Source organism: Aptenodytes patagonicus, chromosome 1 (assembly GCF_965638725.1).
Source record: "Aptenodytes patagonicus chromosome 1, bAptPat1.pri.cur, whole genome shotgun sequence".
In the NCBI taxonomy this organism is placed as follows: domain Eukaryota; kingdom Metazoa; phylum Chordata; class Aves; order Sphenisciformes; family Spheniscidae; genus Aptenodytes; species Aptenodytes patagonicus.
In genome coordinates, this window is record NC_134949.1 from 16059792 (window position 1) to 16335105 (window position 275314).

At 40.8% G+C, this 275314-nt stretch overlaps 2 protein-coding genes across 2 annotated transcripts; one reads left to right on the forward strand and one right to left on the reverse strand.

Moving 5' to 3' along the window:
- The first annotated feature begins 66847 nt into the window (after positions 1–66847).
- On the forward strand, positions 66848–238619 carry SLC2A13 (solute carrier family 2 member 13). The gene is made up of 10 exons (XM_076328876.1): positions 66848–67479; positions 97556–97715; positions 106177–106385; positions 144605–144713; positions 187869–188032; positions 193567–193687; positions 206859–206984; positions 230610–230731; positions 230865–231017; positions 232187–238619. Exons 1-10 carry the CDS (start codon positions 66930–66932, stop codon positions 232411–232413), a joined length of 1941 nt encoding a protein of 646 aa, XP_076184991.1. The 5' UTR covers positions 66848–66929; the 3' UTR covers positions 232414–238619.
- Positions 238620–248928: 10309 nt separating this feature from the next.
- REDIC1 (regulator of DNA class I crossover intermediates 1) lies at positions 248929–263153 on the reverse strand. Its single transcript, XM_076328625.1, has 11 exons — positions 263051–263153; positions 262160–262292; positions 261586–261652; positions 259571–259771; positions 256386–256492; positions 253227–253759; positions 252916–252988; positions 252170–252230; positions 251546–251612; positions 250143–250225; positions 248929–249552 (listed from the first exon to the last, which is right to left on the reverse strand). Exons 1-11 carry the CDS (start codon positions 263151–263153, stop codon positions 248929–248931), a joined length of 2052 nt encoding a protein of 683 aa, XP_076184740.1.
- Between the last annotated feature and the right edge of the window lie 12161 nt (positions 263154–275314).

Here is a 275314-nt window from a genome sequence, read left to right on the forward strand (position 1 = left end):
GCAATAAATTAAGTTAATTTCCCCAAGTTAAGTCTGTTTTGCCTGTGACAGTAATTGGTGAGTGATCTCCCTGCCCTTACCTCAAACCATGAGCCTTTCATTTTATTTCCTCTCCCCTGTCTGGCTGAGGAGGGGAGTGATAGAGCGGCTTTGGTGGGCACCTGGTGTCTAGCCAGGGTCAACCCACCACATTCCTTTTTGGCACCCACTGCGTTAGTCTTGCCTGAAACCACAAATGTCTGAAGTCTTCAGTGTGTATCTTCTACCCACCTTCATAGTAAATGTTGGGTAGTTGCAGTTTCCCTGCCTGTTCCATCCTGTCCTGTACAGCTGGCACTCTGTCCCGAATCATTTGTAGCTCCTTGAGTAAATAACTTGTAGCAACTGTAGATTCCTGAGCTAGACAGCTTGGGGCCTGGGTTAATGTTTCCTCCTCCTTCCACTTGTGTTGGTAAAGAACAGAAAACTATGCTAGTGTTTCTGAGGCAGCTGAATAAATAAAGAAACCAGCTTCTCGAGATCCCAGGCATCTCAAAACTTGCAACATGGCTCCCAAGCTTCATTCCTTTGCAGGTGATAGTTCCCTGGAGGAGTGGTTGGAGGGGATGCCAGCTTCTGCTAAGTCGCCATGAGTCTGGGAGAGTTTGCCAAAAGTCTTCTGCAGTGTGTTAATTAGTCAGGCCAGGGCAGAATGGAAAGAACAAGATGGTCCCGGTAAACATCTACATTGTACAGTTTTCCTAGATATTTCCTGGGAAAGTCCGGTGAAGATATCAGTAATATCTGTAGAAGTGATTAGGGGTTGTAGACTGAGCAGTCTTGTCTTGATGACTGGCAGAGAGGTTGAGCTCTGATAGTGCAGTGTAGTTGTCTGGATGGCTTTCTTATCAGAGCATGGGAAAAGTGGCAAAGGACTTTACCTCTGGAGCACTTATTTAATATTTTTCTGTTCTGGAGGTTTCTTATATTTCTGCAGTCTTTCTAATGCCGCATCAGTGAGCGCGGATGGCTTGTCCTGCCTAACCATGAAGACCACAACAAAGGGCCACCTCATCTTTAACTGGTTTAAACAATTTGTTCTCTTTCTCTGTGCTGGGGCTCAGTGTGTTTCTTTCACTTCTTCTGCCCTTTATCAGCTATAGCTTGTTGTGTTGTTTTATGCACATGGTTTGAAAAGAGTGTGTCCCCACAACACATGCTCTCTTGGCTGGGTGGTGTCTGCAGTTCTTAGTGTTGTATCTTCCTCTCCCTGGAAATCCTCTGACTGAGTAACCATTTGCCCTAAGCTGAATAGCTGTTAACAGGCATCTCTGACGGACATTGATGGTTCTTTAGCCAGTTGTTAGCGGTAGGGTCTTCTCAAAGTGCTTTACTCCACAGCCCTAGCTTTCAAACTGGTCCATCTCTTAAACTCTTCCTTCTTGAAATTTGGAAATATAATGTGGCTGGAGGTCTTCTGTTACATTGTTCACTTGATCCCATTAGTGTCTATGGTAGCTAGCACTTCTAGGGTTGTTGTTTTGGTAATGCTTGTCTCTTCAGTAACTCCAATGACTATGCGTAATCTGTCAGTCTGTTTCTCTGCATCCCTCCACAGCTATTTCTCAGGACAGTGGTATCCTGTGTGTATGAAATTCTGTGTAATCTGTGTACTGGTAGATTTACAGTGAGCTTATGAGCTGGCTAACTCCTAAGTTGTAGCCCTTTGTGCTGCTGTAAAGTAAGCTGTTTTCTGTATAGAATGGGAAGTATAACCATCCTTTAACGGTGCTTTTGATGTTAACATTCAGACTTTGAAGGTATGGACCTTCCATCTGCTAGCTATACAAGCCTTCGGATTGTGAAGATGTATAAAATTGTGAGCTTTTGGAGAGTGTTTAACAGAGCTTTTCTGATATTAGAAGGCCGAGATTCCAGTTTTGTCAGTTGTTCTGGTTTAGCAGTTGCTAGTCAGATCAATTTTTAGTTAGACATATTTTTAAAGTTGCCTGGATGCTCATACTGAAGATGTTGGACACCATCCAAGGACTGCAGTTATTGACTGTGTAGGCATTATGGCTGGGTTTGATGGAAGACTTCATGACAGTTCTCCCTCTGGGTTTGTGAACCAGTGTTTTCACAGGAGACTTCTGTGAGAGAGGTGTTCCTCATACCTGTTCCCATGAGTCACTTCTCGGGACTAGACTGCCAGCAGAGGCTAGGGTGGTGGATCTGTTTTGTCCATGGTGGAATCCACTGCTGATGGCCTCTAACTGGCAGAATGAGTCTGTGGTGATGTTGGATCTTCTTTATTTAAACTCCAGTCTTAATAGTAATTGACTCAATGAGTTCTTTCAATTCTAGGTGAGGAGTAATAGTTTTGTCGGCATGCAGGATTAGTTCAATTATGTTGGCAGCCAGCCTCTTTTCTAAGAACCCAGAGGATATGAAACAGAATTGATGGCTTCACCAAACTGATGAACACTACCCCCAGGGGGTTGTGCTGCTTTTTGGCATGTTGGATTATGAACGGATGTGCTTTTCAATTTTTTGAGTGGTCAGCTGCAGTTATGTAGCCTCTTTGACTTTTAATAGTGTTCTTACCCAAAGTAGTAACTAGTCAGGTACAATCTACATTCAGTTGAGCTTTATTGATCAGTTGAGCTGATTGATGTAGAAGGGAAAAAGATACAGCATTCAGGGGAAAGACAGTCAGGTATGCATGTACACATGTGATCCCTCTTATACCAGCCTGAGGAGCTTGGCTGGCTGGGCTAAAGGATCCTTGGTGAGTTGGGGCTTCCTGAAGCTGGTAGGTGTCCTGCAGTTTTGACTTAATGTGCAGCAAGACAAATTCTGCTGGCCTCTGCCCTTTCATAGCTTCTGGGGTTGCCAGGCTAAGTCCCTCCTGGAAGCTGACACGGTTGTCAGGCCACGTTCTCAGGGACAGCCATGCTCATACCACAGCCATGTTCAGTAAATCTGTCTCGGGCTGTGGGACTGCATTTCCCAACTGGTGTGTTTGAGTTCCACTCTTTTTACACTCACTCACCCCAGCTTTTGTTGTAGCTGGTGACATCCTCTACCTTTTTGGACTGATTGCATCTGGCTTTAGGGATGGGGGTAATCACATTGGTAGTGCATCTGGTGAGAGCTTGTTCACATGGAATCCAGGCATTTGTCAGGCAGATTCCCCTCTTCTTGGCAATGCATGGATGCAGCTGAAAGGCTAATGCAGAATTTGAAGTGGGGCCATGTAACAGGATGCCCGAGGTGCAGCTGGCCAGTTGCCGAAAGAAGCTTAACCACTGCAGATGTAAATCCTTCTAAATATAACAGAAGAAACCAAGAAATATTTGTTGTGTCGTCTTTGTTGGACGGGTAATTTCCTGTAAGAAGCAAGTAGTCATTTCCCTATTCTTTTTGTAGATGAAGCCAGAATTGAAACAGTCAGGGAAGACTAGATTGGTGGAGAGATTTTTTTTTTACATGTGAGCTTCAATTTCATTTTTCTTGTAAAATGGGCTGTCATGGACCAAACTGTAACTATTCATGTTGGGGCCATATTCCTGGACTGCGTAAGTCTAAGATGTTACATGTACAACATGGGGAAGTACTACTCTGGTTTCTGTTTCTTCCTCATTCAATGTGTTTGTGTGACAGGAAAGATTTGGCCCTGAGTGCTCAGCCACTGAGCCAGGCTCAAGAAGTGTCAGCCCACTTCTGGTAAGTCTTGTCCCTCTGCAGGGCCTGTCCTGTGTTCCTCTGGTCCTGTTCTTTAGCCATGACTTCAACCTGCATGCCATGCCAGGTCTTATCTATACCTTCTGAGAGCCTGCTGCTGCACTTCCTCCTCAGCCAGTGCAGCTTGTAACATCTAGCAGTGAAGCATTTCTGTTCCGTGTTGAACAAAGAGGCACCATATATACATGTAAAGTAGCTGATTTTAGCCGTCCTTTTTAGGTATTTGATTTGGTGGCTCCTCTCCTTGTTACTAGCCCTCCTCACTCTCTAGAGAGGACTGTGGGGAATGAGAGTACCAAGAATTATTATTTGTACTTGGTGTAACTTTTCTGCCACTGTGTGTGGTGGTGGTTGCAACTTCTTGACTTTGTCATGTAGCTTCCCAGAAGCTATGGGCCTGTGTAGGCCAAGCATTGTGTAACCTGTACACTGCGTATTGGTTTTCATTGTAGCCTGACTAGTCAATACACCTCATTGCAACTGCTCGAAGACCTTGTGATTTCCTGGATCTTGTATTTCATAGGTGTCAGCAGAAGCAATGATAGCAGCTGTGTATCCTAAATCTTGAAATATGGAGTTGACAATTGAATAAATTTGAGAGGCATCTTCCAGAAACTATAAATGGGAGGGTCAGTAGAGGGTATACCAGGAAAACATAACATCCAAAGCAGGCTAAAAGAAAATTGCATCACTAAGGCCATATTACCATTTCCCTAAAACGGGAATTGTCTGTCTGGTGTGGAATATAATAGTACTTTTCCCCCATCAGGCTGATGTATAAAGCTTGTGGAAGTGGTGCCACAAATACAGCAGATGAACTCTGGACAAAGACTAGCAAAGCTAGCTTTCATTTCAGTAAAAATCACACTGAAGTATAGACTTAAAAAAAGTCTAATCTAAACCCTCCTTTTTCTTGAATAAATATGTTCAGTGCACTCTGATGCTTTACTATACAGCTAGGGACACCTGTAGTTGAAGTGCTTTGCCCCTTGATTCTTTAGTATTTTGTTATAGCTTGTGTGATACAGTTGGTGTGAGGCTTACTAGCTTCAAGCAATTATCCCAGTGGTTTTTGTTACTCTTAGCACTTATGCTTTGGTGTGACCTGAATTTTGTGCAGAGTGTTTAAAAAAAAAAAAGCAACCAAACCTTAGTCCATTTAAACAATTTTATTAGGGTGTATGCAAATGACAAGATTTCAGTCTGACTTGTTGCTCAGGAAATGCTAATGTCCTTAATTAGTTCAACTAACCAACTAACTGGCTTTGGACAGCCACAGTAAAATCACCTTCAAGAATATTCTAATTTGTGCATCAGTCATGAATCTGCAGAGGTCTACATGGGTCATTCGCTACACAGAGGGCCATGAAGTTGTGGTTCCTGCAGATGATTTCTGGTTCATCTGGGTTCTGTCACTAATGTTTTGCAGTTGTGTGGGCAAATGTGTGGTGCCTGACCACGGTGATGTGTTAGGAAGGTGTGGTGAGACTTGAGACAGTCCATGATCCCTTTGGAGGACTGGAGCAAGCTGTAGTGTGGCTGCACCTCTGATGCGGTTGCATGCAAAGTGCTTGTTGGGGCTGTGACCTGTGTGCATCATATCCTCAGAGCTGTTTCCTTTCAGAGGGGGCTGATAAATGCACCCCAAGTAGGCACTTTGAGGAACTGGTGTGCACCTTGCAATGACCTGGTAGAGATACCCAAGGAATTGGAGGTGAGCTCCCCTGAAGAGGACAATGTAGAATCATAGAATCATTGAGGTTGGAAAAGACCTCTAAGATCATTGAGTCCAACCATCGACCCAACACCACCATGTCCACTAAACCATGTCCCTAAGTGCCTCATCTACTCGTCTTTTAAATACCTCCAGGGATGGGGACTCCACCACTTCCCTGGGCAGCCTGTGCCAATGTTTCACCACTCCTTCAGTAAAGAAATTTTTCCTCACATCCAATCTAAACCTCCCCTGGTGCAACTTGAGGCCATTTCCTCTCGTCCTATCACTTGCTACCTGGGAGAAGAGACCGACACCCACCTCGCTACAACCTCCTTTCAGGGAGTTGTAGAGAGCAGTAAGGTCTCCCCTCAGCCTCCTTTTCTGCAGGCTAAACAACCCCAGTTCCCTCAGCCGCTCCTCATAAGACTTGTTCTCCAGACCCCTCACCAGCTTCAGTGCCCTTCTCTGGACACGCTCCAGCACCTCGATGTCCTTCTTGTAGTGAGGGGCCCAAAACTGAACACAGTATTTGAGGTGCGGCCTCCCCAGTGCCGAGTACAGGGGCATGATCACTTCCCTACTCCTACTGGAGTATTTCCTAAGGGCAGTCTGATACCTGAATAATAATGTAAACATCTAAACTGGAGCTAAAATGGTGACCAGAATAATCTGTGCATTTCGTTCACTGAGTCAGTGCAGTCTGGGGTGTGGCTTAGGCATTGATGTGTCGTAAGCAGTAACATAGCATCTGCCTTAGCAAAGCAGCAAGGAATTTTCTTACCATGATGGTATGTTTATTGGACTCATGCTTTTGGGCAGAGCCTTGTGACAGAGCGGTCAAAGTGTAGAGCAAAAAAACCCTCCATGAGTGCTAGCAAAGATGAAGATATACAAAGACTTTTGCAATCAATCATGAATCTGCTGAGCAAAAATGTATCTATTCTTCCAGATTGTAATAGTATTTACTGTTACCTGATTCTGAACACTGAAGGATTATTTTCTTTGCATAAGTTTCTGTAGCTCAGTACTTAACCCACACAGTGACTCAAGTGCTCTGATTCTTTTTCTGATCTCCTGTCACTTTTTCCAACAGCATGGCCTGTGCTGTTGCCACACAATAGCTCCTGCAGGACACTGTTTTCTATTTCTCTGCATGTGACCTGTTTTCATTTGTTTAAGCACAGCCATTACTCTAGCCCTACACTGAAAGGCAGGATATGTGATATGAATGAAAAGGAAATAATGGCTTTACAATATCCTGGTGGGGCTGTAGGACTCATTGCCTTACAGCACAAAGGTGTAGCAGAGTTAAAGGAGCACAGGATATTCTTCAGAATTCCCAGAGCTAAAGTGGTTAAACTTCTTTTGGAGTCTAAACATTCGTGCTTTGTGGAATAAATCTTAAGTCAGTTTTTCCTAAGTCTCACTCAAGACTTTTTGCTCTTTTTCTCTGAAGCATTTCTTGTTGGCCACAGGCTGTAACTCCAGATCAGTCAGTCTTCTGATTTAATATAACAATTTCCATGGCCTCATCATCCAATGTGTAATGAATATTGTTATGCTTTCTTGGAATTAGTGTAATGTTATGCATGAATGAAGGATGCATTGAACCATATAGAAACTTCCTAAGTGAATGCAATGATAGATTTGAGTCTACTGTAATTGAATTTTATTTTAGCTCCATGTAGTAGTTGACTGGGACAGGAATTCAGAAAATATGCAAAAAGTTCATCAGTGCTGCCTGCACATGATAGCATGGGGTGATAGCGAGGCAGTATACGGGCTGTGGCATGAGGGAGCGCAGATCATGGGACTGTCTGATTTCTGTTCTGAACTGTGCCTCCTTACTGTCCTCAGATGTAGGAGCAGACAGGAGCAATGGGGTCTGCTCAGCATATTCATAAACACAAGCCTAACAGTCTTACAAACAAATTCATAGAACTGACCTTGACACTATTTTACCTTGACTTAGCATTTTCAGAAGAGTTGTGTATGATCTTGGTCCTTTGCCATCAGACCTAGAGGGAACTGATGGTGGTAATAGTTCCCATGTTTTCCTATCAGATTGCTCTTTAGGAGAGGAGAGGTAGTGTTGACAGAACTGTCTGCGTGAACTAGGCTGTATGCTTATGGTAGCTGACTAGCTGGAAATCTTCAATAACCTGGCTATGTGGTGACGTGACCCTTTCTGAAGCTGATCCATATATGATATGGATTTGGTCTAGCACTTTTGGTTCTGACTATACCTGTGCAAGTGGGAGTCGCAAGAAATTTTAATCGAAGTGATAGTGTTTTACTTCCTTTTCTTCTATAGAGGATTGCCAGATGAGCTGCTCTTAAGCCTTCTGGAAGCTGTACTGTTTTATTCCCAGTGAGCTCCCCCACCTCACCGAGCAGAGCCTTAATGCCAATTCCATTCTCCTTGACCTTTGGTTTTCTTTCATTTTGCCTTCTGTGAAGAGGCAATAACTTTAACTGTCTGCAACATTTTTCTTATGAGACTGATAGCTGGGTTTAACTACTGAGAATACATTTTCTTTTTTTAATCTTACTGGAGATTACCACTAGGTGTCGACTGAGCATTAGCTATACTTAACATTCATGAGGAGTTTTTCCTAGACTAATCTTGTTTTTCCTCTTGAAAATGATGCATATAGCAGGCTGGCAGACCCAACCAAAGCAGTCAGTTGTTTCAATATCTCATTCTCAGCTGGTGGCTTGCTCATACTAAAGAAAATTCCCATTATGCACTGTTTGTGAGCAACACAGACTTGGTTGAAGCATGGCAAAATGCCCTCCCAGAATGATATTCTGGGGGTTATAGGTTAGGAATAAGGAAGAATTACCCTGGAGTCCCAAATAGCAAAATGCAGCCCCAAAAAATCTTAAGTCCCATTTTGTGATGTCCACAAGCAAATATTTGTAAGGACATGAGGCCAAAAAGCTATTGTCTGCATAATGCAACTAATATGATTTTTTTTTTATTCCTGCTCCTTATAAATGTGGCTAAATAAGCTGTTCTTTATTATCTGCTGATTGCACATGCCTGTTCCCACATAATCTATTTCTCTTCTGCCTTTTACATCTGGAATAGAAACTGTGACGTTTGCTTGGATCATCTTATTATTTGGTTATAGTACCTTTACTGTATGAAATAGTTCTGTTTGTTACAGGTAGGTCTATGAACACATAGTAGAAACTTACTGAGCATGTCCATGGAAGTGGAATCTGTTTTCAGCATTGGGCCACCAACATGGTCAAGGACTAGGAGGACCTGCCCAGTGAGGAGAGGCTGAAGGAATGTCTTTGGCCCAGAGAAGACAGCTTTGGGGGGACCTAACAGCAGCCTGCCAATACCTTTGAGGAGATGGAGCCAGGCTCTTCGGTGGTGCGTGGTGGGAGGACACCCAATCAGTTAGATTGTCTTTCTGAAACCAGCTTGTGATGGCAAGATTTCCATCTCTTGTTTCATGTCATCTTGAAATACACAGAACAGAACTTCTCCTGTGTGCAGTTGTCAGCACAAGTTGCTTTTGCCTTTGTCCAGACAGGACTGGGAGGTGGTGGGGTGGCGGTGGGGAGAAGTAGACTGCACCTCTGTTGCTAGTCTTCATTCTAAATTTGATTGTTTTTGTGAAATCTATGGGGCAGCCAGTAAAGTAAAGACAATTGCTCATATTGGCATGTTTTATTCAACAGAACTGTGAATATTGTGACCTGACCTCTTGTGACAGTTGAACTGTTACTTTTACTTCTGTTTAAGTTTACATAACCTGATTCTGACCTTTCTTACATGGGAGGAAAAAAAAAAAGGAAATTGTTATGAAGGTTGTATGTTTTTACTAACTTTTCCCTGACATTGTATTGATAGTTTTCCAGTTGTGGCAACTAATTCCCACACGTCTAACCAGACAATGTGGCATTGTGACTTCAGCTGCTTTTTCACTGAGCTTAAGTTTTATCCGTATGTAAAATGGACCTGGAAGCTGCTACTTTTTGACCTTCAAGTTTTATATACTTATGTCAGGCTTTAGGATTGCGATTTCATTGTCAAGTCAATATTCAACAGTAATTAATCTCAGAATCACAGAAGAGCTGAGGTTGGCAGGGACTTTTGGAGACTGTCTAGTCCAACTCCTGCTCAGAGCAGGATCACAGTGCAGGTTGCTCAGGCCCATGTCCAATTCAGTCCATAGAGATATGCAAAACCCAAGGCTTTCTGGACAGCCTATTGCAGTGTTTGACTACCTCCCAGTAAATTTTTTGTGCTTAAATGGCATTTCCTGTATTTTAGTTTGTGCCACTGCTGCTTGTCCTGTCACTGGCCACCACTGAGCAGGGCCTTACTGTGTTGTCTTTACTTTCCCCTATCAGGTATTATCTATCATTGGTAAGATTCCCCATGAGCCTTCTCATCTTAAGTTTTCTCAGCACAGTTCCTGTGGTGGGTTGACCTTAGCTGGATGCCAGGTGCCCACCAAGCTGCTCTATCACTTCCCTCCTCAGCAGGACGGGGGGGGAGAGAAAATATGATGTAAAAAAACCTTGTGGGTCAATTTAATAAAAGTCAGTTTAATAAAGCAAAGGCCATGCATGGAAGCAAAAGAAAACATAGAAAATGATGTCATAGAAAATGTAGTCCTGCCTTCCTTCTCAGTTTTTGACCACAGACATGAAGCACTGGTGCTGGATTTTTGTCGAATATCTGCTCACAGCACGTTGCACACTTCCAGCCTTTACACCTGTGATGCTTTTCCACGTAGGTCTTGCACTGATGGTAGCGAAAAAAAACCCCAGTTTTCTAATAACCAAGGCCTTGTGCCTCTGTAAATATTCCCCAGAGCTGCATATCATTCTGCAGCTGGGACCATGTATTCATGTGCCTGTTAACTGCGCAGTCTTGCAACAGGCAGAGTGGGCTATAATTCTGCTGTGGATGTGACTATACAATATATAAACAATGCTCACAAATGTTTATTGCCTCATATACCTTTCTGACATCTTTAACACTGTAGTAATGTTCATAATGTAAAAGCAGGAATCGGGACTTGGGTTCTATAGTTTTTATTTGGCTTAAAAAATCACCCACCCTTTTTTCTGCTCAGGAGGAGTATGTGTGTATTAATATGTACTGCCTTCTCAGATAAGGGACAGTCACTTAGTGTTATCTTCCTGACCATCCCAATTTGTCAGATAGCAATTTTGTTCTGCTCGGCTGTTCTGCATCTATAAGATCCCCAGTGCCTCACCAGCAAAGCACTTTGAAGCTTACCCTTGGGACCTGCTTTTAAGCTGAGGCTTTACTGCTGGCCTCTGCACCTTCTACATTATAGCTGTGTAGCAGCTGTGTCTGCTTCCAGTCTCAAAACTCCTTGATACTGACCTGGGCCTGTGGCTTGGCTTCCTGGCTTGGCCTTGGACTTGCTCTATCACTATGGACTTGCTGGGTGATCTCTGGACAGTATCTGCCCAGATCCCTGTCTCTGGATGCAATTCTGACACAGACTTGCCTTGCTCTTGCTGGGGAGGTCACTGCTGCCTGCTTTGACGCTCAGCTCCTGACTCAGCTCTCCTTGCAGAGCAGCTGGCTCTTGCTACTCCATGACACCATATCACAACTTGAAGGGTTACCTGGCCTGCAGGTGTGCAGAGATCATGACTGTGGGTTTGTAGGATTCTGTAATGTATGAGGACATGGAGGCTTTTATCCTCTGAATTTCTCTACTTTATTACAGATTACCACAAAAATTATCACTAGCAAGTATACCTATGATTAATAAATGGAATATAAATATCAAGCTAGTAAAAGTTACTATCAGCAATCAATAATACAGCAACAGTCAATAGTATGGCAGAAATCAATTGTATAGCTACAATCAATATAATAGCAACAACCAAATAGGTATATACTATTACTATAGGTTACTACAAGCTTATTGCTAGTGAAGCAAACTTATCAACAATATTACAGCAGATATACTTATGGTAGATTACTTATATATACACATGGTACCAAGTGCATTAAACAGATTCCAGAAGGGGACAAACCATCTGAGAGGTGGGGACAAACTGATCCCAGAGGGGGACCCAGCCATCTCAGAAGTGAGAGAACAAACTGAACTGGCCCCAGAGGTGGGCCTAAGAGGGGGACCAATAAAATAACATTCTCACTGCAAAGCTGATCTGCCTCATGGAGTTTGGAGTCAGTCCGGTGTCCCTAGCGGTGGTCCAAGATCTCATAGAAGGTTTGTGTGGAGAGTTCAACCTGTTTAGGAAAAGAAAAGTACGTGCAGCACTGGAAATTCTCAGAGAAAAGCTCTACTTTGGATAAAAAGTAAGTCTTCCTTGTATCATAGAGACATAAGAAGGTGCAGGACACCACTGCTTCAAGCAGCCAATAGATGCTGTTAATTTCTATTTTTCACCTGTAACAGCCAATGGATGATGATTTTTGTTCTTTCAGATCAATTTTTATTTTCCCAGACTGTTTCCACTTTTTCAGATAAGTTGCTGTTACAGTTTCTTGGTTTTTGCACTTTTCTTGTATCTTAGGATGTTTCTGGTTTCTAGGTACTCAGCTGTCTACTTCAAAGAGGCCAGCTGCACTTTTCAAGGATGTTTCTGGTTCCCAAGCCTAGTTCCCAGGCTGGCTGGCATTTCTCTGTCAGTATTTTTCAGCAGAAGTTTTCTTTTGTTCAGTAATTTTTTTTTCCTTCTAACTAGGCCACCTTTATGGCTCCTCACATCACAGGATTAGGAGAGGGACAAAGTCTAGGACTCCATTTAGAGTATGAGTGCAAAGGGGGTACCAAGAGAAAGTTTAGGCTGCCAAAAGACCTCTCCCCTGAGACCTGCTTGGTCTAAGTCAGGGCTGGAGTCTGAGGGTTGAGGCTGAGAGAAGGGCTAGGGTTAGGAGCAAAGCAAAGCCTCAAGTTCCACTTGGTGTGGGCTGAAGGGAGCTGCCAAGGGAAGGGTTGGGCTGCCAAAAGATCTCCCCCTGAGAACATTGGTTTTGGGCTGTTGCTGGGATTCTTGGCTTAATGCTCTGACTGTGCCCATCCTTAGGGTTAGGAGAGAGGCAAATCCTAGAGCTTCTGTTGGAGTAGGGCTGCAAAGGGGACTCCAAAGGAAGGGGTAGGCTGCTAGAAGACACACCAGATGCCCCCCCAAGAACTTTTTTGTCTGGGTTATGGCTGGGGTCTGGGTCTGAGGCTCATCCCATTCCTAGGTTTAGCTTTAGAAATGAAATCCAGCTTGGAGTTCCAGGTTGACTGGGGTTTTAAAGGGGCCATTTTTGCCTTCTGTTCTCAGTCACCTCTGATGTCTCTTCTGAGAATCATTTTCCTGTCTTGGGCCCTTTTTCCCTCTTGGCTACATTCATTATCATGTTTGGAATAAAATTTCCCACTTCATGTTTGAATTCAGTCTGTCCTTGATACAGCCATCTCAGATCGGCTTTTGCCATCAGTTGTGTAGCAGTTCCCTCATTTCTTCATCCTTCCCAGCTTTGGTGTTGACACCGATTTGGGTGTTCTATGACGCTTATAGGGTGAGAGATCAGGAAACACAGAGAGCCTCTGGGTCAGTTGTGAAAGGACTATATGTTGCAGTGTGATACAGGCATATTTCAGAACTGCAGCTTCATCTTTTTGACAGGAGAGGGAGGCCGTGTGCAAGGAAAGACTGTAGGCTGTTTTTTCTGCATTGCTGGAAAGAGAGGTAGTCTTCTGGAACAGTTCTTTTCCCTGGACCATTGCTAGTCCTGGTTGGTTGGTTTTTGTTTTGTTTTGTTTTGTTTTCCCTTTCCTGCTTTCCCATTATTTCATTTGCAGTGCTTTACATCACTGGTGAGCCTGCAGAGGCTGTGTTAGGTATTGGCTGGGGACTCTCCTCTGCAAGCTGTTCTGACTGAGTGCAATGTCAGTCAGGACCATTTTTCCACAATCAGTTTTGTCTCATCATACTCCCCCTAGAGAGGGGAATGAAAATTTAATTACAGGAGACTTCATAACCACCTTTTTTGGTTTTGAAGTCTGCTTTGAAGAGTCCATGCATATTTATGACTGAAGGCATAAATACTCTGAATAAATGTTTTTCCCTGTGTTACATCCCTGTTCAGTGTGTTTTAAGCCCTGCAATTGGGAAGGGAGCGGTGTTAATTTGAATGACAGAAAGTGCTCAGGCAGGGCCTGTTCAGAAGTGATATGACAGTTATTTGATTCTCTCCTGGACAAAATGCTGATAAATGGTCCATCTGCTTTTATCTTGTAGCCAGCAGGGGCTCTGTGGTATTAATGGATCCATTGCTTCAGAAAACAGTGTCAGGGCAGGTATTCTATCTCGACCTTTTCAGCTCACATTTTAGCTGAATGGAGCTTTGAATTTTAAAAAGATGAAGTACTGTCCATGGGCCTGAGCTTGTTCTGTGCTCTCTGCACATGAAGGTGCATCATCTCCACGGTGTCCAAACAGACAGGCTTGGACAGGCGTACTCTTTGCTGGGTAAAAAACTGGCTGGATGGCCGGGCCCGAAGAGTTGTGGTGAATGGAGTTAAATCCAGTTGACGGCCGGTCACGAGCGGTGTTCCCCAGGGCTCAGTTTTGGGGCTGGTCTTGTTCAATATCTTTACCAATGATCTGGACGAGGGGATCGAGTGTACCCTCAGTAAGTTTGCAGATGACACCAAGTTGGGCGGGAGTGTTGATCTGCTCGAGGGCAGGAAGGCTCTGCAGAGGGACCTGGACAGGCTGGATCGATGGGCCGAGGCCAACTGTATGAGGTTCAACAAGGCCAAGTGCGGGTCCTGCACTTGGGCCACAACAACCCCATGCAATGCTACAGGCTTGGGGAAGAGTGGCTGGAAAGCTGCCTGTCGGAAAAGGACCTGGGGGTGTTGGTCAACAGCCAGCTGAATATGAGCTGGCAGTGTGCCCAGGTGGCCAAGAAGGCCAGTAGCGTCCTGGTGGCCAGCAGGACTAGGGAAGTGATCGTGCCCCTGTACTCGGCACTGGTGAGGCCGCACCTCGAATACTGTGTTCAGTTTTGGGCCCCTCACTACAAGAAGGACATTGAGGTGCTGGAGTGCGTCCAAAGAAGAGCAACGAAGCTGGTGAAGGGTCTAGAGCACGAGTCTTATGAGGAACAGCTGAGGGAACTGGGGCTGTTTAGTGTGGAGAAAAGGAGGCTCAGGGGAGACCTTATCTCTCTCTCCAACTACCTGAAAGGAGGTTGTAGCGAGGTGGGTGTTGGTCTCTTCTCTGAAGTAACAAGCGATAGGACGAGAGGAAATGGCCTCAAGTTGCGCCAGGGGAGGTTTAGATTGGCTATTAGGAAACATTTCTTCACTTGAAAGGGTTATCAATCACTGGAACAGGCTGCCTGGGGAAGTGGTTGAGTCACCATCCCTGGAGGTATTTAAAAGATGTGTAGATGTGGTGCTTAGGGACATGGTTTAGTGGTGGACTTGGCAGTGTTAGGTTAACAGTTGGACTTGATGATCTTAAAGGTCTTTTCCAACCTAAATGATTCTATCATTCTATGAAATGTACCTTTGTGAAAGCGGGTGCCCTACCTGAGTTTCAAAAAGGTGCTAGGTATTTGACAGTATGCTTTTCTGCAAATGTCATTAGGTGTGTTCGTAAAAGTCAGCTAAGAGTGTTATATATATATGTATATGTTACATATGCATGTATGAATATTTCCATGATAAAGTTAGAAGATTAAAGTATAATGAAAGTGAGATTTTATTTAAAGAAGTTTATATATATAATATCTTAAATTGGGCTGACACCTAGTGGTGGGTATACTTCTAATACAGTAATATACAGTCTGGATCCTTTGGTCCTGTGGGTACTCTAAGTTAAAATAAGGCTGCTCTTCAGGCGCTCTCCTGCTGACCTGTGTTCCTTCTCCAGACTCTGGGCATCTATTGCTGGCCCTGGCATCAAACTGGCAGGAGTGGGATGGATTGAGGTTCCCCTCCCCCGGCATCTCTAGTTTAAAGCCCTCTTCACAAGCTTGGCAAGCTGTGACTGAAGATGCTCTTCCCCTCCTCTGACAGATGGACCCCGTCAGCCCCCAGTAGACCAGGCTTCTCAAAGCGAGTCCCATGGTCTAAGTAGCCGAACCCCTGGCTGTGGCCCCTAACCATTTGTTGACTTGCCAGATTCGACTGGCCCTTTCAAACCCCTTCCCTTTGACCGGCAGGATTGATGAAAAAACTACTTGTGCTCCCAAGTCCCTTACCACCGCTCCCAGGGCTCTGTAGTCCTTCTTAATAGTCCTCATACTGCTCCTGGCTGTGTCACTGGTGCCCACGTGAAACAGCAGCAGCGGATAATAGTCACTGGACTGCACGAGGCTTGGTAGCCTCTCGGTGACAACCCTGATACGAGCCCCTGGTAAGCAGCACACCTCTCTAGAGAGTGCGTCTGGTCGGCAAATGGGTGCCTCCGTACCTCTCAGAAGAGAGTCGCCTACTGCTATCACCCCTCGCCTTTTCTTAGTTGTGCTGGTTGTTATACGGGGGGCAGATCGGGCTGCATTACTCAGCTCCCTCTTATAATCCTTTGGGGTGCACTGCTTTGCCATATACTGCTAGGTCTATATGTTAACAGAGCAGATGAGATTACTGTAGTACTTCAAAGCCCAAATAATTTTTCATGCTCTTTCCTGCTGAATAGCTGATGATGCACTTTGCGTGTCTAAATTAGAAACCGAAGGAGACGTTCAGGATGTTTTCTGCCAGTATCCAGCTGATTAAACAGCTTCTGTCAAAGAGGCGAAGCTTTCACTTGATCAGACCTTTAAGGAAAGAAACCCAACTGAACAATTAATAAGTGGGATTTGTGGCTGGTTTCTAAGGAGGTGTGACATAAAGCTTAAATTCCTGGGCACTGGCTTCAAGGTTATCTTGAAGAGGGCTGGGAGGAGGAGGGTTAAGGCCCAGCTGATCCAGAGGGAGCAGCTGATCTGTGGGGATGTAGCACTTGGCCGTGATGGACTTATAAGGGGATGTAGGTTTAAAAAGGTCCCTACAGCTGAGGATCAAACAGCACTGAGTCATGAAAACAAGAGCCAGGAAGAATCAACACTTTCAGATTACTATGGACCCTGGATATAATAGCAAATGCGGGCCATTGGTTTACTTAATATGGTACTTCGTAATGTTTAGTCTACTAGAAGGTACTACCTCTCCTTCTGCTACTTTCCTATAGCTTAGACCATTCCAGCTGCACAACAATGCGTACAGAAGTGGCTTTGCTCACCAGCTAGAGGCCAACATTGTGTCTGACCTGGGTAGCACTGCTCATCTTGGGATTAACTTCTTACCTATTTCATTTTTAAGTATTTTCTTAATGACTGGAGCTAATACTATACAGCACCAGTGGGATTACAGGGCCAGGTATGATGCATTTTGCCTGTGTCTAGAGCTTTGTCTGTCTTTTCCAATTTAATTTTTATGGGTCTCTCTAATTGTGCTGTAATGTCTATCTGTCATCAACTTTTATAAAGAGTACAAATAAATACAGGGATGCAAATGAGTGTAAATCCCTGAAGTAGAATTTAAGAATGTGGCACCAAGGTAAGTCGTAATCCAGCAACATAATTTTTCCCCTCTCTGTCTGTTCACTTATTGGCGAATGTTCTACACTGTTTTTAGTAAGGAAGAAGATTCTTGGCTCTTATATAGGCAGTTATTCATATGGGGTCAGTATTTATGCTAGATATATTTTGGCAGTTCATAGAAAAAATATCATATTGGTTTGCCAACAATTATAAAATACAAACTTTCCACTTTTTACAAATCTTTTTAGAGTTAGTAGATCTGTTTTTAGTTCTTCCAGAGAATGCATTGTTGTCCTATACATGTTTTTGCACTAGTTATAAATCAAAGGCATTTTCTTTACAAGAGCCTATTTCATTAGTTTAAATAGAAAAATTGTTCTAAGAAGCACTCACCAGATTTGCAAGTGGCTAAAATGATAGACAATTAGACAATCAGGGTTCCTATATCTTTCCAAGCATTCCGGTGCTATATCAAGTAACTGAAAGGTAATAGCTAAGCTATCATGTAGCAGGTCCTAGCTTACCACTGAAATAGTATAAAACTTCCCATTCCATTTACCAAGAGGACACCTCTCTAAATTAATTGCTTATCTATTTATTGCCTTTTTCAAACTGGAAAAAAATTTTCAATCTACTAACATTCTCGAAGTAAAATAAAGGAATAGTAGTTGGTAATGCTCTTAATTAGCCAAGTACTTTTGTTAAAATATTGATTGAAATTGGATGAGCCTTTGTCAGCAATGACAGTGGTAAGACCTGTCATCTTTATTTCCTTAGTTAAGGTAGTAGGACTAGTGTTAAATTTGTTAATTTTCTTGGGAAACTTAGTATTTAAGAGCTTCAAACTAGTCTGTTGTCACTGCAAGGGGCTACTGATCAGTATTTTCTCTCTTGATCATTGGAACAGCTTTAGTCCCAATAAATTTTACTGTATGAATATTTCCATAAATTACCTACTGTATCAAATGCATTAATTATTTATTTTTGCAAGGTTTTGTGTAACAGTATGCTGCTAGGATCAAGAAATATTTTAATCTTGTTATTCTAATTTCATAATAATTCTTAATTTTTATCACCAGTAACAAATCAAGGGTGAAGCAAATAACAGGAGTGGAAGGTAATATTCCTCTGGTTTAACACCAGTCCATAATTTTCAAAGTATAAGTTAGCATCTGTCTTTTCTTCAAAGATAGATTCTGGATATTCTCTGTCCAACTTCTTAAGTTATCTTGTCAGTTCTGCCAAAGAGAATTCTTTTATCTTTTTTTTTCTTTAATTACAATAAAATTCTAAAATCTTTTACCTTGAATACAACTTCTGGACATGCCAGAAGGCAGCATGGGAGGCCTGAGGTATATAGTTAATCTCAGGAATTATTTCAGGAACACAGCAATGTGATAGTCCTTATCTACTGACAGCAAAAAGGGTTTTTTTTTTTGTCATTAGTGAATTAAATACATTCAAGGCCTTTGCAATCTGTCATATGTATCATATCTGTGCTCACTCCAAGGTGAGCTGATGCTCCACATGCTGCAAAAGTTGCTAGAGATAAATGAGGGTTGCGCTGCAACAAGTCCAGAAGACGCCAACTCTGCACACTGAGTAATTTGGGTTAGACCAGAAATCTGTTGGTATGATGGGAGATTCTCCAGTCTTTGTTCCCTACTCCTGTCCTTGTCCCTCAGAGAACTCCTCTTACTGCCCAAGACACCTCCAACTTGAATTTGGCATGTTTGTTTCCCGTGGTCCTTCACTAGACTGCTGGAGGCACAAGTGGTGCCTGCCCCAAGACAGGACTTGTGCTGGGGGCCCATGTGGCAAGAGGGTCATGCCCTGCTGTCATGTCCTGCTGCAGCATCACTCCCCTCCCTCTTCCAGCTTGGCCAGGTGCCTGCCATCCCTGTTGCTGCTCCCAGTAGTGATTGTCTTGGATCTTCCACAATGCTGATACAAAAAAATTATAATGGCACCGTCAAATACTGCGATAGAGCATTATTAAACTGATTTGAAAAGCATTATGGTATATAAACTTCCTAATGGTACACTTCCAGCTACTGTGCATAACTCATTATAGTGCTGAAATTACATTGCAGCTACCAGAAAACTACTTAAATCACTTCAGTAAATGCATTGCTGTGTGAGCAGTATAACGTGATACTCAGCGTGCTGTCACGGATACTGAGTGACATAGCACACTTAAGTAGTTCCTATACTGCTTGTGGTGGTGATATGGAAGACTTTGTAGTCTATTTACGCTGGCTGATCTTATCTTAGCAGTAAGATAAAAACCACGAGCCACAAGAAAGTCAGTCAAATATCTCAGTTAATGTTCACCGCAAGTGTGCCAAGTCCTCCATGCTTTTGCCTCTTTCCAAAGAGGGTATGTGTATCAAAGTGCTCATGAGAAAGGCAACAGAGCCTTTGGCACCAAGGGTGCAACACTGAGTGCTTCCAGTAGCACAGCTGCTTGCTGTAATGTGCATTTATCTTGGTGTTATCAATACTGGCAGTGGTTGGCTTTCTGGCAGGCTTCCTACCACAGCAGTGGGTGATGTTCCAACTCTGGAAATGAAAAGGTGCAATTTTACTTCTTTTCCTTGCACTCTGTTAACAAGAGTACTGTATACAAGGTCCTTATTGTTTTACTCGGTGTTGCCAGTGTAATTAAGCCTCTCTCAGAATTGATTTGGCATTCACTTCAGTCACTGAATAACACTCTACGTCATATCAGGGGCTGGTTGCCTACAGCAGTAGTGGGTCTGTCCACTGACTCACAGCAGGACCTGCTAGAAGGGGAAGTGTGCAATGGGCTCTGCAACATCACAGGGAAGGAAACATTTATTTGGAATACATGTGTGGCCCTTTTGTAGCCATGTCTTTAAAGGAGAAAAAAAATTAGCCAGATGTTTACTATGGAAAATATTAATTTAAATAAGCTTTTTCTCAGCTGAGTTCTTAAACAGGAAGGAAAATGAGGCCTTCATATGGGTTGGTCATTGCCCTGTCCACCTGAGAACTGTGATGCCTCAGGAATGAGTGTCCCCAAGTCGCTGCTCAAGTCCTGGCCCGCATGATATGTGGGGATGGCCAGCAAAGAGGTGTGAGGACCAAAGAAGTTTGGCGCCGTGGAAGCTGAGAGGCTTTGCATAGAGGAGAGGGAGGCAAGCCTGACTGGGAGGATGGGATTCCATCCGGAGGATTGGAGCATGGTCAAGTGAGGGCCTGACGTAGAGGCCATGTCACCCTTCCCTGTCCTGAGCGTTGGTAGTAGTAGAGGCCTGGTCTTAGACCAGTGGTCATGCACAATTCAAGTGCTGCCGCATGTGCTTGCAGTTGAAGCAGCTCATCACAGCAGGGAAAGGCATCTGACCATCCTCCCTGGTGTGTTAGTAGCTCACTTTTCATTTTCTTTTGCATGATGCTGGTATAGACTGCAGCACTGGGCTCTAGTATTCCCCTGCTATGCTTGCAGAGACAGGCTCTGCTCCAAAATAATAGGTAAGGCCACTTTGCAGTTTGCTAGGTTAGTGTTTATATGGCAAGATGGGAAGGATGAATATAGGATGCCTTAGAGTATGGTGCTAAGATGTGTCTGAGCTTGGGAAGCCTCAAGTCTATTGGCACAGGCAAGTAAGGTGATGTGATATTAGCAAGGTCTTGTCCCTACAACCTCTGAGCAGCAAGCCCTGCTATCATCTTACCCAGATCACTCCAAGGTTTCATTCTAGACTGAGCCACTTGAATCACTGGGGTATTTATTATGTAGATGAGGAGGCTGCCTACTCCCATGCTTGCTTCTTAGGGTTATTTTGTAACATAGACACAGACTGTGAGAGAACGGTTTAATCGGTTGGCGGTACATACTGAGTCTTGCAATTGTATGCAAAGCTACAGTCACTGCTGCTGGTTCAGAAAGTTTGCAGCTGTTCATGTGAGAATTTCCTGTGTCTGACTCATTGTGAATGAGGCTGAGTGACAAAGTACCTTACAGTTATTTTTCTTTTCTCCCCCTAGAGAGTAGGAGGAAAGCAGAGATATTCCTCCCCCTCTGCATAGAAATAGCAAGGCTGGATTTGATCTGTTTTCTTTTTTTTTTTTTCCCCCCTAATGCACAAAACTAGGTTGTGAAATCCATCCGTAGGCTGCCTGGCAAGTTTCTTTGAACTTGCTTGAATAATCAGCCATCACTTTTGATGCAGCCAGTGTCTTTAAACGCCACTGGTTATAAAAGGCATGTGTTGATATAGAAGAATGCTGCATTGCTTTCTCTTGGATAGTCAGCCAGTAGTCCCACACAATGCAAACTGTAACACTTCATTTCTCAGTCACAAGTACTGTTTAACAGTATTATCTGAGCTGTTTTTGTCTGCTGTGCAAGTGTAAGAGAGTCTAATATGAAAGACTTATGGACTTCTGTTACTATTCAAACCATGGTGATTTCCCTGAAGAGTTTGTAGTTGGGTATTTGATACCTTGCATTTAATGCTTTCAGGAGGTCTGACACCCTCCTTCCTCCATGGTGAAAAGTGAGATTTGGTTCCTGCACATGTACTCTATAACAAGACTTTTAATTTCTTTTTTAGCTTTTTGTGATCAGTGAAGTGGGACTTATTCTTGTTGCTGTATGGCCTCAACCTTTTGATGAATACTGTCCCCACATGTCTATTATCAAGCTAAAATTAGTCCATATTTAGATGCATGACTTGGGGAACAGTGACAGGAGTGCATATTTGGGGACTGCAAGAGTATTCCAGAAGTTCCTGTGTTATCAATATGTTGGCCAGCAGTTGTCCTTTTCATAAGATAAACCTTCATAGGTACTTTCAAATAATACCTCATTTTTCCCTCCCAGAGTAATTTAGTCCCAACAAAATTTGTCCAGTGCTGGAGAGGATCCCACAAACAGCAGCCACATCACCATATTCCTCTCATCTCACAGCAAAAATTTCCTTTCCTCAGTTATGGCTCATTTGCAAAGCCCAAATCTCAAATATATGCATTCTATTAAAGGAAGTCAGTCCCAATCTCACAGTTGGATAATCTCATCCCTTGGTTGTAGTATAAAAATTCTCGGACTTTCATTAATTATTTGCATTTCATTTCTGATCTCTCAGCATTCATGCACAGTAGGGCTCATGTCCAGCCCATGTGCTTTTGGATTCTTTTGTTTCATGACAAAAACTGGGACAAAATGAACATAGGCAAAGATTTTGAACCTAGATGATTAGTAGAAATTATTGTTGTCAGAACTCTTTTTAAAGTATCAGTGAAGCAAAGATAGTTGAAGTTTTATAAGCTATTAAAATATTTATGAAAAACACTGAACAGAAAAAATGCCCTTTTTACACTGAGTGTGTGTTTAGTGGCTGACAAATTTCGGTAAGTCTTAATCTCTGCTTATGTTATACACAAAGTTTTAGTCTTGCTTCTCAATTCTGTGTAGTTTTGTGGTATTCATCTGAATTTCGGGGTCAGCAGCCAGGCAACAATTTCTTGGTCCGGTCTTGCTGAATGGCATTGCTTTTCAATCTGTCAGAGGTTTCCAAATATATTGCACTGTCTTTAAGTTAGTCATTTTTGGTGGGAAGACTGTTTTGCTCATTTTTTTCATGCATCAAATTAAAGCCTTGTTTTGTGCAGTTTTTGTGCAGCTTCTTGCAGTTGTATTTTGCTAATCTTTTCCCACAAAATAGTGGATAGAATGAAGTATGTCAATGGATTGGCCATGACTAAGAAGTCTTTGAAGCTGAGAGTTAATCTTAATACTCACTAGCTGAAATTATTTCACTTCTGTTTTATTAGAAAAATATTTCTTCATGTGACTGTATTGCTTGCCCCACTGAAATAAAGTTAAAATTCCCTGTATTGCTATTATAGCTTTCCTTTTCTGCTTTTGATCACATTGGTTGGAAATGGCTGTAGATAAGTCTCGTTCTTATTTGATCAATTATGCTTTGATTTAGTCTTTTTATTGGTAAAAAATTGTGCTTTGAGCTATTTTGAAATGTGTGCGCTGGAAGATTTTGGATTCAAACAATTTTAGCATATCCTATTTTCTGTTTGTCTGGAGATTGTTCAAGGTTTTTACTGTGCAATTAATCAGATTTTGGCTTTGGACGGTGTCATAAAGGGACACTGTGAAGCATTTTGTAACATAGCCAACTCCAAAATATCTGTTACAGAGCTAGTTTAATTTAAGAAACTGTAATTAGCTATCTTTTTCATCGTTCCGGCACAAATGGAATTTTTGGAAAATTAAGTATATAGGACAGAATATTTGTAGTGGAACATAGACTACAGACAGATCCGGATCTGGATCACGGCACATGCAAATCTTGCCCATTTTGCTCTCAGTGTCTTGAGTAACTTCTTAGAATTCAGCTTGATTTTACAGGACTTATCACAGATAAACTACTTACAAACACTGCTGGATGAAATGTACTCATTTCAGGTACATCATAATCCAAAACTAACTGCAGGCAGTGATTTACTCTGACACTGGCCAAAGGATGACAAAAACACTGAAGTAATTGGATTTGAATGGCAGGTCATGACTTTTACTTGTAATTGTATAGATATTTATAGCAACATGGTATGCACACATATCTGCACATCCTGAGATGAATCGTGTCCAGTTGTGGATATGTTGAGTTCTGACCTGTGCCCCTGTGGACGGGGATTCCAAAATTATTTGGTCAGTTAGGGACCACTTAGGTAAAAGGAAAGAGACTTTCTCTTGCAGGATTTAGGAAGCTTTGTCCCAAAGCTCAATGTTTTCAAAAGCCAGCCCAGATTTAGCTTGAAAATAGCTCAAGGTTCCCTTGTTACCAGATCTGCTCTGAGGACAAGCATTTGACACTGCCACTAGGTATGATATGCACAGCATAGCCTCCCTTCCAGGTATCTCTGTACTTGGCCAGCCACTGAATGCAGATTTTTATAGTGTCCAGTCAAGAAGTGACCTTCTGATAGATGCACAGACCCATAGAGAGATCTAACCCTAACAGTTGCTCTGTGCCCAGAGGACACAGATTCTGCAGCAGTGAGATGTTCATTGCCTCATGAAGGCTGTCCTTGTTCCAGTCCTTCAGTATTTGCTCCTCTTAGAATCATTGAATGGTTTGGGTTGGAAGGGACCTTTAAAGATCATCTAGTCCAGCCCCGCTGCTGTGGGCAGGGACATCATCCACTAGATCAGGTTGCTCAAAGCCCCATCCATCCTGATCTTGACACTTCCAGGGATGGGGCATCCACAATTTCTCTGGGAAACCAGAGTTTCATTATCTCACCACCCTCATAGTAGAAGTATATAAAGGTATGTTCCTTATATCTAATCTAAATCTACCCTCTTTTAGTTTAGAACTGTTACCCCTTGTCCTGTCACTAGAGACCCTGGTAAAAAGTGTCTCTCTGTCTTTCTAATAAGCCCCCTTTATATATTGAAAAGCTGCAATAAAGTCTCCCTGAAGAGTTTTCTTCTCCAGGCTACACAACTCTCTCACCCTTTCTTCATAGGAGAGGTGTTCTAGCCCTCTGATCATTTTCATGGCCTGCCTCTGGACCCACTCTAACAGGTCCATGTCTTCCTTGTGCTGGGGGCCCCAGGGCTGGATGCAGTACTCCAGGTGGGGTCTTAGCAGAGTAGAGGGGGAGAATCATTTCCCTTGACCTGCTGGCCACGCTTCTTTTGATGCAGCCCAGGGTACGATTGGCTTTCTGGGCTGCAAGTGCACGTTGCTAGCTCATATCTAATTTTTCATCCACCAGTATCCCCACCTCCTTCTCTGCAGGGCTGCTCTCAGTTCACTCATTCCCCAGCCTGTATTGATACTGGCGATTGCCCTGACCCAGGTGCAGGACCCTGCACTTGGCGTTGTTGAACTTCATGAGGTTCACATAGGCCCACTCCTCAAGCCTGTCAAGGTCCCTCTGGGTGCCGTCCCTTTCCTCAAGCATATCAGCTGCACCACTCAGCTTGGTGTCATCTGCAGACTTGCTGGGAATGCACTCAATCCCACTGTCTATGTCATTAATGAAGATATTGAACAGTACCAGTCCTGACACAGACCCCTGAGGGACACCACTTGTTACTGATCTCCATTTGGACATTGAGCTGTTGACTGCAACTCTTTGGACGTGGCCATCCAGCCAATTCCTTACCCATAGAAGAGTCCGTATCTCCAATTTAGAGACAAGGATGTTGTGTGGCACTGTGTCAAAGGCCTTACAGAAGTCCAGGCAGATACATAAGTTGCTCTTCCCTTGTGCACTGATTCAGTCCCTCCATTGTAGAAGGCCACCAGGTTAGTCAGGCACAATTTGCCCTTAGTGAAGCCAGAAATCTCAGAAAACAAATACGCCCTAACTTGTTAAGGTTAAATCAATGTATGACAGATCTCTTTGTTGCTGCAAATGAAACCTAGTTAGCAGAGAACCAGTTGTGTGCACAACTGGTGGGCTGTGGGCTAACAGTCTAGATTGTCCAAATCTATATATAAATCATATACTTACTAAATTCAGTCATAGACAAAAAAAGAATAAGCTCAGAATTCAAGTATAAGGTTTTAAAAGGCTAGGGCTGCAAAAAGAGTTTAATAGAATATTTATGATGACAATAATTTGCCATTATCATTGTTTCTGTTAGATTGCTTCTCTTTAGGAATGAAAAAGAAATCTAAAGTCTGCTTTTGATAGCAAAATTGTTATTGTTCCTTCTTTTTTATTTGCTAATTGAAAAATTCACAGATGAGACTTACGTGTGCCATGTTAGCATAGCCACATTATCCTATTAGTGCAGAGAGGGCTAACAAAAAAGTTGATGCAATTCAGCCTCATTCATCGGCCTGACTACACTCCCTGCAATAATCACTGTATTTAGCCTTGTATTTATTGTTCAATCTTGCATTGTTTTTTCACTTCCTCTGTAAACATCAGAGATGAACCTGAGGTTTTGCTTTAAGCATGGTTCTGTTTTAAGAACTTCGTTTTCTATTCCACTTCTTGTATTAGACCTGAAAGTGTTCATTAGGGCAAAAATGCTCAGTGTGCACATTGCTTACAGATGTTGCTGAAAATAATCAGTGTGAGTGTTGCTTCCTGACATTGTCAGAATATGTTGAGCTATCTTTAGCAAATTAAAATAATTGTTTATTTAGAAGAGCTTTATGCACCGTATATTTGCTGTCAGGTCTGCATTTCCTGCTGATGAATACATCTTTGAGTAATATGCATTTGTTTTGGAGATAGTTACCATGAAAATCTAGTGACTGATGCTATTCCATGCTAACATGCTATTTTTCAGGCTTCACTTGCTTTGGCAAACAGTGAAAGCATAGAACTGATGAAGGTAGCAGCTGAAAATACAAGAAATGTGGAAATTTTATGAGCAGAGCATTTCTTGTGGAGTCAGGATGAGCAAATTTTGAGTAGTTGCCAAGTTTTAAGCAAACCTAATACTGCTACAGACCAGAGTAGCCAGCATTTTTGTAAACGGCATATGCTTGTGTGCTGTGGTATAGTCAAGGAGGTTTTATGAGTGTCTTCCTAAAAATCTGGAGGCTTTTTGCCTTCTTGTTTATGAAAATAAATAACTGAGAAACAAAGTTTCTTGGTGTCTTGTTTGATATATCTGCTGATGAAAAAGGACTATAATACAGTTTTTTCTGCATGGAGGACCAAAAATTCACTCGGTCTTTGTATGTTCACATTTTATTGTACACACAGTGGAAAAGTCATTGAATATTGCAGCTGTAACTTTTGTTTCCATGGTCTTGCACATCAACACTGTGGCTATGACTTATCTCATGAACGGTTAAAACACATTCCGTGGATGCTACTTGTTCCTCTCTTTGCAGCTGCTGTTTCTGTCACAAGAGTCCTTTTCACTGCCTTGTGCAGAAATGTTCCATTTCCCAGGCTTATTCACAGCTCTAAAGCCATCACGCTCCATTGTGAAGCTTAGTAGATGCAATTAACATCCTCTCTCAGCAACATCCTTTGCTTGTGCTCTTTTCTTTCTTGAACTGTTCATCACTAAATGGATATGCTACTGTCTAAATCTATGGTGTACTGACATCTTGAACATTTTATAATTGGTCCTCTCATCTCAAGAAGAATGTAGTAACACTGGAAATGTTCTATCTAATAGATGGCTGATTTTCTGATGAGGGAATGGAATGATTCCTGTATGAGGAACAGTTTGCTGAATCCTCATCCAGGCTCTTCGGTCTCAAAGAGAGAATTGGTCTGGGTTATGTATGTATAAAGCTGTGAATGGCACAAACTACATAGGGAACTTCTTCCATCCTCTTTCTGTGCAAGAATTAGTGGGTGTCAAAGCCAGTTAGCCTGTGGTAGGTTCAAAACAAATGCAAAATATAACTCATAGTAACATGCTATTTAGCTGTGGCACTGCTCATCACAGGACATTGTGGATGCTAAAAGTTTACATGTGTTCCAGAAATGATTGGATTCATTAATAGAAGAAAAACATGTCAATTGCTATTAAATACAAAGATTCACTTCTGGCTCAGGAAGTCCCCGAGATGATAATTCCTGGAAGCAGTGCTGAAGCTTGGACTGCTCAGATCATACCTTGACATCTGGCAGGTCTGTTCTTACTCATTTGTGTCGTGCTGTAATCTGACACTCAGGGCTTTAGTGTGCAAATGCTGGGGAGAAATTTGTCCCAAAATATCTGTGCAGCTGAGGAAATGGAAGGTATCACCACAATGAGAAACAGTCCCAATGGCTCAGTGAAGCTGAGGGGGAAGGAATGTGGGAACCAATAAATACGGTATCACAAAATGGTTGAGATTGGAAGTGACCTCTGGAGATCATCTGGTCCACCCTTCCTGCTCAAGCAGGGCCACCTAGGGCTGGTTGCCCAGGACCATGACCAGACTTTTGCATATCTCCAAGGAGAGAGATTCTGCCACTGCTCTGGGCAACCTGTGCCAGCGCTCAGTCACCCTCACAGTGAAAAAGTGTTTCCTGATGTTCAAATGACATCACCTGTGTTTCAGTTTGTGCCCATTGCCTCTGGTCCTGTCACTGGGCACAGCTGAAAAGAGTCTGGCTCCATCCTCTTTACACACTTCCTCCAGGTAATTTTCTGAAAACTGCTTTCCAGCTGGGTGGCCCCTGGCACGTGCTGGTGCATGGGGCTGGTGCTGGTGCTGCTGCAGGACTTTGCACTTCTTGTTGAACTTCATGAGGTTCCTGTCAGCCCATTTCTCTAGGCTGTCAAGGTCCCTCTGGGTGGCAGCATGACTCTCTGGCATATGAGCCACTGCTCCCAGTTTTGTGTCATCTGCAAACTTGCTGAGGGTACACTCTGCCCCACCACCTAGATCATTAATGAAAATGGTAAACAGGATTAGACCCAGTATTGACCCCTGGGGTACATTGCTAGTTACTGGCTTCCAGCTAGACTTCGTGTCACTGATCACCAACCTCTGGACCTGGCCATTCAGCCAGTTTTCAATCCACCTCCCTGTCTGCTCATCCAGCCCATACTTCAACAGCTTCTCTATGAGAATCTTGTGGCAGACAGTGTTGAAAGCCTCACTAAAGTCTAGGTAGACTATATCTTCCCTCATCCACCAGGCTAGTCATTTCATCATAGAAGGTTATCAAGTTTGTCAAGCGTGACTTGCCCTTGGTGAATCCATGCTGACTCTTCTTGATGATTGTTTTCTTTCATGTGCTTGGAAATGGTTTCCAGGATTAGCTGCTCCATCACCTTCCAAGGGATCAAGTTGAGTCTGACTGGCCTGTAGTTCCCTGGGTCCTCCTTCTTGAAGATAGGAGTGACATTTTCTTTCCTCCAGTCATCAGGCATTTCTCCTAATCACTGTGGTCAATCAAAGATTATAGAGAGAAGCCTCGCAATGACATTGGCCAGCTCCCTCAGGTTCATCATCCATCCCCAGGCAGAACTCCGTGCACTCCGACTGCTCTCTCACATAAAGGGCAACTCCCCTCCCTCATCTTCCCAGCCTGTCCTTCCTAAAGACCCTGTATTACTCCATTGCAACAGTCCAGTCATGGAGGCCATCCCACCACATCTCCTTGATCCCAATGAGATCGTAGCCCTGCAACTGCACACAGATCTGTAACTCATCACATATATTCCCCATACTGTGTGCATTAGCATAGAGGCACTTCAGTGAGGCACCCCAGCATGTTGACTTACTAAAAAGGGTTTTGGGAATTTCTCCATGTTGTCTTGCAGGCACTTCCTTGCTTTACCTGCAAATGCCAGAGGCGACCCCGCCTAAGTCCCGTATTGTTGATTTTGTGATCCCTTCCTTTCACATCACCCCATGCCCTTTGCTTATTGACTCTGTCACTCCCCACTCTTGTACTCATCTGAAGGGGTAAGGAGATATTTGGAGCATAGCTGGCTAAGCCTAAAACACCTTTTTGATCTGAAATGCCAATAATATCAATGATACCTATGCACTGGGGTAGAAGTGGGTGTAAAAATGTATCAGTACAAAAGGTTGATGTTTGTACTAGCAGTACAGAGGCTTCCATCTCTGACAAGCTGAAATGTATTTGTGGTTGAATTCAGAATGGGCGTTTCAGCACTCACAGCCTTTTTCTGATCCTTGCTTCCTGGAGAATCAGTGTTATTTATAGTAAACTTTCAAAGTTTCTCCTAGCAAGGCTAATTTCCTGCCTATGCAAGAATAGTATAAATGGTATGTGGTAGCTTTGTAGTTTGCTAATAGCTTCATGTGGACATGTTCTGCTTATTGCGCTTTCTCCAGAGCTAATAGCTGCTTAAGGATGACAATCAGCTGAACGGATGTGATTCCTAATGCTTGCATAAAGCTAGAAACTTACAGCTATCTCCGTTCAGTGATTATATGGCTTTTGATATCTTGACTAGTGGCAATATAATGACGGTAACTATGTGAGAGTCTTGTTCCTGTGGAGGTACGGGAGTAAGGACTGCTTGACGTCTAGCCTGTGAAGGGCTATCTCAGCTCATAAGCGCATGAGGTTAGGTACAAAACTGAGGCAGCTGTATTATGTGATTCAGGTAGATCTTGGACATAACTTTTAGTAGAAGCAGCAATGGTATATCCAGCCTCACTGGAGAAGGAATTAATTTTATGCATGTCTAAGAGACAGGTCCTAGAGGGGCTAAAGTCTTGGGCAGTGATGGATGGGCACTGCCTCTTACTGAAGATAGAATTTAGAAAGGATTCCTTTTTTCTGTCCTGCTTTCCTTGCACATACTTCATTCAACTGTATATCCCAGTCTCTACCTATATTTTGTTAACTCACTGAATTCTTCCTTTCCAACCTAGAAAATATTTGTATTAGTGTCAGCATGGAACAAATATTATTATGGAGACTCCAAGACAAAATGGAAATAGCTAACAGCTCTGGACTCAGAGAAAAGGTTTTAATACTAGAGTCCCTGTCTAAGCTCTTTAATCTCTATTTTCTGCCAAAACCAAACTCAACACAGAAATCTGTTTGGACAGATGGAGGCAAAGACTGTCATTTTATAGTTTCATACTGTTGATATTCTGAGCATTATCCTTTGACCTGCCTACAAACAGCTTACTTTATCTTTCCTGTTCTTAAATTCCCCTGCCTAAAATTCAGTTTTGTGTGACAGCTCTGAAACCACAAAGTGATTCTAATTCCCTTCCTCCAGCTCTTGCTCAGTGTCACAAGCATCCAATACATCTGAAATCTTTCTTTAGAGAAGTACTGTTTTTCTGCTTCCTCAGCTCTACTGTGTGCTACCACAGATGACAGCTCAGCTGACAAAATAAAAATTTGCATCACCCATTGACATGTGTTAACTCCTTCCTGACTTCCAAGGATGGCCATGTTCTTCCAGATGCTGCAAAACCAGATCTACAAGTGTGAAATCAGTAGGCTGTAAGAATTGTAGAGTATATCCACTGACTCCAAGGTGCGTAAATAAGGGCTTACTTGCCTTAGAGGGCTAACTCCTCCCGGGCAGATATTTTCAGGACTATTGGAACAGTGTAGCTTGGGATATTGTCTACTGAATATAGTTGAGCTTGAATTTGTAGATGTTCATCAGATTAACTACTTCAAAGACTCCTAGCAGAGGAGGATGTTGCTTTGATGCATGACAAGGTGGCAGATTAACAGCTTTATTTTTCCCCTTTTGGGGGAATGTTGAGCTTGATCAAGATGCTCAAGCTGAGTGGTAGCAGGAGTCACTGCCTCTCTGCAGCCTTATCTAGCCAAAGAAGAGGCAGATTAGAAAAACAGACAAAACAGAGAATTGAGTGAGACATCCAAGTCACTCATGCACGAGAAGATTCCTTCTGGATACTGAAGGGAGATGCAGAGGTGAGATACCTGATGCCAAGATGAAGGTAGAATGCAGGAAAACTACATTGTTGTGGGAGTAGCATTTGGTGATCATCAGTTGGACTGAGGAAGGAAAATGTTTATATCTTGGGCTTTGAATGGGTACACGGAGAATGATGCAGTCATGGTGGGCACTGATGTTGGCATTTCGTTGCACCCGTAAGCTTCTCTTACACTCAATACAGGATGGGATGTCTTAGAGCCCATGTTTTGAGGTAGAGGTGATTGGATCTGTGCTGCAAATTCAAAAAATGGGTACTACAACAGCTGGAGATGAGATTCTTTTTCAGAATTAGAGTTATTGGCTGGGCTGCCCTCTTCAAGCTGCATGGGCAGATGTCAGTCTTACTGATCTCTCTGCCAGTTGTTCTATAGACAGTGCTCTCTAAAGATTATGAGACTTGAGCTATGTATAGATGGAGCAGTACCCAGATGTGTGGTTCTCTTCCCAGCAGCAGTGGTAGCAAACATGCCTGTTTAAAGAAAAGCAGTCTCTCTGCATTACATACAGTTTGAAGTATTTGGTATCTTTATTGGAAGATTGTCACAGACTCAGATGAGGAGACACCCAGGTTCCAAGTTTACATAAGAGATTGAGTTTCAAAGATAATCCCAAGGTAAGAAAATGAATAATGCTGTTCAAAAGCTGAACGAAGAATGGAGGACATCTTATGACTGAAGCAACCGAGACTTAGGCACACACCACTGACTCCCACCACTTGCATTTCCTTTAGTGCTGTTTGCCTCTCAACCAAACATCAGAAGGTGGTCCTGACGTCAGGCATATCATTCCTGACTAGCATTCTACTCAGGCACCAAAACTGCAATGTGTGGACTCCAGTTTGCTTTTGGCCCTGGGCATTAATTCCTCAACATAATTAACAGAATCTTGCTGAGATCATGGATCACTCTGTGAGCACTGAGATGATCCTTGACTCTCAATCCTTTGTCACTTCAAGCTGCTCTCTGAGGAGGTGACTTCTGCCACTAGTGGAATGCCTCTAAGCATGGAGTCTGCACAAAGTGTGACTTGTATCACTCGAGCATCTGTTTCAACTTTCTGGTTTCAAGTTGAGAATGATGAATATTGAGTGTCATGATCTGTAGCTACTAGGATGTTTCCAGCGTTACTTGTGTCTGCCTTTCTGGAAAGCAAATCAACACATGGCAGCTCCAAAGAGTCACTACTAGTGAACATTTTTATAAATAGAACTTATTGTTCTATTTGTCCAATATATTTTAAAGTTTCTTCAGTTACCAAAGTCATGATTCATGGTCCTAATATCCTGAATAGCCCTGATTTTTTTCCAATTCCATTAAAGAACTATAAATGTCCACTGCAGGGCTCCATTGGTCAGCATCAGTCTGCTTCATTCTCTTATAAGCAAATAAGTTTCTAAAATAAATTAAATACCACATGTCCAATCTAATTGAGAGAAGCTAATGGTATGCTTTAGGATCAGAGTTTTGCTAATGTGCATGTAGACTATCAAGTCATCTAAATGCTTCCCAGTTTTCTCAGATATCCACAACGTCTGGAGCCTATGGATGTTGAACTTGAGCATCACATCTTTATGATGGGATATTCTAGGTTGGTAAGGAATGCTCAACTTGTATCTCACTGGGTACCTGTCTTTCATGGGAACATTAGCTGCACCCTTTTCAGCACAAAATATTGGTTATTGGCACTTCAGGTTGACATCATAAATATAACCTGTTAACCTTTTTGAAAGAGCCTGGTTTAAGGCCATGAACTCCATGCTGTGAATGACGTCATCTTGCCACCAGAGTTTTCCCTGGTTGGCAAAGGCCAGTGGTTCCTGCCCCTTGATGCATCGCTGCAATGGGAGCACAGCACTCAGTTCTCCTATGCTGATGTCTGCGTGCAGGACAAAGTGAAGACTAAGACTGAGGAATGTCTGTAGTCTGGTGATTCTGGATCTTCTTGTTGGCCCTTGAACTTTCCAGGCTGTTTCATTTCCAGCACACACCGAAAGGGTTAGCAAGCACTGGAACAGGCTGCCCAGGGAAATGGATGGATGAGTCACCATCCCTGGAGGTATTTAAAAGACGTGTAGATGTGGTGCTTAGGGACATGGTTTAGTGGTGGACTTGGCAGTGTTAGGTTAACAGTTGGACTTGATTAAAGGTCTTTTCCAACCTAAATAATTCTACGATTCTATGTGAACAGACCTGGCTTCTGGTCAGGTCACTCAGCAGTCCAAATTACATAATGGGGGATGTCTCTCTTTTTGGCACCAGTACACAGACTTTAGAGGGATGCACTGTCTTCTCAGTCAATATCTGAACTTCTTGTTCTTCAGCTATTCACACAGAGAGCCTACAGTGCTTCTGTGACTCTTGTACATACTGTGTTGGCTCAGTCTGTCTCCAGAGCTCATGCTCTTCCTCCTCTTTCCGTTCTTCACTAGCCAGACTCAAGAACTCTTTTAACTGTTTTGCAGTTGATCAGAGTCAGCTAGTTGCAGACAAACTCCCTGGCCTCATCATGGACATGCGCTAACACAGGCAAAGGACTGTTCCCCATGGGTGGTATGAATGAGGCCACTTTTGGTGGGAGAAGCCTATTTAGCTGTATGAGCATAAGCTCAGGGCCAGAGAATTGGTCTGGCCATAACGGCTGTCCAGGCCATTTTTTCAAAGTTCACTGTTTCTTTAACCACAGATCTGTATAGCAATGTCTCCTGCCTCTGAACGTAGGCAGAAATATCGTCTCCTCAGGACTCTCCGTCAGGATTCTCTATGGATTTCATGGCTGTCAGACTGTTACTAATGCCAACTGCAGAGTTTTCAATCTTCAAGGTACAAATTACATCTGGAGCTGGGCCCCTGAAACTTTGTTTCTCTGCTTTTGACACTTGCCTCTCTCAGCATTTGAGTTGTGTGCAAATGGCTCCTCACTTGATGGCACTGACCTTTCAATTCAAAATTGTAGTAATTTCCTTTAGGAACTATCCCAGGGCCTACTGAAGAACTTTTGCATATTTGGGGAAGCAGCCACACCTGGGACTGGGGCTGTTGTCATTCACCCAGTCCCTAAGGTTTGCCATCATGTGGTCAGTTGACAAATACATACACTGGTCAAGGTCTTGCAGGTGGTCAAGGCTAGTGGAAGTGCATCAGTGAATGCTTGTGTGATTACGTTAGAAGGAGGCACACAGTATCTGCCAAGCCTTAGACTGGTATTTGAACCTTGGGTAGGCTGGTATCTGTGCCTGGGAAGAGGATCTTGGCTTTACCTTTCTGGTAAAGAGAGGATTTCTTAAAGACCTTGGAGTCGTAAGTGCAGCTGCTGTATTTGTTTTCTCAGTGGTATTCCAAGGGTGATGGGGAGGTAGCCTTTGCAACTGATTTCTTGGTAGGAACCTCATGGGAGATAACAAATGGGATCTAGTTCTTGTTGATGGCCCCAGTGCAGCTGAGGAGCCCCTGGCTGGTAGAGCCTGCCCAACCTTATGTTATATGTATCTAGGAAGCCAACACTCAAATTACTCAATCTTCCCCCCGAAACATGCTCATTGCGGACATGCATAGGTTTTCCTATTCTCCTTTATGAGTCAGTGATGGCATAGCTCCAGAGGGCAATGGTAACCCTCATCTCCAGCTGTATAGCATCCTGGGAGATGGTGTGTTAGTGCTGAATAGCAGATGTTAGGCTCCTTGATATCCAGAGAGTTGTGGTCCCATTGTTGTTCATCCTGTGTGTATACATTAGTCATTCCCATCAGAAATAGAATGGTGATGGCTCAGGTGAGCTAGCCTGCCACAGCAGTACCATGTACCTGAATGGACAGCTCAGGTCCTTAACCTGGAGTAAAACCTAGGATCTGTGGAGCAATTCTTGTGATCCCATCTGCGGGAGAAAGCCAGGCCCACAAACTGGGGAGAGATGATGTCAGAGGCTCTCTGGCAGGAGTACAAGGAGCAAATGCAGTGGATGTAGAGGTATCAAGACCAGTGTGTGCAGAGGTCATCGCAAAGAGTGCTACACAAAGGTAGAAGTTGTCCTTAAGGCATCTGTTTCTGTGATATGAGCAGGCAAATGGTGCACACAGTGCATGTGTTGTACTAAGGAAGTGTGCAGGTGAGAAGAAGACACCTAAGATCGTAGAATGGATACTGAGCACTGCAAGCGCAGTGTGGACGTGATAGAGTAGATGTGGTCTGTATTGTGCTGTTTGGGCTGCAAGAAGGAACCTGCTCCCCAGGGGAGATGTTTGTGGCCATGGAGATGTAACCTAAGGTAAATGTAATGCAGTTTTTGGTACCTAATCACATACAGCTTAAATATGTACGTCTAATGAGTTAAAGACATTATTAAAAGCCATGTGTAAAGAAAATCTATTTTAAACCAGGTTTCTACAAAGTGTTGCCTTTTACCTCTGGTCAGCATAGTGTTCTTCCAAACCAAAAATGTTTGTATATAATATATGTACATCAGTATATATAGTGTATATATACACTAGCCTGGGAGGCTGACTCACCTTTAGCCATCACCATTCTACTTCTGATGGGAACACATAATGTATGTGCATAGGATGGACAGTGTGAACAGAAATATAGATACATAAATACAAAAAATACGTACAGAGAGAGAGACCACAGTAGCAAGAAACATTGATAAAATTTGTTCTGTAGGAGGTCTTTTTTATGTCTAGTAATAAACTTACGTTTCTGTAGTATGGATGTATTTCATACTTTTTACGTAAAATCTACATTAGCAAACCCAGTAAACCGGGCCTACTTTATCAGCTGTTAGGTGGTAATTAGTCTCTTTTGGGGAACAATTAGAGCTCCTCCTAGTGCCTTTGGAGTAATACTGTAGAGGAGCTGTACCAATTACGCTCAAAATATCTTGCAATTTTTACAGAAATAAAAAGTAATTAACAGCTTGCCTTAGTGTTCTCATTATCTAAGTTCAGAACTGTTTCAGGGCTAGGATTTTAATTGGAAAATGATTAGAAAGCTTTCCCTTAAGAACTATTCCTTTTTTCTTTTTATCACTCTCTCTTATATAAACAGATTTTAGAGTACTTGTTTGTGATCCCACTGCTGGGGAAAACAGTTACATCTTTGCTTTATTAGAGTCAGACAACGACGACTAGGAAAGCTGCAAAAACCTGTACATCTTCATGATGAGACTGTTTAAAATTACCCATCAGCATGTGTAATTATTTTCTATTTATCTTGTATTTTCAAAACAAGTGTATACTATTGAGGTTACTAGCCAATTAATTGTAGTTAGAGCCTAAGCTTCGTATGCCATTAAATCAAAATGAGAGGGAATTCTTCTAACATACTTTATTTTCTATTAGTTATTCTTCCTAGACTCTGAATTGCTTTGTAAAGCAAAATTTAGACTTACAAATGCTAAGTAATACTTTTGTAATAGCATAACATTAATATTTACCATAATCTTTATAAATACAAGTATATTAAAATTTTACATGACATAGTTGAAGCGTAATGGCAAGTTCAGTTTGGGAAGATCCACTTATTCCTTGTGAAACTAGGGGACAGGTCGTTACTGACTTTGCTTGTGTTACAATCACACTGCTGCCAAAAGGCAGCAGCAATTGCTTTTGGTTTGATGCAAAATCATGTTTTGGTGAAGTAACACTGTGGGCTTAAAGCTGGTGAAAATCTTGACGTTTGTCAGCTGAACTATTCTTGAGCTTGATCAAAAAACCTGGCATTGCATTGGGTACTTTGGCTGACAGTTTGCTAGAACTATCCAGCTTTGGGAAACTGGGACGTTTTGGCAATTGAAGTCAGCTGAAAGAAGAATAAAAACTTGGAAAAGATTTAGTTTCCTGGAAATGTTGACTATGGTTTTATCTCCTTGTAGGTGCAAATTGAGAATGTCTAGGTAATTAAATGTATCGCTCAAACATTTTCACTGTGAATTCATCATCTTGAGCCATGCTTTTCTACTTTACTGTATTCTTGTGAGACCAGTTTTAAAAAGCACGCAACCATTTAATCCGTGAGGTAACAGAGGATCCAGGGCTCTTGACAAGCCAGTGGACTCATTAGGACAATAGCAGATCACACTAATGAGTGGGGTACCAGCTGTGAAGTGATGCAGCACCTGGTGCTGGAAGTGTGCATGGGATGAAGATTGACTTTCATCATATTTCAACTCATTATAAAATTGGTCTCACGGACCACTTGGATGGTTTGTGTATTGCAAGGACCGTGCTTACGGCACTGAAGCAGGCAACCTGTTTTCAGAGCCCGTTATTTTTCTTGCTGCTGAAGATGCACCGCATCTAACCTAGAAGCATTTTAGGTTGCTATGATAAAACATTGCTTACTTAGGGAGATAAAGAATGGGAATTTAAGCCTTAACCTTTGAATGATACCTCTTTTTCTCCCCTCGAGATTCACTGAGTCCCTCCTAGCCTTTGAAAGGAGCCCAAAGTTGACAAGGATTACACAATCCTGGAACCAAACTCAGTGAGAAGAGGAAGCACCTACTTTGAAGTTAGTGCAGGGATGACATGTTAAAAGTGTTTGTCTCTGAGATGTAAGTGTCTGTCTAATGGTAGTGTTCAGGCCCAGGTATGTCAAAGTAGGATTCCTTTGCTTGCCAAACTAATCTGTAATGAAACAACAGATTTGTCATGGATAGAAGAGTTGACTGTCTGATAGGCAAGTGGTTTTGTTTCTTAAGCTGACTTTACCAGGACAGTGAAGAAAACTTAAGAATAAGAAAAGATTCTTTTTAATGTTTTGATTTACAGTATTTTCCGATCAACCGTAATTACTTCTTCTGAGGAAGAGTAACAGGTTTTCTGTTTTGGAAAGTAGGTCTGTATTTTCCAGCATTTGTTTAAAAAAGAAAAAAACCCTGAAAACAAAAGTGCTTCTGAGCTGTTGCAAAGTCACTTGTTGCAAGAATTGACATATGAATTATACTGCAGAATGGGTTGAACCCCACTGAATACAGATAGCTGGGGACTCCCACCCAGACGTGCTTTCAAGTTGCGTGTGGGGTGTTTTGCTGTTGGGAGGGTTAAAATAACACTAATTCTGCAGCCTGTCTGTACTGGGCATTGCAGGATATATTGTCAGCTTCCTCCCTGCTGTCCCATTAATGGAAGGAAGCTCTCAGTTTGTAACAGAAGCTCTTGAATCTCATTCAGTCAGAAGGAGACAGGTCGAGTCCCGGTGCACATCTACACAATTTGTACCAACACAAAACTAAGAGAATTCCAGGTGATAATTTTTAATCCGTGGTTCCTTAAATGAATTTGTCCTTTTCTAGTTGTGAAATTACCTACCAGCCAAGCCTTATTTGTCCTGTTAGGGTTAAAAGGCAGATTTTAATGTGATGCAGAGCATAGAAAGTATACTGCCTTAGCAATGAGCTGATGAAAGCACCTTCTTCATTACCAGTTGCGCTATTTGCATAGAAGATATTGTTCAGTTCGGGTGAGTGAACTGAGATATTTCTGAACTGACTTGGACATAATTTTTGTAAGATGTCATTTGGCTTGCAGTAGTGTTATTTGCGTCAACAATCACAGCTGAAATCAGAACCATATCTCTGAAACAGACATTGAATTTCTGTATCTGTTGAATCTGAAGCTGTCACCATTCTAAATATTTTTATAGCCTTTCTGTTTTAATTGTGGTTGAATGCTGACCGTTGTAAAAGCAACTACTTCCAAGTAGATATAATTACAAGATTCCTAAATTTGGGTATCTGCTTCACTCGCCCCTATTTGCATTTGTTCAGGACTTTTTCTGTTTCCTTGGAAGTTCAAGCTTTCTGACTATTGCCAGTTGAAATGTTTCTGGTGAATCTGTTCTCAGGTGTGACTTTTGATTAAGTGAATGGAAATAAATTAAAAGATCAACCTTCTGTTGTGAAAGACCCCAGTACTTGTGGACACGTTACATATCTCACATTTAGAATGATGGGTTAAGTATTAAAAGAAAGTATTAAAAGTACTCAAGAAGAGTACAGGGATCTCGTTAGGTCGTGCAGAGAAGAAATGAGAAAGGCAAAAGCCCAGCTAGAACGCAATCTGGCCGCTGTCATTAAAGACAACAAAAAAAGCTTTTACAAATATATTAATGACAAGAAGAGAGCCAAGGAGAATCTCCATCCTTTATTGGATGCGGGGGGGAACATTGTCACCGAGGATGAGGAAAAGGCTGAGGTACTCAATGCCTTCTTTGCGTCAGTCTTTAACAGGCAGACCAGTTATCCCCCCGAGCCGGAAGACAGGGATGGCGAGCGGGATGAACCCCCTGTAATCCAAGAGGAAGCAGTCAATGACCTGCTACGCCACCTGGACGCTCACAAGTCTATGGGGCCGGATGGGATCCACCCGAGAGTGCTGAGGGAGCTGGCGGAGGTGCTCGCCAAGCCACCCTCCATCATTTATCAGCAGTCCTGGTTAATGGGGGAAGTCCCGGACGACTGGAGGCTTGCCAATGTGACGCCCATCTACAAGAAGGGCCGGAAGGAGGATCCGGGGAACTACAGGCCTGTCAGCCTGACCTCGGTGCCGGGGAAGATGATGGAGCGGTTCATCTTGAGGGCGCTCACAAGGCATGAGCGGGACAACCAGGGGATCAGGCTCAGCCAGCACGGGTTCATGAGAGGCAGGTCCTGCTTGACCAACCTGATCTCCTTCTATGACCAGGTGACCCGCCTAGTGGATGAGGGAAAGGCTGTGGATGTGGTCTACCTGGACTTCAGCAAGGCCTTTGACACTGTCTCCCACAGCATTCTCCTAGAGAAGCTGGCAGCTCATGGCTTAGACAGGTGTACTCTGCGCTGGGTCAAAAACTGGCTGGATGGCCAGGCCCAGAGAGTTGTGGTGAATGGAGTTACATCCAGTTGGCGGCCTGTCACGAGCGGTGTTCCCCAGGGCTCAGTTTTGGGGCCGGTCTTGTTCAATATCTTTACCAATGATCTGGACGAGGGGATTGAGTGCACCCTCAGTAAGTTTGCAGACGACACCAAGTTGGACGGGAGTGTTGATCTGCTCGAGGGCAGGAAGGCTCTGCAGAGGGACCTGGACAGGCTGGATCAATGGGCCCAGGCCAACTGTATGAGGTTCAACAAGGCCAAGTGCCGGGTCCTGCACTTGGGCCACAACAACCCCATGCAGCGCCATAGGCTTGGGGAAGAGTGGCTGGAAAGCTGCCTGTCGGAAAAGGACCTGGGGGTGCTGGTCGACAGCCGGCTGAACATGAGCCGGCAGTGTGCCCAGGCGGCCAAGAAGGCCAATGGCATCCTGGCCGGTATCAGAAATAGTGTGGCCAGCAGGAGTAGGGAAGTGATTGTGCCCCTGTACTCGGCCCTGGGGAGGCCGCACCTCAAATACTGTGTTCAGTTTTGGGCCCCTCACTACAAGAAGGATGTCGAGGTGCTGGAGCGTGTCCAGAGAAGGGCAACAAGGCTGGTGAGAGGTCTGGAGAACAAGTCTTATGAGGAGCGGCTGAGGGAACTGGGGTTGTTTAGCCTGCAGAAAAGGAGGCTGAGGGGAGACCTTACTGCTCTCTACAACTCCCTGAAAGGAGGTTGTAGCGAGGTGGGTGTTGGTCTCTTCTCCGAAGTAACTAGCGATAGGACGAGAGGAAATGGCCTCAAGTTGCGCCAGGGGAGGTTTAGATTGGACGTGAGGAAAAATTTCTTTACTGAAAGAGTGGTGAAACATTGGCACAGGCTGCCCAGGGAAGTGGTTGAGTCCCCATCCCTGGAGGTATTTAAAAGACGAGTAGATGAGGCACTTAGGGACATGGTTTAGTGGGCATGGTGGTGTTGGGTCGACGGTTGGACTCGATGATCTTAGAGGTCTTTTCCAACCTCAATGATTCTATGATTCTATGAAAAGGAAAGCTACACTTTTCCGTTTGAGGTGTTTTGCTATCAATTTAAGGTCTGGTTCAGGGATATTCAAAGTATATACACTGATGGATTTTTAGTTGCATACCATACAAGATCTCAGATGGTGAAGCCTGTACTTTTGCATGGGACTTGTTGGACAGGGAACAGCAAGGTGTTTACAATGCATTAACACAACATATTCTGAAATACGGTATTTCTTTCAGGTAATTTTTTGATTGCATGATTTAACTAATAGTCTCTTGGGTGCCCTGTAAATACTATTCTTGTCAGGTCAAATTCAAATCATTAATAGTCACATTGATTTTTGGTTGTTGCTGTTAGGTTCAGGTGTTATCAACAGATTGTAAATCTGCTAAATGAATCATACAATTAGAGCTCGGAGTGTGGCAGTTGTTATTCCTCAGACTTAGATTAATCACACACAATTACTTTTGCTGATGTACAGGTTATCTTGAACAACCCAATTAGATATTCAATATTCATATTGTCACCCACTTATTGTAGACAGAAAACTACCCATTTTTAGCATCCTGTTCTAGTATTACAAAATATTTTTTACTGGACACACAAGAGGAAATACTAAAATAAAAATGTAATTGAGAGCACTGAAATTTAGGTTCTAGTTCTTGTCTTCATTCCTTCCTTCCTTCCTTCCGTTCCCTCTCCTACGCAGATGGTTTCTAGCATACATTTTGATAGGACTTGTACAGTTCATTTCAAAGCCCTGTTATTTACAGCCATGCAAGCATCTCTCTTGTGGTCTTTTCTTCCATCTTAACAGGCAGCATACAGCCCTTATACTCTTGGTGAATTGCATCTGTTCTGTAGTAGACTGAGAACTGGTAGAAAAATGGCTGGAGTAGTTATGAAGGTAAGAAAAAAACCAGAAGAGTTATCCTACCATGACCTGCATTTCATATTCCCTATTCTTTTCTCTCAGCTGTTGAGTTGCTTTGCTACATTCAGTGTTCCTAAACCATTGCACTGAGAGGCACGAATGCACAAAAAAAAGGTGTGACCTTAGACCTATCTCCATTAACGTGTAGCATAGACCTTAGACCTTAATATGTAGCATAGACCTCGCTTTAGACCTATCTCCATTAATGTGTAGCATAACTTTGTCATATCTTTTCTTTGATACTCCTGCTGTCAAACTTATTTCTTAATAGCATTCTTTGGAGGCTTAAAATTCAAGTAATCTAAAACATCTGTCAGTGGCAGAAGAAAATCTATTAAACAACAGCAGGTGAAACTCTAAGAGCTATCTTATGCTAAATGTTACCCACATCAGTTGGTATTCCAGAAGTGTGAAACCTGGTTTTGAATCATCTTGCAGTCTTGATTAGAAGATGATTTTTTTCCATGTACTAATCTGTTCTGGAGTGAGACGGAAAAGACTTATGCTGCACGCACAATTCCTGTGCATTTAAACTAGCTCAGGCTATGACTGTGCATTAAAAAGCAGGCAATGAAAGATTCCATTTTTCAGGTTTCTTTAGTTTGCCATTTTAACTTAAACTTCTGAAAAGTTGATCACTCTCTCACTAGCAAGCTAGCTTTTTAAAACCGGTTTGCTTTCCTGCATGGCCATTTCTGCGGCTTTAAATTCTTAGTTCATGTCTGTTATTCTTAAATGCCATGTGATTAAAATAAAGCCTTGAGGCTTTTTCAAAGCCAGTTCCTAACATCTGACAAATACCATAGTACTGTGTAAATATAAAATGATTGCATTAACAAAATGTTAGTACCAAGAACCTTGCGGAAGATGAAATATTTACTGGGTTGGTCTCATGCTAGCAAACAAAACATATTTGGAAAGCACACGGGGCTCCATATTATTGAGAACCAGACTGTCACACCAAGTGTTGCTTTGTCAGGACTTGGGTCCACCTCTTGGTTCATGTACTATGAAATTTTCCTAATGTTCTGTTCAGACAAGTCAACTGTAGAATTAACCTTTCCTTCTGACACTGAGTTTAAAGGAAAAAGAACGTACTTCTTTAGCAGATACCATGTTTAATCTCCATAGTTCCAAGTAGCTCTGATAGTGACTGAGCACACTTTCTTTCAGGACTGATTATTAACATTCACTCCAAAGCTGGGTTTGCAGATGTGGCCACCACAGCAACAATAGAAAACAACTTCTTCAGTAATAACTAATAATATAGGTAATTTGGGTGGAGTTCCTGGGCAGTTTGAAATAAATAATAAGATTGGATTAAGGATGCCCCATCCCTGGAAACATTCAAGGTCAGGTTGGACGGGGCTCTGAGCAACCTGATTTAGTTGAAGATGTCCCTGCCCATGGCAGGGGGGTTGGACTAGATGACCTTTAGAGATCCCTTCCAACCCAAACCATTCTATGATTCTATGATTCTGTCTGGGTTCTGTTTCTTTACATTTTATTTGTGATATTAACTTCCCTTTGTCTCTATTTTTATTACCTTTCCTATCGTGTTTTTTATATTTATAAAAGTTAGTATTTGATAAACATTACCAGAGAGTGAAATACAAATTCAGTTCAATACAAAATATATTTATAATATATTGCAATGTTTATAAACATATTTCTGTGACTTTAAATTCAGTTATAAAGTCAGGCAAGTCTCTGGGCACAAAGGCTATGCATCAGAGCATGAGTTGTCCTTATAAACTTGCAAATACAGTTGCATTAGGCTAAGCTAATCACTGCTGAGGCAAATGAACACCAGGCTTGGAATACTAAAAGCAGCTTCTGGCCATAGCCTGTGGTTCAGCCGGGGAGAAATGTAGCTGGGAGAGGGCTATGAAAAAGCATCATGACAGGATCAGATGGAAAGGAAAGGGAGAAGTAGTTTCTACAGTGGTACAGACAGCCTATTTATTTGGGGTTGACAGGCCTGGGACCTGTGGCTACCAAGGCTGAAAAAGGAGAAACAACTACTAAAAATAGGAGTAAAAGAAAGAATTGAAAAATAATCAAAAATAAAACCAAAACAAACCCTGCTGGATGGTGAAAGGACCATGGAAGAACAATTGCATGTCATAGGACTAAGAGCATAAGGTTCACCTTGTGTTTAAAGCAAGTCTTTGGTGAAAGCTCAAAAGGAGTAGACTTAGTTGAAAGATCATGTCAGCCACTTGCTTATACTTAAACGAAAGAGGTCAAAGGGAAACTGATGCAGCAAACTGAGGTGGGGAGGGGGCAATGCCAGACAATATATTTGGGGTGATGTTGCTACAATATATTTCACAGTGGGATTAACATATCTTTCATCGCTGATTTGTCTTGAGCAGAGTAGGCAACACTGGATGTCAGCTGAGGTTACTTTCTTGATGTAATAATTTCAAAAACTGTTGAGTTTAAGAAAGCCACAAGCAACTATTTGAGGACTTGCTATCTGCCCTAATACAGTATTTTCTCGGGTACTAAAAAAGCAAAAAGTAATGTTTTGTAAAACAACCCTGAATACAAGTGCTGTTGTCATACTGTATATACCACTGGCCCCTGGTTGGTAAGCAAGGTTAGTGTTGTAAGCATTGTAGTAGTGCTGGCATTACACCTGGGAAGACCTAAGACTACAGGAAGAGCCAAAGTGCATAGGGAAAAGCTTTATCTCTATTTTATTAATTTATGTATTTATTTTGTTATCTTTATTTGAACCAATTAAGAGAAAATTGAAAATGGGCCCAATTTTCTGACTATACCACTAAGCAGCGTGCTTTATCCTGTTTCAAAGTATGACCACTTTGAGACTCGTGTTTTAGTGCCCTCCCCAGCCTCCAACACCCTGCACAAGTCAAATACATAATTATCCTCCTAATCCTGCTCTTTGCTGAGCTTGTGTCCCAGACATTTTGGTGATTTTCTTCATAGAGTCCCTGAAGTTGGCTGTTAGGATCTTATTCCTCTTCCATCAGTTATGAACATCTCGGATCCTTCCTCAAGGTCTGCACCAGCAAAGGCTTTGCCTGTTTATTGGGTGCTGTGTAGGAATCAGTTGAAGCCTGGTGGAAATCTCATGGACATCTCATTGGGTTTCCAAGAATGGGAGAAACATCCTATGGGCTCAGACCAGTCTCTGATGGTGGCAATCAAAAATGCTGTTTAGGGAGAACACACAAATCTAGCTCCTTTCTGCCATCCATTCCACTTGTACTCCTCTAATATCCACATTCATTGTGTGAAGGATGTTAGAGGGGAAAGTCCTGGTCTGTTCCTTCAGTATCTGTTTATGGACCTGTTGTCCATGAACTGGTACAATACCTGCTCAAACCTTTTGCCTCTACAGCTTCCTATGCCAATAGATTCCACAAGTTCATTACAGCCCATGAAAAAAAAGCAGTTTATACATTTTAAACTGATCCCCTGCTATTTTCAGTGAGTGACCTATAGTTCTGGTATTTGAAGGATTCGGTGGCTAAGTTGTGCATTTAACTTTTCCTCTGCTTTCACGATTTTGTAAGCTTTGCTTGTATGCCCCCTCAGCATTTTTAGTTCTCCTTGCAAGCCAGCTGATCTCTCCCTTTCATCATTCTAGTTACCCTTCTGTGTTCCTTCCCTATCTCTGCTATTTCCTTCCTGAGATGTGGAGAGTGGGGCTGCAAATGTTGCTTGAGATGAGAGCTCAGCAAGGTTTTGCATGGAGGCAGAATGGTGCCCTGTGTGTTGCTTTACTGCCCTTCTGGGTACAGAAGACAAACCGCACCATCGGCTGTTCAGTGCTGCAATGTGCAAACCCCTGTCCCCGCCATTTTCTTTTTGCATCTTCCTGATCTTGAGGCCATGTCTTGATGGCGGTCCCCAGAAGTGCAATAAGCACAGGCCCCTGAGATGCCCTGGGGATGATTCTGACCCCAGCATGTGAATTCTTGCTCCTTTTGGAAAGATACAAATAGAGTTTACTCCTGCCAACTGGAGGCTGACTGCCCTTCCCCACAGGATGGTTAGTGACCAGGATGATCCCCCATGGGTTATGTTAGCACAGTCACAGGGGTGCAGGGAAAGACTCCCCAGAATCCTGTTTGTGGTGGCTCTTGCCTGGTGGCTGCTCACACTGCTGGGTAGGGAGGGAAATTTTTCATTTCTGGCAATGAAGATTTGACTGTACATCAACTCCCACCGTTTATTTTGATTTCCACATTTTCTTTCATGAAATGTTTAATTCCTTTGCATCACCGGCTGTTTTCCACATTAGCAATTCACTTTAATACCAATTTCTTTTGAAACTGTCAGATTTTGAAAAGCAACTAGTAAGGCTGAAATAGTTTACGTGACCAGAACCTGAAACCTAAAGATACTCAGTCATTTCTGCAAGATATTCATTAACATTTGTCCACAAATAGCTATGGATATCTTATTTAGAAAAGCATCTTATTCCCAGAGCCATATTACTGCAAAGCTAGAATATACTTCTTAGTGGGGCTGATAAGGAGTCCCTGAGACTCCTTGTCCCAAGTGGTCCTCTATGTTCTTTCTCTCCCACTCCCTGCCATGGTCCAATTCTGTTCATGTCAGAGGCATGGAGGCAGATGCTGGGAATGGTCCTTTCCAACTTGGGAAACAGGCTGAGGTATCAGCTGTGAGGAGGCCTGTGCTGCTTTTTAGCAAGTGGTTATTTGAAAAGTTATTATTCATTTCATTGCAGGCATCACTGTTGTGAAATTTCAACCTACATAAATGTGACAGGAAAAGAGGGTATCAATGCATCTTAAAATGCATTGTTTTGGTTCCAATTTCTTTTGAGGATGGACACTCAGAAGCCATGCCTGTACTGGGCCCCATGCAGTACATCTGTGACTCAAAAACATTATTACTATTTTTCATATCATTTCAGTTCTGAGTTTCTCAAGTGATGCTATGGCTCTTCTCAGTTCGACAGGCCTCTATGTCCGCAAAGTTAAAAGCGTGCTCTTTCCAATTGCTAGCTACTAGCCAGGTTGTAGCTCATGATCCCAGGCTGCATTTAAAATGCTACAGCAGATTGCTTCAAAGAGAGACCCATCCTCGATACCTGCCTCTTCTCAGAAAAAAGTAAAATAGATATCAAGCTCCCAAGAATGTTTCCTGGGCCCCTCTTTGCCATCTTTAACAGGAATGTACATGAGCTGCTACCAAGTGCTGCCTTTGCCCCATTTTGTTCCTTCCCAAGAAGCATTCATCGTGCTGGTGCCAAAGAAGCTGCTGTCTCTATGGGATTTTGGAAAGTCAGCTCCAAGTTAACTGTAACTTGTGACTCCTTTGGTCTTCAGTTCCTGGGGGAAATAAAAAGCTGACGCCCCTTTCTCTGAGCTTCTGTTGCACAGACAAGACAAAGGTCAGGCTGAGGAACTCATGTGGTACTGTAGTAGAGCTCGTGCAGGTACTGGTTAGCTGATAGAGGGCTATCAGCCACTACAGTCTGCAGAAATGAGCATGGACTAAATGTGTAGCAACTGACAGTACAACAATAAAATTGCAGAAGCTGAAGACAAGTAAGTAGCGTGGTGCTGGCCTCCGGCACCTGCATCCTTGCAGAACAGGTATTTCCACTTCATTGATCAGCTTAGACTACACCTCTTCTTTGAAACTGCAGAGTAGTTTCTCCCAGTGGCTTCATGGACTTCAGGTACGTTTGCACACCTTGCACAGGAGCATGAATTTGTCTGTGGATAGAGTACAGCCCCCTGTTACCAACAGCTTTAATGATCCTGCCGGCTGCTCATCTAAATGAACTATCAGGCTCAGAGGTCCATGGCCCTCTCCCTTTTACCTCCCACGCTCCAGAAAATCTGGAAGGGGTTCCAGTTTTGGTCTCCAGCTTGGCTGTCCCTCCGGCAGTGCACAGTGACGGCTATGCTCACAGGGACGGGAAAGCCTGCCTACTGCATGTATTGGAGAGGTGGGGGGCTTTCTCTGTGGCCCTCACGTGGTTATAGAGAAAGATGTCCCTTCAGGAAGAAAAGTCTGTTATTCCTACCCAGGTGTCTGTGCACACCTGGATGGGGTGATAGTAGTTCCTTTATGGACCATGTACGCTAGGCTGTACTGGGAGGATAGTACTTATGTTAGCATTCATCAGAACATTTACCCTTCTTTGCACAGACATTTCCAACCCCATATCAAACCCAGCCTTTGCTTTCATAGGGTCCCTTCCACAGAAATGCTCATACTAATACAGCAAATGGCAAAAGACCAGGCACTACTGCATCTTGGAAATGCACTGCAAAGGAGAAGCATGCAGGAGCATCCAGCGGGAGACCCAGTCTCTGGGGCCCTGGGATGAAGATGCCTGGCTGGTGTACTGCACCACAAATGCCTCCATGGGATGTTTCCCTGTAGGGGCTCAACCGCTGGCTCCTGCAGTCTTCCTGGGCTTCCAGGAGGCTGGGACATAAGGCACTTGCACCTTATTGCTTCTGTTTCTCTGGGCTCACAATGTTCAGAAGATGAGGCAATTAGAAAGCAGTGTACTATTTTGGGGTGAAATGGGCTATCCATATCTTGAGGGGCATACTTAAGAGCAAGCAATCTTTGCAAAGTTTTTTTTATTGGTATTTTCTCCCTTGAAGAAAAATATTACACTGAGAATGGGAGAAGAAACATGGCTTTTCTTTTGTACCTGATACTTCGTGTAGGTCACTATTCACAAACTGTGGACGTGTTACTTGAGAACCTGTTTTTCTTCCTGAGGCATTTTTGTAGCTATGTGATATGAGCAGTGTTTGTGTCTGTCAGCCCCATGTGGGAGGTGGAAACGTCTACAAAGGCACAAGGATGCATCTGGATGCATGGTAGGTGTTGGATCTATGCCTGAGGCTGGGAAGGACTAATTGTCACTAGTTGCTGCCTAGAAGAAGCTAAGCAAGGTTAAGAAGCATGTCAACTGTAAGTTCAGCAAAGTGCTAGCTCTGAATAGCTGGAGAGAATGCAAACCAGACAGAGGGTGTTTCTCTGTGAAATCACCTTGTTTGAGATGTTTGATAAACCACTCTTGAAAGAAATTACCTGCTATAAAAGAGATTGAACAACGGCAGGTTATCCTACAAGAGTCCTATGATTTCAAATACATTTCTCAGCTTGTCTGCAAGAGCCAGATCTCTGCCTTCTGAACACACTGTAAAGCCTCCTTTAGGAGGTTGGGAAGAGGGTCTATGTACCGTGAAGGTCCTTTCGTTTGTATCCTGTGGGTAGAGTTCCCTGGTGTCTGAATGCTTGTTACCGGGGAGTCTTTGCTGAAGTGCTGGCTGGACAGAAGGATAATCCTGGTGACTTCAGTGTAAATGTAATGATTTCTATGTTCAAACACTAAATGTTTTAAACCATTTATTAAGGAAGGCAGAGGAAGAAGAGTGAAGATGGGAAGACTGGTATCAGCAGTAGATTTAAGTTCTAAGGGCTGCTGCTGCCTTTTCTTTAAGAAGCCCTCATAACTCTTCAGTTTATAACAGGGTTTTGATGTCCAGCAGGGGAGATGCACTGGGCTTCAGGAGTGTCTCTTCTGTGTCACACAGAATTCTGATCAGCATTTGGGGAACTATAAGCTGTTAATTGCTACTTCTGTTCTCTCTCTTTCAGTCCTTACGATAATTGCACAGGAACGCTCCATTTCGCACAAGCGCTCAGCGTCCCTTGTTCCCAGCCTATGAGCCACAGCAGCCGTACTGAATGGGATGAAGGAAAACAATACTGTGTGGAAGAGGTCTTCTTTAAGGCAAAGGGTATAGATTATGAGTATAGCATATCCTTTTTACCTGCAAAGCCAAGCCAAACTTAGAAATAGGTCCTAAGTGTGTTGTCTGCCTGCCCTTGGGCACTAATTTGAGCTGTCTCACTCCTAGCTCCTGGAAGCAGTTGGAGCTCCATACTGAGCTGCTGTGCTAACAACCAGCCAGCACAGCTAGTTTTGAAGGCTGTCAGTTGTGATGGTAGAGGTTCAAGGCTTCAAATCTTAGTGCTGATTCCTGATAACAAAAATCATAGAATCATAGAATAGTTTGGGTTGGAAGGGACCTCTAAAGGTGATCTAGTCCAACCCCCCTGCCGTGGGCAGGGACATCTTCAACTAAATCAGGTTGCTCAGAGCCCCGTCCAACCTGACCTTGAACGTTTCCAGGGATGGGGCATCCACCACCTCTCTGGGCAACCTGTTCCAGTGTTTCACCACCCTCAGCCTAAAAAATTTCTTCCTTAGATCTAGTCTAAATCTACCCTCTTTTAGTTTAAAGCCATTCCCCCTTGTCCTGTTGCAACAGGCCCTGCTAAAAAGTTTGCCGCCATCTTTCTTATAAGCCCCCTTTAAGTACTGATAGGCTGCAATAAGGTCTCCCCAAAGCCTTCTCTTCTCTAGGCTGAACAGCCCCAATGTTGCCTCTGAACTCAGTAGATTCTTTTTTTATTCTTTTCATTCAAAATAACTGTTTTAAATGGTGAAGTGAAGCACACAAGAGGAGGATTTACAGTCAGGTGCCTCCTATTGGGCATGATGATGATATTCAATGTCATGAGCGCGTTCTGTTTATTCAATAGGATATTCAAACTGCTGGGTAGATGCTCAGGAAGACCTATTTAGGGCTGGGTGATCCTCATGTTTTTACTACTTCACCGCTAAATAATATTCTTTTTAAAGTTTGTTATAGCTACATACCTATCCACAACTTCTTGGCTATACTGACTCCCAACATGTTTTCAGTGCCTTAATTCCTACACGTCATCTTGAGCCAGAAATGTAAGTAGTGGAGAAACATCTATACATGAAGAAATAGATCCATGTGTCTCGATTGAAAGCTGTGTCATTGCCCATGATTAAAGCCAGAAAAATAAATAAGAAGCTGTAAAATAAATCTTCCAATATGAAATTTAAGAAGTACGATCTCTTCAGCTTTGAAGGTGATTGATGGTGTTGTATAAATGCTTACACGTAGGAATGAGAAGTGACAAACTTCTCAGTGTTTTAGACAAAAGCATAATAGCTTGCAGGTGAAGTTTCCAGCTGAAAGCTGCAATCTGGTAGATGGGGATTTCCACATGTGAGGTAAATTTGCTGGCCTGCCTGCACTGTCTAGGGACTTTAAAATGAGATCAGACAGCTTTCTAAAAGATTATTTTATATCATCCTTTGTAAGAGTCCTTTGATTGCTCTGTGCAAGGAAGCCTGGAAGAGCAGAGCTGTCTCTTCTGGCATTTGTGAGTCCTGTAACTAAGAATGCTCAGTTTACCCACCACACCTACACATGGCTTGCGTAACCGTCCATGACTTGAAAGTCTCGGGGTTTTGTACTCCAAATTTGTTATGTGTAAATAACATTTCAGAATTCCATGGCATTTCTTTTAGCTAATTACTTCACCTGACACTTCTCATTCTTCATATATTGCAATTTTAAATCAGCTTTTAATGCTTTTTCATTCACTAATATTCTATAAATTCCAGCAGCTGGCATACGCTAGTGTCCTGGTTTCGGCAGGGATAGAGTTCATTTCCTTCCTAGTAGCTGGTACAGTGCTGTGTTTTGGATTTAGGATGAGAACAATGTTGATAACACACCGATGTTTTAGTTGTTGCTGAGCAGTGCTTACACTAGTCAAGGACTTTTCAGCTTCCCATGCTCTACCGACTGAGAAGGCTGGAGGTGCACAAGAAGCTGGGAGGGGGCACAGCCAGGACAGCTGACCCAAACTGGCCAAAGGGATATTCCATACCATGTGACGTCATGCTCAGTACATAAACTGGGGAAAGCTGGCCGGGGGGGCCGCTGCTCGGGGACTGGCTGGGCATCGGTCGGCGGGTGGTGAGCAATTGCATTGTGCATCACTTGCTTTGTATATTCTATTATTATTATTATTATAATATTTTAGTTATTAAACTGTTTTTATCTCAACCCACGAGTTTTCTCACTTCTACTCTCCCAATTCTCTCCCCCATCCCACCAGGGGCGGGTGAGTGAGCGAGCGGCTGTGTGGTGCTCAGTTGCCGACTGAGGTTAAACCATGACAGCTAGGTTAGTTTTCTTTTTAAAGTCAAAATCTCCATAAGGCATGGACAGATGTTGATATCAAAATAGCAGCTGTAGCACCACATTCTTCTATTGAACCAAGAAGCAAAACGTTGTTGTTGAGGATTAGTAGTACTTTAGTGTCAACGTTATTAGATAGAAGGAATGTTACCTCTTACAGTCAAAACTTCATAACCACTTTTCTTCAAATCAGTGTTGCTGTTTTCCAAACATTGGATGCAATGGATTGCAGCACACAGGTTCTATAGCAGTTTCCATGTCCAAAACCTCTTATGAAACAGTTTGTAGAACTTAGCTAATAAAACTGCTGACACACTTTTGTGTTTGTTTTAGTAGCCTGGGGTGCTGGAGGATAATTAGGTTTATATTTGGCCTGTAGCATTTTGTTCAGGTAAAGCCAATCCCAAAAGAGATTGACTTTCATTGAGACATAGAGTCTTGTTTAATATCAAAAGTAATGGTAATTTTAAAAACACTGGACAGATGAACTTCAGTGATAGATTTTAGACCAATAGATAGGTTCAGACACCAGATCATAACAGTAAGAATGCATTCAGGTGCATGCCCTAGAGAACCTAATTGGTACCTTCATCAGCTGACTTCAGTTAAGGGAAAGCCAAAAGCATCCTACCACATGCTGCAACTAAAGGAATGTGTACTTGAACTACAAAAACTGTCCCCACATTACTGCCACTTCCTCCTCTCTTGGTCCTAGCACTTTGAGTCCCATCTGAAGGATGTTTGAGTAGCGCTTTTTCCAGCTATATTTGGGAATATGTGACCAGTAGGACATAAAGCATACCAGTTACACGTTTTTTCAACTTGTTCTTTTTGTTGTCAGGCCCCTGAGCACACTCCCTACTCCTGGGGGTTGTCTGCCTGTGCTCAAGGTTGGTGCTGACATGGTGCCGCTGCGTAACCTTGGTTCAAGTGAATTGTGTTCAGGTGAGTCATGCAAGGAAGAGCTGTGAGAAGCAGCCCGCTCACTCTGGAGCTGCATTTCAGCTCAGACCCCTGCCCTTGTTTGTGCCTGAGCTTCATTACAGCCATGTCCATGTACCCTGTCAATCTGCACCTGACCTCTTGGCAAGACCTTGGATCAGCATCGTTACTATGAATTTGTCTAGCCATCGGTGATTCTTGGTTGCCCTGGCTATCCTCACTGGCCCTGATCCTGACCCTGATTTGTTGACTTGATTTTCCTGCTTAACCTTGGACCTGCCTTATTGCTATGGACTTGCCTGGTGGATCTGGTGACACTATGGACTCTTGGCTGACCCTGGTTACTGTCACTGGACCTGCTCTGCTCATCTTGCTCAGGTACTGTGGGACAGCACCCTTGGCGATGACGTTACTGCCTGTGCCTGCCTTGCTGTCGCCCTCTGGTCCAATCTCCCCTTACCCAAGGTCTGTTGGTATAATTTTTCTCCCAGCATAAGAGTAATGCCTTCATTTCTAGTTTTATTTGGTGAATGTCTATCTTATGAAATAACTGAATATTTTCCTTTAATGCAGTATCTTCTTTGGCCCATTGTATCCAGGTGTATTTCTGAACATTTACAAGCATTTAAAAGCCCAGAGCTTTTTTCTTGCTGGATAGCAGGTATGACCAAATCTGAACCTTTAAATATTTATACATATAAGTAGAAACCCTTGAAGCCATTGTGACTTCTTGGTTGAATTTTTTTAAGGATCAGTCCCCACGATAAATTCATGTTGCAGAACACGTCTGGTGTGGCAGTTTGCTGTTGTAAGACCGCTGCTTACAACAGATGCACAACATTCTACAGTGCAACTGTTTTACTGTTTCATCAAATATGGACAGTTTGGGGACACAACATTCTCCATGACTGAATAAAAAGGAATTTATAAATTATTCTCCTGGCACAGGAAAATTTGAGGACCAACTGTTACCATCTTCAGGCAGGGCTTACTAATAGAAGATAGCTTATAATGCCTATATGAAGTTGCGCTGTGCTGAGTGGCTTACACTAAGTGCAATAAAATGGAAGGCCATAAGCCAAACAACAGTGCAGACACGCTACTAAATATTCAGGGATTCAGTGGTGCCTGGGCTACCTGTTCAACATGGCTTTATTAGTGTGATGTTCAGCACTACATCAATAAAACCTCTGTCTGAATGACAAATCAGCCCGAGTAGAGCTCTGTGCTCGGGTGGCTAGGTGTACCCTGCTCTATTCAGATTTATGTGCCTGAAGCTGCAGCGTGTGGTGCAGACATACTCTCACTTCTTCAGATGCCAGCCACAGTTAAAGCTGTTCAGTGCTTCCCATTGGAAATAAAACACAGTTATAACTTTGTTAGACTGCAGTTTGTCGTTTGTCTCAGTCTGGATTTTTCCTGAAAACATCTGTAAAAGAGTAAATGATGGAAGAAACATGTTGATTTGACCATGTCAGTAACCAAATACCCAATTCTTACAATCTTGGGACTGAGAAGATCAGCTGTCTCTTTGCTTTGGACTCAGGAGATGATGCCCGCTGGGTAGAAAAGAGGACTTTAAATCAGCTGTCTGTTTTGTGATTTCTAAAAAGAGACATTAAAACTTTCAGGGGGAGAAATGGTTGAGAAAAAGACGTCAGTAGAGACTTGTGAGAGATTCTCAGCTGCTCAGAAGATGAACCTGATGTGAGTATGCCTCAGTCAGAAAGTCAGGCCTCAAGCAGGCATTTGTATTGCTCCTGAGCGATGGGTCTGCTTTGGTGCTTTTCATAAGCTCATTTGTTTTTTCAGAGGGATGGCCAAAGTCTCTCTAGAATGGAAAGTTCATCCCTTTCATCAACGAAGAGACCTTAAATCAATGGTCCAACTCACCAAGGTGACCAATTAGAAAATAAAACTAGAACAGGGTGTTGGTTCTTAATGCTGCATCAGAAAAGGAGAGTGAACGGAGGTTCCCAGAGAACAGCAGTGTAACCACGCAGGCATCTCAGCACCTAGAAGTATCATCCAGAAGAGTTTCAGCTGGACACCCAATGTAATAGGGAGTAGAAGCAGGTCCCATCCCAGGGATGCCCTGGGCCTAACGAGTGGTGATCCTAGGCAGCATCAGGAAGAGGCTGACAGCTTTCATGGCCACAGACAAGGTAATACCTGTGAGGAAAGAACATTGCTCATTTGCAGTCCCCCCCATACAACAAATCAATCGTCTATTTTAAAAGGTTTATTTTCTTTCATTAGTAATTCTTTTCCTTGGGGATCTCACACATCCAGGAGGATCCTCTCATCTCCTCCATCAAAACCCTAAGTTTCAGATACTTTCTTTGACCTCTGTTGATGAACCCTATTTCCCAACCAGTTATGAGAATTTGGTAACTAAAAATGATTTTTTTTGTCCTTTCACATAACTCCCAAATAACTGATGCAGAAATTTCAAATGACAGGCACTGATGCATTAGTACTATGGAAAGTTCCAGTGTAATTTGCGGTCCTACAGTGCCCTGCCTCTCTTCCCTGTTCACTTTTTATGAATGAATTTGAGGAATCAGCATGCCTGTAAGAAATAGTCCATCTCACAGCCTATCTACTTTCCCTTCTTTTTCCCTGGTGGGGAGTAAGGAGGACAGTGCAGCTAACACAACTGCAAACTCTGTTCACTTTATATGCCAGCTCCATTTTCCCTATCTCTGGTTTTGTCTAAACTATAAACTTTCAGGGCAGGATCTGTTTTTTAATATTGCTGTTTGCTCAAAAACCTAACATTGTTTTGAGGCTCTGCTGGCCCCAAAGCACAATGTAATATACACAGCAAGATTATTGGGGAAAGTGGAAAGATCACTGTGATGCTGAAGTAATTTTTCCTGTTCAAACAGAACTTGTCAGCACACCAGTTTGTGCAAAATGTGCTACTTGGAGGAACAGGAGAAACAGCACTGTCAGAGAGGTCATTTCTGCATGGAGAGTGGCAGACAGCCTGGTTTGCAGGGACCAAGCGCATCTGGCTCGGAGGAAGTGAGCTGCAGTTGAGGGAAGGTGTTTGTTGTGAGGGGGCTGATCCCTGTAGAGGAGTCAGAGCCCAGTTCGCAGCCATCTTCATGAGAGACAAGCCCATCCTGGCTTCATCTGTGTGTCCATGGTGAATGACAATGGTTGCAAAAACCCAAGCCTTTCCTGATTTGGTGGTCCCTTGCCCTCTTCCAGCAGCAAGGGAGGGCTGGAAATGGCAGGTAGGGTGCCCAGGACGGAGGGGTTTGCTGCATGTTCAAAGACTGGTAAACGCTTTACTTTTAAAAGTAAAATTTCTTTACTGAAGGAGTGGTTAAACATTGGAACAGGCTGCCCAGGGAAGTGGTTGTCACCATCCCTGGAAGTATTTAAGAGACGTGTAGATGAGGCGCTTAGGGACATGGTTTAGTGGGCATGGTGGTGTTGGGTCGACGGTTGGACTCGATGATCTTAGAGGTCTTTTCCAACCTTAATGATTCTATGATTCTATGGGTGGGCTGCCCATCTGCAATGGGCTCTGAACCTCACACCCACACTAAGGAGTGGTGCGAGAGCATGTAAGTCTTTACCCACAGATGGCTGCTGGGACAGTTCATCCACTCCCACGTGCTCTGCATTGGCTCCAAGCAAGAAGGTACATGGGCGCTGGGCCAGCCTGTATCCTCCAGCAATTGCAGCCTTCAGGCATGGGTTGAAACCTCAGGCTGGCAGGGCACTAATAAATGCTTTTCCTGCGGCAGGCTATTAGCTGAGTTGGTGAAGGTTGGTGACGTTTAGAGAAAGAAGGTTCCAAGTTGAAGCGAACCCCATCCATTCCTCTCGTCCCTGCCTCATAGAAAGGCAGGATCAGGGTACAACTCTAGAGAGTGAGCGGCTGTGTTGTGCCTCGCAAAGGGCCCAACAAGAAGGCTGGGGACGGATCCTGCCGGAGAATCATGTGCAGGTCTGGGTGTGGGGCTGATACTTGGTGGCAGATCTGAAAAACACCCATCTGGACCACATCTTCCTGCAAAGAAACCTGGTAAATGTCTGCCCTCTGCTTCAGCAGAAGTTCCTCTTAACAAATGCCAGCCTGGAAGCTCTTTGATACACAGCTTCACCATTAGATTACAAACAAATGCAGTTGCGCTTTTAAAGCAATGTCAATCCCAATAGCAAGAGGGAGCATAGGGAGGGATTGTGCCACAAACAATTGCTTATTTACTCCTCTTCTTTTTCTTCAAATACCATTGATGTTCAGCACACCAGTTTGTGTGTGCCTTTTTTTGTGTGTGTGTGGTTTTTTGCCTTAAAAGCTGCTGCTTGTTTATTGATTCTCCTGACCTAACCCAACCCAGCTGGAAGCAGTGTCTAAAACTTAGATTTCCACCTGTTTACTCACTATGTCTTTTTTTTACCTTTCTCCTTCTTTTTCTCAATTTTCACTGCTTGAAAGTTTCCAAAAGCCCACAAGCCTATTTATTTGATTCTGACTTTCTCCTACTGTACTTCAAGTTTTTTGCTTCCTCTGCTGTTTTTATCCTCTTCTGCTTCTCTCTTTTTCTTTTCTTCTCACTCACTCCCATTTTATGTTATCTACCATGGTGCTATCAATGCTAACTTCTCTAACTGCCAGTTTTGGAGAGCTGAGTGTAAGAATAAAATGACAACGATGTCTCCAGTTTGATACTTGGGCACTGCGTAGTCAAGGAGCTCCTTAACGTAGAGCATGATGACCCCTGCTCTTCTCTGCCTGTCCTTCCTAAATATCCTGTATCCATCCACGGCCATGTTCCAGCCATGTGCCCCACCCCACAAAGTCTCTGTGACTCTGGTGGTAGAGACTCTGCAACCGTGCCTGGCAGTGCAGCTGCTCCTCCTATATTGCCAGGCACTGTGCATCAGTGTACAGGCACCTGAGGGAAACCTCTGCATGCCTGCCTTTCTGATGTGAGCAAAAATGGGATGGGATCAAATCTGCCTTATTTAGGCATATAATTTGTAGCTGTAGAGGGAAGCAGGTGCAGAAACTTTCCATCATTAGTGAAAACAGCCCAGTACCTTGGAAGGCCTCTAGCAAGAGACCCTGTGCATTTAACTCCCACCCCTCTTTTTTCACCTAGAGCACCAAGTCAGAAGTGTTTCCTAGATATGTCCAGGGCCACGTGGTAGTGTCAGATTGTAAGCAAGAGTCCCCACTGAACCCACAGAGGCTTTTTACAAATCAGTGGCATTACTTTGTGATGAATATCAGCGACTGTTCAACACTTCCTACTGATGGCATTAACCTTCCCATGAGAATAGCGCATACTCATACCAATTGCTTTGAAGCGGTCAAGAATCACTATTAATGCAATTTTCATGAGTGTTTAATGTTGTATTTGAAATAATCACTGTGGCAGGTGTGATGCTTGTCAGGGAATTTGTTAAAATGTCTAGAGGGAGTTCCATAAAACATTTCACAGAGGACCTACTTAAAAAATGTAGCAGATTTTAATACTCGCAGCCTAACAAAATAGATTTAAAAAAGATGTCTACCTACAGTGGTGGAAATAGGACTTCTGAAGTACAGATACAGAAAGAAATAAGCAAGGAAGCAAATAAAAGTCCCAGCTTGCTGCTGCTCCATCCTGTTTCCCAGCCACGGAAAGTGCTGGTTTTTATCTTCCACATGCCAGGATGATGTCCTGGCATATATCAGTCAACTTTAGGCACTCTCCGTGCATATTTTGCCTTTGCGCAGGGAATTCACGCGGTCTAATTTCCTTTTCAAACTTGCTTATCCCTCATTGTACATTTCTCTCCAAAAAAACACCAAACAAGTTTTGACAGATTCACCATCTGTCAGATCCAGAGGGTATGACCAACTTAATGAGTCAGCAACTGAATCCCTCCCAGTCTGTTTCCAGTTTCATTTGCAACCTCGGGTAAAGCACTTATGTATAGTGTTCTGCTCAGAGGCAATGCAACGTCAGGGCTGACAGCAAAGCCAGCTTTTAACCTGCTGCTTAAAACATATGGTTTCCACTTCTTGGGACTTTAATTTGGCAGTTAGATTTTGCTTTGATGAGGTGAGAGCTTACAAAGTAGTGAACTCATGCTGGGTCAGCCGTTACTTTTCTAGGAATGCAGAATAGCGTGTAGTCATACATAAGCCTAAAAGCCTTTCCAATTTGTTTTTCGGTTTTATTTCATTAAATGATGGACAACTGATGTGCCGGTCTTATATAATCTGAGAAGGATTTGGTTTAGAAGTACTGTCCACCTTTTAGAGAAATGGACTGTCATAAATCAAATTTGTTTAGTGAGCAATAGAATCAAGGGGGTTTGGACTAAAACCGATGGTTTTGCACGTGGTTGTCTTTCTTCCTGCGTGTGTCTTTCATATACACCAGACGCTAGGTGTTGGAAGAGAGGGTTACTCTCCAATCCCAGGAATCTGAGCTGACTGAGAGATGGCGTGTTGCTCTTCTGTGCCTACCTGCAGCACTAAAGGAGGTTTCTGTCTGGCAGACAGACAAACAGCTTTGTGTCGACAGATGTTTGTTTGAAGATACGGTGTATCAAGAGCAGTTTCTCCAGTATCTTGTGGGTAGTGTTGTGCCAAGTACTTGATTTTTTATGCTGCCAGGTGTTGTAACTAAGTAACTGTAACTTTTACAGGGTAATAATGACTTGATAAGGATTGTAACCTGGCAAACCATCTTTTCAAGTACGTGAATGTAAAAATTCCAAATTGTGCAATAATGTAAGTCCAAATAAAATTCCAAATTGTACAAGAATAGAAGTCTTCCCCTCCCTCCATTTTGTACTGCCACTGGCTTTCAGCATGTGCTGGGCCCTGATTTTTAAAGCAGTGCATCTAAATGGGCTGCCCAAATCTCACCTCTGGACACCTGCACACAGGTTACTGCACAGCTCTCAGTTTAACGGCTGCAGACCCACTCAGGGCACACCTGGATTTAGCAGTATGCTTTCACACGTTGCTGCTGACTCTATCAGAGACACTGTTTCAGTCAAATGTTGTTAGATCTTTCTTTTGACAGCCAAAAGCAGAAAGGAACTGTTCTGCCAAAAATCGAGTCCCTGCTCTAAAGCATGAAAAAGCTGGAGATCTTAAAAATAGAGAGAAAAATTTAATTTCAAAACCCACATGCTTCTTACAATTGCATTTTCAATGGGTCTGAAGTGGGTTTGCTGGAATTCATATATTTAGCATGAGAGAGTGAGCAATTATGCAAAATGTGAGCTCAAATGATTACTTTGGTAAAGTTACCTGGAATTAAAACAGCCTGCGGTGTGAAGTCTTAGGCAACCTTAGCTGTACTGCTGCCAGCTCTGCCTGTCAGGCAAGAAATGCGTCACCCCACAGTTTTGTCAGCTTCTGTCTGCAATTGCCACCATCCACATCCTTTTCCAGTGCTAATACTGTAACTATTCCTACTTGTTAAGCAATTAATCTCTTAACACTTGACCAGTAGGATTAAATGCATGGTGTCGCTAGGTTCCTTACTAATAAATTCTGACTTCCATTTTGAAAGGATTTTACAGAGGAGGTCAATAGTGTTGTCCCAGTTTACAGATTCAGATAACCATTATAGGTTATCTACAGGTACATCGGGGATAAAAGGAAGATGAGGGAAAATGTGGGCCCTCTCCAGAATGAAATGGGAGACCTGGTTACCCAGGATACTGGGAAAGGCAAAAGTTCTTAATGACTTTTTTGCCTTGGTCTTCACCGGCAAGTGCTCAAGCCTCACCGCCCAAGCCACAGAAGGCAAAGGTGGGGACTGGGAGAATGAAGAGCCACCCACTGTGGGAGAACATCAGGTTCAAGACCATCTAAGGCACCTGAAGGTGCACAAGTCCATGGGACCCGATGAGATCCATCCGCGGGTCCTGAAGGAACTGGCGGATGACGTTGCTAAGCCACTATCCATTGTATTTGAGAAGTCGTGGCAGTCTGGTGAAGTTCCCACTGACTGGAAAAGGGAAAACATAACCCCCATTTTTAAAAAGGGAAAAAAGGAAGACCCAGGGAACTACAGGCCAGTCAGTCTCACGTCTGTGCCTGGGAAGATCATGGAACAGATCCTCCTGGAAGCTATGCTAAGGCACATGGAGGACAGGGAGGTGATTGGAGACAGCCAGCATGGCTTCACCAAGGGCAAGTCCTGCCTGACTAACCTAGTGGCCTTCTATGATGGAGTGACTACATCAGTAGACATGGGAAGGGCTAGAGATGTTGTTTATCTGGACCTCTGTAAGGCCTTTGACACGGTCCCCCACAACATCCTTCTCTCTAAACTGGAGAGCTATGGATTTGATGGGTGGACTGTCTGGTGGGTGAGGAATTGGTTAGATGGTGGCATCCAGAGGGTAGTGGTCAACGGCTCAATGTCCAGATGGAGATTGGTGATGAGTGGCGTCCCGCAGGGGTCCGTGTTGGGACCAGTACTGTTTAATATCTTCATCAATGACATAGACAGTGGGATCGAGTGCACCTTCAGCAAGTTTGCAGATGACACCAAGCTGAGTGGTGCGGTCGACATGCCAGAGAGACGGGATGCCATCCGGAGGGACCTGGACAAGCTCGAGAAGTGGGCCCGTGTGAACCTCATGAGGTTTCACAAGGCCAAGTGCAAGGTCCTGCACCTGGGTCGGGGCAACCCCTGGTATCAATACAGGCTGGGGGATGAAGGGATTGAGAGCAGCCCTGCCGAGAAGGACTTGGGTGTACTGGTGGATGAAAAGCTGGACATGAGCCAGCAATGTGCGCTCGCAGCCCAGAAGGCCAATCGCATCCTGGGCTGCATCAAAAGAAGCGTGGCCAGCAGGTCGAGGGAGGGGATTCTGCCCCTCTACTCTGCTCTGGGGAGACCCCACCTGGAGTACTGCGTCCAGCTCTGGAGCCCTCAGCATAAGAAAGACACGGACCTGTTGGAGCGGGTCCAGAAGAGGGCCACGAAAATGATCAGGGGGATGGAACTCCTCTCCTATGAAGAAAGGCTGAGAGAGTTGGGGTTGTTCAGCCTGGAGAAGAAGCGGCTTCCTGAAGACCTTCTTGCAGCCTATCAGTACTTAAAGGGGGCTTATAAGAAAGATGGCGGCAAACTTTTTAGCAGGGCCTGTTGCAACAGGACAGGGGGGAATGGCTTTAAACTAAAAGAGGGTAGATTTAGACTAGATCTAAGGAAGAAATTTTTTAGGCTGAGGGTGGTGAAACACTGGAACAGGTTGCCCAGAGAGGTGGTGGATGCCCCATCCCTGGAAACATTCAAGGTCAGGTTGGACGGGGCTCTGAGCAACCTGATTTAGTTGAAGATGTCCCTGCCCACGGCAGGGGGGTTGGACTAGATGACCTTTAGAGGTCCCTTCCAACCCAAACTATTCTATGAACCAAGGTAGAAGGTAAATAATGGGCTAAAAGTCACCCTGCAGGCCAGGACAGCCAGGAATTAAAGTCCCATGTGACAGCATCCAATCGAGGAGAGCTTGTGTATATGAAGGGCGACTTTTGTTGACATATTGGAGTAGGGTCTAATCAGGATCTGTATATATAAAGGAGAGCCCAAAGCAAACACTGGAAGGATTACAAACAACTAAAACTGCATTCAGAGCTAAGAGATAGATACAGTCAGATAAATGAACAAACGACTCTGTCAAGACAGTGAAAATGGCTGGACAAGGAATGTTATACAGGGATCAGAAAACTATGGAATGTATCGGAAAGTGTCTTCTTTCCAAAGAGACCAAACAATGTTGCGAGAATAGGATGAACTTTGGAACAAAAGGAAGTTTTGAGGCAATACACAGCTTATTTCAAATTGTTTCTAGTGTTAAATTCCTAGTTACAGTTCCTGTTTTGTTTTTTTTTTTTTTTAAACTAGAGCGTTCCTTATAGTCCCAACCTTATATTACTAATACATATCCACAAACTCAGCGAACTGATGTGATCCAGGATCAGGGTTTTTGTCTTGTCAGAGGGCAGAAATACTGTTCTTATAAAATGGTACCTAACCATATTCCTTGGCACACTGATAATTTATAATTCTCTGTAGAGAAAAGGTTTCTGAACCTTGAGAACTACACGCAAACTTAACTTGTAACAAAAGGTTTTGGCATTGCTATCAGTGCTTTTCCAAGGTTTCAGACATTACATAAGCTGCTACTATAAACAGTATTTGCTGATCTTTTTTGCATATTCAGCTAGGTGGTTTCCCTCAACCCACTGCTGTGGTATTTCTCAACTTACATAGCAACTCTGTTTGTGGTAAAATAATGTATCAGAGCAGGTTGCTTATCAGAGTTTAAGGCATCATAACACTAATGAACAAGAAATTAGTTTAGGAGTCTAAAAACACAAGACGTTGCACACTGTATTGCTAAATCCCACGTGAGGCTAAAGCCCTCATGCCTACCCCCACAGCACCGACTGAGATGAGAAGAATTCTTGGTTTGGGGATTTGCTCCTTGCATTATTCTCTTTCCTTAACGCAAACACGGCTTCATGTAAAGAATATAACCAGCACTGACAAGGCTGGACCTTCTGCCAGAGTCAGATCCTTTTCTGCGTCGCTGTCTGTCTAGCCCCATGGCTCTCACATTCTTGTCTGCACAGCAACCCAATTTCCTTCAAGAACACACCTTTTCCCCATTTAACCTACAATTTTCTTGAGAGGTGAGAGAGAGAATTAAATCCTCCTGGGCTGAAGCAAATCTGTGATTCAGGCCTCCCACTTCCTGGGTGAGGCTATCAACCATTAGGCTATCACACAAAAGACCTACAGCATCTCACTATGCATCTTGGCTGGACTGAAGTCCCCAGGAGATTTAGGCACTCATCCACCTGCTTCTGAGTGCCAACAAAGAGGCAGGAGCTAACTCCCAGCAATTCAGGCCTGGGGGAGTTCTGGGCACATGCACAAAGTGCTCAGTAGTTTTCTGATGTATGCCATGTATTGACAATATAAAAGCAGTAAAATCCTGTAATTATTCCTGCTCTCTGCTGAAACACAAAAAACTTGAGTTTCTTAAAGCTGGACCAGTTCTTTGATCTAGTTCACATCACCACCTTGCAAACAATTGTGCAAACACAGCTTAATGGAGAGAATGAGGCAGTGCTGCAGATCTAAACAGTGTTTCAATTAAACATTTAATCTCTTGAAAGCATGTCATGCCTAAAATCCACCCAAATCCTTGTTTGAATCTGAACCCCCTGTCTTAGATTACTAATCATACCTACTACATTTTGCATTACTGTGAAATCATTTATAAGTCAGCTCTTATCATGAAATCCAGCACTACGGAGAGATGATCACAATAATGAAAATCTACACACAAACCAATCCTTTCTCTTTCTCACGAAGTCAGTCTTTAGTGTAGCGTGTCCCGCGGCTGAACTTCTTTGTTGTGTTTCTTCAGGGAATCCTTTTAAGAGGTAAGCTTGACAGCATGATCTGATGAGAAATGATGTCTGTTTGTGATTGTGTTGGGCCAGCAATGGGGAAAAAAAAAAAAAGAAGCTTTTTGTTAGCTCTCTTGAGTCTCTATTAACTGTAACATAGAGAATGCCTCTAGCTTCTGAGATGGCTGTTAAAAAGACAGGTTGTTTTTGTGACAGCCAGCTCTTGTGACAATATTCTGTGAAAGCATTGCTTCTAGCTGGCTAGGAATTTGGTGTGAATATTTTCTGTTTAATGCACTGTCCCCCACATTTTTTATTTGGGGCTTACATATAAAAAGTATTGAGTGCTGTGCTTGTTGGGCAAGTCTGGAGTCTTCTGGAACATTGCAGCTCTCTCTCCTGATGGCGTTGTAGAAACATTAGCCAGTCTGCTCACGGAGAGCTGCCAGACCTGAGGGGACAGTTTCTTGTAGCACAAAATAACTTCATTCCTGATGCTACAACCTGGAACTGTTTGCCTGGATCTTGCCCTAGTGCTGGGTCGGGCCCTAACGGTCTGTACAGGAATAAGGAATGCTCTGTGCCAATCACACCATATTTTCCAAATCTTCATTAAAAACAACTGAATGTTAACACGTGTTAATTTTTACCTAGTTCAAGCTTCTCACATGCTCAAACATGGAAGCTGACCTATTGTATTTATAAATCCACTGCCACATCTGTCACTAACTGGATTAACTACATAGACATTATAATTCATTATGAATTATCATTCATTTTAGCAGCTACGGCTCACTATTTTGTTTAGTCGGTATTATCTGGACCACAGAGTATCAGTATTTCACAGCTGGCTTTGAGGCAGAGGCAAACCACCAAAGGGGCTGTGTGCAACTGGCCACGCTGGACTTTGCTCTCTCTTCTAATTTTTAAATTCATGTGGCTATGACTAGTACTGCTCACAAGATGTGGGCTGAGAATAACTGATCCAATTAATTACCAAAATTCTCCATCTACTGGCTGGCCTCATTATGAGGACCTTCACAGAAGACAGTCAAGTCAGTAGGAAAATTTTAATACGTGCCATTACATCAGGCCTTAGGAGTAAGGCACAAATGATAATACCCTGATGTGACTTCTTTTTTCCACAATACTTGCATGGCAGCTGGAGGATTCCTCCGTGCACATTGGCCGGCCCGGGCTCCCCCGATTTCCCGAGGAAACGGGCATTTCTCTTTCGCGCGCTCGCCACCAGGAGGCCCCGCTCTCCCGCCGGATTCCCCCGGGTTCTGCCCGGACCGGATCTTCGTCTTCAGCCTGGCGAAAACCCTAAACAAAAATGCTTAAATATGGAATTATCAAAATGCTATGCTCTACTTTAAGTATAAACATGAGAACAAGCTCCCAACTTTTCTTCTATACGGTAACAAACCCGTCCCTCTCCGAACAACTGGTCGAAAATCTCCCTTTGTCACCCAGCACTTTAGAAGATTACAAACGCGAACGTTAAACGCCGTCTTTCTTCAAGTGATTCAGTTATCAAATTAACTGTGATTTTTACGAACGTCAGCCGCTTGGACAACGCGTCCGCGGCAGAGCGGTGAGCCGGGCAGGGAGGCGGGCGAGCAGCCCGCCCGAGGCGGGAGAGGCGGGCAGCGCCTTCCACCCCGCGCAGGCGGGGGCTGCCCAGCAGGAATAGCCCCAGCAGAATACCACCACCGCGGCGGGTTGGGGGAGCTGCCCTCCGGATTTGCGGGGCGGCTCTAGCGGTACCTGCGCGGCGCTCACCCGCCTAAGGCGGGCGGGCTCAGCTTGCTTGATTCCTTCCTTCCTTCCTTCTCCCAGCACCTCTAAGCACAGCCCGCCAGCCCCGCCGCCTGCCAGCACTTCTCCTGAGAGGGAGCGGGCGTGGTCCGCGGCGTCGCGATGTTCAGTGCGCAGGCGCCGCGAGCTGCGCCTGCGCAGCAGTGCGCGCCACGGCGGAGCCGGGGGGGGGGGGGGGGCGGCCGGGCCCGCCCCCTCGCGCCTGCCGGGCCGCGCTCTCCGCTGTTCCCGCCCGCCTCCGCCTCCAGCTCCGCCTGGGCGCTGGGAGCGGCGGCTGCGGCGGGCGACTTCCCCTCAAGTCTGTCCGGTGGTGGGGGGGACTATGCGACCCGGCTGAGCGCGGCCCGAGAGGGGCGGGCGGGGCGAGGACAGGCGGCGCCAGCAGCAGCAGCAGCAGCAGCAGCAGCAGCAGCAGCAGCCGCCCCGTCGCCGTAGCCAGAGTCGCCCGGCAGCCGCCCGCCTCAGCCCCCTGCCCTCCCCCGGCCGGGGCAGGAGCTGCCGCGGCCGTCCCATGTCCCGCAAGGCCAGCGATAATGTGGAGTACACGCTGCGGAGCTTGAGCAACCTGATGGGCGAGAAGCGGCGGCGGCAGGCGGACGGGTCCGCCGGCTCGGGCGCGGCGGCGGCGGGCGAGCGGAGCCTCATCGCCGCCGAGTCGTGCTCCAGCCTCAACAGCGCGGCGTCGGGCGGCGAGCTGGAGCGGGCGGCGCGGCGGCAGTTCCAGCAGGACGAGACCCCCGGCTTCGTCTACGTGGTGTCGGTCTTCTCCGCCCTGGGGGGCTTCCTCTTCGGCTACGACACCGGCGTGGTGTCGGGGGCCCTGCTCCTCCTCAAGAGGGAGCTCAACCTGGACGCCCTCTGGCAGGAGCTGCTCGTCTCCGGCACGGTGGGCGCCGCCGCCCTCTCCGCCCTGGCCGGCGGCGTCCTCAACGGGCTGTGCGGCCGGCGGCCCTGCATCCTGCTGGCCAGCGGCCTCTTCACGGCGGGGGCCGGCGTGCTGGCCGCCGCCCGCGACAAGGAGACCCTGCTGGGGGGACGCGTGGTGGTGGGGCTGGGCATCGGTGAGTGCCGCGCCGCCCCGCCGGGCTCCCCTCCCGGCTGCTGCAGCACAGCCCCCCCCTCCCGCCCCAGCCCGAGTCCGCCCTGCTCCCGGAGGGACCCCAGCTCTCGCCCCGGCGGGGGTAAAGCTCCCCCGGGAAGCAGGTTTAACCGAGCCTAAAATCCGGCCGTCTCCGCGCGTCCGCAGCCCGTTTCTGTAAGGCAGCCCGCAAACAAAAGGCGAACATTGGCCCGTGGGGTTTGAAGTGCTCGGCTGCTGGCGAGAGCAATGCGTAACTGAGCTGAGGTCAGGAGAGGGGTCTGCTGGCGATCGCGGCGGGTTGTGGAAAGGGAGAGTGTGTGTGCTTGCCCTCCTCGTTTTTACTTACAGGTGGTGTAGTCCTAGCCCGTTTTGGGGAGAGTTGTCTCGTTTCTGTACGGGGCGAATGGTATCACATCCTTTCTGCAAATTCATCTTTAGGGTGGTCTGTCAATGTCAACAGCTCACACTGTAAGATTTCCATTTGAGGGAGTTCTGGGAAGTCAGGAACGAGGAGGAGATCATGCCTGTCTTTCTGAACTGTAAATACCTCTCTTCTGGCTCCCCACACAGCTTCGCTTTTCATTGGGCACTAAAGGAAAGCTTTTGGGACAAAATGAGGTAGTAATCTCTCTGCTTTGGCTTTCATGAATACACATGTCATTAATACAAGTGTTGTTAATGACACTTGCTTTGGATTTCATTAATAGTATCCTGCAGAACTGAACATGAATTGCTGCTCTTAGGCTGCCTTCCTATATGCATTGCATAACTTGCAAGCAGTAGGTTCTGGTAGAACTTCGTAGTTGTCCCAAAGAACTTGAAGTGATGAGGAGTGTTTCCTCTAACCTTTGAGACTGGTTTCTGTGCCAAATACATCCTAAATATCCCCAGAATTTTGGTTGCTCTTCAGCTTCAGCTGCCATCCTATCAGGCAGTAATTTGAATCATACTCATCATCCAAGATGGGCTGTATGAGGTTATTCAGAGTCCTTGGACTATACTATGTATAAAAAAAAGTGTAAAAAAAAAAAAAAAAAGTAAATCTTTCTTACTGTGATCTTGCAACCCTTCCTATTGAAAAGCATGAGGACAAATTGAGAATTAGACTTGTTTTCCTCTGCATAGCAAAGTTCTGTTTCTTATCCATTGAATAATTTTTTGAATTCTCTGGCTTGTTATAGACATACTTGCTGTGATGCAATTTGTGGTCTTACTAAGGAAAAAAGTTAGTGACTCATAATAAGGGCTGTCAGAAATAAAATTGACTCCATCCTTGAAAGGGATCATGCTGGTTTTCCTGTACAGTGAGGGACATCTTTGGGTTGCAGTTCTCCTACCCTGAGTTGGGTGGTTGTTTTTTATTTTTTAAATGCTACCTCTCTGCATTTTTTTTTTTTAATCAAGACTTCAGACTGCAGAATGTTGATAACATTTGTTATAATGTTCAGGAGACCAGAAAACTAAATTTGACTATGAGGTGGCAGAACAGGTATTTTGATGGTAATATGTAGTACATGTGTTTAGTGGTAGATACTAAAAATATCAAATTTGAAGTGTTTTTGTGTTTGTAAAGCTTCTCATGTTCTTTGACTGTAACTAGTTATGTTGACAACTTCAGGGGGAAGAGAGAGGAAAGGGATGGATGGTTTGCTTGACTCTCGTGTATGTGTGTCTTGTAGAGAGATACATAGGCATGTTGGAATTGTCTTACAGTGGTGCAAATAAATGATATTGGTATTGTTGGAGGGATATGAGACTTGGGGCTTAATATAATTAATATATAAAACACAGAAATGGAAATTGGGAGCTAGGGGTTGTTCTTTCGTACAGCTGTAGATCTCTTGTGTGGTCTGGGGAGAGAGATCTCTCTTTGGCCTCTTTCCACATCAGGGACAGAGATGGCGGTTCTGCTGGGGCTCTGGAGAGCTGAAGTAAGGACTGAGAAATGTTCTGACGATTTTGGAGCACAAAGACCCTAATTTATATTTAAAAAATATGATATTTTCTCGTTTTTATCAAAGGTTGCTGCTCTTTATGTGGTGGAGCTTATGGCCAGAAACAAAGCATTACCTTAAATTGCTCTGACTGAAGCATCACAAGAGACTCCAAGAATCACAGAGTCCAATCCTAACAAGGTTTATTTTACAAAATAAAAAAGATGATGTGGTTCAAAACTGTTCTCATACAGTAAACTGCAACAATCTCTACATTAAATCCCCCACCAGAGGGAGCCTGGATAATTTCATGAAGGCATTAGAAACTGGTGGAACTTTTAACGAGTTTCTTCCCTTTCTTCTTTTGGGGAGCCCTCTGACTATCATTTTACTGCCCACAGTGAGTATGAACTTCCTAGCGCTGGTGTAAGGAGGTCGCTCAGTAACGTGACACTTCAGTGACAGTGCGAACTGCTGACATGTAAGGGTGCAATGGTGTAGTGTTATGAAATGCCTTCCTACCTGCAAATCAGTAAAAACTTATTAACTGTGTATAATTTTATATATTTTTGAGGTCTCTCTCCTGTAGCTCTCTGCCAATTGCACCTCAAGAGATCTGCTCCAGAAATATGTGTTTACTTGGCATTGAATAAATGAATTACTGTGAAGGCAGTACTGTGGTGCTGTAAAAGCAGATGCAGTGATGGTTACCCATGGGACTTTGTTCCGCCCTCAGTGGTATAGGGCAGATCTGTGTTAGTTGTGTCCATGTGAGAAAACGGCCATTTTTCTCGTGACTGTGATTTATAAAGGGCTACAGTTAAAGTTTCAAGGATGAAAAACACAGGATATATGCTAAAATGAGGAACATCCCTCACTTGCCTGTCTTGTCCGTTTCTTACCATCTTCTGTAGAGCTGTTTTGAGATAGAAAAACTCTCCTTTTCTCCCCAGCAATTACAGAAGGAGATGTTTCTGGAAAATAAAGACCTTCTTTCAAGGACAAGCCAAAGTCCTCTTTTATTGCAAATGTTGAATAGATTTTTATGCTTGGAAACAGTTATGTTCCCCTTCCCTCCCCTCCCCCCAGTGTAAATACAAAATATAGGGAATGCAAAAAAAGGGCAACCATGTTCAGCACGAGCTTAGAATACGCTTAGATCTTTTCAGGTCTGAATTTCTAAATACATAGTTCATGACAACTTCAGGCAAAATGGCTTCAGAACCAAGTTATGGCCATTGTTCCCTCCCCCGTGCCCACCCCTTCCCGAGCAGCTCTGGTGTCCCTGACTATAGGAATTTGGCTGATCCTGGTGTCAGAGGGGTGGTAGATGCCTCCTCCCTGGAAACATTCAAGGTCAGGTTGGACGGGGCTCTGAGAAACCTGATCTAGTTGAAGGTGTCCCTGCCCACGGCAGGGGGGTTGGACTAGATGACCTTTAGAGGTCCCTTCCAACCCAGACTATTCTATGATTCTATATTCCTTGCAGCAAATGTGGGCAAAATTCAAACACTTAGGAAATTGGATTGCATGTGCTCAGTAGTGCTTTGTATGAGCTTAGCTTGGAAAAACGTCATTGGTACCAAGCATATTTGGACCTTTTGCATCTGATAATGCTAAAGGCCATGGGATTGAGGGTCAACATAGGTTTGCCTTGTGTTGGCTGCTGTAGTTTGCATGCTTGGCAGGAAAGCCAGGTTCTTCACTTGGCTCATCTTTGGTCTGTCCTACCAAAGTCTGAGGACAGGCCAGAACTGAAACACCAAAGGTTACAGCTAGGCATGGCCGCAGATGAGAGCTAATTCTACTGAAAACCTGCTGCTGTGAGAAGGGAGGAGGAGAGTGAGTAAACACTGGGACTAAATGTAACAGAGACTAGAAAGGATAATAATGAATAGCTATGTTTGCAAAGTCACTTATTTCTTAGACTGTAATCAGTCCAATGTCCTAATTTTACAATCACTTTGTTGTCTGAACCCATTGGCCAGATGCGTTTCAACGGCTCGCCAGTCTGCAGTGGGAGCAGTTTACCCTTCTGTCATCTGAGGATGCTGAAGGTTTTAAGCCTGCAGCTGATGTACGTGGGTGTTGGCATGGTGTTTCAGGTAGCGTGCTGTTCAGATCACTTTTTCAAGAACATTTATGTACCAGCTGTGGAAGCAAAGCTGTTTGAGCTATGCAGAGTTCAGGAAGTGACAGAATTAAGCTTGCTCGTGCAGAGTTGATCTCTATCTTAATGTACAGTCATTAGCTGGATGATTAGATTCTCCTGTCTTGTTCAGCATGCAGAATAGATGGTGCTCAATTAATGATCAGCTTTTCAGTGTTTTGTTTTCTTACTCAGTGTGTGGCTTAGGCATTACTTAATGCATATGCTACCCAAGCCCTTGTGAAAGCAGTTACTTCTTAGGACTACTGTGTGTGCATGCACTCTGTTACTAGGTCTGCAATGCAATGGAGACCTGGCTGGTTAGGTGCCTTGTCTTCTCTCTGACCCCTGTTTTTGCTGGTACATGGTGTATCTTCACCATGTGAGCCTACTGCTCAGTCCTTGCTTTGTGCTCAAAATGTCTGTAGTATTTTTTTTTAAAGGCTGTATTTGAGTGTGACATATGTAGTGTTCCTGGTAGCATCTTTTTACTGCATATGTAGGTCATTTTCTGAGTAGAGGAAACAGGATTGTACACAGAATTAGGCAGGAGTGAAAAGCGCTGGCATATGGTTTAGGGCTCCCCTGGTGGGACCGGCTTCTACTGACAGCAAGGTCCAGTAGCAAATAACAAAAATAACCAAATTTAACCAAAGGACTTGCATCATGTAGTACCAGCTCTGTATTATCTTTACAGTGGTTAAGTAAAGGTCCACCGTATCAGCTGGACTACCATGTATGCTGTGAAAATATTGGAAAATAACCAATATAACCTGTTGCCTATTAAAGATGAGGATATGTATGCTGTTTTTTTTAAATTTTTTTTTTAGTGTACTACTGAGTTTTTTCAGGTGCTGTGTATTTTTATCTTGGAAAAAATTACAAATTAATCTCCTCCTCCCCCCACCCCACCATGGAAAGCTCTAAAGCTTCAGTCTGTTTTTGTAAGTGAGTGTCCACCAGATTTTTTTTAAAGGAGTTTATACCTTAGTACATTTTGGAGGGGAAAGTCACCCTCAGTCCCCAAATACGCTGTGCTGCTTCTGGCAGATGCTTGTAATTTTCAATCCAGAGATTCATAGGCTATTTTTTCCTCCAGAGACAGTGGTTTGTTAGTATAAGCTTGCAGTAAGGATGGAGGGGAATGGAGAGACAAATCGCCACGTTGTTGGAATCGACACTTGTACTGCCACTGACCAGAGATGCTCACCCCAGTTTCCAGGATCTGTAGCTACTGACATTACTGTGTGTGCTCAGGGTTGCATCTCTGCATCTTAAGAGCTTAATCTGTTCTTGTGCAAAAGCATCTGGGGAGGATACATTAGCTTCTGACTGGAGCTGTGATCTTGCAGGGTACCAGAAGTACCTTAAGAAAAACTGTGTCTTTTGAAGTCCTCTAATTTTGTGTGCATTGGACAGGATACACAGTGCTATGCTCAGTTCACTGTCCTGTCAACAAGCACTGACTCCATTATTGTTTTGTCTGATGGTGTAATACAAAAAGATCAGCAATTTATACATAAATATTGCTACCTTTGGCAAATATTTTAGTGACTGTTTCAGAATAAAGTATTAAGCACACAGAGTTACATCTAAGAGAATTTTTGGACTTTTGATTCTTCTGGAAACTGTTTGAAGTCATAAGGGTGGTGTTTCCTTTTTTTGTGTTGGTTTGATTTTTTTTTTTAAATCTTTGTTTTGGGCTTTTTGCTGTTGTTTTTGTTTAACATAAAAAAAAAATTCCCATAGTTCATAAACCTTGAAATTGATTTTCTGTCTCTAAAACATGGGAATCTTGTAAAATAGTTTTCCCTGTACTTGGTCAAACTGTTCTATCAAAACATAATTCCTGTTGTATTTTAAGTATTTTTGTTATATTGGAAAAAAATACAATTCATCCAGTTCATATGTGACATAAAATTGAAACTTTTATGATCCTCTTCCTTCAGGTTGCCTTTTTATAAGGAGTAAGCTTGCAGTGTTAAACACAAGTGTTTCCTTACCTATCTTGAAAATTCATGTGAACACCATAGGTGGGCTTATTTTCAAAATGCTTTGTTTGCTACAGGGACAAGAGACCAGTGGCATCCACTTACTATGATGTTAAAGATAAAGCATTCAGCTGGAACTCTTGGATTTGAGTGACTTGTTTGGCTGAAGCTTACACCGGTCCCATCAGCAGAGGTACAAGGCAGGACATCTGAGGACAGTCCAAGCAACAGATTCGAAGTGCTAGCTACTGTCTTCTGCTGTGCACTGTCAGAATATGCACTTAATTTTTATTCTGAGCATACTAGTATGTACTTTGCTGGTTGTATCCTGAGAAGCAATGAAAAAAGTAAAAACACTGAAAGTGGATGCTGGGAAGGGGGTTTTTAAACTATCTTTTTTCCTTATGTCATTATCAGTAGACTTCAGGATAATTAGTTATAGCAGCTGTATGCTCTTAAGTGGGTTTTTGTAGAATATATTGTATTTCTAAATACATTAATTTCTTTTAAAATGTGGTATTTTAGGAATCTTGGGGATTATTCCATGAAAGTACGGTAAGCTTTCGGGTTGCAAATCCTACGGAAGTCCTGAAAATTGATGATTTCTACTTAAGATGGCTGGACTCAAACTGGACGACTGTGGCTCTGCTGCATGCTGGTACTATGGAGGTATAATGGGCCTGATGGATAGCTTGGTTTGCGAAATTGTTTTACAGGTCTTCATTGGTGAAGTTGAGTTTCGTATCTGACCTGTACAATCAGTATTGCTGGTGTGAAGCTTGTGAAGAGGCTGGGTCAGATGGAGCTGCTGAAAGCCTAAAACCAGCGACTGCTGAAAATCAGGGGAGCAGAGTTCTCCCTTTGGTTTCTTTTTGCAATGATTATGCCTGTGAACAAATAGCAAGAGAAGCAGTTACTAAATATGTTGTAGAGATCTTGTGCAACACAGCTCTGGATGAATGTGTAGTCATTTCACTACTTTAGCTAAACTATCCTTCTGTAGGTCTTATGATGCAATGTGAATGCAAACTCTTCTAAAATGTATTTTGCTTATGATAATTGAAGAAATTAAGCTTTAAAAAACACACTTTCTTGTTCTTTCTATTTCTGATCTTCCTCTGATTTGTTGGAGGTTTTAGACGTGGTTTTATTAAGGATTTATTCAAAGCAAATGCCCGAAGGTGACTTTTTCGTAGGTGGTTTCTCAGTTTGACTGTTTATATACCCAGTCACTGAAGTTGGGTTTCTTAGCTCAGGGAGTCTGTTCCTTCTCCTTCACAAGTCTCTTACAGACATGCTGCTTGCATGGATGAAACGTCACACCGTGACCTCGGAGCCCCCCACGTGTCTGGCTGGCTGTGAATAGGCCACGGCATGCTTTCAGCCATGGTGTTAGCAAATGTGTTCCTGCCTCCCCCTTGGTTCGGTCTCTTATTTGGCTAAATAGCAAGGGTGCTTGCCTCTTTTGCAATTTGGGACAGACTTCCTTCTCATGTTCCTCCCCTTCAAGCAGCGAATCCTTGTTTGAAGTGCCACACGTGCCCTAGGGATTGCTCCTGGGTTGACTTTCCTGGGAGTTCAGCCATTTCTTCGTGTGGCTGTTGTGTTAGTGGGCTCAGACACCGAAGCAGTTGTGTGGATTTAAAAAAAAAAAAGTGTATGCTTGTTGATACATGCAACTTTTTACCTTGGGCGTGTCCTTTAGCTGTCCCTCAGGGGTCTTCTCCCCCCTGCCCTAGAGATGGGTTTTCCAGTTGCATATATTCAGCAGCTGTCACTCCAGCTTCTCTACTTGAACTTTTCTTCCACCCTCCCTGATTTTTCCAGTGTAATTCAGCAAGGCAGCAGCTCTCTGGTGGAGGTTTGCCCTCCGTGGCTAATCTGAAAGGCTTCTTGGTTCTCATGAGAGCTGATGTTTTCCAGAAGCACCTGGCACTGACCTTGGGGCTTGTCCTGTGCTAGCGAGTATTTTACCTCAATGAGCGCATTCTACTTCTGCTCCTGAGTGATGAGGCAATTTCAAGGCAAAAAAATTTTCCAGGCAGTGTGGAAAACCCTGGTGATACCTGATGCTTTTAGCACACAGGCTGGCAGGCACTCTGCAAGGCTGAATGGTCTTAAGGGAGAAGTGGGGTTTCCCTGGGAGGCAATTGCTTCAGGCCTCAATTCTAGAACTTTCTGGTCTCTTTTCAACGCTTTGGGAAGGTCTGAGTTTTCACAGGTCTCATGCCAACTGGTAGCATTGAGGAGCTCTCTAATCTAAGCAGCAGCCAGCCAAGCACAATAGCTGCGTGCTCAGTTGTCTCTGAGGCAGTAATGAAGTGATTGCTGATCTTCAGACGATAGACACAAAACCAGAAGATGCCAGAAATGGTGGAGGACCTGCTGTGTAAACAAAAACTTGTATCCAAAATTAGAGTCACCTGGCAATCACCCATATGTTCATAGTCTAGACAAAATTAAATAGCTTTAGAAACCTATACCATAAGTGGGAGCCCTAAGGCAAGAATTTTCCAGCCTTTTTCCAGAAATGGGAGTTTCTGCAGGCTAACCTTTTCTGTCTTGGACAGAAATAAGGAGTAACAGCCCTTCTGTTTCCCTTTTCTTTTGGTCGGGAGCCTCATGTGCATGGTTTTCTCCACTGTTGCTTCTCTTGCAAGCTTTCAGGGAAGCAAAACCAGTACTTGTGGTTTTAATGTGCCTATGGACATAATCACTTTGGGAAAAGAAGATTATTTTCCAGCAGCTGGAAGGAAGTATTAGGGATGTCTTTGTGTTTAGTCACAGCTCTTCTACTTTCCTGTCACACTCCAGAAACCCAGGGAAATGTGTTCCAAGTGGGAAAGAGCAGAAGAGCCTGCCTGGTGTTACATACGTCGTATTGCCCATGCTGTGGGGCGTGTGGTCTTGTAAACTGGGCACGTGTTCCAGTGAGCACTGCTCTGAGAGAAACATCTACTGAAGTGATCACTGGCATGTGCCAATGGAAGAAGGCCTTTAACTTCTGATTGCTCATAAGAAATTCTCTCCTGTTCCTTCTCTCAAATACTTGTTCTGTGCCAGAACAGCATAGAAACCCTACAAAGCCGTGAACAATCTACCTTGCTTAGTAACTTCTGATAGTTTTCCGGCTATATTTTTGTAGTTTTAGCACTCTTACTCTTGGTTCACCAGGTAAAACCTTTGAACTTAGGCCTACTCGAAGGCACCAACAATTTGAAATTTAAATCCATGTTGGAACAGATCGCAGCCCTAACGAATAGGTGGATGTAGGATTTTTGGGTTGGTTTGTTATTTTTTTTTCCCCAACTTGTTGGTTGTTTCTGTCTGACTGTTGTCTTTTCTTCATGCTGACACAGTCACAAAAACATGAAGGTGACCTTAAGTAAGTGTCATTAAATGACTTCATGTTGTTATGGCTGATACGTTACTATCAGAGCAGTGCCATCGTTCATAAGCTATCAATCACATTTATTGTAATCAAATAGGAAAAAAAAAAAGTTAGGTATTGGTAGTATTTGAAAACGATAGTAGTAATCTTGATTTGTGCCCTGCTCTGAACTGCCTTCTGCAGTTCAGCCAGGTCCTGCTGTGGCATCTGTCCCACTTCCGAGGGCCAGAGAGCAGCAGGGCTACAGGTATTCCTCCTTTTCCCTAGTGCAGTACCAGAGCAGAGCTGCTGTGTCCAGAGGAGCAGGAAGGGAGAAGGAGCACTAGTGCCATCCTGTTCCCATGCCATGCGATGCAGTTCAGCCTCCAAAGCAAGACCAGACCAACTGGTGGAAACAGGGAGCTCCTGTCCCCATCCCTCTGTTTTTCCTCCCCTAAATTACCATTGATTCTTGTCCAAAGCACGCAATAGTACTACAATACTTGGTAGTTATCTGTGATTCTGTGGATTTTTTAACCAATATTATGAAAGATTCAGACACTATGGCCCATTACTTTTTTACAGCTCTAACCCTGGAGGAAGTGGCGGTAATTAACCTGGTGAAAATACAGTTGTTCATTTACTGTCTCTTCAGCTGCACGTTCAGAAATGGATAGGCAGTCAGGATTCAGTAATTTCTTTAAGGAAGAGTTAGATGATCCTGATGCTGAAGACAACTGCCTTCTGAGCATGTTGCAGTTTTCTCGTGCTGCTGAACTGGCAGTTGTAGCATAGGCTTCACATTCTGCCATTCAACAGCAAAAATTATCAGGGAATTATGGAAGAAAAAAAAAGCTACTATATGAAAGGTGCCCAGAGAAATTTGGAAGCAAAAGCTGTGTATTGAAGCTAATAAATATACTTAATAAATTACTTATTCCTGAGCTTTTTATAGGAAAAGTGGTAGGTAACTAAATATATTGATGAAAGCTATGATAATGAGGATGGGGCAACTTCAGAAATCTAGAAAGATAACTGAAGCACAGAGCCTGCACGAGGTGTTGGAGGCAGGGAATTTTTTTGCTGCCTGTTTGAACATCTAACTGGAGTGCAGTTGGGAACAGGGAGAGTTGGGAGCCTAAGTTCTAGTATAGTTGATGGAGGATGGTATATCAGGATCCCAAAGTCAGATGCCTTGAGTCAGAGCTAGTACTCCTTTAGAATCTACTTGTCCAATGTGTGATAGTAGGAGAGAAATACTGCTGTTTATGGTATTTTTTGTGTGATTAAGGTTCAGGTCAATGTGCTATATTTGTTATTCCTAGCTGTTTTAGGACTTACTCTGCCCAACTGTTATTTTGAACTCAATTTTCTGTTTGTAGCTGCCCACCTAGGAAGTTTTGTTTAATCTGTGAGGTTAAGGAGATAAAATTGAAGGGACTCGCCACTAAGTACTTGCTCTTTTGATTTGGTTGGTTAATTTTTTTAGGATTGTTGGTTGGAGCTATGATGGATCCTGGGGAGAGTCTAACACCTGAGAAAGGCAGTGTGGTAATAGATGAACTAGAGTACAGTGAGCATGGAGGAAGTACTGGTTAAGACCAAAGCTGTGTGTACTTTAAGCGTGAACTTCAGCAGATGTTTGCATATGAGTGACCTTTTTTTGTTTGTTCACAGGTCCTTGATTATTGGACTGTTGAGGTCAGTAGTAGCTATGTCAGCACAGGAATGGGGAATCTGCCTGAGGGGAAAAGGTAAGTTTGGTTTTATTCACTATGGAGTTCAGCAGCTAAGTCTTTTGCCTGGTAGAGTCCCTGCTCCTGCATTAATCATAAGCACTGCTGACCTCACCAGTCCAATTCACATTGGAACAGCTCGGTACGAATGGAAAGCCAGAGCCACCCGGACAACTTCAGGATCTTGAAGAAAGGGGTGGAAAAGACTAAATGTTGTACATAGGCATTCACGATGTTTAGCCCGGGAATTCAATCACTGTGGTAATATTTTGACCTGAATACTGGGGTCTGGTTTTGTGCTGTATGTAGTTCTTGGGTAGGAAGAGAAATAAGGCATGGAATGTAGATCCTTTCTCTTGTAATGATTGACTAGCATGTTCCTGGAAAAAATCATTGGTGCATATAGCAGAAATCTGGGCACGCATTGAGTAGAGCATTACACAAATAATGTCAACTTCTCTTCTAGTGAGTGGGAATGTACTTCACTAAATTCTTTGAAAGCTTGGATGAGAAGGTGCTATTTATCTTAAAATCTAACTTTGGGGCAGGGCACAATAGTTGTCTACACCTGTATGCTCTATGTCATCACCTCTGTGCATCTTACTGTCCCGCAGGTTTAGGGCTTCCCTCCTCTCCTGACCCCAGTCTGCAGTTTTACTAGCTAGGGTAAACAAAATATTATCATGTTCAACAGTGTGTATGCTTCTGAAAAAGCTGTAGTTTCAAGGCATAATTTTTAGATCAAGCTCTGTTGTTGTTGTTTTGGTTTATTTTGTGTCTGCTGATGGTGACTTTAAAGTAAGAAAAGATGCAGCTTGTGTTTTGGCTTTGATTCTGCCTATCCCCATCTATTTCTGAATCTTCCTTCCCTGGAGTCAAAAGCTGTCTGTTGTATCAGTCTGCAGGGCCTCTCCCTGATTCAAAGTTAATTGCTTTGCCTGATACCCAAGTACTATCTGAGCGATTAATCATTATCCTCTTAGATGTGGAGTGCTCCCTTGCACAGAAGGAAACAGTGCTCTGAGCTTATAAATGCAGCAGCGCAGAGAAGGTTTTTCCTCATAGCTCAAGACCAGCAGGCCTGTCTCCTCTGTAATACCGATTGTATCTTTAGCAAGATCTGAGCCACCTGTTTAGAATATTTATGTTTAGACTATTCAGAAGTTAATTCTCAGTAATTCACCCTGTAATGGTGAAACTTCAAAGGGACTGTGTGCGTGTTTTCTGGTTTTCCTTACCTAGAATCTTAACCTGTTTCTGGCTGGCTTGGTAGAGCCTCTGCTCATGGTCATACACTCCCTTGTATCTTTCTTCCATGAGTATGGATTTGTGTGTGTGACTGTTTTAGATAGGTTACTGAGGCATAAATCCCTACGGCTGTGTGCTGGTTGGATGATGGCAAGCCTGGCCTGCCTGTTAGCCTGCTGTCTCAAGCTTTTGTATTAATTCTGCTTTTCTTCCTAGAGGCTCTTTCCAGGATACATGAAGTGAAACTGCGCGTGCTAGGTGTGATGGAGACTTCTTGCGGATCACTTTGTTACAGTCAAATTATTCAGTTTTTCAATTTGTCTAGCTGCAGTGGCTTCTTATCCCCAAGTTTTCCCTATAAGGGAGCTGCATCTGGACTGGGATATAGGGAAACCATGCTCCTTGCAGTGGTGCAAAGAAGGGGGAACTGGAAGTGTGAGTGCTAAAGTAGCACTACTCGAACCTCAGTAACTCCTCTGCCACACTTGTCTTTCCTGCCCACATTGGTGAGAAGGAATGTCTGATCCAGGCCTCCTAGTCAGTCATGTTGGGAAATAGGAATCCAGACATCTGGAGAACTCTGTGTGTGTGCATGCACAGGAAGAATTGAGTAATGAAATAAAATTATCTTAGTGGATATTTTAATTAGGAGTTGTTTGTATTTTTGTGGCGGGAAAAAATGTGATTGAAGGTGGCTATGCAAGAGGATACCGTGAACCAATTGCGCAGATTTTCGGGATTGGTGTATTGGGAACAGATTCCACAGCTGTGCTCTGGAGGACAGGAGAAGGTACGAAGAACTGCTTTGGGGTATGGAGCTGTTCTTTCTGCTTTAAATTTTTTTATCAAGTGGGAATGTATAGTTTTTGGCTCAATTCCTTCTTCTTCGTTAAATTTTTATCAAGTAGGGATGTATGTTTCTTGGCTTAGATAATGTGGACTTGTATGGTCTAACACCTGTACAGGTTGACTAGTTTTCATCTGTGCTGTGGCAATGAGCAAGAGAGAGAACTTCAAGAGGCCTGACTCGGCGCTCTCACCAGTTTTAAGTCAGTGTGATTCCACTGACATTACAGCAGCATTAATTTCTTTACTTCATTATCTTGATAAACCACTAATTAGTACAGTACTGTACAGGAGACATGAATCTGTTCATCATTCAACCTAATTGTAGGTTCATATAAAATTAAGTCTGTAAGGTAGATATGGATGTCATTCTGAGCTACAATTGAAAAATACGACTTCAGGCAGATTTGTTAGAGAAATTTATACGACTTTTAAGCTGATATTTGAAGACGATGCACATCATATTTCTTCGTAAATGCTTATATTCATCTTCTATGATATTTTGCTTAGAGCAATGCTCTGTTTCTTGATTAAAGCAAATGATTCAGTTAGTTGTAGTAAAACGTAAAAATGCCTGTGTGCATACTTCTCAGTCCTGTACAAATATGTTCCCAATATAGCTGAATCATCCAGAAGCAATGTATGGCTCTCTGTTTAGATTTCTATTTGTCGTACATTATCAGCACTAAAATACATGTATCCCTAAAGCAATAATAGGTTGAGAAATGTTTGGTCTACTGTGTCTCCTTTTCACAGTTGCTCTGTGTGTTCTTTGGTTTGGATTTCTATTTGTCATGCATTATCAGTCACTAAAATACATACACCCCTGAAGCAATAATAGACCGAGAAGCGTCTGGTCTGCTGCATTTCGCTTTCACAATTGCTCTGTGTGTTCTGTACTCTGCAAATTCGTCCTGTTAAAGGATCTGTAGCCATTGGTTTTCTAAGTCATGGTAAATTTTGCCAAGGCAAATACCAGCTTGGGTTACCTGTCCTAGGAGCTGGAACTCATACAGTTTGCTTGTGTGCTGTAGAAGCAATAGTAGAAAGGACACTATTGCAAGAAAAAGGTACTATTTCATGCTGATACAAAGAGCTAGAGGCACATAGTCTTGAACTCATCGTGCCATAACATGAAGTTTTTTTGTGTTGTGCAGTTTTATAGTCTCAAGGCTGAATTATGACAAGCCTTATGTTAAAATAAGTTAAATACATGCACATGGTTGTTTTACTTTGCCACTCAGAAGGCTTTCTGACTTTAAATACTGCAATAAGAAAATGTCTGTGTACTGTTGAAAGGCCTGACTTGCACATTGTGAGACCCCAAATGTCTGATGCACTGTCTTTTGCTAAGTAAACGTAAGACCGATATGTAATTCTTGGATTTGTCACTTCCTGGCCACTTGATCTTAAAGTGACTGGTACTTTATGCCTCCATTTTTCCTTCTGTAAGGTGGGGCTGATGTGTGCTTGCATTTTCAAAAGGCATTCTTGGACTTACTAAAACCAAACAATAATCTTTAATTCTGTCAGTCATAACCTGTTCAACACTACAATTTCTGTGAATGGACTTTGTTGTCTGATTTTCAGTTCTCGGATAATTTCCTCTACAGTCAGATCTCTTCTCTCCTCTTTCCCTCCTTGCTGTGTGTTTGGCCTTTAGACAGGCAGTACTGTTGGTGGTACTAGTCAGAGAAGCCTGGGCTCAGGAAAGCCTGATGTTCAAATCTTACTGAAATGCTGGTAAATTATTTGATACAAATTACAATTAATGGCTGGTATGTATTTCCCACTTGGCTTTGTAGGTAGTTGTAGTTAACGGGAAGCGCAAACCATGCGTTAATAGATACATATATACAAATTGTCACATACTTGTCATTGCACAGAAAAATAAGATTGCCTAAAATCAACCCAACTCTATAAAGCATTTTTAAGATGTATCTCAGTGGAGTAATGTAGACTTAACTTCCAGAATGTAATCTGACATGCTGTATCACTAACTATGCTTATTCTTCAATTACTCCCATGAGCCTTTTCTGTTCCTTAAAAGCAGTTGGCACAAGAGTCGTTAAAGGACTTTGCTACTAAATGCTTTTGGTAATTTATACCTAAGTTTGAGTTTTCTGATATGGTATATTGAAACACTACTCAAAGGGTCTGTACGTCTTAGCAATTAAAAAGTCCTTTAAACTAAGAAAGAAGAGCAGTGTAAACTCAGAGTGAGCAGATGAATGTGGATGGGAACTTGACAGCGTTTGAAAGGTGGATCATGCTGCACCTGAAGATGACGAGCGATAGACATTTGAATTGCTGAAAGCACACACTGCGTTGGAAGCACAGTCTGCGGGAAGTTTTTCTAGCTGTTACATTACTGCGGTAGGTCACGTGTATTAAGGAAAGGGACTCTGCTATTAAGGAGGTTGTCTTTGGTGGCAGGAAGAGGAGCATTCTGCTAGAATAGAGGCTTCTTCCCAACCTCATCTACATATAAACCTGTCATCAACATGTTTGCTTTGCAATGGATTGTAAAATTTTATAGGGGAAATACTGTGGTTTTATTTTCTTACTGCATACAAATATAAATGGTACTAACTGGGCGGGTAGGATTGGGTAGTGAGTAATTCAGAGATCCAGTCACCTATGAGCTGTTTTGTGCTTCATTGCTGGTTCCTAGTGCTTTATTAGAAGCTATCACGACTGGTTTCTTTCCTACTTGCCGTTACTCTATTAGTGTTCAGTTTAATGATTCTTCTCCAGTGGGTAATTAATTCTGCCTCCTGATGCTTCCCTCCTGCAGTGTTGTCAGTAGTCCCTACCTTTTGCTTTGGGAAATAAGGAAGAGGATGTAGACCAGAGATGTTTTTAAAATGTAAATAAAAGTAATTCTTTTTACTTTTCAGTGAAAATTCAGTTATATGTAGCTAGGTTTTACTGTAATTTGATGTTTCAATTAGATCTTGCTTTATGAAAACTTAACTGAAAGATCAGGTGAAATGTGACCAGATGATAGGGAAAAACAAGATGAGAGACAGTAATTACTTCATTGGGGTTTCTTTGGAAAGAATGCTGTGAGGATTCGGAGCTCCCTCCCCACTCTGGTGTTAGGATTTTTAGTTATCCTCAAATATGAAAATTTCTTTATAAATTTTCTCTGTGAAAGTAGAGTAATGCTGTAAGTGCAGAACTTGCAAAGTTTGTATTTCAGAGAGATCCTGGATTTAGTTGTTTTTCTTGACAGTAGCTTGCGCGTGAATCTTTTCACTTAAAACTTGAACCCGGCATGAAAATGTCTTGTTACTTCGAAAGAGATCATGGCTTCATTTTTAACTGTAAACCTTTCAGTTTTAAGGACAGAATCCTCTTCTTAGTGGGAGCAGCTACGAAGGAGTTAAATAAAATTAACAGGAGGCTCTCCATAGTAGCTGTGCCTCAGAGTACAAAAAAGCTGGGGCACTTAGAGGCTGGGGGACAGCAAACTGAGACAGCAGAGTATTTCATTGCCTGGTTAGTCATCTTACGACTTACAGTGATTTATTGCAACTCGCGCAGTGCAAGTCATAGGAAAAGCAGATTTTATCTTAACAAGGATATTTGCTGCATCTATGTTAATCAGAATGGGACTGTCAGATACACCATTTTAAATGCCAACTCCTAATTCTTCTTAAAATTTCTTGGTTTTACTATTGTCTTATTAGATAGGGGCAACACAGCAGACTGCCGGATGAGAGAATCAGTGCAGTGCTCTGAGTTACAGAAAGGCATTTTAGATATCCATCTTTATTTCCTTTTAATCTTTGGGTAGTCTAGAGTTACCAGGGTCTTGCATCAATTAATGAGATTTACTGAGAACATCACAATGTTTGCCCAGCTTTTGCTGCAGGCTGACCTGCAGCTCTTCCTGAATCCTCTCCTGCTAACATGCCAGGAGAACAAAAACAGGGCAGGAAAGAGCCGCTCTGCGGGGGTACCTCAGGAGCTGTGCTCCTGTGATCTGCAGTTCTCACAACCGTTTGCTCTGAGCGCTATTATCAATAAGGCGGTCTGCAAAGTAAAAGTCGGAGTAAAGATATAATTCTTGTTAGCAGATTTACATCTGTTGTTTGGAAGATGGCTGTCCCTTTCAATGTGTCTAAAAGACTGCAAGTTGCCAAAAGCTGAAAGCCATGAGAGCAGCATCTCCCAGGTTTTCCTGGGATTTTCTGTCTTCTACCAGTCTCTTCTCTGAGGCTTTGAGACTTGCAGCCTCTTTTTTAGGAAGCTCTTTGGCAGTCTGTTTCCCTGATAAAATTTAGCAGTAGTTTCTTCCCACCTGCAGCATCCACTCACTCCTGTTTAGCTGAGACTTTCCTCAGCTTCCTCAGTCCCTTAGGTGTTGGTAATGGAGTAGTTGATCTGTTCCTTTTTTCCCTTTAGCACTTCACAGCTACTGTCCTGTTTTTCTTCCACAAATGCAGCAGCCTCATTCTTCACTTGTAACATCTCCTTTTTGTCAGCATAAGCAACTGATGGAAGTAAATACACACCAAAATAGGTTAAAGTACCCTTGTATCCCTTGACAGCTTGAGTATCGCACCGTGAATCCTGCAGTTGTGACTGCTGATCTAGACTATTGCAAGTTGTTTCTAGGAGTAAACCTATGTGGCCTGAAGAGGTTCAGCACTGGTTTGTTCCTCTACTAAAGACAGTCTAGTGCAAGATCCTTGTCCTAATAGTCAAAACCCTTTCTAGGACTTAACCACTTTACTTGAGACATCCTGACCTGGGATTCCTCCATAGGATGTTCTCCTATTACAGTTGCATTTCACTGGCACCAAGCAGCTGTTATTGAAATGGTAGCGGAGAAACTCCAGACCATGGGGAGAAGTTGCATGGAAGCTAGACATTTAAGCTGAGCTGCTTCTCATAAAGCAAAGAAATGTGCAGCACTTGGACTGTAGGCTCAAGATGTTGACTTAACCTGTGTGCACTGGGAACACCCTTACTCTTCCTTGCATGCAAAATGTGCATGTCATGGAAGGTATCTTGAGGAAAAAGTACTACACAGATTTCCACCACCACCCCCAGCCTCCAATACTGCAAATATAGACACCATTTATTTTCCCATATGGTCAAAAAAATGTGTTTCATTATCTCTACATGGATCACTTGTGTTTGTAGACACAATCTTGTTTGTGTATGAAACCTCTAGTATAGAAGGAAACTGAGCAGTCACTGTGACTCTTATATTTTCATTATAATGATAGTTATACTTACATTACTGTCATGAGTGCTACTTGCATTGTAATGATATAATTGAAACTTATTTTTTAAAATCAGGCCTTAGGCTGTAAAAGGCTTACAGAGCTTTTGTTTATTTTTTAGAGCAATAGTTATAAACCCATATAACTGGTACCTGTCTTCCTACAAATCATGCTGTTTCTTGCACAAGTGGGTAACTAAATGTAGTAATTCATATCAAAATATAGTTTTCTGCATTGATGGTTGCAATGTATTTACCCATTGCAATCACAAAATTACTGGGAGTGTAAACTAGACAGTATTTTTATGAATGGCTTTCCAGAATAGCGAATGAACACATTCAATGTTACTCCATAGTTTTTGTCTAAAATACTAAGTTTGCAATGAGATTAGTCTTTCTAGATTAGTTTTTTTTTTAATTAATGGCAAGTGGTAGATAAGAAAATGCATTCTTCTGCTCATCTTCATCTTAAGCTGCATGTTTGGAGTCAGTTGCTGGACTTCTGGTTAACTCAATGAAACCTAAAGCAGTTTATAGAAAAGTTAACCGATTTAACTGTTTTAATAATTGCACTTGTAGAAAGAGGCACTGTTAAAACCAAGTTACTTCTTAGTTGAAGAGGGCTCTCAGATATAAGTTGAAGGCATGCTTTTAGCTGAGCTGTAGTTCAGCTTCTAAAGCTTGTCCATGTTTGCTTAGATATCACTTCTCTTAGAATTATTGTGAGTTGAGTAAAGCATCACTGTAGTAGAACTAGGAAAGAAAAAAATGGTTTATAAACAAAAGTGCCAAGTTGGAAAGGAGTATTCATTTTATGTGTAGCTTTCAAATTACTACTCTTGTCCTCTGAAAATAAAATTTCTCTGCACAGAAAATCTTTGCCAATCCTGAAGTTGTTCTGAGGTTTTCGGTGTGGGATTGTTTGTTTGTGTTTTTTTTTTTTTAACCATGTAAGGATTGCACGGTGTTCATAATGCTGGCTTTCTAGCATATCTGAATGGTTATGCAGATGAGTCCTGTCAAATCTTTCTGAGTAATTTTAAAACCATACTTCCCTGCTGGAAATTGTTGTTTGCTTGGCTGAGTCAGCAGAAAGAGCTGGATGGCCACTCCTCAGCCGCTCAGTTAGTGCTCGTTGTGATCTTGCGCCTTAGTACAAGTCCACGTCAGCCACCAGATCGAAAGTCTCGAATGGGAAACGGAGTAGCTGAGATACAGATACACATCCTGATCTGCTGCCTTGCTGGAAGGGGAGGAGCCACTGGCTGGGGAAGCAACTCCTTATCTTTGGCTGTGACTGCCTCAGGATTTGGCCAAGCTCATCTGCCTGTTTTTCCTGGGTGTAAGCAAGCAGCATGTATAGTGCATAGTCTGCATGTGCTAAAGAATATCTACAGCAAAGCACTGCTTATATCAATTACTGTTTATTTGAACTAAAAGCTTCATTTTTAAAGTAGATTAAGTAATGCTTGTCTTATGTGTTTATTCAAGCTGTCATAAAGAAAATGACTATGTTGTATTTAGAATTTTCAAGTGAAAGAAAAATAAAATGTTCTTATTTTCTGAAGTGAGAAGCTTTTGCAACATGGTAAAAATAGATTTTTATACTACTCAATGCAGCCTTTATGTTGCTTCACTCTCACAATAAAAGATCTTCCACAGCTTGTTAAGTTCACAAAACCTTTGCAAATAGTGCTTGATCAAAATTAATTCAGAAACAAAACAAATTAGGACTTTTTACTAGTTGCTTTTTGTAGCTTTTAGTCACTTTTAGGGCTGATTGTTAATCTTGTATTGTTATAACGGTTCAGAAATGCGCTTCCTCACAATTCGTGGTACCTTTCAAATAGAGGGAGCCATAGCAAATTCAATATTGAAAATTAGTGATACTCCCTCCCCTGCATGCCTATGTGCGCGCACGCATACTTTTTGAGAAAGAGTTTTTCCTATTTAGGCTTCCCTAAAAATGCTGTTCCAGAAATAATTAATCTGCTCCTGTCTGGATCACTTTCAAAAAAGGAGAAAATCCATTTCAATGCTGAAAGTTGCTAAATATAAATTGATAGCGCTGTAGTTGACCCAACAAAAGACTTTTTAACTCTTTTGCTTTTTGAAAATGTAGGTGTAGATTAGCAACCAATTACTTTGCTTATATATTTTGAAGCAACTGTCACTGATGAGCTAGCTCAATTAATTACCAGTTCAGTTGTTACATTTTTATGATGCTGTCTTTTAGCTGGATTTCTTTTAGGAATCATTCTGATTAATGTTTTGAAGTAATCTGAAACAGGGTAAATCTTAAAGCTAGATCTGTGGATAGATTTGGGCAGCATGAAGAGAGTAACTTGTTTTAAACATGCCAGCTTTCTGGAATGGGATCTACAGCCATGAACTACAGGCACAGGTTCCCATTATGGCATGCTGCGAGAAGGAGGTCCTTCAGTAGGATAGCCAGAAACTAGGGCAGCTGAGTGAGGACGGTCTGACCAGGTGTTTCACAACCTGGCTTAAAAGGAATATATGCTGGCCATAAAGAAAGGCTGAACATGGGTAACTAATTCTGGGTTGCTGGGAAGTGTAAACTGTGATCTGACATCTGTAGTGCTAGGCATGCTCTTATCCTTTGGACAGTTGTGAAGATCTTTGCTTCAAATTTTCTGGATATTTAGCTTGATTATTTTGTCTCTAGTTAATTAAATCCTACTCTCTCCTTCTGACTTTGCCACTCAAAATAAATTTTCTTTTTACATGTTTTTGGATTACTGTAACCTTGAATAATCTTAAAATAACTTTGGATAGAAAAAATGATTCATTTTAAAAATTCTCTTCCCAAAATGAGCTGTTCTATGTATAGTACTAACGTGGAGGCTGAGGTTGAATAGGACCCTACAGTTAAAGTGGTTCTAGCGCTTATAAATAGTTACTTTCATCTGACTTTAAAAGCTTTCTCAGTCCTGTTTGCTTTCATGTAAAATTCTCTTTCTGTTCCTACTGTTTGACAATTTTCCCAGAGAAGTAGTTATTTTTTCCCCCCTCTAGATCTCCTACTTACTCTTTTGCTATCCACAGATTGTGGCGTGTTTTGTATCCCACTGCATTGGGATGTTACTTGATAGAACTGAATGCCTGCAGTTTTCTGCCTGTGGGTAGTTTTTTTTTATTTACTGTGTGTGTGTTATTAAAGATTCCTGCAGATTTTTTGTATGTTTTCAAGTCTTTGCTAAACTAAGTTTTCTTTTAATAAACTGAGTAAACTAGGTTTTATTTTAATAAACTTTCACACTCTAGCCTGTACATGGTAGGTTCTTGTCTATCTTGCCTCAAGAGTCATGGCTCGCTCGCTTTTTCCCATTTTGTAACTACCTAGTTTCCAGATTAAAAAGATTCCTTGCTTGCAGAATTTCAGTGTAGGACAATAAGTACTGTGATAAATAGTCCCTTCTTGATTACTCAATTTGTTGATATGATATCTACTATGATATGTGGTTTCCTTATGCTCTTCTTGTAAGATACTGCCCTGGAGATGTCAGAGAAAGGTCTTATTGCTTTCATTATATAGGAATTCTACTCTGTGTTGGCATCTTAATATTTTTATGAGCTGGGTTTACATCTATATCTTTTGATCAAGGGAGAGTTTGAAACTTGAAATTACTCTTCTGTGTAATGCAATTCACAAAGGCTAATGCTGTCTTTTGGGGGGTTTGCATTTACAATATGACAGTTGTGGTTGTTTCTAGTGGACACAATTTGAGTTATTTTTATGCGAAGAAGGATTTTGTGTTCTTGATCCTTACTGACACATACAACAGCGAAAAACCTTCTCATGGTCAACAGAACGAATTATACATTGAGGCTCATTAAGATATGATTGTTCTATAATTTTGAAATAATATCAACTAGCGAGGAGCTTCATTTATTTTTCTTCACATTGTTCTGGGCCTTGGACTCCTTCACAGTTGGATGCCACATAGTAACATAGGTTTTTGGCACTAATTATAATGTTAGTCACTCTGGTTTGGGCTAGTGGCTAGACAGGGACATAAAGATAGGCAATTACTTAGTGTGTTAGATGTTCAACAGTACAGGTTCTATAACTATGATGAACCAGCTCTCTCTGATTTAATAAATTAGTGTTTAGATAAAATAAAGGACTGTAATGAAGTCTGCTGACGTTGGACCTCCATTCTAGAGGAGGTGCACCTAAATCTACCTGTTACTGTGATTTATGTTCTCACAAAGCAATGTAGTTTTAGTGCCAGTGGTTTGTCCCACTGCCCTTAGGTATTTCAGAGCTCTGCTGTAGCCGAGTACAGTTGTGCCACTGCTAAGAAACGGACTTCTACTAATCTGATGTAGGGGAGAGAGTGAAATGGGAAAGTGTGCTGCTAGTCATCCTTGTGTCCTGGTTTTGGCTGGGATAGAGTTAATTTTCTTCCTGATAGCTGGTATACTGCTGTGTTTTGGATTTAGTATGAGAATAATGTTGATAATACACTGATGTTTTAGTTGTTTGCTAAGTAATGCTTACACTAGTCAAGGACTTCTCAGCTTCTCATGCCTTCACAGGCTATGGCTGTGTAGTGTTTAGCTGCCTGCTGGGTTAAACCACAACACCTTGAAATAACTTTCAGTAACCAGTTACAAACTGCTGATAATGCCTTTACTAGATATGTGCAGTGGGTGGAAAGCCTAGATATTAGAGAGGACTTGGGCTTTCCCCTGATGTTCACACTCAAATACACGCTGTTTCAATGAGATTTTAGCTTTGTCTGCTAGGGAAGTGGTTAGTGTACTAGAACAGTGTTCAAATGCACTGCTTTCTCAAGTACTTCATATTAATATGTTTAATGAGGCACTCTAATATCCCCTTAGGTTGACTGTCATTACTGAAAACTGATGTGTTAACTGTAACAACAGAAAAGGACTCTATAAGACTATGAAAAAGCTTAATTTTTGTTTAGATTGAGCCATATAATTAAAATATGTTGTGGAGTTGTCTGTAGAATAGAGGTGGCTGATTGTTGCTGGAGCTCCTGTATGTGTGTTTGTGAAAGCTAACGGTCTTTTAAAATAAATATACTTTGCAGGTAAAATGTATCCATTTTGTCAACGATAGCATTCTTTTCTCCACAAATTACTTAAATGGATGACAGTAAAGAATACACAACCATTGTGGAACTTGTCACTTCTTTCAAAAAGTTAACCAGTGTGTTGCCCTTATCGTCTTGAATATTACTACTCAGATGTGAGCCATGTTCTAAAATTATCGGTTGGCAAGAATGCTGTTCTTGTCAGAAACAAAGTAAAAACCTTAGAGTATAATTTGTGGGAACACAACTGAAAGAAAATACTTGATGAAAGTCTCTTTGTCTGTATAATCTGATGTACTTCTGGGATCAATAGTGTTTCCAGGCACTGAATTTAGATTGCATGTCCAATATCCAAGATCTAAGAAGTTTATCAGATTTCCTGCGAAGTTGCTGGAAGAAAACATTAGTCTGGTATTCAGCTGTAGCTTGGCAAGTTTCCCCCTGCCCCCTTTGGAATTTACTATTTAATTTAAAAAAAAACCAAACAAACAACCAAACCTTAAATTCATATTCAAATTTTCTCATAGCATAACAGCCTCTATTAAGTTGTTTATTAATATTTAATTCCTGATTCTCTTTGCCATAAACTTGCTTCTTCATCACGTTGCCTCCACAAATCCTCCATCTTTGGAATCACTTACTGAGGCTTCTTGGAATCCTTACAAGTAGTACAAACCACTATGGGCAGCTTCTTAATGAAGTGAACTTTAAAGTTGGTTGCATTAAAGTTTAACATTTTAATGAAAATTTGCTCTTAGAAATTCATTCTAAGATATGTGAAAAAACAAAACTATTACCTTGGTTAAGTATCTCAGTACAGCTTTACATGTTAGTGAAGAATGCCTCATTCCCATGAGTATTCTCCTGAAAGGAAACATTTTAGTAACTTGTGTTTCTGCCTGTTTATTTGGAACTCAATACAAATTTCTGTAATGAGCTGTGACTGTTCTGTGTTGTTAATAGAGATTAATGGCTCAGTTGCTGTACTCTGAAATAGGATCAGGGATATCTTTGCTTTTTGGTTTTTTGTGATTATTTCGCATCCTGATTTTAGTTTCCAACTGGACAGTCTGGAGTCCCACGGCAGCTCAGGCCAGTCTCTGTATCATAGGTAGTCCTGCCTATAGGCCAGTAACAGGCTTTTAATCTCATCGTGAACTGTTTAAGGGAGCTAAGTGGTACAAACCCCTTAACGGGCAGGTGGATATCCTTTTAGCTGGTGTATTCCCTGGTTTACCTGGTGTTGATGCAAAGGGTCAGCATGAGCTGGAGGGAAGGAGGCACAGAACCATGATGCAAAGAGACGCCAGCTCCTGGATGTGCCTCCTTAGCACTTCTAGTTAACCATCAGTCCTCTTTATTCCTAAGCATGAAAGGCTGATTGGGTTGTGTGAGGTTTTTTTGAAGTTACCCAGTTCTTGTCACCTATCTCTTGTGTTTATGAACCTTTTGGGTAGTAATCTAAACAGCGACAACAAAAAATTGTCAGGAATCTTTCCCAATGTTTTTGCTGCTCCTGATGCTGGTTATTGGTTGATGCCAGTGAAATGACTGACACTTAGATCCTTACTACCCTAGAGCTTTTTTGTTATGCTAGGAGTAAAAGTGCATCTTATTCAATATCCTGTCTCCAGCTTTTGTTGCTAATCTGTTTTTATGATGCACCTTCCCTCATGTCTGCTAGACACACGATTGGAGCTGTAGTGGAATTCCTGGTCTTTACAGGGTACGTTTATATCCATCTGATCTTGCAAAAAAGTCTTTAAAATTATTCAATCTCCCTAGTATTTATTCTCAAATGCTTTTTATAAATAAGAACTTGGATTCCTTCTTTAGTCCTTTTGTTTTGCTACCTTAATCTCATTTCTTAAAATATATTTTTAATTCTCCTAATTATCATAGGAGTTCTCCTTCATGACCTTTTCATCTGTCCTGTCAGTAGGTTTGTTGACTTCATTCCTGAACTTCTTAATGAATTCTTTATAATGCTTACGTGTTCATACCGAAAAATACCTTTCTGGGTGGTAATCTGATTCTAAGATGCCTTTTCACACCTGCTTTCTATTGATTGTCTTAAAATTGAGCTGTGCACTGTCTTGTCTCTGCTTTCCAATGGTCAGTCTGCAGATTATAGTAGCAGCTCTAGTAATTAGGCTCCTAAGTGATCTTAGAAGTGAAAAAACATTTAATATGATGATTTCAGTCCATCATGTCATCTAATGCTTCCCGTATAAATAATTAGATGTATCTTGTGGTCTAAATTTAAGGAATCTTCTATTATATTTTTTTCTGAACTATATTCTTTAATGAGGGCAGAAGGTTAATGCCTTGGGTACTCAAGTGGATAAAGATTGGGCTTGCCTGCTCTCTCTTCTCAGATTTCATAGCTGCGATGCACAATGTAGAGCTTAAACTTTCTCTGACAGATTTCCAGTTAATTGTTTTCATTTTCTTTTCCTCACATCTTGTCACTTATCAGCTTTATTAGTTAGGTAGTAATATACTTGCCTGCAGCAAGACTCTTTTATTTGGTGTGAGCAGTTTAACAATGAGAGTGTATTAGAATATGTCACCTAAGTGTAAATGAAACCATTCTCATATGAAAGATTAAGAGAAGACTGAATATGCACTCATTTTGCTAGGAAAGCTGTTCTTTGTTTTCAAATTTCTTTAATACCTATCTATTAAAATAACTACATAACAAATACTGGTTATGTATTTTAGAGATTTTTATAGTTGATTAACATTTAATACCTTGCTTCCAACTATGGCTTTTCACAAGAACTTGCTCTCCTGTGTTCTAGTGTGTCTTAAATTGAAATTAGAGGAGGAAAATCTGGAGAACATTGATGCATTCTAAGGCAATTGAAAGCAAATCTGTAATTTAAATAACATTATAGAATCTAAAACTTTTATTTCCTTAAAGTGGTATGATTTTTTCCTTAATTTGATCTGTTTCAGAATAGCCTTTTTTACTTCTGGTGATTTTTTTAGAAAGAACTTTGCTTTTGTGTGTGAATTGTTGCTGGATGGCAGCCAGACAAACTGGGGAGGCTTTCCTAATTGCCTCCTCCTGTTTCCTGAAACCTCCTGCCTCACTGTGTTTCAGGCTCAGAGTAGCGAAGCATATGTTTTGATATCTAAATGATAACTGGAAATATGTAACAAATTTATCTTCTGAACTGAGGTTTTTGTTTAGATGTTTTGAACCTATAGGTTTTGGGAAACCCAGTAGAGGAAGTAAAATCTTTGGCTAGCTTGTGATGGGACTGTTGAGGTGCGCAAGCTTCCCCTTCCTCTGCTAATTTCTGTAGTCACTAACTTTGTGGCAAGAACACAGCAGAAACAGTAAATCTCCTGCTGTCATGGTGCCTCTTCTTCAAGACACTTTACAACATGTTTTAACCTTCACATTACCCTCAGATTACAGCAGCAGGCTTTAGTTCCACCTGTAAATGGCAAGTGTTGCGTTAGCCGGCGCTAATGGTGGTTCTAGCAGTGTCTCAGGACTGATGGTGTGCGCTGAATGTTGGCGATAGCTGTTGGTCTCGTCAATGGCATGGCTCTGCTTTTTGGATGCTTGAGAAATAGATTTGGCTGGCATGTTTTGAACAAGATTTCTCTGCAGATACTATGTAAAATCAGCCTTCATGAAGAGTTGAATGGGGCAAAAGAAGTAACTTTTTTACAGAGCATATATTGGTTTTGGTTGTGCACATCTTTCTAACTGCTTTCCATTAAAATCCACATAAAGATGTTGCCATCTTTACCTTTCAAATTAGCGTCACTAGACGATTATCTATTTCAAAGATATCATTCTTGGGAGTATATGTTATTTTTCTAAAGCTTTTAATGGTATCTGTGTTTGCAGGGCATGGGGGAGGATGACTGACTTTCAGTAGCTTCCAAGAGAAAGATGTGTCCCTTGAAAGATGGAAAAACAACCATATTTTTCTTCCCTGTGTTTATTGCAAGACCCCGTTCTGTTTCTATACCTGTTGGCTCCTTGTTGAAGGGCTTGGTCTTTCATTTCATTCCTGCTGCTCTGCATTCAATCATTTTCTCTCATTTCCATGTTACTCTTGCAAACAGCGGGGAAGTTGTTTATGGACCACATGATAAAATAACCACTGGCAAGCAGACTTTTTTTTCCCCCCCTTTTTTTTTTTCTTTCCATCTTTGAGGTACTATGGCTTGTTAGTGATGATTGGTCTTAATAGAGTAGTGGAGAGCAAAAAATGAATGGCCTCAAAAAAACCCTCCAGAGATATCAAATGTCTGGTCCACCGAGTCACGAATTCCCAAACCTGGTGATTATTGGAAGCTTGTTTAGGGTGTAGCAGGGGAATTACTCAATTCTTGTTTTGCTGCTGAGCCTTTCCTAGGCCTCTGCTGCCCGTTGCTGGCAGAGACCGGGACACCGGGCTTTGGGCCTGGCCCTGCGGAGCTGGATGTCCTGCCAGGCCAGTCCCAGCAGTGGGAAGATGGCCATGCTGCAGCTGCAGGAACGAGCATGAGCATGTGAGGTGGCATGCCTGAGGCAGATGGGAGGTCGGGGGAGCAGGAAGGCCTGGCCTCCCCACACCAGGGCTGCCGCAGCTGTAGGGCCCTTCTTCTCCACCCTGGCGTGAGCCACTGCCTCACGTGGGTCCTCAGTGGCTTTTGTTTCCAGAAAGCGGACGTGCTCCTATGCTTTCCCATAAAGGCTTTTCCCTTATATGTGCGCTATCTACATGGCTTTAATTGCAATTAGTTCAAACGCTGATGTGAAAGATGTGAGAGAAATATCCCTAATGGTAGACTGCGTCTGAAAATTTGCGTCTCTATCAAACACGCAAAGGGCTATTTGAATGCTTTTTTCCGTGGTGCATTCTGGTTGGCTTTGAAAAACGGTTGAATAAATTTTTAATTTTTTTTTCCCCCCTGACACTTTTATGTGTTTTTTTTATTCTGTGTGGGTTGCTCAGTAAATAGGAGGGGGAGGCATTGGCGTGTCCTGGGAGGCTCTGCCAGGAACTGGGTTATCATGCTGAGAGGCTGCTGTGAGCGTTTACCTATTGTAACAAAAGATCTTCTGATGCCATTTTATTATTAAACAATCCATATTCCTTGCTCGAGCTTTTGGAGGCTCCCAGCAGTTCTGTCAGGCTAACTTTGTTGCTAAAGATGATTTTGTGCTCTTAGTTCGGTGAGTCAGCCAGGCAGCGGGGCGCCGGCCGAAGCCTCCACCATTTTATGACGAAGCCTTTCTGCCGTGACGTGAGCCGGGAACCGTAGCCATGCTTCAGGAACTGCCTGAATGCCTTTAGGTGACCCCCTTTCCTGCTGGGGGTACGGCACTGGCACGTGCTGGTGTGGGGCTGTCGGTGTGGATGTGGTGGAGCTGCCCCAGGCTGGAAGATGTGATGTCTCTGCTGCTGCTCGGCCGTGCTCACTGTGCTCAAGTTGTATCTCAGCTGGCTTCAGTCGAAATGTGTTTTTGTGTGTGTGCTGCCAACGTACTTCCAGTTTTAAGTACAAAAAAAAATTGCTGTTGGTTGTCACTGTTGGCTCTCTTGAAGAAATGAGGATACACATTTCCTTTAAATGAGAGCATGAATTTTTTGGTGGATTTGGACCACCAAAGCATGTACTGTACCCAGCCCTGTTCTTTATACGCTTATGAACTCCTGTTTTTATGGTTTGTGTGTGTGTGCGTGCTCCTGTGTGTGTTCCACGTGGGTACTTCTATCTTTTGCACAAATGGCTCATTTAGAGCCATCAGAAAATTTATAGGAAATACTACCAGTGTTAAGACAGAATAAAAGGCACCTGTGCTTTAGCTGCAGTTCTTGCAGCTTACCCTTACCCTTATGGCGGTAGAGTTTTTAGCACTGCATATGGAATACTTTTAAACCAAGTGAAGAAACAATCAAGAAAGTCAAGGAACAATCTGTTCTCTATAACAATAATGAAATTACACAATAATAATAATGATAATGAGAATAATAATGCTTGGCTTTGCTTTTTCTTGGAGGTGGAAACCATGCTGAAGTTCTGTTTAAACCCAGAGCTATGAACACTTGGCATCTTCACTTAGTCACTTTGACTTATGTAAGCTTGGATACTGGATTGTAGCACCTCTTTGTTTCAAAACTATAAATATAGTTATGCTTTTTATTTAATCTTGGTATACATGCAATGTGAATTGAAGTGAGTTATTCCTTGTATCATTACATCAAACCTTGAACTTGCGATACAGCTGCTAGCAACCAGTGTGCATACCCATTTGCTCTGGGTATTCTTCCAGAGTTCATTAGGTGTATTATCTTTCTTTCATCTTTCAGAACCTGGAAATCAAATTCTTCCAGCTTGTTCCATTTAAATGGTGTAATATTTTATGATGAAAAAGGGATGTAGTATCTCTAGTATCTCTTTTGATTTTTATAACTGTAATTTAATTTATTCTTGTAGGTGTAGCATCTATGACTGTGCCAGTGTACATCGCAGAAGTTGCTCCACCACACTTAAGAGGCAGATTAGTCACCATTAACACTCTGTTCATCACCGGAGGGCAGTTTTTTGCAAGCGTTGTCGATGGAATCTTCAGCTACCTCGCGAAGGATGGATGGAGGTTTGTGAGTCTTCCTTGCTAAAAGCAAAACTGGCGTGGTCGTGATTTGGTTGACACCTATTATAATTCTTGTTGGTAAAATAGAGTTTACATATAGAGTGGTAAAACTGTATACTGAAATGGAACTTCAATAATTAACTCTTGCTAAATGATATCCATACTGCTTTCACTTAGGCTTAATATTCACAGTATGCTTAGGTTTTTTGACTTTACTGAACTTTAGAATGGATGAGCAATAAAGATGCATCAACAAGCTTGAATGATTGTCATGACGTTTATGGAAGTAGCTTTACCTTTTGCATTTAGAATAATTACATGCTGATTTTTCAAAAGGCAAATTTCCAGTAAGTATGATGCTATATGTGCAAAATAGAGGTGTATTTCAAATATTCTTAATCTCAGCAGCAGTAATCCAATCAGAATTGAAGTGAAGGACATTGTAGCATAACTTTATAGTTAAAAGTTTAGGTTATAGAATAATATGAATCTCTTTTACTCTACTTTCTGAATATTATGTTCTTCCTGTAGACATCGCTAAGTCTTTCTGGACTGCAGCCTTATACCTACCTTCTTTATGGTGGTGTGTCGTTTGAGAGAGATGAGAAATTTCAGTGACTCAGTATTTTACTTGCAGTGCTGACTTGAAAAAATAATTAACAGAAATGTGTACGAGGAATTAACTTATACTATACATTCCAACTTCTGGAAACTTGTGCTTAATTATGCGTGTTTTTCTCTTGAAACACTCTTGGGAAAGGGATGCATGTTGTAGGGCCTTCGATTTCTGTCTTTACAGCCTGGAATCATTATGCTATTTGAAAATCCTAATTTGAAGGATCCTCCCTGCCACCCCAAAAACTTGCAACATAAATGCTACTGTGTTCTCTGGCTTCTAATGGAGCTGAATAGGGATTTCTAGGTGCACTGACGTTTGAGGTTTAAGTTAGGAACAATTAATTTGGAACTTGGTACGTAGAAGAACTTGGAAGCTGATCTCTTCATAGTATGTAAAGAAATACACATTAAAACAAAAAGTTAATGTTTTCTTAATGAATCTACGGTTTAATTGGTGTATGTCTGAAGATTCAAGACACTTGAGGTTTTTACTTTTTGTCCATGTGATTGTTTCCTTTGCCTCTTTTGTAAAAAGATGTCACATTTTGACCTTAAGAAAAAAGTCACTTCATGCTGATTTAGTTTAATTTTAGTTTAATTTTAAGTTTTAGCTCTGCTTTGTGCTTTCTGAAAATGCATTGATTACTTTAGCTCAAGTGAAAATAGCATTTTGCATTTTTACGTGAAGCTTTTGATGATCTTTTCATTATAATGCAGCTGCATTCTCTGGCAGACTATATGTCCACTTATGGAGAATGGAGAAACAGCCTTCACTAAAGAAAAACTTAGTTTTATAGGATTGCTAATCCCTTTCTGCAGTTAAAGAAACATGTTCAATTTGAGAAAAGTTAATGGCATGCAGTACTGCATTTCTAGGTAGAATACAAACTGAAGTATTTGATCCCAAATGCCAATTATTTAGTAGTTGCTTTATTATTTTAAATTCACTTTTAGCCTAAATAATTTGCTAGTGTAATGGCTCCCTCTGCACGGGGCGGGGTGGGAGGAATGGACAAGTAAAGATAATTATTTAGAAATGGAGCTCTTGAGTCACTGTTACTGTTAAAGGCGTTGTGCGCTTTCTGTTTAGGTAGATTTTTTGAGTTCAGTTTACCTCAGCGGTTATGGATTCAGCTGGGGGAAGCTTTTGTGGATGTAAATCTGTGGGGTGTTGTGTTTTTTTTTTTTTTATTTTTCCCACTAGTGCATTGACACATAGGAGGTCAGGATGTGTTTGTAATGTGTGTTTCAGTAAATACTAGTGTATTGGAAGAAAAATACAACCTAACAGAGTATCTGACAAGTATTGACCTTATTGGAGCTGTGTTTTTTGTTTAATTGTTCAGATAAAGTAAAATATTCCCTAGCTTGAATTTTTGCAGCTCAAAAGCAGACTTCTAGGCTTCTTTGGAAAAGGTCAGTCAAAGAGCTAGCATTGTGATATAGGATGTATCAGTTTTCAAATCAAGCAGTCACATAGGATTGACGAGTACAGTTGTATGTAAATGATTATTTAAGTGAAAAATATCATTGCAGTTTGTTACACACATACAAGGTACCATCTTTTGATATGTTAATTTGTAAATATATTTAGCTAAAGTGGAGGATTAGGTGGAAGGCAATAATCATTGTCAAATGTAGATTTCATCTTTTTGTAAAACACTGATGTTTTGATATGCCACTATACCTTAAATAGGAATGAGGCCCCCACCCACTGAAATGCTGTGCAACTGTTCTGAGAACTTCTACATTGATGTAACTTATTCTTCTGTTTGGAACAAAAAATAAACTACTCTGGTATAATTCACGCCTTTTAACCTATCTGAACTGAAAAAATTAAAAGTAAAATCTAGAACCCATGGATTGAGTAAGACTGGGTGTTTGATCAAAGCTCTGTGAGATGCTGACTTTTGAACACCTCCAGCTATGGGCATTTCCACTTCTCAAGGCAGCTTGTTCAGATGTTCAGTCACTCTTACTGTGAAGAATTGCTTTCCTTCATCTTTGATCTGAATTTTCCTTGTTGCAACTTGTGACTATTGACTCTTGTCCTTTCACAGTGTACATCTGAGAAGAGTCCGTCTCCATCTTCTCTGTGAGCTCCTTTTCAGTTGTGAAAGATGCAATTAAAGCTCCTCTTGATCATCTCTTTTCTGGGCAGCACAAACCCAGTTTTCTCAGCCTCTTCTTTTACGTCATACACCCCAGTTGCACGACCATCTTAGTGATCCATTGCTATTCCTGGTTTGTAGCTCTCTCTCATGTTGGTGGTCCCAGTCTTCCAGATTCAGCATGGTGTGTTGAATAGTGAGGAGTAATTGTTTCTTGCAGCCTGCTGGCTCATGCTGGATAACTTTTGCTAATGCAGTAATGCTGTTTTATGTACAGGCCAAGTACTGTTCTACCGGATCGAGTGGAGCGAAGTGAAGTGAAACTGTTGATGATGCATTGGGCAGAAACTGAGGTTACGCTAGTGATGAGGTACCCAAGGATTCTCAGCTGTGATGCTGGAGCTGTTAATTGGGGATTGTGTACTTGTCTGTCCTCAGCTAGTTTACTGCAACCTAAGACTGAGCAGGGAAGAGTACAGATGGTCTGTCACCTGGAAAGAGTGGCCAGCAAACACATGGGGAGAAATCACAGATGTTCACTCCTGAGTCATCACATATAAGAAGGAAAATTACGGCGATTATTGTAGCTCTTAGTGACTGAATGGATAAGTATTGGAGTGCTACAAAAAACAATAAGGAACTTCACTTTTTCTCGTCTCTGCTTGTTCTTGGAAATGCTGGATATAAAATTAAAAATAAACCAAAGAAAACAAATATTTAACCTGACTCTTATGTCAGGTTAGCTTTGTAAACCCTGCTAATGCCATCTTAATAGTATTGCAGCAGTATGTCTGAGAAGGAGAAATGTTACAGCAGACTTATTAAATTTCATGCTGGATTTTTTCAGGTCTGCTAGACATCTGGCTTCAAATGCAAAGTCTTGTACTCTGTATGGGAAAGAACTATATTAGATTTCTGAAAGCTGGCTCACTGCATGAAATATCTTAAATTGCCTGCTTTTACTCTGCATTGGTTATATCAAAGTTGCTTGATCTGGAAATTGCAACAACTCTTGAACTTGCAATGGACGTATGCTCTTAACTGAACATTTTCCTTCTCGCTTGCTCCTCGTACTCAACTTTGACCAGAAACATGTTGATTGGAAACTGACTTTAGTGAGTGAGCACTTTCTGTACATTTCTTTTGTATCTTACCTGTAATAAACAATCCAACGGAATCCAACTAGTAGCCTTAACAGGCTGGATCGAGCTTTCAGGAGTGTCAATTGATTTTGCCTCCGAGATGATTGTAGGTACCCAATTGCTTAGTTCTGGAGGCTCTGCTGCATTTAAGGGACTGAAGGGCTTTAGAGGAGCAGAAATTAGGTAATATGAGGATAAAGGACTAAATCTGTTTATTTAGATGCATTAAAAGATCCTTTTGCTTGCAGTTTGACAGAATACAGTGATTGTGTTTTTGATCTCTATGGTTTTGTTCTACTCTTCATTTGAAATAGAAAAGGCTTTCTAAATACCATTTTAATGCAGACATTGAATATACAATTTGGTGAGCTTCAATGGTGTATGTGTAAAGGTGATTCTGTATACAGTTACCAAAATGTTTGTGTTGAGGGAAGAGCATAGGAAGAAATGACGACATTAATGAATGAGTCCATTAGTGAATGAGGAATGAGAACGTCAGTGAATTACTGACACTTGTTAGATATGTTGGCTGAAGACTACTGAACTAATAATCCTTCCTTTTGAATTTATTTTCTTCCATCTGCTTTTCTTTTTTTTAACTAATGATGAGCTATACCATTCTTAAAGTGTTAGAAAAGAAGAGACTTGCTCACAAATTTCTTTCTAGACCAAGATTTACTTGTATGACCTTTTGGAATTTTTGCTGGTTTTAGGAAGAACTTGAGGGCTCAGCTTGGGGATGGGAAGACTGGCGTGCATGCACGTTGTCCCAGGGTGGCCATCCTCTTTGCATTACCTTTTGGGTGTTCTTTTTCCCATTCTCAAGTTTTCTGCCCTGTAGTATTGCTCATGTTTTTCTTTGTTAAATCTACAAATGCCTCTAAGAAAGTCTTTTTCCATTTTCATCCAAAATGCATTTGGACTTGAGAAATACATTTGGTTCATTGCCCTGAAACAAGGTTTCCGTTAATGGTTGTGCTCTCTTTCCTACTCTATTAGCAATCTCATTTCATAGCATGCTTTATAAAAACATCTAGGTGAGAGACTGCTGAATGGTCTGTGTGGAAGCACACATCCTGGCGTATGGAGAGAGGAGCTGGAGGAGAGATTATCAAATTTCCTTAGTCTCCTGACTGATGTCAAGGCGTGAAACTGTTTGAGTACAGACTACCTCAGTATTCAGTCTGAGGGCTAGTTTCTGGAGGTGTTTTAATGATTATAACCACTGATGTGAAACCCGTGATAGCTGCAATAATGTACAGGTGACACCAGCACTGTTTAAAGTCTTTAATGGAAGTGAAAAAAATCTCAGTGAAGCGCAAATGGGAAAAGGTCAGATTTAAAAAGCAGAACAAAATTATACATTGTTCTGCAATTCTTGTTATTCTTCTTAGTGTTTTATTGAAGGAATATAAAAATGTGAAGTGTATAGACCAGAACCATCCATGAAAGTTAGTGGTATGCTTGTCTTCCACAGCCTTTTCCCCCCACTTTAGCTGGAGCGAATCATGGTATCTGTGGGTGTTGTCACAGGTGTCAGTGCTGATCCCTGGAAGCATAACTCTGACTCTCTAATATTGCAGCTGGCTGAAGATTTAAGAGCAGACTCTAAAAGATCTGGTGTAAATTGCTGTGCTGGTGAAATGAACTTTCTTCAGTGTTTCTGCTTATAGTGAGTGAGCCAACTAGGGAAGGCGCCCTGCTGGATCTCTTGTTTGTGAACAGAGACGGACTTGTGGGTGATGTGACGGTTGGAGGCTGTCTTGGGCATAGCGATCACAAAATGATAGAGTTTTCGATTCTCAGAGAAGTAAGGAGAGGGGTCAGCAGAACTGCCACCTTGGACTTCTGGAAGGCAGACTTTGGCCTGTTTAGGAGCCTGGTTGACAGAGTCCCTTGGGAGGCAGTCCTGAAGAGCAAAGGAGTCCAGGAAGGCTGGACATTCTTTAAGAAGGAAATCTTAAAGGCACAGGAGCAGGCCATCCCCATGTGCCGAAAGACGAGCCGGCGGAGAAGAAGACCGGCCTGGCTGAACAGAGATGAACAGAGAGCTTTGGCTGAAACTCAGGAAAAAAAGGAGAGTTTATGACCTTTGGAAGAAGGGGCAGGCAACTCAGGAGGACTACAAGGATGTCGTGAGGTTATGCAGGGAGAAAATTAGAAGGGCCAAAGCCCAGCTAGAACTTAATCTGGCTACTGCCGTAAAAGACAATAAAAAATGTTTCTATAAATACATTAGCAACGAAAGGAGGGCTAAGGAGAATCTTCATCCTTTATTGGATGTGGGGGGAAACATAGTGACAAAGGATGAGGAAAAGGCTGAGGTACTTAATGACTTCTTTGCTGCAGTCTTTAATGGTAAGACCAGTTGTTCCTGGGGTACCCAGCCCCCTGAGCTGGAAGACAGGGATGGGGAGCAGAATGAAGCCCCCACAATCCATGGGGAAATGGTTAGCGACCTGCTACACCACTTAGACACACAAGTCTATGGGGCCAGATGGGATCCACCCAAGGGTACTGAGGGAGCTGGTGGAAGTGCTCACCAAGCCACTTTCAATCCTTTATCAGCAGTCCTGGCTAACCAGGGAGGTCCCAGTTGACTGGAGGTTAGCAAATGTGACGCCCATCTTCAAGAAGGGCCGGAAGGAGGATCTGGGGAACTACAGGCCTGTCAGTCTGACCTCGGTGCCAGGGAAGGTTATGGAGCAGATCATCTTGAGTGCCATCCCGTGGCACGTACAGGACAACCAGATGATCAGGCCCAGTCAGCATGGGTTTATGAAAGGCAGGTCCTGCTTGACTAACCTGATCTCCTTCTATGACAAGGTGACCGCTCAGTGGATGAGGAAAAGGCAGTGGGTGTTGTCTACCTGGAATTTAGTAAAGCCTTTGACACCATTTCCCACAGCATTCTCCTGGAGAAACTGGCTGCTCATGGCTTGGATGGGCATACTCTTTGCTGGGTCAAAAACTGGCTGGATGGCTGGGCCCAAAGAGTTATGGGGAATGGAGTCAAGTCCAGTCGGTGGCCGGTCACAAGTGGTGTTCCCCAGGGCTCAGTTTTGGGGCCAGTTCTGTTTAATGTCTTTACCAATGATCTGGATGAGGGGATCGAGTGCACCCTCAGCAAGTTTGCAGACGACACCAAGTTGGGTGGGAGTGTTGATCTGCTCAAGGGTAGGAAGGCTCTGCAGAGGGACCTGGACAGGCTGGATCGATGGGCCGAGGCCAACTGTATGAGGTTCAACAAGGCCAAGTGCCGGGTCCTGCACTTGGGTCACAACAACCCCATGCAGCGCCACAGGCTTGGGGAAGAGTGGCTGGAAAGCTGCCTGGCGGAAAAGGACCTGGGGGTGTTGGTCGACAGCCGGCTGAACATGAGCCGGCAGTGTGCCCAGGCGGCCAAGAAGGCCAATGGCATCCTGGCCTGTATCAGAAATAGTGTGGCCAGCAGGAGTAGGGAAGTGATCGTGCCCCTGTACTCGGCACTGGTGAGGCCGCACCTCGAATCCTGTGTTCAGTTTTGGGCCCCTCACTACAAGAAGGACGTTGAGGTGCTGGAGCGTGTCCAGAGAAGGGCAACGAGGCTGGTGAAGGGTCTGGAGAACAAGTCTTATGAGGAGCGGCTGAGGGAACTGGGGCTGTTTAGCCTGGAGAAAAGGAGGCTGAGGGGAGACCTTATCTCTCTCTCCAACTCCCTGAAAGGAGGTTGTAGCGAGGTGGGTGTCGGTCTCTTCTCCCAAGTAACTAGCAATAGGACGAGAGGAAATGGCCTCAAGTTGAGCCAGGGGAGGTTTAGATTGGCTATTAGGAAACATTTCTTCCCTGAAAGGGTTATCAATCACTGGAACAGGCTGCCCAGGGAAGTGGTTGAGTCCCCATCCCTGGAGGTATTTAAAAGATGTGTAGATGTGGTGCTTAGGGACATGGTTTAGTGGTGGACTTGGCAATGTTAGGTTAACAGTTGGACTTGATGATCTTAAAGGTCTTTTCCAACCTAAACAATTCTATCTTGATTCTATGTTGATAGTCAGAAATTTTCAAAAGTAAACCAGACATCTCCTTAAACAAGAGGCGTGTTCCTTGGTCACGTGTGTCTGTGTATACATATTACTGACCAAATTAAGCACTTTTCATTTGCTGGTTTTGGGTTTATTTTTTTTTATACGTCTGTAAATCAATTAGCAGGATTTTAGTCTCATTTTTGCCATCAGCAGTACCCATTTGCTCTCTGTGCCTCTGATTTCTCTTTCTGTTCATTCTTTTATCTTCAGCAAAGGGATTATCAGTTTCCTAACTACTAGAATGTTTCAGGGTTTTTATTTAGTTTGACTTAGTGTCCTCGGGACCAGTGGCTGTAGGGTCAGTGGTGGCAGAACAGTCAACATGTCCTTGAGATTTTCTGGAATTGAAAGCGAGGGTCCTGTTTTCTAAAATACTTGCAGAATATGATTCTTCCCTGCTTAACTTCTGGTGATGAATATGCGGGGAGGAGGGTTTGATTTGTAAATTACAGCTTGAGTAGCTGTAGCTGAGTCTTCTCATAGCATGCTTTTGTAGGCAAATATTAGATATTTATTTATTTATTTCCAGGTACATGCTGGGCCTGTCGGCTGTTCCCGCAGTTATACAGTTTCTTGGATTCCTCTTTCTTCCCGAAAGTCCCCGCTGGCTCATTCAGAAAGGCCAGACTCAGAGAGCACGGAGAATTCTGTCTCAAATGCGTGGCAACCAGGCAATTGATGAGGAGTACGACAGTATCAAAAACAACATTGAAGAAGAAGAAAATGAAGTTGGAGCAGGTATGCTGAATGCTTCTTGGCCTCTTTGCCTATCAATGAGGAGATAAAAATCAGAAGAAATGTTGAAGTCATAGCCTGTGGGAACTTGATGTTTTGCTTTTTCTTGTCTGTTTTGCTATTTGAAATATTTCATATACTGGTAGCTTCAAAAATGAACAGATGTTTCTATGATCCTACAGTTTTAAATTAGGCTCTGGTTTCTTAAGTGAGGAAAAAGTAAAGTTGTGTAAGATTCTAAGTTTATACCACCTACACTTATGTGAGAATTGCACTCAAAAAATTACTCAGTTTAAGAATGCACATCTTGAAGAGTGGAAATAAATAAAATGAACTTTGGTTTCTTTCATCAGTGGAAAAGGCCAAACAGACACTAGGGAAGTCAGAAGGCATTTTACATACCTGAATTATCCAGAGGCCGTATCCTGGCCCACCGTATTCTACACAAGCAGCCTTTGGAAAGATTTACAAAACTAGGCATGTAATATAGAGATTCTTTTTCAGTAAAGGCAGCTTCTGAAAGTCCTTTTGGTCTGCCCCCAAGAGAATAAGTCATCTAAATCAAATCCTTTTTTTACTCTTTTGTATCCTTATGCCATAATTGCTCAAAACTTTATGTATGTACTTATGTGTGTACTTAAAAAGCAAGATTACCATTCCATTGACTTTCTGTCCATTACGTATTTTTCCCTTGCTTTGTGCTGAAAGTGTTAACGTGGGAATCTCACGTAAGGCTCTTAAGTAAGGCTCATCTTAATTCTTGCTTCCTTAAACATTGATAGGAAAATACTGTAACTTCTTAGAGCTGATGGAAAGAAAAATGCAAGTTATTTTATGTCTGTGTAAATTGAGATTCAACATCTTATAATACCTGATCTCATTGAGTTTGGCTTTGAGCCTTACAATAAATAATTAAGTATCTGGAAAAAGTTATTTGCTACATACTAGGGAAGGAATTTTCAAAATATTTATCACTGGTGTGAAGTAGGGCTGGATTTTTTTTCTCCTATTATGTTTTTGAGGCTTTGGATACTCTTTTCCATTTCTTCAGTGTGTGTGTGTGTGGGAAATGAAGTTCATTGAAGCTGATTTGATAAAAAGCTGAAGTGGATATTCATAGAACAGCTTGGGTTTAAGAGTCCTGTGCCGAGGTTCTTGATCCTAATTAGGGATTGAGTTGTTTGATTCCGTGGAGAGCCACTTGATGTTTAGTATTAAAATTTTTATGCTTTGTAGAAATAAAAGGAGCAGGTGTTTGACCCATCCAGTCCCTTATTTTTAGTCACTTGGGGTATAGGGTACGATCTTGTTTCTCTCTCTTGAATCTTGCTCATGCTGCTGTTTCGCTATTTGTAAACTAAATGTGGTGTTGTAAGACTGCAGTAGGACTGACTCCAGCTCAGTTGTTAATTCAGTCCTCTATACATTTGTAACTTGGACTGGCACATTAATTATGAGGTTGTTGGCTTTCTGGGATGTGTAGGTCTCTTGATTTCTGCCCCCTCCACTCCCCCGATAACTTACTGTGTTCCTGGAGTTTAGTTAAATCAAGCACATTCCTAGGAGAAATCTTGGTGACAGAGAATCAGTGTTTTCCTCTCAGGTAATCCACAGCTTCAGAGTTGTCACCAAAGGCCATTAGAAAAAAATGAGGGTACTTACAGGTATATGCTGTCCCGCTTGTTATAAACGCTTAGCAAATAGGCATTAGTTACGGTCACTCTTGGTTTTGATTATAACTTGGTAATAATTGCACTTCATCCCATTTAACCCAAAGTCTTTGTTGTTATTAAAAGGTATGTTGTGTGTCAGCATCAAGACATACATTATTTTTGTTACCTTTCTGTGACTTACAGGTGGTATTTACAAGTAGCGTTAAATTGTAATTACTTTCATTTCTTGAGGAGTTGTCTGGATCCTCAGTATTGAATTTGGCATGTGTAGTGCAAGAGCAACTTGCTGTTCGTGAGTTCATTGCCAGGTGTTCAGGTATTGACAACTCAAACGTGTGCTTCTGCAAAGACTTTGCGTTTCATTTTGCTATGTGTATTTTGGGGTTTTTTTGTTTGTTTATTTGATATATTCCTGTAGTACTTTTTGTATTCATTTCTCCTATTTGTTGCAGACAATGCTTTAGAACACTAGTTAATAGCAATGATAAATGATGGTACTAATTCCTATCAGACATTGCGGACATCATTCCAGTTTTATAAAAAGCTTTAATGACCCTGAACTGACAGTGTGTATATGTGGCATTCAAGGAAAGATAACTTCATAGACTGAAAATCATCTGGCTTACTTTTAGGTAATAGTGCCTTTTCCTTTCCTGTCTTTTCCTTTCTTGAAAAAGAGCAGATGTTCTTTTTCATTAATTGATACACAAGCATCTTTGCCAGTTTCTTAGGGCATCATTTTTCTAAGTGAAAATAAGCCTGTGTTTGACTCCTTCTCTGCAAGGGAGTAACAGAATGTAACTGTAACATATTCTCCAGTCCCACACTAAAAACTGTAATGCCTTTTGTAACTGTTTCATCAACTATTCTTGTCACGGAAATAATGAATCACAGGGGAACTTCATCTGTGTTGTTTAAGCTACTTAAAGGTTTGGTTTTAATGTCTGTCATAAAAACAGTGAAGTTCATTGCATTTTCCACATGGTCATCAAGCAGCTTCTGTCTTGAAAATAATAAAAAAGCCTTCAGCAACAAACTTCTGTTTCAGAAGTCTTTTGCACCAATGTGGGATACCTGTTAAGCGAACGATTCACATTTCTTTATCCTTTCCAATACATTCAGCCAAATCACTGCTGCTGATACTGCTTAGCAGCTTATATTTTAGCATTTTCAGATTAGTATCAGGAAAAGGATGTATCTTTTTAACAAACACATTCCCCATGACTGTTTATGCAAATGACATTTTTTCTGGCAGTCATGAATACTGCTTTTGCGTGCTCTATTCTGTGCTTCCAGTGTGACTTGGTGTTGTAACCTTGCATTTTGAGAAGGGAAGGGGGGGGCATTGCATTCTGCAGTAACATTACAAGACAAGTTGAATCTTGGTCAAGTCCAGCTAATCATCATCTTTTAATGTCATCCCCGTCTCAGATGGTGGGGCTGTAGTGCAATAGGGAGCTGGCGATAGGAAAATCAAGGGTGGAAGGACTAATGAGGAAGATGTTAGAGAGAAGAGAGCTCCCCAAGAGTTGTGGAAGCAGTAGTTTATAGGTGTGAAGTGGCCTTCCCCTTCAAATATGCTGTGGATCTTGCAGATTCCCCAGTGCTTGGCTCAGGCTCTGAAGCTTTAGAGGAGAGAAAAGGGGAGAGAATGGTCGGAAGGGGTTTGCAATCGAGGGAAGGATCAAAGACGTTGCTAGGAGAGAGTTCTGGAGTGACTCTTTCTAGCAAAACATGTCTGACTCGCACTGCTGCTGAATTGTAGTTTTTAGTACAGTTAAGGCAGAGGTTCTGTACTGCATGTTAGTTGAAAACAGGCAATCAAATCGTAGCAATGCAGGTAAGCACTGCCACAGTGGCTTAATACACAGGTATAGATGAAGTAACTTGTGCTCCTAAGCGAATTAGAGAGTGGGATTTGTAATGCTAATTCTAGAGCAAGCACTTTGGAGAGAGTTTAACAGTGGCAGTTTTGTGCATAACCATAAAGCTATCTAGCACACCTTTTGTAAAAGTCTTACAGGCTGCCAGTGTAGTGGTCATTTCAGACTGGAAAGAAATCATTATAGCATCCGACAGAGACATTTTACATAGATCATTAATTTCCTATATGTTTGACAACACTCCAGTGTTCAAAGCAAATCGTAGAAGAGCATCAGTTTGTACTGTCTTTCTGTGTGAAAGCATCTGCAAACTGCATGGCTTTTCCTCACGCCTCTCTTGTAGCAATACTGAGCTGTGATGTGCCAGGATGCATGGTATTTCACGTGAAATCAGTAGTGATGAGTATAGTACTAACTTAACATCTTGACGAAATGAACATCATTTGCATTAAGACTAGACATTCATTTTTTGTGTAGATGAGGGATGTGTAACCATGAATCATAATTACACTGAGAGAGCAGTGTAATCTCCCCCAGCCCTGTTTGTCCCACATTTCTCTAACATGTGAATTAGGGTTGAGACTCTTGACCTTATCTGCTATGCCTGTGGACCTTTACATTTTATTATCTGTTCTTATGCGTGTATATGTCTCAACTTCTGATCATGAAGATGTCTTTTTTGCACGTTATGCTAGTAATTCTGACCATGTAAAACTGCTGAGTAATTCTGGCCGTGTAGAACTGCTGGGGCTCAGTGGTGCATGGAACCATGCTGCTTCTGTGAAATTCACTCAGTGATTTAGAAAATTGATCATTACACTGTAATATTGTTTAACCTACCGTTCTGTGTCTGTACCAGAATGTAATGGGCACTGCTTCTAGATCAGACGTTTTCTTGTGTTTTCATTATTTTTAATACATTTTTTGGTAATAGCCTAGCTTTTTTTTGTGAGACCAAGAAAAGTGTATCCATGCCGCTCTTTCACTCCTGTAGGCTTTAATTCTTTGCTGAATTTCCTATTGGATCAGTGAAGCAGTCTCCTTTTTTTAGTTTTTTTAATTTCCCTGTTGGAGGGAGAAATGTTGTTTACTATAAAGGTAAAATCACCTCCTTACCATTAGGTTTCAGCTTATAACTTTACCCAATTAACTGTCAGTTAAAATAGGATATTATCAGGCAGAACATCTGGACCCTCAGTCCTTCCTGGTTCCAGTATATTTCTATTTCTTGCATCTTTTCTTCTTAAGTAGTATTTTAACTTGTTAGTATTCCTGGCTATGGCTTTGGCAGGAACTGTTTGACATGCATCTTTCTAGGGAGATACCAGAAGTTTGCAATGTTTTCATTCTTAATCATAATTCTCCCCTTACTTCTGGGAGTCCTTTTTATCCTAGGCCATTGCCCAACGTGCCTGGTGTTGAAAAAGATGTAGACATGCTTATTATTATTGGACATCAGCTGGAATCTTATTTAATGAAACTTGGTAATACTGTGATGCTCCAGTAGGGCTGTGCAGAACTGTGAATCATTCCACTTCCAGGCACTCAAATCCTTATTTGAAGTTAATTCCTCTTTTATGATATTAAGTGGCTGTTGTTACCTGTAACCATGAAATTAGATGGAAGTCTTTGGGGCAAAAGGAAACAAAGGAGTTGGGCTAAGGATTCATTGAAGAAAGCCCCAAATCCAATATGGTTGGTAGTCATGTCAGCCTGAAATTCTTGCTTGTGGCAATACCAAATGCCAGGGTCAGTTCCAGGTGGGTTTTGCCTTTGGATTTTGTGGGAAGCGTGGCCAACACAAGAGGTACTTGAAAGGAATGTCTTTGTTTCATTCTTGTATTTTAACCATTTGACGTGTAGAATTTTTTCTTTGTCTGTTCCCTTAAGAACAAAAATTCTTCCTGTGTATTCCTCCACTGGAATTTGTTTAGAGTTGAACCCATAAAAAAAGCACTCCTCTGGATAATTTAAAATTCATACAATACAGGCAAATAAAACATGGAGACGTTTTATCTTGAGAAAGTGTACTAACTCAATTCAGTGTATAATCAGATAACAAGAAAAAACCTTCTACAGAACTTGGAATATTGGCAAGGAATATTGAAAGTATGAATTACTGTATTAAACAATTGATAAAGAGAGATAAGATTTTTTGGTTCTCCTTTTATCCTTAAAGTCTTTTAAAAGGCTGACTTAGTCTTGCAAATATGACCTTTGAGAGATACAGTATATAAAGAACAATTATTGTTTTTCTGCCTTGTATAGAAATATGACTGCTGTATTTTAAAAATAATAGTTTGTTTCTGGTATCTTGGAGCTCTGCTTATACCTTCAGTTTGTGTGCCTAACTGTGAGTTTGGGAATGTCTGTATACTTTAGGAATCCTGGTGTTACTGTGTTTACCTGGCAGGGCATTTGGAGTCGGCCTTGTTTCAGTGGCTTATGACCAAAACCAATCCCTTAATCTTTCACCTTGGTTTTCAATGTGCTGACATAAATTCAACTTTTATCTGGAAATGGTGGTTAATTGCCTGTCTGAAGATCAGATTCTTTCGGGTAGACTGTTTCAGATGTATGTTTCGGAACAAACTCTTCTGTGCCTGAAGTCCAGACAGATTTCATGTATGGTAGTCCTAAAGGGTAGGAAAAAGTGAAACTGTAAAACTTCATGTAAGTATAGGGAAGCACTGTCAGGCAGGAGGTTTTGGTTTGGTTTTGGTTTTTTTCCCCACTTCAGATTCACTATGAAGTTTCTGGAAGTAAAATTAGCTTTCCATTGACAGTGTTATTAGCTTTATATTAGTTCACAGCTTCTGAAGTCTACAGAAAATTCAAGCTACAAGTCTGGAAAATAAAAGAAAATTAAAAAGACTTCATCTCTTATCAGTTCAAAGATAAATTTGGGCATAATGATTTTGTTTTAAGCCAAATGACATCATTTGCAGATTGAAGTTGAATTTGCTGATGTTCAGGTAGTATTAACTGCTGCTCTTCATCTGAGGTTGTTTGTGGGGCTACACGTCTGGAAACAGTATTGGATTCCACTCCAATACCAGTGCATCACTGAACGTTCAGCTGCTCCCTGTGCTTTGTTTAGGAACAGGTATCTGCTTTGTGAAAACACATGTTTCAGAGTGGAAAAAAATGTTGGAAGAATAAGACTAGTGATTGACATCCTTTCATGAGAGAATGTGGTTCTTCTAAAGCAAAAACTGACTGAAGGAGAGGCTGTGAGTAAGGATAGCGTGTTTTGTTACAGTTGTCTCCAGAGGAATAGGAATTTGTAACTTGTGCTTAAAAACCAAACAAATCCCTACATGCCCTGCCCCTGCAAATTTAACTAGAATAGTTTATTTTTCTTTCTTAATATGAACAGCCAAAGTTAGGCATTTTTGGCTGGTTGTTCAGGTGTTATCATTCTCTCTGTTTCATGTTTATTATCTGTTAGGGCTAGCTACAGTACTTCAAATTTATAGAAAAGTATCTTTTTCCCTTAACACAAAAACTACTTGGTTTTTTGTATTTAAACAAGCTAGTCCAACTGTCGTGGTTTAATTTCAGTCGGCAACTGAGTACCACGCAGCCGCTCGCTCACTCCCCCCCACCTGGTGGGATGGGGGAGAGAATTGGAAGAGCACAAGTTAGAAAAAGTCGTGGGTTGAGATAAAAACAGTTTAATAATTGAAATAAAATGATAATAATAATAATACACAAAGCAAGTGATGCACAGTACAGTTGCTCACCACCTGCTGACTGATGGCCAGCCAGTCCCCGAGCAGCGGCCCCCCCGGCCAGCTTTCCCCAGTTTATGTACTGAGCATGACGGCACATGGTATGGAATATCCCTTTGGCCAGTTTGGGTCAGCTGTCCTGGCTGTGCCCCCTCCCAGCTTCTTGTGCACCTCCAGCCTTCTCAGTCGGTAGAGCATGGGAAGCTGAAAAGTCCTTGGCTAGTGTAAGCACTACCTAGCAACAACTAAAACATCGGTGTGTTATCAACATTATTCTCATCCTAAATCCAAAACACTGTACCAGCTACTAGGAAGGAAATTAACTCTATCCCTGCTGAAACCAGGACACCAACTAACTTGGACTAGATCAGTTTCTAGAAGCTATTGGCTTCTGGCCCCAATTTCCATGCCTTCTAGGAGCTCAGTTCAGTTCTAGAAAGCGGTAAGCTAGACACATTTCTTGGATTTTTAGAAGTAGTGCTTAGCTGTATAACTTGGCCTGTTATTAAAAGTTTGCTATATAATAGCATGAACTTTAAACGGCATTTGTAACTGTATACATTTACAGTAGTTCTTTCCCAGTTAGTCCAGGGGAAAAACACAAAAATAATGTGGCATGTGGTGAGATTTTAGGAAAGCTGGGCTAAAGGTTCCTGGCAGAAGTGAACTTGAAGGACTTGAGGGGAATATTCTTGGTCAACAAAAAGAAAAATGGATGTGCATAACATGAGTAATAGTAAAGGAGTGAAGCAAGCAGAAAAAACTAGAAATAGGAGAAAGGGGAGAAAAAAAAAGACCTGAAGGAGGTGGTTATTGCATTGTTGGGAGGCAGACCTATTCTGAATTCTGAACAGTAACAAGACTTGTTCCTTAGTCAGTACAGAAATGGGAGAGAAAGTAAGCAGTGCGAGACACTTATATACTGTCCGTAACACACAGGGTTCGTTACACTGGGAAGGGAGCCCGAGGAAGCGAGGTGGGCCTGTGTTGGTAAAAGGTAGTCATAGGATTTTAATGTCAGGATAGAGATGAAAGGGCAGAATACATCTGCTTAAAGTAAAGCTACAGCATTTAGCTGGTGGCTTGAGGCATCTGGCCGTGGGCCAGCCTTGCCAGTGGTGGCGGTGCAATAACCTCTTCCAACCTGCAGTGTGAGGATTTGTTGCTGCCGTCATGCTCGCCAGGCTCCTGCCTCTTTGGTCTGAATGGACTAAATCAAGACTCCGCGCCTCAGAGCGAGTGTGCTGGAGAGCAGGTTCGGTTTGAGGTGAGATGCCTGGAGCACGGTCAGCCCAGTTGTGTCAGAAATGGGAAATATAATTTTGAATTTCCTGCATACTCTTGTGTGAGAGATGGGCATGCAGTGCCTTCACAGCAGAATTTGCTCTTTGGGCCTTTGTTTTTTTCTAACATGCTTACACTGTGGTACTTGTAGATCCGTAATTTCAGATGAGAAACTTTTTTTTATTTATGTATATTGTTCTTAAGAAATGATAAAATTATGGTGCCTCTAGAGCTGCTAATGGTATTCAAGAGCTCAGTTAATTAAAAAAAAGAAAAGAAAAAAAAAAAGGCCTGGTTCTTCATCATTTCTCAGCTGGATCCAGCATCTGCACTGAATACACAATTCTAAGCTGAATGCTCCCACTTGAGCTGCCTGCTTACATGCAGCAGGGATTCAGACAAAATACACAGTGTTGTGTGAAAATGTTAATGGGCATAGGGGGAAAATTTTTTTTAGACTGCTGAGGAATAATTATAAAACGTCACTAAGCTTAGTAATATGATTCATTATTTAGCTCTTAAAGCAGGTTCTGTGGCAAAAGTTGGAGATAATCTTGCAGCTTCTTTGTTGTCTGACCTTGTGAAGATGAGTGGAAACTCTAAAATGGATTTAAGGATTTTAATAACAATATTTATATGTAAATGCCACAGACAAGTAGCTGAGCAACCATTACCTATTGATCCCATTTTAGCCTTTTCTGCATAATCATTAAAATTAAAAAAAGGTTTTGTTTTCTTTTTAAATTAATATTGCTTTGCAGTGTTGTAAGAACCATGTCAGCGTGGAGCTGGGTCTTCCTCTGCTGCCTCCTAGGTGACAGGCTTTGCACAAGGGCAGAACTTGGTCCACCCATCAGATGTTAATGATTCTTCAATAGCAGTATTTTTTTCTTTGGCTCTGTGGTCTGGTGAATACAGTGTTTATATGGCCTGTTTAAATTGAAGTACTTTTTTAACAGGAAGAAACCACTAGGGAGGAAAAAAGGTTTTAAACAGCATTTGCGCTTATTTCTTTCACATAAGGCCATATTCTGCTCCTGCAATCCAGTCAGGCTTTATTTTTTCTGGAGACCTTCACCAAGGTACTGTCTGCCTGATTTTTGTCCAATGCTCATCTTTTTCTTTTGCCTTTTAAAATAACAGCATTGGGGTTTTTTGATCTCTTCTGTTTTCAAGACGCTTTATTCTTCTAGCGAACCTGAAGTGTTTGGGTTCAGAATAAGCAGCTATCCTTGCATTCCTCCTGATAGTTAATCCAAAGTATTCACGCACTGAGCATTTCGGTAAGTCTTGTCAACCAATGTGAAGTCTGTCACAATTGACGTGCTGTCATGTGTGGGTTGTGTCTTGTTTGACTGAAGATGCATTTGGGGGAAAAAAAAAAAGGAAAGAATACTTTAATGTAGTTTGCTGCTGAGCATGTTGCTGCTGTGACTCCCAAACTATCCATTTTGAATGCTCCCTTACACAAATATTCTTGAGCTTTCCCTACAGTAAGAAAGCAAGTTGTTGGGATTTCTTCCTTTTGAAAATAAATGAAAAATAGTGTAGTACTTCCACGTTGACTATTTGACCAGAGTATTTATTTAGATCTAGTGCTTTTATCCAGGAGATAAGAAACAGTTTCTTTCTTTACGTTAATTCTGTTTGACCTTAATTTTTACAAGTGGTGAACCAGTTCAGAGTTGTGTTTCATTCATAATTTTTTGGTCAGCAAAAAGTTAGAAATCTGCTTTCCTTTTTGGTTGGTTTTTTTTAATGGTATCCCCTAAGCCGTAGTGATGCTCAATAACTGTGTAGTAGTGTGCTAGTCTTGCTATAGAGCTAGATCCCTAGGAAAGAGCTTCCTCCTCGTGTTATTTCCCTCCAGAATAGGAAGGGTGAGCACCACCTTTTCCTTTTATCATCTGAATGAATGTGTCTGTGGGCTTATGCTTTTTATGTGGTGCTTCTGTAAGTGAAGTACTTTCTAAGAAGTCTATTATACTATTTTGTATTCTAAAATATTACTGGTGTCCTAGAAAATGTCCATGTAGATTAGAGGGGCTTTATATGGTTAAAGCGTGTGTGTGTGTGTGAGATAACTAATGCTGCATGAATAATTCACAATGAATAATTTGTCTAATGAATTTAGACTTTCTTTCTCCTTGTCAGTTGTCTGTGGGAAAACTGCAGTTTCCTTAGACATATTTGTTTTGGAAGTGTTAAAGTGCTTTGGAATTTCTCTATGTGAAACTGTAACAAATGCATTGCAAACTTGAAATTTTTAGTATAAACTCTTTGGAAATTGTGCCTTTCACAAATATTAAACAGTATTGCAATCATGTTCTGGAAATACCTGTACAAATAAAGCTCTGAATAGCTCAATTAACAAAATAACAAAATTTTAAAAGCAGCAGTAAGACTGGTCCCTCTCCACCCCTGTTTTCAGGTTTCCCTTTTGCTAAAAAAAGCAAACCAACCCTCCCCCCACAACAAACAAAGAAAAAAACCCCCACCAACAATAATTCCTTCACCAAAAGCCGTTTGTCATTTTTAGCACTTTTTTCCCCCCAGGAAACCACTATTCTGCTAAATGTCTTTTTCCTATGAGGAAAGGATCACTCCACTATTCTAGTAGTGGTCAATTTGTATATATATTTTTTTTTTCTGTGAACATTCAGAGGTAAATACTGCATTTATGGATAATGGTGGCTTTGAACCTTTTCTTCCTGATTCTGCACATACTTGAATGTTTCTGTTGAATAAGAAGTAATGTTTTCAAAACCGGTATAGTTCAGTGTCTATGGATATTCAAATATTTACCAAAAGTCATATGGAAAATGTTATCTAGTCAAAGTTGTCTCACAATGCAGCCGTGGTGATTTATGAATGAAGAAATAATTTTTTCTCTAATATTGTGAGTTTCATTTAGAATTGTTCTGTAAGTAAAGGTTGCGAGGGCTTGAAAAATTTCTCCTTTTCCCTACCATAGCCAATATTTAGTGTCGGCAAACCCAGCACGTTGTTATTTTTCCCCTCTTCGGTTGCAAGGAGTTTGTAGAAAGAAACTGCCGAGAGTTCAAGTTGCTGTATTGCTTGTAACTGCTTAAATATGTTTAGTTGAACATGCTGCATGTTTATTCTGTCCTTTTATAATGAAATGACAGTTTTTATTGTAGGCTGTGAAACAAGCATCTCTGCTGCAACGCGATAGCCTTGTTCTGCTGGCCAATCTGCAGTGGTGGGCAGGGGCCGGTGGGAACCCACTGGCATTCGTGGGGTGTCGTGTGCCCAAAACCGTGTGAATTGGGGCTGTGAGGACTTCCAGGCACTTCTTTGCCTTGTAGAACAGCACTTTAGGGCAGAAAGGGTGTAGATCTTTCTTTTGGTACTAAAACTGCGTGAATATATTTGGTATTTTATCAGTGCTGAACATCTTGAATTTTTATGTGCATTCTCCTTGGCATCAATGGCTATAAAGAGAATAAAAATACTATTTTCTTTGGTGTGTTTTGACCTGTTTGCCATCACTTATTGAACATGGAAAGGTTTAATTACAAATATTTAATAAAATGGATTGATTTAAGAGCATAAATAATTTTAAAGTAATTCTGTCCTTTTGTGATTATATAGAGTAAATTGCACTAGTTTCTTTTCATTTAAATATAAATATAAATGTATAAATATCTTATATAACACAAAACGTGATTTTCATTGTAGCTGAGGTGGATGTAGCTCACTTAAGAGAGTGCAAGTATGGATATATAAATGAATAAATTAGAATAGCTTCTGTAGTGTATGATATAGAAAGTAGACGATTGGCTATGAGCCAGGAGACTTCCTTTTTAGTTAAAGCAAACATACGTTTCTATGGCAATAAAAGCAAATTTAAAATGTAGGTGGTTCTGACTGTTGCTAGTCTAAAATAAAGGTGGCAGTTGCAGAATAGTTCATTTCATAGCCAAAAGAAAACAAGATTTTTATTAAAGAAAAATGCATCTATATTACCCCCCACTTAATTTTTAAAATTTTTGAATTGTAAGCTCTTTCTGATATTTTTTTCCCCTCCTTTAATTTCTCCTTCTTGCTTTTCACTGTGTGTAGCAAAAATAGGAGTCTGCATATAAATGCTATACAGATCTTTTGTTATTATCAAGTAGATTTAAACTTTAATGGTGATTTGTATTACCTTTGCATCTTTCATATTTTGGTGGGACTTTAAATTTTTAATGTTTTGTTAAGTGGTGATTATTTTTAGTAGTACTCAGAGACAAGAGGCATGAGAGTCTTACGACAGAACATAAATTAAAGCGGTATTTACCAAAGAACACCAGATTAGTGGGGTGGGTTAGGGGTAACAGGATGCAAATAAATAGGGTTGAATATAGTGAGAAGTGTTTATCCTACTCTAATTATGGCGCAGTATAACAATGGAAGAGGTCTGAGACACCATTTCATCTCTAGATTGGATTGTTTAGAGCTTCACATCCCTTTGAAGCACATTCCCAGAAGAATGATCCATTACAGAATACCCAAATACCACCTATTCATGAGTGAGTGGCCTCAAATTAATCATCCTGCCCCCATCTGCCATACTTGGTATCCTTCAAGCTGTTTACTTTTTTGGTCTTCAAATCTTCCCAAAATCAGTAGATAGATTATAGGGGCCTGAGGATTCAATATCAGTGGGGTTTTGTTTTTGTTTTTTTAAGAAGGGAATATGGGCAGCCTATTTCATATATGAGATCATGTTTTGCAGCCAGTTCCCATCCAACGGATAGAGTCGAGACCTAAAGAAAGGGCTTTGGCTATCTGAGCTGCCAGGAGCCAGTGAAGCTGTTGGTGTTGAATGCTTTATTAGGGAAAAACTGCCCAGTTTTATATGATATAAATCCGTGTATAAATGTACCAAATTATGGTTAATGAATAATGTTGTAAGCCTAGAAGTAATATATGTATTCCAGGGCTGCATAATGATAATGTTTTGATTTTAAATATTTCTTGACATGCTGTATTAGGTATAAATCCTTGCAATAAACAGAAAGACATTTTTAAATGTAGCTCAATTTATTCTGTATTTAAATCAACTGTCGCATAACCCAACAGCATTACAAAGGAGGTAAAGTTTATTTTTTTGTTATTTAGTTATCTTTAGGCAAATGATTTGTATTTTACAAATTTGAGAACTCATCGCTCAGTTTAGCATCCTGTTCTCATCCGAGAAACGTTCCCTACCATCTGCAGCCAGTCGTCTGTTGTGCTGTGTGAGCCTGGCTCCAAATACAAAATATCAGCTGGTCTGTATAGTGCCATCTTTGACAACCCCCCCACAGTGTGACTGGTGGAGGTCAAGTTATTCTCTGTTCAGGTACAGGCAGATCCATTAAAAATGTGAATTCTGGAGAACATTCACGGGTCTTTCATGGATGCAGCTGCATTTTACTAGACTGTGCAATTTATAACGGATATGATAGGAGATACTACATCACAAAAATAGTTTAAAATAAGGGCTTCTAATATGCTTTGAATTTATAAGTTTTTTTCTTCTATTTGGCTGAAACTGGTTTTCACAATCAACTGAGAGTTATTTTGAAATGTAGTTTTAGTAAGCTTGCACTCTTCTGTCCTGCTGATAAACTTCTGTTCCTTTCTTCTCTAACTCCAGTAGAGAGAAATTAACCTGTAAAACCTGTTATATCCCTTTTCCCACCTTGTATTTTGGAACCTCATGAATTTGAAGAGCTGTCTTCAATTTTAGCTCAGTGGTTTCAAAGCAGTTTTCTTTTATCATGACTTGGATAATTTCAAACAATCCTCTTTTCCTCCTGTGGTTCTTCATAAATGTATTAATTTTATTTGGTGATAACATTTCCCCTCTATACTTTTAATGTGTTTGTAAATTTGAATATTGTTTTATGCTGATACCAGTATTAGACCTAATTTTTGTTTACATTTTGTAATAATGATATTGAGACATTGGTGTTACATTAGACAAAATTTGTGAGTTCTAATTGTAAGACATAAAGGACATTGAAAACTACTAATCAATTTTGTGTAAATCCTATACGATATCATACTCAAAAGTGTAGTATTTTGTTGCTATGGTGATGAGCATAGTAGGTTTTTTTCAGGATTTTTTGCAGCAGCTTGTAATAGTTGAAATGGCTACAAAGAGAAAAAGTATCATCTACAATTTGAGTTCCATTGAGAATATAAACCTTGAATGACGTATAAACTGTTTTTACAATATAAGTTGCCTTTAGGGCCTGAGTTGTAGTAATGCATTATATCCAAACTTTACCTGTAGAATAAATTTGGATTTAACACTTAAATTAACTCAAGAAGGTTTTAAATATACTTGTTCAATTGGAAAAACTTTTGCAAGTGATTTACTTGAAGGATTTGATTATATGACATGCAAACTCTTATTTGTCTTTAGAGAGAGTCTGCGTGGTTTTTTTTTTTTCAGTGATTCATTTTTCTGTGTAGATAGAGCAGGGAACATTGGGTGTAGCCTGTAAGGGCTGTATATATTTTTCCTGTTTGTTATATTTCTTAGTAAAAATGCGCAAGAACATCTATTACTACAGTAACTGAACCACTCCTGTAATACATCAGCAAACTTCTTATGTGCTTGGTAAAGTAACTTGTAATTGTGGGCTAGTGGTGATCCTGAAAACAAGAAAATTTTGCCTTTTCTTTTTTTAAAAAAAGCATTTATTGTTGAACTGTAAAAATTGCACTGTGTTCATGAACTGTTGGGAAGCACAGCATGGAGCCAAACTCCTTAAGAGCTCAAGCAAACCACTTTCTCCTATTTTCCTCCATTTGAAGTATTTTGGACAGGGTGTGTATAAAATGGGCTGGAAATAAAGGCTTCAGTTCTTCTTACAACTCTTCCACTACTAAGATTCTAGGTAATGTATGGACTCAAGTGACTGCAGACAGCTAGCTGCACGATGTTTTTGATTAACAAAATGTATGTGTTGGTAACACCAAAAGAACTTTCAACAGTAGTATTAGAAGGACATGCAGAAGCGAAGAGAAGCATTCACACATTTATGGAAATGAAAGAATTAAATTGCCTGTAATTCTGCTAATGTGTTTGTTTATGCAGTCTTATTAGCCCAATCTTGATTGAGCAGTAGCCAACAGCAAGTGTCTAGGAAAGAGTAGAAGAGCATGTATGATATTTTACCCAAGTACTTGTCCAGTTTGTGATGATTCTGGATTTATCATCCATGAAATTGTTTGGTCTCCCCATGCACACTTCTAGTACGTTACACATACTTTAACCATAGATTAACTACAGTGTGGAACATAAGTGATGGTTTTAATTCAGTAACTTTTTTTTTTTGAAATCTGAGGGTTTTTTCAGCTTTTCAGGAGATGTTCTTACGCGTTTAGATGTGGAGTTTTTTTTAAGGTAACAACTAAATGTTCCAAAAGTTTACAGCAACTAATTCAGTTTTTTGAACTGATTTTTTTGTAGGATTTGCCTCCTGTTAATAAAGTTCTTCAGCCTTTTTCAGGAAAGGTATTTGTTGTTTTGCAATCTGATTAGGAAATGCCCCTATATAAAAAGCATGCACCTCTTGATTTCTGAATAACTGTATTTTCAAAATTCTTAATGCAATGAAGTCCTACTAATCCCACTTTACAGAGAGAGAACATGCAAGGGCTTTGCACCAAAGGAAGTTTCCAAGGGTTGCATGAGGCTTGTGATGGGATTCAGCTCCCACAACTACCCCTGGTGATACTAGACCATCCTCAAAATTTTATGCTGAAGTACCTGAGCATGTATATGCACCTTGGGGGGAGGACAGAGGGTGTGTGCCAGTCGTGGGTGGAAGCACTTCAGAAGCTCCAAGCGTGGACGTTGACAAAGCTGGCTTAGTACTGACGCTTCTGTCAAATGTACCCAAGCGGGTGCTGCTAAACCGAGCAAGTGTTCAGACTGTTGTTCCATGGCTTAAGCACCTTGGTCCTTGAATAGAGTCCCACTTCATTCGGGGTGATATTCTCTTGTACATTCTTGTTTGGAGGTTGGTCTGAGTAATTTCTGTGCAGATAAAACAACAACAGATTATCACTGACTTGTGGTGGGATTCTAGATGCCTGTGAGGAGGATTTCTCTGTGGCCTGTAGGTCTCACACAAGTCTGAAACACTCAGGTAGTGTGGAACGGGGGCTGTCACAGACATCTGCCTCAGCTGGCGTTACTGTTGTATTTGAAGCCTGGTGCTTGACTCGTGCACTCTCACAAGCTTAGGGTTCTGTAATGCTTTTCTCAAGTGTTTTAGAAACCCAGCACCATCAATGGAGCCTGTTCCTGTGCTCTCCTTACGCGAGCTGAGCTGCCATGCACAGACACAGTAACACTCTTACAGTCTCTTTAAAAATTAATAATAAGCAACACAAAGAAAAAACTTAAGAAATGATCACCAAAAATTGCATTAGATAGCTAACTAGGTCAATGCATCCCCAAAGACAGATGCAGGCACACAATCCACATGCATTACATCTTGACTGGTTCCAAGGTGAAACATACATTTGTATGAAAAGTTTTCTAGTCAAAATAGGAGTGTCAAATTAATCCCCAATGTGTGTTTGAAGTACAGACCTCCTGAGTGATGAGCTCTGGGGAATGCTTGTTGTCCTGTAGCTTTTAGTTGGTTCATATTTTCTTCATTTCTTTAACCTGTTTTTATGACTTGAGATCTACCATTGTTTTTCAATTTCTTTAATTCTTGTGATACTTTATAGGGATAGGTACTTCTTGTTTCTTCTACTATTTCAATAACAATGGCTAATGAATTGGTATCTACAAGGAATGCTTAGGAAAAATTGAACCAAGACTTGCTGCTGACAACTGCAGGTTTTGCTGTACTTCAGGGAAATCAGAACTTGAAATTTTGCCCATGCTTACTTTTGGTCTATATCTGTCATGTCATCCTGCCTTAAATGAATTTTCTTTTCTTTTATGGCTTTTTTACTAAGGATGTCACATCCAGAAGGATACAGTCTTGTGCATTAGACCTTGGAAACAATGTCCTAAACTTTGCCTGTATGTTAGCAGGAAGTAGTGATTGCCTCTGGGGTTAGGATGGATGTTTGATACTTTCAGTGATAGCATTATGCCATCAGGTAACATTTTCAGTGAAACAGTTTCCATTTAGTGTAGGGCATCATTTGTGAATGAGTGATGTAGTGGTGCATCTCAGCAATATCCTACCCTGAGTTCACGTACTTTCCAAAAGATCAGTCTGGGCACTTTGCACATGCTATGACAGTGTTGCCATAGTGGAGTGAAAAACAAACTGCGGCTTGTAGAAACCACAGCTGAAGTTTTCCCCAATAATCCTGAGAATCTGCAATATCAGTGTGAACAACCAGACTCTGAAAAAGAACAGGGAGAAGGGAAGTTCCTTCTCACTTGTTAGAAGTGTAGTGTTCTAATGATGCTGTTTTTCTTTCCCCCCTGAAAGAATAAGTTATTAATGGATCTTTCTGTTCAGACCTTTTTTGGGCTATCCATGTCCAGAAAGATGTGTTACTTCTGGGGCAAGCAAGACCATCAGAGGCACTTCTTTGATATACCTGGAAGAGATGGCTGAAATGTTCATTCTGAGTACATATCTGTATACATTTCCAGGTTAAATTTACTTTTCTTCAATTCTTGAAACTGAGTGTGTCCACTGAATGTAAGAAAAATTCTTTTAAAATACAGTCTATGGATTTTTTTTTCCCTCTATTTATAAATAAAACATGAAGTGCACTTTAAGGAGCAACTGAATTATTTGTATAGTTCATTCTGAAAAGTCTTGCATTATTCACTTCACTTTCTTCTTTGATGCCAGACTGCTGGTATCATGGTGGTGCTCTTTGAGAAAGCAAGAGCAAACAAAAAATAAATAAACATTTGTTCTCCTTTTATTAACTGAAAAGTTGTTGTCATGCTGTAATTCATTTTGGTTTTCTGCTCTTTAGTATTGACATGTCTTTGAGACTTGTCTTCCAGCGTATAACAAATGTGAACAGCCAAAAGTCACTGTTTCAGTGAGATTAATGTGTTTATTACCTTCTTAAATATTCTTTCCATCCTTGTAAAATAAGGGAAGATGTTGGAGACGCAGATGTTAGATCTGTATCACAGTGACTGAGATAGGAATACCTTAAATTGTTTTTCATGTAAAGACTTTTCTTTACTTGTTTAAAAGTTATACAGTGCATTTGTGGAAAATTTACAGTCTGTACAATCTTTCTGGTTGGTCCTTGTGGTGTAGTGTCACAGGGAGTTAGTGTCGTTGATGAACTTTGAGATTATAAAGCAAATACCTGGCCTTCAGGAGGAACAAAGTGTAAGTAGAGTGTGGTGTTAGGAAGGGTGTTAAGAGACCTGATTTACATGATGAAATTGGATAGCAAATGCTGAGTTAGGGGATTGTTTTCCTATGGCAGTACGTTTTGGTAGAGCTTCATGGTCCGAAGAGTCAGGATGGTTCAGTGTCACCTTGCACAGAAGAAAGGGCACGCTGGCGCTCATTTTGTATGCTGGTAGTCTGAAATGGTTACTTAAATGTTGATGTGTCTTTTCTAGACAGAACTATATGTTTTTGCTTGTGTTATGTCACATCAGCTGCTTTTGAGAGCTTCTCTCTACCTGAGGCCCAGGAAGAAGTGTGTCACGGAGGTGACATTTGTGATCATTGTCTTTGTCCACTGAGAATAGAAAAGCCTCCCGTTTTAAATCAATGTCATTGCAATACCATCTATCAGACGTGAATGGTGAAGTGAAATACTGCTCTTCTCAATCATAGAGTTGAGTTGCTGTCTATTACTGAGGAAGGTCACTTGTTTAAAATCTGAATTCCTGTATTGTAGCACAGTAGGATGACATTAATTTCCTCTAGACTTATGCTCACAGATTAGTTTACAGAGTGAATTATCTGGAAGAATCAATGTAAAAAAAAATGTTCAGCCTTTCTTCTTGTGTAAATAGCATCATGCATCACATCTTTGGAGGCTTGCACTTCCTCCATAAAATCCTATTTCTCTGTAGCTGTGGTGGAAACTGGTGGAAGATTTGAGCACATGTGAGGGAGCCGTGTGGCAGGGGGTCGCTGGGTGTTTTTGAGGTAAACATTCGGCTTCGCAGCAGCATAGGACGGCACCCTCACTGCAGGCCATCTGCAGAGAGCACAGAAGAAAGAACAGTTGCCTGACTCAGCTGCAAAGCTTCCAGGCACTGGAGCCAGATCTACCCTCCTATGTCCTTTTCAAGTAAGGGCAACGTGCTGATCTCCTTTGCTGGTATGTGCGTGGGTTCACTCCTCTGGATCTGTTCCTGTCCCACAAGTTGCTGCCTCCCCAGCTCCTTTTGTAGAGACTGATGTTGGTTTTTTGAATTTTAGGTGTTTCTTGCTGATAGAAATGTTGATGGGTCCCACATCTTTGCTGTTTCTCCCATAGTCCGTTGTGGATGGTGAGTTATAGCCTAGCCTCACTATTTCTCATGGGAAACTTGTGTGCTTTCCTTTAATGATAAGTGATGTTGGACCACTTCTATTTTCATTTTTTTTATTGGACCATTTCCATGCAGTCACCCAGGTTTCACTGTCACCTGGATGACCTTGTCAGCCAGCTGCTGCCCACGGTACACAGAGTGACCCAAGCAGAAACAGCCGCTGGAAAACTCCTGTGTCTGGACTGGAAGTGGAAGAGCCAGCATTCCTCTTCAGAGGTCTGTGACTCACCTGGAGGTGCCAGCTGTAAATGCCCTGATGTACTTTGAAGTCAGTATGGAAGAAATCAGTTGTATTTCTGTGGCACAAGTAAAGATTTTCTCCTAAGCCCTCTCATCTGACAGCAGCAAATAGTTTTCTTCAAAACTACCTCTTTGAGAAGTTTGGTGTTTTTTTTTCTTTCAGTAAATTACAACTAGACTCACAACCACAGGTTTCTGCTTTCCTTTGTCCCAATTCAGTCCTGGCTCTTGCTCAGCTTCTTTAAATGCACCATGGGTTTTTCTTAATACTGCAAAGGATGGTTTGAAATATGGAAAAACTTAAAAGTATGTAGTCTTCAGTCAGCTGCTATCAATTGAGCTCATCATTATCTAAAGCCAATACAAAATCCTCTTTCCTGTGGTGTTTCCAAGCAACTGGCACCGACTGGCGAGGGAAGTGAGACACGCACAGGAGCTGAGACCTCACTGGCTGCTGCAAAATGGCCAGCAGCATCTGCAGGGTGAGGCTGGGAAGGAGGAGGTGAGCTGGGATGCTGCAGGTGACTGCCAGGGTGGGACGCCTGACTTGAGACTTGTATTTAAATGGTCAGAAGCTGTGTGCAGGTTGGTCCAAAGAAAAGCTAGTGTTGTTATTGAACAGCAGAAAGTAAAGTAATTTGTATTTAATGTGAAGGCTTGTATCTGAAACTACTAAATTTAAAATGCACTTAAATAGTGGCCTTCCCTGAAGCTGGAAGTATGGAGACACACTGCAGTAACATTGATAAGTTAATCTCTCTGATGTTTACATTGCTGTTGGCTTAGTAAAAATAATGTGTACCTAAATTTGTTCCTAATGGACAAGATTTGGTTTTTATTTGAATTGAAAGCATACTTTTAGTTTCCAAGAACTTTCTGTAGCAGCATGGTAAAAACTTCATTAAACTGATTTTAAAAAGTAAAAGCCAATTTATTTAACCTTTCCATACCTCGTCTGATGGAGCTATTCTAAAATTATAAATTCTTTTTCCATTATTGTATTTCGGTTGTCCCTGAAAATCCAGGATGCAAGAAGAGGGCTGTGGTGGGTTGGCCCTGGCTGGATGCCAGGTGCCCACAAAAGCCGCTCTATCACTCCCCTCCTCAGCAGGACAGGGGAGAGGAAATATAACAAAAGGCTTGTGGGTCGAGATAAGGGCAGGGAGAGAGCATTCACCAATTAACCATCATGGGCAAAACAGACTTGACTTGGGGAAAATTAATTTAACTTACTGCCAATCAAATCAGAGTAGGGTAATGAGAAAATAAAAACAAATCTTAAAGCACCTTTCCCCCACCCCTTCCTTCTTCCTGGGCTTAACTTCACTCCCAAATTCTCTACCTCCTCCCCCACATTGGTGCAGGGGGACGGGGAATGGGGGTTGTGGTCAGTTCATCACACATTGTCTCTGCTGCTCCTTCCTCCTCAGGGGGAGGACTCTTCACCCTCTTCCCCTGCTCCAGCATGGGGTCCCTCCCACAGGAGACAGTCCTCCATGAACTTCCCACAGGCTACAATTCTTCATGAACTGCTGCAGCGTGGGTCCTTTCCATGGGGTGCAGTCCTTCAGGAACAGACTGCTCCAGCGTGGGTCCCCCATGGGGTCACAAGTCCTGCCAGCAAACCTGCTCCAGCATGGGCTCCTCTTTCCATGGGTCCACAGGTCCTGCCAGGAGCCTGCTCCAGCACAGGTTTCCCACGGTATCACAGCCTCCTTCGGGCTCATCCACCTGCTCTGGTGGGGGGTCCTCCACGGGCTGCAGGTGGATATCTGCTCCACCGTTAACCTCCATGGACTGCAGGGGGACAGCCTGCCTCACCATGGTCTTCACCACAAGCTGTAGGGGAATCTGTTCTGGCAGCTGGAGCACCTCCCCCCCCTCCTTCTTCCCTGACCTTGGTGTCTGCAGAGTCGTTTCTCTCACATATTCTCACTCCTCTCTCTGGCTGCAATTGCTGTTGCACAGCAACTTTTCCCCCTTCTTAAATATGTTATCACAGAGGTGCTACCACCGTCACTGGTGGGCTTGGCCTTGGCCAGCGGCGGATCTGTCTTGGAACCGGCTGGCATTGGCTCTATCAGACATGGGGGAAGCTTCTAGCAGCTTCTCACAGAAGCTACCCCTGCAGCCCTCCTGCTATCAAAACCTTGCCACGCAAACCCAGTACAAGGGCGTAGAACACAACCAGCTCTCAGAACTTGCCTTTATTTTTTTCCCACTCCCTCCCCCAGCCCCCATGTTTTTTATCATTATTTACTAAGCTTGTGTAATAAAAAGATGTACGGTCCTACTGGAGGGAATAGGACCTTACAATTCTGTTGAGAAAAAAAATTATTCTACAGAAAAAAAAAAAAATCTTCTGTTTCTTGTCAAAAGCTATCAACAATAATGGTAAAGGACCTGAGGTGACTCTCAGGTTTTAGGCTGAACTTGCAAAACCTGTAATGAGGAGGGGAAAAAAAAAAGACGACAGGAAAAAGAATAAAACTTAAACCCATAGGGAGCTGCTGCACAATTGAATACATTGCGCAATAGTTATAAAATACTGAATTACTTTTGTCCTCTATTTCTTCTAAATTAATTTTAAATAAAACCTAATAGTTCATAGGAGCAGCTTATATTGTTTTTTTCCTAGCGTGGTTTTATGCAGAACCATTCCAGTTGCTGTCAGCTACTAAAAGATGCATTGACTGCATCTGCATTAGCATTTTGGCTCTGAACAGCACTGTAGCTCTGCAGTGAGTCTCTTCTCATCAACCGTTGTCACGTCCACGTATTGTTTGTTCAGATCGCAAAGCGGTGTTAGTGCCCATGGAGTAACTTCCTTCAGGGGAAATTAAACCAGAGGTCCGCTCCAAGGATGCATTCAATGTGCTTGGACTCTTTTGGAGATGTGAAGGTTCAAATCAATGATGGAGTCTCAGGGCAGCTTTTAACAGCCCGTGCGTGGTAAAGTTCTGCCTAGGGGACTGGACTAAATCTAGTCTGACATAAAACCTACACATAGCCTGTTGCGTACATCTAGGGACTTCGGCTTCAACCTGGTGATCCTTGCCTACTGCACTGCATTACTTGCCGAGATGCACGTGGTCGTACTGCTTCCTAAACTGCATGTTGCCCAGGAGAATTAATATTCTTTATAAACGAGTGAGCTTCTGTGTTAAAATATGTTGTATAACTTAGTGTACAAGCATATTGTTAAACTTAAGGATAATTGGGTGCGGGGGGTTATGTGTATCCTCCCTTTACCCCAGTCCAAGTTAGCACTTCTCCAAAGAGGAAAGGACTTCATAGCATTTTCTCTCCTTAAGGAAACTACTTTTCTTTGTGGTGGAATTGATCTCACAGTTATCGTGCTATGGCCAAACTTTTCATCCCAAGTGTTGTAGCTTGCACTTAGCATGTTACACTAAGTGTGAATTTACAGTTGAGTAGTTTTTGATGATGCAAATGATTAATTTGCATTTTATTGTGTTAGATGCAGTGATCAAGTCAGATGAGTATTATGTCTCAGCGTTACTCTGCAAGTTTTACTGTATTTGATCTTAAGCACCCACTGTTCCCTTCAGATGAATGTTGGGTACTTGAATGACGATTCCTTTGTGCATTTGTAGGCTGGTAATTATCTTTGGCAAAACACTTGCAGAAATCAGTTTATGACTGCAGGCATATTTTGCTTTTTCCTGATCTATCAGTGTTTCTATGAAAAACTATCATTGTCTAGCATATGTTACCCCAGTGCTCTCCAAAATGGAAAACTTCCTTGGTTTGTCTTGTTGCCAAAGTCAGCCTGAGAGCGTGAACTCGTCAAAGGTGGTGTCATTTCTGTGTTGTAAACCTGATTTTCTGTTATATTTGGTACTTATGTACTTTTATATCTGCACTTTTTTTCCATGTGCTGTAGGCAGGCAAGTCATTCTTACCTCCACTCTCTACCTTCTTCCGTGCTTGTCTGCTGATGTCTTCAGCCCAGCTGTGTAGGTGCAGAATGCATTTAGGTGTATATAGGTGGAGAACGTATATAGATCTGTATAGGTGGACAGTGGAACTGAATTAGCTTCTCAGATTAGTTTCACAGCCTGCATGATCAGAAGCAGCGATTTCTCTCAGTGACTACATGGCAGCTCAGAGAAAGCCAGCAAATATGAGGTCAGTGAATGGAGATATTTGGAAATCCACCCTGAAATGTAGGTGGCTCAAACACTGTGGCTTTCTTCCAGCTTTGTTCTCCCTTTGTTTTTGTTTACAAGTTTCCCCCGGACTTCCTGCACAAGAATTTTTCCTTTCAGCCTGCTTAATAGGTTGGTGGCAGTTGGCAGAAGGCACAGTTGGGCAATGATGCTCTTACTGAGAAACATGAAAATATTTTCCTGGTATCCATATAAAGATGCAGATGCTTCTTATATCTGACACTGAAAATTAGCTTTCATTGTTTCCTGATCCAATCCAATGCCAACCAGGCTGTTGTAACTCATGATGGTATGAAGCATTTTTCCTGATACCTTCAGGTTCATCAGCCTCCGCAGCCTGACAAATTCTAAATGGAGTAATTGCTTCCTCCCTTTTTTTTGTTTTGGTAAACAGGAGGTAGGACTGATACTATTTCTGTTCTTTTTAGAGCTTATCCTTGAAACATTTATTTTTCATAACAAGTTGAGTTGCCTCTGGAAAGTAGTTAAACATCTGGGAAAAGTAGCTCCTGTGCGTTAGAGAGGACATGCATGTCTGGGTAAAATTCTGCCCCTTCTCTGCACTACAGCCCATCTTTCTGGCTGATCACAGTTGGGAAATCCGCAGTTTGCCCTGAAGCCAGGAAGGTTACCTGAAATTCCAGCCACACTAGTGATATTTTTTGCCCTCAGATCTAGGAAAACCAGCAGCTCCGGGGGAAACTGAAATGCTATTCAGTAACCACTAGTTACTAAGCGTGTACTTCCACTGGGATGTTGTGAATCGCTATGTGAAGTTTGTCTTGTGTCACGTTTGGCTTTAGGTAGTGCACGTGTGCTTCTGAAGCCCTGAGTAAGAATTCATATTGGTCCTAAAAACAGCTTCTTCCCTTAATGCAGTTTAGGCTCTTACTGCCTTTAAGAAAGGAATTTGAGTCCTTTTTTGGAAATAGTGTTACAGCTGAGAATGCTTGCTGCATTTATGCAAGTTGTAATGTTAAGTTGAAACCTTAAAAATGTTAACAAGGTGGTAATGCAGATGTTTTTTCCTCAGGTATGATTTCTTAACTCCAACAGACTTGGCCTGGAACCTGAGCAGACCAAAAATATTTAAATAGAAGGTTCTAACAGCATCTTCCATGTGCAACAATTAGCCTAACATGTAGATTTTCTTGTATATTTTACATATAGAAGTGTATTTATTGATTTTGCTGTAGTTGCTGGTTCTGTTTCCATCGTTGCTTTTTTGTCTCCCTGCAAAAATGAGCATTAGCAAATGAAATTAGGAAGAAGCTGAATGTAACATGTTCCCGTGTAGCATCTTTAGGGACAGCTGGGATGATCTGAAAGCAGCTTGCTGGCACAGATGTATAGACCCAGGGACATAGCTTCGGGGAGTTAGTAGTGCCTACAGAACCCAAAGAATCTAAAGAGTTTGTTTTTGGTAGATGGTTATGTTGATTCTGTTATAATAGTGACTTTCAGTTATAGTCTGGAGGGTATATGTAGACCACCTCAAAGGAAAGGATTGTTCTGGTGCCAATCCAGTTTTTACTGATTTTTTTATTTAGTCTTCATTTGGCAGCTAGGGCACGTTCCCTTCTGTTCTTCAGTGCTGCAGGACAGTTTGAGTTGCACAGTGGTTTTTGCCCTTGTTCAGAGCTGAAAACCAAAGTACCTGTGCCTTGGGGGTTTGCAGCAGCACAGCTGTTGCCCACAGGCAGGACCTCTGCACTAAGCCCTGCAGTACCTAGTGGGTGACTGGTGGGAAGGGGCAAGGCACAGTTGTGCCTGCTCCTGTGGGAAGTACAGCCCTGAGAACGCAGTTGTAGGATGGACTCTGCTGGTTTGCCAGTGCTGTCCTTGTACCAAAATAATAGGGGGAAAAATCAACCCTTGCCAAGCAAAATAAGTTCAGACAACCTCTACTCCCAAACCCCGCTGGGTTTTTGGTAGCGTCTCTCCACAAGGGCCTCCTGCCAGCCCACCTGTGTCTGCCTGAAATTGCATGTCCTCACGTCCTGGCAGACAGCAATGCGCTAGTAAAAGTCTGTGCTGTGAATGTTACCTAAAACCTCCCCTTCATCTTTTGGTGTGCGGGGGCTTTCTTGGTCCTTTGTTCCTCTCTGGGAAAAATTACACGTTATCTTTTAAGATCATAATGTACCATGGTCTGTGCAGACAGCTGATGTTGTGGTCTTGAAGCAGATCACCTTTGTGAGGGAAGCAGACTGTGCACTCTTCCCTTAAAGTGGGACTTTTTGAGTACAAACTCTGACCTGTCCTTGCCCAGGGTGTATTTGGAGATCAGTTGATCTTTGTATATCTTCTAGGGAGTGTGTAACTGTGTGACTCCTTGATAGTTACATCAAAACGTGTGTAAATTTTTTGAAATATTCCAGTTTTCCGGTGAGCCTCACATTTGTTCATACTGGCTTGCAGGCCAAACCTTGCCATGCTTCTTCTCACTACCACATTGAAACTTGTTTGCTTTTACTCTTAACACTGAAGAAATCCTGATGCTCCGTTTTTTTTCTAATAGAGTAATCCTCTTGCAACATATTTAGAAGTTATATTTTAACATTATTGTTAGTATCTATCACCAAAGAAAGAAACGTCTATCCCTTGACATTGAAATGGCTTGGATCACTGCAGGTGACAGAGAAATGTCCGTTCACTTAAATGCTTTGATTTGAATATGGTCAAACGTCGTGATGGTGTGGAAATGTGCCCCTTCAAAATGGCGGCTGTTGTGGGGCTTGGCTCCACTCTTAATGGTTCCATTTCCCTGGTGTTGCTGGGGCCGCCTCCTCTAATTAGGACCAGCTGTAAACTGCTGCATAAGAAACACAGGCTAAAAACATGATGTCTGTCCAAAACTTAAAAATTTCTGTTTAAAATTTTAAAACAGGTGGAGTTCAGTAAAGGAGCACAAGAGGAGATTGAGATGTATCATAAATACCAGTTTTTATATATTTACACCCAGGATAGTGTTTTCTGAACAATGTCTGTCATTTGGATATTATCATTTCTTTTAGATGGTGGGTTAACTTGATGAGGGTGTAAAATCAGCATAAAAATCTACTTACTGAAATTCACGAGGAAATCTCTCAGAATTCCTTTATCTTTTTGAAAAATGGGCCTCAGGCCTCTAAATAATTTAATAAAATCTTTATGATATTCCTTTCTATCTGCTAGATCTGTGAGGTTGCACAGAAGCAATGAAAAGATCCTTGTCCTGCATGCTTCTATCTTGTAGTGCAACCAAGCATTAGTAGGAGCAGTTAAGTAAGTATGATTCTGGTCTATTTCTTTTTTTTTAAAGGAAAAAAGCATACTTAACTCAGGGAAAAGAGATCAAGCATTATCTTACACTCTACTGGATTTTCAACAGCTTTTAAAAGAATTACCTTTTAAAATATTTTATAAAGAAACTGCTAATATACATGGCATTTAGGCAATCTCATTCTGTCTTCATTATACTGAATATGATCAGAAGGATTTCCACTTGGTATAAGACAAGCAGCTTGCAGATTAGATGTATTCCATAGTACATGAGAGACCTTGAACTGCCCATTATGGAGTATTAATTCTGTTTTCCCTAAGACCAGCATCATCACGCGGGAAGATGCCTTTTGCCTGCTGTTTTGTGCGGCATTATAGTATATCTTTTTTAAATTCTGTTTTATCTAGAAGCCTTTGTTCACCGAGTTAGTCACAGCTGATGATACAGGACATCTGTGTGTCAGGTTTTGAAATTACTTTTAAAAAAAGATCTAATGAAAGCAAGACCCACAGTATGTTCTCCTATTAATCAACAGGCAAAAGATATTTCAGTTATACAAACAAGTGTATGTAGAACCTGCTACTTACTGTCAGTCTCGCTGACAGTAGCAAGAATTACTCTTGAGAAACTCTCTGAAGTTTATGCAGAGGTAGTCTCTCTCTAATTCCTGGAAAACAACAAGACTTTACTGCGTAGTGGAGGTACATTACAAACAGTCTGTACATCTTGCTGGAGGAATTTTGTTGCTACCACTGACAGCATTATAAAATAAATCAAAAGAGATTCTGATACTCCATAGGCTTTCTTCTTTGTGCAAATAGAAGTAAACTGCTTCCATGCTGGTTTTGCATAGATGCTAATGATTATACCTGATGCAAAATTGTGAAGAATCATACTTTATTGTGAAGTACTTTGGTATGTCTGAAACTCCAGAGTGGCTGGAGCATAAAAATTCACATAGGCTGTATGTGGATCCTCCAGAAATTGGAAGATTTGAAAACTGTTATGAACGTCAGCTTTTCATAATCTTCAGTTCTCATGACAAAACACTCCTTAGGATCATAGTCCAAAAGATTATAATCTGTTCTCTGCATTTTAAAATTGTAAATTATTACTAGTGCAGCCAGTGATAATACTTAAGCAGGTGGTTGGTTTAGAATCGTTGCTCCAGCGAGGTATAATCTGCAGTAGCAAAAACTTGGCCCTTTGTCCCTGTCTTCTGGACCACAGACGTCTACTACATTGTTGGTTTTTCACACTTTGGTAAAAATGGTCATGCTATATCTGTCAAAGTCTATCTCACCGCCATTCTGTCTTAATAGTGGTCAACGCATGGTGGATCATAACTATGCTTTTGGTTTTGCATCTGCCATTTTATACAGCCCATTTTCTGTGTTATCTTGAAACAAGCATGTTCTTTACTCACCTTCATTGTGCCACTTTAGCTTTTATGAAACTTTTGTTGTATTCCCAACTCCTAATCCAGCTCCTTTTCTCCAGCTTGAAGGATGGTGTACTTGATTTGTTGCTTTGATCTGTAGCTAAAGTAGAGGGCTATTATACTAACGAATGCAGAATCACACTAAACAGACTGTTAATTGTTGTGAATCCAGACATAAGTACACTAATATGGTATAATTGTATATGCATTTTAGTACCCAGGGGCCTAGTAAAATTAGTATTACCACTGCTGTATGTTGGAACCGTTCCATTAATTTGATTGTTCTTTTTGCCTTTTCCTTGATCTTTCCCCATTTCTACCATATTCCTTTTTTGAGATGAGGGGGAGAATGCAAAGGGGACCAGAACTGCGTACAGCTCTTAACAATCATAGAATCACAGGATGGTTTGAGTTGGAAGGGACCTCTAAAGATCATCTAGTCCAACCCCCCTGCTGTGGGCAGGGACATCTTCAACTAGATCAGGTTGCTCAGAGCCCCGTCCAACCTGACCTTGAACACTTTTGGGAGTCGGGCACAACTTCTCTGGGAAACTTGTTCCAGTGTCTCACCACCCTCATAGTAAAGAATTTCTTCCTTCTATCCAATCTAATCTACTCTCTTTTAGTTTGAAGCCATTGCCTCTTGTCCTATCACTACAGTCCCTGGTAAAAAGTTTCTCCCCATCTATCTTATAAGCCCCTTTTATATATTGAAAGGCTGCAGTAAGGTCTCCATTACTGCTATTTCATATTTCATACCAGTTATGGGAGTTGTCAATTGAGTATTTTACACTTGCTGATTTCAATATTGATTTGTGTTCTCTGCAGAGGTTATAAATTCAGGGTAAAAACTGTCAGTCTAGTGTGACTGACAGGTTCTTAATTAATGAAGCCTAGGAATGAAATTGCAAAAAGGGGTGGATCTGCTGTTGGTGGTATGGAGATGGCTGAGTTTTACAGGATCTGTATGTAAGGATGTTCCCCCCCCCCCCCCCCCCCCCCCCCCCGAAGCACCAAACTTTTTCATGGTGTTGTAATAACCAGTATGAGCACAAATCTTAGAATGATATAGGTTTCATGTAAGAATCATGTAGATAACCTCTGAAGGTTGTCTAATCCAACCCCTAATCAAAGCAGGACAAATCAGAGTAGGTTGCTCAGGAACTTTTTCAGTGAAGTTTTCGCCATGACCTGTCTGCATCTCTCTTTCTGTGTTTGACCACTTCCATGGTACAAAATAAACAGACTTCACATCTGGTCCAAATTTTCTGCATTCCAACTTGTCTGTTGCCTTTTGTCCTGCCCCTGCACACCTCTGAGGAGCCTGGGTCCGTCTCGTCTTTGGCCCTCCACTAGGTAGCTGTAGACAGCAGAGGCTTTTCCCTTTACCTTCTCTTTTAAAGCTGAACAATCCCAGTTGTTTCAGCATCTCATATGTTGTGCTCCAGGCCTGTCCACCTTGGTGTTTCTCCTCCAGACTCATGCAGCAATGTGGCGTGCTGCTTGAGCTGTGAGACTTGCAAGTGCTGGGTAGAGGGGAAGAACTGCTTCCTTGACCTGCTGGCAGTGCTCCTGTTCCTCCTCCCAGGATGTGGTCAGCCTCCTCTGCTGAAAAACATGCTGCTGTTGAGTGGTAATGGTTGTCTTAGAGCCCTTTGTGTTTCTTATAGAAGATGGTTAATACTAAAATGTAGTAAACTAGCTCGTGCTTTTAGATAAGGTATGATCTTAGGCTGCAGTTCAGTGGAATTTTGAAGTGTGTATCTGTCCTTCTGTCTTCAGTGGAACTCAACTTTGTGCTGAAGTTTAAATGCTTCAGTTTAAAAAAAATAAATGTTGAAGCAGTTTCTTAAGACTTATTATTTTTAGCTTCAAACTTATCTGCTGTGCTGTCTGTCATCTATACATCCATTGATGGTGCTGTCTTGTTGTTAGCAAGCCAAAGTTAAAGTACTTTGACTTTAGCCTACCGTGACTTTTTGATTTTTCTGCTCTCTGGTAGTTTTGGAACCTGACTGAGCTGTGCTAAAATGATACTGATTTCAAAACGGGTTTTTAAAATCTGTTTAAATGTGGACCTCATCTCTAATTTAACTTTTTTCTTTACTTTTATTTTCAATGAAGCTCTTAGCTAATGGCATCTGAATTTTAAAAATTGAGAGGAGTTTTTCACGCCCCCTAGATAAATTGTTTTTTTAAAACTTTTTTTAAGGAGATGGTCTGAACTAAATATGCTATTAATAAAGTAAAAAAAAAAAAAAGGGTGAACATGTAAAAGATTGTATCCAAAAGTTCCCATGAAGACTTTCATTGACCTCCAGGCTCCTTTCTCAGTTCTATTAAATTTCCCTTTTTTCCCCTTCCCTCCTGGGAATGTGTCCCTGTGCCTCATTCTTTTAGAGGGCAAGGAGTAGAAATCTGTTTTCACTGTTAAACCACTGGCTTAGAGCAGGAACAGGAATATTTCGTTTGGAAACAAGGAGGGGTGGGGGGTGGAAATCACTAAATTAAGATTTTTGGCAGAAAAAAAATTGGAAAAAATTTAAGGCTTGAAGAGTGTTGCCCAGGAAATAAAATACAATATCTGTATGGGTGTTAATACAGTAACAGCTGGGAAGATTAGCTTGAGAGTAGGTTACTGACTGGGTTGAAGGGGACTCTGAATCACCAGCTTTTTTGGTGCTCTTTTAATTGAAAAACAACAGCAACACCGCCAATACAAAAAAAAGCACTCTTGAAACTCCCCTAATTGCAATTTTCTTTTAAGTGTCTTTCCGCAACTTAAAATTAAAGAAAAAAAGCTTTCTAATTTCAGATTGCTAAATGCTTTGCACTGCACTTCATTACTTGATGAGGCAGTGGAGTGGGAAGCTCTTCAGGCTGTTACAACACTTGGCTTATTTTGGTTGTGCCTGCGTGATGCTAGCTCCATCATCTTATCCTTCCTCATCTGCTTTCTCCAGCTTTAAGTGAGGGACGCGTTACTGTTTCCTGTGTAAAGTGGTTCTAGAGCAGACCATGAAAGTAAATGTTTGTTTGCTAAAACCACATTGCAGGCTGCAGGTATGCACAAGTCTGCCTTAATACCTATTGCTTTATTTCTAAGGTGCTTGCCATGGCTAGAAGAAAGCACAATGTGATCCTTGCTTTTCTTTGTCCCTACCACAGTTTTCCCATCAAAGAAACAGGTAAACGTCCTCCTCCGTCATTCCCCCACTCCACAGGTCTGACAGTACTGCACTGGGGTCCCTCCTCCACCCACGTGGACTCTTGTTGGTCATTGCGGCCACTTCTCTCAGCTCCCTCTGGCATCATGTAAATGGCCAGTCTTCTCTGTTTGTTATCTGTTTTGTCATGGTTTCTCTAGTTTTGAAGGTCTTCATTACAGTAGTTTCTGTTTTCTATAAAGAACATGTCATACAGAGCCAAAATGCACTCCTTTTTTTGCTTCCCTACTTGTCACTGCTTCTTGTCCTATTCAAAGGTATTCTTAACTGCCGTCACCTTTGTGCAAGTACTCAGTCATATAGATTTTCCATCACCAAAGCTTTATATCAAAGAATGTAGTATCAAGGGAAAGACTTCTTTTTTTCCTTTTACAGATAAAAGAAGATTGCTTTGTTTTCAGGATTCTCAAAAGGCCAACCTAACCTGCTGTCAAAATGAAACAAAAAAAAAAATCTTTATTCTTAGTGTTTCTGTTCTCAATGTGTGGATTAAAAAGATCATTTGGAAGGACCATTTGTGTGAAATCTAGGTTTCCTGAGCAAACAAAAAAATCCTTTCAGTTCAATTAGGTGTGGAAAAACTCCTTGCACTACTTAACTGTCTAGAACCAAAATGATTATGTCTAATTAGCTTTTATTTGCTTTTAGAGCAGGCTGTCTTGTTATACCATTGGATGTATTTGCTGTGGAAAACTGAAAAATACTAAGACTCAGTTATTAGGCAAGCTGACAGTCTTTTCTCATTCTTGGCTGATGGGGGGCTATGCTTAAAAAAAAAAAAAAAAGACTCAAGCAAGCTTTCTCAAAGGATTAGAGAACTTATGAGGTAGGAAGTTTCCTCTAGTGCTGGGAGTGGTTCTTCCAATGTTACTGGAAACATTGTGAGACAGTGGGGAAGAGCTTGGTACTTAGGTAAAATTGTTTTGTATCTTCTCAGGATGAATAATGCAGTTTTGATCTTAAAGCTACTTCTATTTTCTTGTGATTTGGTAAATTTTACAGAATGGAAAAATGAATGAAGTTGATACTCCTAGAAAATAAGCATGTAATAGGCTAGGAGCGGGAAAGGGTGTTTGCTTTAGTGTGTCATTCATATGCATAAAATAATAGCTAGCTCTAAGTGCTTTAGAGGAGGAGTCTTAGGTGGAGGAATGTTCTGCAGATGATGCAGAGAAAGCTGGGCTGGAAGCTGTCATTTTGTAAGGAAAGGCAAAACAGAGAAATGGTTCCCATGTCTGTCTTCTGTTATCCAGATCACCAGCCTGACGTTTCTTTTTTTTTTTTTTTGGTCCCATTTCTAACTGTAGACCAGTTCTTTAAAGATTTATCTGGATGGAAGAGAGGGCATTGACTGGCATTGGGACACGAATGGGTCTGAGGAACTAATCTGAAGGTTGAGCTTAATTGATGCTAAACTGATGAGTGACTGTCTTGTTGCTTGGCTAAGCCTGCCTGTTTGGAAACACTCCTCTACAGCAAGAGCACAAAATGCTCACAGGAGCCCTACGTAGTTTTAAGCTGTTGCTACAAGCTGTCACCTAGATTAGCTGGCAAAACAATATTTGAACCTGCAAATTACTTTGGCAGAGCCCAGTCTCTAACCATAGTTTCCTGGCTGTGAAATTTTGCCAAGTATTGTACTAATAATTTGAGGGATGGGGGATCACAAGGTGTCCAGGCACCAGATGTCTGCCTGCATTTGCTGGGGGATTTTTAGGTTGGCTTTATGTCTATCTACAGTATTTTTATTTCCCTGGAAGTGTATGCAGTACATTTTCAGAAGGAGATGCTGAGACATCATTAATACCCATTCTTCTGCTTTTTAGCTTTCATTATTTAAACTCCTTTTAGAACTAGGGTTTGTTTGTTTGTTTTGTTGTTTTTGAAAAGTCTCTCTATCTTTTAGTTGGCAGTGGATCACACCCAAGCTCCTATGATCACCATACAATCCATTTTACCTACAGAGGAAAATCAAAATGCCTTACCAGGTGATTCACAATTTCTAAACTTAACTTACTTGTGGGTTATGCCTAGTAACAAGAACAGCAGCTAAAATATAGGAAGCTGGTGTTGAAAGTTTCAGATAACCACTCATAAAATGTAACATTTGGAAAGCATCACTCGCTTTCCAGAAGTAATGATTTGACAAGAACAGCTCCTCCCCCCCTGTTTAGCTCCATGTAAGCTAATAAGGTTTTTTTGGATGTGAAGCCAAACTTCCGAATTCTATTTTTGCCTTTTGCTTATAAGGATGAATGTCTAGTTAGGTAGACAGTTTAGACCAGGCTAGGAAAAAGCCAGTTAGACCACAGCAATCCACTGCATGTATCACCACTTCATGTAATCTCACCTTCTATAACAGCTGTATGCTTATTTTTCCATTGCTCTTTATCTATTGCTGCCATTTTGCACTCTCACTAGAGCAAGCTTCAGCTGCCCTTTACTGTAGCATGTTTTGAACGCTTGTAAACATATGCATTAAGGAAATTTACTTCAGATATAAGTAATTACCTGAAACCACAGCACAAAAAGTCCAACCAAATCTAGTCTCATTAAATTAATCATGACATTAGGAGGTCTCATCCTTTTGACTTCATTTTATTCATAGATTAGACATAGGAAAACAAACATCTTGGTGGTTTCTCAAGTTCAAATGAAGTGGTTTGAATGCAGGAATGTTTCCAGATCTCCTAGCTGCAGAGAAAACAGCAGCAATTAAGGCAGAAGTATCATGAAAAAAACCCAACTGATTTTTGGAGACAAATACCTATTTTTCCATTGTAAAAATTACCAAATGTTTAATTTTTTTATGATGTATCTTTTGCATCATCTGTTTCCCTCTAGTTCTGTTAGCAATTAAGTTGCTCCACTTTTTAAAGATTTAATGATTTTATTGTTTTGTGCTATTTTAACCTATTGTCATAACTAACAGCAGATTTAATGGTTATCAGAAACTCCTAAAGTACAATATCAGTTTTCAGAAGACTTATTTTCAGAAGAAAAATGTATTTAATTCTGAAAGCTTGTTTTGTTTTTCATTTTTTAGTTTAGACCCATACTGTGTTGTTAACAGTCATGTTTTACCTAGAGTTGTTTAGTTTTAAGGCTGTAATATATGAACACAGAAGATGGATGGCAGAATTGAAGATAGGAAAATGCAAAAATAGTATAGTTAGTTTTAGGGCTAGATAATTTTAATAAGTTTCACACTCATTTTCTGTTTTAAAAACAGCCACCTCGCAGTCAAAGTCCTTTGGGTTTTTTAGTGGAGTTTGTAAAGCTCCTTTAATATACAGATTAACGATTTCTTTTATTTCTTTCATTCCATTTATTGGTTTCTAAATGTGAAGGCTGTGAATTTTATGAAAGAAAATCCTTTAATTTTGTGTATGCCTATATGTGTGGGTTGCCATGGTACGGATTTGGAGTGAAACTTTTAAATCTCTGACTTGAACCAGTATGATGATTTTTAGCATCATTTTTCTGATACAATTAATCAGAAGTCTGAAAAATTACAAGTACTTCCTGAATTTAGCTGACTGGATGCTCTAAAGGTCTAAAGTCTAAAGTTCTAAAGTAAAGGTCTAGACTTTACTACGTGGTCTTAAACTTTCTGCAGGGCCCCACTTCAGGCGTACAAACGGATTTGTGTGATGAAATTTTGTTGGGAGTTCATGACTGCCTCTGAGTTGCAAGGCATTGTCTGGGAGCAGCTGCTTTAATTTCTAGCTATTCATTTTATTGCCTTCTGTCCAATTGTTTTGTACAATGCCGTATTGTGAATAGAGTTTTATATAACTTTTGTCAAATAGCTGAGTGGATCAGGAATTGTTGAAAACTTTGCATCAGTTCTTTAGGACATTTCTGCTTCCTTTCCTAACAGACCCTGCTGTAGCATTCCAGCTTATTCAATGAGTATAGTCATTGATGGTGGACTTCAAGATTTAGGTTGGCTGTCAGGTCCTTTGATGATAAAGATGGATTTTGAACTCCATTAAGGACTTTATAGGAAGTTCATGAAGAACGGAAGATACAGGCATTCAGCAGCCTGGGTTCATGACAGATGCTGCAGAATCAGTTGCCAGATAAAGGTTTTTAAGCCCAAAGCCTTCATGCTCAGGTGTGATGCCGAGTATGAAAACCTGAGGGCTGTTGTTTGTGAATTAAGGTTCATGGTTGCATTTGTCAGTAAATCTTTTTTCTTTGTGAAGCTCCTAGTTGAGGAAAAATCCAAGAGAATGTCTGAGCTCTAGACTGCTCCTAGCTAACAGCGAGTGCTGGTTTTGTTGTTTTTCCACTGAGGAAATGCCACTTTGACTACTGAACCCTTTGATATACTTGTCTACCCAGTGATGGTATGTGTCTTGCTTGAGAATATCTTACCAGGCTCTATTTGTCAGCTGATTTTACTCAGCTAGAGACATTTTGAAGGCAATAGCGTGGTTATATGGCAGGACAGGTGGGACTGTGTACTGTCTGAATGTTAATGTTACTTGGAAACCAGCTGGGAAATTTGTCAGACTGCATTCTGCTGTTAATAATAAAGAAGCAAAGTTAAGTGATGATACAATTGAGATATGAATTAGAAATACTATAATTTTTTAATGAAAATGAGTTTTCCTTAGGCAGGTCTGATTATCTTTCAAGGAAAAAAAAGTTCCACTATTGAAACTGTTCACAGATTGTCAGCTTTCTGACGTTGAAAATCTTTGCATGTAAATCGTTCTGCTCTAACAGACCCATATAGATTTTTATACTGAATCAATACATTTAATATTTTCTGTATGTTCAGGAAAGACTGAAAATGCAAAAATGTAGATGCTCTTCACAGCCTTTTTTTTTTCTTTTGATGGCAACTATTTTGACTTACACATATTGTGAACTATATTAGGTGTTCTGAGTGGGTATACCAGATGTGATAAGATGTATAAAACATAGAATTTTTCACCAGACTGTGTTCTGCCCTAAACACCACTCTGGGCAGAAAGAAATTCAAGTAAATAAGGGAGTCAAGTATTTTAATTTTTTTGCCTGATATCATATCGCTTTCTGTATTACTTTTTTTTTATAGGGTACTTTGAAAATTTAAAATTAACAGAGAATAAAACTTTCTCTGTTTGCCAGAAATTTTTGGTTTTCTCTTCATTGAGGAACTGTTTTCTGCTTTTTGAATGCAGCCTCATACAATTGCTACCAAAGATATGGAAAAAAATTAATTAATTTATGCTCCCTCTGCTGGCCTTACAGCTGTGCAGAATAGATCTATCCCATACCTTCAAAGTATGGGACTCATGCAAACTCAAACACTTGCAACTGGTTTGTGGAAGTTGGGTATTTGGCGGACTAGGGAGAACGCTATCTGCAAGATGCAGATCTGAGCAGTTAATAATGGCGTTTCTGAAATAACCTCTCAATAACAGTGGGAGCTTCTAGAAAGGAAACGACAATGATATTTGTGACAACTTTGAATACATTCAGTTGCAGCAGATGTGCAATCTGTTAGTATGATATAGGAGAGCTGTACATTTGCCACCAGTAGTATACACTGTGTACAAAAATTGTTTCATTTTTTTTCCTGGGCTTCCTGAAAATCTTTGTAGTAAAGTGCAGAAAAGCAGAACTGAAATGATCAAGTTGTTCAAAAATAATTGAAATAACCCAAGTGTGTTTGAAACTAAGGTGCAAAGCCTGTTGCCTGGGAACGTTGTCTTGATAGCGATCACTTAAGAACTATTACGTATTCTTTTGTTTTTTTTTTTTTTTTTTTTTTAAGCTGGACCTGTGATCTGCAGAATGCTAACATACCCTCCAACTCGAAGAGCCTTAATTGTGGGTTGTGGCCTGCAGATGTTTCAACAACTGTCAGGGATTAACACCGTCATGTATGTATTTACTGCTTGCTTCTCTTTATAAAATATAAAAAAAAGACAATTAGACCAGTAGCAGTTGTAGATGGGCTTCTGGACAAAATCTGAAACGTGAAAAATAGAGTGTGAGAGCTGGAATGCTGGTTTGAAATCCAGATATTGACATATTTGGTGTCTCAGAAAATTGGTACAAGAGGATGTTAGTATAAGGGCAAACATTTATATAGAGATGAGAATGCAAACTGTACTCTGGGAGATGCGCTATTATATGTTAGGGTTTATGGTCAAAGCTATGTACATCTAGATAAGAAAGTACACTTACAGTTTGAATTTGTGTGCAAATAGATCAAAATACTGTGAGGGTTAGACTGTTGACCATGTAAATGGGATGGAAAATTACTGTGAAGTGCTAAGGGAGGTAAGACGCTGAGGGAAGAAGCATTTCCTGTTATTACATGGTTCTGTTATGTGCATGAAAGACTCAGTAAATGCAGAAGTGAAGAACGATACATTGGGTATTCTGATAAGCTGTCAGCTCACAAGAGGAGTATGGCAAATGTGCAGTGCACAAGACCTAGTTTAAGATTAAATTACTGTTGAGCTACCCTACAAGAGTAACCATAATAAATACGATTTCCATATTGTTTTAAGAGCAAGTTTAAAATGTATTGCAGTAACATCTTATGGAGAGAACTACACTTAAGGGAGCAAGCTTGTTAGGAAATAGTTAAAAGGATCAGCCAAAAGAATAAAGCTTTTAGTGGTATCAAGAGCTACTATATTAAATGTTAGAGTAAGTATCTGCCATCAATCACAAGGGGGGAAAAAACCCAAACTCAATATTGTTAAACTGCAAAGGAGGGAAATCTGTAACAGGTAAAGAGAGAATTTATAAAGTAGAACTTGTAACCAAATGTGGGAAACAGGAGAATGCATAACTGGTAAGTTATGTGTGAAATCCAGACGACAGGCACAGAAGGAGCTGGAGAAATTCTTCAAGCACATCGGAAGCAAGAGACCTAATAGTCTCCAGGCCCAGTAAGGATCAAGATGTTGTGAGAATGCTAGCAGAAGATAAAACTTCAGTAGCAAATCTTACGAAGACTCTTTTTGCATCTGTGTTAATTATGGAGGCTATATGAAGGTTCCTGCACTGGAGCTTACTTGAGATGTCTCAGATGGTCTGTTTCAAATTCAAGTGTTAGGGGAAGAACTTTTAGAACAAGCTGATTAAAATGAATAATAACAAATTGCTTGGACTAATCAGGGTACACCTAACAGGTCTGGAGTAATTTGAATACATAATCACTGAATTTGGAAATGTAGCATAATCTGCGTGAAGCTACAGCCCAAAAAGTTTTATTTCTGTCCTTATCAAAATTAATTAAAACTGTCATAGAATCAAATGAGAAGATGTGTGTTTATAAATATGAAAAATGAACACGTACATGGAGAATATAAAATAATAAAGAAGAGCCAACATGATTGTTGTAGACAGATTATAGCTTGCAGATTGGTTGGATGAGAGTTCATGGTCATGTTAGAACTACAGATGCCATATGAACTAACCATCTTAGTCCATGACAGCTGCTGCCTAAGTTTCTTGAAGAGACGAAATGGTCACAAAAATAAGAGAGAAGCCCTCTCAGGTTAATAACTTTTTAAGGCAGGAAAAAAGAGGATAAAAATAAAAGATCAGTTATCACAAGCCAAGAGTAGACTCCTACAGGGATCTATGTGGAGGTCTTTGCTGCTTTAATAAGTCTGTGAAAGGGACTAAAAAGCAAAATAACAGCTTGTACTCATACACCATTCACACTATTAAGACCCCCAAATCTGTGGACATGAACAGTTGTGGGAAGACAATACAAGATAACAAATTAATAAAATGGCAAGTGCATTAACTATACAATATTATACAATAATGCTTGCAGGAAGGAACTGGCTAACTAACATGCATGGCAGTCTAAATTGTTACTACGCAAAAAAGAGGTCTTGAAGTTGCATTATAGTTCTATACAAACATCATGATGACATCCGTGACCGATCTGTAATAGTACAAACAATTGCAGATGTCCTTTTTTTTAGTAAGGATAAACCAGGTTATATATGGGGAAAGAGATACCTGTATTTGAACAGGATGGTTAGGACTCTGAAAAGAAATGAGTTCAGAAGAAATGCAAGAGCTGTATAAAGCTACTAATGTTATGGAGAAGATGGGGAGAGCATGATTATTCATCATTTCTTATAACACAGTTTTGATGGCTCCTAGTTCTTACCCAGCAGTAGGTTTAAAAACATTTTTTCATGCAACACAATTACATAGTGGAACTCATTGCCACAGGATGTTACAGATGCCAAATGTAGAAGTAAGTTTAGAAGTTAATTAGGGAAACTTATATAATAAACATTATTAAAATGTTATTAAACATGATGTGGATGCAACCTCTGGCCAAGGACAGTCATTCTCGCATTTTGGTTCTTACTACTTTAGGATGCCTTATTAGGCTACAACAAAAAATTGACAGTTCACAAGGTTTATGACACTGGTAGGTTGACTTTGTTTATTTTAAACTTCTTATGTTTTAAAATCTCAAACTCCTTTCTATGTAGGAGGTTTTACAAATAGTTTGGAATTGACCTAATTTGCTTGTGAATGTGTAGGAGGACAGAATTACAACTATAAAACATAGTTGAATCTTAGCTTTAAAATAAGAAAATGCCTATAATAAACACATGAAGGCACTGTTGTTAAAGGACTGGTTTGTAAACCATTTGCAATATCCAGTATTTTTTTTAATAATCCAGTATAACTAAATTTTTAGTTATCAGGTATGCAAGACAAACATTCTCCTATGAAAGGACATTTGTCGAATATAGGTAAGCAGCGGTCTGTTGATGGTTTGCTTACACAGAAATTGGTGATTGCTTTTTAATGCAGTAATTAAATGGTACCTTAAGGAACTATCAGATTGTATTAACTCTCTGAGCACTATTTTCCTCTCCATAATGTTTGGTTGTGTCATTCTGGGATTGCTGTTCTGTTGCAGCAGGAAAACAGGCATTGGTTATGGTTGGAGGTTGTAGGATTGTGTGGACTTTCCTTCAGTGGTTTTGCAAACTCATTTACCAAAAACAGTCACAAAAAATGTTTTGATGGTTGGTGTTCACTGTAACTTTGGTGCCACTGTGAATCCTCTTCTCTTGGTATACCCCTTTCTAGGCTGTAGAAGAGGCTGATGACCCTGACTTGCTGTTGCCTGGCTTTCCCTGGCAGAGGATTTAGCCTCTGGTTGCCCCCTTTCTCCTTACGTATTTTCATGGGACTCTTCTACACTGCGACCAGTTAACTTAACATGGCAGCATCCATGATGGACCTGGACTTGTTCTAATCTTCTGGCTTGAGTCTTTCCACTATTTCTGATATAAAAGAATTTGTTTAATCTTGTATTTTACTGTAAGAAAGTGAGGCCATAGGAGTGAGTTTGTGTGTGTCTGAAAAACTCATTTAAAACAACCCAAAACACATAATCAAATCACAAAGCAGGAAAGTGAAATGAAAATATAAGGAAGAAAACAGTTGTAGAATGATTTAATACTTCCCCAATTTGTATACGCTTTACCGAGTAACTCTTCCATTTAAGAAAACAAAAGTTTGAATCAAAAAGTATGGGTGTTAGAGGTAGGAAATTATATAGAGGAATTTTGCAGGGGTCTAAAAATAATCACTGAGTGTACCCAGTAGTAGAAGAGATCCTAAAAAGCAGAAAAATACCTACAAGAAACACATGGAGACAACAACAAAAATCTAGAGCTTCCATGCTTAAGAGTTCAGAAATCTGTTACATATTTTCTGGTTAAAAATTGGGTATCAGTAGTGAAGCCAGGAGCAAATTCTAGCATGATAAATTTAGTCAGTAAAAGAATAAAGCTCAGTGACCTATAGCTTTGATTCCTTTTTTTCCTAAGAACAAGGACACCACTGCTGTTTGATAGAGTGCGTGAAGGAGAAAAAATGTTTCCTTTTTGTCATGGCTTTTGCCAGCTTAACTGACTTGTAAAAGATAAAGTCGCACAATTTTAGACAAGCATCTCTCACACTGGTGCGAGCAGGTCAGAAATGGTTTAACTTTTCAGTTTCTTATCATTCTGGTATTTTCTCATCTTGAAAACGGAAGCTCACTGTTTCAAGCGTGGAGTCACAAATCTGGCTGACAGGAGACTGAAAAAGGCCCCGTGAAGGAAGTTATATTCCATGATAGCAGTTACCACAAATTAGCCTTTTAATAGTAACATATCTCATAATTTTGTTAAAATGGTGGTGTGCAGATATTTTCAAGCCCACAGTGGACCATAGTTAAAATCTGGGGGAGGAGGACCATTTTAACGTATAATCTTTCCCATCAGTTTCTTCTTTAAAAAAAAAAATATTAAAAAAAGGAAGACATTCCTTTTTTGGGGGGTGGGAAGAAGAGGGGGCTTCAAGGTTTTGACTATTTCAGATTGTTTGGTGAAAAGCATCAATAGAGTATATGGATGTTATAGTTATATGCTCGTGTTCCTGCAGGACTAGGACTTCTGAAAACTCTCCTGGTACTGTGCAGCAGTACCAGTAGTAAAAAAGAAAAAAAACATGGTAAGAAAGCTTTGGGAAAAAATCCTAAGTTATCTTGAATACTAAGCAGTAATTTAGCTGTAATTGGAGGGAGTTCAGTATTGTCTTGTCAGAACTGCACGTAGGTATCGTGGCCTGTGCTGTAGTTTCTGCGGCTCTTTTGGGGGCTTGCTAGTTTTGAGCGAGCTGATGGACGTTCATGCACGCTGCCTGTGCTCTCAAGACTATAAATCTGAGATAAGATTGAAAAGACAGCTGTATCATCTTGATCATTCTTATTCTCACGAAACTTTAAGCGGACTTGATGAAAGCCAAACAAAATATTTTGTTCTGCAGTTGAAACACTAAGCTTGATGTGATGCTAATTTAGTAATTTGCCATTATCTTTTCACATTGTGTTAGAAAAGCTTTCTGCAACAGAAAAGTGGTATAATGTGTCAACAGGGAGAGCTTACGGCCTTCAGCATTTTTGTTAAGCTTGTATTTTTGCTGGTGTATGTGATCTGTTATTCCTAGTTAATAAAATGTTTTTTTTATTGTTAAGATATCCTTGCATCTCCTAAAAGTTAAGTGAATCCACATGTAAAATGTCTTGGTGTTTGGATTTGGTCCACAGATGCTTTTGAGCTCTAACAGTCTTGCTTTTCTAATCTGTGCAAGCAAACAAAAGAACAAAAAAATGACATGATAAAGAAGCATCTTTTTCCAGCTGGCAATAGGGAGTGGAAGAAAATGCTATATGGAGAAGGAAAAAAGCTGACAGTAATGAGAGAGGGAAAAAAGCTGGATAAAAGAAGGAAGGGAAAGTCAAAAGAGGACAAGAGGAGGTTATGTAACAAGCGGAAATTGAAGGTTTGAAGATAAGTTAAGAATATTAAAACAATTAACATGAAAAGTGAATGAATATCGTACTGAATGTAAATGAGAGAATGAAAGAGAACAGGAGTGGGACTGGAAAGAAGCCAGGATATTTCTGAAGTTTAATAGAGGCTAGAGAGGAGTTTAATGGAAGCAAAGCACATCTCCGACAGGTTTAATCGCTGGGTCTATTGTGCAGCAATTGCAGAGCTGGAACCCACGAGGAGCTGTAAACCTTCGCTTCTCTTCGCTGAAGTGAGTGTGAGGCAGCATGCACGTCTCTGTAGCCTTAGGACCGAGTGGGGCTTGTAGCAGCACTCAATACTTCTGCTCGACAGGGACATGGGACTTAACCCCCAGAGGGATGATGAAAGTCAAGACTGAGAAACTTGCCTTTAAATTCCAGTTTTTAAACTTTTTTGAAATGAAATACTGAATAGGGGTAGCATAGGACAGTGACTGCAGATAAACCTTTCATTTTTTTGTTGAAGATCATTGAATAAATACCTTGTTTTGTGAATTACAGCACAAGTAATAGCAACCTTCTCTACTCCTTTAGCATCAGCAGCCATACGAGATTTTTATAGTTAATGAATTAATGTATTTACAAATTATGACAGATTTATAATGAATAAGTTGGTCATTGAAATGAGACTTTGCTAGAGCATTGACTGTTGATTTGGATATTGGAAACTAGTTGAGATCTGTAAACAAAAGTTCTACTGGCAAAAAGTAGTAGTGGTTCACATTTTTCTTGTGGTTTGTATTCAAGCATTGGTTTTTAAGGTTGTATATGTTTCTATTGTGTTCTTTGGCTGTGCATTTTAAAACAAAATCCAGAAAGCAGCATAATTTATTTAAAACAGACAAACAAAACAAAACAAATCCCAAAACTTACACAATGCTAAAATGTCATCCAAGTTGCACAGCAGTTACTGAAGAACAATACATCTTTTATTGTAGTCTCCACTTAGGTTTAAATTGGGCCACAGTAATTACCAAGCAGACTTCCATGTAGCCATTATTTTTGCATGGCCAGTAACTTGTCGCCTCAGTTGTTCTTGACTACTCTCAGACCCAACTGTGCTTTAAGTCTGACTGAAGGAGGGACAATTACATTATTTTTTTTTCAGGTACAAACTTTGTAATCTTGTCAAGATAATTGAGAAGTCTTGGTAATTGACAAGTCTTATTTTCTCTTCTGACTCCATAACATTAAGGCTGCTACCTGGTTAGGTTTTCATCCTTCAATATTTTTTTGTGAGTAAACTGTCCAGTTTATATCTTTCTCTTAAATTTTACATTTTCCCTTTAGGCTTTAGAAGATGTTTAATAAAACAAAAAGAAACCCTAGGTTGCACGTCCACTTGCTTTTCAGATAATAATCCATTAAATATTTTACTATGTTTTAATAAATACTTCCAATAACTTTTTTTGGAAAAGTGACCCTTCATTTTACTATATTATCCTTCCTTCATATTGCAAGATGCTTTATATAGTACTGCATGCAAACTCATAATGTAAAAAACTATAGTGGAGAAGAGAGATGCATCTTTAGACTTACATAACGTACAGATGCTTTTTAGATAGACTGCAAATATTTTTGGAAAACAACTAAACAGAAGTCTGGTCTAGTCAAGCACACTAGGAAAGGTGACTCTTCTGTTACACCAAATGTCTCTGTTGTATGTGCTATACAGAACTAGTGTGATTAACTTACAACAGCTCTTGAGAGGAACAAATTGTACTTAATAAAGTAATTTCATATTACTCAGTGTAAAACATTCTAAATGAGAGTTTATGGAAGCCATATCAGTTTCATAGTACTTGAAGGAAAATGAAACCCTAACTGGTATTTTGAAAGGTTTGCACATTCAGCAACCATTTTTCCATAGGCAGTGTACTATTATCAGAGCTGAGCTTGTTTCTTTTGAAGTAGTGTATTAAAAATAAAATATATATTAAAGAAAAGCTCCAAACAGCTGATAGTAACCAACTTGTCCTTATTGGGCACTACTTTCTGGCATAGAAACCAGCCTATGTCATAAGTTTTCCAAGCCCTGGAACGTAGATTTCCCCCCACACCCCCAGTAAATTGGCAGATCTGAACTGAACAGTTAGTTTCTTTGTGGAAATTTATCCACGTAAGTTTGGAAAATTACCACACAGCCTAAAGAGAGAAGTGGTGGCTTTGGAACTGTGACCAAGGACAAACTGATTCAGAGGTGAAAGTGTTGCTTGAAGTACAGGGCCTTAGGTTGGGCAGAAACAGTTTACAAGCTAGCAGTTAAGGTGCTGGTGGAGTAGGTAACAGAGACGTTAAACACCCTTTCATCGAATGCTGTCTACAGGAACCATGGGCAGTATTTGCAACAGCTGGGAAATGGCCGTGTTGGCAGAGTCAATCCTTTCCATTCCCTCTGTTTGCCTTCACCTCCCCCTTGGTGCAGGTCAAGGAGGAGTCTGACCATAGTTTCTCCAGACCCTGCTCTGATGTTGTTTCTTCTTCTCGGTCATTAGAAAATACAGATGTGGTAAGGGAGTACTGCCTGCTAAGGGGAGTGTGCCTTAGTAAATCTGCTAGGAAGTGGCTGAAACATAAATGTGTTGATGACAGGATGCCAATAGATATATCCAAGAACTAAAACCAAACAAGCAAACAAAACATTAGCCTCTAAGGAAAACTGAAGCAGGTCTGAGAAAAAAAATTAACTCTCTGTTCCACAGGCTGCTGACTGCTTCAGTTGGGAATTAACATGAGCTGCACAAATCCTAACCCTTCCAGACAAGAGGGTGGTGGGTGGTAGTGAGCATTGGTATTTAGAGTCACGGAGAGGGATGGGGAAAGAAAATAGCAGGTCGTACTGCTGGACATCTTAAATAGCTCTAAACCTGTGCAAGAACTATGAGGAGTAGTTAGACCTTAGCCTTCATTTTGATTTTATACTTAGCCAGCAAACTGCAAGACTGAGTCATTTAGATGGACGTATCTTGTGCTTGAGGCACAAGAAGGCAGTTCAGTAAACTTGAACATTTTTAAGGCTGTCACGATACTGCTGAAGTTTATGTATCATTTGCTGTGTTTTAAAGACAACTCCTGTGCTTTAGAAGTTTTGTTTAAAGAGTGAAACGTTTTTCTTAAATATTCTTGTGTGTGCTTGTTGGAGATGGCCTACAGAGAAGCTTAAGGGTTTAATGGTTTAGCTCCAAAGGCTGTAATTTATCAGTTGAAATAATTGTGAGAGGGTGTTCAGGATACAAGTAAGAGAGTATATCTGTATTAGAAACGTCACCTGTGTATCAGTGTTGCTAGCACAAAAACCACACTATGCTAAACTTCCACTTAAAAATAACATGAAAAAGAAAGTGAATCTTTCTTCTCCTGTTGTGCTGACCTTGTGTGATGGCCAGAAATTAATCTGAGTCAGTTTAAAAGTATAGATTTGTAATTCACTGTAAAACAAACAAACAAAAACCTGTGGCTTGGGTTATTTGGGCGATGCCATACAGAAGAGGGAACTTCAAGGTTCCCTCTCAGGCTGAAGCATCTCACTGCTAATGCCAGTTCTCTGCACATTTTGTGTTCTCATTCCTTTTGAAATAGAAAAGTAAAATCACAGCTTTAAGCCACTTAAAGGAAAAAAAAAAAAAAAGATGCAAAACAAACCAGTGAATCATGATGGAGTTGTTAACTAGATTAAAGCTGTAAAATGTTCATCTTATTTAAGAAGCTGCTTGCTTTGTCAATCTAACTAGCCAGAGCTTTTGGAAGATGGCTTTTACAGATACATCCTTGTCCTAAGTATTGGAGATCAAAGAATGGGTAATTCAGATATAAAAGTTTTGAAGGTTTGAGTACCACGAAGATCGGGGAAGTAGTTCAAGATGTTATATAATGGGAGTAATGGGATGAAATTAAGTAAAATCTAGCATGATTATCAGAACATGGTTTAGTGCTTAGAGATACTAGATCGAGTGTCTCGAGGGAAGTAGGAAACTCATAATTTCTAATTGCTTAAACTGTTACAACAATAGAGAATGTATTAGAAATAACATACTTGGGGGTTTTTGATGTTGCAATTAGTAGACATACAACAGAACATGAATGTAAGTTTAAAAGAAAAGGCTGATTTCCTGTAAATTAAACTTTTACATCCCACCTCTCTTCTGATAATTCTCATAATCTATCCATTTATCATTAAAAAAATACAACAAAACCAAACACCCCCCGCTAAAACCTAGACAAACTTAAAAAATCCTAGACTGTCAAACACATTAAATGATATTGAGGTGGATGTTTACTTGCATTATAATTTTCCTCAGGTTTAAAAATAAACAAAAAAACCCCTTCTCAAATTGCAGAGGAAGCAGGTTCGGAGTGCTGATGTGAGGTACTGCAATGGGCACTTAACTATAGGCTCTCATTCTGTTTTGAAACACTGGATTTTTTTTTCCATTCTGTAAATCTTTAAGTATTACTCTTTTGCTTATTTCTCTGGTGCTGAACACCTGTTTGGTTTTGGGGTTTTTGTGTTGGTTTTTTTTCCTTCCGCAAGCCTGGACCTTAACTCAATGAGCTGAAGAACTACCACATGAAAAATTTTTCTTTTTTCCTGTCTTTGTTGAGTTATGTCTTGGGTTATTGGCTAGAAGAATATATACTGAAGAATGGAATAGCATGAGTAAAAGTAAACCTCGTGGTATGACAGCAGCAAATTATTAGCCACAGTCTGGACCCATCTACTAGAAGGTCTGCCTGATGGTTTGGTTAATTATTTTTAAAATGTTGCAGATGTCTTAAAAAGGATTCTTCTGAGTATTAACTGACACTTCAGTAAAAAAAAATAAAAAAACCCCCAATAAAACCCAAAATCAAGTGTCTTTAATAAATCAGTATTTTTCAGTGTAATGCTTTCACAGAAGTAAATTCCTTTTAAGTTTTGTGTTGAATGTTACTAATACAAAGGCTTGTAATATCTTCATTTGGAAATATTAATGTTTATTTTTATAACATGTTCAAAAGACACATGTTCAAAGAACTGTATAGGAGTTAACATACCAAGTTATTTTAAAGGAAATCCTGCTATCTGTCTTCTCATTTGGAACATGTTTTATTTTTAATGAAATCTGATCAGCAGGGACTATGTGCACAAGTGCACAATTTTTACCCCCAGTTTTTCATACAAATTAATGTAATCTTTGGTGGTAAACCAGCCAGAATGTTGAGACATTTGTATTGAAACATTGAAAAACAACTAACAGTCCTGCTGATTGTACTTTGTTTTGTTTTGTTTTGCCTTAATGTGATTTTTTTAATGGTAATTGATAAAATCTGTTCCTATAGTTCTTCAGGTTGTGAAAGCATATTTAAAGAAGGACTGTCCCTTTGGAGGAAACTTAAAACCAAAGTATTTATTTAAAGAAGAATGTATTCAAACCAGTATTTTCTACCATTTCTTTTGATGTTATTGAAGGATTTGTGTCATTAATAGAAATTTTTCCCAATTTTTGCTTTTGGCTTCTACTCTCCCTTTTGCCTGTAGTGAAATCATAATACTGTTTGATTTCTATCTGTTGCCTTGGTAATAACTCTCATGTCACAAATCCAGTATTAACTTCACTGCAGGGCCATACAGGAGGAAATGTGTGAACTGCGTGGGTGGGAGCAAAGTCTTTGCTGAAACATATGGCTTGGGTTATTAGCAATTATGGTAAAGCAATTATTGAAGTAAAATGTCTTTTTTTTATATCTAGTATATACACAGTATAGCTGTTAAGTCAGTTAAATGCATCTCATTCATGTTGTTCATATGTAAAGCCAAGTAATGAAATGAAATCAGAGCAGTGATGTTGTATATAAATCATTCATGAATGAAGTTCCCTAAATAGCAGTACTGGTTTGTTTGTTTGTTTTAATGTGTTATTTGTCTAGACAGCTCCTGGAGCACAGTTTGCTCTCAACAGTTTGTCTTCTGTTACTACCTTTCTAATAATCTTGTAAAAGTTCCTTTCTTACGTAATTGTTAATGTTTAATATGCATCATTTTGTTGAACTGTACATTTTTGTTACCTCTAGCAAAGGCCATTTTTTGATTTTGAGACCTATCAGGAAATCAGATACTAATCAGTGACCAGTTTAATTTATTTTTTTCCTTAAGGTACGGTAGAGTAGTAAGGGGAGAAGATTTTGTTTGTGTCATACGTTTGTTCGCTTGTGAAAAGCTAGAGGGCACATATTATTCAAATGTTGGACTGTATTCTTAGCAATAAGAAGGTGTCTCCTCCTTTGATGAAAAACAAGGAATATATAAATGTGAAACAATTCAAAGCTCACAATGTAATCAATCTTGAAAAGACACAAAATTAAAGTACAAAAGGTCACCTGGTTAGATGCTGCCTGGTAAAGCAACATGAACAACCTCAGTGAAATATATTAGTGATCCCATTCAAACATAGAGTAAGAGATATGATGCCCTTTAGATCTGTTTATTCACCTTTACTTGAAGGGCATAGGAACCGTTTTTGTAAATTGGATTCTTTGGAGTCTTGTCAGTAAGAGTTAAGCTGCCGCAGGCTAGTCAAAATGCCTTGTGCCACAGAGGTTGAGACACACAAAAAAAAGGTTGAAAGGTTATGTGTGATGCAAAGATTTACCATAAATGAAAACAGTCCAGAAATGGATCGTAAATAAAACATGGTGGCATCTAAAGGCTAATCAGGACTTTGTTATTGTGAGCGGTAGAGAGATCACTATGGTCAAAACAGCCCATACGGAAGTATGGAGTACAGTCACCAAATCGGAAGAAAATAAGAAATCACCGAAGAGACTCTTAATTCCTCAGTGTGGTGAGAAAGAATGCTCAGCGAGGAGAATGAGTGGTAACGGGGAGAGTCCAGGGAGGGAGTGGGATATCAGGACAGGGAAACTAAACAGCACTTGGCTTCTCATCTTTGAAGGGGCCAGCTCTTTCCTGGAGTGTCTTCCAGGATCAGGTGTTGTCAGAGCTGGAGGGGTGTGAGTTTAGCCTAAGCCCCTGCAGGTGAGGGGGGACTCACCTGTGACTGCTTAAAATGGTTGGGTTTTTTTTTTCCCCAGAGTGCTAACAAGTCTATGGGAGGTAATAATACTTCAGAGAGTGATTTTGGAACTTTTTCATGAAAGAGCAAAATCCTTTTGTGATATTTTATTTCCTTTTAATAGTCACTTGCATATTGTATTCACCCAAAGCATGTTTTACAGACGTCCTGGAAATAGAAAAAAATTGTGAGACTACATTGTTATCAGCAGAATTTAATGTGTTTTACAGAGGCAGCTAATTATTTTCTACATGTCACAAGGGAAAAGTACAGCAGAGAAATACTGGACTGCTGATTCAAACTTCTGCTTGCTGAAGGCCCCTTTCTCACCTAAACTTGAATTTTTTGGTCAGGATTATGAATGGAAGAGGCTTTTTTTTAGAAGAAAGGGAGAGAACCCTGATAGAAGACAGCGGAGAGAAACAAAAGCACAACAAAAACAATCAGTTAAGACAATTTGGGCTTTCTTACCCCACTCTCCTCCCTGTTCCTACTTACTCAGTTACATTATTTCTATGGTATGTTTGTAGACCGGGGAAGGAGATGAGGAAACGAGTGGTTAAACTTTATAAGGTGGCAACTTAATGTTTGCAACTTCAGGTCTTTAAATCATAGATTTAGTACCAAAATAATGAAATTGATTCTTGAAAACAATTAAAAGTTGACAAAAACTAAAGCCTTCTGTGTACTACAGAAATACTTGTTGCTCTTGCATGTTTGGTGAGAGAGGGAAGCAGGTGAAAGTACTGAAACGCACGTTGCCCTCTAGGGCTGTAAGGAACCAGGTAAGATCTCAGTAAAACTTGGACCAATTTGGCTATTTTTTAACAAAGTTTTGAATGTAACCTTTTAAAACCTCCTTCTGTCCTACGTCTGAGCCCTTAACAGAGTGTGAGAACAAGGGACTGAAACAGCGTGTAATCACAATTTAATACCACAGTAAGATACAGACTACTAAAAGAAATCTTAGCACTATGCTGAGTCAGCAGCTCCATCCTATTTGCACACCGGAGCAGAAGAAAAGGGATCTTATGAGAATGAGAAGTGTAAATTATGCTTGTTAGTGGTAGCACTTTTTCAAATTGACATTCCAGAAATTTTAGATTTTTCAACAACCATCTTAATATTTGAGAACCAAGTTTAAATTTTTGTTTTGGATTGTGATATATGCCTGTAATGTCATTTGTTTACAGTGGAAATAAAGGACAGGATACAGACTGATGTTTTTTCTGGTGCATGTAGGAATGGAGAGTAACTTACTAGTGAAATAGGACAGCTCTTAAGGGAAACATCTACTCATTCCAAGTAATTTTCCTTTCTTTTCTTTTGTGTTTCATGTAATAGTAGAGATCTAATCATTGTGTTAAAACATTTATAGTTTGAAAATTATCAAATACATTATAGTAGTCTTTTCTATCTTACATGCTTTATTAGAGTTTTGAATAAGTAAAATTAGTGAGACTTAGCTCATTGTATTTCCAGGGTATATAGTCCTATTTTAAATGCTTATATCTTACAGCAAAAAACAATTTTTTGATGATTATTGTCACATTGTGGCAAACGAACTCAGGCACTGCTAGAATTCTGAACAGAGACAGAAACAGGACTTCTTGTGGTAATGTATAAAAGCTATAAAATACGATTGACTGTACTGAGATCTGGAACACAGGCTCTGCAAGATACCAGTCAGGTCTCCACAGGTATTTGGATCTCACTGTTTATTGATTTATGACATTTGTTAACTTAAACTAGCTAGAAAATAATTTAAACAAATGCTTACATTGCCAAATACCTTCTCTCTCTGCAACCTCTGGTCTGATCACCTCCTCTTTAAGCATCTCTTCAAAAGATTCTGCTGCCCAACTGTGTCTTCAGTTGTGCTTGAGCAGCTGCAGTGACTGTTCCTTGCATAGATGGAACTGATGCCACCATCTATGCAAACTCTTCAGTGCAGAAATGCATATTAACCAGGCAATAAATATAGGTAAGCAATTTGAGACAGTTACTTCTGTCCAATTTTGGAAATCTTAATTCCCTTAATAGTGTAATATGCTACTGCAAACAACTGGTGTAGCAGGCAGACTAGACAATACTAGAGAGGGAAATAAAAAAGGAAGTACAGAAAGAGAGAAGAAAAACACATTAGCTGAGATGGACAGTGCTTTAAAATGTACTGGAAAGCTTCTGTTGGAAAAAGAAATTAATTCCGTGGTTAGAAGCTTAGCTCACTTGCCCTTCCTCTCAGCAGAACCTAAGAGCCACGTTTAGGTTTTTGCCTTTTGAAAACGGAACAAGTAGCTCTTGGTCGTCTGTGACAACACTTGAGCCCTCATTTCTGCTGTGTCTTGTTAGGATACGTTGAAGCAAATGGTTGTGTAAAAGAAAAGATGCTATTATATGACTTCTGTTCTTTCTCAGGTTGCTCGGAAAGCAGTGCTGGTTCTGTTGACCATGTAGAAAAAGAATATCTTTTTTCTTTTCCTGAAGGAAAGTTATTACTGAAAGTTATTCAGCTGAGGGACAAATGAAATCAGTAGATTCCTGCAAAGAACATGTTATCTTGCCTCCAGTCCTTCTTACAAGAACTTACAGACACGACACTGGTCTATATGCTTGTAAGCAGCTTTAAGCAGATTTTTCTAACTCAAGCTAGCAATTTACTGCCCTTAAGTGACAGGTTTTAGCTTCCTGTGGTGTGTTTGTAGTATACATATTACAATAATATTCACACAGTGATATATTCATACTTCGGAGCTTCTCTAACTCAGTCAGGAGACTTGTTTGGGCTCTTAGCTTGGAAGAAATTGTAGTTCAGCTCCTGTAAAGCTCTTGGTCTCCCTGAGTCTTTTAGCATTCCGAGTTGTATGTGCAGGGTGGCTAGAGCCGTATGACTGTCGTCGGCCTGGGCAGCTCCAAGGTCTGTCTTTCATCTTCTCTTGCAGTATCAAAGCTGATCTGTGGCTCATCTTCTCAGTAAATCAGCTTTTGGCTTTTGCTAACAACATAATCGTGCAGTGATTCCATGCTTGCTGCACGGTAAACTGTTGTGTACAGAAGCACTGAAGTAAATTTAACATACACATTTTAACATTTTTATTGATGTAAGCATGTCTTAGGTTCTGTGCATTAGCTTATTACTTTTTATTCTATATAAATGTAGTTATGAAGAGGTTATAAGCAACTGTTATTTACGATATCTTCCTAAACTAGACGTTCTCTAGTTTATTCTGGTTCCATAAAAGACATTTTCCTTTCCTAACAGCAAAATTCTCCATCTGGAACAAATTAACTGCCATTCAAGGACTAATTTCTTCCTTCATGGCAGAAATTTCTTCCTCTGTGGCACTGCTCTTCAGACTGACTGCTACACTCACTGTCACAGACGCTCCCCAGAGGTTTCAGATCAGAATCACATCTGTTGCTCTGAGTCACAACTTCATCCTATCTGATGCGGTTTCAGTGTTCATTAGACTAATTAATGATTGAGTACGGCAATATGACATGGCTTGACTGTTTTGCCATGTCAGTTAGCTTTCTCGAAAATTGAAGGTATTGGCTATTTTCTGTGTCTAAATGAGTGTTTGGTTATATACAAGATTTTAAACAAGCAGCTTTTTCATGTTGTCATTAAAGTCAGAAGCAGCACATTGCTGCCTGGTATAATTTTGCTTGAGCTGTACAGAGGTATCTAAACCCAGCAAAACTTGTATTTGTGGAAGGGAATGGCCAGGCAGAAACCACTCTATAAGGGGGACCTTAACCTATGTGAAATTAGAGGTATTATGAGGAGAGAGGAGCAGAAGGGGGAGAATGGGAGCAAAACTAATGCTGAAATTAGTTGCTTTCCTTAATAAAGCAGAACAACACATAGCACTGAATCTGCTGCTGCTTCATTGTGGCCCTGTGGTTTTTACTTGTAGGAACAGGCTCCCCACTAGTTTGTCCTCACCTCTGCTTAGGTACCTATACTGCTTTTCCAGGGTTTTGGGGGAAGGTGCTGAGATAGTCACTTCGTAATTCTTCTCAGGATAACAATACCTAATTATATTGTGTGCATAAGTAATTATTGTTTATATGCGTTCTAAATCTAACAATGGATAAATATTAAAATTGTGTTAGTTCTTATGTTTCCACAATTATGTACATCATGTATCTAAAGTCTGTAGGCTTTTCTCCTCTCTGGGCAATTCTAGAGATTCGAGAAAAAGATGGGAAATTTTAGGTTAAAGATAAATGAGAAGTACATGGAGTCTTTCTAGATAGAGAAAGGTTGAAGACATGACAGTTTTAAAATAGGAAGTTGTTCAAGTATGTAGAAATAGATTGAATTCACTTTGCTTTATTTCTGCAATGTGTGGGTAGAAACATAAACATGTAAAACATTCCTATCTTACATATTATTGATACTGATAAAGGTGTTTTGTGTGTTTAACTGCCTGCAGTGTTTGCAAATAAAATTTATTTACAAAATATGTTAGATATGGTAAACACAGGAATCTTAGTGACCATGGTATGTCTGAGCCAAGAAATCAGGGAGATTGCACTGATGACTGATATAAAGGGCATAGATTTACTAGGTTTTGGAGAAGATGGAAAAATTGTGTGACCAGGTGATGAGAAGGCCGTAGAGCAAGTATTTATCTATCCATCGCTGTTCAAGGGTTTTGACCCTGCAGTCTTCTAAACCCATGCTTTCTGTTCACCATGCTTGCAGACAGACTTGACTGGGAGAGCATGACCTTTGCTTCAGGAGATGCCACCTTACTTGTGGGATCAGATTTCCCCAATAGCATTAAGGAGGGCTTGGTTTCTAATCCGCTGGCTAGGTATTAGCCACCAAAGGGCAATGTGTCAAATAATAGTAATCTTTTGTTACTTGCCCAACAAATTAAACTAATTTTTCTGTGAATTATGCAGTAATTCATTTGATGTTCTTGTGACACAGCCTTTGAGGAAATTTTCTTCCATGACACATCTGTGAAGAACACTGAAGAGAGGCATACTCTAATGCTAAAGGGCATGATTATTTGCTGTATGTGTACTACTATTTGATATATTTTAAATGCTGTGAAATTTTTGAACTTGCAACCTGCATAGACAGGTCTGCCATATAAGTATTGCTTAAGATTTTTTTCAATCTGTTTTTCATATGTGTTGTTTCTGATTTTTTCCCGTGCCTCCCCATGTGCGAGTATAATTAGCAAAAGCTAACACACTTTCAGTGTTCCTTGTTCAGAGACTGTATTTGCATCATACACTTTTGTCTCTTCTCAAAACTATACAAGTTCTGATTTTCTCCGGTCTCCCGCTATGTGGCAGTTGCTTTATGCCTATAATAAATGTTGACAACTCCCAGCTCGAGAGTTATTCCCATCAAATGCAGACTGTTAGGTCACTCAGATTTCTGAGTGCCAGCCTGAGATAAGGACTTGAATGAAATGGCAGTTGGCTAAGGTTTGTGTCTGGAGAAAATGTTACTGAGTCTGGTAGGGGGCGGCAGTAGTCTAAAGCAAGAGCAGCATGTCAGCCTTAACCTTCAGGGGATGCCCAAATCTCCAGCACTCAAGGACAAAGCACATATCCTTTTGGCTTCTCTCAGAAGTATTCCTGATAGAAATTGTTGTGAGCCAGTGAGAGGTGGTGCTTGTTTCCTTCCAACATGATGATGCCACGATGATCGAGGCTTTCAGCTACTCTGAACTAGGCTGCTCCAGTGTATTTTGATTAAGAACAGTATGTTGAGCTCTGGCTTATTCAACACACAGGTCTCTGCCCACTAGACTTGTGCCCATGGGCAGAACAGCTTGCTGTAGCCACTGGGCTAGGTGTAAAGAGTTTAACATAGCTTTTTTTTTTTTATACTTTCTCCCTACTCCTTAAAGGACGAAGTTGTCAGGTAGATACTGTCATGGTTTAACCATGACAGATACTCTGTGCAGTTGTACAGTTGACCACTCAGGAGAATTGATGTTTCCTTTCTCTGCTGTACCAATCTTGTATTTCCCCAGTCCAGGCATTTTACCTGTGTTATCTATTGCAAACTATTCACCTTTAACTTCCTTTTTCCCCTGCAATGCAAGTTTTCTTCCTGAACCTGGTTCTTAAAAAAAAAAAAAAAAAGCAACCTTCTCAAAGCAAAATCTCCGTGAGCAGTAGAGGTCCATGGTGTCTGTGCTGACACGGTCGCAAGTCAGGAATTAGTGGTGCTTCCTCATTATCTCTCCCCATCTGTCAGCATCCATTTGGTTTTTTGCCTTGTGTTTACATTGCAAGCTTTCTGGGAGAGGTCATTTAATTGTTCTGTATTTGTACAGCACTTAGCACACCGAGTCCTTCCCAGTGGTGGAGACAGATATTTCAGTAATGCAGTCAACCTTTAGGAATGAGGCTATGTGATGTTTTGCTTCTGACAGTGTAATTTTGCAGACAGTTCTCTTCTAAGTAATTGTTTTTATTCCAGTGTGGAATCTAATGATCTGATTTCTCCCCTCCTCCTTCCCCCTAATGCTCCCCGATGGAAGCTTGCTCTGTCCTTATCCAGGCTTCCCTTCCAGAAGGAAGGTTGTAGTCTTGCACTGCCAAATGTCACAGACAACAGCTTCTGCACTGGCCATAAGTATCTCATTTCTCTAACAAAAGTTGTCTTTCCATTTAAAGAAAAAAAAAAACAACACATAGATAATCCTTTCTATTTATTGCAATGAGAGAAAGGAGCTTTACTGATGAGATATGACAACCTTTTTAATAAATGAAACAGATTTTAAATTCTTTGTGAGAAAATGGTTAGATGTCACCCTTTTTTTGCCAGTGCAAGTACAGTCTGGCAGTTGCAATGTCAGTGTTGGTGTTTGAGGGTACAATAGTTATCAGAACTTATCTTAACTTTGTAACCCCAGAATATTTGTATCGTATATTACAGCATGCTTTATTTTACAGTGAAATACTTAAATGGAGAACATAGATGACGGGCTAGTATTAGATTTGAGAATTTTACAATTCAGGTATGATAATGATTTACCAATCTCTCTGGTATGCTGTTTTATGTTAAATACTGCACACTTCTTATAACACCTTGGTAATCTGATTTGTTTGCCAGATGGTGCTAATTATGCCAGCAATTGCAAAAGTGCCCTCAATCTTCTCTTCTTAATGTTAAAATGATGTGCAGATCAACGAGTCAGTCTTCTGCAAAGAGTGCCAGGCTCTTCCCTGGTCGGGAGCCATGGGCCTGCTGAAGCTCCAGTGGTCACAGATGACAATAACAAGACCAAGTTTTGCATGATGTAGAGAGGTGTGGAGAGTCCAAGGCTGAGGCTGGAGGTCAGACTGAGAGGAAAAGGTAAAATTTTAAAGAAAAAAATGCACATTTAGTATGTGTATTGTAGAACTAGAAAATTAAATAGCAACCTAGCTTTAAGAGATCACCATTGCAGAAGTTTTATTTCAAGAAGTGTGTTAACATCTCTGTACATTAGAATATGTAATTCAGATATGGAAATAAAATATGTTGTTGCAGGTATGTGATGTTATTAGAAGCACTGTTATGAGGGACAGTGAAACTGCATATGTGTAGGGGGGTCTTGCTACTGTATTTACACGTATTGTTCTTCTCTTGGCTCCTCAAACAAACTTTGGTTTGAGAAAATCAATCTGTGTCTCAGACACAGCTTACTTGGGTTTATCCTGGATCTTTTTCTTTATGTCTTAAATAGATTCTGGGGTGGAATTAAGACCAAATAAAATGCCAGGAAGAGTGAAGGCAAAGGCAGCAGTCAGCAGGGAAAACCAGGCAGAAGCACAAGCAAGAGTTCAGATGAATAGTGGAGTTTTAGCATGCTGCTGTATCTGTTAACTTCTGTTATATCGGCATGGGAAATATTCGGAACAAATAAGAACAGAAGTTGTATCTTATTAAACATTTCTTTATATGAGATAGTAATAGACCATCAAATTTTTGAGGGTTTGTTTTACAGCCTACATTTTGCTAACTTTCTAGCTTTTGTCTTGTCAGTCAGTCACTGTTTGACCCTGTGTGTGTGACTAATCCATTACCATCCATCTGATTGTACTTTTTAAAATTTTGTGAAACACTCCAAATCACAAAAGGTGGGTTATGACAAAAAGGCAGCATTCAGATTGAACGATTGGGAATGCAGAGATAACAAAGAAGACCCAAATTTCCTACATGCAGAGATGCTTTGCTCTGAGTAGGAACGAACAGAACAAAGGCAGCATCATCCTACTAGTCATTCACAGAGTCACCTGCTGACAAATGTAGCTCTGCCTGACCTTAAAAAAAGAGAGAGAGAAAAAAAAAAGTAGATAAGTGAGAAGCTAAATTACTTGATCCTAGTCCATACTAGCGCTTGCATCTAATAAATATAGTACACAGTTTCACAAGAAGCAGTTTGCTCCAAACATTTTAGGCCATATCTGAGGAAGTTAATATGGCCAGGACAATCAGTGCAAAATGTGGGAACGCTCTCCCAGCATATATGTGGATTACCTCCAGTTGGGATTTTTCTCTCAAAAAGAGGAAACCCCTATTCACAAATAGCCTTGCTTGGGGAGATTTTTACTCTTCCCTTGCCCTGTATGTCAGGTGTGTCTGCTCAGTGAACTGCTGCTGCTTCCTATTTTTGTAGATCTCCATCTTCCATTTGCCTTTTCGTTCTCCTCTTGTAAATGAAAACTTGCTCTCAGGACTGCTGACTTGAATGTCCTCAGGCAAGAAGACCTTTCCTTTGTGCCAATGAAACTCATAGAAATTTCATTTATGTGATGGGTTTTCTCCTCTCGGTTTCACTGTTCCTGCCCCTTTGGGATTAATTTATCTTGGCCACTTTGAGAAGAGAAGGACTTTTATTCCAATGCTATTTCTAGAGTCCTTCGTAGCAGACCAACAAAGCCGGTGCAATGAGGATACATAGTCACAGTCCTTGATTGTCTGATGCAGAATATTTTGCAAAACAGTAAATCATCTGTCTTGCACACTGTGAAGGCAGTCATCTTCCATCACCTGGGCTGTCAGGTCAAGATGCAGTTTTTATTCAAGGTTGCTATTTCTAAGAGGACCTTTTGGGAGAATTGACTTTGTCTGAAAGCTGATGCCTGTTGCCTTGTAATTGCTAGTTCATTAAAGTATTTCAGTTCAAATTCTTGTATGCCCCTAAGTTCTCTAGATACCTGTCATGAAAATTCTCAAATGTAAAGTAATTTTTTGTTCAATGTGACATTTTTGAGCAAAATCCCAGTTGCAGGATTTAAATTAAAGTTGTCAGGAAGACTGGCTTTCTCTAGAGACCTTAACAAGGCATCTGATAGCAGAATTTCATCCATATTCTCACTTGAGTTTTTATACAGTTCTATTATTTTATCTTAATAAAACTTTCATTCTGATTGCCATGTAACCTGTTCTAATAAGAAATGATAAATATTCACCAGATAATCTGTTCAGTAGAACCTACTGGATGAAGTGTGAATATAAACCAAATGGAGTTTAGACATTACAGTCTACGAGCAGTGCACAGATCATCATAATAATACTACTAAGAAGAAACAGAAAAGACCAGAAGAAAGAATCAAAGTTATTCTATGCATTTTTGGTAATACATTTTTGCTGTTCGTTAACTTAGATTATACTCAAACAGGTAGAGTAATTACTCTTCTAAAAGTACTAGAGGTGAATTACCTTTGCCTGCATAAGAGAACTCAGGCAATATTATGCTGTTTGATATTTACTACATTATTAACATAAACCCCTAAAGATTGTTCTAAACAAACATTGTGTAGGTTGCCATTTGTTTTACCTGCTGAGTGTGGTTGAGTGATGAAAAATGTGTATAAAAACAATTTCTGTGTAAAACAATTCGTCGTATGAATAAGGTGATGGCATAGTCATCTTCATTCTTCATTATTCTCACTGTAGTGATAGCGATTCCATGAATTTGAATGTTTGACTTTTCTGGCTTTCTGCATACATTGTGTTGTATTTTACATACTTGGTATTGTTTAAAAAAAAAGAAGCAAAAAAAAATTTGCAGTAACTGGTGTGTCATTTACTAGAAGTCTTGAAAGGGTACTTTTTTTTTTTCTTCCCCAACCCAGTAGTAGCTGAATCATAGCAAGTTTCAGAAAGAGAGAACATTATATCCATTAGCAGCAAGCTTTACTATTGGCATTTGAATACAGGGAAACATAGAATTGTTTCATTAAATGGTGGGGAAACCAGGCAATTTTGTGGTAGCCAGCCTCAAGCCTAATAAAACATATTTGTATTACTGTTGCATTTTAAAGGCTTAAGTGTGGAGCAGGACAGTGCTGCACTAAGTGGTGTAGAAATATAGAGCAGGACAGCTCTTGTTTCAAGAGATTACAGTTAAAAATTATGATAGAATAGTAGCTGAATTCAGAAGGATTGCAAGCAAATAAAGAAATTTAATAAAGTATGAAGAATAATTAGATGAAGTAAAATGGGATAAATAGGATACAATGCATTGATTTAGCAAAGAAAAATCAAGCTGTAGACCCACCAGGTATTATTCTTTGGACAAATAAGTGGTTTTGGTAGAACAAGAAAATGTTGAAAATTTCATTTATCTGGGAAGTTTTGATTTTTTTTTTCACATGAAAAATTTTTCGTTCAGCTTTAGTTCAAGAATAGCTGGCATTGCTCAAGAACCGTAAGATGAGTAAACGTCTAAGCAAAGATGATGTGACAGAAGGTTGTGAGAAAAGGTACTGTACTGGAAAGACTAATTAATCTTGCCTTATTTAGTATTCTTGTTATAGACCTTAGTGCAAAAGGTTTCCTTTTGCTAATAAAATTGAAACAAAGTTAGGATTCATTGTCACTGGTGATAAATACAGGCTTGAAATCACAAGACAGTTCCTAACTGCTGGAAGAGGATGGTTGTGGAGCATAATGTAAGGTGGAGCTTAACTGATTTTATGAAGTGCATTGTGGTTTCCTGCAATAGCGCAGGACTGATTTAGGAGTTTCATTCTCATCCTTTCCTTTAGATTAATCTCAAGAAAGTTAGAAATGGTCTTTGCATGTCTTAAATGTCTGATTATGAAAATGACTGAGCAGCCTTTAGTTACGGAGTTAACTTGTAGTGAGTAATGTAAGTTAGGAGGAACATCTAGAGATCATTTGGTCCGCCTTGCTGTTCCAAGCAGAGCTAACTTCAAAGTTAGACTGGGTTGCTCAGGGTTTTACCCAGTTGAGATTTTAAAATCTCTAAGGATGGATTCAGCCTCCCTGAGCAACCTGTTTTGGTGCTTAACCACTCCCATGGTAAAGAACTTTTTTCCCTTATTTTCAGTTGGAATTTCACTTGTTGCAGCTTGTGACGATTGTGACTGGGACTGACTCCATTAGTAGCCCTGCTTAGGTTGTGGAAAATACCTGTAGTCTTTTCCAGACTACACAAACCCACCTCCCTCAGCCTCTTCACATATGCTTTATTCCTTTCACCATGGTCCTCTTCAGGACTCTCACCTGGATTGGTACTATCAGAAATCAGATCTTTCATGTTTTAAAATGATGTTAGAGCTCAAAGAGGATAACTTCCTACAATAATATGCAGCAGGCTACCTGCATTTTAAAGTTTTTATTTTCAGCGCTGTTAAATCTTGTTATTGTTGTAAATGTAAACCTGATATGGTGGAGCAGAAGTAACATGGGGAGTCCCAGGGCCCTGTTGTCATTCTAAGGTATGTGTAATGAATCTTTCTTACAGCAGCATATTCTGCTTAACTCCCACTAAGGCCCCTTGTTCTGTAACTGGCTGAGAATTGTGTAACCCAAGGTGTTACTGTTAGGTACATTAAATTGATTTCCAGTAAGATAGTACATTGATGGATATAAAATAGATTCTGTATTGAGGTTATGATTAAATTAATTTTTCATTAAATCATGGAATTAATACACAATTAAAGAAATATAATTATTCTTCCTCATATCTTCTCTCCATTTCTTTAATTAAAAAAAAAAACCTTAGTTTTTCTTCACTTTGCTTTTGTGATTAGTGTTTGCCAAGTTGCGGGGCTTAGTGCTGATGTTACTAGCATACCCTTTTGAAGCGTTTTTCAAGTACTCGTCACTTGAGCACATCAGTACTAAAGTTTTGTTGAGGATTGTTGCATGTTATCTTCAAAACAGAGCCAGTCCCTCCAGTCATTCTTTGCAGAAGAGGCTCCTCATATGGAGTGGAAGATGATCTTGACAGTACTCTCGTCTTGGAGTCTGAAAGGTAGTAAAAGACAATTTTAGCTTCTTAACAATTTAAAAGGAAGATCCAGATTTCATTTTCATTGCCCTGAAAAACAACCTCACTCTTCACCTCCCCCTTTTTGAGATCACTAGTGCTGTTCAGCATATTCCTAAGCTGTAATGCAGACCTCAATGGGGTACTTCTGGTGAGCATTAGGAGAACTGATCAACACCTACCTTTGTTTCCTTTCTCTTTTCCAGTTGTTTTCAAGTATTATCCACATACGAATCTTCCCATGAGAAGATGTGTGGAAAAGATATTTAAAAAGCTTTTGCAGAGGAGGAACAAACATGAAGGAATGAAATGACATCTCCAAGGTTACAAAGTCATAGAACTGGGATTAAAATTTAGATTTTTGATCTTGGCCTTGGGTTCACATGATGAACTCTGAAGGGCAGAGAACATAAATTGTTTGTAGTCAAGCTGTCCTGCACGTAGAATAATTGGTCTGAATAGTATAAGCTGCCAGGGATTTAAAACTTGGCAGCTTAATTAGTTGCAACAAGGAAATTATAAACATGAAAGTGATCTTTACCCGGAGGCAACACAGGAAAACAGACAGCTGATATGGAAAGTATTTGTTTGAAGCAGTTAAACATAAAGACCATTCGGTATCTATCCTCTACTAGGTGTTCACAAGTAACTGATTATTTCAGAGAGAAATTAAAATGTAGTTTCGAAAGGGACTCTTAAAAATATCTAGCATAGAATCTTTTCAGCTATTTATTGACTTTGTGTTAGAAATTTGCATGCAGTTTTATCTTAAACTTTGTTTTATATGTATTTTCTAGCAGCTTAATTGAATTTTAAATTCAAAGTATATGTAAATATTATACATAACATATAGCAGTAAACAGTGGCATGCACACTTAATACTGAACTGTATACATAGTATAAACAGTAAGTTCTCTCCTACGTGGTTGCCATATATAAGAACATTTTAAAAGTTGACTATATAAATTTAGAACAAAATTCCCCTGTCAAATAGAAGTATACAGTGTATAACACACTCTAGAGATTATCAAACAAATCTATTGCCTAGCATATGGTTCATAGATGAAAAGGCTACTATTCTGCACTGTAGAGAATCTAACTATTACATTAGCCTTTAACTCTTTATTACGTTAGTCTCCACAGTGCTTTATATAGCTTTAATAATTTTGATGTGGTGCTTAATTGCTACATTTCATATTGAAGAAAAGAGCAATGTGTTTGTCCTTTTAAATAGGTAGCACATTCATAACACATTGCTTTGCTTTCATTGTGCAGGCTATGTTGAAACATACATTCCCAAAACAGCCATTCAGTGCTTTTCTAAGAACAGTTTTATTTTTCACAGTACATTAGAAATGTATTTGAGTCCTCTGCTAGAGGTCTATTTCGTAGCTGCTTGTCGTGGTTTAACCTGGCAGCTAAACACCACACCGTTCGCTCACTTCCCCCCAGTGGGATGGGGAAGAGAATCGGGAAAAAGTGTAAAACTCGTGGGTTGAGATAAAGACAGTTTAATAGAACAGAAAAGGAAGGGAAAATAATAATAATGATAAAAGAATATACAAAGCAAGTGATGCACAATGCAATTGCTCACCACCCGCCAACCGATGCCCAGCCAGTCCCCAAGCAGCGGCCCCCCTGGCCAGCTTTCCCCAGTTTATGTACTGAGCATGATGGCACATGGTATGGAATGTCCCTTTGGCCAGTTTGGGTCAGCTGTCCTGGCTGTGCCCCCTCCCAGCTTCTTGTGCACCTCCAGCCTTCTCAGTCGGTAGAGCATGGGAAGCTGAAAAGTCCTTGACTAGTGTAAGCACTGCTCAGCAACAACTAAAACATCAGTGTGTTATCAACATTATTCTCATACTAAATCCAAAACACAGCACTGTACCAGCTACTAGGAATAAAATGAACTCTATCCCAGCCAAAACCAGGACAATATCCACCCCTTATTCTATACCATCTATGTCATGCCCAGGTCCCACGCTTTCCAATACATCCCAATTAATCACCACCACCTTTCCTGTTTTTTGATACATGCACACAGGTATCGTTCCCTTAGTCTATGGGCCATCCCTCTAAAATGTCCGTTGTGTTCATTTAGTCCGTTACTTTGGGCTCCCTCTGTCATAACCATCCTTCAGGGCAGAAGAGATGTGTGGTGTTGGATTGTTGCATGCTGAAGCCAGTTCTGGTTCCACCATCACTGCACTTCTCTGGTTCTGTCATTGCTGCACTTTGCTCGGTTTTATCAAAGTTCATTCTTCATTAATCTGGGTGATTGTTACTGTAATACCATTGATATGGCATATAGCAACCATAGTAGTGATGACATACAGTATTATATAGCAATTATCATCATACAATTCAAATCATTGGCTATTCTCACCCAAAATCAAATCCCCTTGAGGTACACATCGGACTTCCCCATCCTTCCGCATTATCCACCAAGTGCACCCGGGTCCTTGAGCAAAAGCAATCCCACAGATGGGTTTGCCTTTGCCCGAGGCAGGAATAACCCAGACTGCCTTCCCCAGCATATTTTTTATGTGCACTACAGGAACTTTATTCCCATCTACAGTACGTAAAAGTTCTGACTGGGCAGGGCCTGCTCGATTGGCAGATCCCCTCGTGTTGACTAACCAGGTGGCCTTTGCTAAATGTGTATCCCAATGTTTGAACGTCCCAGCACCCATTGCTCTCAGCGTAGTCTTTAACAGTCCATTGTATCGTTCAATTTTCCCAGAGGCTGGTGCATGAGAGGGAATGTGATACACCCACTCAATGCCATGCTCTTTGGCCCAGGTGTCTATGAGGTTGTTTTGGAAATGAGTCCCGTTGTTTGACTCAGTTCTTTCTGGGGTGCCATGTCGCTATAAAACTTGCTTTTCAAGGCCCAGGATAGTGTTGCAGGTGGTGGCATGGGGCACAGGATATGTTTCCAGCCATCCGGTGGTTGCCTCCACCATTGTAAGCACGTGGCGCTTGCCTTGGCGGGTTTGTGGGAGTGTGATATAATCAATCTGCCAGGCCTCCCCATATTTATATTTCAGCCATCGTCCTCCATACCAAAGAGGCTTTAACCACTTGGCTTGCTTGATCGCAGTGCATGTTTCGCATTCATGGATAACCTGCGCAATAGTGTCCATGGTCAAGTCCACCCCTCAATCACAAGCCCATGTATATGTTGCATCTCTTCCTTGGTGGCCTGAGGTGTCACAGGCCCACTGAGCTAGAAATAATTCACCCTTATGTTGCCTGTCCAGATCCACCTGAGCCACTTCAATCTGAGCAGCCTGATCCACCTGCTGGTTGTTTTGATGTTCTTCAGTGGCCTGACTCGGGTATGTGAGCATCTACGTGACGGACTTTTACAACCAGGTTGTCTACCCAGGCAGCAATATCTTGCCACAATGCGGCAGCCCAGATGGGTTTGCCTCTGTGCTGCCAATTGCTCTGCTTCCATTGCTGCAACCACCCCCACAGGGCATTTGCCACCATCCATGAGTCAGTATAGAGATAGAGCACTGGCCACTTTTCTCGGTCAGCAATGTCTAAAGCCAGCTGGATGGCCTTTACTTCTGCAAATTGGCTCGATTCACCTTCTCCTTCAGCAGTTTCTGCAACTTGTCACATAGGACTCCATACAGCAGCTTTCCACCTCCGATGCTTTCCCACAATACGACAGGACCCATCAGTGAACAGCTTCTTTTTTTCCGGCAGTTTATTATACATTGGGGCCTCCTCAGCATGCGTGACCTCCTCCTCTGGTGATGTTCTGAAGTCTTTGCCTTCTGGCCAGTCCATGATCACTTCCAGGATTCCTGGGCGACTGGGGTTTCCTATTCGAGCCCGTTGTGTGATCAGTGTGACCCACTTACTCCACGTAGCATCAGCTGCATGATGTGTACAGGGGATCCTCCCTTTGAACATCCAGCCTAGCACCAGCAGTCGGGGTGCCAGGAGGAGCTGTGCTTCAGTGCCGATCACTTCCGAAGCAGCTTGAACCCCTTCATGTGCTGCTAATATCTCTTTTTCAGTTGGCAGGGCCTCGGATCCTGTGTATCCCCAACTCCAAAACCTTAGGGGTTGACCCAGGTCTCAAGTGTCCCCTGGTGCTTTTTGCCAGAGGCTCCAGGTTCTCCCTGGCTGCGGTGTAGAACACATTTTTTACATCTTGCCCTGCCCAGACTGGCCCCAGGGCTACTGCATGGACTATCTCCCGTTTAATTTGTTCAAAAGCTTGTCGTTGCTCAGGGCCCCATTTGAAATCGTTCTTCTTCCAGGTCACTTGATAGAGAGGGTTTACGATCAGACTGTAATTTGGAATATGCATTCTCCAAAAACCCACACCACCTAAGAAAGCTTGTGTTTCCTTTTTGCTAGTTGGTGGAGACATGGCTGTTATTTTGTTGATCACATCCATTGGGATCTGACGACGTCCATCTTACTATTTTATTTCTAAAAACTGGATCTCCTGTGCAGGTCCCTTGACCTTACTTTGTTTTATGGCAAAACCGGCTTTCAGAAGGATTTGGACTATTTTCTTCCCTTTCTCGAAAACCTCTTCTGCTGTGTTGCCCCATACAATGATGTCATCAATGTATTGCAGGTGTTCTGGAGCCTCACCCTGTTCCAGTGCAGTCTGGATCAGTCCATGGCAAATGGTAGGGCTGTATTTCCACCCCTGGGGCAGTCGGTTCCAGGTGTACTGGAAGCCCCTCCAAGTGAAAGTACTATACCAGCTACTAGAAAGAAAATTAACTCTATCCTAGGCAGAACCAGGACACTGCTTTAACTTTCTCATTGCATCCAAAGAGTAATGATAATTCTACTTAGCATTTATGGCAACTGGTGCGGAAGTCACAAACTTCACAGCAGTGGCAAAGCATAGTTGTACCCACCTAACAATTAAGAAAGTACAAGCTAAGAGCTAAATCCACAGGGGAATGAGTAAATTCGATTTCCTCAGGTAAAATTCCTGACATCTTCACATAGAACATGAGTGGACTGAGGTGTGTGTGAAGGAGTTTCACAAAGGTCAGTGGCTTGACCAGAGGACCAGCAAGCCATGCTGTAGGAGGTGGCAAGGGGAGAGATAGCTTCCTCTAGAGCGGGGCGATACCTGCCGCCTCTTGCATTTTCAGCCGTGAATCTCCTTCTAGAGTGAGGTGTCTAACCTAGGGTAGGTCTTTCTCAAAAGAAGTCAGAAGGGTCGCTTTAAGGTGCGGTAAGGCTTGGTGATTTGGGCACCCAGCACACCAGGTGAGGCACAGTTGTTGAATGGACCTCAGCTTGTGTAAGTGATTCTCTAGATTTGGTACTAAAAGCGTGTTCTGGGTCTTTCCAGCTGATGGTGTTACATTTTTGTATTAAACTTTTTGGACTGGGAATTAGAATCCAGTTCTTCTCACCTCTGCTGTAATCGGAGCATGTCCACAAAACATATTCAGGGCATGGAGCGAAACAATGTGGGTAGGAAGAGGTCTAACTTGAGAATCTCAGGTTAGAGCATCAGAACTTGAGACTGATGGTTTGTTTATTTATTGGCAGAAAAGCAGAAACACATACTTGGGATGCTTGCAGATTACTTTGTAGTAAGTGAGAGGCAAAGAACTAGGCTGTTCAGGCAATTTTTACTGTTGAAAGTGAAGAGGAAATTTCAAAAGCAGCAGCTAGATGCTGCATTCAGGTAGATTAATCATTCAAACATCCAGAAATCAAACCCTTTGGTTTTCTGATTGTCATTTATATGCTATGTTAATATTACTTTTGTGGTTTTACCCATCCTGAACATGAAAGGAAAAAAAATCTGTGTACATTGGTGATATCGCTCTAAGGAATTTTTTGGGTCTGCCATGATTTTTTTCCTTTCTCGGCTGGAATAGATGGGACGAAAGACAACAGAAAAGACTGTGTGTAATAGAAGCAGACACCGCCAAATTAATATTCACACTGCACGCATTTAAGTTTGCTGGGCAATTAATTTTGTTTTCTAAGGAAGGAGAAAATACAAGTCTGTTGAGATCTAGTCTGTGCAGTGTATGTCTGAAATATATTGCAAGGGTAATATTTGATTGTATGAATATTAAAACCTGAGATTGGATTTAGAAATCTCAATTAAAGCACCACAAGTGAGTGGCATGAGTTTGAAAGACACTGAACAGTTGCCATTTCTTGGTATTTGGTGCCAGAAACATCTAAAAATAAAATTCCTGAATGCAGATTTAGAATGGTCAGTTGAGGTTGTCAACTTAGGATATTTTTGCCAAAACCAGTACTTCAAAAAAAGATCTCATCTGCCACGACAAATAATCGAATAATGAGCTCAGATGGTGTCACTCCAGAACTACTCTTTTGGGTTTGTTTTTTAAACAGTCCTGAAATGACTGTTGATAATATGGGTGCATCTGTGCATTTGAGCCCGGGGAAGACTTTTGTGCCAGTTATTTCCCAGAACTATTTTTTTTTTTCTTACATAGGACATATGCTTAAAATTTTTACTAGTAAGGGCATTGTGCCCAGTAGTGACTGCAGCTATGGTGTACTCGTATGCACATATGCATGCTGTTATTGCTTATCATGTAGTTTTCCCTGAATGACTGTGGGATTGTTGCCAATAGATTTTTTTTTTCCTGGTGGTGCTGTAATAGACTAATTCAGAATGAGAAGAAAAAATATATTTACTGCAACGTTCTTGAAGTAGGCTTCCACCATTTATTCCAACATCATTGGGTGTATGTGTTAGGGTCATTGCAGTGGCTTTAAGACCTCCTCCCTAACGTTATAGCAGTGCTAGAGCCTTTCATGGCACAGCACTGGCTGTGTTGCTGTGTGCTTAGGCGCTGCCTTTAACGCCATCCTGCACCATGTGTCAGGGACTTGGTCAACCTCACTTACCTTGCAGATGAGTTTTTCCTCACTGGGTCATTAACTGTTAACTTTCTCATTTCTGCTGTCCTTTGTCCAACCCTATGTCCCCAGCAATATATTCTGCTATTGATTTTATCTTTTTCTGTTTTCTTTTCTTTTCATTGCTGGAATCCCTTGACAGTCAGTCGTCTCAGTAGCCTAACTTCTGGTTAAATTAGTTTTTTCCTTCGTGCATCCTCTTGCCTTTCCAGAAGTGCAGCCCATTGTTGGGCCTGACACTTGTTCCTCTGGAGGGACAGGGATGTTGTGTTCAAGTATTTGAAACCTGATCCAAAGAAATCCAAAGTCTTTAAGACAGTAGGGGACTTTCTCTTGGTTTTGTGCTGTCTGGCAGCACCGTTCTTAAGAGCAGCGTTGTCTCTGGCCACTTGGCTTTGATAATTGTGACATTGGGACAAGTAGGAAGGAAGCTGAAGGGCAGCTTCGGGCTTTCTCGGTTTTAAAATTGACACTGGGGTGTAGTTCAGCGACCTAAGAAAGGAGGCTTGATACAGCAATCAATTATTGATTTCTACAAAATAGGCAAGACTCAGATTTAAAAGTTCTTAGGAAATCTCTATTACAAGGTCAATCAGTATCTTAAAATAAATAAATATATAGCTTGATAGCCACAAAGACTTTATTATGTCTCTGTTAAGTTTTTCTTGGTGACCAGAAGATACGACGGCATATTCATTATTTCAGACCAATTTCATGGATTCTTAGCAAGAATTCATTACAATCATTCTCATGGGTTGAGCTCTAAAAATGCTAAGCTGTGCAAGATAAACATAATTAATGCAACATCTTCTAATTAAAATTGAAAAGGATAGAATATTAATAAGATTTCACATATGAATTAATACTTGTAGTGTCACTGGAATATTAACTAGTTTTTATATGCTATAGACAAATTATTTTGATAATTTGTATGATTTCAATATGGAAATAAATTTCTGTATATGGAAGACTGAGGTTTTATTAAGAGAGTTACAGATTTGGGAGATTTACAAAGATCTTGTTTCTGGTTTTGTATGAACGTTTAAAACCCTGTAAACTTTTAGATTCGTAGTGGTTATGTTGTCTGTAAGTGAACTTACTCATTTAAAAAAAAGAATAAAGTGTGGTTTCATGGAAGGAAGTATTTTTCTTTTGAAATCTAGTCTCCTGTGCTTAGCTGCTGAGCTTTCATAAGATACCCCTTACTTGAAAATACAAGAATTGGAGGAGTGAAAGAGGGGGTTGGGGTTTTTTGGGGTTTTTTTGGTTGGAGTGGGCGAGGGTGTTGTTTGTTTTTTTTAAATTACATTTTTTAAAAGTTGTTAAGTGACTAGCAGGAGTGCAAGATGAAGCATTCAGAAATGAGGAGATATCAGAAATAATTTACTCTGTGCAAGGAGTGAAATGGTAGGATGGTAAGAGAGCAGGAGCCTGACAGAGCTTCTGGGATGGAGGAGAAGGGGCAGGAGCTGATCTGAGCATGGTGGCTCAGACCACCACGGGGCTAAGTGAGCAGAAATCAGGAATCAGTAGCAGAGTAAATGGGCAGTAATGTGGTCACATCTGTAAAGATTTGTAAAGATTGTGTCGTATTTCATTATACCATCAAAGGCCAAATTAGGGCTTTGCAGCTTTGTGGCTGTAAGATTCATTTATTTAATGTGCATTCTACAGCTTATAAATACGTACTACCTGTCTTCACTGCGTGGATGCAGTACCATCTCTGGTGTATACAGTGCCATGGTCTTTGAAGAACCGGCAGAAAATGTTAGAGACATCATTTGTGAGCTATTAGTCCTATCTAATCACTCTGAATTAGCTGCATTCTCCCAAGTAGTTGTGCAATGCTTATGTCCTTCTATGGGAAGATACAGGTATGTATATTAATGAATTTGTTGGTAAGGGGAATGGTGGGGCTAATGCTCTCAGGATTGAGTCATGTATCTTGGCCATGGAAAGGGCTATTTTTAAACGGACATTTTTGTGTAGTTCCCATTTGTATATATTGAAATTATTATTCTAAATGCCTATGTATTTGTCATATGTTTATAATTAGGAAAAATGTAAACAAAGCTCAGATACGCCAGTAGTAGGTGACAGTATGGCACCTTTAAGCAGTTATTTCAGTGCTGTCTAATAAAATGTGAAATGGTTTCCTCAGGAAGCTCCACCAACAGGGTTACTAAGAGCAGGCCTATTTAAAGCTCCACAGAGCCTATGTGGGGAATCTGACCCTGCTGGGGTGAATAAAAGAACTAGAAGTGCAATATTTTGAAGATGCACTATCTGAAAAAAAGCACTGTGCAAACTGAATAACTTTGTCTTGCTGTGCATGAAAAAATCCTCTTTTTTTCTTAACTGAAAAATGACTGAGATCAGATCCTTTAAAGAACAGTGAAATTACTTTTTTATTAAACACTTTATAGTGCATTTATTAACATACGATTTTCCTTCTGCCTGCCTGGAAGGGAAGTTTGGGACATTTAGCATGATTCCATTCAGATACTAAACCATGGATGAAAAGTTGGGGTTAAATTGTGGTTATCTTTTTATTATTCATAAGCAAAAATTAGAAGTAGTACATTTTTTCCCAAAATATAAATAAATATTTAGCACAGAAGCTTTCTCTTTCTTGAGAAAGCATCCGTGAACTAGGTTCAAAAGAAAGCATGTTTCAGGTTTTTTCATTACCTTTTCAGATCCCATTACTCCCAGCTTGCTAACTCCTGGCTCTTATAGTGAGACTATAGTGTATATAGTCCCTTTGCTGCTGGGCTTGGCTTAAACAAAGGGGCTAGGTTGGTTATTTTATTTTTTTTAATGCTATGTACATTTAGGAAGTCTACTGGTTTTAATGAGGACTGATTTGATTTTTTGGGATGCCAGACAGCTTACGGCAGGCATTAGTGCTTTCCAGCATTAGAATACTCTGGAATATTAAACATAATGTAAATGAAACTAAAGTTGTCAGAATAAATGAATAACTGAATGAAATATATTTTGTGAAACACCTGGGGGATTTTCTTTCCTTGCTTTTATACTTATTAATTTGCAGAGAGCACTAATCTGCAGTGAGACTCTGGAGCGTCATTATTCTGCTGCAGGTAGTACTGGTGGATAACTGCAAATAGTCATCCATCTTCCTCCTCTTCCCAAAAGCCTCAGTGGTCTCCATTTATAAAATAGGGATGACGGTGGTGGTTCTCTTTCATAAAGGTTCTGTTGAAGAGTTAGACACTTATATATTGAGTGCAGACAGTGAAACCAAGGTGAAAAAGTTGACATTATTTTGGTTTTTGTTGCAATGCCAAGCTTACAGGTTACAGTTACGGAGTCCAGCCTATTTGTTCTGTGCTGGAAACTGCATCTCTGTTTTGGGAAGAGGAGGAGGTCAAGACTTCATTCCCCCTAGTGCTTTCATTTAATTTCCAGCTCTGCCTGTTACTCTTCAGTTTAACTCTCCAGTTAAATTCAACCTACTTCTTCAGTGGATTAAACTATAGGGTTCTGTCCTTGAATTTACAGAGCACTTTGTCTGTTACAGACTTATGTGGGGGTTTGGTATTATTTTTCTGCCTTTTTTTTTTTCCTTTTAAATAATAGTTCTAAATCCTCCTCGTATTTGACCATTTTTCTGTTATGAATAAGAAAACAATTTCCCTCCCCCATAGTTTCAGGTGAGATCTGTGAAGGACCCACATAAATGGGTGAAATGACTGAGCATGAAAAGCACTCTGGCTGTGTGCAGAGATGTATCTGGTGGAGAATGAATACGCAAAAAAAAAATGAAAAGGAATTTTTCTCTAATCTCTCAGCAGATACTGCAACGGTATTTTCAAATGACCCAATAGCTGTGTGACAGTATCCCATTAAATTAGGGAAGTGAATTCCTTTGTGTATCTTGATGATCTTAAGGCTTTAAAGGTATTTTTAATCCCTGTCAAACACTGGTACACTTACTTTGCTTAATAGCTATAGAATTTAGTCTCTTTGGGCACTAAAAAAAAAAATCCAGTGTTTTCTTAACATAATTAAATGGTAATCCTTAAAACCTTTTCATGTGCCTTGCATGTGGATAACGTGTGGTGAATCAGAGAACATATTGGGTGTAAAGAATTATCTGTCAAACAGTACCAAATGCTGAGGGGTTTTATTATCAAAATATACTGATTGTAATAAATGACATTCACTATGTCATTTCACTCTGTGCTGAAAGCATTTATAACACAGTACATCATTACTGCTAAATGGGGAATTTGAAGGTATAATTACAGTAGGTAAGTGTACAGTGGCACTCCCCTGGGTTGCCTCCCAGGCACTCTTTTTGAAAAATCCAGTATAGACTTTGAGATGAGACAGCAACCTTTTCCTCAGAGAGCTCTTCAGGACTTCAAGAGTGGAAGTATGAGAAAGAATATTCAACTGTTGGTCTTAAACTGGAGTCCTGTAAAGTAGCAGAGTCTGCTTCAGTAAGATTTCAGGATCTGGTCCTTAGATCTTTTGCCTTCTTAACCTGAAAATAAAGGTACCTGTATCAGTAGTCCTGTTTTATAGCTGAAGTCCGGTTGCCTTTGGAGCTAATGAGCTGGAAGGGTCTTATTGACATCCAGTGGATAGATGATAAAAGACCTTTTGTTTGTACATTGTCATACAGGCACATCTCATCTGTGCCACGAGAGATGCCGCTGACATGCACAAACAGCAACATCTTATAACTGATTAAATTATTGTTGGGTATCTTTTGGAAGACAACAGCAGATATGACAAAATGTCCCCTGCTGCCCTGCTGAAGCAATTCATCACGTGAAGTAAAACAAGATGCATTGCATTTAACAGAATGGTATTAGCCCCAAAGTTTGTGTGCGTATGTATGTGTATATAATTGCACATGGAGTAATATCTATTTAAATATACAGTATTTTCTTGTGTAAGTATCATTGTTCACATTCTCTGTGATTTTTAAATTAAAAAAGGTGGGAAGAAAAAAAGGTGAAACCAGATTTACTAATATTTTTGAAACATAACAACTGTTACTATTTTAGAGAACAGCGGAGTGTCCTGCAGGAGGGCCTGGCACTGAAACTGTACTGTGCAGAGTGGAACCTTGAGACAAGCTAATCGTGTTCTTTTGGGTGCTGCCAGTCTGCAGTAGGGCACAAGTATAGGTCATGAGGTATGTTTTCAAAAGACGAATTGAAGGAAGGTGGTACACATGCTAAAGAGGAAAGCAATCAAATCATCCTATTTCAAGCAAGAGGCTGTCTGCATAATTTTCAAAGTTAAGTAAGTGCAAAGATGGCTAAAAAGTTTACAATCAAGTTGGATCAGAGGAGAGCAGAGATTGTGAGGGGATTGTACAAGACCTGACAGAACTAGTTTTGCTGGACAGGTTTGCCCCGTCTGTCACTATACTGGCTTTCAGAGGGTGGTTGAAGTTGTTCAATACTCCCTCTTCAACTTAACAGTTGATGTTTTAAGGTTTTAATTTTTTAAGGAATCTAAAGGCTGTAAACTGACTAATGTGATAGTCCTGGGACTGATGCCAAATCGTAGTGATGAAATGGATTTTTACAGCTTTTGTGATCAACTTTATTATATGTCTAATGTCAAAGATAAGATTAGATCTTATCCTTGCTGTGACTTTCCTTTTCATTATCCATAGCTAATGGAGATTCAGCATCAACAAAGTTTTGTCTGGCAAAAGCAATTCCCATTGAAAAGTAGATCTGTGCTCAGATATTTCATAATATCAGTGCTACTGTTGCTATTAATACTACTAATTTATATTATAGGAGTTCAGAAAGGAGGCGATCAAATTTGTGTTTCACAGAATCAGACTGGTTGAGGTTGGAAGGGACCTTTAGAGGTCATCTGGTCCAATCCACATGCTCAAGCAGGGGGTTTAAAAAGCAAAGTAAGAGATTAAGCAGACATGATTAGAGATGCAGACAGGGAAGCAGCAGAGTTTCAATAACTGCCCAGGTCTCCAAACTGGTGTCCATGGTTGCTCTGAATGCAACCTCTGCGAGTGGAAACTGCTGCATCTCCCTTATCACTGTGGTGTGTAGAACATGAAGCTGGGAAGTTGAACCATGTTATCCAACACTCCAATTATATCATCGAATGCTGCTATATTGCTCTGCAATCCTTATTTCAAACAAGTCTAACCAAGGGATATTTTTACTTTGCTGCTTCTACAGCACCTTGCCAATGTGCCTGTTTCCCTTCCTCAGGCTTCATATGGTGCTTAGCGGGGCCATAGCATCCCTCCTGTCGGAGAGCCTCCACACCTGGCTCCTTCCAGATATATCAACTTCTTCCTACCTTGTTTTCATTTCCAGTACTTTGGCATCTAATTTCCCATATGCTGCTCTTGGTTTCTCCTGCTGTTTCTCTGAGTTCATCTACACAGATGAGTTGCCACAGTTTAACATATTGGTGAAGCCATGGTAATTCTGCAGGCCCTTAGTGATGAAAGTGTCAACTTAAACTGTCTTGATTAAATCCCTTTCATAACATAGGTGTAAGTGGGTAAGACAGGCAGATGCAGGCTTGCTCTGTCTACAAGCCTGCTTTACTCTAGAAGGTGTTCTCAAGCTTATATAGTCCATCTTTCAGTAAATTGCAGTTACTCGATGTGCCTGGCCCCTTTCCAGCAGTGGTAATACCAATGGGAGTTTCCTGGCTTGTGCTTCTTGTTTTTCAGCACCTCTGAATCTTCAGAAATGCCAGACACGATAAGATTGTTGTGTTCAAGCTACAAACAAAAGACTAAAGAGGAAGGTGTGTACGTCTGCAGGATTAAACACAGTTAATAACAGTAGTGCTATTATACAAATTCACTTTCAGTTCCCAGCAAAAGTATATCATACACAAATTCACATCAGGCCTTTGAGTAGGTGGAATGTATGTAGGAGCATGGGGTCTTTCCCCAACCCCTCCTCCTGCAGCTAGTGGTATGTGGCAAGCTAAGCCGGCCGCTGCCAAGCGTTGCATTGCTGTGGAGGTTCTGCATTCCACACCATGGAAGTGCCATTTGTTGGGCTGTTGCTGTTCAAGTTAGCAAGATGTAAAACCACCATGATCTTTTATCACCCAAAGGTGAAATGTGTAGGATGGCTTAACCTATTTTCCTCATTGTTGTCGTAATGTATATATTCAAAGCGTGTGTCAGAGCAACAAGCTATCTTGGAGAACGTTATAACTGTATTTACAAGGATGCGGGATAGTTTGCAAAAGGAGGGAAACATGAAACAAATTAGAAGACTTGTAAGTTGAGTGGGACACTTTTGTTCGAATCAGTGTGAAATTTGAATTAACATTAGTCCCTCAGATTTTTTTTAGAAGATGGTGTCTGTCTAAATGGCATAGTCTCATACTAATACAGCTGCCTGGCTTGAGAGAGGGCACCATGGCCAGCCTGCAGGTGTCCGTACCTGAAAATGTGGACTTGCTGCTTCTCACTTGAACCCTTCACCATTTCAAAAGTCAGCTGGGGGACAAGACTCTATATTCCATGTGTATATAGGCTGTAATATATTGCTGTTTGTAAAATAACTATGCTTTGTCTTATGCTTGGCAGCACGAGTCACTCTAGTCGGAGCTATAGGCAGGAGGAAGTTGTGACCAGGCTTCCCTCGGTGTGATAGCCCTGCTGCACGGGGCCGGGCAAGCTGCAGCGCCCTCGGTACCTTGTCTAGGTAACGCTGCACACCTAGCCCAGCCTGGACACATCTAATGCAGCTCCCATGCTGGAAATCATCAGACTTGGTGGGAATAAGCTTTAGTAATTCCTAAAGGAGCAGAGAAACAGGTTGAAGGTGTAAATGAAACACCATTTTCTGAATGTGGAGCGTGTTTTGTTACGAATACTTTTGTCTGTCTTAGTCCAATAATTCTAACATATAATAAACTGATAGAGCAGGAGGAGAGGATCTTTGTTAGTGCACAGTTGCAGAAAAAGAGCATTTAAATCTGTTGAAATTTCCACCATTTTGGATTTTCTTCAATATTTAATCATTTGCTTCTTGGCTATTGCACTACTTGCCATTTCACTTTGCATTATTTCAGTTGTGTTGAGAAAAAAAAGATAGAGGGTTTCGTTATCTCTAGGGACTGATTTTCTTGGACTGAGTAGTTTGAGTAGTTGGGCAGTGATTTCCAAAGTATCGTGCTAGAAAATATTACGACACACACCCTTGCAAAGCAGTGCCAGAGTACTCTGGTTTGGTTTTCTTAAAAGCAAAAATGTAAATGTTTTCAAGATGTTGAAAGGTACTTCTGAGTTACTTAGATTTATTCATTAATTTTACAAGAATTACAAATTCTGTCCAAAAAGGCTGACATCCCTAGACAGAAACTTTGTTGCAGTAGACTTGATATAACAGATGTGATATAGCAGACTTGATATAACCTTGTGAAAGGTGGGGGCAATCAAAGCTGTGATGGCAGCTTATTGACAGTCTTTGGTTTTTTTGATTGAGAGCTACAAAGCCTGGCATGGTGGGCTGTTTCTCTGCTGCTGAATGAGCTAACCTGGGAACCCTGATGCGTCTGGAATTGTCTGCAAGACCCACTTGAAGGCGGGAAATTCTCCTTTTCTTTAAACATTGGATGTCATTGCTTTAAAAAAATACTGACCCTTTAAAGGAGAAGAGGAAGGAAAGTGTTTGGGGGTGCTTCGTTTCCTCCAATACTGTGCATTTTCAGTATATAGTCAAAGGATGAGTTTGAGGATTCTTGAATGTGGAAATGTTTCAATTTTTCTTTTTAATGCATAGCAACTCTTGATAGAACAACTACATAATTTTGACATCCTCAGAAACGATCAATATTAAAATCTTTCTCCATATATCCAACTCAGTTACTTTGTGTGGCTTTGTAATTGTCTGTATTTATTTGCTTTCTAAGATACAGTACTTGCTTAAAAATTCCAAGGATACACATGTACTTTTGTCATTTTCTTCACATTTTAGAAAATAAGCTAGGACTGCACAACTTTGTCACTGAAATTGCATTCCCTACAGGAGCTGCAGTATTCACTATGGTTGTATAATATCACAACGTGACCTTTTTCTGCCACATAGTTTTTTCCCTTGTCAGGAAGAAATTAAAAAGACCTATCATGTTGTTACATTAATAGGCGGTTAGGGCTGCACAGGTTGGTATAAAAAAAACGGGCATACTAAAATAGGTAAGCATAAGCAAATGTATTTAGTAGTTATCATAATCTATGCAAGCGTTCTTTTAAATTTTTGAAATCAGATTGCTATGCCATAATAAACATGAACGTCATTGCCCAGCACCCAGGCTTTGGTAGCTTGGCATTTGGATTTGCAGAATCTAAATTCCCCTGGTTTGTTTTCCATAGAAATGAAATATGTTGTTTATTTATGGATGAACGCTAAGCTTCTAGTTGAGAATATATAACCAGGGAGTGCAATAAGCAACCAGAATGAATGTCAGGGGCAGAAGGTGCCCATTGGTATGTATCAGGCAGTAGACATCTACGTGTTTTTATATGATTCTTTATTCTTTGCTTTTTTAACCACATAGAATCAGTACGCGATACATTGCTGCTGACAACTGGCAATTTCTGACTTCCCAGTAGAGTTGGATTTTGAGAAGATTTAGATGTGTGGAGTTAAACATGGCTTCCTGAAGCCTTGTGTGTGGAAGTAAATAAGAGTTTCATAGTAGGTGTCAGTGGGCCAAGACTTGACATTTATTGTTATTTTCCTACCCTTAAGAAGAAAAAGAAAGGTGTATTGGGAGATCAGAGACTGTTTGGATGATTTTGGTGACTAGAACAGTGCAGTTAGCAATTTAATTTAGAGAGCCTTAAGAAGTGAGGACGCATTACCTTTAGAGTTTTAATTCAGATGATGTCTATCCTTCATGAATCTTTGACTCTCCAAGTTTCGCACCCTTGCTGGGATCTCAGAGTGTGCAGCTCTTTCAGATGAAATGAGCCTGGATGAGGCATTGCAGTTGCTGACGGGTAGGCAGACCATGGAGCCAGGCTCAAAACCCATGTGTGTGTAGATACGCGGTCCTCAGTACCAACAGTTTCACTCTGGAGGTCCTCTCCTGCTGCACCACGAGTTGGTTGTATAGGCGTGGCCTCAAATGACTGTACTAGTGGGGAAGGGGAGCTGAGGAAGGGAGCTGGGAGGATCTAATTACCTTGTCTTAGCCAATGGGCGAGGCAGTAACATCCAGATGTAGGCGCAATCATTTATGGCTGGTAGTGTCTTAAATGGCTCAAGCACTTTTGCAAGTAGTCAGCTGAGCATATTGTCCATCATGGATTATTGATTTGAAAAAAAAAGTGGTTTATGCTTAGAATAGAAAAATGTAGACCACTAAAATTTCTGAGGATAACACATCTGGGCATTAAGACAACAAGGGGACATTTAAAGCAAGCTGCATTTTGACCCGGGGTGGGGGGGGAGTGAGCTTTGACATTTTTGATGGTTATTCCTTTGTGAAAGCCTATAGGCTGCAAGGTATTTGAGGGCTTGAACATTCAGTATTTCAGTCAGCACAGATTAATAGAACAAGATGAAAAGTACTTCTGCAGCATGAACAAAACTACTCGTGTTTTCTTGAAGGTTTATTTAGCTCTCCCTGAGAACATAGGCACAATATCTGTGTTCATTTGATCTCTGTGAAAAGTGGTGGATGGCTTCCTTTTTTTTTTTTCCCTTTTCATTTTGCTCAGTTGATTTATTTATGAGTTACTGTTTGTGTGGAATGGTTGATTGGTTTTAGAGAGAAGTGGAAACTTCTGTCAAACGCTCCTGTTGGGTGTAGATTCATGTCCCTGCAATGTGGTGCTAAGGCATTTCAAAGCAATTGTATTCTCGTTAAGACAAAAGTAATACGATAGAGAAGGTTTCGGGCGCTTCGGTGGCAGTGAAATAAAACTGCAAAACCTAAAACCAGGAGGTTGCAAGTGTCGCTTGCAATGTGTTGGATGCCATAGATTAGTTCTGTATGACCTTTTGCAGGAGTGAAAACGTATTAGATTTTCGAGCTATCTTTCCCTAGACAGTACACAGAGTGCTAAAATCCTGCATGTTTTGGCAGAAAAAAGATAGAGCACAAAGCAACAGCTGGATTTGAAAGCCGGATTTATTTAAATTAAAAATGCAAACCCCATTTCTAGCAGAATATGATTGACCATTGAAAATATAAACAGCCAAGGGAATGGCAATTCGTCTCTTGATGTCTTCCAGTCAAAACTTTAGTCAAGCGCAAGTTATTCCTTGGTTACGCCTGATTTCCCAGGATAATTGGGTGTCAGTCTGCAGCTGCATTATGCAGGAGGTCACACTTGATATTTGTTATGATCTTTTTCGATTTAAAATCAGAAACTATAACATGAGCCAAATTGTAATCAGTGGTGTTTGTGTTTGTCTCTCCCTCCGCTCGCAGGTACTACAGTGCTACCATTTTGCAGATGTCAGGAGTTGAAGACGACAGGCTTGCAATCTGGCTGGCTGCACTGACAGCATTTATAAACTTCATTTTTACTCTCGTGGGAGTCTGGCTCGTTGAAAGAATGGGTCGCCGGAAACTTACACTTGGTAGCTTAACAGGTGAGTGCTTAATTAGTGTGTTGTATATTCCTCATAATTATTAATCAAATGAAAATAAAATTTCAAGTGCTAATTTTATCACAGTAGTCCTCTTTAAAATAACAGTGTTGACCTCGTCTTCTCCCTGAAATCATACAGCTTTTCAAGACTAGTAGTATAGTACCACAGCTAAAGGCTAATTTAAAAAATAGAGGTTTAGCATGTTATTTTTTCAGGTGCAGTTTCTTCTTCAAGCCATGTTTGACAATGTTTTCATTTAGCTTTTTACCCTTTTTTTTCAGTATAAGGAATCCAATGCTTGGAACTTCACAGCTGCTTAGTTTCTAAATCTCGTGTGTGTATATGTGATATGTGATTTCTGGCTCATTAATGTGAATTCAGAACATCTTATCAAGAACTACTGGAGAAAGCGTATCGCATAGCCATTTCAGCACTTTTTAAAAACTAATGCAGTTCTTTGCATAGTTATCTCAAATACAATACAGTAAATGCCTTACCTACATTAATGTGATTTTAATTCATCTCCTGTATGAGATACTAAAGGACAGAATTCTGGATTTGTATGTTTTTTCCAAAGATTCAAACACCATAACTCATCACGTAGCCATCTCTTGGAAGCAGGAAAAGGCAGAGCAAGCAGTCTTGCCTACGCTCAGCCGCATCCTGCCGTTTACCCAGTAAGTCCCTGCTTGCTCCGGCGTTACGTGCTCATTCTGGCTGAAGTGATCTGTGACCAATACCTGCCTCTGGCTGAACGTCTGAAAGGTTCAGACATTTCCAAGAACAGGGTTTGGAAGAGAGAAAACAGTTCCTGCTCCTCTTGAAATAATGTTCACAAGTGCTTAGCTGGGAAGGTTTAATGTCTCCATATTTTGTTCTGTTGTCGCTGTCAGGGATCCAAACTTCTAGTTAATGCAACACAGCAGAGTCGGGGACCACCTGCCAAGTTGCTGGCCATCTGCAGTTCCCAAGGGATGGGAGTTAATCTACACTCACAGTATTTGAATGCATTTATATGGGCAGAACAGTGATGGCATAGTGTCACATCTGGTTTGATACACAGTTACTCAAATTTGTAAATTAAAACATGCAGTTTGGAGGCTATTTGGTATTTCCAAGTTAAAATAAATGTGTATTTGGAGTGTTACCGTTTTGATTTGGAGTCGGGAAACATGAAGTATTTTTCACAATCCAAGTTCAGAAATGTCCTCCATGACAGAGGAGATTAGAAAAGCATGTTCTTCACATCTTAAAAAAAATGAACAAAAATCTCAAATTGCTACTTTTATCACAGTCTATCTCCAGATCAGTTAAAATACATCTCCCCTATAAGTTCTTCAATGTCTCCAGCCAGTGCCAAGTCTTTCAGAGGGGAAAGACCAAGTTCTGTACCATTCCCTATGCTCAATACCCTCTTTTCCCCAGTGGTACTTGTCCGTTTTCTTGTCTTTCTGCAAAGTAGATCTCTCCTTGCACTGCACTGGTACTTCTGGTTCTTGGGTGCTGCCTCTCCTTTATTCTTCATTGGAATGGAGTATTTATATGTTTATATATTTGGCCCTGATGCCTCATACATCTGGCCAGCCCCTCAGGAGTTTATTGCTTATCTGGACCCAGCTGTATAGGTGTGATTCCCATGTGGACTTTTCATACAATCACAGAACTCTTTGCTTTTTGGCTCCAGTTAACATATTCAAAGGTCATACATTTGAAATGTAGATATAAATGTCTCATACAAAGCATATTAGTCATAGAACAGAGAAGAATATAGAAATAAGACACAGAATTGTGTGTATGAAGGAGAATAATACAGTTAAGAGTTATTTGTTTATCATGTTTGGACACAAAGTAGTTGTTCGGTAAAAATATTCTTGGTCCTTTTGTGGTCGGTTGCCGGTCTGCAGCATCACTTGATCCATGCTGCATTGCTTGCTGTGTTCTTTATCATACAGTCCCTCCTTAAGGAAGACACAAATAATGACAGTAATGAAATCGTATGTCACCTCTCTGTATTATTTAGAATTTTTTTATGCAATATTTGACACTTTGAGGTAGTGGTGGTTATGCTGTGTTTTTCTTAGCAAGAGGGCTGTTTAATAAAATGATATTTACTAAATCTGCTGATGGATTTGTTTTCCATGATGAGTTTTCTCATGGGGTAAACTTGTATTTTACTGCTCTACGTTGGTTTGCGTTTCTAAGGACACCGACTTTCACACTGAGTTATTACTGGCTGCTTCTCTGGTCTTTGGAGAAGCCAGGTATGCCCCAATCTCCCATTACATAGAATGAGGACAAAACTACTACCTTTGCCTGCTGCTGCAAGGGTGTGGGAGTTTTTTTGGTAAAGGTTAATTGATTTGATGTTTGTTAGATGATAACTTACAAGAATAATCAGTAGAGAGATAGTAATGTTAATATTTTGATTAAAAGCCAACATACTGTAATTTAATTTTGTAAACTCATGCAGCTTTTCCTGCTTTCTGAAAACATTTGGGAAAGAGCTATTTTACATTTAATTTAATGTATCTTTATCATTTTCAAATTTTAGCAACTCTTGGAAAATTAAACCTTTCGGATAGATCCGGAAGCATTAGGAAAATTATAGTAAACTGTGTCTGCCAAACACCTTTTTAGTTCTCTTTACTACAGTTACTGATTCCTCTTAGTTTCCCATTCATTTTATATCTTGGCATCATTTCTTTATCTTTCTTTTGCTCTTTTTCTTCAGTTAATTTCTTTCTTCAAAGCTGTTAATTGGGAAACATGCAGGAATTTTGACTAGTGCAGTATCCATTTTATTTGTGTTTTCCTTTTTCCCCTTCAGAAATTGTCAATTTGAAAACATGGTGGTATTTGGGCATTGGACAATTTGTATCTCTTTTTGTAACAGAGAGGATCTAAAATATCTTCAGGATATTTCCTTTTTTTTTTTTTTTCATCTCAGCTAATGATGTACTGTAATTGTATGTTTTTATTCATCATAGGCAAACTTCCCACAGAATGAAAATATGCAATAAACTTCATTCGCCAAGGTTACATATTCAGTACTTTTCCAAAGAAATAAGACATTTGCAGAGGTACTGGAAGTGAGTGTTAGTGTATTTGGTTAACTTAAAAGACAGACAAAGCATATTTAGAATGAATATAAATAAGATTATAGGCCCTGTATAACGATATTTGCTGTCTGGTTTATGGCATTTTGAAAGTACAGTAAATCTAGTGCAATATTCAGCCTGCCTAGAAAACTGGGGTTATTAGCATACCTACTAGCCATAGCAGTACAAAGCCAAGTATAGAATAAACTGAAACCACATTTTATGGTGGTTAGGTGCTTTCTTCACATATAGTTTGTGATTGAGTTTAAGGTCTTAGTTGCCTCGGTTCAGGTAAATGTGTGGTCCAATCATCTCCAGTTCGTGCATATTCATGCCTATTAGCCATTGCTGCTGCACAGACACATTCATGAATAATTTTATTGCACAGATCTTGGTACTTAAGATATTATTTATATCTCAGAAAAAGTTTTTCACATACTTGGTGGGTTTGCCTGCTAGGAAACTCTTGCTTTTCTCTTTAAAAACACCATCAAACCCACCCCTGAAACTGCCAAGACATTCCCTCTGCTCTCCACCCACCAAAAAAACCCAAACCCTAAAATAAAAACCAGATAATGTGTAATTGCTTGTCCTGGTTTCAACTGGGATAGAGTTCATTTTATTCCTAGTAGCTGGTACAGTGCTGTGTTTTGGATTTAGTATGAGAATAATGTTGATAACACACTGATGTTTTAGTTGTTGCTGAGCAGTGCTTACACTAGTCAAGGACTTTTCAGCTTCCCATGCTCTACCAACTGAGAAGGCTGGAGGTGCACAAGAAGCTGGGAGGGGGCACAGCCAGGACAGCTGACCCCAACTGGCCAAAGGGACATTCCATACCATGTGACGTCATGCTCAGTACATAAACTGGGGAAAGCTGGCCGGGGGGGGCTGCTGCTTGGGGACTGGCTGGGCATCGGTCGGCGGGTGGTGAGCAATTGCATTGTGCATCACTTGCTTTGTATATTCTTTTATCATTATTATTATTATTATTATTATTATTATTATTATTATTATTATATTTCAATTATTAAACTTTTTTTATCTCAACCCACGAGTTTTCTCACTTCTACTCTTCCGATTCTCTCCCCCATCCCACCGGGGGGCGGGGGGAGCGAGCGAGCGGCTGTGTGTGCTCAGTTGCCGGCTGAGGTTAAACCACAACATTGCTTAAAGATTACCAGAGTGACATGTTAAGGTTTTTAATGTACTGGCATTTCTAAAGGTTTGCACAGATGCATTTCTGAGAAAATTACTTACATGCTTCTAACATACAGAGCAAAGGGATGATGAGTATTTGGAATTGAATACAGTATCCTTAATTTGCCCTCAACCATTAAGCTGTATCACTGCACGCTTCTAAATATATGCTGCCTTCCAACTGGGATGTGCTTTAGTGGTTTGTGAGTCTGTTTTTGTATGGTAAGGATAACGTTATTAGATCATTAGTAACTAGCTCACAAATAACGTTATTACTAGTTTTGTATTTTTAGATCAGGGTATACACATTATATGTGACCTCTCAAATAAAACATGCCACATCAATAGTGAGTATACAGATAGGTATACAGGGTATTTTATACAACATAGAACTCGATGCCTCGTCAGGTAGCAAGATGTAGAGGTTTTATAAGTCTGAGTTTGGGGTGGTTGCAGTAGTATCATGAGTAGTGAAGTATATCAATTTTCATTAAAATGATACAGCATATTGTGTGTGTGTGACAAATAAGGTAGGAAAACTATGGGAAAACTACGGGTTATGCTCTAGTAATGGCCTGTTGCACAAAGTGTGAACCTTTTTTGCCACCTTCCCTCTCATCATTTTGCCCAGCTCGTGCACAAGGAATTTGTTGGGGGCGACAGGAACAAATAGGTGGAAGGGGACTTTTTCCTAGCAGATGTTATGTGTGCTCTTTGAAACAAGATCAGAAATTGCAGTTGGGCTTTTTGGTAGTGCTTTTATGAAAAGTCAAATTTCTCTCGTTTCACAAAGGGAAGTAGAGTCAATGAAAAAGCTGATGCTATTTGCTATTTTACAGGAAAGCCTGCGAGTCTGGATGTGGGAGTGGGAAGAAGTGTGGTGATTTCAAAGTCACTGTTAAATTTTACCTTTACAGCGTTATTTTCAACACCAAAAAGAATATATCTGTTCATTCATGCAGTCTTCAATTCCACATATTAAAAAAAAAAAGTCTCAACCTATTAATTTAGTATCTGGACATTAAACCTGATGCACTTGACTTCCACATCTTGAATTAGGTTAGATGTTAATGTGGCAAAGGGTATTTTTCTTAGGTTCTCATCACAACTCCTTAGCAAATGCTGTATGCATAGTAACGGGGTGCCTTGCTTTCCCGAGCATAGTTCAGTTCAATAGAGAATTATTTCATGTACTCTGGAGAAAAGTATCACATTGTTCTTTATCTGTATTTTTAGGTACTGCTGTAGCACTCATTATCCTAGCTTCGGGATTTTTGCTATCAGCTCAGGTCTCGCCAAGAATCACACTTAATCCACCAGATCCTTCACATCAGAACTCTACCTGCACAAAATACAGGTGAGATTTCATGATCGTTCATCCAATCTTCTTGAAAATTGTTTCCAATTAATTGAGTTTTACAACCTAGTGTAAGTAATAGACAATTATTCACAAAGTCTAGTACAAGGAACTCAACTAGATACGTAAAGTTAAAATCCTAACTTCCCTCAATAGGGAAAATTAGACTCTTCGCTTAAATGCTCTGAATAATCCTTTGGAGTTTCTTGAACTGAATAAGGTGGTTAAGCGGCAAACTCCACACTTGAAATCTCCTCTATTATACCACACCTGCTGCAATTTATAGTGGACACAAAGTTAGGAATATTTAAAAGTAATTTGTAAGTATGTTTGCTGTTATTTGTCTGCTTGTAGATTTGTCATATGTAACAGCTGTAAACTCTTCAAGAAGATGTGTTCCTTGCCAGAAGATGTGTTCCTTGCCTTTTGTCTTCCTGAGTGGGGAAAAAAAATAATCTTCAGATAATTACAGATCAATTAACAATTAAAACAAATGTGATTTTTTTTTTTACCTTTTTTTCTATAGTGGGTAGAAGATGCACTTTCATGTGGAATCATAGTTTCAAATAACATAACTTCTAGGGTGTTAGGAATGTGTCATTTTCTGTATTTTGTGGGTTTTATTCACATGTGAGTGCTTTTATGTTCATTTAGCTGGCAGACTAGAAAATTCCCTTTTGAAAGAAGACTAGTTAAATGGCTGAAGAAATTCTTACTTACGTTCTTGTTTTACATGTGTTTGCAATAGAGATAAATATCACGAAATGAGAGGTACGCTTCTAGTTTTCCTAGCGATATTGGCTAGAAATACAGTTCATGGCTTTTCGTATGCCAGCACAATGTCTTAGGTGAAAGATTCTGAGGATCTGAAGCTTTATAGACCCCTGGGAAGGGGACAGAAGGTCTTCAAAAGAGTGTGAATAGATGCTAATAACTGCAACATTAGATACTACCAGATATGAGGATCCATACATGCAAAAACTGTATTTTTACTTGTTTTCTACTGCAGAGTCAACTATATTTTGCAATTTTTGAGATGTGCCTATACAGCTTTTCAAATGGCAAGTAATCCGGTTAAAAGATGCAAAGAGGGGAAGAGCTTCCAAATGCTCTCCTTTCTGAATAAGATAACTTTAATAGCAGGATGTCAAAAGGATTTGCCTGGGACTTAAGTTAACTATTTAGAAAGGATGTCTGGAGAGCACAGATGCACCATTTGCAGAACTCATTATTTGTTATCTAATAAAGCTAGATGATTATATAACCTGAAACAGTATAAAATCTGCGTGGGAGAAATATGGTTAGTCCACCTTAAGAAGTAATGAAAAATTATTTGACACAGTTTTCATTTTCCAGTTAACCACAGCTAGTCAGGAGGGAAATTTAGACTTGCTATGGCTTGCTCAGTGTGCACTTCTGGGCAAAAACATGAAAAATTAAAGCAGGTAGTTCTAGTAAAGGCATGTTGTTTCATGAATTATTGGAATATTTTAATCTGTCATAATTTCTGTTTCTGACACGAAGTGAGCAAAAGCAGATATGATAGAAATTCAAAGGGTCTAGAAAAGAGCAATAAAAGAATTGAAATATTTTCATTTGGGAATATTTTGAAATAGGAGGAGCTCTCTTAGTTTACAGATAAAAGTGAACATGTAGAGGGGGATGTGAAATAATGAGCAACATATGAGAAAGCTTTAGTTGCTCCTATTTTAATCTTATAGTATACCTTGGTAAAGAGACACAAAAGCCAGGAGAGTTGAAACTAATAAATGGATACAGTTGTCCACAGATCACAGAATTAGGCTACAGCACCCGCTATTTAAAAGGTTTTTTAAAAAAATAGGCATTTATATGGTTAATAAGAACTTTCACACTTGTGTATCTAAAACTATATTTGGGATATCACTTTTCATGCTTCAAAACATCACCAAACCCTGACCTTGCTAGAGTCAGAGGAAGAATATTCCTTCAACATCATGAATATTAGTGTGCATTTTGGGAGGTGGTATCAGCCACTGACTCCGTACCAGGAAGCCTCAAAATTCCAGGTGTCTTCAGCCAAAGGAGTAGTAAGTGCAAGAAATATTGTTTGCTTTCAGCATGGATCAAGGGAGGAAAAACATTTTAAACGTTTTTTTCTCCAGTGATGTCTCCAGAGGAGCTTAGTTTCGGCATGCCTTTCTGCCAAGCTCTTGTAGCTACACATAGAGAATATATGTTAATCTATTCTTTTATCTAAATTATTTTTGGAGGGGATGACATACAGGCATACATTGTATTTGACTTGGAAAAGTGGTGGTTCAAAATACAGGTATGCCTGCTTTCTGTGCACATGATTAATAAGCTGAGTGAAATTTAAAAAAATGTTTTTGTCATGAGAAAGTAGATGGTGTCTTCACCATTCCACTCGGGTTAGAAGAACTTCAGCATGACATGCATAGTCTTGGAAGGAAGAAGAGGTGGGGACTGCAAACCAAAGGAAAACTAAAGGCTGGGCTGTATTTTGTGGGGCTGACCTCTCTCTCCTTTTTGGCCCTGAAGGTATTCCCCGTGGCTGTTAGGGAGTTGAGTCAAAGTGATCCTCAAATTTGAGGATTTGAAAGTAAAAGTCTACTCTGCATAATGCCAGTCTTGCATATTTTCTATGCTACTCTAAGAATAATGGCATTAAAGAAGCTGCACAAATAGCCACCATGTAGGGTAGCAAATGTTACTGTAGGGATAGTTACAAATAAGATATCCAATCACAGTAAAATGAAGCAACTTAATGGCAGTGGTCTCTTGCTGTTTAATCCATATTTTAGCTTGCTTCAGTATAACTGCTGGTATCTCATATTGCTTAGCATTGTATCTTGCAAGCCTTGAAGAGGTCTCAGAAAGTTTTGGAAAAGCAAAAGACAGCAGGACTTCAGAAGATCAACATGTAATGCCATCTACCTGTAGCCACCATAACCACTTTTAAATATGTGTGTCTACACAAATGCAGCTCATAGTCTCCTTCATCTAATGGTGGTGCAGTGCTTCTCTGAGGTGAGGTACGCTTAGTCAGTCTAAACCTGTTTGCAGCTTGGCCATCTCAGAGTATGGGCATCTTTCCTAAATATAACTTGTATTTGTCTTTGCCAAAATGTATTTATAAGTTATCAAATCATCAGTAAAATGTATTTTGCTGACAAAAGTTTCACTGATAACTGTGCAGAGTAAAGACGCTTTTTATGTTTGCAAATCCATTGGGTTAGAGTAAGTGTGGGTATCCATTATGGAAGCCTTAGAGCTACTACAGACAGTCTGTTTGTTGTTCCCTCACACTCATATTCCTCTGCACAGATTAATTCCTGCTGCTAGAATAACAATGAAGATAGAACAGACTAGGAGATAAAGAACACAGTCACTGTCCTGATTCAAAAAAGCACCTTGAATACTACATTCTGAAAGAGCTGTGCCGTGCAAAGAGAGAAAACAGTGCTTGCAGAAAACAAGCAGTAAGATAGGCTGCAAATATCGAGTAAAATATTTTCATTTGGTGTAGAGACGTATAATATCATAGTTGATCAACAGCCAAAAAATAATCTGTAAATCAGTGAAAAAAATTGAATGTAATCTTCATTCACAAAGACATCATGGAAATAACGCAAACCCAGCAGGATACCCTGGACACTGCAATTCTCTTTGCCTCCTCACATTTGGAAGTGGGTGGGTGTCTCACTGAGGAAAGGCAAGGTGAATGCTCATCTGTGTGCCATCCTTAAATCAAACTCCATTTTCACACTCAACCTGTGTAAGGTTGTATAGATGTTTGCAGTGTGACCACTTCTCTTTGATTGTAATCTCTTCAGCAGCTGTGATCTGTTACTTAACCATCAAGGCCACAGAGAAGCTCAGAGGTAAATTTAGGAGTACAAAACAGCATCATCCCAAAATTTGTAATCTTAAAAATTAAAAGATAAGATAGCCATTCCTATTATTATTCTGACTACTCAAAACTCAGTAAACATGTTCCCGTTTTTACTGGGGACTTGCCTGGTTCTGGAAGGAGGTCAAGGTTAGGGCATGTGCACTAGCTACCCTACTGCCTTTTCCCAATCTTTAAAGAATCAAAGGTGTGACCGTTCCACTCTACCTTTCTCTGGGATATTCACCCATTTCTGGAAAATGACCATTGTCCTGTTGCCTTGTATTCTTGGTCTTTTTGTCTCCTTTCATTCATGTCTCTGTCTCTCTTACTGCACTTCTTGAGACTTGGTCAGCTGTAGAAGACATACTGTGAACTTGTTTTGCTTAAGCAATATTTTTCACCTCGGCTACTGTATGAAAATGGTAACTTTTGTGTTAAGCTTAGGTTAACCCTGAGGCTCATATCCTAGGGAGATGATACTTGTGCACAAGAACTTTCTCAGGTTTCTTCCCGAACCGATTGTCTTCAGAGTTTGATTAAAATAATACAGGCGGTGCCAGCTGTGCTGAACACACAAGGGCTCCGTTGTTCATCTTTGAATTAGTCACCCTCATGTGGTTAATGTTCCTAAGCTCACTGTACAAATACACACCACTGAGATGAAAGCACCAATATTTAGTACTCTTACATAGTAATTTTACAAGATAGCTAATAGGCAGAAATACATATTTTCTTTATGAATTTAGCAAAAGTATATAATTGGGGTCAGTCCTGAAAACCTAGGAACTGAAGCTGGTTTTATTGTATTTAATAGCCTTAGGATACATACAGTAAGTATATTAGCTATTGTACTTTATTTTCTTGAGTTAACTCATTGGCAATCTGATTTATCTGCAAACTAGACATCAGTATTCTTCATACTGTCACTGTATCACAGAACCAGTATTTTTTAAAATACGATTCTCATTTTATGTTTCTAATGTCAAAGTGACTGAGCTACTGGTCATTCTGACAACTGAGAATTGTAGTAATAAATATAGTAATGTGTTTCTGCTGTTAAGGTCAGAAAATTATGAGTTTGAGAATATTATGTTTGAGAATACTTTTGCCAGCTCTTATGTAATTAAAATTCTGATAGTTTATGTTGTAGAACTGTAAAATGACCTTGACATAGTCTTGAAATTTATTAAGGAGATAATATAAGGATATATCACTTGGTAATAATTTTCCATCTGCTGGCATGTTGCTCCTATCAATCAAAACTTATAATTTAATTTAAAATCCTAAGGGATAGGAAGGAATATGTCAGTTCCATGTAGTAGGCATCTTTCATGTGAATGACTCATCAATTTAAACATAAAGGTTTGAAAAGTGACTTACCTGAACTGTCTGTGAGTGTAATGCAGACACTGTATAACCATTGTTAACATTTCCACTTACTTTGTCTTTGAATCAAACTCTGCATTACTGAGGGAACAAGGTGATATTTGTATGGCGACCTAACAACACTTCACATCTCTGCTAATACTTCTAAGACTTTGCTGTTTAACAAAAATTGAAACAATGCTTAGGGAATTATTTTGTAAAATCTTCCAAAGTGATGGTGTTATACTTTATATAGTCTGTGGGTTTTAGTCACACAAAGAAGATTTTAATCAAGTTTGAACAAGGCTTGTATCTGATCTGCCCGGAAGCTGGGAGTATAGTATGTATGTGTAGGGTCTCTTTGGAAGAGTAGTTTTAAGAGCAAAGTATGCTTCTATGCATATCCTTCTATGGAGACTGCCATTACTCTCAAAATAAAGGTACATGTAAGTCAGTTGTTTCTGTTATTTATTGTCTGTTCCAGGCATAAAGCAGGAAACTGTTGTGCTGGGGGTTATATAAATTCAGAAAAAAAGATCATCAAAGTCAAGAGACAACTGATACCTATGTGCGAGTAGATCAGGACACTTTTCATGTGGTGTCAGCATTCCAGCACAGTCTGCTGTCAAGGTGCTTATAGTAGTAGTGGTGTAGCTGTGATGATCTAAGGACTTAAGCAAAGCAAGGCTTGCAGAGAGTAGTTTCCTTTAAAGGACTATGATAGGTAGGAAAAATGGGTGAGCCATCGGGGTCCTTTTCAGATCTAAAGCAGAAGTAGCAAACACCAAGAAGCCGAAAGCAGTTGCTCTGAGTTTATATAAATTGTGTTGCTTAGTTGAGGCATGTGAGTCCTTGGAAGAGAGGGTTTAAGGGGAGTTTGAAGAGACCTAATGTATTTATATGTGGCTGGCATATCAAGAAGGATAAGGATTCAGTAGTGGTCTGGAACTTACCTAGGAAGGAGTCACTGAAGAACAGTCTCAGTGGACTAGATGGAGCAGGAGCCTGATTTGAAGATGAGGAAGGGTTGATCATACTTGAATGTATCTGTGATCTAGATCTGTTGGAGTAGATGCATGGTAAATTACAGAACTGCAGATAGCGTATGAGTACAGTGATTATAAATGGTAGCTTTTCCTTATGGACATCACTGAGTGGATACATGTGTTACCTAATGGACTGCCGGTAGACCTCAGCAAATAAACTTCTGTCGTTTGGTCTCCTATTATCGCAGGAAAGTGCTCTTGAAGTCCGAGTGGGTTTTTCTCATTCTTTGTTAGATACTGTATTTTCTGTGTCCCAGATACAACAGCTTGAAGTGGTATCTTGCAGTTACCACACATTTTAACTACTTAAAGCATCCCCTATATTCTTGGCCAGTGATATTTAATCAGAATTTAATGGTTAGCTTTTGGAAGCAACACAGGAATCATCAGAAGTATAACAAAGTACTTGATTTCAAGCCTGAGGTGCAGTGAAGCATGTGCAAACAGCACAAGATCTCAGACACAAGCATCAGGTGGTTTTAAACAAGGTCCTAGTACCTAACTGGAATGAGTTTGTGTATAAAAATGAGGTAAGCCATTTGCCAAAAAAACCCTAAGCTCTTTAATTGTGTAGCTGGCTGAAAGCTAAATGCACCGATGTCCTCACATGTCAACAGAGCTGATAAATCTACTGCAGTATTTGTCCAAAAGTCTTTATATTTTTGTTGAGTTAAATATCTTGGCTGTTTTTCTTGTTTGGATTCATCAGTTGCCCATGTCCCTTGTTGAGTCCAGTCGGGTAGGCACGCTCTGACCGGTGATGCTCAGCTCGGCTATCTTGGCCATTTTCCTTCAGTTGGGGCTAGAGGAAGAGGCATTCTCTGGTTGTAGATAGGAGAATACAAGCACAGAAGCAAGGAAAGCTTGATTCCAGTCTGTTGTTTTTCTATAAGGAGCTGGAAAGCAACTACACCACATGCTAAGGGAGGTAGAGGATTGTGTGCATAACCAATCTTGAGAGCAAAGACTAAACCTGAGGGATCCTAGTTTAGGATCATGTCTCCAGTATGGCAAACAGCAAGCTGAAAAGAGTAGAAAGCAGCATAATCAAAGCAACATTCCTTTCCAGCCTGTGGTGATTTGCAGCTTATGTTCTCTTTGGGTGGTATGTGCTAATCCTCAGTAGATACTGCAAGACCCTCCTGTGTCTGCATCGAGCCTTTCCTGCCTGAGATGGTTTTTTATTGTTCCTACAGTTCTATGAGGAAAACTGTGTTCAGGAATATTAATACATGCATCATGAAGAGCCAGAGCAGTGGGTTCAACAAGCTCACAGTGGTGGAATTTATTCTGTGGAGAAGACAGGGCATGAGCAAATTGTCTTGCATGTTGTGAGCGTATCAGATTTTCACATATAGCTACTTCTTCACATACAAGGGGCTGATTGCACAGCATGTGCTCAGTGAGACTGATGAGTCCAAAACATGTAGAAAGAGTCCATCCCCAAGAAACATCCATATTTGTGGACGTTTTGATAGTCTGAGAGGCTGTTCATGCTACCCATGTAGTAGAATATTATGAAATCAGGTGTTAGATTCTAGAAGAGAACTACACAGTCCATAATGTATTATCAAGCTCAGTTTGTATTTCTGTAACTGGATGATAGAAATATATTAATATAGTTTTATAATGGGATAACAGAATATGGAAGCCAAAGTTGAAAGTTCCTTAAGATGTGGCAGAAGTGAAAATTGATGAAATGTTTTGAAATGAACAATTCAGAAATTGAGATTCAGCTTGAAAAAGACAAAATAATCTGACAAAAAGAGAAACAGCACTTGCAGAGCAAGGGCACTGGGCAAAGGTCTTTTACTGCTAAATCACTCAACAAAAAGTGGCAAGGTACAATTTGCAGCTCAAATTAAGAGACTCCTGAGAATTGTAGGAAAGTCATTACTTACAAGGTCATTTTACAAATTTAAAGCACAAAATATAATGACAAACCAAATGTAAGTATGGAGCATTCTAAGAAGTGGGAGAAGAGCGGGGAAGAAGCAATTGTGAACTTTTCATTGGCAACTGGAGGGTCACTTTAGCAGGTCAGAGATTTTATTCAGTCTTTTTAGAGACTGCACTAGAGGCTAGTAAACTACACTGTTAAGGAGAAAAAAACCAGTAATTTTGGTATCAAGAAAAACATGCACAGCTAGCCAATTAATAATTCTTCTATATACTTTAAATTCTCTGTGAAAGAGGAAGGAATTGTGACCTTTGGCATCAACCTGTAACCTCAGGAACAGTTCATTGGGCAGGCTGCTCCAGAGCAGAGCATCCTGAAAGCTGGTGGTGCTCAGGCTGGCAAGAAATTGCTAGCAAGGGACCTTGAAGTTAGTGCTGTCAGGCTTTCTAGACATCAAATATTCCCATTTGGTCAGATGAAAAGGATATAAGAGCATGGAAGCCTTGACCAAATTGGCAGAATCAGAGTTGGGAATTGCAGGTTTGGGGATATCTAGTCTCCTAACGGTCCACCAGCTTGTCAGTAAACGTGGTTTGACAATGAGGCAGGAACCCTTAAATCCCATGCTGTGGCAGTTCTCAATAAACTGAGGGGCCAGGCTACTGCAACTTTTGTTTTGTAGACTTCATGCCACTGAGCTTCAAAGAATCTGAGCATCTTTGGACTTCTGGAGCCTCACATTCCTGGTGGTTGTTATTCTGCTACATAGGCTGAAGCATCTGAAGTCTAGACGCTTGCCTTCTTGTTGGGTTGCCTAGGAGCCCAGCTGGTAAGCAGAGAGGGAACTAGGCACATTGTAAAACCTTTGTGCTGTAGTGCTGCCTAGTTTCATCAAAATCAAATCATCTCTCTCAGGTATTTCAATCAGTCAGTCTCTGATTGAGAACCATCCTGCCTGGGAATTTTCAACTGGCTCTTCACAGGGCAACCTGTTTCCAAGACACTAGCTCATAACCTTAACATGGATATAAATATTTCATGATAAAGTGCAGCAAACATATCTCCCATTTATAATTGGATGCAAATTTCCTTCTTAACATTGATATCCTGGAGTATTCTGGTATAGAGCTTTCAAGGCCATAACTGATCTGTGGTGTAGATTTGAAGAAGTATCAGTATTTTTACAGACCTATACTCTGACATATGTTTGGGTATATCTGGGTAGTGCTGATAAGAAGGTACGTTTCAGGACAGGAAGGAGATCTGTAGTAGATAGTTAAATGTCAATAAGTATTATATTGTGCATTTCTTTTCCTGGTATATTTTGTGTCCTAATTTATTTACATCACTATGAGCATGTGAATATGTGCTGAATTTCAAATTGTTTAAATATTTTTGTTTAGCAAATAGCAATGGGGCTAGAGTGAAGAAGAGCATAAGCCTGAAACTACTATATATTTTATTTCCATTTTTTGAGAGAGAAATTTAGAGTAAATAGCCTCAGCACATGATTTTTTTTGGTTGTTTTAAAATTGCTTCTTAAAAAAAAAAAAATTCTGTGCTTATTTCATGCTGCATCTTCAGTGATCATTAGTTTTTATCAACTGATACAGATTTCTTTACTGTGTTATGAAACAGTTGTAATGTGTATATGTTGGAATTTTGGAAGAAAAAAACATCTATCTTCATCTTGGAAAAAGCGATGACTATCTACCTCATCAAAGTCAACATAAAAATTTTATATCACTGATAAAACGGGGCACAGAAGAATGCTAGATGATCTGAACAGCAGCCGCCTACCCTAAGTCTGCTGGGAGTTAAATTTGAAAGGGCTTCAAGTCTTGTATATTGAATTGCTGAATTTCCTCTGACATAAATTGGTCTTGTCTCTAAAACCTAAAGTCATAGCCTGATTGTATGAACTCGCTATATAGCTAATGACAGCAAATCCTAACCCAAAGGTAAAGGGTTTATAAATATTTGTCATTTAACTTTTCAGTCTGAAAGACAAGCTTCAGAAAAGCTGTGGAAAATAATAATTTTAAATTATTTAAACTGTTATGAGTAACTATAACCTCTGACATTTGGCATGACATGAAATCCAGCAGCCTTTATTTTGTTGAATGCCAACTGGAAGACACAGTTGTGCATATCCAATAAAGCCCGAGGAACAGCTGAACTAACAGCCCTGTAGACCGACATTGGAATCAATAATCAAATTTCTTGAGTTTTTCTCTGGACTGCTGGTTGGGGGGGAGGAACAAATAAGATATCTTCTGCTTCCCAGTTGGCTGGTTACTGATACCCAACGCCATCTGAGGTTATGTGGAGTTAACCGTAGAGTGAGCCCCACAGGACAGAACAGACAATGCACAGTTCAGTTCTGTCATTCATCTCATGCATTGATTTTTGTGAGGACACTGAGGGAAATGATGAAGCGTCCAGTCCCCATCCTGTCCTCTGCTGGCAACACTATAAAAATGACAGTCATCGCTGTGTCTAATTGTCATTCTTCTGCATTCCTGTGTCCTGCTGATGTTCTGGCTGGTGTTGGATATTTGACTATATTTCTACTTGAAGTAAAACCTAAAAAGAATAAACCTAGAGAGACCTTGAATCCTGAAATTTTCCAAAGAGAAAGACCACTTTAATGTGTTAAATTTTGCACATGGTGTTCACATTGAATATAATTTGCATATAGTTGACTTAAAAATCCACTGCTGCTCTTGATAGCATGTAGTATTTGGAAATGTCTGCTTTCTCTGCCAGGCTGCTATGCTGGATGTGCTAGCACCCTGGGTCTTTTTAGAAATTCATGTTGTTGAAAGGTACTTTGATATACAACATAATTTGAGTGGAAGATGTTCTACAATTTGAAAATCACATATCAGCATCCTGTTTGATATTATAGGATTCTTTTCACTAGAAGATGCTATAATTTTTTAGTTATTTTTAATATTATCATTACATACTTAAACACACTTGTAATTTATAAAAATGTCTTTATTCATCTGCAGTCTTCTGTTCCTGTCAACTGCTTTGGTTGCTGCCCATTGCTGTCCTAATATTGATTAACAAAATGTAACTAAGTCTTGCTAATGTAATACTGGAATTGTCCTTTCCTTTCATAATTGATAATTGCAGAGTTATAATTTTCTCATTTATCTTTGCAAGAGAAGGAATGTTTACTACAGTTAGGTGATTGACTTCTACCTGAAAGTTTTGCTTCATCTCCATTGTAAAAATGTTTTCTGCAGTTTATATCTCTATTTAAAGAGCTGATTTAATGCAGCTTTCCTAATATAAAATAAACAAAAGCTGTTCAAACCTGAATTTGACCTATCAGTTAAGCAAGAGGAAGGTGTACTTAAAATAGATTTATTTTCTAAAAAGTAGACAACATGGAAATTCTGCAGTAATTTGATAATTTAGAAAGCACACAATAACAAAGAGCACAAATTTCTGAAACTTGGGAGAAGTAGGAAAATGCAAATTAATACACTGTTTTTAACACTTTCCCAGCCCTCTTTTTTTGCCAACTACCATATGAATTGACCTTATTATAACTCTTTTAGAAACCTCATAGTAAGAGAAGTTTAAATGACTAGATTTTAAATGTGTACTTTCAGACTTTTTAAATCCATATAATCTGCTTTACTGATACAGTTTCTTGGGACTTGGTTATACAGTTACTTTTACTTTTTCTCATAATGGTATAGTAGTTTAAGCAGATTATTTCTTCATTCACTAAGTCATTGTTATGATAAAGATACACACTCAGAAAGGATTATTTCCTTGGTTTTGTTGTTACAGGGATATATGTTGAAGCTATTTTGGTCACCTTAATTATACATTTCCAGATGTAACATTTCAAAGTTTAATTTTAGTTTCAAATTTCCAGACTTACTCCATGTTTTACAGTTTTTCGTTCTCCTATTTTTAACTCCTAAAGTTACCCTTTAGAATATATCAGAGGCTTTACTGATGAGGATGTATCTCTGAATCTGAGATGGCTTCTGGGGAAGATAAACACCTGGGTAGTTTAACCACAGCAGCAATGGTCTTGAGTGTTTGCAAGATCTGGCGAAGCTTGTGCCAGAAGCTTTCAGATAACTTGCACTGCATGAAGGGTTTTGGAATGTCTTCATAGCTCACATGCCCAAATCCACTCAGTTTGTTCTCAGAGGCAGGTTTTAGACTGACACCTAAGTGAGGTATCTGTAGGGCACTTGGCGTCTAGGCTCCCAGTAGTCAGTGGGGATGTGGTCAGTGTAACCAGTGGAGTCTAGAGAACAGTTTTATCGTCTAGTCACTTGAATAGCTTGCAAGATTGCATTGAGGAAACTTTGCGTAAATGTAAGCATCTCTTGCTCTTTGAGACTACCAAGGAAATCAGAGATATCTGTATGGAGCTGGCAAGTGTGATGCATGAGAATGATCTGCAAGAGCACTGCATACTCTGCATTGGCAGGTGAAGGGCAGGCCGGGATGTTTCTGGGCACTAGATGCCTGTATATGAATCGGCTCCATTGACATATTGGCTCCGTCTATCAAATATAATGGGAGCTCAGGCGCCTAGTTCCCACATGGAGACACATGGTGTCGTGATCTCAGACTGACTCCCACATCTGTATGTGCCCAAATCCTAGTTTGTTTATTAGGTATGATGTATGATTCTTTCTTTTCAACCCCAATCTGTCTTTTTTTAATTTAAATTCATTCCACAAGTGAATTCTCCTACAGCCTGATCAGGTGTCACTGCGAGATTTGCAAGTGGGCCACCAAAATGTGGTACAGAAGAAGGCAAAAGCAATCTGTATTAGTTTTTGGGCAGTTTCTATTATCTTGTCTCCAACACTGACAACTTGACTTTGTGCATCCCAAGATTGATTAGGAGATGCTGTTGGTTTTGACACATACAAATGAATAAAGTGTTGCTTAAGTATTTCTTTCTTTCTCTTTCAGTTATTGTAATGGATGTATGTTAGATCCAGACTGTGGTCTCTGCTACAAATTGAATAAATCAAGTGTTGTTGAGTCCTCATGCATTCCTGTTGATAAAGATTCTACCATGAAAGCAGCGTGGGGCAGGTATGTCACTTTTCAAGATTTTCTGGTCTTATGCTCTACTGACGGTGTATTTTGTGCTATTGAGAACACTTTTTGCTTTTACATAAAATGTTATGCTTAGGGTGTTCTGGAAGGAAAAAATAACTTGGCATTGTCAAAAATGGGCAATTACATTCTAACAACTGTTCTAAATAAAAGCCTTGACCCTGATGTATACAGCCAGTTCGGTGTAATCTGCCACTTAGAAAGTATGGCAAAAGTACACTAGCAATTAGGAAAATTACTCTTCCCTGATGTCTTCATTCGTTTGAGGGGCATATTCCCTAGGTATACACTTAAAGCCCTCTGAATTAATTTTCTTTTTAAATGCTTTAATTAAACCACACTTTTAATATCGGCCTACTAAAGAAACCAAGTTGCTCAGCTGAATAATCTAAAATGATAAAAATCTGAAAAGTTCAAATTGTCAAAAGCATGGATTGTGGCCACAGATTTCTGTGTTCCTGTGCTTAAAAGCGGTGTCATGCCATGCGTTGCACTTGGAGTGTAAAAATGTGTGCATTCATAGAAAAGTCCTAATGCAACTGCAAAATACATCACGCCTCTTTTTCTTAAGCAGCACAAAGATTCCCTGTGAAGTCACAGCAATCTTCAGGTTTTCTGAAGTATTGACTGTTCTTAAGGAATGGTTTTATGAGTTGGAACAACATCCTGTAAAGGCTTTATCAATACTTTAATAATGATTAGGGCTTGGATTAGAGTTTAGAATGGGTCAGTGCCACAAGGGAATTACATAATTACTGCTGATAAAATGTGTAATTACTGCTGATAAAACCTCCTCGCCATAATTCACCTATGCCACCCACACACCATAAACATACCTGGGAAATATGCAAAGGTTCGTGTGGTGGTTTGGGCTTTTTTATTTTTTTTTTTTTTTAACTTTCATGTGTATTTCTCAGAAGTTAAAACCAAGTGCCTTAGTGGCAGTGAGTCATATTGGACAGAGGTTGGAAGGTATGAAAATATCTACTAATTGTAAAATCATTGATTTAAAATGACTCTAAAATTGCCCTCCTTTTGATTTCAATACTATTAGAATGTTATGCCTAGTAGTTCTTTCCAGATACAGAAGAGGGTAGCTTATATGCTTTGTAATCTTAATTTAAAAGCACTGTGATCATTTGGGGGCTATGACTGTTTATTAATAAATAACTGTGAAAAGTACAAAATCTCATCCTTCTTGCTTTTTCTGTGACTATCTTCAATGGTGCATTATACAACATACTTTGCATATTACCTAATATCCTGATATGCTCTCCAACACTTGGACTCTCATATTTGTAAATTAACAGATCTGTCTTTGTATTCCTGGTCAACATTCATTTCATATATGCTGTAGTTTTAAGTAGCGTGTCTGTAGTTAGCAAAATCATGCTAACACACAGGAAGACGTAAATGGAAACATAAACTTGTTACGAATAGTTGAGAGATAAAATCAAACTTTATTTATTAGGCAGTCTTATTGTATAACGTAGTAAATGTGGGCATCAGTAATCCTTTTATATTCACTCTCACATAATCCTCCTTGCTGTACAGCCTATTGGAGCAAATTAGATAGGAAAGGAGAAATACTTCCTTTCCATATTGCAAAATACAATATTTCCATATTGTACAATAATTCCATAGTATAAAGACCCTGTTCAAAATCTTTCAAGAGAAAACTGAACAATTTTAATGTTATATTGTTAGTCATTAGAGTGAAAGTTCTGCCTTAAGAAAGAAAACCAAAGAAATTCCACATTTCTTTTTCCAAAGATTATACGTTCATCCCTATTTCTGGTGTTTATTTCATTAATTTCTAATCTCGTCTCCACTTGGTCTGTGTAATCAGGCAGTTTTATAAAAGCCGGTCCTTCAAGCTGTGAAATGTCAGGTGGCACCTTCTGTGCCTTCCAAGCCCTGTGGAACAGGCAAGCATTTCACCTCCTCCTCCTCCTCCCAGATAGGTGTATTTCTTCATACTGGTCCAGAGGGAATCCCCATAGATTTTGGCTTCCAAGGGTTCACATTCACGTACCCCCCCCAGCTCTGCTTCCTCGAATCCTGAGTCTGCTTTACAGCAAAATCGCTCCCACAAAGCCGTAGGATTTCCCCGCCAAGCGAGAAGATTGCTGCAGTGAAAACAGTGTAGTTACATCCCCAGTTGTGTCTCAGAGCAGCAGGAGTCATCTGCATCTTTCTGGCAGCATAGGGAGAACAAGTGCCTAAGACAAACTAACAGCACCTGTGAAGAAATTACGTCCATGCTGATGCTTGAAATTGCATCCCTTTGTTTCACAAAGTTACTTTGTCATGAGCTAGACATACAGTGGCAGTTATTTTAAAAATACATGGCATTTTTACGATCAGAAACTGATTTAATAATTTGAAAGATGATTTTGTGATCTATGTACAGCTGATAACCATAATTATCACATGCAGCCTCTTTATAACTCCTGTGTATCCTGATGGCTTCATGCCATCCAGTATTGGCTGAACGGGTTTAAATGGCTTAAAACCTCCAGAGTTACGCTGGCCTCAAACAGCCAATTTATTTTGCCATTAATTTTGCTCAGGAGAGAAGAAAGACCTGAGCTATTTGTTTGGGATTTGTTGGACCTCAGTTTGCCTGAGCGTTAGCAAAAGCAGCAGCTCTGACTACCTTGCCTGATGCAAGAGGTTCAGAGAAACAGCTTCTGCTGGGCTTGGATTGACGGTGCCGTACAGAGCATTTCACTGCTGCTGCCACCATCGCATTTTGTTTATGATTTTTCTGCTGGAAAGCCGGGAGCTGCAGCCATGGAGAGCTGCCTTCAGTCACACCACACGACGTGCACGCAGCCACATAGCTCTGCAGCCATCTTAAGCCCAACCGTCCTGACGTTCGCTCAGGGGTTTATCTATTCCTGATGTGTAACCTACCAACAAGGTGAGAGCTGCTTGGAGGCACCAACAGAGAAGGCTTTGTCATATTTTTTTAAAGCTCTCTCTGCAGCCGTGCAAGCTGACATGGATAACCCTCCTGTTTATATATTTATAGCTTTGCACTGTTCTTCACAGTTGATCCCAAGGTACTTCGATAACACTGACGTAACAGGCAATGTTTTGACTGTTATCGTAAAATACTGTAATGTATTTTTAGTTGCAAGAAGTTTCCCTAGTGCCAGTCTGGTGTACTAGACACCACCTCTATGTTTATTGTTAATCATATTTATTCGGTTACGGTATGTTCTAAATTGAGAAGTTCTGGGGAGGGGAGGGAAGGGAAGAGAGCAGAGATTTCAGTCTCCTATGGCTGCCAGCAAGGCTGTTTATATTGCTGTGGTTGTCATAGAAACCTAGGGAGACAATTAGAGTGTCCAAATGTTTTTCAGGAAGAATATAGCATTTTGGTTCTTTTGAATATAGGGAACCCTGTAGCCAGCCGTGGCCCTGGCGGAGGGAGACCGCCTAAGGATAAATCTGACCAAGTCCAAGTCAGGCCTTGAAACAGCATGGGTAGTGCGCAATGGCTACACTTGTAAGATCATAAATGTAAGACAAAGAATAGAGATTTATTTTTTTATTTATTTAATCAGTTACATAAGCCTGACTCTGGTATTGGAATAACACAAAGAGGAGCGTCTTGCCCAGGGCATCAGCACAGTCAGGTGCTTTGCTGCCCGTGGTATTACTGAACCAGTCAACAAAACAACTGTTGACATGCAAACCTTGCTGCCTCCAGCTCTGCCCAGGGACATATAAAGGATGGTTTCAAGGCAGTCAGCAAGAATATTCTTAAATTATTGACTTTGTAATAAAAGAAGAGGAGCTGTGTCTTCTCTCTCACTGTGGCCTGAGGGTTCTGTGTTGGGACTCTGTTCCTCAAGATTTAGGGAAGTTTTGCATTTAGCAGTAGCACAGAAGGGCTTGCAGTTCTGTTCTCTTCATGAACATCGAATTATAAAATCCCCATGAAGTTGATAAAAAGCATTATCTCACTTTTACAGATGGGGATGCAATGGGAAAGTTCCAATATGAAGCTCAGGTGGCACGACAGAGGTCACGGGCAGAGTCCATCTCTCTGCCAGGACTGAATGTGGAGGTGATTGCTTTCAGTTCTGTGCTTTCAGAGCACAAACTGAAATCTAGTTTTTCCTCACAATTGCAATTACTCCCACAGTACTCTCGGAAACCTTGAAACTTCTGTCCATGTAATTGCAATAACCGTAAAGGCCAGCCAAGAATGCTCTAGAAGTAACTTTAAATTGCATTAATTTTCTTACAGTTGAAAGAATAACCATGCAAGGAAAGGAGCTACTAATAGTGCCTTGACATGACATTAACCTTGACATGAGTACGTTGTCTAGACCACAGGAGGCCCACAACTGTGAGCTAAAAGGCTCGCATGAGTGACTCTGAGCAATCTCCCTCTGGAGAGAAAGATGTTGACTTTATACAGTAAACAATTATGAAGAAATTATAACATCATTTGCAGATCAGAGGCAAGCCTAGAAGCCATCCTGTCCACAAAATTAGCTGGCAGGTCTCCACAGTCCCCAAAGGAGGACGATTGGGAACAGAAATCTATAAAGGGAGAGGAGCTGAGTGATTTACTTTCTTCAGCCATTTTTATTAACTTCGTTAGAGGCACATCTCCCTGCCATGGGAGTTTAATGCTTCATGGAGAATCCTGCTTTCGTCAATATAAAGATGCATTCCTCCCCTCTCTGGGGGCATTCATTGCAAAGGCGAGTGCAGAAAGAGCATTTGGGAAGCTCTTCATTTTCCTCTGGCCAGTGCTCTCCTGACCTCTTTCCTTCCGTGTAAAATTAATGGCATGTTTGCAGATGCTCGATAATGCTGTTATGTGTCACTGCGTGCCTGTTGCTCGCATCCATCAGTTTGCTGAGGAGTTTAACTGTATCTCAGAAACCTGTTCTGGGGAAAATTGGGTTTAAATTACACAGGCAATGTGAGGAAGCAGGTCAGGCAGGCAGTCAAACCCTGGTTCTCAGCTTCAGAAGAGTTTCCACCGCAGGAATGTGCCTAACGACCTTGGCATTCGAGCCTGGATGCTAACTAGATTCCAGTGGTTAAAAAAAAAACCCACAGGAGTTCATTAGCTGGATTCTCAGACAACAGCCTGGTTTATGTCCAACGGGGGACGTGCCAGTGTCTGTCACAGCCTCGGGAGTATTCTGGGAAGCTTTACATTCATACAGTGCTGCCTATTGTCTAATGCATAGCAGATGAGACTGTTAAAATGATTAGAATACTTTTTCTTTGTAGCAACATTAGACTTTTCTAGAAATGTCAGGTTCTTTTTGCTGCTTGTAAATACAGACAGGCATAAATAAGTTCATTACACTTGTTTTGCTAGTCACTGTCTTATAAAGATGATTTTGCAATGTGACAAGTATGTTTGTAAAAGTTGCTATGACTGCTTTACTAATGCTAAAAAAATGTATGTGCGTCTTCACACATTTAAAGACTAAGAATCTATTTCCAGTACGTCATGGGGAACGGGTATACAGACCTTTCCTGTTACCACGGAAAGGCTAGCACTGGAGCAGCCTTCCAAGAATGAAGTACTCTTCTGTCCCCGGGTAGACATTGTTTGTTTTGTCATGCAGGAACTATTGGTAGAAGATTTTATTGCTGAAATGTTGATTTGGAATCTTTCTACAAGGGCCTGCATTGAAAAGTGATGCTAAATTCAGCAGCAATTAGAGGAGAAACTAGTATTTCTCTTACTAGGTCTTCAGATCGATAGCTGAAGATTATACATAGGATTATAGTTCTACATGTGCAAAGTAGGAAAGTAAAGGGAGTAAATGATTCGGGAAAGTAGCAGAATCTACAGAATATTTACATCTGCATGTATATCGGCAGCACTCAGAAGAGCTGCGACTATAACCAGCAGCCTTAGCAAAACTTCTTTCTGGACGATATGCTAAATGTTTACTAAGTTGAGATATTCATCACTTCAGTAGGAACCAGAACACAGAATCCCCGCTCTCCCCTCTGGGATCATTTAGGAAAGAAACACAAAATATATGCAATTTCAAATAGAATTAAATTCTGATTATCTTCACCATTGCCAGTAAGTATGGAAACTTGGAGTAGCCGGGTGGCAGTAGGCAATGCTGTTTGTCCTGTTTGATTAGGAGTACGTACTTCAGCGTAATGATACCTAATACACGTTAGTGAGGTGTGCGAAAACAGCAATGAAAAAAGATCTGAAACTGATTACAGTCTTTGTCAGCCTAAAATCTAAGGCACAAGGTCTTTTCTGGGAGGAGGATATTAGACAGTCTAATCATGGACTAATGGTTGCACATACCGATGTGATTCTGGAGAGCTGGGGAGGTGGAGGAGGAACTCAAGAAATCTTGTATGCATATTTTAACGCCTTTTCTGCTAACTGGTAAGAGCAAATAGGAAGAATAGAAGGGTAAAGTGCTGCAGCATATTGTGTCCTTATAGATGAAGTCTGCTCTTGGTGATGCAGGAGTAGGTAGCAAAATAAGTGCAATTTTAATGTTCTGATTCTTTCAGCCACTCTTCCCACTCAAATCTTTGAGGCATCAGGTTTTTAAGTTCTTCTAAAAGGAAATTATTTCATGGTGGGCCTGATAACCACGATAAGATCTCTTTAAGCATTTAAAAATATGGTACAATTTATATATGTACTTAAATAATTTAAATTGTGGATGGAATTTTGTTGTAACATTGACAGAAGATACAGTCTCTTCATACTCATTTTCAAGGGGAAGAAAACCCATTTTGTATTATTTTATTTTTGACTTAATCTGTTGCCTGACCAATTAAGATCCTTTGTATATTCTATCTGCATTGTAGGTCTAAAATAATGAGCAGACCAACATGATAATCTAAACTGAAACTATCTACCTTCCTTTAGAGTAATTACTTAGGAATTACTGTTAATAGCTCTAACTCATTGTATCTACTCAACCAATGGCAAATTCTGGATGCTTGAAAGGAAGGACAAAATACCCTCCTAGTCAGTCCTGTTATGAAGTGAATGTATTCTGACTCTGGAAATGTATATGCTGAAGACAAAATTTACTTGTTGGAGACACCCAGTACAAAACAGGATTTTAAAGCAGGTCTGATTAGTTTGAAACATCGTTTGTGTTGTTTTCTACCAGTTCGTTTGTATTGCACTTTGCTGCTGAACACCGCTTCAAGATCTAACTCTAAGTTATTATTTACAAGGCATTCTGGTAGAGAGTGCTGAAGAGACAGATGCTGACAGCTATTTGGGTTAGTTGTTGTAACAACTACTTCAGATGCTATAGGATTGAGGTAACTGGAATAGAAAAGCAAAAGTGGCCCTTGAGCTAAAACATTCCAGAATGGGAGTGGGAATGGGAATGGGAATGGGAAGGGAAGGGAAGGTGGTTTGTGTCAGGAAAAATTGTGTTACAGTTATTTAAATGGAAACTGTTTGAGTTTGTGCTCTTCACCACTTAAAAGTGGTCCAAGGAAGAAGATGCTGTGGTGTTTAAAATTTGAATTTACATCCTGTTGAAGGAGCAAGCTTTCTGCTCATTTCAGTCATTCTGTGGTCAGCTGAGATGGGACTAGAATAAATCTTGTTTCCATTTTAAAAGCATGTTTGCTGTTAGTTGACAAAGGCGATAGATATGAAAGCAAAGGAAAAAAATGCCAATGTATATGAGAGAATTGACAGTCTCTTGGCAGCGTGCTTAGACTATGTGGATAATTCCTGCAGCTTTCCTCTCCCTCTCTTATGAAATGTACACTGGAGAAGAGAGTTTTTTATTGCCCATAGGACCCTGCTGCTAATTAGCCACTTCAGCTGCTCATCTTTTTAGGGACAGATTGAGTGACGTCCATGCCTCACCAAGGGGGTTCTCCCAGGGCGGTGTCACAGCAGGGGCAGAGCATGGCCCTGGCGCTCTCCTCGGCCACGGGAATCGGAGCGAGGGGCAGAGAAGGATGCTTCACCAGAGAGCATGAGCGTGCAGGGAGCTACTGCTGGGAGAGAGCTGGGGATTTCCCCTTCCACCTTGGAGCTAAAGCAAAAGGAACTGACTCATATTTGGGAGCGTGTGGATTTTTTTTCTGAGAGGGGAATATTTCCGATAGTTGTTTTTCACATGTGTTCAGTTATTGACTCTGAAGTGCAGATTTAGATAAAAATCCTCAGTGAAAATTGTCTCAGCAGATTCCTTTAATTCAGACTTTACACTCTGAAATGAATTTGCTAAATTGAAATTTTCTCTGTTTTGTGGGCGGAAAATGTTTTTGAAAGATGCATGTGGTTGGGGATTTTTATTGATAAAGAATGTTCAGCAGGGTCGAACCCAGTCCTCCGTATAGCAGCTTGTACCTTTAACAGCATCCCTAATCCAAATCTTACACACATTTATTCCATAATAAGTAACTCTTCAATAATCACATCATCTGATTTAGTAAAATTGTGATCTCTTCCCTTCTTAAAAGGATGAAGTATTCAGAGGTGTTTTTTTTTTCTTTTTGAGGGAAAATAAATTATCACATTTCTGCATTAGGACTGTTGAATAATTCAATATGTTTGATGAGTTTAATTCATATAAATTATTGTATGTGTTGTCTGCATGTGTGGTTCATTTCCTTGAGAATGGAGGCAGTAACATCAATCCCTCACTGGCACAAGATGAGCTGGAATTATTGATTCATTTGATTTAAAGTCGTGACTTTATTTTAACTCAGCTTGTCGGTTAGTACAGGCTGGGAAATGGGCAGTCTGTTACATGGCAGGTCGTGCTTCTGAAGAGCAGCACTTTGGGCATTTCTTCTTGCTTGTAGGATGTACAGACTTTCTTTTTTCCTGTAGCTTTCCACAGCTGTCACATTAGCTTTGCATAGATGATAATGAGAGATGAGTTTGAGGCTCTGCCTGATTATTTAGTTTTTCAGACCTGTGATTCAGATGATGTATGTTTCCATTTAGCATATTTTCTTAGCAAAATAACTGTTGTTAAAAAGCACTTATTTATGTAAAGTTCTTTTTAGTTGTCAGAGGCCATGGAAAATAGATGATTACTTTGATTTCTGCTGAGTTCTTCTACTGCCAGATCCCAAACTTTGAGTTTCATGTAACAATGAAGGCTTTGGTACCCAACGTTTATAAATGTCATAAACTAGAGTTAGTGTAAGCACTTACCATTTCTGTATTTTATAAGATTGCTTAGATTTGGCATAGGTATTGCGCCTGCATGCACAAATCAAAGCAGAGCAACACTGTATGTTAAGTGCTCACTCTCACAAATCAGGCGTGAAATAATTATCTTGTTATAAGTGGTCTTAGAGTATTATTTAAATCTCCTTGGGCCTCCATTTTCAGTTACAACATTAATGATTTCCAGTGAATTTTAGGGCTGACAGTGGAAGAATCATTCTTTGGATAGCTCTGTTGGTTGACTTAATTCTGAGCCTCCCCAGTACAGCCTGTGTGGGCAGGGATGCGGTGCTTCATTCCCCTTCTGAAGCACCAGTTTCTCCGAGCTTTTTAGGGCAGAGCTATTGCCACCTACTGGAATCAAGGAAAAGCTCCTTTTTAAAAATAATCTTCCATCATTTATTTAAAATGATGAACGCAAGATCTCAAATTTTTAGTCTGGACAGATTTCAGTTGTAATGGCAGAAAGACATTTGCTAGCAATAGTTAAAATGTAGTATTTGTATCTAAACTGCTGTTACAGAAATTGAATGTAACAGTTCAGTACTTCAGGTGGAAGGGTAGGTTGGCCAAAAGGTTAAAATATAAACTTTATATGTACGTCAATAACTAGAAATTAAATAGAGCAGGCAAGCGCTAAAAAAGGTATGCTAATACATGTAATATTGATCTATATTTTAAACTCCTTGTTCTTACAGTTTTTTCTCTCAAGTTCAACAGAAAAAGCAAATTCAGAAAATTATTTTTAGGCCCCCCCTTTCCTTTTGATTTCAGTGGAAATTTCAGAAGGATAAATGTTTTGTTCTCTCTTCACTTCCCATTGAAATACGTGGTTGATCATGATTTTAAGGTTTTAACAGCTCTGTGGAAAATCATTTCTGCACAGTGCCGGTTTGGCAGACTCTGTAAGGCGCAGGGACTGCTGCGTGATATGAGCAGTAAATGAAGTAGCTTTAAAATCTCAGCAGCGTGCCTGCAGCAGCAGAGCCTGACCCGAGCTGCCCGCCAGGCGCTTTGCTTGCAGGGCAGGCATCCTTCTGGGGGCTTTGGGACTGGAACTTGGCAAATAAGTTACTTGGATGATGAATTGCATCGGTAATGCTCACCATTCGGTGCCACATCTGGTAACTTGTTATAATTGTGTCAGCATGTCCCATCTGTGTTTTGAGTTTGGGGGTTGGGTGGGATTTGCTTTGTTTTTCTAAATTGAACTATAAAATATTGCCATTCTCTACTAACTTGATATACCAGGTTTCAACCTAAGAGCATGTTTTTTTACAATACCTTTGCATGTCTAAAACTTCAGGGTAATTAAAAGCAATAATTTTTTTTCTGTTTATTGTTTTCTGGCATGTTTGGAAGCATTCGGAAAAACAAGATTGTAACACTGAAATAGAACCTATGTCATTTGGAGGTTGAACTTCCAGTCAATATTTCTGCTAAGTTACCTTCATCCTGAGTTACAACCATCACCTTGATTTCTTTGTCTTTGGTCTTTTTTGACCATGGGCTTAGAATTACTTTTGGCAATTGTAACTCAAGTGATGCTTTTGAGATGCTGATAACATTCCTTTGATAATACTACTGACACATGGTGAACAGCGCAAACGTCAATAAAGGTTACTTGTAAGTGCAAGTAAGAATAAGAAGTCTGGATAGAATTTGTCCTACTCAACTTCAGATGTCTAAAATTTTGACCTTGAGCTGTCTTGTAGTTCCTTGACTGATGGAGTAGAAGATGCTGTTCCTTATTACTCCTTATTTGCAGCTGGCCTTTGCCTGTATTTATAGAATAGACTTTGTTACGTCATGCCAGCAATTCTTGCACGCTGTTCTGTTAATAATACTTTAATTAATATTAAAATATTGATACTTGTTTTATTGAGCCCTAAGCTCAGCCCTTTCCACCAGTATTCATTGAGGTGATCTGTCTTCATATACCATAGGAAAGAGGTGTCTCCTGGGAGAATTGATACTTCTGCAGTGAATAGGCAGCTGGTTGATATTTCTGTTGTAACAAAAGAACTTTACAAATCCTAATTATTAAGTAAATTAAATGTAAAATCAGGTGAAAAAACAAACAAGATTAAACATTAGGTAGAGATTTATTTGATGGTAAACTTGCATGAAATTCTAAAATGCTGCATTTGACATAATCTTCAGACCAATTTGTTTCAGTAATTTAATTATTAAGTATTCATGCTGCAAGGAGATACAATCAGAAAGACTAAATGCTTTTAGATCTGGAAACAGAAGCTAGAAAGTCTCCAATTCAATTACCCCAGTTCTGTCAGTAATTTGGTTGGAGCCTGGCGCTCCGTCCATAAGCTCTCAAAAATATCAGAGCAGGGATGACCCAGAACTTCCACACAAAAACGCTGGGAGCAGCAGAACCGCTCCAGGGAAAGACCGGGAGCACTGAGCTACAGAGAAGGGTTTTCACACAACCAAAATATTTAATATGCTAGTCTATCACAGGTGCTGAATGCCAGTCTGTCTTTACCAAAAAAATACTTGAGTCCTACATTTCTGAGCATTTTTGTCCTGAAAGAGCTCAAACAAAATGAAGCCTGCCTGCCTGCAGGCACCTGTGAGTAATAGAGAGTGGCCAAATCTGTCTGGTTTTCAGTGGAAAGCATCATGCGGCCCTGCTTAGCTCCGTGAGCCCCTCGGGGCAACTGGTAGCTGCCTTCCAGTTAATGCTCATCACTGAGATCCCCCAAAGGTTGTCTATCAGGAAAAAAATGACCAAATTGTTAATGAGCGCTCCCTCCTTCCAGAGAAATAAGGGAAGCCAGCAATGACTGGATGAAGGCACGGGTGCATATGTGTGCTCGCTGCTGAAGCTGGTTGTTCCAAAAGTGAACTATTTCTGTATAACCACAGAAAAGCCACTAAACAAACTGTAAAGCACATTCTGGGGTCACAGGGAGTCCACAAGTCTTTCTCAACCCTGACGGCTGCTGGAAGGGAAATAATAGCTCATTCTGCTTCCAGAATGCCTCTGCACTACCTTTTTGCTGGTTGTCATGCAGAGATAGCTTTGTGCTCATGTTGTTTAAAATTTGTGAAATGGCATCTCTTTCATGAGCAATTAAATATTCCCAGATGCCATTTCTTGCGAGGGCTTGCCGTGTGCCTGCGCCGTTGCTGTGGCACGAGATGTTTCTTTTCAGTTCGTGGTTGATTGCTGTGAACAGGATTGAAGGGGCAGGGAGGATTTGCAGCAGTCGCCAAGGCGGTGGTAGCAATAGTTCTCTTGTCCCACCAACAGCAGTTGTGCATGCAAGTCACGTCATTGAGCCACAGCCCCATCGCACACATCACATCTCCAGCCAGACCTGCACACGAATACGTGATGCTTTAGGTGTTACAGCAGTGGGTCTTGCCCTCTACCACATCATGGCGTTTTTTCCACTCTGTCTGGTAGAATGCAGTGTTTTTCTTATATTTCTTGATACTACTGTAGTACTAAAATATCTATTGATCGTGACAAAGGCTTCAAAATGTTGGGCAGTATCACATCCATTGTATTTACCCAAATTTCTAAACATTCTTTGCTGATCTGCACCTCAGTGAAGTTCTCCGAGAGTTGATGATACTTGAAAGAAAGAATTAGTGAAAACTACAGCATTTAACCGATTGAAATTTTTCAATATGAGAATTAGGACCGAACTAACTATTTCTCTGTCTCTTACTGGATTTTGCTCTTTGTGAGAATCGGCTTAGACTTTTTTAAATACAGCACTGGAATCTGGGAGGCTTCGTGACCTGCTGATGGCACTCTGCTGGAGCCCACCTCTGTGTTTATAAAGTGGTTGGAGTTCTCAAGCACATCAGTAGTTTGGAAGCTGCAAGAAACAGTAAAATCTGTCTTAAAAGAGGAACAAAAGAGGTAAAAGATTGAGGGTTAGTAAAGTTGTTCAAGGACATGAACAAAGTTTTGTGGTGAGAGGTGAGATTTCAGTGGACCAGCAGGCACAACCTCTTGTAGAGGCACAAACTTTATCAACAGGATATGCCTGTCAATAAAAGGGACAAACCCAAGGTTTATATGCATACTAAGAATGTTTCAGTAAGGATTGCCAGATGGTTTAGTGCTTGTGATGCATTGTGATTTTTTTTCTTTTTGTTTTTGGTTTTTTTGGGGGAGGGGTTGAGATCAGGGTTTGTATTCTACAAATGAAAAGGCAGGAAAAATTACTGAAGGTCTTGGTCTTTAAAGTACACAGGTGTAAGAGGCTGTAAACCATTGGAGTACATCCTTCAGAGGGGGAAAAAGGGCAAGAACCTTACATTGCCTGCTGTTGCCTTCTGAGCCTTACCAGAAGCGTTGCACTCTTTCACTGCTGCTTTTTCATCCTGTTAGCCTGCAAATAAACAGAATGATCTTTAAAGTTGCAAAAATATATCCTTGTGTCTTCTCATGAAAACATTTAGCAGATGTGGGCTTTGCTTCTCCTTTAACGTTACCTTGCTGTAACTTTAACCTTGTATGACGTCTGGTTCCAGTGAAGCTTGCTCTGATGTTTTTGAGAAATATTTTCTGCAACTAAATATCAACATATCAAGCTAATAAGTGAGTCATACTTTAAATTGAGAAAAAGCTGTTCAGAATATATATTAAAAAAATAATCTCTGTCTTTACAAAAAAAAGTATCTTTAAACTATTTACTCAGTTTTATGAAGAATCTATCCAGAAATAAGTGCCAGATTGTACTCTTGTTTATTTATCATACACACTGGTATTTGATTCTCCATCTTAGAATTATCACTCACTGCTGCCGGTATCACTGAATTTTACAGTTTCAAACCCTAAAGTAGTCTTCTGGGTATACATAATAAACCCATTGTTGTCATGGCTTCTTAACTTGAGAATACCACATCCAATTTTTACAGCTATGATTTCAACCTGTGAACCCTTCAGCTGGGTGTTAACCGAGTCATCTTCTGCTGGCTGTTGAGTATAGTCTTAGACTTGGATATAAGTGGATATAGAATGGACCTCTGTGCACTCAATTTGTGTAGTAATATGTTTAGATATTTCAGTTTTTTATTTAAACTACTTTTATAAGATGCTTATTGTCTTTAAATATATATATAAAATTTTAATAACCCTTTTTGACAAAAAAAATGCAAAAAAACCTTTTTCAAACAAAAACAAAACCATTTTTATTTTATGATCTTTCTGTTCCTTTTTTTTCAGTCATTTCATTTTTTGTTGAAAATTGGGGCAATTTTGAAGCTTTTCACAAAAAAATGAAACACATACCATTGTTTTTCTTGCCTGAACAGCTAACTTTGTACTGTTAACTATTTGATACCTGAAAGTGTCCAATGTTTAAAAGAAACACAAAATATCGTATTTTGAAACTCTGACCTATTGTCTAATGACTAAAGTAGTTAAAATGATCATAGGTAGAAATGCACGAAGGACAGTGATATTAAGCTAAGATGCTTATTCTCAAAACTAATTAAGATTTTGCATTTTGATCAGGTTTTAGTTTGAATTCTGCCCATTAAAATTCTAGAGGCATGACTGCTAGTTGTTTAAGTGAACAGATAATTATTTTTCATAGTTGTTGTATGACAACAAGTTTGCATGTTATTAATATGATATTCGAATTATTCATTATTTGCTCATGATTATGAAATCGTACAATTTAATTATTACTGGTTAATTTTAATTTGTACTGGGGTAAACAACGGGTGTCAAGTTGGGATCAGAATTAGGACTAGGATAGGGCACTCTGTAGAGCACAGATACATCAGACGTTTCCTGATGTTTTTATTGCCATCGGATACTTTGGAAGAGTAGGAAAAAGCTTGGGAAGAAAAATAAGTCAATCTATGTGTTGTGTGATTAAGGTAATTGTATGTCCTATAACAAAAAACAGGTATTTGCTTATTACTGCTCCCGGTTTTTAAGTGTTCTGTAGCTGGGACTGGTGTACATGCGTACCTAATGGGTGCTGTCAGCTATTGTGAAATCTCAGATGGTTGGACTTTAACACTAGGTATAAATGTTATTCTGCCTTTTCCTGGTTTGAGTCCATTTCTCAAGGTAAGGAGAGCGCGAAAGACGATGAGAGAAGCTTGTCTGACGGTGTTCTGGTGGTAGCAGAGATTTGTTTCTCTCCATTCCTGGTAGATACGATGAAAAATGAAGCTTGAAACACTTGTGGTGGTGTGGTGTGACAGCAGAGTGGGAAATTGTAGCCAACGGTCTGGAGGTGGCCAGCAGGACTCGGAACGCACCAGTACAGGATAAAAGAAGTCTAATGGAATAGCAGGCTGAACTTTGAGAGGACAGGAATAGGATACAGCACTATGAAGGAGAACCTTCAGTTCAGAAACAAACCCAAAATGGAACATCTTTCCTTGGGAGATTAGAGTTATCTAATCACACAAAAGCTGCTTGCTTAGACCCACAGCTAACGAATGTCCTAACGGGCACTCAGACAGCTGAGCTTCTTCCTTTGGCAAGAGACACAGTAACTGTGTTGTCCACCCTTCAGAATCCACTAATCAGTGGTTACAAAAATACTGAAACATCCAGAATGGCAAACAATTAAGAACCCCTTTGATGTGATTAATATTGGAGAACTGTTTGTCATGGGGAAAAATTGCTCCTGTTTTCAGTCATTTGGTAGTCTATTGCTCAGTCTATTCAGATTGAATAACAGCTCCAGCACTCTATTTTTCAGTTTGGGAAAATGGAAGTGTTTGAATTCAAACTCTCTAAAGATTTTTGTCTGAATAAATAATAATGTAAAAAAAATTATGTTCATCTGTGACCAGGTGGCCGGGAACAGAGGTAAATCAGAACAAGATACTACATCTCATGCAAGTGTGCATTCTGACGTGACTGAGAATCATAGAATCATTTAGGTTGGAAAAGACCTTTAAGATCATCAAGTCCAACCATTAACCTAGCACTGCCAAGTCCACCACTAAATCATGTCCCTAGGCGCCTCATCTACATGTCTTTTAAATACCTCCAGGGATGGTGACTCAACCACTTCCCTGGGCAGCCTGTGCCAATGCTTGACAACCCTTTCAGGGAAGAAATTTTTCCTAATATACAATCTAAACCTCCCCTGGCGCAACTTGAGGCCATTTCATCTTGTCCTATCACTTGCTGCTTGGAAGAAGAGACCAACGCCCTCCTCGCTACGACCTCCTTTCAGGTAGCTGTAGAGAGAGATAAGGTCTCCCCTGAGCCTCCTTTTCTCCAGACTGAACAACCCCAGTTCTCTCAGCTGCTCCTCATAAGACTCGTGCTCTAGACCCTTCACCAGCTTCGTTGCTCTTCTTTGGATGCACTCCAGCACCTCAACGTCCTTCTTTTAGTGAGGGGCCCAAAACTGAACACAGGACTCGAGGTGCGGCCTCCCCAGTGCCGAGTACAGGGGGACAATCACTTCCCTAGTCCTGCTGGCCACACCGTTTCTGATACAAGCCAGGACGCTATTGGCCTTCTTGGCCACCTGGGCACACTGCTGGCTCATGTTCAGCCGGCTGTCAACCAACACCCCCAGGTCCTTTTCTGCCAGGCAGCTTTCCAGCCACTCTTCCCCAAGCCTGTAGCGCTGCATGGGGTTGTTGTGGCCCAAGTACAGGACCCGGCACTTGGCCTTGTTGAATCTCATGCAGTTGGCCTCAGCCCATCGATCCAGCCTGTCCAGGTCCCTCTGCAGAGCCTTTCTACCCTCAAGCACATCAACACTCCCACCCAACTTGGTGTCGTCTGCAAACTTACTGAGGGTGCACTCGATCCCCTCATCCAGATCATTGGTAAAGATACTAAACAGAAATTCAGTTCTTACCCTACAGCACACAATAAAGAAGGCATCTCTAAACTCTTTGGCTTTGTAATGGGCAAAGCAACCAGGCTTCTGATTTTGGGATTTTTTTAATTTATATTTGAATATGTGCTTTCAGTTTCCCAGGTGCAGACTACAAAGTGCCAGTCATTCAGCTTGAGGAGCATAATTTTCCTGTTGGTATTGTTCTAGCACTAGTAGCTGCTACTAAACTTACTTGGCATGGAAAGTGTTGCATAGAGAAAGGAACTGGCTTTGTCTCTTTAGTTTAAGATTTTTTTAAATATTTTGGACAGCGGCAATTACTATGGCCGTTATAGTGTGTGTGTGTATATATATAATTACTGTTACTATATGTTATCTATTAAAGTGTCCTGGTTTCTGTTCTTTGTGCAGGATATCACCCACAGGACTATAGGTATAACAGATAGATCCTATAGCAGGGGGCCTTAGCACGATAAAGACTGTTTTTCAGTCATGTGCAAATGCCTCAGCAATCTGCTGAGGTGCAATTTGTTTTCTTGCTGTGAACTAAACTATTTTTCCAAGTTTTTGAAGTACGTGCTAATATTTTAAAAACTCTTTGCCAGTTATAGCAAAAGGCTTCAATGAGCATCCCAAAATGCTGCTGGTATTTTTATGTAATGAAGGTTAAGCAATGTCTAGCTGAATACCATGAAATTTTATGGGAACATTTTTTCAAGGCTGCATCTGTTTGTTCTTTTCAGGTTTTTTCAATTGCCATCATCTGGCATAAAAAGCTTCATCTGCATATTTTTAGCAACATCTGGTTTAATGGATGAGTTATTTCTTCATGTAAACTACAAAGCTAAAGCGGTAGATGCAAACTTCTCCAGAGAGGCGTGGAGCTACAGCGCGTCTTCTCTGAGGCACAGAAGCCACTAGCTAGGGAACTGTGAGAAAGCTTAGGAAGTACTGATTCAGACATTAGTTGGGTTTAAATTAATCTGTTCACCTTCAGGAAAGAGTTAGCTTTGCTCGATACTTCAGATACCATCTTACCGTATGTATATATAAAAATTAAGTACTGAAAGGAGCAGAGATTTTTGTTTAAATCAGAATATATTGATTTATAGTGAAACTATACCTTATGGTTTCACTGGTTTCTATGGGTTCATAGAATCATAGAATCATAGAATCATTGAGGTTGGAAAAGACCTCTAAGATCATCGAGTCCAACCGTCAACCCAACACCACCATGCCCACTAAACCATGTCCCTAAGCGCCTCATCTACACGTCTTTTAAAAACCTCCAGGGATGGGGACTCCACCACTTCCCTGGGCAGCCTGTTCCAATGTTTCACCACTCTTTCAGTAAAGAAATTTTTCCTTACATCCAATCTAAACCTCCCCTGGCGCAACTTGAGGCCATTTCCTCTCGTCCTATCGCTAGTTACTTGAGAGAAGAGACCAACACCCACCTCGCTACAACCTCCTTTCAGGTAGTTGTAGAGAGCGATGAGGTCTCCCCTCAGCCTCCTTTTCTCCAGGCTGAACAGTCCCAGTTCCCTCAGCCGCTCCTCGTAAGACTTGTTCTCCAGACCCCTCACCAGCCTCGTTGCCCTTCTCTGGACACGCTCCAGCACCTCAACGTCCTTCTTGTAGTGAGGGGCCCAAAACTGAACACAGTATTCGAGGTGCGGCCTCACCAGTGCCGAGTACAGGGGCAAATGTACTCTAGGTTGTGCTAATGTAACTATTTTGAATGTATATGGGTGGATTAGAGAGGCCACTTGATGGACAGGATAGAGGCGGTTTCCAAAGTTGTTCTTAGTTACATGTCTAACTACCACTAAATTGTTACACAGTTAATCTGGTACCTTGCTAAATTCTGTCCTTAAGTAATTTAAAGACAGTTAGGGGTCTGTCCAGACAACTTAATCTCTGTAGCAGAAAAAGAGGGGCTTGAAGCTGTGAGAACTAACCCAAATGTCAAGGTCCAGATTCTTTCACAGGATGAGTAATTGCTCGTGGATAAATAATCTTAGTTGTTCCCAAGCATCTTCCACAAAAACCTTTCTCAGTCCAAACAGCAGCTACTCTAAATTATGTCTCTTTGGTCCTCTGTCCTTTCCATGACCAGGCTTCAGGTGAAAAGATGAGTCAGTAAGCTTGGCATAAATTTGTATTGTTCAGTTGGATTGGCATGATATAAAAGTCAGCACTCTACACAGGAGACTTTAAAAATCTCTTTAAAGGAAGTTTTTTAAAATCCAATATATTTGTGTTACACCGGAGACTAAGTCGGTAAATTGTAGATTATCATCAATTGATAACCCAGATACAGAAGTCTGGCATTAGAGCGGTCCTTAAGTAGTTTTACTCTTGTTAGAACAAAGAAATGAGGGATTAGTGAAACTGTGAATTAGGTCTAAAATCTTTCTGTACCATCAGCACCTGACGTTAAAGTTTATCTCGGAGCAGAATGTGTAATTTTGAGATATGCCTGTTCTAACAAGCATTTTAAGGAGATGAATGATCACATTAGTGATTTTCTTTAGAAGTAATTTATTTCCTTAGCCTGATTTGATTTGAATTTTGACCTTTTAAGACTTTTGATATAAATCCATTTAAGATGCTTCTGAAGGGCTTAAAAGACAATGAGAAGTCAGCAGCTTTCATATTAAAAATATATGAACTGTTCAGAATGAAACATTTAATTCCCACAAAAGCCATATCTTTAGGGCTACACAGTCCTCACTCTACAGCGAAGAAAAAATTAATGGAAATTTGAGGAGAAAATCAGCTGGGTCTTTGTCTTGTGCTGTGCTCGCTTGCCTGTGCTATGTACTCTCTAGCCATTTCCCTATCTGTGGTTTTCAGTGTTGCAGTTCAGAATTATTCTACAGCCAAATTGGCTCAAGTATTAGGAAAATTTAGATTGATTATCAAGGAAATGGTCTTACCCTGTTTCATCTTCTTATTATTAGCAATAACATTTTAGACCACCCACACCAGCTCTTCTTCTCTTACCTTCTTTTATGTGCCGTATGAAGATAATTTAAGGAGGTGGGGAGCAAAGCTTTAGATCTTCTGAACTACAGACCATATCTGATAAAAGATGGATTCTGTGATTATAAAACCAAGCATATAATGCCCGTAATTTAGAAATCTACTGCTGTTCTGATTTATTTCCAGTCAGTCGAATTGTTCACATCAATTGTTAGAAGGTCAGGCTTTCACTAATTAGAACAGATGTGCATCTTAAATTATCTGTGGAAAATACATAACGAAAGAAATTAATGGTAAAGATTTTCAGTGTAGCACTATCATGTTTTCACTTTGGCAGTAACTTCAGAGGAAGTGATGTGGTGTGTCTTCACTGTTTATACTGATATGACAATTACCCAGCATATTGGTATTTACAATTTACTCTTTGCACTGGTACTTGACTGCATCATTTCACTTGTAAGCAGTTTACAGGGCATTTTCCTCTGTGCATTTCAGCTTGTGAAGTGATGGGTAGCTGCTCGTCCGCTTTCCATCATAGATGCTCTCTTCATGCAGGACAAAATGCAGAATTTTATGTGATAGTACATTATACAGTAATTATTAATATATTCTTCAGCAAAATAATAGATCTTGTAGGAATAGTAGTATAGCAGTAGAATTAGGACAGTAACAGAGCTTGAACAAATCCCCAGCCTTGAAGGAGTGTTATTTTTGAACGTGCCCAGCACTGCAAGATGCCAGCAGATGCAGATATCTTTGCTTTTACTCTGCGTGCCATGCTGGTTTATTACTGAAGGATAAGCAAAGCACAGTTTATTACTGCAAGGTTTCTGTTAAATCTAGTCAAGCGCTGTTTTTCCCATTTCAATGCACTATATCTGCTTTCTTGTAACAGAATTTCCTTCTAGTTACATGCAGACAGAGGAGAATAGATGAGTGGCTTCAGCCGTAGGAGGCTTTGGAGACGTGGTTTTCCCTTGTATCGTTTGTGTTCCACTGTCAAAAGTAGGACACATCTGGGGAAGGATGGTAGGGGAAGGAAACATCCAGACCTCCCAGCGGTTGTGTCTGTATGAATCAGCAGGTTGGTTTGCACTGATGGAGATGGATGCAAGATAATAAACCAAGTATGTCTTTGTTTACAGTAGCGTTCGAGAGAAAGCATGAGGCTCCTCTCTGAGGAGCTGCCAATCTGGCTGGGCAGAACAGAGAAACCAATCTCAGCATCAAGATGTTTTAAAATGCTAATCAGCTTGTATTCATTACCAAACACCTGCAAATGAAATTAGAGTAACAGTGAAAGAAGCAAATGTGATGTTGTTAAAACGGTGTGAAGCTGAGCAATCCTGTGATCTCGCAGTGGTGCAGATGCAGAGCAGGCAGCTACGTGGGGCTGAGCGGGAGATGGCAATGGGATCACTGGGTGTTCAGTAATTAATCTTTCAAACACCATTTCCTTAATGTGTAAGGAACAGCTGGTTTAAACATACGGATAGTTCTCCAGCACAGTTCATTCTTCTGTATGGCTTGTACCTAGGATATAGCTCAAACCTGATTTAACCTGCACGTGGCGAGGAGGGCGTAGAGTGGTAGGGAAGTGTCAAGGTGGACACTGACAGGGAATGATCTGTGTCTCGTGCTCGTAACTTAAAAAGAAATGCTGAGCTGAGCCATGCAAGAGCAAAGTGACAGAAGAAGGAACCTGGGGTGATGCTTAGAAGCAAGATGAAGAAGTGGTAAGGATGACAGCAGTACTTTTGGCTGAGAAAAGGTGAAAAACCTCTGTCATGGAAGCTGTTGGTGTCTTAGGCCGATGGGTGCTCCAGTGGCCAGGCAGCAGCTGAGGCTGTGAGCCTGTTGTATCCGGGTACGAGGGACATATCTTTGAGAGAGATGTTCAGTTGGCCCGTTTTCTGTGTGTTTTTCACCTCAAGACTGAAAGTGAATCTGTATGCGCTGGATGAGATGGGCTTTCTGGGGGAGCTCGGCAAGGCAGGGCTGCGGCAGGGTGGAAAGGTGCATGCCGGCACTGGCTGCTTTGCCGGCAGCACATCAAGGGCTCGGCACTTCTCTGGGGAGTGCTGGCACCAGCTGCTCAGGCACTGCTCAAGTGCAAGGTGGAACTGCAAATCTTGCGGCTTACCACCATTAAGGCAGCGTTAGAGTTTGGCTGGGCTTTCAGATATGTGTTTTTCCAGGATTTGTTGGGTAAACCTCTCTCCTTTAAGTGTATTTGAATTTTGGATTTCCAGCTGTCCTGAAATTGGGTTTGGGACTTCACAGTGACATCCTGCCTTAAATGTTGTCCTGTTGGTACATCCATGCCAGCATAAGGAAAATTTCTGCCCCAGGACTGGTTGTGGGTTGGCCACCAGTGCTTAGCACATTCCTGTTCAGCCTGGGTCTACCTGGTCATTTCTCAACAGGAAAGTTAGAGGGGGAATGTTTTGTTGGAAGTTGCTTTTGAAAATCAGCTGCAGTGGTGGTAGGTCCTCTGAAATATTTCAGGGTGTCTGTTGCTCCACCACCTCTCCACTCGTTGCCCAGCTATGATTTATCACCCATTGCAGGCATCTTCATTCTGGTTTTCCTACTGTCAAGAGGGTCACGTCCTTCATGTAAGTGCTCATCTGATCTGGAAATCGTAACCCAGACAGATGTTCAGCTCTCTGTGATTTCTTTTCTCCAAGTAAATAACATTGTTTGCATATGAAAGGGTGGTGTCTGCCTAAGTATTCTCTCCCAAAAGTACCCGTTTTTTCTGCTGTAACAATTGATGTGGTTGCAGCTGAAAAATTTCTCTAGTTACAGTTATGACTTGTCCCTTTAAACAAATGCTAGTTTTCAAAAATAAGATTTATAACAAAAAATTAAGTTGCCAGTATTCCTTTAAAATATTTTGTTGACAGTCAGATGAAAATACCTGGCTTTATACCTATTCCTAGAAATACATGATTTCCACATAGTCCTTGGAAGAGAGTAACTTTTTCTTTCAGTAGCACAGGCACAGTTTACCTCTGGTCTGATTCTTATTTTTACTGTCTAACTAGAAATGCTGCCTTCTTCTAAATTATTTCACTGCGTAGAAGAGAAAGTATACGACTTTTTTCCTTGTAACTTCGCTTGACCTTGGCACACTCCATAGGCATTACTGATTACACCCAAAGTGTGCAGCATATAGTTCATCAATGACTTAAGGACTAACTTCCATTTGACCTTAAATCCTTGCATGTGGCATCTTTAGCTCGAAGTCCTGCTGCTGCAGCTCTTTCTGCAGAGTGTGATATTCATGTGAATGGTCTCATTGGCTTTGGTATGACCGCTTGCATAGTGAAGACTATTCATTTGAAGAAGACCTGTAGATACAAGGCAAATGTTTAAATTCAGGAATGTTGTGTTGGTTACTCTTCCTAAAACCAGGCTTGGGAAAAAGCACATTTCTGAATGTAGGACTTGGCTCAAAGATCTTGATAAATTAACAGGGATGGAGCTTTTTCATCTTAATTTTACATTTGTCAGCTTTTCATAAGACATTATGTGCCATGTTTATAAAGAGATGTCACCCATTTCCCTGAAAATTCTTTAATACTAAGTTTTATTGTTATTTTTCAGGTGTTCAAATGAAACAGTATTCAAAAAGGAAGATTTGTTCTGGGCATACAATTTCTGCCCCACTCCATACTCTTGGACAGCACTTCTGGGCCTTATTTTATACTTGGTTTTCTTTGCACCTGGTAAGCAAACGTTTGTTCATGCATATAAGTTAAAAAATTGTAAAGGTAAGATGTTGAATAGTGAGGCTGCATGTTAAATTTACTTTTGAGTCCAGGCATTAAACTGAGATTGACCTTTTTTTCTAATTCTTAGGGATGGGTCCTATGCCTTGGACCGTCAATTCTGAAATTTACCCACTTTGGGCTAGAAGTACAGGAAACGCGTGTTCCTCTGGAGTCAACTGGGTTTTCAATGTGCTCGTGTCACTGACATTTCTGCATACAGCCGAATATCTGACGTATTATGGTAAGAAACAGTATGTGTCCGTGTGTGCAGTGCTACCACTGGCGCATAGATTTTCTGCTGATTCTGGGTCGCTCAGTTGGTTTTGCTATGAAATGTCAACTGTGAATGCAGTGTTCTCAACCCACTGTGGTTTAGTAAGACTAGAGACCTGATACGACCTGCCTGGATCATAGAGTTTGGTCCAGCTTTCATAAGAAATACTTCTTCCTGTCCTTAACTGAGAACCTAGACAGTTGATTAAAACAGGGAAGCTGGAAAAACCCCACTTTTGACTTAGTGAAATGTGCTGATTCCCACTTAAGGAGACAGCATCTGCAATTTTCTGGTTTATGATGGCATCCAAGGCCAATCTCAGATGGTCCTTGCAGAATTAGCTGTGTAAGATGCTGCTGCCCCACTCCCAGCTGTTGATTAAGTCCTGTCTGCTGGAGCCTGTGGAGAGTTTGTCAGACTACTGCTCAGCCATTCCACTACAAGTCATTTAAATTACATTAAACTGCTAGGGAGTTTTGTGACCTTCATATCATTACTAGTACAGAGCCCTTCAGCTCTACTTGTCATTTCTTTGAGTCATCAGTCTAGAAACACATGGCAGGTAAATGTTTGTTGGTCCTTTGGTACCTCCTCTGTCCCCCCTAGGTAAGGTGGGTGGTGGAGGGGAACGAGCTCTTTCTCACTGCTAATTGTCTCTGCAGAGGACTTTTAAATAATAGTTAGGTGTAAGAGTCACAAGTGTTATTTTAATCCTGACTATTTCTTCTTTGCTAAGGTTTCTTATTCTGAGGGGTTGTCTTAGTGTGTCCTTCGCTGTTAACATAAACTAAGAAAGTTCTTGCCTTCCATATCTGCTTTTTTTGTTGGATATGCAACCATTTAATTGCTGTTTATTTTAACAGCAGAATGACTTGTCCAAAAAAGATGTGTATTATCTTCCACGTGAAATGAAATTGCTTTTGTTAATTTACTCCGTTGTGGAGCGATGCAATAAAGCAGCCTTCTCCTACGCCCACGGCCCCGCAGCTCGTTATTTTAACGATGCCGCTCCAACCATTGCTTTTACGCACCCCTTTGATATCTGCAGCCTGCTGCTTCTGCCGCTCCCTCTGCTCTGGAGCAGAGAAGGGACAGGAACTTCTGTAACCGACTGTGCATATTGCTTTACATTGCAGGAGCCTTCTTCCTCTACGCAGGGTTTGCTGGCTTGGGACTGGTTTTCATCTACGGCTGCCTTCCTGAGACTAAAGGGAAAAAACTAGAGGAAATTGAATCTTTGTTTGAAAACAGGCTATGTACATGTGGTATGTCAGATTCTGATGAAGGGAGGTATATCGAGTATATTCGGGTGAAGGGAAGTAATTACCATCTTTCTGACAATGATGCTTCTGATGTGGAATAATTTTCAGCTGCTGATGTATTTAATCATTTAAAAGCCTTCTGGGGGAAAAGCAGCTCTCTGATGACCTCACTGCCCTGCTTCTGGTCTGGTTCTCCTTTCTACTGTCTAGTTAAAAATATCTTCACGTTCAAAAATGCTCCATTGGGGAGGAAATTCAATATGCTAGTGTTTTCTTGATGACTAAAAGCAATGACTTCCAAAAGAGATTGAATTCCACGATCATGTGAATTCACCAAGTGTGCGTGACACTGCACCGTCCCAAGGTGTATAGTAGGGTGCACTGTACCAGATGAATACAGAAGGCTATCCTAGATGGTCAGTGGTTGTCCTTATCTTCAATACTGACAAAAGATAAAATAATAGAGTAGCTAATCAGAAAGCAGCCGACATCTGTCAGATCCCCATCCCATCGCAGCCTAGCAAATAGCTCTGCTGTGCAGTACAACGAATGACGAATGCATAAGCTGCTGTAACGGTAGCCATTTAAAAGGTTTAACTGATTAGGAAAATACAAATATCTATAGGAAAATACAAATATCTATCAGAGGGAACATTTCCCAAATTTGCCCTAAGAGAATTTCCATTTTTATTTATTTGAGATAACAAGTAGAGAGCCATACTCACCTGGGTGGAGGTTCACTGGGGTGACATACGTCTGTGTTACGCCAGGTTATCTAGCCACTGCTGCTCTTGAGTACACACTACAGTTGGGAGTTGGTGTTTGTGAGAGAAACTGCCAAAATTAACTACCTGAGAGCAGGAAAACAGAACTAAGTATGTGGCCACATGTACAAATGAACTGGTATATATTGCTAGGTACAATGTAGAGGCTTCAGTTAGTTGGAAAAAAATGATTTTTGTTTTCCTTTTTTGCATTTGAACGTTTGGGTTCGTGCCTACTTTTGAACACAAAGTATCACTAGCTAAAAGAAAGAAAAGGAGGGGAGAGGTTTTGTGCTGCTACATGCACGGTGGTCATCCCTCCTGCGCCTTTTGCTTGTGAATAATCACATTGCCTTCAGTTTATCTTCATATGTACAGAGTAAATGAATCCCAGCACGTTTTTCCTTCAAATGCCTTTAGTCAACCAGTGTCTTGCTGGATCTAAAGAGAAATATTAGCAATGGGCAGAAGCCTACATCTCATATTAATTGCCTTACTGAAGCATTGCAAAATTGTCAAGAAAATGTCAGGCACAAAAATCAACTTGGCTGCCATTAGCCTGGTAATGAAAATATGAATGGTATTTTATTCACCTGCCATGATTGCTTGCCTTGGCAAACTGAATTTTATGCAGCTACATAAAAATATTATGTTCTTTTTTTCCCTTGGCCTGTCCTCACTGCTTTATGTCTTCAGAGATACAAGTTTGAAAGCACCAACAATTCAAATTCTTATCTTTGAAACATTTGCTTCCTGAAAGAATGTGGAAAACCTCCTCTGCCTGTGGGCTGCCCCCCATTTATTTGGTGAAAATACATTTATTTTTCATTGTGTAAAGATTAAAGAAGTTGTTGGGTTCATTAGCTTTTATAGATTTGCTTTGTGGGCTTTTCTTGGGTTGAAAAATATTCTGAATGTAGGATTACTATCAAAACTGAGACTGGACATTTGTTACTAAATTATTTTTATTGGATAACGTGGGGTTTTGTTGTCTGCCATTATGTTATCTGATCTTCTGGGGGGGAGTTCTTACTGACCTTCAGCGATTGGGTGTATTTTGCGTTATTTTCTTTTTTACTTCATTAATCAAAGAAATATTTTTGGAAACAAAACATTTTAAAGCATCCTTCTGTGACTTGACTGGGACTAAAAGGGGAAAGCATAGCGGACGGAGGGAATTTCAAACGAATCATTGCGAAGAGTGGCCCAACCTTGAATATGTCCTTGCGCGGTGAGAGGGCTGGATTCTCACGCCTCTCCTCTTGCCTCCCCTTTAAGCGCACAATATTTTTATGCTTGAAAGCACCAGCTGTTGAAAATGCTCGGGTCTCCAGACCTATCTACAAATGCACCCACCAGAGGATGTCTCCGTTAGGCTGTCACCTCTTTGAAACCTTCACCGAAGGTGCAGTACCTGAAATGAAAAAAAGGGATACTTGGCACAGATGAGAACAAAATAGTTTTAAGGGCAAATTGGTTTCTTCCTGAAACCAAAAAATGTGTGTTTCAAGGCCCTTATTTGGAACAGTTTTGTTACCCAGAACAGCGTGTGAATAGGTGTGTGATGCCCAACCTGTGCTTACGTGGTTGTAAGTGGGTATTTACTGGCTTTTGAGAATAGGGACTTACGGTTCTAATCCCCCCAAAAGCGTGACCCCATGCTCACCGTTACACCTATGAACGTCCCCTTGCTTGACGTGTTTTGCTGGAGCGGGGTGTAAGCCAAGGAGAGTGTCCCTGCGCCGGCATGGTGTCAGTGCTGACCTCGCGCTTCGTTACACTTGTGTCCTCAGGTAGAGGAAACTGCTGCTTTATCGGGCATAACCAAAGCAAAGTCACTGGAAAGATCGCTGTCACAAGACCAGCCTCTTTTGTTTTGCAGGCAGTGCTGGGGCTTTTTAGCAGCAGACGACCATCTCTCTCTGCCAGCCTTGTTTCACGGATGTTCTCAAAGGTGGCGCTCAGCTGTGTACTGCACTGGGCTCGTTTTCTCACACAAGTTCGATCTTACTGAAAGCAGTTTTCTGAAGGTTTGCATCCCGTGCCCTTTTTCTGGAGGCAACACAATTGAAACACTTGCATTTTATTCATCATTGCTATGAGGGTGCAAAATATATCGGCTTCTTTATTGTCACTCTCCCTTCCCCACCCGCAGAGAGTTGGGTTTAAGTCTTCCTTTTAGGGTTGCTTTACACCAAGATAACATTCCATACCTTAGAAACACTGAACCTAGTACCAAGCATCACGTGTAATAAAAATGAGATCAAATACTTGAAATTAATCTTACGCGATTAGGGTTTTATTTTTAAAATCTGTGAACATTTATAATGTATGAAGAAAATTAAATAAATGTTTCTATTTTGCAAAGATTTTTTATATTTGTGCATATTTTAAGTTTTAAGAGATTTTTGCTAAGGGTAGGCTTAGTAACATTCCAGATAAAAGAATAAAAATACAGTGTAGCTGAATAATTTCTTATGATAGGATTTTAATTTATGAAGTAGCATAAATAGTATGTCTAAGCACAATATCATTTTATTGAAAGCTTTCTGCGGAAGATGTGAAATCGTTTCTTCACGAGGACTGCACATTTAATTCAGGTATTCTGTGCATCAGGAATGCTAGAGTAATACTGCTGGTAGAGTTGGGCATGAATCACATATTGATTATACACAACAATTTGAGATATTTTAATTCTGATTAATCTACTGACTCTACATGTTTTGGTCCGAGAGCAAGTATAAAAGAAAGAAGTCCTGATGCATTTTTAATCTTTTTAAATTTAATTCACATATAGTAGTTTGTTCACCATGTTGCAAATCTAAAGTGTTGGGGGTTTGAGATAATTTGCCACTTGTTTCTTCCCTGTGTCACTTTGTTGATCAAAATCAGTTTTTAACGAGCGAAGCAAACCTGTTTTGAAAATAGACATAGAAATGAAGCAAGGCCCCAGGACTCGTTTGAGGGCTGAAGTTGCATTGCTACACGTGCACCTGAGATAGATCGCTGTCATAGACGTTGCTACCTTGTGAGTTGCAGTGACAGCCCTGTCAGAAATTTTGGGACAAGAGAGGATACATCCCAGGGATCGTTGTTCCAATGCCGACTTATTTTTGCATGAGTTGGTAAATGCGGCATTTCAGTGGTGTAGGAGTTAGGGTTGGGAGGGGAGAAGAAAGAAACGACACATCAAAAGCCCCATGAAGTCATGTGTCAGCAGAGACAGGTGTCGTAGCCAAAAGGAGCAGTCTCTGAGTTCTCTCCCATGTGGGAGAAGGATGGTGGGACCAAGGGACTGTGCTTGGTCCTGTGGATGGGAACAGGAGGCTGGCAGACTAAGGGGAAAGAAGCACACAAGTGCTCCTCTCCCATGCCCACGCGGAGGTGAGAACATGGCAATGGAGTTTGCAAAGCTAGTACTTTTTTCCTCGGTAAAACCTCTTTTGCCCTTCTTAGTCACTCAGGTTGAGCACTGGGGGAGAAGTTTTGACTTTCAGGGTCTGCTACAGGCCCTGAGCAAGGGTCTTTCCTTTGGCCGTGAGGGTGCTGGGTGCAGCCCCACAAGCGCGCAGTGGACTAATAAAAGACAGACCCTGTACTTCTCAGCTTTATACGCAACTTTCTACTTCTCAAGGTAAACGCTCTTCTAACATGGTCTTGAAATTTTACTTGTACTTGCGTAAGTACAAGTAAAGAGGCTTTGTTAGCTGAACATCACGACGCGAGAAAGAGGCAGAGTCTTCACAGCATAGAGAGATCTCGGGGTAGAAATCAAGGCAGAAGAGACAGTTCTGCAAAGCACTTTAAAGAGTAAGATATTTGTGCACTTTTTTCTGAGAGAGTCAAGCTAACCAAACCTCATTCCTCTGCATTGGGAAGAAAATCGAGCTTTGTGTACCAGGCCAGAAGCAGATAATGCCACAATATGTGCTTTATGGCAAAATGTGTTTTTATTGCGGGTAACATTTACAGCTTATATGTAGCTGCTGCCTATAAAGTGACTCAATCGTTCTCTGGATTTTAACAAGTCACATTTTTGTGCAAAAATCTTAGTGGTTTTCTATCGATCTTCATCGCCTTGTGTACAGTACAGTTAAGCATAATCCACAAAGTGGTCTAGGTTGTGGCAGTGTTACAAATGTCAGCACAGTAAAATCTAGGTGAACATTGTTAAAGAAATATTGTTGTTTGTGATACTGGGGGTTAAAACTCCTTAAAGGGAACTATATATAGATTTTAAAAGTCTGAAAAAATGGCAGTTCTTATCTATTTTGTGTATGTTTTCATATAGAGAAGGAGTTTTTTATGTGCCAATAACCATCACTGTAGTGTTTTGTAAGTGGGTGTTAATGGTGTTCCAGAGTTCCGTATATGAGAATATACTTTAGCCACAATGACCTGTTAGTGTGAACCAGCGGCATGTTTTTAATCTTACTCGCACCTCTCATCAGAGGGGCTCACTCGTCAGCTTCAGTAGAGCTCACTCAAGCCAGGGGAAGTTTGACCAGCGTCAGGCCTCAAGAATACAGAGTTTATCTAAATCCCCACTTTTTCACATTGTCCCTAGACAATATGTTACATGTGAATGATCTGGCACGTGTAATTATAAAGCTTTAACTCTGGTTCAGTTACACTCCTCGATTCTGTTGAGATACAGTTTGTCAAAATTCGGTTTGACCTTTCATCGCATTTATATAAATAAGGGGTGCACTGATTAATTATGAGTAACGTCCACCTATTTCTAAAGGAAACATCAGTTTCTGAAGTGTTAAAATAAAGGCAAATTTCTCTTGCTGCCTTAAACATTACACAGACTTTGGAGAGGACTGAATGTATGACCATCATCATGACTTCTGCAGGAGAGACTTCATGGATCCTCAGCAGGTGTGAAACGAGATGGTTTCGTGGTGCTGGGATGCTGTGGTACACCGCAGGCCCTGCCTAGTGCACGCCTGCCATCTGTTCGATTTTAAGTGTTCGAGTAGTCCCTATGAAATCGATAGGATTATTCATATGCTTGAAATTCTCCATGTGCTCAGTGTCCTGCTGGTCCAGGGCATGGCTGGGAAGTGGCATGAGTCACGTCTCCGCTTTCCAGCATGAAACTCACACCCCTACAGAACGGTTAACTGGATCTTTCTGTGACAAATTCTATGTAGAATATTTGAGACATTATCGGAGACCAAATTGGCAGAAATACTTTCGTGTTGAATGAAATGCACATGACGGCACCAGGCATACTGTAATCCTTGGGCGTGTGTTAGGTATTCAGTACAAAACAGGTTTTGGCAAAACTAATTGTCAGGTTGTCCAAGTTATTTCTTAACCATGTCAAACATGTGCCATTTCCTTCTGCAACCAGCCAAGCCTATAATGTATGAAAGTGGTGTACATTTTCTGAAACTTAAGTGATGTAAAATTATTTAATTGACTTCTGTTCTGATTGCTTTAATGAAGTTTGGTCTTTACATAAAAATAAATATCTCTAAAGAATTGTCAGTGCCAGAAGTGTAAATGAACAAAATAAAAGGTGAGATACTTAATTACAGAATCTTTCTCAAGGTTTCCTTTGTTCGGGTGTTCGGGTCGCCTTTTAGAGTTGCAAAATTGCATTGCTCAGCAAAGTGAGCTAAAATAGCCCATGGGCTTGCCTGAAATAAGTGAAGGGCAAGAATAACTTTGAATATGATCTTAACATGATCTCGTTCAAACCAGAGAGCGTTTCTGTGATGATGGCACACCAGACAAGTGTCCCTTCCTTCCTGGAGGATTTGTTTGAAGAGCTGAATGCAGCTATGCAGAGCTGCGGACTGTCCCAGTGTCCCCCCATGGGTTATCAATGTCCCCTGCCCAAACACAGACCGGTTTTCTGACAGCAGTTTATACCTTCAGACTTGATTATTGACTGGGGAAAGGGCAGAAGTTGCTATTTTCTAATGGGGAAATGTCCTAACTCTGTGTGTTTTATTAAGAAAATTGCTTAAACCAGTTTGATGGTTAATGAAGAGCAGCAGGACCGTGGCCGTGCCGTGCTGGGGGCTGCCCTGGCTGTGCTCTCCCATGCGGCAGAGGAGTCGCACCTGCTAGACCGAGTGGAAATTGCTCCTTTTACCTCCACCTATCACAGGTACCACGATCGAACCCTTGCAAGATCCAGACTTGCCTCTGACAGAGCTGTAGCCTTTTGGTCTGGGACACAGAGAGATCACAGCCAGCGGCAGTACAGCTGGCGGGGAGATGCTGGCAGCAGGAGTCTGCTTGGCAAACCTGTATCTGTGGCAGAGCTTACCTCCAGGAGGGGAGAGAAGCTGATCATTTTGCACTGACAGGTTATGTTTTTAGGTTTCTGGCTGATAGTGCTAATAAAGGTGATGAGTAGCTGCAGTTGAGATTACTTGTCACCAAAACCACATGGCGGCTTTGTGGGATAATGAAAAGCTGGTGGCTCCGCTGTCAAACGCTCCATTTTTTTGCCTTCTCCCGTTCCCCTCTGCTCCAGCTACTATCACAAAACAACTACTGATGGATTGATTTCTGCCGAACGGATTCTGCCATCTGCAGAACTGAACTGCCAGCAGTAGCAGTACTTGCTCCCAAATCATTGTGAGCATTTTCAGGATCAGACCCCCCAGGCATCCAGGCTGGGTGGTGCTGCATCCGAACCAAAGTTACCCTTACAGTCCTGCACAGCCTTTGCTTTGTGCGTGGCATGAAGTGCTTTCTTTAAAGACTGCTACAGTTTGTAGGAAGTAGGTGGAGAAGTTAAAGGTAAGCTTAAAAAAAAAGTCCCTTTCTTCTGATCTCGGTGGTCCCCTGCTGAGTTGCACTGAGCTGGCTGAAGAGACCTGCCGGTGATCATCCCCTGAGCTGGCGTCCCTCCAGCCACCCTTGCCCACGCAGAGCTCCCTGCACGAATGTACTTGGGCTCTTCAGCTGCTGCAGTTTCACTTGCAGCACATTCACTTGGCCCAAAATGAATGGCATCTTAATCCTTATCCTGACGGATAAGGATTCAACCTGTTCAACACATCAAGCAACCAGCTGAAAGACAGGTGGAAATAGTCATGCGCATTTGCCGTAAGCAGTTCCACCAGTCTCGTCATGGGGCTGTTCATTAGCTGGTCTCCAGGGCAGGTTTTCACTCGCTTGTCTAACATCCTTTACCTACGCGGTACCCGTGCATGTGTGTAATAGAGAAGCTCTGCATAGAGCTGAAATTTGGAAAGCTTTTGCCTTTTGAGAGTTAACTGCGGAACTACCAGATATGTTTTCTGCATCTTGATTGTTTTCTGCATCTTGATTTTGATAGAAAAAAGGTAACAAATCCCCTCTGAGACCTCTGGAGGTGGGGCTTTTGGTTGATTAGTTGGTTTTATAGGAGATCTTTGGGTCTGGATTTCAGGAGGATAAAAGTATCCATCTATTTTTCACACAAGTGAGACCTCTACGTTAGCTCGCGCACTCTGATGTTTGGTACCATGATATCCCATGAAAGCGCTAATAGAATCCATAATGCTGAAAAGAAAAGCAGGGTGTCTTGTACAGAGCAGTAAGATGTGTATTGTATGAAGGAAGAAAGAGGAGCATGCATCCAAAATGACCTATATGATGTTAAGACCATCACCATGCAGGCAGGGATGGGCTTAGGTGCATTTTATTGCAACAAGAAAAGGGGCCAGGGAGATGAAAAACTTCCAAGCAAGCCCTATTCTGAGGATTATTCTTCAGAAAAAGATCATGTTGAATAAAGAGATCCACACAAGGATGCAGGAGTTGCGCACTATGTAAGGAGAGTACAAGCTGCAGTGCACTGGTGCTGGGGAGCACATCCCTTGGGGGGGCTCAGATGTGAGAAGGAAAAATTAAGCCCTCCCCTTCAGCAAAGCGGTGAACCATGTGCCCATCCCCGTTGGAAAGAGTTTATGTGCTTGCTTAAATTTCATCAAAGGTGATGAACAGGGGATGGAAAGCTGGGGAAGGTCCGTGCCTGAAGGATCAGTGAGGGTTTCGGGGAGGTGGTTGGAGATGCACGAGCAGTTTGAGGGCAGAGGGGGCTGGATTAGCTAAACTTTGTAATGAAGATGATACGTGAAACTGAGGTTGGATCAGGTTGCCGAGGAAACGTGGGCAGAAAGAGCAAGGAGCAAATCCCTAGCAGGGGCTGGAGAAAGGAAGCAGGGCATAAGATATCGGGGATGGTTAGTGAGGCGAGAGTGTGGGGACATGGTGCTTCCTGCTACACCACCGCTTGATGGCAGGGGACACTGTCAAACTGTCCTGGGTGGAGGGAAGCAAAGATGGAAGATGGGTGCTGGGCTGAGGATGCAGCGGCTTCTGCACGAGCACCTCAACATGGATCACAGTGCCCAAGGAAGCTGGGATGCAGTGTCGCTTTCCAGAACCAGTCCCTCTGTGCCGATTGGGCACTTAAGTGAGAAAGCTGGGATGTCTCACCCTGCCAACCAGTGATGCTTGTTCGCTGTCCCCCTCCTTCCTCTCTGAGGGCAGGAGGACAGGTACTGGGCACTCTCACGCTCTGGTAGACCAACTGTATTGGAGTCCTTTAGTGGCTGTATTTGCTCCCTGTGGTGTCACATCTACACAGTAACTGGCTTTCCTTTTGATCTTTTGATAAGCAGATTGAATGGTCTAAATCTCTCCCTAAAAGGTGGGGTTTTTCCATGTTGTCAGATATTCGTAGGCTTGTTCTTCAATTATTATTTTTTTACATTTCTTGGGCACAGCACTGCAGCTTGTTCACTACTTAATCTATGAAGATCACCTATAGCGAGAGAATTACCCCCAGTCTCCATGCCGAGCTCCCCATCCCCGGCTGCATTTGCCCATTCATGCATGGTGGCCAGGCGCAGGTGCAGGGTGAGCCCTCAGCACCGCGCTCCAGGCTGAGCCCTGCTCTGCCAGCATGTCCTGCCCTTCTCCTTCTTAACAGGGCGCCCTCACGCTTGAGGACATTTGGGTACATTTTGTTTAAATGGACCCAATTGCTGACCATTTGCTTGTAGCCTCTGTCAGTGTTGCTCCTCACCATCTCCCTGATTTTGTGTTACTGGCGTAGTTCATCATCGCCCCCAGATCCTTGATGAAAGAGTCCTCTAGTCTCCTAAGGAAGAGGTCCCCACCAGGAGCCCTTCCCCAGCTGCTGCAGTGGCTGTGGGTGCCCCGAGGGAGGGGCACGGTGAAGCTCGTGGAGCGTGAGAGGGGACAGCAGCACCCTGGCAGTGTGACACAGGCTCCCAGGATGCCCAGAAACCCCAGTGAGGGGCATGGACTGGATTGGTTCAGACTCCACCAGGCAAAGCATGAAACATGGGTGCTGAACAGGCAGCTGTAGCGCAGCTGACCTGTGTTTGTTTTAGTCCTGTTCTCCAAAATTGTACGGGGGTTTGCATTACAACACTCAGGGCTGATGCTGCCCCACCTGACCTGTCTTACACGCATCTCTGGTCCCCTTGGACAGAGCTGTGACATTTGCAGCCTTCCCGCCCCTGCAGCTTTTCCTTGTTCTCAAAGCCGTTTCCACAGCTGAGGCCGGTGAGACCCTGCGTCCCCAGGTGCGTCCCCAGGCAGCTGTCACCAAATCCCATGTTCAGGTTGTCCATCTGAAGCCTTCACTTAGCATCACTGCAGTTGCAGGAGGGAGGTTGTCAGCAGTCATGTAACGTGCCATCCTGCAAACACCAGATGATGTCTCCATCCCCAAAGTGGCAGTCGTGGCCTGCAGCGGGTGGCCCAGTCCCTGCTGGGAAGTGGTGCTTTGGAGTAAGCCTTGCTGTTAAACTGGTGCTTGTTTTAATCTTTTCATGGCATGATGGATCAAACCCCATCTGACTGCTCCCGATTTACTCCTTTGTTTTGTCCAGGATGTCTGATATGACAGTGTGCCCGGTTACTGGACTGTCACAAGATGTGACCGCAGTCAGAGCCGGTCTCTGATGCTACATGGCTCCTCCCACGCTCTCCCTGGCGTTTGGGGTACCCATAGCCCCCAGGTTGGCTGGGGGGCAGAGGGGGAGGTGGCTATATCATGTGGCATTGGAGCTAAGTTGGGGCTGGTGCTAGTGTCCCTGCTGCTCTCCTCTCATGGGCTGCTAAAAATGATGGAAAAAAATCAAAAGCAAGTAAAGTTTTTGTAAGCTGGGTGGTGGATGACTGCTGCCCCCAGCCTGGTACCAGCTGAGATAGCTTTTACATTATATCTCTGTATGTCAGGTTTTATTATGGGGGGTGGGATTCACAGGGAGATGCTGAGGGCATTGGGACCCCCAGGTCCCTGGTGAGAGAGCGATCAGTGCCCGTTGTTAGCCCAGCCCCAAGGCGCTGCTGCAGGACTGCCACAGCTGGGGCACGGCAGCTGCAGCGCTCAGGGACAAGCTGGTGTCGAGGTCAAACACCATTTCTCTTCATTGCCGCAGGGAAACGTGGGGGCAGAGCGGGGCAGAGCAGGGCAGCAGCACCTAGCCTTGTTCCTCACTCACCCCCAGCTCCTCTTCCTCCAGCTCCAGGCTCCTGCCTTGCTCGCAGCACAGGCAGGAAACCACTGCAGGCGGTGGCTGCCTCTGTCTGCAGCAGCCGCTGTGAGCAGGTACAGCTTCCCTGGGGTCACCTACCTGGTGTGGTTTATCCCCCCATCCCCAGCCCGGGTGCGTGGTGACAGTGGCTGGCTGCAGCCTGGAGCATCTTGCTCCAGCTGGCCCTGCTCCAAGCAGAGCTTGGACTGGGCAAGCTCAGAGATCCCCACCAGCTTCAGCTGGTCTGGGGTTCTCCAAAAATTCATCCGTTTGCAGGAAGCGCAGCTTCTCTCAAGAGCAAATCTCCTTACAGACCTCCTGTTTCCTGAGAATTACTCCAGCCCAGGGAACAGAGTAAATCTTCTGCAGTATGATGTATTGGCTTATCCTATGAACAGCCACAGCTCTGGGTCCTTTGGCCAGGCCAGCCCTGGGTGCTGAGTGTGACACAGTGGCAGTAAATCCCTCTGCAAGCGTGCACAAACATGGTTGATCTGGAAATGTTTTATCCCAGCTCTATTAAAGAGCACAACAGGCCTCTCGCAGCCTCCCACCTTATCTTCATTGACTCCGCCCCTCTGTCTTTCAGCCCAGGATTCCCCATCGCCTCACACGGAGCCGGTGTATCAGCATCCTCTGCAGCTGTCTGGGCACTGCACGCTGGTCTCCATTGGGTTTCACATCCAGAGAGCTGCAGCACCCAGAGCGAGCACTGTCGAGGTGTAGGGTGTGAATTTACATCAGTGTGGCTAGGTGAGAGGGAGAGCATTTAGTATTTGGCTCACAGAGGTATGAGACCTTGTTGAAGTTCAGTATCACCAGCCCCAGAGAAACAAGCTCTGATGTGGGTAACTGGGACTGTCACCTCTAACCCCTCGGAAGCTGTCAGTGAGAAGAGGCTGAAGAAGGGTTGCAGGAAGGTCATTCACTTTTGTGGGGACAGATGAGGCAGAGAGTTGAATATTTTTTCCAGGAAACCTCATCCTTCCTGAATCTGCTCTCTGCTAAGACCCTTAAAAAGCCAATTCACAAACAGTTTCCACCTAAGAAATAATCACTTGTATGAAGACTTAAGCTTCTCATTTCCCACAACGATAATCCTTCACGAAAATGAAATAAGGATTTCTACAAAGTTTGTGGAGGCTCTTGGCATAATAACATCCAGCAATAAACTGCCCCATTAATGAAACAAAACTTCCGTTGGTGCTTGCCCAGAAAACTTTGCCCGAATTCTTACCTTGCAGGTTACTTTACAGCAAAAAAGGATACCAGGTGCATATTAAAACTGCTTCTGACTGAAGCTTAAGGTAACGTTTTCAGTGAGAGAGTTTTTCTTTCCATCTATATTTAGAAGCATACGAGTGCCAATGCTAAACCAATGCTTCTGGTTTTTGGTTGATTACAGGTACCCTTCTGTCCCTTTCCCCAGCAAAACTCAACTTATAACTGATTCTCACCAAACACAGTTAAAACCATATACATTTCTGTGGCCTTCCCAGAAGCTTAGCACGCTTCCAGGAAGATTAACATGGATGAACAAGGAACATCTCTGCCTACGCCGTTGCCTCAGAGAAAGCTGGTGATGCCTCGATGCATATAGTGGGGCAATGATCATTACTGCAGGTTACAAATACCGGTGGCTTAAATAGTGTCAGCTGCTGAAGTATCAGCTGAAGAAAGCACAATCTGAGGCTACCACTGAGAAAGAGCAGATTCCTATTAAACCAAACTCAGCTCTTCCCAAAAGTCACCAAAAAATCAGGTGAAAGAAAGCACCTGAGCAGAGGGGGAGACTGGCACTGAGATAAGGAGGAAGCACGATTCTCTTCTAATGCAATAATAGTAACATAAACACTTTAAAATACTTCTCTAGTGGCTAAAAAAGAGCATGCTGCCTTATTTATCATCATTGCCAGCACACATACCTCTACAAAGATAGTTTTCTTTCTTCTGATTGCTTTGCAATTACAGGTAAAAATTGTAAAGTAATTGGATTTTATATGCTGTCATCCAAAGGCTTTGGAACATGATTATCTATGGTGATTGACATCTCCCAAGTGGTGAATTACTGCATTAGAGACATGTAGGCAGCTCTTGCGTACAGCCAGTCAGAAAATGTGTGTCTGGCACTGAGCTGCGTAATTTCAGCCCTTACTGGGAAATGGTGCAGTCTAGACTGAAACCTGGCTGGAACTGGACAGATTTTGAAAACTTCTATATTAGTGACTGAAGTGAAAATAAGCTATACCCACTGAAAGGCTCTGAATTATTAGAAAGATGAGAGATAACTTAATAAAGATGTATTGCCTCATTTGAAACCCCTACACACATATGTCCATACAGTGCAACGAGCTCTCTCTTCCCAGTTCTGACCCGCACACTTTGTCCTGTAGGTTCACAGGAGCAAACTGGGAATACGTCCCGCTCAGAGGCTAGCCCTGTGGATCAGGAATATCTGCCTGAACTTGGGTAGCCCACTTCACTGTAAAACAAAACAAAATCTGAAAGTCCCAGCACCGATGCCATTCTCACAGAGATCAGGAGTATAACTTCCACTGCAAGTTAATGGCAGTTTACCTAGGGATGGGTCACTTCAGCATCTCTCTAAGCACAGCCACCAGAGAGCTCTCTGGCCATGCAATAATTTTACATCTGTGTTGTGGTTTAACCCTGCAGGCAACTAAACACCACACAGCTGTTTGCTCACTGCCTCCCCCCCCCCCCCCCCGCCCCGCGAGTGGGATGGGGGAGAGAATCGGGGAGAAAAAAAAAGTAAAGTTTGTGGGTTGAGATAAAGACAGTTTAATAGGACAGAAAATGAGGGAAAATAGTAATAATAATGATGATAAAAGAATATACAAAGCAAGTGATGCACAATGCACTTGCTTATCACCTGCCGACCGATGCCCAGCCAGTTCCCGAGCAGCGGTCACCGCCCCCTGGCCAACTCCCCCCAGTTTATGTACTGAGCATGACGTCACATGGTATGGAATGTCCCTTTGGCCAGTTTGGGTCAGCTGTCCTGGCTGTGCCCCCTCCCAGCTTCTTGCTGGTAGAGCATGAGAAGCTGGAAAGTCCTTGACTAGTGTAAGCACTACTTAGCAACAACTAAAACATCACATTATTCTCCTACTAAATCCAAAACACAGCACTGTACCAGCTACTAGGAAGAAAATTAACTCTATTCCAGCCAAAACCAGGACAATCTGCCAGTCTAATTGGGAACTCAAATATAAAGTACACAGCACCAGAGCTTTTAGCTGTAACATGCCATTCACTGGCCCCTGCCACAGCATATTGCAGGAGGCTGGCAGACCAAGCGGGTTCGAGCAGCGTCAGCCGTGGGGAGGGCCGTGAAGCTGGACACGCGCCACTGGAAAGGCTCACAAGTACGTACCAGGCACGGGGGATTGCTGGGAAAACGCACGCCTTGGAGATGTCCTAATTCAGGCCAGCGTGGACTGCTGCTGGTGTGGCACAATCTGAATGGGCTTCATAACGCTGAGTGAACAACTCTGCCTTACAAACCACCGGTAATGGCTGAGCTTTTGGCAAGTCGTAGTTGTTATTCAAATAAATTATAGCTCCTGTGAAGAAGATGAACATTGCAGTTTCAGATAAAAAAATTACTAGGGAGCTTGCTTTGACAATAAATTGAGGCAACCTAAAAAAGAAAACCTGCTTGTGTCAAGCCTTAGGAAGTGGGCAGTGAATTGGCTAAATGATAGTTACACATTTCAGAAATCCGGCTGTGCAAACCACTTCCCATGTATGCAATTTATATATATATAAAAGACAGCGCTATTTTCTTCCGAGTACAGAAAAGTCCACTGACATTTCTGAGACGCTATTTTTAAAATGGCATAGCCATAAACCTGCAAACTGTTGGGCAATGTAGACCTTTTAAAAATGGCTCCTAGCTTCAAAAACAAAAGCCGGTAGAAAACCCAGCCACTAGTTTGATGATGAGAACAGAGACAAAGAATAGTGACAGATCTCATCAGGGCTGGGTGACACACATCCCTTCATCTGCAAAACCTTTTATTACAAAATGTAGAAATAAAAGAAACCAACCTGGTGGGAATAAAATCATAGAATCATAGAATCATTAAGGTTGGAAAAGACCTCTAAGATCATCGAGTCCAACCATCAACCCAACACCACCATGCCCACTAAACATGTCCCTAAGTGCCTCATCTACTCGTCTTTTAAATACCTCCAGGGATGGGGACTCAACCACTTCCCTGGGCAGCCTGTTCCAATGTTTAACCACTCAATAAGGGCAGTGAATCTTTTGACAGCTGTCTCCGAGTGAGAAAGCACAACATAGTAACCTTATAAAAGCAAATCTCCTGCGCTGTTTCAGGAATAGTCTCCAGCATAGCTTTTGCCCAAGCCCAGTTTGTAATCAACAGGATCCTGCGCACAGGCAGCTGGCTAATGGCAGTGTATAGACACACACACACACACACACACACACAAAGATATATAGATATAGCTATGTATATGTAAGTAAAGGTGTATGGATATGTAAGTCGAAGATGTCAGTAACAGATTGAGTCTCCCTGCCACCTTTACTAGGAACTTTTTTAGAAGGAAAGAATGTAACCTAGAAACAATATTATCAGAAACTTTTATTTGTTGTGATTTGTAGCTTCACACAAATACTGAAAGGAAGAGGAAAGCATTTCAGATTTTCAATCTGCAGGCAAAATACAGAAACATGTAAAAGATTTGTCAGTACTAACAGCCAGAGAATGAATCAATAGATCTGCTATGGAAGGAACATTCAGCATTTGGGGTTTTTTGGGGGTAAAAATTAATAAATTAGTTCTTTTTAAATTACATTTTATTCTATGTGTGCAGATGTGCATTTTCTGTTGTTTCCCATTTTTGTATTTAGCACAAACATATGGCAAAGACTAGTTTGCCTGTTAAAATGGATAAGAATCAGACAATAGTTCTGAACTAAGAGCCACTTCAAATATGTTCTGAAGTGAAACAGAATCTTTCCACCACCTTCAAGACAAGCAAAGTCAATCCCAAACTACAGAATCCTATGGATATATGGTGGGAAAGTAAATGTAATTCCTAAGGTTTATATTTACTAAGATATTGTAAAATCCTATGTTAACAGTTGGAGATCTATAGAAGTCCATAGTTAGAGATAGCAGTAGGTAGATAGAGATCCATAGTTAATAAAAATTTAAAGCAAAAAAATACTTTGTCTAACCAGGCTAGAAAAATCAAAATACACCAATTAAATGAAACACAGTGAGAACCCGACAAAACTTCTGAATTCCTTACATGCCATTCTAGTTGGTCACTGCTTATCTCTCTCCTTCATTATATCAATGTAGTTCAGCACCTCTAGAGTCCTTCTGCCAGCCAAACTCAGATACTCGGCTTCAGAAGAAAACGCCGCTATTTCTGCTGCGCTGCCCGTGCCTGCAGGCTGCAGCACCTCATGTGCTGGCATTTTGTGCCCTCCAGCGGTGCCTGCGGTGCTGGAAGGAGGGGGCCCACCCGGCCTGTGGGCAGAGGGGAGGGAGCTCCCACAGCTGCACACCTGCATGGTGCCACACTGGGTGGCAACATCCACTTTCTCTACTTCTGTAACAGAGCTCTCAGTCTGCGACCAAACATCACACCTGGTACTGCGAGTGACATGCTCTTTTTTAAGGGCTTGGTGTAATGAGCTGCCCTCAGATGGGGCGGTGTGTTTTTTATTTTCCTCCTCTGTGGCACATAAAATGGAGTCTTTCTCCTGAAGATGGTTTGCTTCTTCTCTAGCCAAAATACTGCTGGGCTGGAGAGGCACAGATCTGGTGTGAGAGGTCTTGGGGGGCTCTGTACTTGCTGAGGCTGAGATTAGGTTGGCATCGTCTATCTTCAAGGACCGTTCATTCAGATATTCCTTCTTTTTGGCTGTGTCTTCCACTTCAGACTGTTTGAACAGAATTGTGTGAATGCAACTGGTTAAATAGTTCAATAACTGAGGACTAAGTTAATGATTAACTAATAACTAAGTTAATGAAATAAACAGAAAGGCCAGAACTGTCTGGTTTTGGTTGTTTGGGGGGGTTCAGCCTTTCTCCAGGGGTGTACTCCTGGCCTTGGTTGAAGAGAAGGTGGGTAAGGCGGACCTTCACTCTCACGCAGAATTTATATTGTGGCATTTTTGTGTTCAAGAATGGCTGAAAACACACAGTGTGTCAAATCCTCCTGCCTTACAGGCATGTAATGTAAGGCAGCTATACATCAAGGAAGAGAGCAGAAGCTTGCTTAGCATCTTCCCACAGTTATGTTACTGTAATTCCACAAGGCCTGGTATTATCAAGAGACCAGACCACATGTCTGTTAAACTACTTAGGAAAATTTACAGCTAATCATTTCTTGTCTTCCTTGCACATGAAGTTGCCTTGTACAAAACAAAACCATAAATAAGATTCCAGCTACATCCACCCTTAGATGCATTCAGGCATAGAGATATCATTCAAATGAACCCCTGCAAACCCATAAAGGGGCAGGATTCACCATGTCAGGACTAGAGCTGAAACAGCTCTCTGTCTGCCTTGGAGAGTAACCGGGAGACTGGCTGCTGAGTGATGACTCCACATCTGAAAAACGAGGTGAAAAGGAGAGAAAGGTTACTCACCAAAACATCCAACTCTCAAGTACAGCATGTAGAATTAAACGTTACTACTTCTGATACAGTTTTAAGATACTGTTTAATGAATAAAGTGTTAGCAAGGTCAGTCTAGGTCTTGGCAATAGCCAATTCTTCTCCTCTCAGGACAAGACATCTTAACAAAAAGCATGAGACGGGTTCCCCAAAGCTTCAGCTATGCCGTTAATCAGCAGCCTGCACCAGCAGCAGAACTGTGCTACCCAAAAGCAAGGTCAGGTTAGACAGGGTTCTGAGCAACCTGCTCTAGTTAAAGATGTCCCTGTTCATTGTAGGGGGGTTCTAGATGGACCCCATCTAGATGGACTAGATGACCTTTAAAGGCCCCTTCCAACCCAAACTATTCTATGATTCTATGAAAAGGAGGAAGGACTCTGCAGAGCCAGGGCAGGGAGAGAACGCAGCGAACTCCCTGCACACATTGGCTGCCATACAAGTTACATGGGCTTCTGGCCATGGTTTTCTCTTGGAGGCCCTTGGGAGATCTTCTGCTCTGAAATGCAGCCAGCACAGCTGACCCCTACAGCTACTGAGGGAGCAAACAGGACACGGGATCTCCCTGCTGACTCCTCTCACTCTGTGCACATGTGGAATGACAGCATATAGTCTAGTGGAAGAGAATAAAGACTAATAAAGACTAGACCAGTAAAATGGCACATGTCAAACATCTAATGAAGATGAAAAAGTGTTAGGGTTAGGGTTAGGGTTAGGGTTAGGGTTAGGGTTAGGGTTAGGGTTAGGGTTAGGGAGAAAACGTCCAAGATTTTTTCCAACCAACAGAGGTCTGCAAGAATAGAAAGAAAGAAAATTACTGGCATTTATTTGGCATTTTACTATGTGATGGTGTTGGTAAACTTGAGTTGTGGTGTTCAGATTAATACTCTTGACCTCTCTCATGGATTTTTTTTTTTTTTTTTTTAGAAGTTACCCCTACTTTCAGAGCTGGCTTTTCAGTTTAGGGGACAACTTTGGAGGAAATGGGACAATGAAAAATACGTGTGTAATACTCACCAGAGAGAAGCTAACCTGAATTTATCTCTTCAAGGGAAAGCAAATACAGATAGTTCTTAGTTACCTGGTAATGCTAGCCTTCTTTATACGGTGCTGCATGAATCAAAAATACAAGCCCTCATCAAATGTAACATCCTAAAAAGATCAAAACACTTCTCCCTGGCTTTAAAAGTAATTGTTTCAGTTTCACATGTAGAGAAAAATCTGATTTTTGACTTAATAATATATAAATGGTACTAACCCTTCTCCATCTCGTGAAGATTTGAACTCACTCCAAACTTATACTCTTTCTCTTGTGCTGTTGTGAACTTTTAAAAATAAGTAAGTGTTAATAGTGAGGGTTCAGCTGGGTCAGGACCTCAGGTTAAGTGAGGAACATTCAGTTTCTGTATTACATAAAGAAGTCACTGCACTGTACCACAAATTATTTCAAGAGGTACAAAACAGCAATACTGTATGTACTTGGGTGACTTCTATGGGCAAAATATCTACAAGATTCTTTATATGTATACTGGCATAAAGTTCCTTTATAATACTGAAGTGTCCTGCATATAATGTCTGGACACTGCCTGCAGAATCTGATCCTAAGGGTTAACAGGTAACACAATATATTTCAGGCATCAGCTTAGGTGTGAATCAAACCACGTGAATTACAGACTTGAAAGGGCTATCTATCAGAACCACTTAACTAGAAGCTGTTCTTTCTGGCTGCCCTGTATAAACCAGGAAGGAAAAGAAGCTTCCACAGAAGTTAATTCAGAGAAGCTAAATTCAGTTTCTAACTGTTGTGGACATTCTTTCTCCACCTCAAATGAATGGTGCAAACAGTAGGTTTGACAAAAAATATGTCTCTTTAAAAAGTTACCTCTTCAAATCCAAAGAGCTGGTTCTGTCTCCAGGCTGATTCTTTCACAGCCTCATCATCACTGAGGGATGCAAACACAGAGTTCTCCGGTAAGTGATTTCCCCTCCTGTGCTTTTATTTTCTTTCTGAATTAAAGTCATTACTGGTGACTTTTTTGTCTTCAATTTTTATTTTGCCTTCAGTAACCATGAAATGCTTCCCACTATTGAGATAATTGAACTTATTTCTGAACCTGAGATTTAACATCAAGAGTCTGTTTTTCACAAACTTATCTTCTGTTGAAATGTAAAATGTAATATGCGAGACGACAGAAGATAGTGCTGCTTTGTAAAACGGAAGGTGTAATGGGTCAGAGTCTTTGATAAAACCGCCTTTTGTAAAACATGGGCACTCACATATGCTAACTTTAGCCCACAGAAGACACTAGCTTCCTCTGTAGTCAGTGGAAGGAGACAGGGTCTTTCAGAGGGCAAGTCAGAGCAACAGCTTAACTTCAGGGACTCAAAATTGCCCCATGAAGCAGTCTTTCTCTATACTTATTATAGGCAGATGAACAATGGCACTAAGGGCTTACATGCGCATAAGTTTTTCACATTATTCACTACAATTTTCACTGGGAAAACTTGGGTCCTCAGTAATACTGTTTAGAATTTTGCCTTCATGTCCTTTTAGCAGGATTTCTCCAATTCAGCAAGGTCTCTGCAGTTATCACTAGTTAATAGATTGATAATTTCTATAGCACTCACCTTTTTTTTCTTGAATAGTTCTGTACATTCTCCTTTAAGTTAATCCTCTGATCATGGTGATAAGCAAATGTCTCTAAAATAAAAAAGTAAACCTTGATTTTACAACGCAATAGCATAAATGCAATTTGAAAAGAAATGCTTCTGTCAACTTCTAAAAATAATTTAAATAATTGGATTTAAAATTAAATTACTGCATTCTGAAGATTCATGACGTTTTCGGTCAGGGCAGACACATCTCTGGTTATAAAAACATATGCCTTTAAAAGGAGAATAAAAAACAGAATATACATCCTTCAAATATTGACACTCACCAATTTTTTCAAGGTTTGCAGGTTTTTCTTTGTTTTCAGAGGGTATGAAGTAGTGCTGTCCCTCATGACAGTCCTGCAGGTGGGTTTTATGAAGTCCACTGGTTTTCTTGTAGCTTGCACTTGAGGCATTGTTACTTTTGAGTAAAACCTGTTCTGGAGCTGTGAAAATGCCTTCAAGGTGTCTGTCTACAGAACTCTTTTTTGCACTGATTGCAGGGTAAGCCTCTCTAGTATCATAAGGATAATTTCTGTTGGTCATTTGATTTCTATCATCAGGATCAGTGAAAAAAATGGCAGTACTGCTTTGGTTAACAAAAGGATTAAAATGCTTTGTAGAAGGATTATTATGGTTTGGTTGGCTCTCATCTTTGAACAGTGCCAGAAAGGAACAATCACTCCCATCTTGGGGAGCTTTCATTTCTGCAGTTTCTTTCACAACATCAAACAATGGTTCTTTTATTCCTTCACTGTTTTCTGATTCGTTACTGGTCATTATCACTGGATTATTCCTGACAGAATTCATATAGTCTAGCCTGTGGTTGGAGGGGGGGGTAGAAAAGAAAAAACAGTTTGCTTAGTACGTAAATAAGCAAAATACTAACTGCTAACACAACAAAATATGATAACTTGATGGTAAAAATCTGACTTTACTCATCACACTTGCTTTTGTCCCAAATGTACATTATTTCAACTGAAAAAGTGTCCTGTATTTTATTTCCACTTTATAGTAAGGTTGATTTAAAAGGAGTTCTGTTTCATGATGTCTCCAAACATACCAAGACATGGAGCACATCCTCCTGAGAAGGGAACTGTGATTTATAAAATCAGCCACAGTATGTCACTGCTGCTCCACCAGCTGACCAAAGAAGTCCACTTTGGGGAAAAAAAAAAGAAAAGAAAAAAAAAAGAAAAAGAGGAAGACAGCTTCTTCCGTTCATAAAAATTCTTTGTTCTTCAAGACTACAGTTCTCTCCTGTACTGAAAGCCTAGAATAAGCTCCGTGTACTGCTTAATTCCCGGTCTCTTTAGCAAGTGACTTCCATTTGTACTTGAGGTCAGTAATCCTAATTCAGCACAGGATTTTTCTGTTCCCCTTTCAGGAGGCCAGTCAGACATTTTGTTTTGCCCGTACTTCCCTACCCCACTTCTGATAGTAGTGGTTTTGAAGATGCTATCATGCTAGCATCATTAGCATGAAAGCTGTCATGCTTTCACTTACTTGGCTCTTAATCTAACATTTTCGCTGCTTTTTTCTAGGCTTGATCTGCTGACTGACCTTTCAGAAAATATGAGCAAAAAGTTGAGAGGCTTCTGAAGCACAGAGAATTGGCAAAGAAGGTCATTAAAAAAATGCCCTTTCTTTAAAAAATTTTGAGCAATACTATCAATGGAACTTGAAAACTGAAATGTAGTACAGAAAACTCTTACTGGAGAAAAATTCTGTGATGTATTGCTCAGCAAATACTTGGAACTGGATAAAGATCCTAGAGAACTTAAATGAGTAAGTAGCGTCCTCTACTTACAGAACACCTCCCTGAACAGTTTTAAAAGGCTAAACACACTAGAGTTTGTTTCTGGAGAAACTTGGATAGATCTACATGAGGAAGGAAAAAACATTTTGTGAAGCAATTCGGAGGCTCCTTCTTCACTCCAGCTGAACATTTTGTAATGCTAAGTAAAAGGTAACCGTAGATGAGGAAATAGCTAGGCACTATGCAGAGTGAAAGACATCTGCTATTTTTATAAGACATCTAAAATTTTTAGTTAATGTTTAATGATCTTGAGGTGCCACAGCTCTCAGATGTATGCACATTGATTACATCATCAATATGTTACAATTACATTAAACGATTGTGTAAGTTTATACTCTACTTTTCACATACAGTGAAAGGAACTCCCTTCCCCTGAGAACTGCCAGCTCTTGAGATATAAGAATTTATGGCTATAATGGATGAAAACAAAACAAGGATGATGCAAAGAAACGGATTTGAAGAACAGTTGGAAAGCAGATGTGGTTAGTGAGCCATGAATGGGCAGAGGACTAAGGGAGGTGCCATAAGCAGATGAGTGCAGGCCTGAGGGCCTGTGGAGAAATGAAAGGGGAGATGTAGGCGAGATAAGGTTAGGTAGGGCTTTAATGTGAAGATATTCATCGGGAATTCACCAAGATATACAGCAAGGTGAATGTTATCCTCGTTTTAGGTTTTGCTGGAGAAAGCCAGGAGAAGCTAGGAGAAGAGAGAAAGAGAAAGTTAAGGTGGCTAGGACTGGAAGCTGATGTGTTCATCTAGTTATCATGTGGTCAGTGAGCTTATCAGCCACTTGACTCACAGGCGAACAGGCTGTAGGTACTTCAGGAACAGCAAAATAATGTATGGCCTTTTTATGGCTCTATCCAGCCAAAGCTAGAGACTGATAGGAACTTTCAACCAGACAGCAGACTTACAGAATAAAAAGAGTAAAGGAAGATTAGCCCTGTAAGACCCCTAGATCCAAGGCAAGAGCCCCTGGAAAGAAACTGAAATAAAATGTTCAGTATGAATGAGTCTGGCCCTAAACCCTCTGTGATTAAAAAGATTTTTAATCAGCATATACAAAAGGAAATATACTCTAGATTTCTATCCATTCTTTTTTTTAAAAAGTGTATATTCTCATAAAAGTATTATTGAACCAATTCTAAAACAACCCACTATAGTAGGATCACATATGAAAGAGAAGGGAAAAATGCTTTGTTCCTGGAATCCCAAATGTAAACAATGTAGGTGGAGAAGTTGCTCAATTGCTACAGCATCAAGGTCATCAGAAAAGCACTTGCAACAGTGACCAGAACTAATGAGAGCTGGGGCAGCTACCCTCCCTGTGGCCTCTTAGTAAATCTGTGCTTCTCACTTGGGGTAAATTCAGTAGCACCATCATGTGTGTGACGTTGCAAAAAATAGATCATGGTTCCAAGTGCCTACCTAAAATTCACATTTTGCTGCCTTTCAGCAAATTTAAATAGCTCGGTATGTTCAGCCTTTCCCTTTAATTTCAATTGCTGTTTGAAAAGCACTAAAAATCAGTGAAAAATCAAGCAGTGATAAGTATCAGATTATCTTAGTATTTTTCTTACTTAAGCTTGACTGTTATTTCTCTCTTTAATGTAAAATCACTGCTTACCTATGCAATGGCTTAAACAGTTCTTGCGGCACTGTATCGGCCTTCCTGAAAATACACTGGCTTGGAGGTTTTGTAATCCAAGGGTCTTGATCAGAACTATTTCCTGGCTGAGAAAACAGTAGAAGCTGTCAAACTCTGAATATGTATGACAGTTATAGTGTTTAAAAGTTTAAAGTTGGGTTTGCAAACAATATACGTTTTCCCAATATTTTCAGTTTTTTGTCTTTACAGTAGAAGCCAAAACTTCCTTACAGCCCGAGTTCTGTATAACTCATACTTTTCCATATTTGTGTATCACTGTTAATATGCAAAATGTCCTTTTAGCACCCCATCCTCTCATTGTATGAACAAGCTTGATAGACTGTAACAAGCTGAAGTTCCACTGAAGATCACATAATCATAGAAGCTGTTGTCTGGAAGGGACCTCAAGAGGTATCTAGTCCAACCTGCTCAAAGCAGGGCCAGCTTCAAGGTTAGGCCAGATTGTTCAGGATTGTTCAGGACTGCGATTCCACAGCCTGTTTGGATAGCCTCTTCTGGTGCTTAGCTACTTTTGTGACAATATTTTTTTCCTATACAAACAGAATTTCCATTGTTGAAACTTGTGACTTTTACTTCTTGCCATTTCACTGTGTACCTCTGGCTCTGTCCTTTCTGTAACTCTGTTTAGACTGTGGAAGACAGCAGTTATTTCACCCCACATCCCCATAGCCTTCTCTTTCCCAGGCTATGAAAGCCCTCTTTTCTCTGTCTCTCCACATTCATCATGTGCTCCAATCCCCTAACAATTTTTGTGGCCCTTCATTGGTCTTGCTATAGTTTGCTGATCTCCCTCTTGTACTGGGGTCCCCAAACTGGACACAGTATTTCAGATATGTTCTCACATATGCTGCTTAGAGTGAAATAATCACTTGCCTTTGACCGCCAGGTATGCTCTTTCTAATACAGCCCTCTGTGTAGCTGGCCTTTGCTGCTACAAGGGTGCACTGCTGACTCATGTGCAACTTATTGTCCACCAGCACTCTCGGGTCCTTCTCTGTAAAATTGCTGCCTACTTAACCAGTCCCCACCTGCACTGATATGTGGGGTTATTTCTCCCAAGGTGCAGGGCTTTGTATTTCTCTGTGTTAAACTCTATGAAGTTCCTGGTGGCCTTTTGCTTGTCAAGATCCCTCCAAGCAGCAGCCCTGCTACTGTAATGATCACTCTGCCAATTTGGTGTCATGCATGAACCTGCTGAGGTGCTGAGAGTGCATTCTGTCCCATTGTCCAACTCTCTAATGAAGATGTACCAGACTTAGTATTAATCTCTGGGGATCCCTGCCATTGCTGACCTGTTGCCGATTAGACTTTAGCCCACAGACAACTACTTTGAGCATGATGGTAACAGCCAGTTTTTTACCCATCTTATTGTCCACTCATCTGGTTCATACCTCCACACTTTGGCTACTAGGATCCCATGGGAAACCTTGTCAAAAGCCTTCCTAAAGTCAAGGTAAATAGTATCGGTTGCTCTCCCTTATTCATAGAGCTAGTCATTTCATCACAGAAGGCAATCAATCAGGTTCATCAGGTAGAGTATGGCATTGGTAAATCTATGCTGGCTGTTCCCAGTCACCTTCTTGTTCTTCATGTACCTTGAAATTGCCTCTGGAGGTCTAGTTCCATAATCCTTTCAGAGACAGAGGTGAGTTGATACTTCCTCAGATCATGCTTACATTTTTGTAGATGGGCATAACGTGTATTTCTTGTCACTGAGGAGCTTTCCTGATCACCACAGTCTTCCAAAGATGATAGACATCTGCCCTGCAGTGGTGTCATCCAACTCGCTCAATATACTTGGATGCACCCTGTCCAGTCCCATGTATTTATGTCCAGGTTACTAAGGATTCCCTAACTTGTTCCTTCACTACTGTTTTGCACCACCCTCCCCCAAACTCTCTGCTGAGCTTGAAGATGTGCCAGAGGACAGACCTTGTCAGAAAAGCCTGAAGCAATGTAGGTCTCGAGTGCCTCAGACTTTTCCATGTCCTTTGTCACTAGGTCATCAACTCTATTTAGCAGTGGACAGCATTTTCCTTGGTTTCCTTTTGCTGATGACATGCCTATAGAAGTCCTCCTTGCTGCCCTTCTCACCCCTTGTGAATTTTAGTTCTGGCCATCCTAATGCCACCCCTCTAAGCTCAGGGGATGCTTCTGTATTCTTCTTGGATGGCCTATCCCCCCTTCCACACTTTCTTTTTGCATTTGAGCACACTTCCTTTTTGCATTTGAGCTCAGTCACGAGTTCCCTGATTCAGCCAAACTGGCCTCCAGGACCTACTTTCTCTTGCACATTGAGGTGGACTGTTCTTGTGTTTTGAAAACATCTTTCTTGGGCTCCTTTGTCCTTCTGGTCAGCTTCCTGTGGGTTTCTGCCTACCTGTTCCCTGAACAACCCAGCATCTTCCCTACCGAAGTCCTGAAGTACTCCTTCCTCAATTACTTCAAGACTTTGAAATACTACTGGTGATACACGTAGAATTTGTTTTAATATTTTCAATAAATAATATGTTTTCTAAAAATAAAATGTATTATGAGAGCCACCTTATAACTTGCTATTACTTTTCTAAGGATGATTCTTTTAAGAATCCCAAAGCTAACAAAAAGAAAAAAAACAGTAACAAGCATCAGAACAAATAACTTTCAATCATTTCTTAAACTTAACGAGTTAAACAGCAGGCTTTTCTCAATCCTTTTAGGAGAATTGAGAATACTGTAAGAACTATGTTACTCACTGAGACACTGCATGATTACAAATTAGGTCACGGTGATCAACTGGAATCATATGATACCCAGTTATACTAATTGTACATTTAAGAAAACTGTATTTATAACTGTAATACATTTCAGCTTTCTTTAACCAACTTTACAAGCCAGAAACAAAAGAAAGCCAGCGGTATGTGACTAACTCTCTTTCTGCAGGTATCAGCGATACTGAGACCTCAGTGAATAAAAGCTCAAGTTAAGCATATTTCATAACAATAAAAGAAATATATTTGCATATATGGAATATTCATTGCCACCAGCCTACAAGAAATGTTGATAATTCATAATTATCTTCACCATTACACTAATTCTTCACCCCAAATAAATTAAAGATAGTTTAAAATAATTCTGCGGAAATTACAAAATATTAATCAAACCTGGTTTTGCAGCTTCTCTTCATAGGTCTGTTCCCAAGTGTTGCTCATTAGGTTTGTGCTGAAATTCTCTTCTGAAAGTTGTGTACAGTTAGAGGACCAAAAAACAGAAGAGGACAATGGACAGGCACTAAAAGCTCTTGCTATGTTGTCTTCATGATCCATACTAGAGTCAGCATATGTTAATTCTGTTACTTGTGATAACTAGACAAAACATAGTAAAGAGACATTTTATTTATCTAAAACTGTTTTGATGTAAGCATAACGTTTGAAGTAATCAAACCTTTTTATATCTTTTACATCTCTGCACATATATCACATGCAAGAGAAAATTTTCATGTATTCTGATACGATTTTTTCATGAAAAACATATGGTAATAAGGGCTTGTTTCAGGGAAACACATAAGTACCTACTTAAGTTGAAGCATGCACACAAATGTTATCCTTAGGAGAGATGGGTATAAACACATTTTTAGCTTTAGACGTGTAGGTAAATGATCTGCTGACTTGGTTCTTGAGTAGTAAAATGAAAAATATTTTACTCCATTGAGGAGAGGACTCCAGCATGTTGTGATACCAACAATGCTATCTCAAGCAGATCAGAACACAAAGAGAAATTTGAAGGCAAAACTCATGTACTGTCACTGTATCCACAGCTACATGGAAGTAATGCCTGTAATCCAGCTTATCCAGTGAAAGCAGTACAAACTACTAATGGAGTGCAAAAGCCTTGTACATGAATTGCACAAAATCTTTGTACCACAAAACTGTACGTTTCTAGAAAGCTGAAAATTATGAATTTTATAGCCCCTCTTTCTGCTTAATAAAGTGAAAATATCTTAATTACTTAAATCGGATATAGTTCAACTTATGACGATTTTAAAAACAGCTCTTTGCAACATACAGGCCTTAGACTTCATTTTTTGATCCATACATTAAATTAGCTTTCTGTGTGTGCACACTGCATTATCACATGTTTTGATGAACTGATATAAATCTATCCACACAAGTGGAGGTTGAGGAGAAACTTAGCTATCATTTTGATCCATTTTTTCTGGCCATGCTAAATCTGAAATATGTCCTTTCTGTCTTCAAGAAACAGATGAAAAAGAGTCATAAAGGAAGGCTGACTTAATGTGACATCCAAAAAATTAGTGGCAGCTCATGGTGATCTTGGCTGAAACACATTAGACAGCTAAACTTTTCACCCATACTAAGTAATTCTTCCTGACTCAAAAGAAAGGAACTTCTAACACTAGAAAACCATCTGACTTTCTCACTCTAGCAAAACATGCTTTGGCAATGTTGGGCCAAAGCATGCTTGGCATGAATGGGCCAAGAACATACAGAACAATACTGTGCAAGCATCCCCTGCAAGCATGTTTTCCTCAGAGTCCTATCTGATATGAATAGCAGGAGTCAGTGGAGCTATATTACCAAGCAAGTCTGAGTAACCTAAACTAAGTGTCTTCTAACAGATTTACTAACTTGGTTGGGTTTTTTTGTTCGGTTAGTTTTTTTACACAACAGTGGAATGGGTCATAAAAAAAAGCCTAAATTGCATCTAGAGAATGTTTTTCACTGTAACCTCAATAAGTGTATGAACTTCCCAATTGTATCCACTGAGACTTGTACTTAAGTTCCTCTTAAAGACTCACTTCTGTCTATGCTTCTCACGTCATCATTTCACATTTCTGCGTATTGTTTTTAATTTACCTGCTGTTGCCTCGGTCTCTTTCCCATAATCTCTGTCCTTTTTAACTAGCTTAGAGCACAGATACTCTTAAGTATTTTGGAAAATGCCTAAAACAAGGTGAGCCTTTCAAGAAACGTGTAAGAAATAGCAGGAACAAATATAAAATATGACTGACAAATAACATATCAGTATAGCCTTAAAGAGGAAAACTTCACATGTTTCAGTATCCATGAGATTTGGTCACTCTTTGAAAAATCACTTAAAAATAGTCATTGCTGCACATTTTTAGCTTTACATCAATGAGAAAAATAAACTTACTTACATTATGCTGGTATTTTACTTTCTCTGAAAGATGCTGCCTTCTGCTGTCCAATACTTGCTCTTGTAACCTTGTAAAATGAATAAAAACAGCCCATGAAATACAAGATACAAGAGCTGTAAGATTAAAAACATTCTGAGTATTAATTTCAAAATATTTTAAGAATATTTTTCCTCACATCTTAAAAAGGCCTGATTCTTAAGCAGTTATGAGCAGCCAGTGTGTGAGTCAGTCACTTTAGGGTGTCTGAAGTTGGATGAGAAAACAGTGTAAGTGGAAAATGCTGTTTGAATAGCCTGCTGTGTGAGATAAACTTAGTGTATGTACCTGATATGAGTAAAGAAATGTTATTTTTTTAAAAAAATCTCTCCGCTTCATGTACAGTTTTTTATTTAGAATACATTTATTTACTCTCTCATAGTAAGAGTATCACTGGAATGCCAGGAGTGATTGTGAAACCTCTTCATCTTAGAATGGTATATTTACATTTACTTAATACCCCAAATATAAGAACATCATGAAATACCTTTTCCAGAACTTCATTATAGCTTAACTACTGCCACTTTTATAAAAGTACCTGTTCTGGATGTCATCTAAGTTTGACGTAAGTTGTGTACATAGTGGTGACATGGGAAGCTCTATGTTGTGCCTCCTAACAGGTATTTTTACATCTTCAGTGATATCAATGTGGACTGGCTTCCTGATGTTCTCTGCAATGAAAGTATTTGGAATGTCAGTGCTGGGCTTGGAGAAAGTTTTGAGCTTCGTGAATTTTCATTAGAGTACAAAAGCTGTTGTTTTAGGTTTCTTAATCCATTTAAAGCCATATTTTTGCTTTCTTTGTTACTAGCAATGCAATAACTCTATTCTAAATGGCATTATAGTATGAAATTATTTACGGTCAGCTGCTGTGTGTAGACAGGCTCTGTTGCCCTCCTCAGTCACCTTCTAATCTTCCTGAGCATAGGACAACAAATTCTCCACAATCTGGTTTATGAATATGTCACAGAGGATAAGAGTTAGGACTCAAGTTATAGAGGTGTTTTTAGGAGCTTAATAATGGAATTTAAGAAAGATACTCTGGGTAGAACTGACAGACTATTCCAAATGCCCCCCAAAAGTTATGAAAAAGGGCATGGAATACAAATGGATGCATTCAATGGCAAAGGGAAAAAGAAATGGATGTAGAATAAAATTAACGGATGGAATGAGAAAGGTGCATAAGTGTACAAGGCTTTGAAGGTGAAGTAGGCAGTAGCCAAAGTTATTTGGTTCCTCTTATGTCCTGACTTTTTATTCAATCATAATTTTTGTATTTACTTACAAATTTTTATTTTAAAAATAAAACAACACTTATTTGAGCATTAAGTTATAAGTGGAAGAGCAAGAACTAAAATAATAGCAGTAATAGTTAAGGATAACTGATACTGTTAACTGTGGAGTCAGAACACTGTCACACTAAACTCACCGGTGTTGTCTTTTTTGGTTGATATCTGGTTAACAACATACAGATTGAGGAGATCTAAACTGACTGCTGAACTTTTAGGAGATGATACTCCCAGAAGCTTCATCTTTGATTTAAGTTTCTTCTTTTCAAAGAATTCCTAATTTTTTTAAAAGAGAGAATAAGTTTTTGACAGAAGCTTCAACAACATATTAGCAGCATATATAATTCTTAGTAAACAATTCCTAATAATAAAAGCACATGATTAAATCTCTCTGAATTCTCACACCCTGTCTACTATTATTTAGTTTATTTTCATTTCCTTGAAAAAGACTGCAAGTATAATTTGGTCATATTCGAAATAAATCACTGTTGTCTTAATGCCAAAAACTTCGTCCTCAAACAGTCATGCCTCAAACTTTGTGTATGATCGTTAAAGATATTTCTTTAAACTAAAAGACAGACCAAAATGCTGCAAGGAAAAAGTCTTAAAAAAATTTAAACTTGGGCTTTTTAGGCAGCTTGTAAGCTAGTAGGCAAATAAATCAACAAGATTACATACACACGGCCATCTATAATGACACAAAGAATTTATTGTTCTCCAAATTTGTCTTTCTCGACACAGAAAATAGTCTTGTGACAAAAAAAAAAAAGAGAAAAAGCTAAAGAAGAAAAATCTCTAAGGCTGGGACTTCAGAAAGGCTTTTTATCACAAGGAATAAAAAGAGATATGACTGACACTTTGAATATATCAGGCAGATAATTATGGAAAATTTAGGAAATAAAAATCTCCATTTTGTAGGATACTATTAATAATCATCCTAAAATCATTAGCATCAAGCACAGCAGATGAATAAATAAAAACAGTATGATTTCTTGATTTTAACCACAAGAAGGATATTGAAAACTGAAGGCTATGCCAAAACACAAAATAGCACTGGCTTTTCTTCTGAAATGCAATTCCTCTTGTGATTGCAGGTTACATGTAACTAATATACCCAACATGTTCATTGGTAACTATTTTCCAGTATAATTTATTATATCACAATCTTTAGCTTTCTAGGATATTATCATCTATGGAAAATACCTGTTCTTCAGTTAAAAAGAATATCTGTAGTAAGGTAAATTCAGCCTATGTACAAATCAACACTTGAAAGTTCATATTGCTTTGGAGTCCACACCCCCAAAATGCAGTGTCCCTTCACTGTCCCAGATATTTTTCTTCCCATCACCTCTAAATTACTAAATTACTATTAATTGTGTAATAGCAATTACAAAATTACCACTGTGTTTAGTAATTTAGTACTAAATTACTAAAAACAATCCTGTCTTAGATCATTTTCTGTTTTCTCTCCTCCACTGAAGCAAATTACATAGTTGTAATGTAAATTATGTGGCTTAGAACAATAAATCCCTAAGAAAACAGATATTTTGAGAACTCGCAGGCCTCCAGGAGACTGGGAAAGCAATGGGGGCAACAAGCTGCTGGTTGGTCCCACATTCCCTTAGATAAAGGTTTTCATTTCAGAGATTGTCTCCGTACTGTCAGCCTGTTTTTCCTCCTCCTGTATATGCCAGTGCATCTGCTCTGGGCATTGGGGGGTCACAGCTTCGGTGGTGGAGTTTCCCTATACTGTCTCTTTTTTCCCAGCTGCTGAGGAGGAAACTGACTTCTCTTACTATGGTTATATCTATCTTCTCTTACTGTTTTCTTTCTCTTTCCTGTTTGAAATGTCTTCTGCTATGCCAGGGATAAATTTAATTCTATTATTTCACTTTCAGATTCAAAATACAAATAAGCTGGCCTACTTTTGCAAATGCCAGCATAAAGTACTTCAATGAGCCTAACATTCTTTTATGTAGCCCAGAAAAATAGCTGTGTAAGTGTTAGGCTAGCTGACCACATGGTTGTCACTGTGAGGCTTCAAGCAATCCTGTGTGTCAGCACATACCAACAAAATATAGTAACAGAAGTAATTCAGTAAAACTTAAACTGGGCACATTCATTCATTCATTCATGCCTTCTCCTACTCCCTCCTCTTCCTGCTGGAATTCAGTGTAGTAAACCTAGAACAAGACTTCTGCCCTAAAAGTTACATGCAGTCACACATTACAACTGTTATGCTACAGTTTTGAGTCTTACTCCAAATGCTTTGAAAGCTTTTCCTAAGTGAATCAACTAAAGCATTTATATAACAATTTAAAATCCAAGATGGCTAGAACTGTTTACCTTTTGCTTTCTCCTTTCCTGCTTTAATATGATTCTGCTTCTGAAAGATGCAAATAATTATTGTTTTAATTGTAAAAGTATAATCTTGAGTTGTGGCTTGAATTTCTCATCAACGGTATTGAGAATTTAGGACGCAAATATGTTGTGTTATGTTATGTTATGTTATGTTTTATGTTATGTTATAATGGATCAAACTTTCAGGTAGTAAAGTCAACATATCTCTGTTGAAGTCACTTTGATCGTGGTTTATTCAGGTAAGGATAGGACCTCATTCTATCTTAGGGCTACCAAATACATTGAACATTCAGAAGGAAAAGCTTTTAGGCATTTCACCTGTAATGCAACTTTTCATCACTTCTTAATTTCTTAAAACATTATAAGAAATCTTTGTCAATATATTCATTTCTCCTTTTTTTTTTTTTTGTCATGCTGCAACATAGTTACAAAACCATATTAGCAAAGAAAACAAAGGAGCACAGTATCAGTTTCTACCTTTTGGGACTTGACAGAATATTGTGAACATTTTGTAAAAAAGGTAAGAACAATAGATTGTCACTACAAGTTTTATCGAGTTGCTGTTGCTTGTGCAATATAGGAGACAGTTATACCTTAAACTACATATCTCACCTGTTAAACATAGTCTTAAATGAATTGCCTACAGGACATGGTGCATAAAATTGGAGCCCTGGGTCACTGCTGTGAGCAGGGTGAGCATGGCTGCAATCCTTGGGTCAGTAAGATTTTTTTATTGAGAGTTAGAAATATGGAGTACCTCCTTCGAATTACTTTTTTTTTTTTTACTGTGCTTAAAGTTAGAACACACTTTCTAAACATAGGCACATTACAGTTATATTTGCAGTGGGTAGAAGCCCCAGTAATGGATATTTTTTCTGACACCTAAAATGCAAATCCCAGACTCACCCAAGGAATCCTGACAGATAATTAACAGCAGCAGAAAGCAGCAGGAAGGTTTGCTATTTGCTAAGTGAATGCAATACTCCTACATGCTGCTTTTTCTTACAGGCAGAATAGTATGATAGACAGGCATTTAGGACAAAGTTGGGGTTGGTTTTTTTTTTTTCCAAACTGAAGCTCTCCCTTCCCCCTGCTTCACATCAGCAACTTTCAGAAACCTCATTTTGCTGGGAAGACTTCCAGATGGGTAAGGCATTATTTTAGTTTGATTCTGCAAAGAGTCAGGATGATTATAAAGCTGTGTTTAGCAAAGCTACTTTCAAATGGCTGACAAAATCTGTGGGGTTTAAATTTCTAGTAGATAGGCAGATGGCACAGCAGCTAAAGAAACTGAGCATTATCCTTTTTTTTTAATGTTACAACTCGGTGATTATTTTACTATTTCAGTGAATCTCAATAACTGTACATCTTTTTCCCCAAATGGTAATCACTGCCATTCACGAGAGCGTGAGGAAAGGCCCAGGCGGGACAGCCTCACCCAGCCCCAGTCTGCAGAGAGATACTAGGCCCAAACATGACCCACCCTGCCTGGTGTGGGAGGGCATCTGCATCTCCTCACACAGTCTGGTTCAGGAGGGGACACTGGGGCTGTCACACACACCATGGCCTGCTGGTCTGTGAGGGGACATCAGGCCTGAAATACACACTGTGGCCCTGCCATTCTGTGAGGGGACACCGGGGCTGTCTCAGACACCATGGCTATGTGCGGTCTGTGAGGGAACACCAGGGCTGTCTCATGCACCATGGCTGTGCCCAGTCTGTGGGGGGACACCAGGGCTGTCACAGGCACCATGGCTGCACCTGGTCTGTGAGGGGACACTAGCTCAGCATGTAGCCATTTCTGGCAGCCTTTCAAGGGTTTCACTCACCGGCTGCCACCAACCCAGTTCATTTTCTGCTGCTGAGGAAGGAGGGAGGGCTGCCGTGTGTAGTGCTGGGGATGGAGAGGGGAGGCAATGGCCACCACAGGGACAGTTTGCCGCCTCCTGGCAGGGCCACAGGGCCCTCCTGCAGGGACTCCTCCTCCCTGGGAGCGCCAAGGCAGCTGCTCTCTATGCCCCCAGGCTGCCCAGTGATGGCAGAGAAGAGGGAGAGGGTGATACAGGGACAGACAGCAAAAGGAGAAGGATGCAGAAAGCCAAGCTGGGCAGGCTGGTGGGGAGGAGGTGATGCTCTGGTTGCTGCCACCCTTCTTCTACTACTAGCATTTCCATACAGGCTGCTGCCAGAAGCCATTGCCCTTTTGCAAGGGAATCGCAAACCTCTTGCTGTCCCAAGTGAATCAAATTCACAGTTATTGGAGTGGGTTACAAACCTATTGATGTTTTGTCTTTCAGGCCCAGCTTGTCACTGCTGCAGTCACCATAATTTTTAGGGCAAGAGAGAAGCACCTTCCTCCCCATCCTGCTCTTCCTCGGATATTTTAGGGGCAATGGGGGAATCAATGAGCATTTTCTACTAGTAGGCGTCGTTGCCCTTGGAGCTGCCTGATGAGCTTTTGCGCGTAAATAGCGACAAACCCTTGAGGAGGGGCGCAGAGCTGCAGGAGCTCCCTGTGCTCCCAGGGCATCTCCACAGCAACTCAGCTCCCCTCGCTCCTTTCCCTGTGACTCACTGCCATCATTGCAGCAAGTGAAGGCACCCGTTTACAAAACCACCGTTAAAATTCTATATAAATCTTTTCCTGCAGTGTTTGCTTACTGAGTTATCTTTAGCCTAACATTTTTCAGGGTACCAATGCTCAATTGTCATTAGTACAACAATGTGGAGAGTGCTCAGAGCAGATATTAGGAGCCTAATATTAAAAATGACCCCTCTCAGTAAAGAAATGCTTCCTAATGTCCAGCCTAAACCTCCTCTGGTGCAGCTTTGAACTGTTCCCACGCATCCTATCACTGGATACCGGGGAGAAGAGGTCAGCACTTCCCTCAAGCTCCTTGCTGTGTATAGGCAAGACTAAAATTAGGAGCACCATGAGATATGTTGCAATAGAAGCTGGCCTTGCAACACAGGTGAGTCCCAAGAGATAGGATGTGGTACTTGGGACACAGATGCTTGAGTTCCCAAATTTAGCATTAGTGCGGCCTCACCTTGAGTACTGTGTGCAGTTCTGGGCCCCACAATTTAAGAAGGATGTGAAGGTCCTTGAATGCCTCCAGAGGAGGGCAACAAAGCTGGTGAGAGGGCTGGAAGGCATGTCCTGTGAGGAGTGGCTGAAGACTTTGGGCTTGTCTAGTTTGGAGAAAAGGAGGGTGAAGGGCGACCTCATTGCTCTCTACAGCTTCCTGAGGAGGGGAAGTGGAGAGGGAGGTGCTGAGCTCTTCTCCCTGGGATCCAGGGATAGGATGTGTGGGAATGGTTCAAAGCTGCACCAGGGGAGGTTCAGACTGGACATGAGGAAGCATTTCTTTACTAGAGGGTGGTCAAACACTGGAACGGGCTTCCTAGAGAGGTGGCCGATGCCCCAAGCCTGTCAGTGTTTAAGAGGCATTTGGACAATGCCCTTAATAACATGCTTTAACTTTTGGTCAGCCCTGAAGTGGTCAGGCAGTTGGACTAGGTGATCGTTGTAGGTCCCTTCCAACTGAAATAATCTAGTCTAGTCTAGTCTAGTCTAGTCTATTTCTTATCCTTCTTATATGCTTGTTTTCCTGTTTCAGTCAGGGAAGTATTTAGCCCCCAAAGCAGACTTGCAGCTAGGGTGTCTATAGAATCCACAGCTAAAAGATTATAAAAGTGAGAAATCTGCTTCTCTAAAATATCACTAATTAAACTGAATAAACTTACTGGATAGAATGTTTTATCGTTGTGATATTTCTGATTAGTATGCATAATTATTTCTTGTAACAACACTAGATTAAAATCTTCATAGTAAAATATATCTATATTTTAAGTGTGCGTGCCTCTACAGCTAATATGACAGATGACAGACTGAAAGATTATTTAACTCATTTCATCACTTGAAATAATCCTTTCTATTCTGTTTGCATTTCCATCAAGTGTAAATGTTTAACTTGCTAATACTATGTCTAAAAGGTAGTTTCAGGCATGACATAATCCAATCCCTTTTACTTTTGTTTTTCTAACATAGTATTGATATTTCCTGTACCACCCTTAATCTTATTCTTCCATGGCATTATGTGGATTTAAAGGAAAAGACCGCACTTTTCTTTATGTTTGATTTATTGAATCCGGTAGATAGCAGTAGCTCGTAGAATCTGAAAAAGTGACGTTGCAGCTTCCATCAATTATTTTTCAATATAAGAAAACTTCCCCTTCTCAAATTATTTTCTGCAGATAAAGCTAAAATACCTTTCAAATGGTCATAAAATAAAGAATCAGTTCTTTCTTCACTGAAGACAAAGTAAGCAGTGAAATATGACCTGAGATGCATGTGACTCTAGATTTCCAGTGTCTAAATATTCCACCTTGACTGTCAACACTTTGAAATAATTGATCTGAATTTTTGAGTATTGCTGTACTTTCAAAGAATTACAGGACATTATTATTAATTTTTAAATGGTCATGAGAATGAGTTTCATGGAGCTTAGTTGCTTCTCTGGGAAGTGAGAACAGGGAGACTTCCTCCGTGCGTCAGAAACTGAAGTTTAAAGAAAAAAAAAGCCTTGAAGATTTCCCTTTTTTGTAACTTTTTAACAGCTGCTCCAGAATAACTAGATCTCATGTTCCTTTGTTAAGAAAGTATTATACAGGATCTTCTTCAGAACAGCTTTCCAACTGTTGCTAAAGTAACTGTTGCAGCTGTAATCCTTCAGCACTTGAGTTTTCCCCTCCGACATGCTTCTTCATTATCGGATCAGCTCTAGATACAAGTGATGTAGCAAAGCAGTCCCAAGCAGTGTACTATCTGATGTAAGACCGCATTTCTCCGTGAAGGCTGGTGTTGAAACATTGACCATGCAACTTTTGGCACCCAGCTTTGAGTAAGTCCTCACAGAACTCCTATATAATCAAATAAGAAAGAGGTGACAGGCGACTCAGAGCACCTAATTTAGGCTCCTATTCTATGTCCAGAGAGGAACAGAGAGGAAGCAACACTCAGAGAGGAAGCAGCTAGGTTAGATAACTGAAATTGCATGATGCAAAAGTGTGTGCCGCTGTCTGCAGCTTTATTGTACCCTGAAGATTTGAATACCCTTCCTTCTCTAAGCAGGATGGTCTTTTGCTTGAGTGAACCAACACTGCTTATGTAAAATCTTACACTGACTGGAGACAGTGAGAGAGAAAGAGAGAGACGATGTGTTTCCAAATAATTTCTTAGAACTAACTGCAAATGGTTCTCATGTTTCTTAATGAATCTTCCACTTCCCAGCAAGTGTCCTCATCTAATGCTCATTATAACAAAGGAAGGGATTACTAAACAGATGAATGTGTAGTGAAAAAAAAACCCTGGGGATTCTCACAGTTGGGTTTAAATATTTTACAACATTACCGATTTTTTTTGGTGTTAATTCAACATATTTTAACTTTGACTTTTGCCCAAAATGTTTGATCTTGATATCTAGCATTAGGTAACTAAATCCATCTGTAGATAACTACGTAAAAGATGCAGAGTAACTGAAATGCTGTTGAATCCTCTGTCCAGGGGGAATTTCTGGTACTTTTAAATGCCAGGATACACTTACTTAGGTGCCTAAATATTGACCTAATTATCTGATGCTAGGAATGCATGACTGAAAAAAACTGAGTCTGTTCCAAGTGAAAGCTTTTGTCTGGCAAACCCAGTCCTTAAACTTTGTTTAGAGTTGCACGGTCTTCTCCCAGTCAATGGTCCTCTGCCCATTCCCCTCCTTGAGAGATCAGCTTAAGGAGAAATAAAGTGGTGTTTTATACTAACCTGGTTGGTGGTTTTGCCCTAAAAGAGTTCTTTTTAAAAGATTGCTCTGATATTGCAAAGTCATGATAACGTCTGAGGAGGTTTAAAACAGTAGACAAAACTCATTTTAAAAACAAGGTTTCCCTTTTAAAAAATAGTTCCTCTTGAAAGACAGAACTCTCTTTCAATTAATTTAATGAAAAGTCCTTCCCCCATTCATCTTTAAAGGGCAGAGGCTTTTTTTGATTTACTTTAAGGGCATTAGTTCAAAGAATTCTAGTAATTGCAGAAAGCCCAAGGATTTTTATATTTTACCACAAAACACGAATCTTCAGCCAAACGTATAAAGAAAAACACAGTGGACTCCCTTACGTTTGTGTACAAGGTATCAGCATTAGATTAGAAAAAAGAGAGTAAATTGCTGTACGAGATGAGTAGCATTCATTTGGTATGAAACCCCAGTTTCAATACCTACAACATATATTGAAATCAGTGACTACCCAGCCATTCAATAGAAGACCAGGTTTGGCCCTGCCATATTGGAAATAGTGCAATGAGAGACCTTCTCTTCTGGTTGTTTCTCCCGATGTGTGCTCCTGGCTGAGCTGGATTCATTACATGAGCTTTGAAGGAGTTAGGAGTGAGCAGAAATGGAAAGGGGTGATGCCATTAGATGCCAAAGACTACATAGTAGAGAGGCTAAATAGTTTCCAAACATAGCAAACCAGCCACCTCAGAGAGAAGCACATAATCTACATGATTATGGGTTGAAATGCAAAACCCAGTTGGGAAGAACATGGGATTGGATCTACATGTCAAACCGCCAGCCAGGACGGTACCATTGACAACAGTATATTGACACGTTGCTGTATGAAGCAGATGCCATTCTTAGGTGGTATTATTTAGATGGAATTATTTTTCACAGAATGAGCCCTCAAGACAAAGTGCAGTTCTTGGCTTGATGGAGAACAAGGCACAAGATCTGATTCAGAATCTCACGCTGGAATCCCCACTTTATAAAAAACAGTATTTCTACAAAGAGCAACAAAGACCAAAGAATCCTCTATAGTTGTGCTAAACTCCAGTAAGGGAACAATGTGAGGCTTGTTATAAACAAATTAGGAGAGGGAGCTAAAAGAATTAAATCCTTACATGTGGCTAGGAGAAAGCTGATGGATACCAGACTTGAAGCAAAGAGACAGTCTGAACCATCGCAAAAAGCTGTACTGCATTCAAAAGAAGGTAACAGAAAGGAACATGAACTTTGATAAACATAAAAATACAATTAGATAGGCCAAAAAGAATTTGGGAAACAAGTAGGCAAAGGAACCAAACTACTAAATCATTCTTCTTACACATCAACCAGGAACAAAAGCCTGCTAGAAAGTCTATAGGGCCAGTTGATGACGAAGGTACAACATGAATGCTGTCGTGGTTTAACCCCAGCTGGTGACTAGGCACCACACAGCCGCTCGCTCACTTCCCCCACTTTAGGAAGGGGGAGAGAATCGGAAGAGTAAAAGTGAGAAAACTCGTGGGTTGAGATAAAGACAGTTTAATAGGTAAAGCCAAAGCTGCACACACAAGCAAAGCAAAACAAGGAATTCATTCACTCCTTCCCATCAGCAGGCAGGTGTTCAGCCATCTCCAGGAAAGCAGGGCTCCATCACGCGTAACGGTTACTTGGGAAGACAAACACCATCACTGCAAATGTCTCCCCCTTCCTTCTTCTTCTTCTTCCAGCTTTATATGCTGAATATGACGTCATATGGTATGGGATATCCCTCTGGTCAGTTGGGGTCAGCTGTCCCGGCTGTGTCCCCTCCCAACTTCTTACAGATTTAAAGCAAAACCCGAAAACCATAACATATTTGAGACTTCTGAAGGCATAAAATAGACACATGCTTCCCATAATTCTATTTTTCTGGAATTGCTGGCTTCAGCTGAGTTTTCTGTGTGAAGTAAGAAACAAATTTAACAGGAGAAATATGTCTTAAAAATCCAGATATGAAAGCTTTTAAGTATTAAAGCCTAAATATTAAAAGTGTAATTCTTTGAGATCATTAGTCAGCAGTTCACTGTGGTTGGACCAGCCGACAGTGACCTTCTCTAGCCTTGGCCTTTTCCCTCTCCCTCTCTCTCTCTGTAAAGGGAAAACAACTTGTTTACACTTCTTTCTAGAGCTGTATTCTGTCTAGAATCATTTCTATAGACAGTGATCGTTACTTCAGTCATCAGAGAAGCACTGTTTGGATAATAAACGATTTTATTTTTGTAGCTGGGAGCAGAATTATGGCATTCTGTTCCACTGGAATATTGCCTTAAAATAGTGAAAAATTACTAGAGAATATTAAATAATTATAAAAATAGGACAAGCTCCTCTTACTCTTCCTCCTCAGTTATTGGTTCCTATATTCAGAAAATGCACACAAGTTATTTTAATGTGTTTGATGAAAACTTAAAAAACAATCACTTGGCACTAAAGTATCTGGTTCTCCTTAAGAGAGGATAAACCCCAAAATATTCTGGTTCTAATATCAACATCCCCCCAACCCCACAGCCTAAGTTACTTGAACTTATTTGATTGCACTTATCTTCAAAAGTTTATTAAAATAAAGTCAGCAGAAATTGTGGAGACAACAGACCACTGAACACTGCACCAATATTACTGCAGCTTTGGTAATTATTTTTCCAGTAATATTGAGAAATTTTATTATGAAATTTAGTAAAATTGTTGCCTTCACCACTAAAAAAAAAAAATCTACCACCTAAGGCCATGTTCCACAAAGAGGAGTTTGTGCATGGATAACCAAGCGAGACTGTGGCAGGGCAAAACCCTCGAGGCAGCAAGAACAGAAGGAAGGGTGTATTTAAAACAACAGTTTAGGCTTTTCTCCGTACTTTCAAAGGAAGAAAATACATTGCTTTTATTGACTAAAACACTGCATGGTCAGATTTGATTTACTTAGACGTTCCCACAGATCCGACTGTGGGGTATACGTCTGCACTTACTGCCAACTCACCAAAAGCTTCAGTGCTCCAGGATCTTGTGAGGTAAAAGGTCAGCAGATACACAGAACCAAAAGAGATCTGTGAACTGTCCCCTTGGTAAGAAAAGGCTAGAGTAATGGAATATTGCAAATAACTGTGGTTTGGCAAAATCTAAGAGTATGCTGTGATACACACAAGCCAGAATGGGAAGTATCCAACTGGAGATCACGATTAAAAAATAACAAACCCTACGCAAAGCAATTTCTTAGCCAGTGTAACTTGTCAGTGTCTTTGTGCGCTGAAAAACCTTTCTATTTTACTGACAAAATAATCTACAGTGAAACCAGGCCTACTCAGTAACTGAAAGTTAGCTGTACTGCTCTAGCTCAGATTTTGACATTTTCCTAGCTTCATTTTGAGTTGTGTATTAAAAGAAAAAAACCACAAAAAGCCTGAAGGACCTCTATCCAGATCTCTATCCTGTTCCCACTGGCAGAAAGTTTAATAAGCTCCAAGATTACCCCACATCTTCTCTATGTAACTTTCCAGCAGCCCATCGTGGACACAATTTGTGCACCCTCCTAGGAAGAAGTGAGAAATAGTTATTACTTGGTCTTGTCTTGCTGGTCTTGGCTTACTCGGCTTTTTGGAAGGCACCTGGATGTTTTGATAAGTGGTGCCCAATTTTTACAAGCAAAGCGTTCTCTCTCTCAAATCAAAGATATTATTTCTTCATCCTGAAGCTTGTGTTGCTGTCTAAACATCATCATTGCACTCTCCCCAAAGAGGACTGTTTTATAATAGTAATGTGACTTGAGTTAACTCTGCGTATGCCAAGTTACAGCGAGGTAGGTGGCCTCACTCTCCATTTCTAGGGGAAGACTGGACTCCTCAGCTCTCCTGTAAATGCCTAATAACACATTTTTCAAATCTGCTTTTACACACAGATCCTAAACTAATGCTTTATCATATACCGGCTGATGCAGTTACCTTATTACTTCATTTCCAAAGTGCGAAAGGACCCAAAGTATTTTTTTAAGTACTCGGATCCTTCCCCTCTAATTTCAAATACAACAGCTTTTCCAAACAAGTGAAGAACTGGGAATAAGAAATTAGGGAGAGAGCAAAATAAAGCAGCAAGACAACTGCCTTTACTGTTGATTCCTTTGTGCAAATTTAGCCTGGTTTTGCTGCAGGGACCGTGCGAATCGGTCGGGGTTGTTTTTGTCTAGTAACGCTGCAACAGCACAATACC

Coding starts and splice junctions, on each gene's coding strand:
- SLC2A13 (XM_076328876.1), top strand. CDS start 66,930: ATGTCCCGCAAGGCCAGCGATAATGTGGAGTACACGCTGCGGAGCTTG. Junction 67,480..97,555: donor GGTGGTGGGGCTGGGCATCG/GTGAGTGCCGCG, acceptor TTATTCTTGTAG/GTGTAGCATCTATGACTGTG. Junction 230,732..230,864: donor CTTGGTTTTCTTTGCACCTG/GTAAGCAAACGT, acceptor TCTAATTCTTAG/GGATGGGTCCTATGCCTTGG.
- REDIC1 (XM_076328625.1), bottom strand. CDS start 263,153: ATGAAGCTTCTGGGAGTATCATCTCCTAAAAGTTCAGCAGTCAGTTTA. Junction 253,760..256,385: donor CTGTTTAAGCCATTGCATAG/GTAAGCAGTGAT, acceptor CTCCAACCACAG/GCTAGACTATATGAATTCTG. Junction 250,226..251,545: donor TCTTCACGAGATGGAGAAGG/GTTAGTACCATT, acceptor CTCGTTTTTCAG/ATGTGGAGTCATCACTCAGC.